The 288,358-nt window shown below is 42.3% G+C and overlaps 3 protein-coding genes across 8 annotated transcripts in view; 1 reads left to right on the forward strand and 2 right to left on the reverse strand.

Annotated features, from left to right (window-relative positions):
• Positions 1–22,281: 22,281 nt before the first annotated feature.
• SFXN2 (sideroflexin 2) lies at positions 22,282–195,197 on the reverse strand. Of its 6 annotated transcripts, XM_060241760.1 has the most exons (13): positions 43,535–43,614; positions 40,867–41,146; positions 40,622–40,786; positions 40,063–40,233; positions 36,967–37,065; positions 35,092–35,167; positions 33,520–33,605; positions 27,739–27,799; positions 26,536–26,602; positions 26,053–26,102; positions 25,012–25,061; positions 24,277–24,324; positions 22,282–22,945 (listed from the first exon to the last, which is right to left on the reverse strand). In XM_060241760.1, exons 3-13 carry the CDS (start codon positions 40,780–40,782, stop codon positions 22,846–22,848), a joined length of 969 nt encoding a protein of 322 aa, XP_060097743.1. In that variant the 5' UTR covers positions 40,783–40,786; positions 40,867–41,146; positions 43,535–43,614; the 3' UTR covers positions 22,282–22,845. The 6 variants fall into 6 exon arrangements, with proteins under 6 accessions (XP_060097743.1, XP_060097746.1, XP_060097740.1 ...); XM_060241763.1 differs by lacking the exons at positions 40,867–41,146; positions 43,535–43,614 and adding an exon at positions 195,174–195,197; XM_060241757.1 differs by lacking the exons at positions 40,867–41,146; positions 43,535–43,614 and adding an exon at positions 44,006–44,048.
• On the forward strand, positions 43,669–109,665 carry ARL3 (ADP ribosylation factor like GTPase 3). Its single transcript, XM_060241764.1, has 6 exons — positions 43,669–43,841; positions 78,671–78,814; positions 84,030–84,146; positions 91,466–91,516; positions 93,072–93,257; positions 106,501–109,665. The coding sequence occupies exons 1-6, from the start codon at positions 43,839–43,841 to the stop codon at positions 106,546–106,548; spliced, it is 549 nt and encodes a 182-aa protein (XP_060097747.1). The 5' UTR covers positions 43,669–43,838; the 3' UTR covers positions 106,549–109,665.
• Positions 195,198–202,204: 7,007 nt separating the features above from the next.
• TRIM8 (tripartite motif containing 8) overlaps positions 202,205–288,358 on the reverse strand; it is a 102,222-nt gene continuing 16,068 nt past the window's right edge. Inside the window, exons 3-7 of the mRNA XM_060241765.1 lie at positions 214,841–214,936; positions 213,500–213,733; positions 210,452–210,483; positions 209,025–209,140; positions 202,205–203,569 (exon numbers count right to left, since the gene is read on the reverse strand). Of these exons, the coding sequence (XP_060097748.1) occupies positions 202,962–203,569; positions 209,025–209,140; positions 210,452–210,483; positions 213,500–213,733; positions 214,841–214,936 (1,086 nt within the window). The 3' untranslated portion in view covers positions 202,205–202,961. The remainder of the gene's footprint in view (positions 203,570–209,024; positions 209,141–210,451; positions 210,484–213,499; positions 213,734–214,840; positions 214,937–288,358) is intronic.

Genomic DNA, 288,358 nt, shown 5'->3' on the forward strand with positions numbered 1-288,358 from the left:
AGAGCACATACATAGCTTTTTATGTACAATATCAGGCTTGGCTTGCTTTTTTAAAATGGGAATTAAAGCTACTAAAAATTGTATGGTGCTTGCAGGAAGTCTTCTTTAATGAAATGTGTTTCACAGATATATGATTGCACATGCAAGAATATGCAGTTTAATATTTTGCCTCATATTGCTTATGGTTTTGGCATCATCATCTTTACCCACAAATCTGACGGAAGGAGTTCATAAAATTTGTGGTCTCTCTCTCCCTCTCCTTTTAGAATAAACTTCCCTGTGTGAAAGAACTGTCAACAACTTTCTCCTGCAACTTGATTAAGATTGGTAGAGACCCCATAAAATTGCTTCAAGGACCATAGTTGGCCATCCCTGTCTAACATTAACAGAGGAAAGATAAATCTTCCATGTACTTAGGCAACTACCTTGCTTCTATGGCCTCCTGTTTCCCAAGCAAGACAGAAGAAGGGGACAACTTTTGTCAGGACTGAGACTCTTCGTCTCAATTGATACCTCAAACAGAAAGAGCAGGAGACCTAGTAACCTGACTCAGAATGAGAACGTACTCTTCCAAAAAAGCATAAAAGCACCCTGTCTAGTAAAACTGGTTACATTTTTCTATTAGTATGTTTATGGAAAAAAGGATAATGTGATGATACATTTCCTTGGATAGCATGTAACATCATTATACAGAATGCCCCAAAATCAGTCAGGTGTTTTTTTCCCTCTAGTGATAGACATTAATAGGCACAAGCATAGAAAGCATGTTTGACACAAATAAGCTGTTTCTCATTTTTTATACTTCCATCACTAATTGCAGAGACTACATAATTTGCCATTTATAATTTCATAAGCAAACTATCACATGTTTATCCCACCCTTCTTTTTAGGAGCTCAGATTGGCACACACTGTGGTCCCCACCCCCATTTTATCATGACCACAATCCTTTGAGGAAAGATTAGGATAAGAGAGAATGATTGGCTCAAGGTCACATAGTGAGCTTGGTGGTTGAGTGGGAATTTCAGTCATACCTAGTCTAACACACTAACTACTACCCAACACATGATTTGCAGGAAAATAGAAAACTGTTTTATTCTGGGGGAAGACGGTGGAGTGGAGTTCTGGAACCTCTTTGTGGAAACAAAATTACATTAAAAATTGCTTGAGTTCATTAATCAATGAATTAATTAATTGGAAGGTTTGGTTTCAGGGCTGGATATTCAGCTTGAAGCAGGGTCTGATCCAGGACTTTTTTTCTGGAAAAAGAGTGGCCAGAACTCTCAAGAGGGAAATGAAGGAGAAACACATGTGTGTCCCTCATGAACTTTTAAACATGTTTTGATAATTTTGTTTCCACAAAGAGGTTCTGGAACTCCATTCCACTGTGTTCCTCCAAGAAAAAAAGGCCCTGGTCTGACCACTATCTACACAAGGCAAGGGTAAATGTGGCCTTGACACTGTGCTGGAAAGTGGGACTGATTAAAATGGTCTGTTCACAGAGGCTGGTGGATCCTACTGGATTCCAGGCTTCTCTAGCGGGTTTTAGGAAACCAAACACATGCTCTCTTGAGGCTGCAGTGGGAACATGGAACATAAAAATGCTTGAAGCTATCAGAATTAGGGTTGCCACACTCCAGGTGACACCTGATCTCCCATTATTACAATTGATCTCCTGACAACCAAGATCACTTGACCTGGAGAAAATGGCTGCCTTAGAGGGTGGATTCTATGGCATTATACCCTGGCTGAGGTTCCTCTTGGGACCTAGAAAAGCTAAATTCTGCTTCTCGCAAATTATTCACACCAAATGCAGTGTTATATATTTTGCATAACGCAATCCTACTTCTGCTACCATTATGGCATAGAACAGTTTCATCATTATGAGCTGCAACTGAAGCCATTAGGTATGTACAGGTAGTAAAATAAACAATCCACTTGTTTTATTCCATCTTTTCCAAGATAGGAAAATGCAAAAGAGTAAGAATAACTTAATATTTGTGAACTGTGTGCTACAGCAGCACTGTCAGAACATATTTTTAAAAATCCATGAAGTGCACAAAATTATCCTGTGTGAGCAGTGCACCTCACAAAGTATGCACTCTGCCTTCACAGGTGCACAGAGAATGCACCTGTCAATGCTGGAGCACTAGTCCAAAGTCGATTACAGTATTACAATTATAGTATTGAAATTTCCATTATTTTGTGCAAAGTGATGATTTTGCGCTTCAGGCAGCAAATGCACGAAACCCAAATGCAAACTCTTCACTGAATATTGAAGAGACAACAGTTGTGTACACTCCCAGGTGCACTGCAGCCACAGGCATGTGTGGGCATGGGACTCTCAATCCAATGATTAATGGGGCATCAATTGTAATGCAGTACCCAAAGTGAGAATCAAAGCGAAAAGATAGGTGGGAGTCAAGAGGAAGTCAGAAGATCATGTTGCCACACCCCTGAGAGAAATTACTCCATTCATTCCCTGGGCCTTTGATAACAAAGATCTGATTCCCACCTATCCTCAGTTTCATTCAAAATTCAAAAGAAAAGATTATGCAAGAGAAGGAGACATTGTGTGGGATATAGTGCCAGGAACACAGACAAGGAAAAGTGGGATAACAGGGAATGGATTGCAAAAGGCTCAGAGGCTGGGGATATTTGCATAGCAGCATGAGTAGGTGGGAAAAGTAATCAGAGGGCAAATATCCCAAAGGCTTAAAAGTTAAGAGTGGAGAGGAAGTAATGATATATAGCAATCTGAAGCCAACTCCAACACCATGAAAGTGAAAGTGAAAGTGATAAGATGAAAGAGAACAAATTGGAGTCAGAATGACAACCCCCCCCCTCCAGTTTTCAGGGGCGGGAAATGAAAACCTTTTTAAAAATGGCATTGGGAAGTTTATATCCCTCCAAAATAAAGAGTGTTGTTGCCACATGTGCAGACAATGGACTTACCACCTGTGTCCCAGAAGTGTTTGGAAGCCACAACCAGCCTGGCAGTGTCAGCATCCAGGAGCCACTCTGGGTCCAGCTGCATCAGAGTTAGTGTCTGGAAGTTACATTGGGCCAAGGAGGGAGCTGTGCCTGGCCTCTTCAGGCAAGTGAGGGAGATGGGAACCCCCCTAGTCTTGTTGACTCACACTTGTAATTCTATTTTCAGTAGTGTTGATCTCAGCTAGAGGAAAAAAAATGTCCTGCCCCTTGAATGAAAGCTTAATGTGTGGAAATTGATCGCTGAAACTTTTCAAGGAATGGAGCTAAATAACATCCCATTAAGCCTCTGCTAAAGGGGCAAGTATTTTTCTCTCTCCAGGCTGTTGGCAATTTTAGTTCACAGCTGCAGAACTGCAAGTTACTTCCTGGGTTTGTCTCAAATGCCTTCATGGCAGTTTGCATACTGTGGTGTACAGATCCTTTTATTATTTTTTTTTCTGGAAAAAAGAGGCGCCAGAACTCTCGAGAGGGAAATGGAGGAGACACACACAGATGCTCCTCATGAACTTTTAAACATTTTGTGAGAATTTTGTTTCTTTGTATCAGTTCTATGAACCATGTTCCCCCAGGGAAAGGTCCTGGTGGTGTATATGGTACTCCCTCCCAAATAAAGCAAGTCAAAATTCCTATCATAGTGTGTATTTGGGTTAGGAGGAAAGTGTATTCATCCTAAAAGGGTAAGTGCCAGAAACGGAAATGTCAGTAATGAAGGAAATGTTGAGGCACTGATGTTTACTACCATGTAGGAAGGGGTAACTGATGCCATGGGAGGTGATTTGGGGTTTTCACTTTTGTGGTTAAAATGCATATGGCCTGTACTGAAAAAAGAATAGTCACCAGCTGAGACACAGGCAGCACACAAACATTTATCTACATACTAAATTACTACTGAAGGAGGAGAGATTTTTGATAGGGTGGTGATAGATGTCTTTTCAGAAAAACTGGAAGGGAGATGGGTGCGAGTGGAAGACAGGTGAGAAACAGATAAGCCATTCAACCCTGGCCAAAGTGAGATGGGAATTGTTTGCCTGCACTTGGGAACACTGTTGTTCTTGCAACACTCCACCAGAGTGGAGCAATGATCAAGCCAATGCAAGGTAAATATTGGGACTTAGAGCTACATCTGGGTATACAGCACATGACTGCTGATCTCAAGCATATTCACCTTCACCTACAATAATGCAGCAAACTCATCAGAAACCTAGAGTTTATTACTGCACTGGGAATGAAGGCACCTCTACTGCTATTCTGTAACTATAGCTTTCACTGTACATTGGGGGCTGCTGTGTGACCATCCTACTTATTTCCTGCAACCCTGGATTGTCACTTATGGATCCTCATAGAAATAGTGTTTTGATCCAGCTAAATAAGTTAGCACAGGGTCAGGTAGTTGGGCAGTACTTTGCATGCGTAAGCAAACCACTTTGTCAGAGATCAGCTCACATGACCTTGGACCTTAGTACTTGCTCTCCAGAGGACAGAAAACTGGCCAAGCAATTGGATATAGTCCCAGATCCCCAAACAAGGACATCCGATTGTCATTTGTACAAAGCTGAAGAATGAGTAAATTCACAATGTGCTTCTAACAGAAAATCACAACTTAATTGAGCTGATAACACAGTCTATGTAGGATTTCCATGTCAGTCTCAGCTATAGCTCATGGAAAACTATGGGCTTAGGGTAAAGCAACTCTGTAAAGGATTGATTTGGGGAGGGGGGGAACTGTGTTGCTCTGAAGCAGCAGAACAAAGTTTGAGTCTAGTGGCACCTTTAATCTTTAAGACAAACAAGGTTTTATTGTAGGTATAAGCTATCATGTGTATGCACACTTCTTCAGATACAGTGAAATAGAATTTCCTCATCCATTACATATAAGTAGAGAGAGGGCGGAGAGTTAGTTGCCAAGAAGGACTAGTTAGAGTCAAGATGCATAAGTAACTGGGAAATTATAGCTGAGTTTGGATTAAGGCAGTTGGTGAGATCTGTGAATGGCAGAAATTTGCATACAAATACAAGAATTAACAAACAGTTGTGAGAACTGATTTTGAGTCCAGTGGCGCCTTTAAGACCAACAAAGTTAAATGCTAGGTATAAGTGAGAACTGAGAAACTTTGCATGCATAGAAGCATGGATATATTGAAACAGATTTCTTCCACAAAGTTTTATTCAATTCTGGTTAAGTGCATCTATACATGCTAAGTCTCTCAGTTCTCACATACCCAGAATTGAACTTCATTGGTCTTGGAGGTGGGATGGAGAAACATGTAATTTAGAATTTATCCTGCTAACCCCTCCCGTGGGTAATAACTTTCTTTATATAAATGTTTTTCTTGTTTTAACCAGTAGGAGTCAAATGCAATGAACCCAATACAACTGTTACCTTTGGCATGTTGAGAGGGAATTGCATCATATAATACTTTTCTGAATGTTGGTACACAAGCAGGACCTAAGTTTGTGACCTGCTGAGTTCCTCTGCTGGTGAAAAATAATGCAGGAAATTTAGCAAGGCCAGTTTGAACCTCAATAGCAATTTCAAGGCCCTGTGAGCGATTATTTCCATGGCCACATTGTGCTCAGTTTTGCAAGGCTCCTTTAAATAACCTGTCTCCTGGAATCTTTTAGAGTCCAGTGCATTGGGAGACTTTTAGTTGGCAAGGGCGGAGTGGGAAGTATATTGAACAATGCACAGTTGCAGCAGGGTATCCTTATATTGGTCTGAGGCTGTCGTGAAGACCAATAGGGAATGACTGGCTTAGGGATCCCAGTACTCCTGGGGAGGGGAAGGTATGATGGTGGGAGCAGACATAGATATAAGGGAAGGTGGCCAAGACGTGAAGGTGCTCGACCCCCTTCCAGTCTGCATCCCATCCCAACGGTAGCAGGTTGTGGGGTCAGGTCAAATTACTTGCCTCGTTATTGATGTTATGCAATGCCAGGTCCATTAATAATAAGACCTCAATCCTTTGAGACTTTTTGTGTGAACAGAAAATGGACCTGGTGTGTGTGACAGACCTGGATGAGAGATGGGGAGACAGTAGCTCTCTCCCAGGTGGCTCCCCCAGGATACTCAGTCCTTCACCAATCACGGACTAGCAGGCGGGGGGTGGGGAGGAGTGGCCCTATTCACACGGGAGGCTTACACCTTCTGGGTCCTCCCGTCTCCAAAGATTGATGGTATTGAATGTACCGGTCTGGCGTGCAATGTTGGGGAGGAGTTGGCGGTCTGGCTGGTGTAGCGAACGCCTAATGCCCCGGCCACCACCTTACCGTCCCTGAAGGAGGCCGTAACAGGCTGGGCATTGGAACACCCAAGGCTTTTGGTCCTGGGTGATTTCAATGTCCATGCTGATGATGCAAACTCTAGTCAGGTGGCGGACCTGGTGTCATCCATGGCGACACTAGGACTCTCCCAATTTGTTACAACACCCACGCATCAGGCTGGACACATGCTGGATTTGATTTTTGCGATGGGAGTTTTAGTGGACCGGATCACTGCAGAAGCAGTGGCATGGTCGAACCACTACACCCTGAAGGCTTGTATGGATGTGCCACCCCAAACCTGTTTAGGCGGTGAGCATATTTTAGCTCGCCTGCAGAACCTGATGGACCCAGTGCAGTTCCAGATGGCCCTGCGGGACCCCTCCCCCCCCCAGTGATTCTTTAGATTACCTGGTTGAGACCTGGAAAGACCAGCCCATCGTGGCTATCGCTCCACAGCGCCCTCTGTGCCCTCATTCTGAGGTAGTCCCGTGGTACAACTCGGAGCTGTGGCTGATGAAACGAAGGCTCAGACGGCTAGAGAGGCGGTGGTGGTGTACTCGAGACAAAGCGACCAGAACCTCTTTTAGAGAGTTTATGAGGCCCTATGAGATGGCAGTCAAAGCCACAAAGAAAATTTACTTCGCGGCTAAGATTGCATCTGCGAATTCACACCCAGGACAATTATTTAGCATTATTTGGAATCTCACAACTCTGCCACAAAGCAGACCAAACTGTAGGGAATTGGATACTGGCTGTGAGGCTTTTGCGACTTTTTTTGCAGATAAGATCTCGTTGCTGGGCAACAACCTCCCTGCCACTGTTGAAACAGTAAGTGAACTTGAGGCTCCGTACCTCTTTTCCAGATCAGTTTTGGATTGTTTTACAACACACAGCCTGGAGGAAGTCGACATAATTGTCTCTACTGTGCGCCCAGCAACATGTGATCTGGACCCTTGCCCATCCTGGCTGATTAAAGCTTGCCAGTTGGAGCTACGATATCCTATATGGGATATTGTAAATAGATTCCTCTCTGAGGGGCTCTTTCCAGGGCCCCTCAAAGAGGCAGTGGTCCACCCTCTCCTGAAAAAACCATAACTAGATCCGGCCGAATTGGCACACTATCGGTCGGTCTCAAATTTGCCGTTTCTGGGCAAAATTATTGAGAGGGCTGTAGAGCTACAGAGTTTTCTGGAGGACACTTCCGTTCTGGACCCCCATCAGTCCGGCTTTCGCCCAGGTCATGGGGTGGAGACAGTACTGGTCACCCTGGTGGATGATCTCCAGCAGCATTTGGACTGAGGCAGCTCAGCAATACTGATGTTGTTGGACCTGTTGGCTGTGTTCGACACGGTCGATGATCAGTCACTGATTCACCGCCTTGCCGACACAGAGATTCAGGAGTTGGCCTTACAATGGCTCTCCTCTTTTCTCCACAGTCAGGAACAAAGGGTGGCGATCGGGGGACAGACATCCCAGAGACACCCACTTAACTGTGGTGTGCCTCAGGGGGCGGTGCTCTCCCCGATGCTGTTTAACATCTATATACACCTCCTTGCCCAGATTGCCAGGAGGTATGGGTTGGGTTGCCATCAGTATGCTGATGACACCCAGCTCTATCTACTAATGGATGTCTGGTCTACCTGTACCCCAGAAAATCTGGACTTGGCGCTGAAGGCCGTGGCAGGGTGGCTTAAGCTGAGTCTACTGAAGCTGAATCTGACAAAGACAGAGGTCCTTTGCCTGAGTCGCAGCGGCCTGGAAAAGGGAATCCCCCTACCAGCTTTTGATGGTGCCCCACTTGTAGTAGTGCCCAAGGTCAGAAGCTTGGGGGTGCTACTGGAACCTTAATTGACAATGGAGGCCCAGACAGCAGCCACTGCCAAATCCACCTTTTTCCACCTTAGGCGGGCGGGGCAAGGCTGTTGGTCCCTTTCCTTGACTGTGGCGACCTGGCAACTGTGATCCATGCTATGGTCACCTCGAGATTGGACTACTATAATGCCCTCTACATGGGGCTGCTCTTGTCTCAAATCTGGAGACTGCAGCTGGTGTAGAATGCAGTGGCTAAGCTGTTATTGGGGCTCCCCATGCGGGAGCACATGCAGCCTGGGCTGCAGGAACTGCACTGGTTGCCGATAGTGTACCGGATTCGCTACAAGGTGCTGGTTGTTGCCTTTAAAGCTTCAAGGACCTGTCTACCTTAGGGACTGTCTCTTCCCATATGTTCCCCAGAGGGTACTTAGATCAGGGACATGGAACCTGTTATTGATCCCTGGGCCGAGGGAGGCAAGACTGAAGATCACTCGGGAGTGAGCCTTCTCTATAGCGGCCCCTTATTTATTATTTAAATTTATTATTGTTATTGGTGGAACCAACTGCCAGAAGAAGCAAGAGCCTTGCAGGGCCTTGTTCAGTTCTGTAAGGCTTGCAAGACAGCTTTATTTCAACTTGCTTTTAGTGGATAGCCACATATGAGGGTACTCAAGAAGACGGAAATTACTGGAATGTATTGTTATTATTATTATTAGCACCAAATTGTTTTTAAAATGTTTTAATTGTTTTATTGTAAGATTTTAATTAGTTAATGTTTAACCTATAAATGTTTTTACTGTTGTGAGCCGCCCTGAGCCTGCTTTGGCAGGGAGGGCAGGATATAAGTCCAATAAAATAAATAAATAAAATAGCACTGAGCAACTTCAAAGCTGTCGAAGTTTCATAGTGAACTTCACAGTATACTTGCATAGTTACATTGCCCCAAGTTAATATCTTCACAGAAGCGGCATTGACACTGTGAACATCTTTGCTTTCATTACAGCAATCCAAGCAGAACAGGGAATCATCCCTGTGAAGATGCTACCTGGCAAGCTTCAGGGAGATACAGAATCATTCACTTGTAAATACTAACTTGCAAGCAGTGTGCCTCATCTTCATGTGTTCCAGTGCATCACAGTATCAACATCCCTTGAAATTAATTCCATCCTTCCATCTTGGCAGGTTATGGACTTTAATACAGCACGGAACTCTGCAATACCAAAAATATTATTTTGCACTTCCTTATGGATATGTAATAATCTAGATTTGAATCCATAGCATCTCCAGGAATGAGCTCCTGTTTTGGACGTAAAACAATCAGTAGAAAAGTTACCTATCTCTTCTACAGAACAATGTAACTCTCCAGTCTCTGTATCCCAGGGATCAGAGAAATTTGCAGACTCCTGGAAAGATGCAAAAAATATGGATTCCTCCATGACAGAATTTTCCCCATAAAGGTCAGTTCCAAAGTTTCTGGTCTTCAGTATTTAGGGCTGCACTATCACTCTCTCAGTAATGAAGGCAGAGGAATTCCATTCCAGGTTGTTTCTGTTGGCAGAGTAATTAACATAGCAACAGCGCACAACCTGATTAAAGAGTAGATAAAGATTTATTTAGGAATTTAAAAACTTGATAGGAAAGAGGAGAGACAGAGATAGGTTTCTAACTACTCTAACTATCTCTAGCTGAGAGAAAGGGTAAGACTGAGTTCGGCACTTCCAAGAAGGTGGAAATTGCCCTAAGAGTAGTAATCTGGAGACAGACAAGGAATGACACTTAACAAGGAGAAGGTGCTGACCTCACTATCCTATCTAATTGTCTTCTTGCTGCCCCCTACAGGGTCTCTTATCTTCTTCTTTGTATACTAGACTTTGCCTTTTCCAACAGTTTCAAGCACCAGCAAATTCAGTTATGGAAATTCACTTGGAATGGAGTTTGTACTGGAAGTCTTTCTGGATAGATGTCCTGAAGGAGCTCATCTTCCTCCAGATTATAATGATTAAAAGTCGTTTAAAGTGCTTGGAAAAATATGGCTCACTTGTAAGATAATTTAGTCCAGCTAAAATCAGATCTCTCATCACCTCAACATGTTTATTGGGTTCAGGCATGGCTCACTAAATCAGGAAGGATCAAAGAGTGCATTGATCCAGTCCTCCTTCATGCTTCAATAGCATGATCACCAACAGAAACAGGTATTTCTCATCATCTTCCCTCTCTGTAGATACTGGCATCATACCAATAAAATAAATAGGAATCAGAAGCAGGCTCCCACACAGCACCTTCACATGTGACACACTTACACAAGCACAGTGCTTTACCTCATGCTTTGGCTTCTTGGGTGATGACACATATAATTAGAGAATCTCAAACTAAGATCTTCTTCCTTCTGAGGCCATGTTGCTTGGTATATCATTACTTAGTTTATTTCTGATCTAATAACTTGGGTCCAGGGTTCCTATGCTTTTTGGACACCTTTGGAATTTTGAAGATGGGGAGTAGATGCCATCACAAAATATCTGCCACAGGATGCTGAGACCAATCCCAAAATGTTGAGAGATTGCAAGTTGCAACCCAAGCATCCGCCTATGATGGAGATAGCCATTTCCGAATAGGTACTCCTTGAAAATACAAAGGTGATACCTGAGTTTTCCTGAAATACTTTCTGCTCAGACAGAAGGAAGGAAAGGCAGGACTGGCTCTTTGCTTTGGAAAATAAATGCTTTATTTTGTTAAATCATGTAACTATTTCTTTTTATCCCACCTTCCTCCCAACTTGGGACTCAAAACCACTTGCATTGCTTTCTTTACCTCCATTATATCCATACAATAACCTTGTGTGGTATGTTAGGCTAAGAGTATGTGACTGACTTCCATGGCAGAATGAGTATTCAGGCTGGCTCCCTCCCCTCAAATCCTAGTCTGACACTCTTAACCACTACAACACAAGAAACCAGGGGTCATTTTATAGAAAAATAGGTGGTGGAGCTTATCCAGGGATTGTTATGCAGCTGCACATACTATTCAATGGACAAGGAAGTGGAACTCTCAGAAGGAGGAGGAGGAACTCTTAGAAAGGTTCAGGAGCTGTGCTCCTGTGAGCTCTCACTGAATCTGAGGCCTGCAGGAAACCCATTGGCAGGTGCATACTGGAGATCACTGGCTTGGGGACCTTTCTATTTCTTTTATACAATATCTGCTCATGGACTCTACTTTGGCTCTTCTGTCACTTTCCCCCCACTCCTGGATGTGAGAGACTATTTAATAAATATGTTTGTTTAATTGTTTATGTTTAATTTGATGTATACCCTGCCCTCCCCGCTGAGAAGTATGAATGTCTGCAATTGTCTTATTATAATTTTAGTTTTATAATAGCAGTTGTCTTGGACATTATATGCATGTGTAAAGCCTCTGGAATGTTCATTGCTGGAAAAACACATAGCCCACCAGACATTTTGCTGTGCCATTTACAGACAATCCGTAATGATCACCTTGTAAGTAGCCAGACATCTCAGTAGCCATTTGAAATCTGATTGAATTCCTGTGGTCATTCAGAAGGAATTAATGGATTCCAAGAACTGTTCTTTCACTTTCTCCCTTCTTTTTATGATAGTTACTCAAACAATAGAAGAAAGTGTTTAATTCAGGGGTGTTGAACTCATTTGTTATGAGGGCTGGATGTGACATAAAAGAGACCTTGTTAGCTGGGCCATGTCTGGTTGGGCTGAGCCATGTCAGGCCAGGCCATGTGTGCACCTATTTAGGTAGCAGAGATATAAATTTTATAAAGAACACAAGAAAACATAAATATATATATTTAAAAAAACATAAAACATGCTTAGAATGTTAGCACTCATTGGTCTTAAAGGTGCTTTCTTTGTATTTCTCCCATGGGATGCAGGGAATTGGACAAAGGAAGCTCTGACTCCTTCCTTCCTTCCTTCCTTCCTTCCTTCCTTCCTTCCTTCCTTCCTTCCTTCCTTCCTTCCCCAGGGGACTGGAGGGAGAAGCCTCAGCCAAGAGAAGGAAGAGATAAACAATATAAAGAAACTACCAAAAACAATGTAATCTCCACGTAAACCGTGTGTAAATATATTTAGTGTAAAATTGAAAAGAACAAAAAATACAGAACACTGAGTATGCAATATATGAACTGTCCCCACAAAGTCTTTCTGCAGCCTGATAAATGGCTTCTTCAAGTAGACACAGAGGTGGGTGAAAACTTTATAACTCAGCATTCAACTCCAAACGGTACGGAGAAAGTAAGGAACTGCTTATTGCAGGACTCCTCACGATTTTGATAGTAAACACTTCATCAGCCTCCTTCTCCTGACTTTGTATGGAGCCTTAGCTAGATTTTTTTAAATATAGATTAACACATGCTCTCTCTAGCTGCTCCAAGCTGTGATGCAGAAGGAAGTGAGAGGGAGAAGGAAGCAGATGACAGCCAGTTGCTCGAGGGCCTGATAGGAGCCCTCCAGGAGCCTGATTCGGCCCCCAAACTGCATGTTTGACACCCCTGGTTTAATTCTTACCACCAAGAAAAGCTTGCTTCCTGATCAAAACCTACCTCTGCAGCTGCTGTTTTCCCTGTTAACAGGTTGTGTTAGACAATTTTTATCAGCAAAACATCCCTCCCCCCTCCAAACAAAATGGAGCCCTCTTAAGACTATATTTCAGTTTTTAAAAATGTCTAGAGACCAATCAAGGATTTCCCATGTAACATGTAGTTTGGTCCTAAGACAGCAGTAAGACTCAAGACAGTATCATAAAAGGAAGAGGGTTAAGCACTCAGCCTCCACAGATTTTTAGAATCTGCTGATGTGCATTAAACAAGAAATACTACAATGTACCTGAGTAAATTATGGTGGCAACATTGAACATGACATATATTTTTGTAGAGGAGGAATACTATACTCTGCTAATGAAAACTGTTAGCTTGGTTACCAGAAGACATGAGTACTAGCAAGTATAGTGCTTGTACTCATGACATGGAGGACAGTGTTAGATCTGATATGAATATGCTTTGGAAACATGCAGGAGTCCCATGGTACTCTGTATAAAGATGGTAAACCAATTCACAACATTCTGTAGCAGTCAACACTTGAGAGAAGCAGTGGAGGGCAACTAAAGTTGGATCAAATAAAGCAGGAAAAGTGGTGCAACTTCTCAGTAGGGTCTTGGTTGATGCTTTGAATGCCTACCATCAAGACCAGGGGTGGCCAAACTTCCTTAATATAAGAGCCACATAGAATAAATGCCAGATGTTCAAGTGCCTCAAGACATGAACATCAGATATTTGATGGAAGGAGAGGTGGAAAGAAAGCAACTTTAACTTTAAATGCATTCTCCAAGCCACCAGCTGGCTTGGCAAAGTAATTTAAAGAGATAAATGCCTTCTTCAAGCTGGCTAACAGGGCAGTGGTGGCATTGAGAGCCACACGTGTGAAAGAGTCACATGTGGCTCTCAAGCCACAGTTTGGCCACCTGTCAGGGTGCTTACTTAGTGAAAGAGCCACACAGAATAAATGTCAGATGTTTGAGAGCCACAAGATATGAATGTCAAATGTTTGAGAACTGCAAGGAAGGCAAATAGATGGAGGGAGCAGGATGGAAAAGAAAGCAACTTTAGCTTTAATTGCATTCTCCAAGCCTCCAGCTAGCTTGGCTTGCAGAAGTGATTTAGAGAGGAATGCCTTCTCCAAGCTGGCCAATGGGGCAGTGGGGGCTTTGAGAGCTGCACAATGTGTGTGAAAGAGCCACATGTGGCTCCCGAGCCACAGTTTGGCCACCCCTGGTATGTAAGCTACTAGTATTTCTTCAGTTGGCAGATTAGCTGGCTGACTGACCACCATAGAACCCCTGAATTTAATTGGAGAAAAGGTCATTTGCACATGTAGCTATACCAACTCATTCTTAGGTTAGAGCCACAATAGCTTAGCATTTGCAGTTGGGTTGGGTAAGACTGAAGGGGAGTGAACACAGGAAGAAATGTGAGACGTTGAGCCTGTTCTGCAAGAGGGCAGGTTAAAAAGCAAATAAAATAAAATTCTGCTTTGCCTTGCCACACAGCACTATTGTACTCTACCCTTGTCTGGACAATCAGAGACAGTCCAAAGGCAGGCAAGGAGGATTTAGATAGCTGTGATGTACCTAACCATAATCATAGTGTCTGTAATGTTTTGGAAGGGGTCTAGCAATGTTTTTGTAGATCTTGAAGAAATGCCAAAGCAGAATCTCGTAGACAGCCTAGATTGAATATTGGGAAGGGAGTAGGGCAAGATTCTAAATCCAAAAACAAAAGTCTATGAATCCTTCCCTCTAAAGCTCATTTCAGAAAGCTCTGAGAGAGAGCAGATAAGTGCTATAAAGAGGTTTGGCTTTCTAAACAGCTGGGGAAGTTGCTGAGAATGTCTGAGTTTGTGTGACTGTGTGATTGCTGAAAATTCTGAGTTTGTGGTTGCTAAGGAACTGCTGTTTGTTTGGTTTGAGTGGGCTGAAGGTGATTGTTGCTGATTGATTAGGAGTGTTCCTGGGGCAGACTGAGGCCCCAACCTCTTTGCATTATTAAGCTGAGCCTTGCCAGAGGTGTGAACCTTTGGTGTGAGCCAAAAAGTGAGAGCTAAATGGCTCTTGGCCTGTGGCTCTTAGCCTGAGGGCTGTGTAAAGACCAGGAACCCAGATCCCTATTTTCCTTGTGTTCCCAATAAGATAAGCAGACCCTCCAGAAGAAGAGCCACATAAACAAACAGGATTTAACAGGGACTGTATATTTAAAAAAAACTATCATGAAGGTAGAATGCCAGCAGGGGGGGTGGGGGCTTTCCAGTGTTTTGCACTGAGTGTCACATGTATGACTATCTGCCCACAGGACAGAACTCTTGGATGTGTGCTCAATGCAAGGAGCTCCTGGTCCTCAGGGAACAAGTTCGTACCCTTGAGGTCGAGGTGACTGACCTGGAGAAGCAGAGACAGTCAGTTAGGCCCTCGGAGAAGATTCTTGGGGATGTATTAGATGAGCCCCACTCTGAACATGGCAGCCCCGTTGCTGCCAGGGAGCATGAGGGTCGACAGAGAACAGGGCACCGTGCTGAGGATAAGGGGAATGCTCCCTCAGAATGGACCTCTTCTTCTGTTGGTGAGTGGGTATTCTTTCGTGCCAAGGAACCATCCCTGGGCAGGGAGAGAGGGGTGGTCTTGGTAGTTGGTGATTCGATCCTTAGGCAAGTAGACCGCTGGGTGACAAAACCGCGTACTGACCATATGGTGACTTGCCTGCCTGGTGCGAAGGTAGCGGACATTGTGTGTGTTGTAGATAGGCTGATAGACAGTGCTGGGGAGGAGCCAGTGGTCGTGGTGCATGTTGGCACCAACGATGTGGGAAAATGCAGTCATGAGTCCTGGAGGAAAAATTTAGGCTGCTAGGCAGGAAACTTAAGGCCAGGACCTCCAAAGTAGCCTTCTCAGAAATGCTACCTGTTCCATGTGCAGGGCTGGAGAGACAGGCACAAATTAGAAGTCTCAATATGTGGATGAGACGATGGTGTAGGGAGGAAGTGTTTAAGTTTGTTAGGGACTGGGATGCTTTCTGGAACAAGTGGGAGATGTTTAAAAGAGGTGGTCTCCACTTGTCCCCGGATGGAACCAGGATGCTGGCACTTAAAATCAAAAAGGTGGCAGTTTTTAAACTAAATCTTGGGGGAAAGCCGACAGGAGATGAAATGTCTCTGGTTTGGGAGGATTCATCTCAAAGAGATGAAGGGTTAGCTGTACTTTTCTACCGGGTAATGGATCAGAGTTGTCCACTGAGATGTGACAAACAGTATGGACTGTCTGCCAAAGTCTCGAGGCAGCAGGAGGAAGGTTGTGGGCCTAACTTCCCTGGGAAATTATAGATGTTTATATACAAATGCTAGAAGTGGTCAAAGTAAAATTGGTGAGTTGGAATGTTTAGTATTGGGGGAAAACAGACATTGTGGGAATTTCAGAAACTTGGTGAAATGAGGAGAATCATTGGGACACGGTGATTCCTGGAAGTTCTGTCGGAAGGATAGGAAGGGAAGGGTTGGAGATGGGATAGCTCTGTATGTCAGAGAGGGATTTACAGTCCAGTAAGACTGAGATCAGAGAATTAGATTTCCTTCTAGAAATGCTTTGGGTCAAAATAGAGGGCCCAAAAGGAAATTTAACTATGGGAGTTTGTTATTGTCCACCCAATCAAAAGATAGAGGACGATTATAATACGATGGAAGGATTAAAGATGGTGGTGAAACGTAAACACTGTGTCCTAATAGGCGATTTTAACTACCTGCAGATTGATTGGGTCAATGTGTTCTGGTCAAGAGAAAGAGATTGAGTTTCTAGATGCTCTCAATGGCTGTGCTACGGAGCAGATGGTCATAGAACCTACCAGGGGTGGGGCGATCCTGGATTTGGTCCTAAGTAACGCCCAAGATTTGGTGAGAGATGTAAAAGTGATTGCACTGTTTGGGAGCAGTGACCATAACGTTATTGATTTCACCATTCGTATAAATAGGGGGTTGCCCCAAAAGACCAGCACAACAACGTTTAACTTTAAAAGGGGTAAATTCTCTGAGATGAGGAGACATGTGAAGACCAAACTGAAAGGAAAGGTAAATACAGTCAAAACCCTTGGGGAAGCTTGGAGGCTATTTAAAACTACAATCCTAGAAGCTCAGATAAAATATATGCCACGAGTTAGGAAAGGCACAAACAGGTATAAGAAAAGGCCTGCATGAGAACTAGAGAGAATTGTGAGGCACTCCAAAGGGATCTGTTGAGGCTGGGTGAGTGGGCGTCAACGTGGCAGATGAAGTTCATGTGGCCAAGGGCAAAGTAATGTACAATCGGGCCAACAATCCCAGCTACAAATACAAGTTGATGGGGTGTGAACTGGCAGAGACTGACCATCTTGGGGTTGTGGTAGATAACTCACTGAAAACGTTGTGTGCGATTGCAATAAAAAAGGCCAACGCCATGCTGGGAATTATTAGGAAGGGAACTGAAAACAAATCAGCCAGTATCATAATGCCCCTGTATAAATGGATGGTGCGGTCTCATTTGGAATACCGTGTACAATTCTGATCACCGCACCTCAAAAAGAATATTATAGCATTGGAAAAAGTGCAGAAAAGGGCAACTAGAATGATTAAAGGTTTGGAACACTTTCCCTATGAAGAAAGGTTAAAACGCTTGGGGCTCTTTAGCTTGGAGAAACGTTGACTGCAGGGTGACATGATAGAGGTTTACAAGATTATGCATGGGATGGAGAAAGTAGAGAAAGTCCTTTTCTCCCTTTCTCACAATACAAAAACTCGTGGGCATTCAATGAAATTGCTGAGCAGTCAGGTTAAAACAGATAAAAGAAAGTACTTCTTCACCCAAAGGGTGATTAACATGTGGAATTCACTGCCACAGGAGGTGGTGGCAGCTACAAGCATAGCCAGCTTCAAGAGGGGATTGGATAAAAATATCGAGTAGAGGTCCATCAGTGGCTATTAGCCACAGTGTGTGTGTGTGTGTGTATCGGCCACTGTGTGACACTGTTCGACTGGATGGGCCATTGGCCTGATCCAACATGGCTTCTCTTATCTTCTTAAGCTCAGTTCCCTCCTGTCCTTTGTCCCAACGGCTGTCAAAATGCTGCCTTCTCCCAGCCCACTACTTCACTGCTTCTCCTTCATTCATAGCTACTCATGGAAAATCTCAGTTTCTTGACTGACTTGAGTGATGCAATTGCAATGAGCATGGCAGAGGTCTCCCTTTAGAAGCTCAGTATATCCTACTGAGTAGTTGCAAAATATGAGGGTTCTGCTAAAAATCTGGGGATTTTTTTGGCAGCCAAAGCGGCATGAATGAACCTTGAATGTCTATCCTCTGCTCACAGACCTACAACCACTCAATATCTCAGAGAGATGGTCCAAGTCAGGCAGCACATCTTCAAACATTTATAAGAGAAGAGTCATGGACAGGTTCTAAAATCACAGTGGTTTATTTTAACATCTTTTTGTTCCATTGCATGTAATACAAGCACTGACAACAAACATTTATTCACCCATTTGCAACACTAAATACTGATTCATCAAGGCCAAATGTGCAAAGGGCAGAGAGAGAAGTCTCTTGTTGTCAAATATGGCACATTTTGGCTAGCACCAGCATAAAGAGTAACAGAACCTTTGCCTGGAAAATGATTTGGTGTTAGCACAGAAACAAAGAATTCTTGAAACCTCCTATAACATAAAAACTAATAGATTCAATGCAAGGGAAGCCAATCCCAAAACAATTTGCTGCCTAGTTACCCAGAAGGGATACATTCTCATCATAGGCCACACCATCTGTATTAAATGAGCACATGTAAAGGCAACCAATGGGGGGAGGAGATCTGCAGGATGCTGCACAGTACATTCCTCCCTCACCCTAGCCTACTTCAAAAGCATTTTGCATGTAAGTAATCCATGATAACATTTAGCGTTTACACAGCACTGTTAAAGCATTTAAAGCCCTTTACATTATCTCAGAAATCATTACAACAATCCTATAAGATATACCAGTAATATTAGCTCCCTGATTACATTTGGGGAGAAGAGGACGAATGATAGCAATTTGGACTTAAGATGTCAGTCCTGGGCCATTTTCTCTCCCCCCCCACCCCCCCTTTGTGCTACTTGCCTTCTTCTCAAAAAATGCTAGCAGGGAGAATCGAAGTTGGTTGGCACCAATCCAGAGAAGTGCCAGGAATTAGTGGAGGTAGCAGTGATGTGCCATTTGCATCCTAGACCCTGATATTACAATAGTACAGCCGGATGCACTATGGGCAGACATATTTTCCCCTTTACCAGGAGAAAAATCACTGTGCCGGGGGAGACAGCAGCTGTTTTAGAATATATCCTGGTGGTATTTTGGTTATGATATACAGACTTTGGGACTTTTTAAAAAATACAAACAAAACCAAGTGGGATGGCAGAGGAGGAACAAGCAGGTTTAACACTCCCTGAACTGGGTGTCCCTGACCTGGATGCCCCAGGCTAGCTTGATCTCATCAGATCTTGGAAGTTAAGCAGGGCTGGCCCTGGTTCATACTTGGACGGAAGACCACCAAGGAAGTCCAGGGTCACAACACAGAGGCAGACAATGAAAAACCATCTCTGAATGTCTCTTTCCTTGAAAGCCCTAAGGGGGTTGCCATAAGTTGGCAGCATCTTGATGGCAGTTTCCATTTCCCCCCCTGACTTGGATAGCCCAGGGTAGCCTGAATCTTGTCAGATTCTGGAAGCTAAGCAGGGTCAGCCCTGACTAGTATTTGGATAGGAGACATCCAAGGAATACTAGCGTCATGATGTGGTGAAAGACAATGACAAACCTCCTCTGAACATCTCTTGCCACCCCTTTCCTGCCCTAAGGGCAAACAGCTTTGTGTGGGGTGGAGGGGGGGTGTCACTTTTTATTTATTACATACACTTTTATTCCATCCTTCCTGCAAGAAGCCAAAGGGAGATGCACAGGTTTCCCCTCTTGCTTTTTACCCTCACAATAACTATATGAGGTAGGTTAGGCTGCGAGTGAGTGATCCACGGTAGCCATGTGAGTTTCAGTGGCACAGTTGGCATCAGGACCTGGGTCTCCCAGATTCCACTCTGACACTTAAACCATTACACTAAGTCAGTGTAGTAACTTAATTCACAGGTCTACTTTTCCCACTGGGCTGTATCATTTCAGAATGCATAGTGTTGTATGACTGAAGACTCCCCAAACAAACAAACAAACAAAAAATCACATTAAGAACTAGAAGCCTGAGAGAAGGATTCTAGCCTAGGTTTTTCCCAGAAAAGCCAGTTTTCCATATGCAGAGAGATTGGGTTTTTTTCCTTCCACAGAAGCCATCTGAAATGATACAGCCCAAACATGGCTTTATCTCCAAGGTAAGAATTAGGTCTAGGAATCTATTTTCTTTTCAGGAAGGAAGTGTTGGCAGTTAAGACCCATCCTTTTTAAGGAAAACAGAAAACATTCTCATTTATATCACATTTCTGTGCATATATGCATATAAGCAACCTGCATCACTTCCCATACATGCCTGGGCAGTCTAGCTCTCAGGGAAAAATGGAAGCAATATCCAGTCACTTCAATGACAGTTACTCACTCACCACAGGTCAAATCACAACTCATGGGCTGGATCCAGCACAAAACGTCTGCTTATGCTAAAGCTCTTCCTCAAGGGGAAACACATACAAAAAGGCAGTGGTAGTCACTTGTGCTGATTTACTCATTGCATCCCTGCTAGCATTTCTGTTTAAGCAAGATATTTTGCAATCAGTAATAAGGGTTCCAGGAAATGAACGTAATAGCTACTTCATTCTCAAAATAGATCCCCAAGGAGCAATATAGGAGAGGGAGGAGACTGCTGACAAGATCTTGTATATGTATGTTATCATGTATATGAGGAGACATGGCAGCTATTCTTGCAGAATCCTGTCCCTGTTTCCTCCCCCTTATACCTATGGAGGGGAGGCTTTAAAAAAAATTCAGCAGTGTCATGTTATATTGACAATACTGTTATAACAGGTTCTGTGAAATCTCAGCGTTCATTAAAAAAAAATCTCTAGCCCCTTTCATTGCACAGATATAAGGGGAAAGGCATATAACTATATGAAACTGCAGATTCAATTAAAAAAAAATTCCAGTGGCCCTGGGAGAGGAGGGATGGCAGCTGTGGAGGGGGGGGGGCAGGGAAACTGCACAGCAGCCACACCAGCAACAGGAAAACTGTGTAAGCCTGGTCCCATGTGGAAACCACCTAAGATAAATTTTAGTCATGAACAAGCAAAACGGAGACTTTCTGAAAAGACAGTCGTAGCACCCAGTAGGAAAAAAACCCGAATTGCATAGTTCCAAGCTGCAAAGAGGATGGAGCTGTGTGGATGCAAGGATGGAGGAAGACCACAAAGAGAGTATACCTGACAAGATATAATAGTATTTAACATGTATATAGCACTTTCAGTGTTCAAAGTACTTCACACAGATTATCACAGTAAACTTTACACCAAGCACATATGGCAGGCGAGCAATATTGCCCCTGTACTGGGAGTGGAAGACGAAGAGAATGGCTGACCTGGAGCCACCTAGTGAGTTTGTGGCATAGGTTAGATTTGAACCAGCTACCTCGTGGATCTCAGCTTGTTCTCTTGATCACTATGTTACAACTCCCAGGCTACAAGCCCTCATTGGGAGTAACAGCTAAAATCACCAAGGCACTGTCTGAGATGGTCAAAGTTAGTTCTTCTGCTTTGCAACTGATCACCAGACATTGCTATGGGTTGGCCCATTTTTGCTTGCATCATGATTCCCTAAAGCAATGCTATTGCTTTTTAAGGCAAACTTCTCAAGGACTCAGCTAAACTTGCTAGGAAAAAGAGTAGTGAATGCCAGCTGTTTCAGCAACACATTCAGCTGTCTAGCATTATTTAGTTGTGAGTGGTGGCCTGAATGTACTCTGACTAGTAGATTACCCTATGACATCTCCTGGCTTAAAACTGGGTTTTTTGGGGGAGGGGATTCAGAATACTGCCTCTTAACTGTTCTCTGGGCTAAGAGTTAACATTCTGACCTTCTCCCCCAAGGAGCCGAGAAACATCACTGTGGTGACACGTTCCTCCTCCAGTCCTTATTGGAAGGGACTATGGGCTGCACAACATGGCTCTATTAGGCCACATGAGACCTATGAGCAGAGGTCATTTTGTAGAAAAATAGGTGGTGGAGTTTATGCAGCTACACATACTATTCAATGGACAAGGAGGTGGAACTCTCAGAAGAAGGAGGTGGAACTCTCAGAAAGGTGCAGGAGCTGGCTCCTGTGAACTCCCACTGAATCTGAGGCCTGCCTATCGGCCAAATGTTGTGAAGCTATGAGTTGAATCTAAAATATACATTCAAAATCCTGAAAGGTCTGCTTGTAAGACACTAGAATTGAGTCAGCTACCTGATCAAGGACAGCAAAGGTCTGGACAAACTAGTTTTCATGTCTGTAAGTTAAGCAGATGGTACCTACATCAGAATATTTCAGTTACCTACTGGCAATGTGAACTACACCAAATGTTTTGGCCTTCTGCATACTTGAAGGCAGGTATAGACTTTACAATAAGCTCAGGGAGTTTAATCTCCTTCTGGATTTTCTGAAGTCAGCAGAAATGGATGCAAGGATATTCTGTTCCTTTATGATTGACTTGATTTATTACGGAATATACAGACTTAAGACAGTGTTCCTATGTGCAGAGCATATTCTAAAGAAAAATATAAGGCAACTGGCAAAATATAAGGCAACTTCTATCTTGGAGCAGGTTGGGACACTGAGGTATGAACTTCAAAGCTGCTTGTGGGAAGGGCAGGATATAAATCCAAAAAACAAAATAAAGCTGAGAGGAGGTGCCTCACAGGGTAAAGAAATACTAGGGTATTAAAGATTATATTTCCATTACTGACCAGGCAGGTTCTTTCTGCTGAGCGTAAACTATTACATCACATCAAGGTCCAAATCCATTTTCTGGCAGAGGAATGGGAATGTGAAAAAAGAGATGCAAGGCTAAATCTCTTATATTTGCCCATCAATGCAACTTCACCCCAAAGCAATGGGAACAGAGGTATGGAGGTAAAGCACTGCTCTTTCTGGAGAATCTTGAGCTCATCTGTAGACCATCAGCCATCAGGTAAAGACTCTGGGATGAGCTGGTCAGAAGATCCAGCACATTCTTGAGAGACAGTAGTTCTACTCACAAGCCTTTGTTAAAATAGACATATGGCACTTTGTCTCCATGTTTGACCACCACAGACTCTCTGAGATCAGGCTCCAGCTTTGAAAGGGCAATTGTGCTGGAAGAAAAAAAGACATTGGGCCACTGTGCTAGTATAAATGACAGGCAGTACTTCAACAAGGACAATCCAACTCAGATTGAACACATGAATCTGCCTTTTACTGAATCAGACTCTTGGTCCATCAATGCTGTATTTTCTACTCTATCAGCAGCTCAGGTCTTTCCCATCACCCAACACACCATCTTGTTAACTGGGAACAATGGAAATTGAACTTGGGACCTTCTGCAGACAAAGCAGATGCTTTGCACAAGCCATGGCTTCACCCTTGAGTAGCTCTGTGTAAAACTGTTTTTACCTCGTCTCTTCCTGTATGAAGCAGGAGCAACGGACCTGAGGAAGGGATGCAGCTCACATAGACCTATTTGAGATTCACATTTAGTTTGGGCACTACCTTCAATTCTAGCTGAGTAACTGCAGGAGTTAGTGGTTTGCTCACAATTGCCATCCTGTATCTCCACTCAACACATTTTCCTTTGCCAAAGGAATATGAGTAAGATTGCGATGAAATGGGCAGCTGCTGGATGCACCTACACTGCTCCTGTGCGAGCTACAGCTTTGTCTCTCTTCTCTCCATAACAGTAAGACATAATCAATGGAGGCAGAAGCTGAAGCAGTACAATGCATGCTTTCCCTAAGGGGAATGTACTGGCAAATTAGAGACCATGGATGGCCACTGATGCATCTGAGGCCAGTAAAGTTTGCCAGGGGGGAATTGAGGCATAGATCCTGAGTATTTGAGTGAAGATCATACCCCCTTGGTCCTATCCCATTTTGGGAATAGTTAAGCACCAAAAAGTGAGACAGATACAAAAACAAACCCCAGACAAAGATAAAGAGTTATTGGTAAGCTTCCTTAGGAAAAGTTATAGAATCACAGATGAAACAGCTGGTTTGCTTCCATGTGTGAAGTGTATTCTGTTTGTGTGTGGATGGGCAGAGTTCAAAGAATCACACATGACAAATCTAGACAGGTCTCTTTCAGTTAAAGCATTCTTGACTGGAAATAAAGCCCAGGTGTAATGTCTGGCAAGAAGCTCTTTGATGGCTTGTTTCTCCCACAAACACATTAATAATAGCAAAAGGACTTTGTCATCATCAAGGCTGCATTCCTAAGTATGTTTACTAGAAAACAAATTTCCAGATAAGTCAGTGGGATTTACTGCCTGCCAGACACGCAGAGATGAATGTTGTACCATCATACTATGTCCCTTGGTAATGAAGCTGTTTGGCAACAGTAGTGGCATTACCCTCCCAATCCAGAAGCTAGCACATTTGAACAGTAAGAAGGAAAGAGCATAAAGGATAAGGGAGAAGGATAAGGCTGTTACCTCCTTTGTGGGAAGAGTGCACAAGCAAATGGGACCATGAACACAAGGCTGAAAGACATTAAAGACAGACCATTACAAAGTTCATCAACTATGTTCTATACAGAGAATGCAGCACTGCTATCAACCTTGGGAACTCCAAGACAAAAGCAGAAAGCTTTTTACTGAGCTACTCACACTGTATCCTAGCTTTGGTGTCTCCCATCCTGTTTTAGGGGTCTACCATGTAACAGTTGTCATTATTCACAAGTGAGTGTGATTTATAAAGCTCCTTGTGGGTAGCTAGGAAATTGCTTTATATGGAGCCAAACCAACCACCCATCTGCTCCAGCACCTTGACGAAATCCTTGGCAGAAACCTTTCCACACTAGCTGCCAATGACCTTCCCTCAACCCCATGTTAGATGCAAACAATAGCAATTGTACCCAGCAAGCTAGGGAATTCAATTAACCATTCCTTTTTCCTTTTGACATCCAGTTTGATGAATGGTTTGCCAATGGCTTCAAAAGGAGGTACAACTGTACCCATAACCATTAGTGGTGTGAGAACACTACTCAAACCTGGCCTGCATAGGCATGAAAAAAGGAGAATAGTTTTCCAGGCATCCTGTTTGCAGCTTTCTCTCTGCTCATACAACTAACTTTATACATGCTGTAATAACAATACTTTCACAAGCAAAGTCTGCAGACTACATCCAAGGTTAGCAACCATAAAAGCAATGAGAATTATAATACTTACAATCCCCCGACAAGTAGTATTTGCAACGGAGCATGAAGAACCTGGATTTTCTGCCAAGAAAGCAACATGTGAGAAAGCAAGAACTTTCACACTCTATGTATTAGATGCAGACATGATGGAAAAGAAAAGAAAACCTCGGACATCATCTACTAGAATCTAAAAGAACTGGGAAAATTTACATGGCAGTTTCATCTATGGCATATCTTGTTACATAATCCAGAATTCTTAAAGTCACCTTTGCTTTTGAGAACCCATCCCTTTCTAATTTTAACTCTGCAGAAGACTTCCAGGGGGAATACAACAAACAGTGAGATAGACAAGCTCTCGAACAGTGCAATTCTATGCAGAATTACTTCCATTGACTTTAATGGTAGTAACTGCATAGGATGGCACTGAAAGGTATTTAGTCTATCTCAGAAACCTACTTAGCAACCTCCACTAATTTAAGGGTCTCCAGAATTACTTCATTTCTGATTACAAAATGAGGAGATAACTCCACAAAGTTCCACTGCCCAGTTGTTATAGAGTTCCCCTACTATTCAAACTAACTCTGTACTGGAGGTGGTGGAAAGGGCCATCAAATCACAGCTGACTTACAGCAACCCCACAGGGTTTTCAAGGCAAGAGACATTCAGGGGTGGTTTGCTATTGCATGCCTCTATGTCATGACTCTGGTAGTCTCTGGATAACACCAGCCAAGGCCAACCCTGCTTAGTTTCTGAGATCTGATGAGATTAGGCTAGCCTGGGCTATCCAGGTCAGGACAACTCTGTACTACTTGCAATGATATTTATGCTTCTGTTTCCACAGCCATGCAGTTGTTCCCTGAGTTTTATCACAAGGTTTGCTGTCCCCCATGTACCTCCCACCCTGCTCATTGCTGCTTCCACAGTGGGAACAGCTTTTCCCACCCCCACATGGAAACAGTCCCCCTTCCTATGAAGAAAGCTAAAAAAAAAAATACTCCGTATGAATCTCTTAAGAGGCAGAAAGCCCACCACCCACCAGGAAGCAAAGACAGGCATTTCAGGAGCTACTTACCTTCATGAAAGGGTACTTTTCTAGTTTTTCCATGATGATGGGCAACAAAACTGTAAGAAGGGAAAATGTATTAGTAGCCACAGTCCTGTTCCCCAAATCATGCCCTCTCTGATGCTAGCCAAGCAATAGGCAGCAGGTGGACCTAATCCCAGCCCAGCAACACACACACACAGACACTTCTTCTTAGGATCCACTAGGGAGAGGCTCCCCTGCCCACTCTCTTAATATCTCTCAGCATAATGGATCAGTTTCCTCTTGGGGACAAACAGGGCTTTGTGATAACAGAGCAGGCAGTTCTGTATCCTGTATGCTTCCATAGGATATAGAAGGACCACACAGAGGTACAAGGACAGCCAGCTACAAGCTGCCACCCTCTTCTCCCCTTCTCATCATCAGCTCTAGGAAGGCTTTCTTTGCAAGTCAGAAGGACCCTCCCCCCTTACTAGCCAGGAGTAGAATTAGGGAGAAATGTTGGATGCTTACTCATTCCAGGAGCAGCCATAGTGACACGGGAAATCACCACTTGGCTTATCCCCTTAATTGCAGCTCTCTGAGAAAGAAGAAAGAATTAGCAGCCTCACATGTACTCTCCAATCGAAGAGACAAAAGGTGGCTTACAGTTTTAGAAAAAAACCTTTTCAAAATTGAGGACCAATCAGTCAACACTTCTAGGATCTCAGACAAACAGGCCTACCCGGGCAGAAAGAGGGAACCATCTCACTGGAACAACCCTTGATGGAATCCCACCCCAAACTCAACAACCCCAACGCAATAAAATAATTCCCCCACTTTGGGGGAACAAAACACTGCATTTAATGCTCCATGTGTTAATTAAATACAAACACTGCAGTCTTTTTTTGTTAGCAAAAGCAGATATAGAATGGCAACTCACCAATGAACATGCAAATGTTTATTTAAAAATGGAATAAGTAGCATTCACTTGCAGAAAATAATATGCACCAGCAAAGGGAGGGTTAGCGATAGAAAATACTGATGCAGGACACAGCCAAGAGAAGAAAATGCAGTATTATCAGAGAGCATAAACTGCTAAATTCTCTGCATGTGCAGGGAACTCACAAGGACTTCCAAGGGACACCTAAAGCCTCTGCATTCACAGCAGCCAGAAGGGTTACACAGAGAATTATTGCCACGTGAAAGCAGCCCAAGTATCAGGGATGTAAAGTGGATTTAAAATAAGAATGCTCAAGATTGGCTTGAGTAGCTTCCTGATCACAATGAAGCTGTGAATGCACCCCCCCCACACACACACACACATACATGTGGGAAATGGTCCTCAAACTTCAAGGCTGACAGAAATTCCTTATTTTAAAATTGGCCAATCCCTTCCTCAAAACATTATGAACCCATAAACTGTAAGAGCTATACAGAAGTTGCAATGTATAGTGACACATCTATTACTCTCTTGGCTCATTTTATATATATAACGAAGTTGATTAAGTTTTTGAAGACAACAAATAACAAAATCAGTCTCTAAGGCACAGCAGGAGGTCTTAACAAGGCACCACCTGTTAAACTACAATGCATCAGCAGATCAGTTTCTGGATTCCTTTGGCTACTAGCAGTGCCAGCAAAAGAAGTGCCAAATACTCTTGGAAGGGTTTTTTTTTTTGCCAGAAGAGAGCAATAATTACATTACCTCTTTGCTCCTGAGATTATGGCACTTACCCTGGACTCACCCAGTCGATTATCATTCTCATCAGTCACTGTGATTCCATTAATGAGTTCCCTAATACAGACACAGAGACATGATTTTAGATATTATGAGTGATCTGGTGGGCCCTCCTTTCCCCAGCCCATCACTCTCAATGGCTCAATCCATGGACCTTCTTCTCTCAGCACCATGCATAAGGAGAACCCTATCCAAAGCTGGGACATCCAACCTTCAGTCCCACATTCTCCAGGGAAAAGTCACTTAAATATAGAATCCCAAGTACAGAAAGTTAGTCAGAGATCACATAGGTCAACAATGTCTTATTGCTACAGTAGGAAACAACCACTCATGTTCTACATGTATCTATGAGGTTCATGTGTGTTGACTCCCTGGGTTTCTCTGTTCTATATATGACATGAAATTACAAAACATATTAGGGGGTGGAGATGATGTTAAGCCAGGATATGGCATTGTTGCTAGAATATTACCTCAACCACACTTCCAACTGCATGGGGCCATGGTTTTACTATTTCAAGGCCCTTTTTTCAACCAGTGAATGAATCATAACTCGGATGGGCATGAACCTTGTTACAACCCTAAATTCATCATGAAAATTGCCTGATTTGTGATTTATGAGTCAAGGGTCATGTGATTGTGTCTGCAACGAATCTCCCATGGTTTTTTCACGGTTTTTTGTGCAGTTCGTATCAGTAGTTTGTGAAGCACTGATGTCATGCTGGCACTGATCAATTAATCATAAAAGCAATTGGGGGGGATGGACTTCTGCAGCCCTGGAAACACCAACAACAGCCTCCAAAGTTCGACAGGCAGTGCTGGCTGCCAACAAGAGAGCTTCCATCCTGGTCTATGGGAGCAGAATGAATATATATCCCCAAGCTCAAATGCAGCAGGCAGTTAGGTAGAGGGGAAAGGGAACTGGAAGTCATTCCTCAGTGTGAAAACAGTAGGGTTGGGGGTGTTTGGTGCTCACTCAGGGCTCTGAGGCACCTTCTGCTCAAACTGAGCAGAAGGGCTCAACCAGTGGGTTCCTCAGCTAAGGACCCACATTCCCCCTCAGTGGGATTTCTGAATCCTCAGTTTCTTCCCTTGCCCTGTAAACCCTCATATCCTCAACTTTTGTGCCTCTGGGCACCCCCCACCTCACTCAGCAAGCTGCCCTTGCTGTGCCTGCCCCTCATCTTCGTTTTCCAGTTTTTCTCTCATGCACCCAGGCCTCCTACAGGGTGAAGGAGGAGTTGGATTTATACCCTGCCCTTAACTTGGAGTCTCAGTGGCTTACAATCTCCTTCCCTTCCTCTCCCCACAACAGACACTGCAAGGTAGATGGAGCTGAGAGAGCTCTGAGATAACTGCTCCTTAGAGAACTGTGACTGACCCAAGGTCACCCAGCCAGCTGCATGCAGAAGAGCAGGGACTCAATCCTGGTTCTCCAGATTAGAATCCACCACCCTTAAACACTACACCAAACTGGGTCTTTGCACTTTAGACCCTGCATGTGACTCACTTACCCCCTACCCTCTTTCATATGATGATGTTGTGTTCCAAGCCCAGCTTGTGGAAGTATAACTAACTCTACTTCACCTCGATGCCAGTATATGTATGTCACAGTAAGTGAGGATTCCTTCAATACTCTACCTATGAGAAGGGATGGGGGAAAGAAGGGAAGGGCAAGGTGCAAGTGTGAACATGGCACCAGAGGACGACTTTGTGCATAATCAGATTGACCTGACGCCCATCTACTTTGCATTACAGACTGTAGCGTAAAACTCTTCCTGCTTACAGTTACCATTTTAATATTCTTCTTGCCCATTCGGACTTTTCTGCTGCTCTTCTTATATAGTATTCATATTATTTATTGATGCACTTGTTATATTTTGTTTGTACGCCTTGTTGAGGTTTTGAAGAGGAATTCAAAAAGTCCTTTCTATAATTATTAAAGTGGACACAAAATCCCACAGGATCACTTGGCAATGGGCCATTTCAAGCTAAGGGATTCCTTACAGACCACAATGCTCTAGGAACAAACATTACATTGCTGAGAAGGGGCATTCCGGAGGCTGCGGGAGCATGTGAAAAATGACAATACATTGCTGCCTCCTAGTGGCTTCTGCTGAACAGAGGCTATGTTATAGGGAAAGAGAAGGAAGACAGTTACTGTCAAAAACAACTTCTCTTTCATCTATAGTAATTTGTGTGATGTTCCCTGGCTACTTCTTAAATATCATGTGTTTGTATGATGGCATATTCCAGGGATACTTGCTGGAATTGATTACTGTAAGCTAAAAGCAAATCTAGTAGCCAACTAGCAGGGAGGCTAAAAGGAAAGTGATGTGTCAAAGGGAGATTGATTGAAGGCAGGTGTGCTTCTTTTTTAAACCCTCAAAGATAAAATCTATTTTTCCCTACAAACAATGCCACAGGTTCTAAATAAACAAAGCTCACATCGTGGTTTCTAGAAACCAGCATTTTCCAAGTGGAACTGTTCCCTGCACCATTCAAAGCAATCTGATAAAATGGAACAAATGACTGTTGTTGTCCCCCCATGCCCATTAAAAGATAAAGAAGGAACAGTGGGATGAGTGCAGCACAATGGTACTGCATGGCAGATCAGCCTAAGAATCTGCTGACTGTGAATCCTGCCCATACAGGTTTCAGTACCTGCAACTTCTTTTGCGCATGGCAGGCTATACTTGTCAACAATGTTCCCCCTTCCCAAGAAAGTAATTTCAGCACCAGTGCCAAGTGCCATCTGTGCATGGAGCGGGGTGTTAAGCAGTGAAATCAACTACGCAAAACCGGCCTGAGCAGAAAGGCAAGGCAAATGGTGCACATCTGCAGAATGCCCACTTTAGTACGGTGAGCCCAGGCAGCTGGCATATTTAGACAGCAAATAGAATCTTAGCTGGCAGAAACTTTGTTTGGTGACAGTCACTGGAGCTTTTAGAGAGTCATATTATTATTTCTGTCTGTATACATGCCATCCGGCAGACCTGCTTTGCCTTTGGGTTGTTTTTAGGAGTAGGGGTTGGGGCTACAGCTCAGTGGTAAAGCATCTTTCTTTGTTCAGTCTTGAGTATTTCCAGTTTGTTTCTTTTAAAAAGGACCAGGCAGTGCATAATGTGAAAGGCCACTGAGGCTCTGGAGAGCCACTGCCCAGCAGAGTAAACAACACTGGCCTTGATAGACCAAGATAGCTTCATGTGTTCATCCTCTAGCAACAGCTGTACAACCATAGCAATGGCCACTTTATTTCAGGAGATGCAAGGGATCTGGGGACTGGCAAGCCAAGCGTGTTTGGTTGATGTACTACGGCAGGAAGGAAGCTGCTCTGGCCAAAAAGGGAGTCATGCAGGGAAGTTGGGAAAGAGAGTTTCTATGTGCAGGAAATGGCAGCCATTTTGTAAAAAGCCATATCTGAAGAGATATTTATATATAGAAATGCTCAACTGTGTGCATTTGTAATATCCAGGCTCAATGATGTAATATGCTCTCTATGGCTACCCTTGAAGGGTATCCTAAAAAGGCAGGCGTTCTGGAAAGGATGCTGGAACACTGGTTTCTTGTGGATCTTTTGGTATTTTGCAGGTCAACTCCAGTTGCCTTTCACTGCATTTTTGCATATCTATAATTCTTTCTAATAGTAGAATGTCCTGTCTGCTTGCCCACAATGAAAGCAGGACAACAGGACCATCCACAAGGAAGTTTTTCTACATGGGGATCTCCATGCAGAATGCAGAAAAAAAATCATTTTCCACTATTGCCTTAAAAAAGGCTAGATTAGAACGCCAAACCCTGATACATTCCTTTGCTAGGTTATGGAGCATCAGGTTCCACAGCACTGTGGGGGGGGGGGGATGAGAAAAGAAGAACACACTTTCTAGCACTGGTCAACCCTGCTATTCTACCAAACAGGGTTGTAGGGAAATATAGCATAGCTTTATAGCAATCTGGATCTCAGTTTTCACATTCCAATGGAACAAACCAGACCTCTGCAAATGCTCTTGTCATTAGGTAGTGGTGGGAAGCATTATGGGGCACAGGATTTCAAAGAGCCTTTTTTTGAGGGGTAATGGTGATGGAAGATAAGGAGCATCAAGCTTCTTATCTCTACCCAGCCAACAGCAGTTTCTCAGGGTCAGGGCACTGGATGTTTAACCCCTGATGTGAACACCTACAAGATTGCTGGATAATCTCCATACAGTTCTGCTGTTGATGGGGGGAGGGCCCCCCAGCAAGTTCTGGAGCTTCCACACTCCAAACCACAATTTGCAAGACTATAAAGAGATTACCAATAGAGATTATACGGGAAGCAGTTCGGTAGAAACAGGGAGATTTCTCTTCTTGCTAAAAAAATTATATTAAACACACAACAATATTTGTTGAGGGTCCTCATTTGCCCAGCAACCTTTCTAAACCTCTCATTTAACGGGGACTGCAACTAACGCATGCATGTGGCAATTAAGTTCATCACAAGTGAACTTCTCTTCTGTTAACAGCTCTTGCTTGTGCATAATAAAAATGCAGTCATGGAAAACACTGTCATTTGAGTTACACTTATATGACCAGGCTGTCATCATTGCATCATCATCAGCTGTAATAAAAAGAATTCAGCTGAGCAGAACTTAATCCTACATTGATCACAAAATAACTGATGTCCTTGTTACCCCACAGATCTAGCCATTTTCTTACATATCATGGAATAGTATGAAAACTGGCCGTTGCTGGTTGCCTGCCTCCAGTCATTAGCTGTAGGTACTGGGAGGTCATGAAAAAAAATTATGAACCTTGTAACTGTACTATACATGATAACAGCAGTAAAATGTTAATAATACAGCTCCCACAAGAATAGCCAAAGGTCATTTGGGAAAGAGGAGACAAAACCAAGAGATAGATGGGAGGAGCAAGCAGAGAGGGCAGAAATAGGGAGGCTAATAAGTGGGTCTAGGTACCAGTGGAGCAGAACAGATAGAGAGGAGAGAGGAAGGGGTGGCGAAGGAAGTAATTGCCCAAGAAGCAGGACCAGAATGGATGAGTGGAAGGGGAGCCCAAAAGAAAAAGGGCTGTGTGAGTGTGGAGTGTAACCACTAAGAGAGCCTGGAAGGCAGAATTGGCTAAGTGCTGTTGGCGCAAGGAGTAAGCAGGCAAGGCTGCTTGGGAGGAATGTGAATGAGAGTTTGGGATGTGTCAATAGCAGAACCAAAGTAGTGGCAGTTAGCATTTCACATTTTGGTCTTGCACTGACAGCTGGATCCCAGGGATTTCTCAGATTCAGCTAAGAGATGTCTGACAATAAACTATACGCACTGGTACTTTGAAGTTTCTGCGCAGGGAAACATGCAGGTGCAGTGGACAGCTCCTGTCCAGACCATTCCTATAAAGCCTTGTATTCGTTAATAGTCACAAACTTGTGTTTGAACTCAACACGTAAACAAACAAACCAGGAAACACAGTACAAGCCATGACAAGTAGGTGGTCACGTGCACTGTTTTGTCCTGAGAGTAACAGACCAATGTGCTTTTATCCTATTGATGTTTTGATATCAGCAGTAACTCTGGGAAGCAGCTGTATAAGTCTAAGTAAGTGAATCATTAGATACAGGAGAAGAACACAAGTGGCTTGGTCCCCAGAGACATGCCTTCACTACCTGAGGTTGCCTCTCTCCATTGAATGGAATGACACATGACCTTACTCGATATCATTTAATGCTCTCCGTTAACCTGGACTGGTTCCATGATCACTTAACCCTCCCTCATGTCTAAATCCAGGAGACTTACTGCTGCCTCATCAAAGGGATATTCACGCAGTTGGCAGCTGCCACCGCTGCAAAGGGGACCCAACGTGCCACAAGAGTTGGGGCTCTCTGTACAGAAAAAAGATAACACAGTTAGAAGAATCATCAGAAAAGGCCTTCCGGTTTTTAGACAGAAGGTTAAAGAAAGACATTATCCAACTGTGTCGTTCCTTCCAGCAGAATGATTTCTGTTTCTGGAAGAGAGGTAAAGATTTCTTCCAATTACATCCCCTGCTGCAGGATCCCACTTTGCCCCTCTGTGCTGTTCCAGACGGTTCAGTGACTTATCTACAGGAACAAAATTTCACGGAGTTTGTGGGCTGCAGCCAGAAGGTGAAAGTGGTAAGTCCTGCTTCATAAAGTTGACAAATATTGAGATAGCCCCAGCGATCATGTTATCCATTAGGAAAAAAATACTAAAGCAACTAAAGTAAAGGTAGGACCTTTACTAAAACATCACAAAATTAGCAAGTTTTTAAAAATGTTCACTAGAATTTTTTTCAAGGCATAATCCAGGGATCACCACCTTTTGGAGTCTACAGGCACCTTCAGAATTTGGACACAGGGTGGTGGTACAATCATAAAATGGCTGCTGTAGGAGATGGACCAACCACAAAACGTCAGTGGGTATGCAAAACTCCAGCAGTAGTTCTTGAACATTTCAGGCAGAAGTTCTGTTCAACAGGATGCCTTTTTTAAGGGGCATACTGGGCATATTGTTGTAAAATATTTTCATGCATACCCACAGTTTACCCTCAGTCACATTATGAAGATCCTTGTGCTACACCAGTTTGGTGTTGTGGTTAAGTGTGTGGACTTTTATCTGGGAGAACCAGGTTTGATTCCCCACTCCTCCATACACACCTTCTAATGTGACCTTGAGTAAGTCACAAGTTCTCATAGAGCTGTTCCTCTCAAGAGCAGTTTCTGTGAGAGCTCTCAGTTTGTCTACCTCACAGGATGTTTGTTGTGGGGAGGAGAAGGAGATTGTAAAACACTCTGAGACTCTTTTGGGTAGTGAAGGGTGGGGTATAAATCCAATCTCCTCTTTTTTTTCTTCTGTAGTAGCAGCTGCTGCAGCAACATTTTTTTAAAAAACCTGTACAACTAACCAGAAGCCTTACCAAACAAAAGCCCTTACTTGGTGGGCACCTGGAAAGTTGGTAAGTGCTCTGGCAGCTGCAGGTATAATCTACCATTATCTTGCTTTCTCCTTATACTAAGTTATTCTGTTGTTTCACATTCCTATTACCTTGTGTAATATGAACTGATATTCCAAAGTACAAGATTTCTCTTCCCTACTTTCCAAAAGAAAACTTATTCTACAGGAATGTGTAGGGTCTCTTTAGTTGCTTAATGCTGTGCATCAGCTGAAGCCATAAAAAGTACAAGGATACTTCAAGTATCCTCCTTCTCCAGGTCCCAGGGCTGGTTTGTCATATGAAGCAGACATTCACCCTTCTAACATCAAAGGGAGAAAGAGATGCCCAGTCACCTGCTTTGTCCTCAGTCCTGCTGCCCCCTTGTGGATAAAAAACACATTTTATGACAGTACCTTAGTGTAGAGGTTGAGCCCCACGGCGGTTGCCAAGGCAGTGCTGGTAGCAGTGACATAAGCAACTCCAATTTGCCTGTAATCATTCAGAGGGAGTGAATTCTTATTAACAGATGGTAATTCAGCAGTCCATCAATAAGCAATGTCAGATCAGATGATATGCCCCTGCGATTTTTGTAGCAAATGCACCCACTTGCTCATTATTATAACTTCTAAGACTTTTCTTTTTTTATTTTAAAAAAGATCTTGAGAGTCAGGAGCCTCTGCCTGAAATCCCTAGATATGGTGTGAACAACTGATACAGGGACCACGTAAGAACTGATACTTAAAGGATTATATAGGAAATCCTACTAGGCTTGCATACCTCTTTTTCTAATTTAAACACTTGGAAATGGCATCTTCAAAATGAACCCTCTTCACTAGAAGTAGTACAATTTTTACAAACACCTAAGGGGAATTTTTATCACCCACAACTCAAATTACCTCATATATCACTAGTGTAGTGACTTAAAGAGTCTGTTTGGTGTAGTGGTTAAGTGTGCGGACTCTTATCTGGGAGAACCGGGTTTGATTCCCCCTCCTTCACTTGCAGCTGCTGGAATGGCCTTGGGTTAGCCACAGCTATTGCAGGAGTTGTCCTTAAAAGGGCAGCTGCTGTGAGAGCCCTCTCAGCCACGCCCACCTCATAGGGTGTCTGTTGTGGGGGAAGGAGATAAAGGAGATTGTAAGCTGCTCTGCGACTCTGATGCAGAGAGAAGGGTGGGGTATAAATTTGCGATCTTCTTCTTCTTAAAAGTGAACAAGTAAATCGTGTTTATTCAGTGGTAAGACAGCTGGGACTGCATCTATCTGGATTCTGTCTCAGACATTACTGATATGTTCTACTTACAGAAAACAGCCTAAGAAGTGCTACACAACCAACTAGAATGTCATATGGATGTATGGGATTTCTCCATTAATATTTCCAAGTTTCAACATGGCCAGATCTGTGGGTACTTAAATCCAGAAATTGGAACCATGGAGAAAGGCAGGATATAAATAAAGTAAACAAAGAATAAGTACTGCTGAAATTGAATGGCAAGATAAAAGTAGGGTAGCTGGTGGGTGGGGGGGAAGGAGAAAAGCAAGCAAAAAAGAAGATGCTATGGGGGCTTTCAGGGAAGTTTAAGAAGAAATATTTTATTTATTTATTTGATTTATTGGCTACCCTTCCCTGCAAACAGGGCTCAGGGTGGCTTACAACAACACCAACACCACACAGTACATGATTTAAGTTAAAGCCAAGTACAGATAAAAGCAGGTCCCATTACAAAATGGCAAAAAAAGTTACAGTTCCTGAACCTCCTGGGGATATTTCAGAGGGTGGGGGAAACTGCCTGTATACTGTCCAATTGCTGTCTTCAACTAAATGCCTGGCAGAACATCTCTGCCTTACATGCCCTGCGAATAGGAAGGAAATCCCACAGGGCATGGATGTTCTTTGGCAGAGAGTTCCACCAGGCAGGGGCTAGGGCCAAAAAAGCCCTGGCCCTAGCTGAGGACAGCCAGATGTCTCTCAGGCCAGGGGCCTCCAGTAAGTTCTTATTCCCTGAGAGCAACACTCTCCTGGAGGCATCTGAGAGAGACAGTCCTGAAGGCATGTAGGTCCCTGACCGTGAAGGGCCTTAAACAGTGGAGGAGGGGAAATGAGGTGTTCCCCACAAGTCCATGCAAGACCCCTGCTTGTATTATCTAATCTGCCTGAGGAATTCCCAAGACAGTTTTTTTTCCAGAGTCATAGAACACATTCCAACTAAAGCAAGGCCCAGAAAGCAACACACAGGGAAACATATGCAGAAAGAGCATGCCATCACATAACTTTGTCCAGGTACTCACTTTACAGAGATAGGGCTGGCAGCATTCCGGTTGGTGTAATTCACAATGGCATTGAAGGACTGATTCACCCACTGCCAGAAAACAACAGCTGGAACTGTCCTAGAGGTAAAGAAAGAGGTTAAAAAAACAAACACCCAGAAACCAGAATAGATATATGCATACACTGAAACAGCCAAAGAAGGCACACCCTTATTTCTGTCTCAAGAAGTTCACCCTTATCAGAAATTGTCTTTTCTTAAATGATTTCCATTATACTAAAATTCATATTACAGACTTCCATTATACTAAATCCATATTAACAGCCAATCACGCACCATAATCAAATATCAATCTTTATTTTGAATAAACCAAATAATTTATCTAGATTTTCTCTTTACCCACAACATTCTGTCCGGTAAGTAAAAAGGCTGTATCTGTTTTCATGAACTCATCGTGCATTCTTCATTTGAACAATAGATACAGATTGTTTAATCTAGATTTTCTCTTCACTTGCCACATTCTGTCTGGTAAAAAAAAAGGCTGTATCTGTTTCAATGAACTCATCATACATTGCTCAATGGGTACAGATTGTTTAATTGAACATTCAGAGTTGCCTGCGTACCTTGACAACACTAAAAGAACTTCTGGATGCAAAATTTAAACTACCTAGACACCCATTTCCACCTCTCTTAGGAACCTCACTTTTTGGGAAAAAACCCAGTTTTCCAGGATGTTATTTTCTACCTTTGAACAGAAACATTCAGGCCTTATTTAGACAGATGCTTGGCCAATACAACTTAATTACATTACCTGAACTCCAGAGCAGGGATCACTAAACAATTTTTAAAAGGAGAGTTACTTCTGAGTAATGAAAAATATCTTGAGCTATCCCCCCCCCCCCATTACCAAGTTGTGCTCTGTTCTAGAAACAGAACATGGACTATGAAGAGCACCAGAAACGAAGCTCTCAGGCAGTATTCCCTCTAAGCTGAGTTAGTATGAGCTAGTTCACAGATTTTTAGCCTCCAGCTCACACATTTTTGTCTTAGCTCAGGAAAAATGGCTCCAGAGCACAATAATATATGCAGTAGTTCACATCTTTAATGCCAGTAGCTCCCAACTTTAATACCAGTAGCTCACAAAGTAGAATTTTTGCTCACAAGACTCTGCAGCCTTAGTGGGAATACTGCTCTCAGGTAAGCAGCAAAGAGAAAGATCCTATAAAATAAATGCTCCTTGAAAAAAAGCCTACAGCAGATATTTGGGTGATCTTTTCCTGAGTCCCTTTTCCTGGCAAGTTAGCCCTACTCTACAGCAACCCAAGAGTTAGCCTCAAAGCAGCTATTATGCTGTCTAACTGAATCACAGATAACTGACATACTACATCAGCATGTACTAATCTCACAGAAATTACTTTGAGAAAAGAAGACTGCAGTGAACTTTTTAAAAAACAGATGCATTACAAGTTTTAGAGCTACTGACATTAAGACCCATCCCCAAATATAATTCCTTTTAAATAAAAGCCAAATTAGTTAATAACAAAACATTTAGACTTGGAGCTAGCCAAACAACACCACCAGCTCCCTTCCTTGGCAAATGTTAGGCCGAGACATTAATCAAGAGTAATTCGACTAAAAGCTCAGCCAAATGGTACATTGTGAAGGAGCTATGAGCACAGACCTGACCTTATTTACCAATGTAAAGTTCCTAAAGACAGAATCAAGTGAGTGATTAACTGCATGGCAGTCATTGACACATTTACCAAGTAGTACTCTAACTATATGGAGAACCATCTTAGCCACAAGACTGCAAGAGTTAAGCTGAACATTTTTATGCCTCCTACTTCTCCAGATTTTCCAACAGTTGTGGAAACATGGCAACATTAGAATTGTTAGAGATGGCTGCATCTGCATGCGATTAAAAGTACCACATAGTTAAGTCTTAAATCTGTCTTTCATATGGTGTAATAGCACCAATTGCACTTTAAAATTGTTACATGTCTAGTAGATAACACTTTAAGACAACTGAAAATCCTCTTACATAAATGGCAGGCACCAGCATGGACTGTGACTGAGGGAAGACTAGAAATGTCTGGTTTTCCGTGAGTGAGTGAGTGGGATCCCAGATTTCTCTGCTTTTTTCTAATGACAGGGCTCTTAACTGGCTAAGAATCTGATCTGGTCTGTGAAATGGTAAACAAAAGAGAAAAAGGCCCACTGTCACAAGACCATCTTAGCCTGACTCCTGGACATAATTGCTGCAGGACATCAGGTCAATAGGCTCAGATTTTGAATTCTAGCAGTGACTTTTAGACTAATCGTTGCGGGTCTCCAAAACAGCCTGAATCTCTTGGTTGGTTCTCCTGAGACTTTACATGGTTCTAATCAGACCTGTAGCAAACTGCAGCCTCAAGTCTCCAGGTATTGTCAGATTGATTTTTATTTGTCTGCTGATGTAGATTGTACCATTTAGATTCTGCAGTCATGATTTTTAAACAGCAAGTTCCTAGACCTCACAGATTCCAAAACAGACAACATCAAGGAAACTCTCTAAACAGGGGGGAAGAAGAGGGAAGAAAACAAGGAGTGGTGAGGAGGCTTTACCTCAATACCTTGCATAGTTCCTTGTAGAACAACAAAGTGATATTTAAGTTAATTTACATAATTTATACAGGTTGCAGAATGCAAATTACCTTGGGGTTTACTTCTCTTTTGTAAGTATCCCTGGATAGTCACAAGTGTTAGTACTAAAGGCTGTGGTTGGTTTGTTTTTTAAGAGAACAGCTGCAAACAGTATTAAAGATTAACTGCCTGAAGAAGCTTTTATGGTTAATGCAGAAAAAGTACCACAGAGGTTTTCAGTGGCCATTAACCACTACTGCAAGAAACCCAAGAGAACAAACAAGCAGCACAAAATCAAAAACACTGTACTGCAGGAGAAATGATGGAGAATGTAAAACTTAGGTTCAGATAAAGATAACACCTTAAGAGAAATAAACTTGGACCTTGACAAAACCCTGGCTGTCAGGCTGGCAAAGCTGAGAGAGCTACAGGAAAAGGAAGGGGGGGGGGCAGAAAGAAAGACAATCAGAAGCCCAACAAAATTACCCGTTCACACCTGTAAAATTGTAGCATGAAGCCAGTGATAGCCATCCCTCCAGGAACTTGAAATGACATCCTCCCTATCAAATTCATCTTCTCCCCAGAGTCAGGGTGGAAAGCAGAGTCATAAAGCTTCTTGGCGTAGAACAGCTGCTCCTGTCTGGTTCCTGGGGGCACTGTGCCTGCCCTACAAGCAGGAAATAAGAAGTCCTTGCAAGTTACACACTGGAGAACTGGGAGCCACTGCAACAGGAGCAAACACATCTACAGAGCAAAAAATCTTAAGTTTCCAAATTCTTTACAGATCACTGAGAATCCCTGCCTTATTCTGCATCCCTCCACTGCATTTTAATGTTCCTTGATCCAAGATTCCATAATACTCAGTATCTTTTTAAAGAACTAGGGCAAGATAGAGAAACCTTTTCTCCACATCAGGATGTCACAAGTATTTTTACCCCCTGCAACACACATAGGAGCAAAAGATTTTTGTCTTACACCGATTTTGTTAATGAATGTGGATCAAGCCTACAGTCCAAGAGTACATAACCCAAAATATTTATGTTACCACTGTCTACCTGCAGTTCTCCACCAATGTCTTTGCTCTGTCCAGTTCATGCTCTGACACCAGCAGTGTCCTTGGGTCTGTGATGTTGAAAAAGTGCTTCAGGCGCCCCATGAAGGTGTTCTGGTCCCAGCGAGGGGCATCAATGTTGAACATGGTAAGACTGGCTGCCATTTTACTGCAGAAGGGACAATGTACAGGTCAGCACAGCAGCTCTGTAATGCACTAAGCAAAGGATTATGGTTGCCAGGTACTTACCTGGAAATGGGTAGAAGACACACAGGAAAAAAATGATGTACTTAATCCTTGCCTTGCTGATCTATCAGTCTTTCTCCCCAACCATCCTGCCCACCAACCCACCTGTTACAGGGAAATTATTTTAGTCTTTGCTGGCTGGACAGGGCTGAGCAGAGGCTGTGGAAAGTGCAAGACTGGATCCTCAAGGAAAATGACAAGTAGAGAGCTCATACAAGATGCAAGCTTAGATAGCAATCCAAGGCCTGTTCTTGATTGTAGAATGGAAGGTCGTCTCGGCAGACTGGCAACATAAGCAAGTAGTCATAAGCAGTTGAAAATTCTGCTTATTCCATCCTTAAAGTCATCTTGCTAGCTTGCATGAAGTTTGGTATGAACAGGATCTCAAAGTGAATGTTCAGTCACAGTAAAATGTTATTAACTCAATGGACAGCAATTATTGTCCTGCTGTCACATGTATTACATACTCAGAACAGAGAGAATCTACAGTGCTGCTTCTCCCAAGACAACTGCTATCATATCCTAAAGAAATGTAACTCAAACATTCTTTTAACTTCAATAACAGCCCTACTTAGTATTAATGCATCATAGGACTGACCATCAACAACCAACACTTTGCACAAATAATTTTCCAATAGTTAATGTCCTTAGCAAGTATTCATTAAAGCATCACTGATAAATCTACTGGTCACAGAGAATGCAAGGAAGGGACAGAGAAGACAGGGTAAAAAGTGCTAGGTCTTTTTTTTTAATGACTTGCAAGTTAATAATAAAGCAACAGTAAGGTCAAGAATGTGGAAAGGAACCCAAGTTTATTTCAGTTTTTTTTAACTGAAACCTCACTCTCAGCTAGAAATATTTAAGCCACATGAGAATCTAAGATCCTGGGTGAAACATCAAGGCAGGAATAGGAAGCCAGTAGATTAGTTCAGGCATAATGTCAAATTGTGGTTTGAAGCTACATGAACATGGCTGAAAGGAGGTGTTGTTTTAAGGGGGGAAACTACTAGTGAGTGACGGGGGTTGTATTTTTTGTGTATTTTAGTGGAATGTGTGTGTGTGTCTGTATTTGAACTGGGAAGTCATGTTGACCTCTGGTGACCCCTATTGGGGGTCTGGAGGATATTCAGAGAAGTGGCTGAAAGCCTGTGTCTGTCCTCTCGACTGGGTATTTCAAGGACAGTCTCTCATTCAAGTACTAACCACAATTGACCCTGCTTAGCTTCCAAGATCTAACAAGCTTGGGTGTGTATCTATCATTTGCTTAGGAATTACAGGATCATAGAGTTGGAAATGACCTCCAGGATCATCTAGTCCAACCTCCTACTCTCTCGGCTTGACTTCGCGAACGAAGATTTAAGAAAGGTGCAGTAGTCCACGTCTGCTGCAGGCTCGCTGGTGGCTGACAAGACCAATGCGGGACAGGCAGATCTGGCCACAGTTGCTTCAGGGAAAAGTCTGATTTGGGGTTGGTGCTGTAGCAGTACGTCAACCTCCTACACAATGCAGGAAACTCACAAATACCAACCCCCACACCTCCAGTGACACCTGCTCCATGCCCAGAAGATGGCAAAACACACACACACACCCTCCAGGATTGCTGGCCAAACTGGCCTGGAGAAAAATTGCTGCCTGACTCTATAGTGGTGAACAGCAGTCCCTGTGCATGTAAGAAAGGACTACAAGAACTAAACACTAATGCAACCCATCCTGCCCTCCTTCTCGCAATCTGCCTAAATTCACATAATCAGCATTGCTGTCAGATAGCCATCTAGCCTTTGTTTAACCCCCCCCCCCCAAAAAAAGGAGAGCCCACCACTTCCCAAGGAAGCCTGTCCCAGCTAAGGAACCAATCTGTCAGGAAGTTCTTCCTAATGTTTAGTTGAAAACTCTTCTGATTTAATTTAAGTCCATTGGTTCTTGTCAAGGAGGTTCCTTGAAGCATATGGCAGGCCACTGCTTAAGCCATAATAGTGAACCTTTGGTCTAACCACAAAGACAGTTTCATGCAGCTATACTCTCCACCCAAGACCTCAATCTGCTCTCAAAGCAACTACAGAAGATTTTTCACATATCCTGTGCCTAATTTCACTGCAGCCTCTTCCGTTCCGTTGACTTTGTAACTCATTCCTACTCTACAGAGGATAAGACTAAACAACAGCCCCACCAGCTTTCAAAATACTTTGGAAAAGTTTCACTACCTAACGGGGTTCAAACGCCTGAGGCAATAACGACAAAGAGGGTTCGTGGACCCTAGCTGCACCTGGTCATGGGTTTGCATAATTCAGAGCAGCCCGATTGCTATATTGGTTTACGGGGACGTATAAATCTCGGCTCTTTAATCAGTCTGCTAAAAGAACGTTTGAGGATCAGAACGAGGATCTGGGAACCAATTTCAACCCCCTACCCCCACCCCGGGCATTCCCAGATAATCAAAAATACCTCTGAACCTGCCGTGCACTTTCAACAGCGCCTTAGCCTTTTGCAAAGCCAGCACTTTTTCCCTTTGCCACATCTCACTAACCTGTCCTTCCTAGAGCCCTGCACTCCTTTCCCGCCTTCTGGGACACATTCATTCAAGTGCACAGGTCCTGGGGCTTGTTCTGCAGTAAGCCCTCACTAATCCTCTAACACTTCGTGATGGCTCTCCTCTTCCCAATACAACTCATACCTCCGGTTCTCGCAACACAATTCAGCACACAAACCCCGGCAGCGCACATGGATATGACCGCCCTGCCCCACCTCCTGTCTGGGACGCGTGGCCCTTCTTGGCCAATAAGAAGCCGACTAGCTCCATCGACGGCCCTACTTTCAAAGTGACAGTCCGCATGCGCAAACTAAGAGGTGGGGCTTTCTGCACCGGCTCCTACCTTCGCTTGAGCAAACGTACTCGGGAATGACGCTTTACGTAGAGTGAGGGCTTGTGTGCGTGCGCATGACGCAGTTGCCCATGGTAACCGAGAGCCGCGTAGAGGATGGTGAGTGCCGGACTGGGAGGGGGTGGGGGGGCCTAGGGGGAGGGAAGCGAAGCGAAGCGTCGCCCCCCTTCTTGTGGATCGGCGCGGAGGCGATTCGTTTTGACATAGGGGTGGGCTGAGGAGAGGTTGAATGGGTCTGATTTAGGACAGGGGAAGCAGCATACCAGGTGTTGAGAGAACCTCACCGAATGACGGACGTTGAGAGAAGGTGGGGATTGCCAGTGCCACACAAAAGATTCTGAAAAAGGAACACTGAGATTATATTCGTGTTTGAAAATCTGAGATTATGTTTTAAAGAGCTGTGAGATTCTGAAATCAAGAGGATCGGTATTTAGACAAAAAACTAATGTATTTAAGACAAACTATGACACATTTCTCCTGTAGGGTTCAAAGATAATCTTATGTAGGAGTGTTCCTATTCAAGGCATTAAGGGCATATATTCAGGGACATATGGCAGGGTGAGGTCCTGAGCAAAGTGGCTAAGGCTGCTGTCCTTTGTCTAGTTGCTTAGGAGTAATCCCCCTTGAACACTTTCCAAACAAGCATACATAGAATTGTACTATAGCCTTGTGAGAAAGGAGCATGGTGGCGTGGAGGGCCCTAGCACTGAAGTGACCTATCCTGGAAGCAGAATATGAACAGTGCAGTCCAAAGCGGAGTTATACCCTTCTAACTCCATTCAAGTCAGAGTTAGAATGGTGCAACCCTATTTAGAATTGCACTGGAAGAAGTCCAGGATTTTTCATAGATACTGTCAAGAAGGTGTAAAATGTATCTTGCTTACATTAAATATGGACACATTGCAACATTTTCTGATTCCAGTTTTTCCAAATTTGCTACTTTTAATTGCATTTCCTCCTCCAACATGATAAGCAGCAAGTGTTATCTGTGCCATTCCAGAGAAAGAGCAGATTCCAGTACAGTGATGCCTTGATGATAGATAACTGGCTGAGTAACTGCAGTCTTTCTCTGAAATTGGTCAGAGTTGCCAGTCCAGTAGCACCTAGAGACCAACAAGATTTGGTGTGTGTGTGGTTTTATGTGAACTTTGAAGAATCAGAGCTCTTTTTGTCAGATCAGCTTTGACTTGCGAAAGCTCATCCCCAAAAAATCTTGTTGGCCTCGAGGATGTTACTGGAGCAGAATCTAGCTGGTCTACTGCAGATCAACATGGCTATCCTCTGAATCAGGGGTGGCCAACGGTAGCTCTCCCAATGTTTTTTTGCCTACAACTCCCATCAGCCCCAGCCAGCATGGCCAATGACTGGGGCTGATGGGAGTTGAAGGCAAAAAAAAATCTGGAGAGCTACCGTTGGCCACCCCTGCTCTGAACTATTAGAGAGAAAGACTCTGTGGCCACTCAGCCAATATCCATCAGTAAGGGGTCACTCAAAATGCTGTAATATGCTGCCACATCTGAGATTCATTCCATGCAGGGTGCACAAACTTTTAGCATTAAAATTTGAGAGTCTAAAGTCTGGGCAAGTTTGCTTTTCTAAGGTATTTGTTAGCTAGGCCAATAGCAGCCAAAGGGCCATGAGCTCCCTGTCTGTACAAATCTGCTGTCATATTAACCAGTGACATCAAGAGAGGCAGGAAAAGCAGAGAGATCAGAAGAAGAGGAGATGAAGGGAAATTTGAGTTGGATTATGCTTGTCCTTCATTGTACTGACAGTGCTTTTGCTAGTGTATGAATAATCAGAGCTAGTGCAGAGGCAAGGTGGAAAAACGCTTCATTAACTATTACCCTGCATGATGCTAATTTTTATTTATCATTGCGTTAAGTGTGAACATTGAGTTATGCAGTAGTCAGCTTGGGGTGCAGTGGATATTAAAATGATCTTTATTTCTGCTAGACTTCTACAAAGCTTTGCTTTTGCTTTAAGTTCTAATTGTCTTGATTTTCTGGGTGGGTTGTTTTTTTTTCTGTGTGGGTTGTAGTTGGGTGCATGCATACGCCACCTCTATATTATACATACGTGCTATACGGGTACAATGGAATATGTTTTATACACCCCCACTTGTATATTATACATACATGCTATGTGAGTACAATGGAAAATGTTTTATTCACCCCCCCCCCAACAACTCTAGGTTCTGAGGGATCCAAATTCCTGTGCTTCATCACATTGATGAGGGGGATTTTTAAAGAAGTGGCTAAAGCAGGTTATATATAGTCACTTGCAGCCCTGTGGCACAAAATGGTAAAGCTGCAGTACTGCAGTCCTAAACTCTGCTCATGACCTGAGTTCGATCCCGGCAGACTCTGGGTTCAGGTAACCGGCTCAAGGTTGACTCAGCCTTCTGTCCTTCCAAGGTCGGTAAAATGAGTACCCAGCTTGCTGGGGGGAAAGAGTATATGATTGGGGAAGGCAATGGCAAACCACCCCATAAAAAAGTCTGCCGTGAAAACATTTGTGATGCAATGTCACCCCAGAGTTGGAAACAACTGGTGCTTGCACAGGGGATTACCTTTACCTTTATATAGTCATTTGCCTGCTTCCAGGTGAGTTTTTGTAAATTGGGTGAAGCACTATTCCTTTTTAAAAAGACTGCTGATGTGCCACAAAAAGATTTAAACTTGTATACCTGGGAAGGCAGGCTGGAAATGTTTGTAGCTTTTATTTAAAAAGGGTTGTTTAAAAGTGGGAAGAGTGAATTTATCATTGGGTCTCATTTGGGAAGCAATATCATTCATTATGTTTTCAGCTCTGCAACATAGACTAGATTTTTAATAGTAAGTCTGAAGGTGATACGATGCCCATGTATCTCATTCAGTAGAGTAAGAATCATTGAACTCTGTGAGACATGCTTCTCAGTAAATATGCATAGAATTGTACTTTTAGAATGAAACAATGAGATATGAATTGTCCCATTTCTTTGGGGTGGGTTCTAACTACTATGCTACCAATTGCATTGCAAGTCAAAGCATACAAAAAGAGTGCTGTATTGGGCTTTGTATCAGCAGGCAAAGAACATAAGTAGCCATTTTTTCCTGGTAGAGCTTTCTGTACTTTTAGCAGTCTTACGATAGACAAAAATACAACAGCTATGTTTTTACCAAACTCCATAAGCAATGGAACTAGAAAAATATGTGTGAGAAAGTGAGACTCATGCATCAATATCAGTCTTACCAAAGATAGATCCAGGTGGGCAGCTGTGTTGGTCTGAAGCAGTAGAACAAAGCAAGAGTCAAGTTGCACCTTAAAAACCAACAAAGTTTTATTCAGAATGTAAGCTTTTGTGTGTTAGAAGCACACTTCATCAGACAATAGTGTGGACTGGCAAGCAGTCCTAAATATAGAGAAAGTGGGCAATGTGTTAGTATATAGAGTCATGGAAATGTTTTTTAGCAAATTAAAAGAGTCACAAGTTTGGGTCTGGTGTTTGTCGGTTTATGGTAACTGGGCTGAAACAACAACAAAAGGTAATTAAGTGGGAATAGCAGATTGATGTCCATTAAGTATCCTGGATGTGAAGTGCAAGAAATGAGAGTCTGTTGTAATGTTAGCTCTGGGATAAAATGAGGGCATAGGTTTCTCAGAAGTTTGATTTAAACATGTAACACACATATAAACATAATTCTAGTTTGCCATTAGAAAAAATAATACATTAAAATATAGTGGAAGATGGGTTAGTATATGTAATGAGATAAACAGCTGGTATCCCTATTTGAGAAGCTTACCAAAGAGCTTTGAATGAAAATTGAATAGTGAACAGTCTGTGCTCAGTCTGAACTGTCTCAAGTCCCTTAGTGGCCTAAGAAGGAATATTTCATAATCGTTATTCATAGTTTCTATATCCTTCCTTAGTTACAATGTTCTAGAAGAGATATTTCATGTTATTGAAAACATTTGGACATTTAAGGCTGCTGATTGGGGAGCAGGGCACAAGGATTACTTATGCCTGTTAAACTGGGATTCAGTAAATGGTGGAGTTCCTGAATTTGATTGGTATTTTGACCAAACTGTTTGTGACACTACACGAATTATTAGCATTCACTGCTGTTTGGAGCTTGTTTATGTACAATTATGACTGTGATGCAGTGAGAACCTGAATTGTATTTAGCTATGCCTTAATATAAGATGAAGGAGCAGGATAACCAAATATTGTGCTTCAGGGCATCAGCTAGTTGTCTGAGGTCAGGACACTTTGCTGCACACATCCATCCTCCCACAACCTGTTTAACTAATTGCACAATGGACCATTAGCTGTCAAAACTGTCTCTGACAGATGTTGCAAAAAGTCATTTGCATTCATATCATGTCAAAGTTGCATAAAAATATAAGGATCACCTTCTGGGACCAGACCAGACATCCAATTAGTCTTTAGCAATTGGCCTCCTGTAGTGGCTGGCCACTACAGAAAGAGTGAAGCGGCTGGGCCAAAGCCGAAAGGACGCTCAGCTATGGATGTGTCTGATGGTGAAAGAACAGTCTGATGCTGCAAAGAACAATACTGCATCGGAATGTGGAATGTAAGATCTATGAATCAAGGTAAGCTAGGTGAGGTCAAATTTATTATTTATTTATTTATTCGATTTATATCCCACTCTCCCCACCAAGGCAGGCTCAGGGCGGCTTACAACATAACATCTAGAACAATAAGATTAATAAATATTAAAATGCATACACAATAATTTACAGTAGTTAAAATAGTGAAACAAGAACAAACAGTCTGACAGTTCAGTGCTATTCTCACAGCCTTCCTTCTCAGTTTTTAAATACCAGTTAGTTATATGCCAACCGGAACTGCCCAAGGTTCCACAAGGCCCTCACCTCCTCCAGTAGCTGGTTCCACCAGCAGGGGGCTGTGATTGAAAAGGCCCTATCCCTGGTTGACTTCAGACGGGCCTCCTTCGGCCCAGGGATTACTAGCAGATTTCAGGAACCAGATCTGAGTACTTTCTGGGGAACATGTGGGGAGAGATGGTCCCTAAGGTAGGTAGGTCCTAGGTCATATAGGGCTTTAAAGGTAATAACCAGCACCTTGTAACGAACCCGGTATATTATTGGCAGCCAGTGTAGTCCCCGGAGCCCCGGCTGAATGTGCTCCCACCTAGGGAAGCTCTAATAACAGCCGGGCAGCAGCATTCTGCACTAGCTGCTACTTCCAGGATCGGCAGAGGGGCAGCTCCATGTAGAGGGCATTACAGTAGTCCAACCTTGAGGTGATCATTGCATGGATCACTGTTGCCAGGTCGCCGTGTTCCAGGAAAGGGGCCAACTGCCTCGCCGGCCTAAGATGAAAAATGTGGACTTAGCAGTGGCTGCTATCTGGGCCTCCATTATCAGGGCAGGCTCCAGTAGTACCCCCAAGCTCCTGACCCTGCACGCCACTATCAGTGGCGCACCATCAAAGACCGGTAGGGGAACTTACCTTCCCGGACCACACCGACCCAAGCAAAGGACCTCTGTCTTCGCTGGATTTAGTTTCAATCTACTCAGCCTGAGCCATCCAGCCATGGCTTGCAATGCCAGGTCCAGATTTTCTGGGACATAGTCAGGCTGGCCGTCCATCAGTAGATAGAGCTGGGTGTCATCAGCATACTGGTGACGACCCAATCATACCTCCGGGCAATCTGGGCAAGGGGGCGCCTGTAGATGTTAAACAACATCGGGGAAAGAACCACCCCCTGAGGCACCCTGCAATCAACTGTGTGTCTCCAGGACAGTTCACCCCCAATCGCCACCCTTTGTCCCCGACCATCAAGGAAAGAAGAAAGCCATTGTAGGGCCAACCCTTGAATCCCTGTGTCGGCAAGAGATGGCAAGATTGAACATCGACATCTTGGGAATCAGTGAACTAAAATGGACGGGAATGGGTGAATTTAACTCAGAGTATCACTACATCTATTATTGTGGCCAAGAGTCCCGTAGAAGAAATGGTGTGGCCTTTATAGTTAACAAGAGAGTGAGGAAGGCAGTAATGGAATACAATCTCAAAAATGACAGTAAGATCTTGGTCCGTATCCAAGGCAAACCATTCATTAGCAGAGTAATCAACATCTATGCCCGAACCACTGGTGCAGAAGAGGCTGAAGTGGACCGGTTTTATGAAGATCTACAACACCTTCTAGAACTGACACATACAAAATGATATCCTCCTCATCATAGGGGACTGGAATGCCAAAGTAGGAAGTCAAAAGGTGACTGGAACAACTGACAAGTTTGGCCTTGAAGAACAAAATGAAGCCGGGCAAAGGCTAATAGAGTTTTGTCAAGAGAACAAGCTGGTCATAGCGAACACCCTCTTCCAACAACCTAAAAGGCTACTCTACACGTGGACATCACCTGATGGGCAACACAGAAATCAGATTGATTATATACTCTGCAGTCAAAGGTGGAGAAGCTCCTTACAGTCAGCAAAAACAAGACCTGGAGCTGACTACGGCTCAGATCATGAGCTACTCATCGCAAAATTCAGGCTTAAACTGAAGAAAACTGGGGAAGCCATTAGGCCATTCAGGTTTGACCTTGATCACATCTCTTATGAATATACAGTGGAGGTGAAGAATAGGTTTAAGGAACTAGAGTTGATAAACAGAGTGCCTGAAGAACTATGGATGGAGGTTCATGATATTGTACAGAAGGCAGCAATCAGCACCATCCCAAAGAAAAAGAAATGCAAGAAAGCAAAGTGGCTGTCTGATGAGGCTTTGCAAATAACTAAGGAAAGAAGGAAAATGAAAGGCAAAGGTGAAAAGGAAAGATTCACCAAACTGAATGCAGATTTCCAGAGAACAGCAAGGAGAGATAAGGAGGCCTTCCTGAAGAAACAATGTAAAGCAATAGAGGAAAATAACAGAATGGGAAGGACAAGAGAGCTCTTCAAGAAAATTGGAGAAATCAAGGGAATGTTTCATGCAAAGATGGCCATGATAAAGGACAAAAATGGTAGGGACCTAACAGAAGCAGAAGAGATCAGGAAGAGGTGGCAAGAATACACAGAAGAATTATACAAGAAGGATCTCAGTGTCCCGGACAACCATGACAATGAAATCAATGACCCTGAGCCAGACATCCTGGAGAGTGAAGTCAAATGGGCTTTAGAAAGCATTACTAACAACAAAGCGAGCGGAGATGACAGTATCCCAGTTAAGCTATTTAAAGTCCTAAAAGATGATGCTGTTAAAGTGATGCACACATTATGTCAACAAATTTGGAAAACACAACAGTGGCCACAGGATCGGTTTATATTCCAATCCCAAAGAAGGGTAATGCCAAAGAATGTTCAAACTATCGTACCATTGCACTCATTTCACATGCCAGCAAGGTCATGTTAAAGATCCTACAAAATAGGCTTCAGCAGTATGTAGATCGGGAACTACCAGAAGTTCAAGCTGGGTTTTGGAGAGGTAGAGGAACTAGAGATCAAATTGCCAACATTCAGTGGATTATGTAGAAAACACGGGAGTATCAGAAAACGTCTATTTCTGCTTTATTGACTATGCTAAAACCTTTTGATTGTGTGGATCACAACAAACTGTGGCAAGTCCTTAAAGAGATGGGAGTACTAGACCACATCACATGTCTCCTGAGAAGCAACGGTCAGATCAGGATATGGAATCATTGGTTTAGAATAAGAAAAGTTCGACAAGGATGTATATTGTCACCCTGCTTATTTAATTTATAAGCAGAGTACATCATGCGGAATGCTGACCTGGATGAAGCAGAAGCCAGAATTAAGATTGCCGGGAAAAACATCAACAACCTAAGATATGCAGATGACACTACTCTAATGGCAGAAAGAGAGGAGGACCTAAAAAACCTTTTGTTGAGGGTGAAAGAGGAGAGCACAAAAGTAGGCTTGAAACTCAACATCAAAAAAACTAAGATCATGGCATCTGGCCCATTCACACCTTGGCAAATAGAAGGGGAAGACATGGAAGTAGTGACAGACTTCACATTTCTGGGGTCCAAGGTCACTGCAGATGGTGACTGTAGCCATGAAATTAAAAGACGTTTGCTCCTTGGGAGGACAGCTATGGCGAAGCTGGACAGTACAATAAAGTAGAGACATCACCCTGCCAACAAAAGTCCGTATAGTCAAAGTGATGGTATTCCCAGTAGTAATGTATGGCTGTGAGAGCTGGACCATAAGGAGGGCTGAGCACAGAAGAACAGATGCTTTTGAGCTGTGGTGCTGGAGAAGACTCTTGAGAGTCGCTTGGATTGCAAGAAGATCAAATCAGTTAGTCTTAAGGGAAATCAACCCAGACTGTTCCCTGGAAGGTCAGATGCTGAAGCTGAAGCTCAAATACTTTGGCCACTGAATGAGAAAGGAGCACTCCCTGGAGAAGATCCTGATGCAAGGAAAGGCAAAAGAAGAAAGGGACAGCAAAAGATGATGTTACTGATGTAACAAACACGAATTTGAACAGACTTCAGAGAATGGTAGAAGACAGGAGGAGCCTGGTGTGACTTTGTCCATGAGGTCGCAAAGAATTGGACTCGACTGTGTGACTGAACAACACAGTGGCTGGCCAGGTACCATTGGGAAACTTATAGCTGGGACACAATGCCAATCGCCATCCCCTCATTCTTTGTGCCCTGCATTTGGTAAGCAGAAATTCCAATTTTGAATATGGATGTTCTACTTTCTAACAGTTCTAATAGTCCCTTGCTGGGGCTATTACTATGTGTAATCTTGATTTAAAGCTCACTAAAATACCCCTGTGGCGCAGAGTGGTAAACCTGCAGTACTGCAGTCCAAGCTCTGCTCACGACCTGAGTTAGATCCTGGCAGAAGCTGGGTTCAGATAGTCAGCTCATGGTTGACTCAACCTTCCATCCTTCTGAGGTTCGTAAAATGAGTACCCAGCTTGCTGGGGGTAAAGTGTAAATGACTAACTACCTCGTAAAAAGTCTGCCATGAAAATGTTATTAAAGCAACATCACCCCAGAGTGTGTTTTAAAAAGGAAAAATGAATATATTTTCATCCTTTTGATCTCTCCCAACTCATAGTTTTATAAGCCTTTATCAAGTCCCCCATTTATTTTAATTCCTAATAAGATAGATACAGACTGTGTTTGTAAGACAAATGTTCCAACATCCCTCTGGTTTGCAGTTGTCCCCTTTTTGAACTTTCTCCAGTTCTGCAATCTCTTGAAATGACAGTTTCAAGAAAAATAATTTTCTGTATTCTCCCCTTTTCTGCTTTTCTCTGCAAGGCGCATCCATGTTAAGCTCAATCTGTGATGTGGTCAATTGTAGTAGTGTGATGTTCTTCCTATCCTAGTTCCACATTCTGGGGGAAGAAAATGGTGTTACCTCAGAGCAAAGCTGTGCAGTGACCGGCCACTTGCTTGTATGCTGTTTTACCGTAGTGGCTACTTAAATTGGCATTTGTGGGACAAAATGGATGGTGAATATTGGAGTGATCCACTAAAGCAATCCATGTGAGAAGACAGCTGTATTTGATCTTTAGATAAATGCCACATGAAGCATCTAAACATTTGCTGTTCTCCACAGGCAGATCTCTTTGGATTTACACTCTAAATTTATTATTGAAGCTTTATGGCTAATCCAGCTAAACAGCAGATATTTGCTTCTCTCCTCTAATGGGATTTCACTCTCTACTGTTTAGCGATTGGCAGGCTGTCCCTGCTTCTAGCCAATAGCATGTATGGCAGTTCTTTCCCTGGCATTGCTTATATGGGTCACTCTAATAGAGTATATAGAAATTGATTACTTTGTGTACTGCTGTGCTTAGCCCTAACCCTATGTCAAGCATCCTTTGTACTTGATCTATACATGTGCATACAGTTCTGTCTCTCAATAATTATGTAGCATTGACTACTGTTAGAAAATTAATATAGCATGGAATTGTAGCTGAATAGGTTTCTTTTATTCAGGATTACTGCACATAACTATTAAAATAAACCTTTAAACTATCTGGTGGATCTTATTTCCACTACATATGCAGATACAGAATGTCCTTGTTTATAATCAAGAGTCATCATGAGAAAGCAGTGGATAAAGTGCTGATGATGAAAGAGTTGATGAGGAAAAACTGAATTCAAATCCCAGTTTAGCTTTTCCTAGGCAAATCATGCACTCTCAGCCTTGTGCATTTTTACTTCAAAAAAAAACTTTTTTACAATTTTTATTTAGATATTTTTAGCCCACTTTCCTCTCCAGTGGAGACTATCTTTCTCTATGTTACCCTCCCAACAACAACTGTGTGAGACAGGTTAAGTTAAGAGGGAGTAATTGACCCACGATCAACAGTGAACTTCCATGGGGATTCAGACCTGGATCTCCTAGATTCTAGCCCAGCATTCTAACCATAACACCTAGAAAGTGCTACAGAAATGAAGCATGATCTAGCCAGAATTCAGTGTGGATATCCACACCAGAGTAAAGCAGCATGTTGATATATTTCTGCCATTTAAATAACACTGCTTGGACCATACCCATGTTTTATAAATATATGTACAGATCCCTCTTATGGCCATCCCAAAACAACTCTTGTTCCCCAGATGTTATCCGTGACCAAATAACTTAAACTGGTAGCATGTAATCCATATAAAAAACAATTGCAGTATAAACATTGCTAAGGGTAAATACAAGGCAGTTTTAAGAACACTTTCTTGGGAGTAAGTTCTACTGAATAGGCATGGGCAAGATTACTCTCACAGGTGATAATAATAGATGCTGCAAGCTTTAAATGATTAACTACCATTGAAGATATTCAGTTGTTATATATATTGGGCCAAAGTGAAATGTGTTTTTGCCTAATACGAAAAACACATTATGATCACTTTAAAATTAGGTTATTTTATGGGCATCCAAAACTCAAACCAACATTGGACCTTGGCAGGAATCACTGAACAGTAAATATCTTTTGATAAATATGAGATGCTTCCACAGTGGTTAAAATCAAGTAATTAAGTTTGTGCTAACTAATTTTACTGGCACAATTATTTTACCTTTAGGAAGAATGAGAACAATTTAGGAAAAATGGTCCTTTTCAAAAAGAGACTCACTGTCTTGAAAGGTGGGTTTTGCAACTAGAGTAATTTCTGTGGTGTGTATAATTTCCTGTCATAATTATCCCCATAATCCAATATTATGTAGGGGTGATGTCTTCATTTAAAGATCTCAGAAGACTGCACTTCTCATTATGCAGTGCCTAATTATCAGGGGCCCTCCTCGGGCTCAAGTGTATCAACTTACCTGTTTCCCAGAGAGAATTGTTGCTATAGGCTTTTCTTACGTGAACCAAATATTTACTAATATATTGGGGCTTTACATTTTTCAGGCTGTTAGGGTAGTACCTCCTGGACCCTAATATTTTGGCTTCTAAGGACACATTTACTTAGTGTCATTACTTCTGTCATCCCCCCCCCCCCAAATATTTTACTTAAAAGTTAAATCAAATCGTTCTAATTTAGAAAGCAAATGCCTTATCCTTGACAAAAGAAGCACAATATAAATACTTTTTCCAGTTTTCTGCTAAGCCAGCAATTATCAGTTAATACTATACCATCTTCTGAGCTTATTAGAGCAAACAAGGTCGACACGGTCGACCATCGGCTACTGACCCGCCGCCTCGCCGATGTAGGGGTGAGGGGGTCTGCCCTACAATGGCTCTCCTCCTTCTTCGAAGATCAGGGACAAAGGGTGGCAATTGGGGGCGAGCGGTCCCAGAGGCGCACACTGGATTGTGGAGTGCCTCAGGGGGCAGTTCTCTCACCAATGCTATTTAATATCTATATGCGCCCCCTTGCCCAGATTGCCAGGAGACATGGACTTGGGTGCCATCAATATGCAGATGACACCCAACTCTATCTGATGATGGACGGCCGGCCTGACTGTGTCCCAGAGAATTTAGACTGGGCCTTGCAGGATATGGCAACTTGGTTGAGGAGGAGCGGGCTGAAATTGAATCCATCGAAGACAGAAGTCCTTTGTCTGGGTCGGGGCGCTCGGGAAGGAGAAATACCTCTCCCGGTCTTCGACGGGGCGCCACTGAAAGTGGCGCACCGGGTTAGGAGCCTGGGAGTTTTACTGGAGCCTTCATTATCAATGGAGGCCCAGATTGCAGCCACTGCCAAGTCAGCCTTTTTCCATCTAAGGCGGGCAAAGCAGTTGGCTCCCTTCCTAGAGCGCTGAGATCTGGCAACGGTGCTTCACGCAACGGTCACCTCGAGACTGGATTACTGTAATGCCCTCTACATGGGGCTGCCTCTGTACTGAACCCGGAAGCTGCAGCTGGTGCAGAATGCAGCAGCTAGACTGTTGTTGGGGCTTCCTAAATGGGAGCACATACAGCCTGGACTGCGCGAACTGCACTGGCTGCCAGTTATATACCGGGTCCGTTACAAAGTGCTGGTCATTACCTTTAAAGCCCTATATGGTCGAGGACCTGTCTACCTTAGGGACCGTCTCTCCCCATATGAACCCCAGAGAGCACTGAGGTCAGCCGGGAAAAACTTGTTGACTACCCCCGGACCGAGAGAGGTGAAGCTGCAAAGCACCCGTAACCGGGCCTTCTCGTCTATAGCCCTGAGCCTATGGAACCAACTTCCAGAGGAAATGCGGGCCCTGCGGGATCTAGAACAATTCCGCAGGGCCTGCAAGACCTTCCTCTTCCGACTGGCTTTCGCTGATGAAAAAGGAAACTGCTAATGAAAACCGCCATCATAAAAAACGTAAAACCAACATAGCATTAGCACTTTTATCAATCTAATTTAACTTAATTTTAAACTTAACCAGAATTTTAACTGAAATGTTTATAATGTTTAAATGTAATTTTATTCATCTTTGTATAATTGAAACTTGAATGATGCTGTTAGCCGGCCTGAGCCTGCTCCGGCGGGGAGGGCGGGATACAAATAAAATTTTGTTGTTGTTTTTTAAAGCAGGAATGCACAGGAATGCAGTTCCAGCTGGCTTGGCATTGGGGGTGTGCGGCCTAATATGCAAATGAGTTCCTACTGGGCTTTTTCTACAAAAAGTCCTGCGTGGAACAATGGTGATGCCAGGGGTGTGGTCTAATATGCAAATAAGTCCACGCTGTGAAACAATTGTGATGTCAGGGGGGTGGCCTAATATGCAAATTAGTTCCTGATGGGCTTTTTCTACAAAAAAAGCCCTGAAGCAAACATTTAAAATAAATGTTGTTTTTCCTAATTGTATTTGAACGAACTTCTAAAATTGCACTAGTACTTCTGTATGATCTTTTCACTACAATAAAAAAATACTTCTAACACAAATAGAATAATTTTGTCATTGTAAGATAAACGTAACTATAGCGTTTTTGTTTAAATTGGACTACATTTTAATGGCACACAGGAGCCTTGGAGTATATATGCAAACAGAGCTACTAAACTGGAGACCACCTTGGTGTTAATATGTTTTTCTTCCTGTTTCCTCGATGAAACTATTTATACCACAGAGTAAAATGCCTTTATCCCCTTTGCTGTGGGCTAGCCCTGATACACTCCTACAGACAGTCATGTGATAACAGCAATCCTTTGAGTGAAATAGGGACTGATTATGATCCATTTCTTGTAGACTATACTTGCTGGGAAGCTCATTCTTGTAAAGTATGAATATGAGGTACATAAATGATGATTTATAAAAAATCTCTGTGCATTGTGGTTTTGGGGTTGGTTTGGGGTTTTTTTTTGTCTGTTGACATTTACAGTAATCTTAATCCTGATCTGCTCTGCGTGTTGTGTTATTCGGCTTTGCTCAAATGATTGTGCACCGAAGATATAGAGTTTAAAATTCCGCACTGTAGGCTAAGCAACCAAACATAATATAATATCCACTGACTAGCACTCACTACCTTATATGGGCTAAACAAAATGGCACAAAACCCACTGTTTGTCTTTGCCATTAATACAGTGGTTTTCAGAATGTACTCTTATACCTTTCAGTTAGGGTTGCCAGGTCTTACCTGGCTCTCAGCAGGGGGATTTTCTTTACACACGTATAGAGCGTCCCCCCCTCCAATATGTCTAGTGCGATAACGTCACTTCTGGGTGATGTCATTGCACCGGGCATATTGTGGTGTGAGTGGAGAGTTGGAGGCCTCAGAATCAGGGGAACCCCACCCCCAGTGGGAGGTTGGGAACCCTACTTTCAGTGTGTGCAACTGGGAGTCTGTTTGTATCTCCATGCTCAAACTAGTTTTTAAAAATTATGTATTAATTTATCACCCGCTATTCTCTGCAGTGGTTACCCAGAGCAGTTTACAACATTCTCCCCTTCTCCATTTAATTCTCACAACAGCCCTGTGTGGTAGTTTAACTTTGAGCGTATATTTATCTGTGCTGTGCATATATTTGGGACTCCTCTATATATAAAACCAAGGCATTAAACTTGCAACTTCAGGCCTTTAAAGTCCTTTCAAGATGGTATCAGACCCCAGCTCAATTGGCATAAAAAAAGGTAAAGGTAGTCTCCAACTCTGGGGTGACGTTGCTTTCACAACGTTTTCACGGCAGACTTTTTATGGAGTGGTTTGCCATTGCCTTCTCCAGTCATCTACATTTTCCCCCCAGCAAGCTGGGTACCCATTTTACCGACCTCAGAAGGATGGAAGGCTGAGTCAACCTGGAGCCGGCTACCTGAACCAGCTTTCACTGGGATCGAACTCAGGTTGTGAGCAGAGGGCTCCGACTGCACTCTGCGCCACAACTAATATTTATCTCCTCTGTTTCAAAGGATATGGTCAAAGAGGCACATATTTCCACTGGTGGTGGCTATGTCCTACAATTACTAGCTTTTGGAGACAGATATACCACGAGATATACTTGCTAACCAACTATTCACCACCCTTCACACCCGAGTACACTCTTTTAAGTCTACCTGATTCTTCCTGTATTCCTATACCCCTCGCAGACTTAGTCTCGCTCATCCTAGTGGCAGCCAAATCATTGCTAAGGTCTGGAAAAAACAATATCCTCCATCATGGCAAGCCTGGTGGATGCAGCTGTGGGACTTTTTTGTTTTAGACAAACTAACTCATGACCTATACTACCTTAAATCTCACCAGCCGAGCTCATCATTTATAGAGAAATGGTGACCTTTCATTGAGAAAGCTTCTGTTATTGATGCAAGTCCTAATGGTTTATATTGTGATATATTTTTAGCCTGTCAATTGATGCCTTGGTTCTATACCTTTACTCCCTCGTTTTTAATTAGTATGTACCTTTATTTTCATCATAGTATGTACCTCTGTAACTGTTATATTACTTCAATAAAGTATTTGAACCCCCCTAATTATTTATTAATTTATAACCCACTATTCTTTGCAGTGGTTACCTAGAGCAGCTTAGAACATTCTCCCCTTCTCCATTCTCATAACAGCCCTGTGAGGTAGGTTAGGCTGAGAGTGTGAGACTTGATCAGAAGTTATCCAGCAAGCTTCTATGGCAAAGCAGGGATTCGAACCTTGGTGTCCCAGATCCTAGTCCGACACTCTAACCACTGTTCTTCAGCAGTACTTTTAGCAGTTAAATACTTCTCTTCTATACTGTCTACATGCATTTACTTTGGTGTGTTTGGAGCTGCTGAAGTGAACTACTTTATGACTGAAGTTTGAGAGCGTATAGCCTGAATCAAAGCAGGGCTACAAAAAAAAAATGACAAGGAACATTTGTTTCAAAGAACTACTATCTCTTTGAATTTGTTAATCGTTATGCAGTTTGTATTAGCATTATAATTATTAACAGAATTTATATACATTAACAAGTTTGCAATGTACAGTGTAAAAACAATAATTATTGACAGATGTTAGCCATTTATGGTCAGCTGAACTTTGAGAGTATATTTATCTGTGCTGTGCATATATTTGGGAATGAACAGGCTGGAATGACAGGCATTCAGGTAGTCATCTTAAACTGCCATCCCAAATGCACACCCTGAGAGAAATCCTGTTTTGCTGAGGGTATGTTTGCATTACCATTGCCACCAAAACTTTCCAGCACATCAGCCTGAAGCATTTCAGACATACTCATATTGCAGCTAGATACAGGATGCTGCACAAACATTTTTGCGTGGTTTGTAGTGGCATACCAATATCCAGTGTGTGCTGAATTCAGTATGTGGTATATATACATGATTGCCTTACCATGTGTTGACGCAGCTGGAAGCCAGCACAGACTGAAGGATATATGACTGGGCCCTTATGGTGTATAGTAGGTAGGATCTCTTAAATATTACTTGGGGTCTAAGTACACATTTACAGAGCCCTTGGGTTCTGTCTGTGTCTATCATGAGAACTGTCAGAAGAATCAAAATTGTCTTAAGCTATGCCATTAGTTTCTTAATAGTTAGTATGGAATAGTAGGATGGGGAAGACCAGGGTTCAAATCTGCTTTTTAGCCCTCAAATCCACATTTTAGTATTTGGACCGATCACTTTCAGCTTCATACCTCACACAGTTGTGAGGATACAGTAGAAGAGGGGAGAAATGTGTGCTGCCCTGTGATCCTTGGAGGAAGGGCAGGATAAAAATCTGGCAGACATTTCTCAGCTTCAGGCATAGTGCATTGTGGGTGAAAGATGCTGTCTGCACTCTCCAAATATTATTTTAAACAATCTTTCTTACCAATCACTTCTGTTTTAGCCTAACAGCTTATATGTGTGCATGACAGCTCAGATTATGAAAATTTTCTCCCAACAAAATAGGCTTTGCCAGGTGTTTGAGCATGCAGGTCCTGTAAGAAGGTAAAGGTGGTCCCCTGTGCAAGCACCAGTCGTTTTCAACTCTAGGGTGACGTTGCTTTCACAACGTTTTCACGGCAGGCTTTTTATGGGGTGGTTTTCCATTGCCTTCCCCAGTCATCTACACTTAACCGCCAGCAAGCTGAGTACTCATTTTACCAACCTTGGAAGGATGGAAGGCTGAATCAACCTGGAGCCGGCTACCTGAACCAGCTTCTGCTGGGATCGAACTCAGGTCGTGAGCAGAGGGCTCCGACTGCAGTTCTGCAGCTTTACCACTCTGCACCACGGGGCTCTTGCAGGTCCTGTAGTGACCACATAATACAGTTTTGAAGGTGTTATGTGTATGGTTTTAGTATGGGATTCCTGCCTGGCTCATTGGAGCCATGAGAGCAGAGCTTGGGGACTTGGGAACAATGAACAGTAGGATCCAAATACCTGCTGCCCTACATCAATCACAGGCCCCCTGCCTGTTTGAATGACCCAATAACGTGCTTGTGCGGGAACCAGTAGTTGTATATAGGTTTGGCCCGTGGGCCCATTCTCCAGTCTTGTTCGGGCATCCTTATACCATGCTGCCTTTAATAAAGAGCTGTTATCATTGTTGACTCGTCTTCTCGATGCTTTAAACCCACTATATTATAGAAGGCTTTACCATTCCATGTAATAACTGAGGAAGAAGGCCAGCCCTTGAAAAAGGCATTTATTTCATGTTGAAATGATAATTGGACAAGGGACCTCAGTGTAGTTTGTGAGTATAATTTCAGTCTTCCAGAGTCCGTCATTTTGGAGAGAGCTTTCCCGTACTTCACCTGCCAGTTTTCTTGGGACTTTTTTTTTTTGTCACTGAGTGGTTTGCAGTATGGGTTTAATGTCTTAGGCTGTCTTTCTGTAATTTTGCTATATGCATTCAATAGTTTATTAGTATTCCCGTATTTTCATATGCTATGCGGCATTTTGGATTATTATTACTAGTCTTATGAATTCTTCCTGTGTTTCCTGTTATTTCTTTGTTTTATACACGGGTGCCCATTCAGCCTTTCTGTCCCCAGCAAAATAGTTCAGTTAAAAGAAACTGGTAGAATGGAAAGTTTATTTATCAAATTGTGTTATCAGAAGTTTGTCAGAATGATCTAAGCAAGGCAAAATTAGAGCCGCTGAAGAAAGCAGAATTTTTAAAAACAGGATGTCCTAGAACTTGAATAGTATGTTGTTGTTCGCATAGTCGAGTCTGACTCTTGGTGACTCCATGGACAAAGTCACACCAGGCCCTCCTGTCTTCTACCACCCTCCGAAGTCTGCTCAAATTCATGTTAGTTACATCAGTAAAGCTGTCCAGCCATCTCATCTTTTGCTGTCCCCTTCTTCTTTTGCCTTCTGTCTTTCCCAGCATCAGGGGTTTCTCCAGTGAGTGCTCCCTTCTCATTTGGTGGCCAAAGTATTTGAGCTTCAGCATCTGACCTTCCAGGGAACAGTCAGGGTTGACTTCCCTTAGGACTGACTGATTTGATCTTCTTGCAGAGATATAAACTTTATAAAGGACACAAACAAACTCAGCTTAAAAAAAAAAACTTAGAACATTAGCACTCAGTCTTAAAGGTGCTTTCTTTGTATTTCTCCCATGGTATCCAGGGAACTGGGCACAGGAAGTTCTGGCTCTTTCCTTTCTTCCCTAGGGGGGCCAGGAGGGGGAGGAGCCTCAGCCAATAGAAGGAAGAGAGGCTTGTCTCAGTAGCTCTGTTGTGCAATTGAGAGAACCTGGCAAAGCAAGATCTCCCTCTCCCCCCTTCCTCAGCCAATGGAGAAAACAGAGGTTTTGCTCTGTAACTCCTGTGTGATTGAGCAAGCTGTGATGCAGAAGGAAGCAAGAGAGGGAAAAGGAAGCAGATGACAGCCAGTTGCTCAGGGGCCTGATAGGAGCCCTCCAGGGGCTTGATTCGGCCCCAGGTCGCATGTTTGACTCCCCTGCTCGACACCCCTGCTCTAGAGGCACCCCCACGTGCTGACAGTTCTGCCAATCTACCATATACAACTAAGCCATCTTGTTCTTTGGGTCCAACTAAGAATTCTAAGGTGGCAGCAAAAATGAGGAATGCAAGGAAGCAGCATAATGCACATGACCTCAGAACACTACAGAGAGATGCCTTCACAGAGGTTAGAGATAAAGAGATCACATGGAGAGAAAGAGAAACATTACAAGTGATGTAAGCCTTTTCTGTTTAGACTATATTTTGAGGCTGGACTTAAAATTGATAGAAAGTTAGTGGACTTTGATTTTTAAAAATCCCACCTGCAATTAAAGTTTAAATGACAGGCTCCCTTCCTTCTCTACAAGCTGCATGTAACAGCAACAATAAGAAGAAGCTTTTGACGCAGCAGATAAGGCTGTTCAACCTGAGGGTACTCACCCTAGGACTGAAGACCACTGTCCCAGAGGGAAGGCACAGTTAGCTGTTTAAGCAAAATGAGACATCCACAAGATACACGTTTCAATGGACACAAGCCTTAACATGTATCTTTAAAGGAATTAGATCTTTGCCAAGGTATAAAAATGAGTAATGTGATCTTTGTTGAGAATGACAGTCTTCTAAAAATATTTTTCATCCTTTTGGACTGTACATCTGTACTTGCAGGCTCCCTGTCTTAGCTGGTCTATGTGTCTGTTTTCTGTTTCCATGAAAATTGACCCATCAGGGCTAAACTATGCATTTGAGTTTTTAAAGAGATGGGTTCAGTTTCCTTGGACCCAAATTGGATTCCTCACAGCCACATAGCAGCTGTAGAGAACGGCTGTTAAAAATAAAGCCAAGCTGGTTTGGGCTTGGAACACCACCAAAGGGGAAGGAAGGGCTCCTGTGCCCCTCAAGCAATTTTCCTGCATGGGAACAGTACAGGAGAGGGAGTTATTTCCTCATTTTTGCTACTCCATAAGGAGTATTTTGTGTCTGTGAAGCAGCAGTACAACTGGAAAATAACTCCCCCTACCCCTGGAGCTAGTTCAACACAAGAAAACAGCTTGTGGGGAGGCAAGAGCCCTTTGTCTCAGTGACATTCTGAGCCCAAATAGGTCTCTTTTATTTTTAACAAGACATTCCCTGCAGTTGCTGTGGGATCCCAAGTTGGGTCTAGGAAAGCTGAGCCCAACTCTTTAAAACCCTGAATGTGTAGTTGAATTCTGAGAGACTCTGGTTGAGAGGGAGCTCTGTGCAAGAGTGACAATTCCGACATACCTTCAAGATGGGGCAGCCTATTCATTATTTTACAAGATGGAGCTTAAGTGATGCGATGTCATAGAGGTTGCCTGGATCAGAACAGTCATTAGAATATGATTTTGTGGATTCATTGCAGAGACCATTGACCAGGATGCTAGGCAGCATTCTTTGATGAGGAAACCAACTGAGGAACTTGATAGCCGTGGAAAGGGATGGAAGGTTGCTATTTATATCCTGTTAGTACTAGGAAAAGAAAAGACTACCTGAATTATATCGTACCTACATGGCTCAAGCATGAAAAAGCCAGTATTTTAAAAACCTTCCTTATATAGCTTACTACTTCTAAATCTTTCTGTCATTAAGGAAACCTTTCCTCATCAACTTATCTGGTGAGGAACTCCTATACCTACTGCAGAATCTCTACATCTGGCAGAGGATCTTGTGGTATGTTAGTGTATACAGCCAGTTAAGTCTGGGTGTTGGCCAGACTTGTAGGCCTTGTTACTACTCTGCATAAGCTGAGCGTGTTTCTACAAAACACACTCAACACATCAGTGGTACAATATATGTGGATATCAGTACAGAGTAGGTAAATTGTCTTTCAGGACAATTTGGCATTACTGATATTGTTGGAAAATCTTTGAAACATTTAAAAGGAATCAAGGATTCCCACAACAGAGTTTAGAAACCACTACTCTAGATTTCTTATGTTACTCCTTGTCAGTAAGGTTTTTTCTTTTTTAAAAAGTGGGATACAGAAGGGAAAAGGGTGTAAGGAAAAATATTTATCAAAAATGGTCAAATATGAATAGTTACATACAAGTAAATTAAACTGTATTAGTAATAATTCAAGTTTCAAATATAGAAGCAGATACTAAAACATGAGTGTTGTGGAATAAGTTTTCCCTTTAAAAGAAAAGACAAGAAATTTCATGATATTAGGAATAATCTATTAACAATAAAAGAGATCATCTTTAACAATTATCTCTGTTGTAAGTTTCAACCATCCTTGAAACTTGAATATTATCTTAATTGTTTGGCAGATTCTAAGTCTTGGTAAATATTTACATGCTAGTAGAATACTGGATAAAAAGATTAATACTATAATCAATATCTTGATCACTTTTAATAAAACATTCAGATAATTTCAAGAATCAAGACATTTAACTGTTCCCAAAATATGAGTAGTAAGCTTGCCATCTCTGCTGAAATTCTTTCAACGGCCTTCTATTTATATAATTAGTTAGTTTTGCCATTGTTGCATACTCAGCTAGTTTTTCTTTCCAGTTCTCTATTGCAGAGCATTCTTCTGTCTTCAATTTCATTGCAAATGTTATTCTAGCAACATATAACTAAGTAGATTTTGTGAAGTTCTTTCTATAATGTCTGGCAAGATTCCCAATAGCACGGTTTCTGGATTAATTGGAAATTTAGTTTTTAAAATATTGTGAATCTCTTCATGTATATTTTCCCAGTATCTTTTAATCTTGGTGCAAGTCCACCACATATGATAAAAAGTCCTGTCCACTTTACATTTCCAACAAGACTCTTTGTAATTCTTGTCCATCTTTTCAATATCTTTTAGGATGATGTAAAGTCAGTAGAACATTTTGTACCAGTTTTGCCTTAATGCCTGGTTAGCAGTAAATCTAATGTCCTTAGTCCGTAGGTTTTCCAAGCATTGAAACTGTATTTCCTCACTGAAATATTGCTTCCATTTAGTCCTGCAGGATTTAACCTGTTCTTCAGAACCATATTGAAGCAAAAACTTGTTATTTAGTAACACCTCTCTTGGTAGAGATATTTTTTAGTCTGGAAGCAATTTGAAAATATATCCACTATTGAATCTCCTTTCCGCCTTCTTTGATCTCTTGCCACATCTTAATCACATCTAGTAAGTTTATCATATTGCTGTAAGTTATAAAATCATTGTTTCTCCTTGTGTGATTGCTGTAATAAGCATCTATTGGTGATATTATTGGTGGAACTGTGGGGCTGATTTTTATAGTATTTTCCAAATTTTAAATAAGCTATCTCTAATTATATGTCTTTTATTTTGAGGTGTTTTTAATATAGATTTTTTGATCCACAAATAGCTATGCACTCTTATCATCAAGATTTGAGGATTCTAATTTTATCAGTCTTTTCATTGGCATTTTTGATCCAATCTAATATCCAGACTAGTTCATCAGCTTGGTAATATAATTTGATGTTAGGTATTGCCAGACCACCTGTGTTTTTTTTTCTCATCTCGCCTTGAAGTACTTTAAATCTTATTCTTGACTGCTTGGCTTTTCAAATGAACTTGTTTATTTGTATCTGCCAGCTACTCAAAGTCTTTTTAGAAATTTAAATTGGAATCATCTGAAACAACGTTTAGTTCTGATAATACAGTAATTTTAATAGCAGAAATTCTTCCTAGCTAGGATCATTGTAATTCAGATGATCTTTTGAGAGCTTTTTGTATTTTGGACCAGATTGTTATGTAATTGTCCCTAAATAATGTATTATTCTGTCCTGTGAGATACATTCCTAAATATTTGACTGGGTTATTTATTATATCACATCCTGAATTTTCTTAATCTCTTCCTCATTTTGATTAGTTGAAAATTTTAAAATAATCTTAGTTTTTTTCCTATTGATTTTATAACCTGAAAAGAGTCCAAAGTTGTTGATTTGCTCCATTACACATTGGACAGATAATTGGGGGTTTGAAATTGTAAAGACCACATTGTTAGCATAACTCTTTATTTTAAACTCCTCTCCTATTTTTAGACCTTCAATATTAGGATCTTGTCATATCTTGGAAGCAAAATTTCCCAATGCAAGAATGAAGAGAAGGGATATCCTTGACAAGTTCCTTTTTCTATTTTGAATACATTTGTCAAGACCTCATTGATTAAAATTTTTGCATATCGTTTGGTATAGATGTTCTGTATCCAATTCAAAAATCTGGAACCACACTTGCAATAATGCAGTGTTTTTAATAGAAAAGTCCAAGATACATTATCAAAGGCCTTTTCAGCATCTAAGAACAGAAAGGCTGTTTTATTATTTTTCTCCTTTTGATTTCTTTACATGGACAGTATGCCAAATACCTTCCTGATTTGTTTGAATGTTTATAATATTTTTAAAGCTCATTTTTTCTGCATTTCTTTAGTTTGAAGCAGGTCCATCTAATTTCTCAGTTTGATTTCTGCTAAGATGGTTTTCTTTAATTTTTTTTATGCTGGCCTTCTGAGCTCTGAATTCTGTCAGTTATTTTCTTAATTTGTTCCACTCTTTCCTTCTTTTTCCTAGAGGCAAGGGTAATTAATTTTACTCTCGTATACAATTTACTTACCAAAGAGCTGCCATATAGAGAACCTCTGTGATGTTTAGTTTAAAAAAATCTTCAATCTCTTGTTCACAAACTTTTAAGATATCTTCCTGTAGCAAGAGATTGTCATTCATTCTCCATCTTCTCCTTATAGACAGTTCTCTATACAATGCAACCAATAGTGTATAATAATCAGCAATTATTTTCAACTGGATTTCAGTGGATCACAAATTTGTAAGTGAAGTCTTAGATGTCCAGCAAATCTCAATTCTTGAGTATGTCTCTAGTCTGTCTGAAAAGAAAGTATGGTCTCTTGAATGAGGATTAAGGTTCTTCATATATCTTCCAAGTTCAGTATTTGCATATAGGTGAAGACATTCTTAGGCAGCTTTCCTCCTTTAGACTTTTTGGATCTATCCTTTTTTGGATCTAGTACTCCATTCATATCACCAAACATTAAAATTTCCCTTTTGAAAATCCAGAAGTGTAGGGGGGGAAATTGTAGAATTTTTCTTTTGCATTATTTGGGCTGTAGATTGAAGCCAGAGTAAATATTTTATCATCTGGAGATCTTATTTTTAACAAAATATATCTTCCTTCAGAGTAATTCTACTCTTCTGTGACAGATAAGTGTTGATCAGTTATTTAAATCACATATTGTGCTTATGTTACTCCTTTATCTAATATGCTAATACTGCATTATCTCTTTAAAGGAAAAGCTCAAGCTCTTCGTTTTAAGCTTAGTGAAGGGACCTGAATGGCATGAAGGGTAAAGACAAGGTGCAAAGAATGCAGTTGTGCCATCTTCATTAAGCATTACAATTGTGGCTAAAAGTACTGGGACTGGGTGGATAGTTACAAGACATTTGATGGACGATTTGTAATTTGAATATTATTATAGTATTTAATACTTTCCTGTGTTATGAAAAGTTATTAATTTGTTTGTTGCTCAGTCGCACAGTCGAGTCCGACTCTTTGTGACCCCTTGGACAAAGTCATGTCAGGCCCTCCTGTCTTCCACCATCCTTTGAAGTCTGCTAAAATTTGTGTTAGTTACATCAGTAATACAGTCCAGTCATCTCATCTTTTGCTGTCACCTTCTTTTGCCTTCTGTCTTTCCCAGCATCAGGATCTTCTCCAGTGAGTGTTCCCTTCTCATTTGGTGGCCAAAATATTTGAAATTCAGCTTCAGCATCTGACCTTCCAGGGAACAATCAGGGTTGATTTCTCTTATGAATGACTGATTTGATCTTCTTGCAGTCCAAGAGATTTTCAAGATTCTTCTCCAGCACCACAGCTCAAAAGCATCTATTCTTCTGCGCTTGGCCTTCCTTATGGATCAGCTCTCACAGCCATACATTACTACTGGGAATACCATCACTTTGACTATACGGACTTTTGTTGGCAGGGTGATGTCTCTACTTTTTATTATACTGCCCAGGTTCGCCATAGCTGTCCTCCCAAGGAGCAAACGTCTTTTAATTTAATGGCTACGGTCACTAACTGCAGAGATCTTGGATCCCAGAAATGTGATCTGTCACTACTTCCATGTCTTCCCCTTCTATTGGCCAAGGAGTGATGGGGCCGGATGCCATGATCTTAGATTTTTTGATGTTGAGTTTCAAGCCTACTTTTGTGCTCTCCTCTTTCACCCTCAACAAGAGGTTCTTTAGGTCCTCCTCACTTTCTGCCATTAGAATGGTGTCATCTGCATATCTGAGGTTGTTGATGTTTTCCCGGCAATCTGAATTCCAGCTTGTGCTTCATCCAGGCTGGCATTCCGCATAATGTACTCTGCATATAAATTAAATAAACAGGGTGACAATATACATGCTTCTCGAACTCCTTTTCCTATTCTAAACCAATCAGTTCTATCCCATTCTGACCGCTGCTTCTTGGCCCTTATACAGGTTTCTCAGGAGGCAGGTGAGGTGGTTTGGTACTCCGATCTCTTTAAGGACTTGTCACAGTTTGTTGTGATCCACACAATCAAAGGCTTTAGCTTAGTTAATGAAGCAGAAATAGACATTTTTCTGGTACTTCCGTGTTTTCTACATAATCCATCGAATGTTGGCAATTTGATCTCTAGTTCCTCTACCTCTCTGAAACCCGGCTTGAACTTCTGGTAGTTCTCGATCTACATACTGCTGAAGCCTATTTTGTAGGATCTTTAACATGACCTTGCTGGCATGTGAAATAAGTGCAATGGTGTGATAGTTTCAATATTTCTTGGCATCACCCTTCTTTGAGATTGGAATATAAATTTACCTTTTCCAATCCTGTGGCCACTGTTGCGTTTTCCACATTTGCTGACATAATGTGTGCATCACTTTAACAGCATTGTCTTTTAGGACTTTGAATAGCTCAACTGGGATACTGTCATCTCCGCTCGCTTTGTTGTTAGTAAAGCTTTCTAAGGCCCATTTGGCTTCACACTCCAGGATGTCTGGCTCTCAGTCAGAAATTTCACTGTCATGGTTGTCATGGACATTGAGATCCTTCTTGTATAATTCTTCTGTTTATTCTTGCCACCTCTTCCTAATCTCTTCTACTTCGGCCCTTACCGTTTTTATCCTTTATCATGGCCATCTTTGCATGAAACAGTCCCTTGATTTCTCCAGTTTTCTTGAAGAGATCTCTTGTCCTTCCCATTCTGTTTTTTTCCTCTATTGCTTTCCATTGTTCCTTCAGGAAGGCCTCCTTATCTTCTCTTGCTGTTCTCTGGAAATCTGCATTCAGTTGGGTGAATCTTTTCACTTTGTCTTTCACTTTCCTTCTTTCCTCAGCTATTTGTAAAGCCTCATCAGACAACCACTTTGCTTTCTTGCATTTCTTTTACTTTGGAATGGTGCTGATTATTGCCTTCTGTCACAAACTTCTGTCCATAGTTCTTCAGGCACTCTGTCTATCAACTCTAGTTCTTTAAACCTATTCTTCACCTCCACTGTATATTTATAAGAGATTTGAATGGCCTTTTGACTTCCCCAGTTTTCTTCAATTTAAGCCTGAATTTTGCAATGAGTAGCTCATGATTTGAGCCATAGTCAGCTCCAGGTCTTGTTTTTGCTGACTGTAAGGGGCTTCTCCATCTTTGACTGCAGAGTATATAAACAATCTGATTTCTGTGTTGCCTATCAGGTGATGCCCACGTATAGAGTTGCCTTTTAGGTTGTTGGAAGAGGGTGTTCGCTATGACCAGCTTGTTCTCTTGACAAAACTCTTATTAGCCTTTGCCTGGTTTCATTTTGTTCTCCAAGGCCAAACTTGTCAGTTGTTCCAGTCACCTTTTGACTTCCTACTTTGGCATTCCAGTCCCCTATGATGTGGAGGATATCTTTTTGTATGTGTCAGTTCTAGAAGGTGTTGTAGATCTTCATAAAACCTGTCCACTTCAGCCTCTTCTGCATCAGTGGTTCGGGCATAGATGTTGATTACTGTGCTAATGAATGGTTTGCCTTGGATACGGAACAAGATCATACTGTAATTTTTGAGATTGTATCCCATTACTGCCTTCCTCACTCGGTCACTCTCTTGTTAACTATAAAGGCCACACCATTTCTTCTATGGGACTCTTGCCCACAGTAATAGATGTAGAGATCCTCTGAGTTAAATTCGCCCATTCCTGTCCATTTTAGTTCACTGATTCCCAAGATGTCAATGTTCAGTCTTGCCATCTCGTTTGACCACATCCAGCTTATCTTGATTCATAGATTTTTCATTCCATGTTCCAATGCAGTATTGTTCTTTGCAGCATCAGACTTTCCTTTCACCATCAGACACATCCACAGCTGAGTGTCCTTTCTGCTTTGGCCCAGCCATTTCACTCTTTCTGTGGTTACTTGTACTGGCCCTCCGCTCTTCCGCAGTAGCATATTGGGCACCTTCCGACCTGAGGGCTCATCTTCCAGTGCCATATCTTTTAGCCTTTTGTTACTGCCTGTGACGGAACCGGCCCGATTCTGCCTTCAGACCCGGTCCCGTCAACTCCCTGTTGAGTCGCCAACTCCTGGAGGGAGCTATTTCTCCTCCGGCCACTTGGGCTCGCTGCCACCACCTGCTCAGTCCAGGGGTTCAGATTGAGAGGAACAGGACTCCCAATCCCCCTCTCTAGCTCTGAGGCCAGGCCTCAAGGTCCTCTGCCACCTTGTACTTGGGTATCACAGAGACCCCAGCACTTCTTCAGGGAACCCCTGGAGGATTGGCACCTTCTCCAACTGCATGCCTTCCCCCTTCCCCGGGGCCCCCTTCATAAAGCAGCGTGGTCTAAGCGGTCGGGATCTATGTGGTACAGAGTTTGACTGCCAGCATTCAAAACAGAACAAAATGTTTAATAAGAAGAGAATAAAATAAAAAAAACAAAAAAAAAACAAAAAAAACAAAAACAGTTACATGTAAAAGTGTAGCACAGCACCTGATCAGCAACAAGAAGGGCAAATAAAAGGTGGATTTAAATGCATCCTCTCGTCCCTGGTGTAAACTTGGTCTACCTTGTGAATTACTTACTCGATCTGACTGCCTGGGGTCCTCCTCCTCTTGAGTAGGCCTCTCCCACAGTCAGGAGCCCACAGACTCACAACCTTTCTCTTCGAGGGCCAGCTGCGGACTGCCCTTTTCCCGCCTAACTCAAATAAAAGATCAAAAGAACTTCCTGCCCCTCTAGGAGGCTTTTCCCCCTAGAGTTGCTGGTTTAACTCCAGAAGGGAGGAGGGAATGAGGGGAAGGCTAAAGAACTTCCTGCCTTTCTAGGAGGCTTTCCCCCTAGAGTTGATGGTTTAACTCTGGAAAGGAGGGGATGGAGGGAGGCTAGGCCAAAGCCTACTTTAATAGTTTAATGTTCCCTTCCAATGAAGCACCAACATTGACTAAGATGGCGTTTCTCCACACTGCCCATGGGGTTTTCTTGGCAAGGATAATGGAGTGGGTTGCCATTTCCTTCTCCAGTGGATCACATTTTGTCTGGGTTCTCAGCTGTGGCCTGTCCATCTTGGGTGGCCCTGCATGGCATAGCCCACAGCCTCACTGAACCGTGCAAGCCCTTTGGTCATGTCAAGACAGCGATCCATGAGACACATTTGTATCCTATTTCAGCACCTATATCAGTATTGTTTCTGATAAGTGATTAACAGTGCAATCCTAAATTGTCAGTTGAAGGCATTGAGTTTAGAAGAGTGTAATTTTGTGTAGGACTGTACTGCAAACATTTTAATTTAGGTACTCCATTTTGATAAGCATTAGATTTCACTGACAAAAGATAATGTTCTGAGAATTTTAGAGTCAGTTATGTATGGGGGATGTGGGAACAGGTTCTGGGAAGGAACACATAATACCTGCATGTATCACAGATCATTGGCCAAACTGGAGCTAGAAAACAGTGGACTTTCTGCTTGATCTTTCTTATATGGCTGTGATGAATAGCTTCAACACATATTTACATATTAGTATCCAGCATGCCCCTTCAGCTAATACTTCTTTCACAACAGCACAGGTGTTTAAATTCTTGTACCACCAATGAAAACCATTATTTCTAGCATTTTTTGCATTGCAGATTTATTCACAGACATATGTATTCTGTTTCTAAACCTTGAAAAGGACTCTCATCGTGAGAGCCTGAAATCTGCTGAACTTTTCTTAGTCATACAATGCAGGGAATTGGGATGTTTGCAAGAGCTAAATCCAGAAAATGCTGATATGTGAATGTCTCGTTCGCCCAGAATGGTTCAAAGGATAAATACAAGGGGCTTTGGATAATCGGAATCATTACTAGGTAAGGAGTTCATTCTCTGTGTTGTAGTAACCAAGAGAGGGTGATATGGATTACAAGGTTTATATAAGTTGGGTTTGTCTGGCTCATTCAGCAGCTTGATTGAAATTCTGTACTCTTTCAAATCTTGAAATCCAGCATGTTGATGAGAATGATGTGGCTGTTTTTTCCACATGTGCTGATACTGGCGTTCATAGTGGTTCTTAAAAGCAGGGGAAGCTGCATGAGGTAGAAAAATTAACTTCAAACTAGAAAAATGAAATGGAGATTAAATCATAGGACCATGACATATATGGCCTAGCATAGTTTGTGGATTACCAAAAGTGTGGATTCCATATATGGAAAATCATATTAAAAGCTTGTACTCTTTTCTAGTTTTCTCCATTTTTTGTAGAATTGGAGGGGATTTCCAGGGTCATCTAGTTCAACCCCTTGCAAAATGCAGGAATTCCACAAATACCTTCCTGCCCACACACATCCCCAGTGACCCTTGCTCCATGCCCAGAAGATGGCAAAAACCTCCAGGATTTTTGCCAAACTGGACTGGAGAAAACATTGCTGACCTACCCCGAAATGGTAATCAGCACTTCCCTGGGTAAGAAAGGGCCATGAGAACTAAGCACTGATGCAACCCTTCCTGCCCTCCTCCTCTTGATCTGCCTAATTCGCAGAATGAGCATTGCAGTCAGAGGACCACCTAGCCCAGGGGTGTCAAACTCATTTGTTATGAGAGCCAGATATGGCATAAATGAGACCTTATTGGGCCGGGCCATGTGTGTCATAAAATGTAATACCAGGTAGTGGAGATACAAACTTTGTAAAGGACACAAATACAATTAAAGATTTTTGTTTTAAAAAACCCAAAATATAACATACTTAAAGTATTAGCACTTTTGCAATATTGTGGTCAGTATCAAAACAAGCTCTCCACCCCCCCCCCTTTTCCTCCCAAAGAGAGGAGCCTCAGCCAATGGTGAAAATAGAGGCTTTGCTCTGTAGCTTCTGTGCGATTGAGAAATCCTGGCAAAGCCAGCTGCGGCACAGAAAGAAGCAAGAGAGAGGGAGAAGGAAGGAGACTTGTTCACGGGCCTGGTAGGAGCCCTCCAGGTGCCTGATCTGGCCTTTAGGCCACATGTTTGACACCCCTGATCTAGCCTCTGTTTAAAAACCTCCAATGAAGGAGAGCCTACCACCTCCTGAGGAAGCCTTTTCCACTGAGGAACCACTCTAACTGTAAAGAAGTTCTTCCTAATGTTTAGCAGATATTTATTTAAGCTGCCTCAGCTGTTCTGCTTCAGCAAATAAACCCACATTCAAAATGAAGGAGGGGCGCTGCTTGTATGCCATGATGTGTGCAAATGTGATTATTGCTTCAGAGGCAACAGAGGAAGGCAAGAATTGTTGCAAAAAGCATTTTTTCTTTGCAAGCAGATTTCTAAAAGGGGCAGTAGAGCAAAGGCAGTTGACATGGCTGTTTCCTACCTCTGTTGGAAAAGTCTGCTGGTTTTGTATGCTGAAACTTTGCAGCACTCCCTCAATTTTTTGACAACCATATAACATATACGAGGTTTCATTTGCACAACATTGTCATTTAATGGAGAAATAGGGTTGCCAAGTCTAATTCAAGAAATATCTGGGGACTTTGGGGGTGGAGCCAGGAGACATTGGGGCGGAGCCAGGAACAAGGGTGTGACAAGCATAATTGAACTCCAAGGGAGTTCTGGTCATCACATTTAAAGGGACAGCACACATTTTAAAATGTCTTTCTTCCATAGGAAATAATGAAGGATAGGGGCACCTTCTTTTGGGGCTCATAGAACTGGACCCCCAGGTCCAATTGTTTTGAAACTTGGAGGGTATTTTGGGGAGAGGCACTAGATACTATACTGAAAATTTGGTGCCTCCACCTCAAAAAATAGCTCCCCCAGAGCCCCCGAAACCTCCAGATCAATTCCCCATTATACCCTATGAGAAACGATCTCCACATAGGGAATAATGAAGATGTTTCCCTCTCCTCCACACACACCCCTTTTCGCAAATTAGATTGAATTTCAACCTGTTCTGGTCCAACCATCTGGGGCAACAGAAAACAATTCTGCATCATCCTCCATATGACAGACCTTCGAGCACTTGAAGATGATGATCATGCAGAATTGATCATACCACCTCTCAATCACCTCCCCTCCAGGCTAAATATACCCAGCTTCTTCAACCTTTCCTCATAAGACTTGGTCTCCAGACCCCTCACCATCTTCATTGCCCTCCTCTGGACACTTTCCAGCTTGTCTATATCCTTTTAAATAGTGGTGCCCAAAACAGAACACAATACTCTAAATGAGGTTTAACCAGAGCAAAGTAATACCATCACTTTGCATGATCTGAACACTAGACTTCTGTTGATACAGCTCAAAATTGAAGTTGCCTTTTTAGCTACCACATCACACTGCTGACTAATGTTCAGTGTTCAGTCCACTAAGACCCCTAGATCCTCTTCACACATACTACTGCCGAGACAATGTTCCCTCCAAGCTGCAGAGTTTTGTGAGCTATTGGCATTAAAGATATGAGCGAGTGATTTGGCTACTGCATACATTAGTTTGCTCTGGGGCCATCCTTCCTGAGCTAAGACAACAATGTGTGAACTGGAGGCTAAAAAACTCTGAGCTAGCTCACACTAACTCAGCTTAGAGGGAACAGTACTCCCATGATACATTTTGTTTTTCTTATCCAAATGTAGTTTACATTTATTCCTGTTAAATTTCATTTTATTTGTTTCAGCCCAGTTTTCCAGCCTGTCAAGATCATCCTGTATCCTGTCTCTGTCTTGTACTGTATTTGTGACCCCTCCCAATTTAGTATAATCATCTGCAGATTTAATAAACATTCCCTCTATTCCTTCATCCAAATCATTTATAAAGATGTTGAACAAAACAGGTCCCAGGACAGATCCTTGAGGCATTCCAGTTGTCACTCCTCAGCTTACTTCAGATTTCTGGCAAACTTCATGGGTTTTCTCTCTATAATATTTCCAAAATTTATCCATTCTTGTCAACCACTTATGCTAGACCCTTAATCTGACTTTCATTCTAGCACTTATTGATTACTGTAATGTTTTGCTCCCCAGTCTGTGTTCCAACTGAAGCAAGTTATTTCTGTTTTCAACTCTTCTGCACAATTTTTCTTTCAACACATTTCAACTCTTCTGCACAATTTTTCTTTCAACACGTTTCTAGGATGGATCCATAGAACCTAAAATGTGGCAATTTTGTGGAAGGGATTTTTGCCACTTTCCTGCAGCCTTCTGCACTCCATAAAAAGCCATCACAGAAGCTTAGAAAATCCTCAGAAATGCCATGATATGAAGTACAGGAGCTTGAAGGAACTGGCAGGACTTTTTGAATGTTAGAGTTGCCAGCCTCTACGTGGGGCCTGGAAATGTTCCGCTTTTACAATTGATCTCCAGCTGGCAGAGATCAGCTCCTCTGGAGAAAATGACTGCTTTGAAGGGTGGACTCTGTGGCATTGTACCATGCTGAGGCCCTTCCCCTCCCCAAACTCTGCCCTCTCCTGGATCTACCCCCAAAATCTCCAGGTGTTTTCCAACACCCTGGCAACTCTAGTGTAAGCTCTTCTGCAATTTGTAAATGAGGTGGGGCAGGCAATTTTGGTTAATTCCTTCTACTGCTGCAACCCTCATACTGCATCCCACATTGTTCCTGAGAGTCTCCCGACTTTCAGGAAAGTCATTTTTGATGGGCCTTTCTACCAAGTTGCATTCCGAAGCTGAACATGAACCAAACTGAATTTACCACTTTTCTGGCATCCTTCCTCTTGTGCGCCTGCATATTAACTGTCTTGCAGAGACCTGCTGCTTTTTTTGTTTCTTTTTAAAGCAATGTTGCTTGATTGATCATTTCTGTTGTTTGGCATAGCTAAGGCAGGGGTGTCGAACTCATGAAGAATGGATCTGACATAAATGAGATCTTGTCAGGCCGGGCCATGTGTGTCATAAAATGAAATGCCAGGTAGTAGAGATAAGCTTTATAAAGGACACAAACACAATTAAAGATTTTTTTTAAAAAAACTTAAAATAAAACTTGCTTAAAAGAGTAGCACTCTTGCAATATTTTGTTTATTTAACAGTCTCTGATAACTGACACCTCTTGCTCTAGAGCCAGTTTGGTGTAGTGGTGAAGTGTGCGGACTCCTCCACTTGCAGCTGCTGGAATGGCCTTGGGTCAGCCATAGCTCTCGTAGGAGTTCTCCTTGAAAGGGCAGCTTCTGTGAAAGTTCTCCCAACCCCACCTACCTCACAGGGTGTCTGTTGTGGGGGTCGGGGGAGGTAAAGCAGATTGTGACTGCTCTGAGATTCAGAGTATAGGGTGGGATATAAATCAAACATCACCATCTTCATCTTCTTCATCATCATCATCTCTCCTGTGTGTTTGAGGGAACTCTCCCTCTTTCCCTCCCTCCTGAGAGAATGAGGAGGAGCCTCAGCCAATAGAGAAAACAGAGGCTTTGCTTTGTAGCTCCTATGCAATTGAGCAAGTCTGGCAAAGCAAGCTGTGATGCAGAAGGAAAGGTAGAAGGAAGCAGATGACAGTGAGTTGCTTATGGGTCTGATAGGAGCCCTCTGGGGGCCTGATCTGTCCTGTGGGCCACATGTTTGACACTCCTGACCTACAGCTTTTGTTCATGAGTTGGTAATTTCTTGACTTGATTATGCTGTTATTGTTCTTCTTAAAATCTCAATTTCTCATCTTCAGTTCTAAGTTTTGTTCTTGTCTCATTATTCTGGTCAGATGTCACCTCTATTTTTAAATCACTGGCTATCTTTTCTTGCCTGTATCCATTATTCCTATTACTACATTTACAATTCTTTGGGGTCTTGCTGCTTCTGGTTTCTCTCCCTAGATTTTTCTTCATGTGCCTTCTCATTTTTTCTGCTCTTCTTTGTGTGGTTGTCTGGTGAGGCCTTCTGTTTTCTCAGCACTTACCACCTGCAGTCTTTCTGCTCTGACTGCCCCCTTCTGCTTAAAACTCTCTTCCTTTTAATAGCCATCTTTCGCGTTCTCTTTCCTTTCAGAAACTCACTTGTCATACCTTATGACAAAATGCATTTTGTGCTATTCTAGTTTTTACTTCAAAATCTTTTCCTGTTTCTTTTTGTTTGCTTTTCTCCCTTTATTTATGGCCACCTTTACCATTCTTAATATGTTGAATGCTTGTAAGCTTCTGGTCTGGGAATAGTCTTTTAATTTTTTTACAGCACCTAGTACTTTGGGGCAGTTTTGTAAATAGAATGTGATATGTTTCTTTGCACTGGCTTCTCCTATTGTTCTTTATTAAGCCTTTTCTAACCTGAGTCTCTTCCTGCTCATGCCCCTTCTTCAGTGCTTTCTCTATTTTCTCTTCCTTGGTCCTTCTGTTGACCAAATACTAATTTCCCTACTATTATTTGTGTGTTTGTGGCCCCTTTTGCATGGAACTTCCCCCTTTAGATATTCAGATGGCCTTCCTGTCCCACTTTAAGAATTAACTTATATTCATGTCTTGCATTTATATCTTGATATTCTACTTGAATTGTTAAAAATATATCATTTGTAAATTAATTATTGACTAGATTTTGCTTTCATCATTTTGCTTCCTTTTGTCTTATCCAGTGAGTATAACATTTTCTCCCTCTCTCCAAATTTCCTTGTCTTTTGTCTGTGAACTTACAAACACAGATTTGTGTGTATTTCATATATAAATATATTTGAGGTGCTTTCATAAATAATAAACAATTAGAGTGATGTTGCTGCTGTACTTAGCAAGGAACATCTTCCATCTTTTTGGCTGATGCAGGGTTTGCTGTCAATTCTGCGTAAACTGAAGAGTGCGCCAGATCAGGAGGTAAGAATCCTCCTCCTGGGATTGGATAATGCGGGCAAAACCACCCTTTTGAAACAGCTAGCATCAGAAGATATCACCCACATCACTCCAACACAGGTAAGGAAAGGTACTTTTGGTCTTCCAGACTTTGAACATCCAAATCCATTGCTAAATATTGACATTTGGGAGGAAAGAACTAAGGCTGCAAACAGAATCAAGTTGAGTGGGCTATCAGTAACACACAGTTCCCTCCAGGTTTGCATTTCCAGCTGCCTAATGGAAGTTTGTCACAATCGGAATGAGATGGGGGGGGGGATCCTTGAACCATGGCAATCTCTTCCTCCCCCTGTCCTGCCTCAGAAATTAATCAGTTTTGCTTCTATGACAAACTTTAGTTAGTGGTTGTGTCTCAATAATAAAGGTATGCTTTGTCCGCTTCCCTCCAAACCAAGATTGCAAACCATTATTTAATCCTGGTTTAGAGAGAAATGAACAAACAAATGAATAATTATTCAGTTAATTAACTGACACTGCTGTGCTAAGCAAAGTTATGCCTCCTAAACCGCATTGATTTCAGTGGACTGGGAAAGATGCAACTCTGCTTAGGATGGCAGTGAAAACCATGTTTGGATCTTGGTTTGACAAATCTAGCTGACAGTTCTGACAGTTACAGTAAGCATAGTTAGAGAACAATCCTAAGCATGTCCATTTAGCAGTTCTGTTTTCTGTAATAAGGCTTACTCCCAGGAAAGTGTTGTTGGGATTGCAGCTTTTATCTAAGCTTAAATCATGGTTTGGCCTTGTGTTTTAGCTGAGCCATAATTGGAGATTTGGACCTAAGCACAGACTGTGGTTTTCCATAAAAGAGGGAATAATTACTTTCTAAGCAACATACCAGGAGAGAAGACAGGATATATTTCTATACAAACTCAAGGATTCCTCAGGCTTGTTCCCATTATGACAAACCATGATTTTGTTGGATGTGCACTGTGTTTTTCAGAGTTCAGTAGACTCCAGTTTCAATCTGATGTAAGTTCAGAGTAAACCATTCTGTTTGGTGGATGTCTTTTATGGTCATGGCACCAAAAGCAGAATCTAATCTTTCTTCTTTAAAAATAAAACTACTACAGATTCTATATGTCAGTATAATGTTTGTTCTAGATATATTAGGTAGCCATGTTGGTCTAAAGCAGTAGAGCAAAGTTTGAGTCCAGTGGCACCTTTAAGACCAACATGAGGAGTTGTTTAATCTATGCAAGAAATACTTTTCTGGACACTACTGTAAAAATAAACTATGGGCACATAGACACCACCTTATACTGGAAACCCACTGACCAACAAACATACTTACATGTTTCCAGCTACCATCCTAAACATACCAAACAATCCGTTGTCCTATGAACAGAGGTTTTCACCTGAGGGATCTACAACAAACCTTGTTAGAACTAAAATATCAATGAAGTCAAGAAACAGATTAAAAAAGCTAGAATGATACCCAGAGAAAACCTGTTGCAAGACAGGTCCAAAAGAGACAATAGCAGAACACCACTAGTAGTCACATATAACTCTCAAAATAATTCAGTGCATCATCAGTGACTTACAACCTCTACTGGATAATGACAGTTCTTTTTCACAAGTACTGGGGAGCAAATGTTTTCTTCTGCACAGAGATCTCCCCATGAACACTTATACTAGAGCTTGCAATAAACCAAGATGCCAACTTTGCTGCCATGTACAGCCAGACAGCTACACAATCTCTGGTCTTTACAGCATCAAGTACACCATATCAGGCTTAGCCCACTTGCTCATCTTTTAATCAATGTATATGCCATTAAATGCCAACAGTGCCCTTCAGTTCTCTTCATAGGGCAAACAGAACAAACCCTATAATTGACATAAATCTGACATCTAGAATCACAAAACTGAGAAACCTGTAGGAGAACACTTCAGCCTCCCAGGACCTCAAAGTAACTGTTATATTACAAAAGAATTTCAGAAACAGACTAGAATGGGAGATTGTTGCGCTAGGGGTATGCGTTGGATCTACCTAAGCCCCCCCGGGGGGTATATATATATATATGTGTGTGTGTGTGTGTGTGTGTGTGTATTTTTCCCCCTCAGGAGAACCAAAAGGAGTGGGTGTGTGTATTCCCCACCCCCACCCCCCACCCCCGGAAAACTGGAGAAAAAATCCTAAGAAAATTTCAGATATATTCAGGAATTATCAGTAGATCCAAAAACAGTGGAGAGACATGAGCCTACTGCTCCCACTGTTTGTCAGACTTCAACTGCAATCCCTTTCAAGTTTAATGGGACCATAGAAGACAGCCTGAGGATCAACTGTGCCAGGGGAGCAGACTGTTCCCATTGGCTCAACTTGGGGCTGGCTTCTTGGGCAGCCCTATTTAAACTGCGTAGCTGGAGAAACCAACCCCAAAAGCTGCTGTGCTGCAGGGAAGAATCTGCTAGTTGTGACATAAAGATCCTGGGGCCAGCTTCTTCTGCAACATTGTTTAAACCACCCTGCAGGAGAAGCCATCCCAGCCAGGTGTGTGTGTGCGGGGGGAAACCTCCCTGCAGCAGGCAGATCCTGGGGCCAGCTTTTCCTGCAGCACAGTTTAAACTGGGCTTTGTTTTGTTTTGGTTTGTTGCAAGTATTTTTCTTCTTGAGTTTATTGGACCCAAAAAAGTTTGGGATTTCTGGAAAATCCCAGATCTGAATACCATAAATCCTAGATCTGAATACTATACCAGTATTGGGATTCAGGATTTTTCATAAATACAAAAAAAATTTAGTCCAATAGATCTAAGAAGAAAAATACCGATTAAAAAAATTGTACACCCCTAGTTACAAGTTATTTATTTTATTCAATTTTTAGCCCGCCCTTCCCGTAGAACAGGCTCAGGGTGGGTTACATCATAAAAACAGTCAACAGTAAAAGACCAATTTAAAAATATATATAATCTAAGATTACAAAGACTAAGATGGCAGAATTCTGCCTCACAGATGTGACCTATTGTCCAAGTCCAGCAGATCTTGTAGCTAGTGCTGGGATGGAATGAGGGATGGAATGAGCGGGGGAGGCCGGTAACAAATGACGCCCACTGCCTCAGCTGAAAGCCTAGTGAAGAGCTCTGTTTTACAGGCCCTGCGGAATTGAAGCAGATCCTGCAGGGCCTGGATCTCCAGGGGGAGCTCATTCCACCAGGCAGATCAGATGGACGTCTCTTTGGGTATTACCAAAAGTTGTTGGTTTGCTGATCATAAGGATCTACGGGGCTCATACAGGGAGAGGCGTTCCGAAGGTTTGCTGGCCCCTGGCCATATAGGGCTTTAAAGATAAGTACCAACACCTTGAACCGGATCCGGTATTCAGTGGGTAGCCAGTGCAGTTCATGCTGCACAAGATGGATCCATGCCTGTACAGGCAACGCAGTCAACATCCATGCAGCAGCGTTCTGTACCAGCTGGAGTTTCTGGAGGAGGGTCAAGGGCAGCCCCACGTAGAGAGAGTTACAATAATCTAGCCTGGAAGTGACCATTGCATGGGTTACTGTGGCCAGGTTGTGGGGGTTGAGATACAGGACCAACTGTCTGACCCGCCTCAGATGGAAAAAGGCCGATCTGGCGGTGCTGGTTACCTGGGCCTCCACAGTTAGAGAGGCATCCAGAAATACCCCCAAGCTCTTCACCCTCGATGTGGGTATCAGTGGAGCCCCATCAAAGGATGGGAGCCTGATCTCTGATCCCAGCCCCCTATAACCTAGACACAGCACCTCCTCAACACTCAGGACAATGGAACCCCCAGGACCTAACAAAGATATTGGTTTCTTAGCTCACAACACATGCTAGCATCTTTCAGTTCTCACATCTGTTTGTAAATTCTTTTATTATGCTGCATGCTAATTTGCTGCTGCTTAGAGATTTTACAAGCTGCCTTAATTCAGTCTTAACTATATTATTGCTCGGTTACTTATCCATCTTGACTCTAATTAGCCCTTCCTAGCAACACCTCTCCCTCTCTGCCATATGTAATGGTTGGTCACTTCTTTTTCAATTTATCTGAAGAAGTCTGCATGCACATGAAAACTTATACCCAGAATTCAAAACTGCTTGTTCTAGTAATGGCAGGGCTTTTTTTGTAGCAGGAACTCCTTTGCATATTAGGCAACACACCCCTGATGTAGCCAGTCCTCCTGGAGCTTACGGTAGGCCCTATACTAAGAGCCCTGCAAGCTCTTGGAGGACTGACTACATTAAGTGTATGGCCTAATATGCAAAGGAGTTCCTGCTACAACACCCCCCCCCCCTGATTAATGGCATGTCCACATTTGTGAGACTCCTGGGACTTGTACTTTGTACTGCTTCACAAGTTAAGATACTATCGAGTACATGTTGTAGACCCAGTTTGTATACACAGTGAATTGGTAAATCCTGAAGACTATTATATCTCTCTGTATATCTATATATATATATCTTTGTATATTTTAAACCTCATTGAGGCCGTGAACACCCAACTGATAAGCTAAAATAAATTGTAATTCACTACAGTATACTTCTGCACTGTATAATGTGTGTACATTAAAAGTGAACCATGAATAAGCCTTCAGTCCTCTTTATACACAACAACATACAAAGATTTCTTTTTCAGGATTGCAGTTTGTCTTGATACCCAACTGACACCATCCCAGAGCTGGCCAGTGGGTGGTGCTAGAGATTGTCAGGTTGGCTCTATTTCCAGACTGAGCACATTTCCTTTGAGATAACTCTGATGCCCCAGAGCAAAAGCCCACCCTGAGATTCCAAGCGTAGAGCCAATCCCCTGTATTGTACGGCAGTTCATTGCCAGCCCACACCACATCCTGTTTTTCCAGTTACACACCCTTTTCATTTGGAGCTTTAATTGATGAAATGGGCCCTTCAGAAGTGCAGCTGTTGCTTCATGTTTTCTCATATCAACTCACATACAGACTTCTGCTTCTTGTTAGTCTACACATTGGGCTCAGCTTTCAAGTGCTGAGGCTTGCTTCTCGCAGCCTTGTGCTTTCTCCTTATCTGCATTATTCCTTCACCTCCCATTGCACCCTCCTTTCTTGTTATGAGCTGCAACATACATCTTTATAGCTTTGACAGAAGCAGAGCCTGATCCATGCAAGGCTGTTGTATCCTTCACCTTGCCCACAGCCAATCCATCTGAATAGCAGCACAGGCCCTTATCTTGTTAGGGTTTCCAGACATGTGATATATAAGCTGTGAATGGTGTGTGCCTTCGAATCAGAGGCCAGCCATCAAGTTAACACTAGCCGTGCTTTATCATTTGCTTTGCTGCAGGGTTTTAACATTAAAAGCGTGCAGTCACAAGGCTTCAAGCTGAACGTATGGGACATTGGGGGACAGAGGAAGATCAGGCCGTACTGGAGGAATTATTTTGAGAATACTGATATCCTGGTAAGTATGGGCCAGCGCTAAGTGCTGCCTTAAATAGCACATCGACTTTAACAGTTAAGTAATGCGGCATTCTTAATCACTATCAAAGCTGTTTGTTTTGCAGCAGCCAGTCAGTGTGCACAGTTTTGCAAATATGCTGTGCATATGTGAATTATGAAATCTGCAGAAAAAATTATTTTTAACTGGCCTCTCAACTACATGCTATGTGACAGTGCTGTTTGGTGTAACCACTCCTTTAAAATAACTGTGTTTTGGCCTGAAAAGCATTACCAAAATTACAAGGTTGGATCATTACATTCAAATCCTTTTCTCTCCACAGTGTTCTGCCAAATGGACAGAAAAAGGTGCCACTAAAATATAGCCACATTGCTGAATGAGAACCCTGATTTTATGGGACTTGTCATTCTTGCAGATACCATTTACCAGCTACCACAAAGTTGGTTTCTGACTATAATTCTGGAAGTTAATTTTGCTGATGTAGAAAGGCACTCAATTGTAAGTGTGCTGGACAGTACAGTGCAGAATTTGGTGGCTTTATCAGCAGAAATTTTCATTTTGCTTTCTAGCTGTGAAGGTTCTGTAGCAAAGCTTGAAAGCATACTGGCAAAGGTGGTGACTGGAGACTTAAAATCCAGAAAGGTCATCTGGCTATTTCCCTATTATAATCTCTCAGTTCTTGTTCCTCTAGAAAGGCATCAGCCTTAGCAATCCTAAGCAAAAACCAATAATGCTGATTATTTCATTTTTATTAGCATATTAAGTCTTTAGCAGAAAACCAAAATGAAGCTCCTTCCTATCAAACAAATGGATCAAAGGCAGCTATGGAGAATGTAAAGTGCATTTTCCAGGCAAGCACTGCTGCTCTGTTCTATTATACCCACAGTTCATCAGTGGTTTTTACCCTCCTCCCTCCATCCCACTGTCAGCTGTGCTTAGCACTTGGTTGTAAGACTTTTTCCCCAACACCTGTCTGTCTCTGTCCTCCCCCACCCAGGGCTCATGTGAAGGTGCTGCTGACTTTTCAGCCTGGAGGCAAAGAATGAGGGAGCAAGAGAAGGGAGGCCAACTGCATGGCCTCAGGCTGTAGAAACCTACTGCTAGACTAAAGGGAAATTTGTTTATTTTATTGCACTTATATCCTGCCTTTCTCCACAAAGCAGGCTCAGGGCAGTTTACCACAAAGTCAGCAGTAAAACATTTAAAATAATAAAATAGTAGTTTCAATTAAAACCCCATAATTTAGCCACAAGATGGCAGAACAAATTCACAAAGTTCCCAGGAGCCATTGTATGTATGCCTGATAGAACAGGTGTTTGGGAATTAAGTGAGAAGCATCATTAGTAAGATGGAAGCAGGACAGTGAAGCAGAGGAGGCTGATGTACCTAGGTACCCGCTGACTCAACCAAAGGTCTGGTGGAACAACTGTAATATGTCCCACAGGGCCTTGATCTGGTTGAGGCTAAACAGATATCTTTGGGGCTGAGGACCATCAGAGGATGTTGTTCAGAAGGGCGCAAGGCTCGCTGGGGATCATTATAGGAGAGTCAGTCCTGCAGATATAATGGTCACAAACTGCATGGGGCTTTGAAGGTTAATACCGTAACTTTGAACATGATCCGGTACTCAACTGGCAACCCATGCAGCTGGCAAAGCACCAGCTGCACGGGCTTCCACAAAGATGATCCAGTTAACAAGCATGCAGCTGCATTTTGAACCAGCTGAAGTTTCCAGAGCAGGGTCAAGGGTAGCCCTGCATAGAGTGAGTTGCAGTAGTCCAACCTGGAGGTTGCCATTGCATGGATCACCATGGCTAAGGGATGGGGAGAGAATTAGGGAACCAGTTGCCTGACCAGCCAAAGATTATAAAAAGCTGATCTGGCAGACAGGTTAAAACGGATAAAAGGAAGTACTTCTTCACCCAAAGGGTGATTAACATGTGGAATTCACTGCCACAGGAGGTGGTGGCGGCCACAAGCATGGCCACCTTCAAGAGGGGTTTAGATAAAAATATGGAGCAGAGGTCCATCAGTGGCTATTAGCCACAGTGTGTGTGTGTGTGTGTGTATAATTTTTTTGCCACTGTGTGACACAGAGTGTTGGACTGGATGGGCCATTGGCCTGATCTAACATGGCTTCTCTTATGTTCTTATGTAATGTTTGTGACCTGGATCTCCATTGAAAGTAAGGTATCCAGTGTCACACCTAAACTCCTCACTGTCAGCATAGGCACCAATGATGCCCCAACAAGGGCTAGGAGATGGATACCTGACCTCAGTCCCCCATGGCTCAAACACAGGTCCTCCGTCTTCAATGGATTCAGTTTCAGTCAACAACTCTGACATAACCAGCCAACCATGGCCTTTAATGTCCTAGTCAAAATCTCTGAGGTGGAGTCCAGCCATCAAAAGTGGCCCTGAGCCACTTGTTGGGAAGGGCGGGATAGAAGTCATAAAATAAATAAATAAATAATAAAAATAAATACAGGGGCACCCTTTTTCCTCTAGAGCACCCCTCTACTCCTTTCTTCATGCTTCTGTTGTTCTGAGGAGAGTATGGGAGCTATTTCTGTTATCTACTAAGGGCACATGTGCACAATAGGCTTTTGCACATAATACTGTTGAATGTTATTAAAAGGGAGCTGGTCGTGCCAATTTCACTCATAAGAGAAAATAGTCAGTAAAAGAAACTATGTCACCAGCTGCCTCACAGACAACTTCTGTGGCAGATGAATCTCTTGTGGTTAGCCAGTCTGTATGTGAAAAGCTGGTACTACGATTTTTTTTTTAAATGTAGAAAAAACACCAGAATTTAGGTCTGTAAAAAGACAGGACATTTACAGGGAAAACTATGGAATGCAAAGTTTTAGCAATAACATCATCTGGGTTCTCTGTAATATGTGAATGAACAAATTATACTTATTCTGGCAAAAAGCTAGTGTGGAAGCTGGGTTTTTTTTTAAATTTGTGTGTATGTGCATGCATATGTGTGCATGTGTGCCTGGAAGTATTGCAACCCCTACTGGGGCTAGGACATTTCAGAGAGATGGCTTGATTGTGTGCCTCTGCATCCCAGCCCTGGTATTCTTTGGAAGTTTCCCTTCCAAATATTTACCAGGGTCAGCCTTGCTTAGCTTCTGAGATATGACGAAATTGGGCTTGCCTGGGTTATCCAGGTCAGGGTGTGTGAAAGCTAACTTGATCAATGCTGACTGTCAAATGAAGAGAAGGAGACCGTGATGCTGATGGTCTCTTTCTTAGTAGATAGCCCTACAACAGACAGCCCCCATACAAAGCAACAGAAGACACAGACTTCAGAAATCCATTTTTGCACATATATGACGTAGCTTTGTAATGTGAACTCCGTAAAATCTTTTTAAAAAACAAAAAGTAGCCATCAGATTGCTCGCTTCCAGAATGCTATATACTTTGGTAAACCCTTAGGTAAAGCTTCAAAATGCCTTGTACACATGTACTGCATTTACAAGCTAAGGCCAAGGAATAGTTCTTAAAACCATACAGGAAACAAAGATACCCTATAAGGGTAATCCTATACCCTTTCTACACTGGCAGCTGCTACAGCATATCTAATATAGCATAGCTGCAATCCTGTTCCTTCATAACAGTGGTGGAATTTCCTCTGGTACAAAATAGATTATCAGCTATTTGGATCTCTTAGGGGGTTGTTGGGGAGGCAGGAATCATCCATGTCCATAAGTGATCTTCAGATCCAGTCTCTTGACATTTGTACATGCAGAGTAGGGCAGTCTACATAAAACGAGTTCTAGAACTTGCACCTATTTTCTCATCTGCTTCTATGTTCTGTTTTCTAGACTTCTTTGTAGCCTGCTTATCTCAGACATCATTTTGACTTTTAAGCCTTAATCCTTGAGTAGGGTTTCTTAGACAGTCTCCAATCTGACCCACCATTTGTAATAATCATTTGAAGGAAAAACTGTGATGCAGACGCCACATCAGGCTGGTGTGCCTTGAAGGGACTCTTATAAGTATGTTGCATGCTAGTCAAAATGTCTGCATTTCCTCCAAGCTGAAGAGTATTACACAAGTGAGAGGCTCCTTCCAAGCATATTTTAACAGATGAAGTGATTGCACATTCATAAACAGGCAGGTGTGCTTGAATGGTAGATGCTCCAGTTACCCACACCTGTACTATTGGAGGCTGTGTGTAGTCAAATAAAGGTGTGTATATTTGGATGATTGCATATTCAGACAGACACCTGCAGTTATTTGGCGTGGAGCCTTCTAGATATTGGAAAAAGGCACAACCTGTACCTGCCTTGGTGAAGTGCCGTACATTGTAGGGTTTCCATAAACTTGCAGGCTCAGGTTGTGACTAAAACAGTTCTCAGAAGTTAAGCTTAGATTATTAGGTCATTAGGGAGCTGGGAGATACTGCAGGAAATGGTTGATTCAGTAAGAACACCTTTCCCTGTGTAGAACTAAACCAATATTTCATGATAGTGACAGAATGGAATGGGCACAAACCAAACCATGAAGCAAAATTTGTGACTAATGTTGCCATATGTGAAACAGTTAATGACAGATCTACCATCACAAATGTCCACAGACTTTTAAGGCAATTTGTGGGGTTTGTGCCAGTTGTGAACAGAGCACAAAGTAGAGATTTAAAGGGACTCTGAATCCCTTTAAAAACCCTGCTTTCTGCTCCAACAAAAAGCCACAAAAACAATTGAGCAGCCAGTTCCGTTCATGGTTTGTAGGCCCATTTCTCAGAAAGCCACAAAAACAGCTGAACAGCAGGAACACTCCTAGCCACTCACCTGTTTTAGGTTTTCTTGTGTAGTCACCGTAGAGCTTAAGGGACTGCACAGGAAAATGGGGAGCAGCCTGTCTGTGGTTGGGGCTGGATGGTATTTCAACAGAGGAAGCCCCCATCCATTGCCCAGTAATTCAGGAGAGCCTGTGTATTCACCCACCTTCCTCCCATTGCCTGAGGATGCCATGACACCCAGATCTCTCAATGGGAACTCACCAAGAGGACTGGTGGAGGAGGAGAAACTGACAGCAGAGCAGAGGTGACCAGTTGAGGTGGCCAGTGGCAAAGCAGATGAGACAGCTGTGGCAGCAGGGATGTGGTAGTACAGCAACCGGGCCCATCCCAGGAGCCCAGGGCAGGGGAGGTGGTGCCAGCAGGTAAGGAGGTTATGTCAGCTACATAGACTGAGCATCCCCCATGGCTGGCCCACTTCCTGCTGGACCCAGCTTTGCCACTGCTGGTGGAGGATGCCCAACTCACATGGTCCCTGGGCTGGATCACCTCACCTACTGGCACCATTGCCCCCAACCTGGGCTCTTGTCAGGGGTCTGGCAGCTGTATTGCTGCCATTGCCTATGGCCATGGCCCTACTGCCAGTGTGTGACTCACTGTGTCTACCTCCTCCGCCTTGCTGCCAGCCACCTCAGCTGCTCACCCCTTCTCTGCTGCTGGCCTCTCCTCTTCCACTGGCCTCCTGGGCTAGTTCCCACTGGGAGGTTCAGGTGCTGGGAGAGTGGGTGAGCATCCAGGCACTCCTGGATTGCCAGGCAACAAATGAGGACTTCCTCTGGCCAGCCCTGTTCTCGGACAGGCTGCTCCCCATTTTCCTTTTTCTTGTGTAGTCCTTTTAAACTGTAAAGAGACCGCACACAAAAGACTGGAACAGCAGAGTGGCTTGGAGCATTCCCACTGCTCAGCTATTTTTGTGGCTTTTTGAAAACCCTGTTTAAAGGGACTGTGGTCCCTTTAAACAAGATATGCTGAGCCCATAAACCATGAATGGAACCATCAGGGAACAAATCAGCTCACTTCATGGTTCAGCCTTGTACTTTACAACTACATTGTAAAGGGCTGGGAGGTCAGCAAATTCTGCATTCACCCCACACAGGGACATATGGTATGGGTGGAGCTGGAAGAACAGGCAGGGTGGTTCATTACTTGAGTGAGAAGAAGACCAGCAGCCAGAGCTGCAGTATGGCAGCTAGACTCACCACTTTTCTTCAGCCGATTGTTTCCTATGCCAGATTGTTTCTCCTGAAAATGAATGAAATGGATTATGTCCATTTTGGCAGAAATTGCATTACCTGATTTGAGAATGAGTGAAACTGTGCCTGCCATCATAGGACTGAATTTAAACACCATTTAGATGTCGTCTTTGACCTTTGGTTGTGTAGTTCCGCCACTGTATGGTTGTGTTTCTGTTAATAAACTTAGTATTGATGGTTTATTTTATTGCGGTTCTTAGTATTTTATCTTTTGATTATAACCTGCTTAGAAGAAATTCTATGTTGTAACAGTGGGATATTCATATTTTAATTAATAATTATAACAAGATGTTGTATGGATGAGCCTTTTAGCTTCACATTGCATCAGGAAGTAGAAATGCTGAGTTCAGTGCTCTACACCAGGGGTGGCCAATGGTAGCTCTCCAGATGTTTTTTGCCTACAACTCCCCTCAGCCCCAGCCATTGGCCATGCTGGCTGGGGCTGAGGGGAGTTGTAGGCAAAAAATATCTGGAGAGCTACCGTTGGCCACCCCTGCTCCACAGTATCAAAAAGTAAAAATAGGGGACAATATATAAGTGATAACTGACCATGTAACCTCTCTTGGTAAGCTGGTCATTTGTTGTGCTATACTAAGCAATTAAGAACATTTTACCACTCCCTTGCTTCTCCTACTGATAGTTACCATGTTTTAAAAAAGCAAAAAAAGAGGATATAGTTCCTGACTGACTACTTCAAACAAGTGATCACTATGAGAAATCTCATTTTAAATACCCCTACTGTTTAAGCTGTGGTAATTGCCACTAGCCAGGAATATTCCTGACCTTCCAATTCAAAAAGAGGACATTTTCATCAGGTTTTTTTTTAAAGGCCAAAAGAGCATGAACAGCAAAAAAAAAAAAGGGGGGATATGTCCTTTAAAAAGAGAACATCTGGTATTGTACCTACTGATGAAATATAAAATGACTACTTTGCCAAGTGTGGCTACAGATACATTAGGGTAAGTTATCACTTGATAAATGGATTTCAGTATTCATCCCCACATCATTGCCTAATTTTAGCATGTTGCAGCTTTTCACTATCAGAGGATAACATATACAAGAACAAATGTACTTTTTGTTTTTAATGAAAAAGGTTTTTGAATCCTGATCCTAACCAGAGTTCTTTGAGTGCAAAACACGTCAATTTACCAAATAAATGTGAGTGCCAGTGTTAAGGCTTGGTATTTAGAACTGTTTCTACAAGATAGCCCTGTATTTCCAGTTTCATCTTTTAACTCTTCCTCCTGTTTCCTTTGTAGATTTATGTCATTGATAGTGCAGATAGAAAGAGATTTGAAGAAACGGGTCAGGTAAGTAATGTACAACTTTGGGAAATAAACGCATGCCTCCTTTAGGAAATTCATAGAGTGTTGTCAAATACATCAGGTAGAATTCATGTTACAGTTTGCCTTTTAAGAAACAAGCCAAGGCCTTACTTCTGTTAAATAATTGTTTTCTGCCAGACTTATTCATGAAAACCAAATTTGCAGTGAAAACTCTTCAGAGACCTTTTCAGCTTTCCCTGAATATGACACACACAAAATCTTATTGCTTTCTCTGCATACATTTGCAATGAAATCCTAAGCAGGTTACCTCTTGCAAACAATTTAAGTACAGAGGATTTTCCAGTAAGTCAATCCAAGTTGGGTGAAAAACTGACCTGTGATGAAATTCCCTTTCAGTGGTTGAATAAATTTAATCCAAGATCTTCAGGTTGAATTCAGCAATGTTTAGAGGTAGTATGCCAGTACATTCAAAGTGCAATCCTAAGAACACTTTTCTGGGTGACAGACCTATTGAATAAACCTCACTGGAATTCTAAGTAGACCTGTTTAGGATTGTTATCTTCAAGAATAATAAATAGCCAAATATCTGTCTACCATCATCCAGATCAAAGGGAATCATGAAACATACAAAAATATAGTAGTAGCTAGTGCACAAAATCCAGCAAAGATCAAGATTAAAAGGATCCAAATAATATGTTGATGGTATACTGCAAAGGTTTACAGGAAAAATAATTATACATACAAAGATTTTGAGCATCATATGTACATGGCTCGCTAATCCATTTTGTATTCGCTGCTAGTTCCTTTTATTCCTGAAATTATAGGTGTAGGACTGGGGAAGATTGTGTCCTAGGTATCTGACCATTAAATGTGGACATAAGGCCTTCCAGTGCTAAGGATTTCTTAGGGTATATTTCTTAGGTTATATTTCTTAGGCTGGCAGGTTCTATTTCCTATTTTCTTAAGCTGTCTAATCCCCAGTGCATTAATTGATATTGCCGACAAATGATGTGTGCATGAACTCATAACACAGAGATGCTCAGCCATTCTTTTAGTAGCCACAGCAGCTGCCTTTTATGAAAATGAGTTTTGTTTCTGGAAAGAGATTCCATCAAGTGCAGTCCCATCCATGAATTACTGTTGATTAAACTGGATCAAAGTTCAAAGCTTGCTGTTAGCATTCCTCTTGAATTTGGAGCATATGTAGGATAAAGCCACCTGTTTTCAAGGGCTGCTGCACTGTGCTGGCGAGTCAAGTTATAACTGTGCCAGCACATGTTATTTTTGCTGTGTCATTAGTGCTGGTCCCCAGAGTGGAGTTGGGATTGGCAAGGCACTGAACTGTTCCCTTGAAGGCAGCTGGCTAGATCAGAGTAAGCTAAGGTCTGCTATAAATGTGTGTGGAATAGTTTACTTTTAAACTTTGATCTTGATCACATAGACTATTTGTTTAATTTGCTGTACGTCATACCTAATCGAACTCTAATGTATAGCATCAATATGAAAAGTAAAACTAATTAGAGACAAGATTAGTCTTAAGGCACATTTTCTAAATAACCCATCCATTTTGATATTGCAGGAGCTAGCAGAGCTCTTAGATGAAGAGAAGCTAAGTGGTGTTCCTGTGCTCATTTTTGCTAACAAACAAGATTTGCTTACGGCAGCCCCTGCTGCAGAAATCGCAGAGGGTCTGAACTTGCATACTATCCGAGACAGAGTCTGGCAGATTCAGTCTTGTTCGGCCCTCACAGGAGAGGGTGTGCAGGTGAGGAAGAAATGTTTATGCTGACTGAATAGCTTTTATATTGTTGAATGAAAAGTGCATTCTTCCATATCAGAGCATACAATGCTTTTTGCTTTAAAACAAAAGATAAAATCTTGGTAGGGGGCAGAGACCACTTTTAGAGGTTAAACCTTCCCTCTGAAGTTTCCCCTCCTCCTTAAACCTAGTCTTACACATGGAGTCAGACACCTCATTTCAGGAAGCTGTACTGCAAAAAAGCATATGGTTGGACCCTGTTATTCCCTTCCACTGAGTAAGAAGTCTTGCTCTACTGGAAGGAAGCCTTTTTAATCAGAGCAGGATTCCTTCTTCTTGTGCAAGTCCCCTCAGTTCAAGGAGAAGCTATTATATGATCCAACTCATTGTATGCTAAGTTATTACCCAAATTGCGTGTCTTATTAGACCCTGAAAATTGCAATGTATTTTCCTACAGGTGTATTTTCCTCTCAATGCCAGTTTTTCTTCAGGGTTTCATGCTATTTGAACCAGCTGTCATGCTCAGCATTTCTCAGCTGTTCAGGAGTTCTCAGAGAAGTGCTTTGTGTCACAGCACTTATCCTTCTGTGTTGGGGAAGAAAAAGACCAAACTAAACAAAAGGAAATAGGGCCAAGTGCATCCACATTGCAATTTAAGTCACATGATTGTCTCTCAGGGAATGAGAATGATGAAGCTACAGTGAGTTGTACCTTTGGCTTCTGTAAAATCTGGTAAGCATAAACAGACAAGTAGAGTTGATGGTTAAGAGTATGAGATCTGAATGGAAAGTCCCTGATTTAAATCTCAACATGGTATCTTTGTTTTGGAAATTGTAATGTGACAAAAGTCCAAAGATCCTTATCCTGTAGCCCCAATTTGTACTGGTAAACTAGATTTTAATGGAATTTTGTTACTGTAAATTCTTTTGAAAGAAAGTTTTATATACAGTTAGTTGTATGATTTGACACATACTGCCCTTTACATAGCTGATCATTTTTGCTTGGAAATGTGGATAGAATAGTATAGAATGAGCATTGCTAACCAGCAGCTACACTAATACCAAGTTAAAAAGCATGAACACAGTTCCAGCATTAAAAGAATGTTTTGGCATGACCTGGATAAATGGCTAAGTTAACTATATATGAACATCTGAGAAACAGTCAAATCTGTCAGAGATACTTCCGAGATTATGGTCACCTTTTATGGACCATGAATGGGGTGTATAATTTAGAGTCAACGATTCTCTTTAGGACAGTCATATAACTCATTGTAAACATACATCAGTAATAAATTGATTTACATCCATTTTGATTTACAGTGATCAAATGAGGATCAACACAGTTCACATGCAGGGCTGGCCCTAGACTATCTGGCACCCTAGGCAAGGCTAACTTCTGGTATACACCCCCCCACACACACACACTGATGGAAGTGGGCCAGTGGCAGCACACCATATGACATCACTGAGTTCCATGGGGGCAGCCTATTTGGCGCCCCCAGAAGGCTGGCGGCCTAGGGAGTTGTCTACTTTGCCTAGTGGCAGGGCTGGCCCTGTTCACATGTATGGTCTGTGCATCACAGGTATGCAGATTCAGCATGCAGATTCAAAAATGACCACCTTGGTGACCACAGTGTGCAAAGAGACTTTACAGTAGAAAACTTGTTTTGCTTCATGAAATCCTGTGATAACTCCAGCATCACAGAGTGAGAGTGAGACACTAGTTTGCTCAGGAATATCCAGTGAATCAGTAAGTGTGTTTTGGGTTCAGATTAATTAACTTCCAAAAGTCTATACTAATTTCATACCTGAGTGCTTTCCTCACAGAATAAACCAAATAATTGTGCCCTATTTGTTTCTCTGTGGTTTACAATGCCATTTGCTCTAGCCATGTATTAAAATCCATACCCAATGAAGATATTAACCAAGCCTCTGTAGATTTAAGTCCATGCATATTAACTTACATACTATATGCTAAATAAGTATAGCCCATTTAAATTTTTTTATTAGATGAAGAGATTGGACCTTACTAATGTTTTCCATTTAGCTGTGGTAATGGTGATTGACATTAATTCTCCAAACTGTTTTCACTGACCTCTGCTTTTGTATATGGCAGCTTTTCAAAGCCATGATAATTGGCACACTGAAAGCACACAGGAGGTATGCTGGTCATACAGATTACCAATAGAATGAAACATTGCTTGCAGATACATTGTCTCTGTGTGGCACATAACTGTAGGGTTCCAATCTAGGTTTGTCTGTTTTTTTTCAAGTTGTAAAGTTACAGCCATAGGACCCTTAGACTTCCTTGTTGCTCTCCCATCCAACTACTAAGCAGGCTTCCCTGCTTAGCTTCCAAGAGCGGAGGAGACCTGGCTAACCTAGGCTATCCAGGTCATGACAGTCTAGATCTAACTGTGGGTAATTAGCTGCATGTTACTTTTTTGGTATGGGTGTGAATACACATCCACTTAGACCTCAAAAGGTCCACCCAGTACAGAGGGGCTTGGGTAATGTGAATGCAGATTCCAATGCAGTGCTAAAAATGACAGAGGGAGGCTAGCTCCCTACCTTCCAGATGAACCCATTAGTTACTGCTTTTAGGAATCTACAAGGAGTCCAAATTGTGAAGGTGTATTAAGAATCCTCTCTCATCTTATAATTCAAGCAGTCTGCCAATGTGCATCTGCTATACCTATGGGAGATTACTTCTCTACTGAACTGCCTTTGTTGGATTGGGATGCATTAGCCTCATTAGGAAGATGTCTAAAATGTCTCTTTGGCATTTAGCTTCCTTTGGAAACAAACCGTACCAAGGGAGTTTATTTGAAAACTGGATCAGGTTTGAAGCGTCTGCCTCTTGTTCACCTTAGAACAGATGCCAGTATTCTCAAAATATGTTTAAAGAATAGTTCATTTGTGCGGTGGCACTAAAAAAGACACACAAGAATTTTTACACCATGTCTGCAGAATAAAAGGGATTCAGAGTTTCAGATTCAGTTAGCATTAAGGAACCAGCTCGAAGGCTGGTGAGTGGTGACAGATTATGGAGACATCATCTATTATCTATAAGGCTATAAAAATAGAGCAAAAATACCACCTTGGGGGTGCAGGAATTACATGAGGGCCAAGGCCATTGTGTCTGGAATAAAAGTGCAAGGTGGTAACAGTTGCTTCAAGAAGAAAAAAGGACTTTCTGTAGAATAGTCATATGCAGATGCTGAGTTAATAGGGGTGGGTTTTGTAATGGTCCCAAATAGTGAAACCCTGTGCAGAATTATTCAAGTCTAAATTTATTGATTTTACTGGGTTTAGACTGCAGTAACTATGCACAGGATTGCACCACAAATAAAGAAGTAGTTTGAAGGTAATTTTAATTAGGTCAGTGGATGATGCTATAGTGTGCTGAACTGAGTATTAAGACTGGAGATTTCAAGGTTAATGCGATTACATTGTGGCTAATAAATGATATACATTTAGATAATTTAACTGTTATTTTACTTGGGTGTATTTAAGAAAAAAGATTAAGATGAGAATCTGCTAGAATCCTGGTAATCTTTTGGATGCCTACTAAAGGTTCAGTATGCTTTTACATTTCCAGAGAAGTTGATTTCAATTAAAACTTTAGATCAAAATTTGCTCTTATCCCTTACTTAACGGAACTTAGTATAGTTCAAAACCTCAAATACTGGAAAGGCATAGCATAGTGTAAATCACACAAATAAACTGGTTCCCTTTTCTCTGTGCCAAATCTGATGAAAGGGAAATGAAAAGATTCTAGAGCAAGCATATATCCAAGTGTAACAGGTAATTTCACATTTGAGGGTGAAACTGGTGTAACATTCCTCCTAGCAATAAGAACCACAGACAACTGAACTGACAGTGCTCAGTTGAAATCATTGTCAATGCACATCTAGATCTTCTACAATAAAGAAGGGATTTTTTGGCTCAAGGGTCTTATGGTAAAGCAGAAATATGAGGGAAATATCCAGAAATACATAAAGGGCCAGCTTTCTTTTTAGAAATTGACCCAACCAAAATCTTCATAATAATAGTAATGAAAAATATAATAAAACCCCAGCATGTTCCTGTTGTCTAATAGAGTTTCCAAAATCTATTTCTTTAAGGGTTATTCTTTTTAAAATAAAGGATTACATTTTCTTATTGTCCTTTAAATCCATTTTTAACAAAAGTCCTTCAAACACAAATCACGGGGGGGAAAGAATGCTTTTTAAGACATGAATAAATTATTCCACACCATTATTTTAACAAAATAAAAGCTGAAAGCTTTCTGAGTCTGGGCTCCTTGATATAAAATGGATGGAGATAATTCTAAACTAGAAAATATTCCTTTAAAGAGAATTGTTCGATGAATAAGTTTTTCCTTTTTCTTACTATAGTTTGTCTGTGACATTCTTTAGTTATAAAACAGGTGTTGAAAAGGTTTAAAGAATAAGCAAATTACGCCTCTTTATTTGAAGGCTATAAATCTTAAGCAACTCCCATTAAGCAGCATGAACATGTTGGTTTTATAACAAAAAATATTCTGATTGTATGTACATAGTGCAGTGTGCATTGTTTAAAACTACAGTGAGAATAATTACCCCATTTTAAGGTATATTGTTGTTTTTGTATTATAATATCCTAGAAAAAGAGTTTTAATGCTCAAAATGCATCAGGTCATTTGCTAAAAATAAGACACTTACCTAGGTATGTTGTTCCTGCTGGGGACTAGCACAGCATCCTGGTTTTTAGAAGTTTATTATGAAGGGAATAGTCTGCATTTCAGGTTTCCAGACTTGTACTCTTCTTACTGTTGTATCTGACAAAGGGAGTTTTAACTCATGAACGCATATATGCTGGAAGATTTTGTTGGTCTCTACAGTGCTACTGAACTGTTCTACTGTTATTACAGTAGCCATATCATAGCAGAGGCTTTTTTTTTTACAATTCTATCCTTCTCAGTGGTTGTCCTACTTTGTATGGGCACATCTTGCTATACATTAAACTTTGTTGTTTATCAGTCATTAGGAAATATCTTTACAAACATTCATGAATGCCTAATGGTAGAGGAGGAGCAGGGGCCATTGAAGAATATGTCATTGCAGGAGATGTGATTGGTGGACTACAGGAAACAAAAGAAAGGCATATGCTGCTAAAAAAAAAATAGCGAATTCTTGGATATTGGAGGGACTAAGAGGCCAGTGCCACAGCACGGATGTGTCAGGCCCATCAAGTGTGAAAGACAGGATTGTGATTGTAGAAGCAGGCACAGAGGAGATGATTACATTTTCTCAGCCAGTTTTTAAACTTCTTGGATCTAATTGATAATGGCAGACCCCTTGCTTTGTGGAAGAATTAAGCCTCGTTGGACTGTAGAGCAGGGTTAAGGGTCAAAGTTTGTGACCTTGCCTGATTTCTAATTTATGGCATGAATTCCTAGCTGACATATCTGTTTTAGGGTCTACAGAAAGCATTGCTTTGCTGCTGTTGATGTAGAGCTGTAAATGTTTCAGGCTTCCAACATAATCCTTTGGCTGCAGTCCCAGCCCCCACCCCCAGGCTAACTAGTGCCCCATCCCTTCTCTGATTCACAGCATTACTAACTCAACCTATGATTGGTTCTGGTTTGAATACTATAGCCAGCTTTCATAGCTAGGATAGATAAAAACTGCTGCTTTGACAGCTGTCCTCTGGGAGTAGAAAACTAGTACATAACAGTATATTTGCCCTGCTTTAGCTACAACACTGATCTCACATTACAAGACATGCTGGTTGCTGTACATAGTGCCTAGGACTTTCTCATTCCCCAGATCCTGACACACTGAAGCGCTAGGCAGAAATCTGAGTGCACATATTTGATCCTGGGTTATTTGGATCTTTGTAAACTAGCAACATTGTACGAAACCTTAGGACACAGTGGACTTTTCTGTTCAGTTTCATTTCATCCAAACTCAGCAGATGATTTAAGTGGCGCTGGTCTGGGAAATATTACTGACCCCTATTCCCTTACCTTCTTTGCAGCTTTTTATATTTATAGTTCGTGGTTGGATTTCTCATGTTGTATTTAGTTTGCACATATACCAAATACTTAAGCAAGTTTCAGGACAAAAAGGAATTTCAGGACAGAAAGGGATTGTGGTTTATACAGTTCAGAACTAAAGTATTTATTTGTGTACTGTACTTTCTCACTAAGACTCAGAGTGAATTAGGCAATGTAAAGAAATGCAAAGCAATGCAATCAAATGACATAAGGCATTTAATAGACCATGCAGTAAGACTAAGATTACAAAAATCAAAAGTAATGCAAAAAGGAAAAGTATCTGACATATGTCATAAACAATGCAAAAATGGAATTACAAAAGTAGAAAACAATGAAAAGATGTATAAACAGTGAAACAGACTTCCTTTGTAAAAGTGCTTTCCTGAATCATTCATTTAACACCATATACCATTCTGCGGAATGACAGAAGTGGGGGGAGGGGGGGTTGGCTTCCTGACTGCCTCAGGCAGGCCATTCCATAGGCTGGGGGCTACAACAGAGACTTTGTATGCACAGGCAGCTATAGGTCTTACCCAGTGGAAAGATGGTTGCTTCAGAAGGCTTAGCCCAGATGAGCAACACTGTTGTAGTGGAACATAGCAGGAAAGGCAGTCCTGTAGATATGAAGGTCCAGGGTCATGAAGGACTTCAAATGTGATAATCAGTACCTCAAATTTAACTCAGTAACTGATAGGGAGTAACTGCAGAATGGGCGTAGTATTTATACTCTGTCTAATCCCAGTAGTAACCAAGCAGAAGCATTCTGTGTCAACTGGAATTTCTGAGTTTATACCAAGGGCAGACCCATGTAGAGTACATTACAAATAGTCTGGTCTTGAGGTGGCTGTGGCATGGATCCATATGGTCACATCAGCTGAGTCAAAGTAGGATCTATCTTTTGGACTAAATGAAGGCGGAAGAAAGCCTTAACTTGCTTCTCCAACAATAATGCTGGGGACCAGTGTAACCCCTAGACTGAGTCAACGAGGGTCAGCTAAATCATATAGAATGTGGGAAGAATGTCCTTCAAGGTCTCAATCTTCCCAGCCGACATTATCTCCTTCTTGTCAGGATTCATTCCAGCTTGTTCACTCTTAGCCATTTAACTACAGAAGTTAGTGGCTCAAGACTGTATCAACAGAAGTATTCTGTCACGTGTCCAGATCATGTGAAGAAGAAGACTGCAGATTTATACCCCACCCTTCTCTCAATCAGAAACTCAGAGCGGCTTACAATCTCCTATGTCTTCTCCCCCCACAACAGACACCCTGTGAGGTGTGTGGGGCTGAGAGGGCTCTCAGAGCAGCTGCCCTTTCAAGGACAACTCCTGTGATAGCTATGGCTAACCCAAGGCCATTCCAGCTGGTGCAAGTGGAGGAGTGGGGAATCAAACTCGGTTCTCCCAGGTAAGAGTCCACATACTTAACCACTACACCAAACTGGCTCTGAAGTGATGGTATCGCTTTACTCTGCTCTGGTAAGATCTCACCTGGAGTACTGTGTTCAGTTTTGGGCACTACATTTTAAGAAGGATATAGACAAGCTGGAACAGGTCCAGAGGAGGACGACAAAGATGGTGAGGGGTCTGGAGACCAAGTCCTATGAAGAAAGGTTGAAGGAGCTGGGCATGTTTAGTCTGAAGAGGAGGAGGCTTAGAGGTGATATGATCACCATCTTCAAGTCCTTGAAGGGCTGTCATATAGAGGATGGGATGGAATTGATTTCTGTGGCCCCAGAAGGTAGGACCAGAACCAATGGGTTGAAATTAAATCAAGAGAGTTTCCAGCTTAACATTAGGAAGAACTTCCTGACCATTAGAGTGATTCCTCAGTGGAACAGGCTTCCTCGGGAGGTGGTGGGCTCTCCTTCCTTTGAGGTGTTTAAACAGAGGCTAGATGGCCATCTGACAGCAATGAAGATCCTGTGAATTTAGGGGGAGGTGTTGTGAGTTTCCTGCATTGTGCAGGGGGTTGAACTAGATGACCCTGGAGGTCCCTTTCTACTCTATGATTCTAACAAGTAGTAGTCTAACAAGTAGTAGTCAGCATCCACCATGATAATGGGTAGAAGTGATCCATAAATGAATGGACCAGTTGATGCACTGGCTATTTATTGTGTCCAAACTATACTACAGCTAGCATCCAAGCTGGAACATATCTGAGAGATTTTATCAGTAAAAAAAACTTTGTAAAGCCTGTCTGAACTAATCACTTATTCATGAGAATTTAAAGACTCAAATTTAGGAGTGTTGAACAAACAACTGAGCTGATTGCAAACTAGCTAATACAATGGTAGCAGAGAAATAAAATTTCTGTGTTGTTGTCAGCATCACCAAAAAGGTTTTCCAATGAGCTCTATAGCCACTTTAGGCACATCCTGGCTTCCTTCAGGTCACCCAGGGGCTGGGTTCTGCCATGAGAGCAGTTGGGGCAACCTTGTCAACAGCTTCCTATTACAAATGCTCACCATGGATTAAAAAATTAAGTCCAGTCACAACCTGAGAGACAACCATAGCAGCCAAAGAGGCTGCAAAATCCTTAGCTGGGCCAGACAAGATGGCTTCATCATGAATGCTGAAGTCCCCCAGAACAATCAGTCTAGATATTCCCAGCATTAAGCCAGAGAGCATCTCTTCCAGTTCATGATACCTACTGGGAAACTAGGTGGCCAGTAAAAAAAATAGAATGCCCAGTCTTTCCATGGAACCCACCACAAGCAGACAGTGAATGCTGGTAATTGTTTGCACTGAGCATTTATGAAAGGGGGAGGACTCATGGAGCATGACAGCCATCTCTCCTCCCCAACCTCCACTGCAAAGTTGATGAAGGACCACAAAACCAAATGGAGTTAACTGAGACAGATACAACACATCATTGTCTTCTAACTAAATCTCAATCATACAAACTAAATCAATCTCCTCCTCCTCCAACAATCTAGACAGGAGTGCAGTCTTGTTCCTCACCAATCTAGTATTGTGCAATATTAATGAAGAGGGACCCTTGTACCAGTATCTGTCAGGATGGAATGAAGGTTAGATAAGCAGCAAGCACTGTTATATATTACTGGCCATCTCTGAAAAACCCTACCCCCATATCTACCAACTCTTACCCAAATTAAAATAGTACATTGATCAAACATCCAAGCTGCTACCAGAATAACTAAGAAGCCCCCAACACTAATCATCCTATTAACTGCAGCATAGCCATAAAGCAGTTCAAGAGCAACTTAGTGATAAGCAAAGCTAACACTGTCCTCAAGGTATCATCTCAGTCCATTCATAGGCCAGTGCTGCTCTCAGGTTCTGGGTGTGAGAACAGTCTCTTTCTGTCTCCCTCTGGTGAAGTTTCTTCCTAGCTGCAGCGTGAAACCCCTGGACCCAAGGCTGCAAACCCCAGGCAAAGAGCCCTTTGGCTCATTTCATACTAGGAATTATTTGGAAAGCAATTGAAAATAAAGCAGCCAGAATCCTTGGCAGGGAGGGCAAAATATAAATTTAATAAAACCTAAAACCAAACCTAAACCTAAATCATAAGATAATACCATAATATAAATCTGTGATACAGCTACCTCAGCAGCAGTATGATAGAGCTGGAGAAAAGGGCAACCAAAATAAGGGGTTAAAGCATCATCTCTATGAGGAAAGGGCTGAAGTACTCAAATGCTTTTTACGTTACTCAAAGGATGGCATAATTGGGGTTTATAACGTTATTAATTTTTTGGAGAAGAAGACTTTTTCTCTTTCATAATCCTGTAATTCAGGGTCACTCCATTAGGTTGGCTGACGCTCCTTTCAGGACAAACAGAAGGAATTCTTCACATAACTGATAGTAACACAAATTCATTACCATATGATGTGATGCTTACTGGCTTCTATCATTTAAAAGAAATTCCAAAGAGAATCAGTCTATCAAATGCTATTAGCCACACTAGCTCTATGGAATGTTCCAAGTTCAGAGGCCATACAGTTTTGAATATCAGATGCTAGGGACAAATAACAGGGCATATCTTTTGAATTTGTGCCCTCTATGTGGGCTTCCTGGGGGCATCCGGCTGCCAGTGTTGGAAATATGATGCTGAACTGGATAAACCTGAGGTTTTATGCTGTAGACCTTTTTTAAATATTAAAGAAAATAAACTTGTGAAGAATATTACTGTTTCTTTTCCAGTCTCCTCCTGCTCTTAGCTGAGTCTCCTTTTCCTCCCACTTCTGCAATTGCAGCTTCCTTTTTTCTCGCACCCGCCAGTTATTTTACTAGCATTCATTATCTCTTCTCTGCATTTGAGCTATCTGATGAGAAAATTTATTTCCCATCATTGAACTTTGCTACTGTCTGTTATTCTTTGTCTGGAGTGAGTGTGGGAAGAGGTTTACCTATAGATTTTAAAAAATCCTATTTGATCATGGGCTCTGTGTTAATTTTCAGCCTCCCCCCCCCAAAAAAAAACAACTAACGAGAGACAATCACAATTCCCTTTGAATCAGCTTGCACAAGAGAAAAAAAATTGAGATTAGTTCCTGCCTTCAGAGTTAAATGACCTAGATATGAATTTAAAAGCCATTTGGAGTTCACCTTTCCTCTTGCATAGTGCCTTATCATTCTTTTGCCCTTGTTATACAGTCAATGCAGTTAGGCTTGCAGCCACAGTAAATCCCATCATAAACTCTGCTTTATGAGCCTCGGTTGTATAATGTTTGGGTAGCCCAGAATCCCTTTGGCTGAGTTCCCTTGTGGCATCAGGTGGTGTTTGCATTCCTCTATATATGTTAGGTTCTGGTCAGCTTCATGCTGAGAAACAGGATGACTGGCTGTTGTTTTGCAGGGATGTATTGCTTATGGGATTGTTGTGCTGAATATCAAAGGGGTGTCAGCAGATATTTATTACTTTAAGCTGCCTCAGCTGTTCTGCTTCAGCAAATAAACCCACATTCAAAATGAATGAGGGGCGCTGCTTGTATGCCATGATGTGTGCAAATGTGATTATTGCTTCAGAGGCAACAGAGGAAGGCAAGAATTGTTGCAAAAAGCATTTTTTCTTTGCAAGCAGATTTCTAAAAGGGGCAGTAGAGCGAAGGCCGTTGACATGGCTGTTTCCTACCTCTGTTGGAAAAGTCTGCTGGTTTTGTATAACATTTTGATTGCAGTATATAACAACAGTTTCTCAACAAAAAAAACCCTCTGGTGGTAGGAAGAAAGGGAGGCTTAGGGGCCTTGAGCTTATAAGGGCCATGAATTTCTGGTGAGCTATCATTATTTTTGGGGGGGGGGTGTATGGGAGGACACCCAAATTTTTTCCAGAGGCATTTTCCATATTAAACACCTAACCAGCCCTAGGAAACTGCTGTCTGGGTGCATCCTTTCATATGGTCTACCTGCATGTGTTAAAAAAGAGGGGTGCTGAACCATCAGGACTGTCACAGATACCACTGTTTACAGAATCAAATACACAGCCCTGATTATTTATTCTTACTGACACAAAACTATGGACTATTTTTAAAAGGCAGCTAGCTCTCATTTTGTGTGTGTGTGTGAATAAGGGCATACCTAGACCAACAGATGTTTCTGTGGTCTGCTGCTGACATTCATGCAGACCATAATCTATAATTCTTTACATGTCATCCCTGAGTTTTCTTTTTTCCTTTATGCAAAAACTTGTTCCTTATTAAAAAGGTTAATGATTGGTGTGGACAGAGTTGCTATGTTGTCTCACTTTCTGGCCATTATGGTGCCCTTTCTCCTTTATTATTGGACCCAATATACTCCCCTTCATTTTGTTAAATGCTGAAACTTTGCAGCACTCCCTCAATTTTTTGACAACCATATAACATATACGAGGTTTCATTTGCACAACTTTGTCATTTAATGGGAAAATAGGGTTGCCAAGTCTAATTCAAGAAATATCTGGGGACTTTGGGGGTGGAGCCAGGATACTTTGGGGGTGGAGCCAGGAGACATTGGGGCGGAGCCAGGAACAAGGGTGTGACAAGCATAATTGAACTCCAAGGGAATTCTGGTCATCACATTTAAAGGGACAGCACACCTTTTTAAATGTCTTTCTTCCATAGGAAATAATGAAGTATAGGGGCACCTTCTTTTGGGGCTCATAGAACTGGACCCCCTGGTCCAATCATTTTGAAACTTGGAGGGTATTTTGGGGAGAGGCACTAGATACTATACTGAAAATTTGGTGCCTCTACCGAAAATTTGGTGCCTATGAGAAATGATCTCCACATAGGGAATAATGAAGATGTTTCCCTCTCCTCCACACACACCCCTTCTCGCAAATCTGATGTAGGGGATTGGCCTCTCTACTCACCAGCCAGCTTCTTCACAGCAACAAAGACACAGACACAGAAAGTTGAAGCCTTTCACCACCTCCGGAGGTGCAAAGGCACATGGTCCTTTGGGGCGGGGCAGGAAGCAGCCTGGGAAAGCTCCGGCTGCTGCGATGGAGCTGGGTGGGAAGGGGAGGGGCAAGGAGAAGCTGCTGCAATCCGAGGTGAGAAGGGAAGGGAGGAGGAGAAGCATCGGGGATCGGTGGGAAGGGGAGAGGAGAAGCTGCTGGGATCTAGGCTGCGTGGGAAGGGCCACCATTCCCCCCCGCTTTCTGGATTTTTGGCGAGTGGGGGGCGGAGGCTCCAAATCGGGGGTCCCCTGCCCAGGCGGGAGATTTGGGAAGCCTATGGGGAAATGATGCAAAAGCCTATAGGGAGGAGGTTGAGCTAAGTGAAATGTTCATCTGGGTGCAACCTCAGGTTGCACACAAGCAGAATTAGCTGTGAATCTTTGAACTTCTTTGTATTTGTAGTCCATTCTGTCTGAAAGGTGAAAGCAACATCAGCACTGCAGTTAAAGATGCATGGGTCCCTGTCACCAGTATTTCTTTTGTTCAAAGCTGAAGAACTCATGGTGGCAGAAAGGCCCTAGAAAAAATGAGGATTTTTCAGTCTGATAACTGAATTTTTCAGTTCTAAAAAAGGAGTGGACCATTCTGATCCATTTTTTTGAACATAGTTGCCAAGCATTTATGGCTCATGATGTATACCATTTAAATTATAAATCAGACCAGAGAACCAGCAGAACAGGGAAAGAAAGGAGTGTCAACAAAACAGAATTAGGAAGGGCAGTTATTATTGTTTAGATCTAGGCATAGATTTCCCCTTCTCTGTCACCTAACATTTTCTTCCATTATGTGTTTGTCTTTGAAGGATGGCATGAATTGGGTCTGCAAAAACGTCAATGCAAAGAAGAAATAAGTCCAGCTGAGTTGCATGGGATCGGAGTGGCTGCCAGAGCCAAATGCACTAGCTGGCTGCTAGTGTCTGACAAATATTTTACCATCTGTGCACAGCAGCAGCTGTTAGAAATGGGAACAGCAGCTAAGCCTACTGCTTGAATTGGAACTTTACCTATTCTCTAGTACCCATTCTCATTCCCCCTCCCTTTAAATGCACCCCCTTTTTGTATAAATAGTATTAAAGGTCTCCATATTCATTTGCCTAGATACTGATTTGAAAAAAAACACACACACAGAAGCAGATTTGGGTCTAAAAACAACAACACCTCAAGTGGGTTCCATAAATTCTGGGTGGTCATAACAATGTGCATGGGAGCCCGCATCAGTTCTGAATTAACTCAGAATACTCAGATGGTACCATTCAAAGCTTGTCTCGTCAACAAATATGCTGGTGCTTTGCTAGCATGTGTGTTTCAATTTTAAAATTTTAAGTTACTTTATATAATGCTGGCAAGACATTCATGGGGTTACACTGTAACAAGATGCCTCTGTATGCCTGCCCTTCTTGCCACTACACATAATGTAATTAAAATTTGTTACAATCTGAATGTCAGAAGCAGCAAAGCACTGACATGCTGCAGTTTGTTTAGATAAAATAGTGTCAGGCTGCAATGCAGCTTGGCATTTATGGTTGGCATAAACATTTCCAGAGTTTAGGCTAAGAGGGAACAACCAAAAGCCCTTTGGCATTCAGACTTTTTGCACTGTCTCAGGGAGGACAGAGCTTGACATCATAGCAACAGTCAATTTTGTGCTCAAATTCTTACTGCAAGGAATTAGTGATGGTTTTAGGCTTTGCCCCTTTCAGGGATGCTTACCGATAGGATTTGATTTAGTATTCTTAGGACCTGCAAGCCATACAGCATTCCAGGCAGTGCATACTGTAGACTGTAAGGCTGGAAAGATTACTGCTGCTTAGTCCAAATGAGGACAAGTTGTGGCTCCCCAGTGCTCTTGCACTTCTGGTTTAGAACTAAATTGCAAAGCTAGTTGTGCAGGAAGTGACAGCCTGGAAACACTCAAAAATTGTACCCTTCAGGAAGTATTTTATCTATTTGCATACAGGCTTGGGGGAGAGGTATCTGGCAAGGGCAGTGTTACTGCATCAGTACTAAGTGCTAGAGAAGAACGCCTGATCAGTCTGTAAAGTCCTCCATGGAGAATACTTACTTGATGCATGAAGGAAGCATCCTGCCCTTTGAGGAAATAATCGTCTTAGTTTATCATCACTACACCATGGTCTGACATAAGGAGGCTGCTTCTTGCCTCTAGGTCATCAGCTAAGTCCAAGCTCAGAGTAATTTTGTAAGGGCAATCTTGCATGCAGTGAATTCAGCATGGCAGTTTGTAACCAGTCTATGAGGTTGAAAATGACTAGGCAATTTATAATACCCTTTCTTGATCTGACTGAGAGAATGTAAACTCTCTTTGTTAAACCTCAAGCAATATGTGTGCTTTATTAGCTATTTCCAGATGCTCTTTGATCACATAACCTATTTTCACTCACTGCTTTGTGGTATTTGTTTATGCTCTGTTACTCTAAAGGAAGCAGTTGCAAATCTAACAACAGAGACCATCTATAATAAACCTTGACTAGGACTCTGCTGTGCTCTTTGTTTGTAACAAGCATAAATTTAATTCCTTGTTCCAGATTAGATATATTAAATCTATACCCCACCTATTCCAGGCTGTTTATTGGGGAGGAGGGAGGTTTAGGAAATTAAACCATAAACATTACAGGAATTACACAGAACAATATAAAAGCACAGATTATGAATCAAAATTCATGCACAAAACAATTAACAGTATATTCCCACAAACTCATAAAGGCCACTAAAAGATGCTTCCTATGACAGATAGCTAGTGACTTCCTGTAATTAATGTTTTATATTTTTCAAAATATACTCCTCCTCTACAGGCTACTACAAACACCATTTTTTGCTCTAGTAGCTCAAATTTAAGAGACCTAAAGTACCTTTGTATGCTATTCAGACCAGATGCTGGGAGTGCCTGTCTGCTCATGGCATAATGTTTGCAACATTCTCCCCTAAAATATAACAGACATCTGTCAGTCTGTTCAGCTCAGGAAAATGCATGCTTTCTCCCTCTTCCGATTAAAAAAAATTCCACAAACAACCACCAGATAACAAACTGGAGCTAACTGACCCTGCTGCCTCCTAATATCTGCAACTGTTTTATTTGGGCATGAAAACCGAATTCTCCTAGACCATTAACAGTGAATGCCAGTTGTTGCATTTTTTGCCTTGCCTCTGTCTCTACCTTTTCACGCTGAGGATATTTTTGTGGAAAATGACATCTCACTAATACAAATGCAGCTTGTCAAACCAGTCAGACTCCACCATGCTTCATCATCAGCAAACCCCAGAACTTCTGAGTACTGCATTATTGGATCGGATCAAACAGATGATGCAAAAACCCAGCATCCTGCTTTGAGTTTGGCACATATAAAATGGACACTTCATAATCAACATACAAGGAACTGCTGGTCTTATCAAACATAAAAGAATGGCTGAGCAGGAAAATTCTCATCATCTGATTATCCTAAGTTCTTGAAAGGTTTTTCGTAAGTACTAATTCTGTTGACTAAAGGATGGAAAAATTACCATGCTCTGAGTCCCTGTCAAGCTGATATGCTGGTGAATGACCATTCATTTTACAACCTTTCATATTTGGATGTTACCAAGCCATCTTGATATACATTAAGGACAAACCAGAATGGCTGAAGTGAGAGACCTGGGCAGTAGTTTATGTAATACATTAGACTGAGACTGGAATGATGGTTCAGATGTGGTTTAATTGCTTTTGATTATATATGGCTGGGTACGCTTTCAAAAAAGGCCTCTCTAATATGCCAGATGATGCTCAAATGCTACAAAAGCCATAGCTGCACAAACCCATCTCTGCTTTCCCATTCTGTCTTTTAGGGAACATCTGGCTTTATGAGCTCTTTGGTTTCTCTTTTTTGAAGTTAACCAAAAGAGGGCATGGTGATATTTGGTGATATTTAAGCCTCAGTGTGTATGTTTGGCAAACTTGATTAAAATTTGGTAGAAATTACACGTTTTGTGAGTTTGATTGTTTCAAAATAACATTATGAAATTGTTGGGTCCAAAGTGAATCCCGCTTGAAGAGAGTTGCTTGAAACTCCTGCATAGGAGTCCTTTGAGCTAGTATGATTAACTGGATGGAGACAGAACATCTAGACATCCATTAATGTTAATTCCATAGTTATCTATGAAGTGGCAGAGCTGGTATGAGTGTTTTAAGTGTACAGTCTGTGATCAGTAACATTTTTATTCCAACCTTCAAGAAGCTCATGGCGGCACACATGTCCACACTCAGGCTGACAGGCCCTTCCTAGCCACCAGCAGAGGACGGGGGGGGGGGGGGGGGGTAAGGTTGCCAGCTCCAGGTTGGGAATCTCCCAGAAATTTGGGAGTGGAGCCTGGAGCAGTCAGGGACCTCAGTGAGGTACAATGCCATAGAGTCTACCTTCCAAAGCATCCATTTTCTTCAGGGGAATTGATCCCTGTAGTTTGGAGATGAGCTGTAATTTCAGGCAGTCCCCAGATCCCACCTGGAAGCTAGCATCCCTGGACCATGTTGGAGTTGCCAGGTCTGTGTTGGAAAATACCTGGAGACTTTAGGGGTGGATCTGGGAGAGGGCAGGGTTTGAGGAGGGAGGGGCCTCTTCATGGTGCAATACCACAGAGTCAACCCTTCAAAGTAGCCATTTTCTCCAGGGGAGCTGATCTCTGCCAGCTAGAGATCAGTTGTAAAAGCAGAAAATCTCCAAGCCCCACCTGGAGCTGGCAACCCTAGTCTATGTCCATTTTCAGAACAGTTCTTTGAATTAGGTTAGATTGAAAGAGCATGAAAGTCATCCAAACAACTTCACAGCACAGTAGGAGGAACCTGGGTCTCCTCAAGTCTAATGCAGTGCTCTAACCATTATATGACACTGGCCCACTTCAGCTGTACATTTATGAATTACCTCAGACAAGTTCCTCTGCAATACAACATGATAGGAAGGGATGTCCCAGGTTCAATACCCAGCATCTCCAACTAAAAGGATCAATAGTAGGTGATGTGAAAGACCCTGAAGGGCCATGGCCAGTCTGAATAAAAAATACTGACAAGTGACACTAGTGGACTGATCAATAGTCTGATTCAATATAAAGCAAGTTCATGTGATTACAATAACTAGCCTTATAAAGGTATTTGGGGATTACAGAGAGGAAGTACATAAAGTATTTGAACACTCCAATGCCCTGTGTAAATGATATTTTAAAGTCTAATCCCTAGACTTGATGTTTTATTTTAAGCATTAGCCTTGGTGGGGTTTTTTAAACAAACAAAAAACTTTGGAATGCTGCAAATCGTTGTAAACTCTATTTTGTTGTACTTTAATCAAGCAGCTACAAGAATCTGCATTATGTACAGGAAAATACAGGAAGGGAAGTTATCAACAATAAACATGGCCATAAAACATCAAGACCTCTCTCTTTTCACACCCCCCCCCCAATCTGGCATGATGTCAAATCATTGGAGAAAAATATTACATGGACCTACTTAATTTTGGGAGGATGGTTTATCCCAGTTGATGTTTTTGAAGCAAATGAGCAAATTCTTTCACTTCTCATTTTCCTAATGGATTGGATATCAAAAATGCCCTTTTGGCAAACAAATGCCCTGGGAGTAGTTGTTCTTGTCATACCATTATTTATTGTTTGCTACCAGGTTTCTACATTTTCTCCTGTTTTTTTTTAAACTATAGAATGTTATGTAATTTACAATAGGTTTACTGTGTGACCTTGTTTGCGTGTCAGGTAAGGAGAAATACACCCAGAAGCTTTTACATTTACATGATAAATTGGGGGCTCTTAACATGACAAGGATTTGGTTTGGCCCTGTAGAAACCCAGAGCTGGAGAAGGCAGCATGTTTTATTGCTGTGGTTGCTGATGCATCTCTATTGTTTGAACTACAAGATTCTTGTATCCTTGACTGAGCCCTTCAACACAACATGGATTGCAGTACTGTTGGTTGTCACTGCTGTTAACCCACCTCCAAGTTGCTAGACAGTCACTCCTGCTGCCTCATTTCCCGTACAGCTGCTTGGGGCATGTTACCTAGCCAGAAACATTCTTCTCTTACAGTGTGCCAACCACCATGCTGGCTAATTTGCAGTGCCAATCAAGTCAATCCAACTGAGTTAGGATTCCACTGGCAACATTGGTGTATGGGTTTCAATTGCATATTGCTGAATAGTTTCTTTTCCCCAGCATGATTTGGAAATCAAACTGCTTTGCACATATCACCTGTGCTGGTGCTAGTATCCGACTTGAAGGTATGCAGGATTGCCAGTTTCCAACTTGGAGAACATGCACATTATTGCCCCACTGCACTTGGAGAAGGTGATAGCAGCATCTTTTCTCTCTCCCTCTGTTCCTGGCATCAGTCAATCTCCTTGAGCTGCTGCAATGAGATAGCAGTCAGACGTACTTCACCTTTCCCAGCATCAGTGAATTCACATTTGCATGTACACTCTCCCCAAGTTGCAGCTTGACATCCCTAATAATCATGAATGCTGATACACACACTTCCCCCATGTGGATATTACTTATGCCAGAAAAATCCTACACCTAAAGTGCTTCTCACTAATATTTTATCAGTAGAAAATGGCAAGCATGGATTTCAACATGCAAGAAGCTGAGCACTGCTTTATTATCTGACATATAAATGATGGGACTTCTGAGCAGGTTTCTGGATCAAAAAGCACCCATGGGTCCCATCCCACTTTTAGACCTCTCTACAACTGGCCAGGAACAGATATTGTCTCATTTTTAAACAGATACATTTGCTTCAGTCATCCAAGCCCACACTTACACAGTGGAAGATACTTCATTCTTTCCCTTCAGTGCCCCTGAGAATGATGCTGCTGAAAGTACACAATTCTGTCAAAGAGAATCTATCTAGTGCTGTTATGGTGTTCCATGGCTTAGCCCTTTTTCACAAAGCTACAGAGAACTCTCACCATCAACAGCCCTGAGGCTTCCCAATGGATATATTTCTGTGGTTCAAATGGCTGTTCTTTTTAAACTGATCCCAAATAGATGCAGTTTCCAATCCACAGTGGCTAGGTGCTAATGGGCAAACCTGTTTATTTTCAGTCCAGCAGAGTTCTTGTCTCTTTAACAACTGTGCAACAGACTGAAGGTCAACAACTGAACTTCCAGCACAGAAATACAGTCCTGACAGATGCTTTACCTGCTCAGTGTTTTGCATGATATGCAGATGTTTAAAGGAACTCTACTAGAAAAACAAGTTACTAACCCTACTTTGGCCTCTGTGGCAATGAACAGCTTCTTAGCCAAATAAAACTATCACCGCACAAAAGGAAGACAGATGCCTGAAAGAGCTGGACCAGCCCTTTAAACTTCCTTGAAGATGCTGCAACAAGAGCAGCTGCCACCTGTCTCCTTTTCACTACTCCATTGACATTTGGATACTGAGCAACAAGAGGGTAGAGGAAGAGGAGAAAAGGTACATTTCTCCTTCCTGTTGCTGCCTTTGAACAGGTGTGAACCACGAGGGGAATTCAAGTTTCACCCAGCAGAGAGAGGGTCTGCACAGCCGGACAAACATGGCTAAAGCTATCAAGCCATTAGAGCAGCTGTTTTATCTTTATTCCAACTGCAGAGCTACACCCGCCATCTGTGAGGCAGGAGACAACTGAGCGACATTCTAACGTGCTACAAGATTGAGAGGGATTAGGCTGAAAGCTAGTGAGAGGAAGTGGGGGTGGAGAAGAAAAGATTTTCATGAAGGCAGGGGCAACACAAGGAAGAGTTCATACTGGTTAGATTTTTTTGGAAGAAAGTACTGGCAGAAGAACATTAGTTTACAAGATGGTGGTAGCCTCAATAACCACAAGAGAGGGCATTCCTCTTCTTTGAAAAGCTTCAAAGTAACAAATGAAGATGCAACCACTGTAGCTCATGCCTGATTGCTGACATGGTCTCTTTCCCTCCCACCTTTCTATAACTGCCACTTTAATTTTGCAAAAAAAGCCAGTATTTTTTTCCCTCAGTCCTCCAGCTGACAGCTTGCTGACCTAGATCCTGCAATGTTTTCTCTTCCCATTACACTTCCAAGTCTTAAAGGTGTTTATTTTATTCTGTTTCATTCATGAATCAGCTAAAATGGAATCAATGGGGGTAGTTTCTAATTGACAGCCATCACTCAGCCACTAGAAGGGTCGTGAAAATATTTTAGTTCAATCACTGGTCTACTTAATCTAGCTGTGCTGTTGTATGAATCTCATATGCCACACCTCTAGTAGATTACCTCATGTGATCCAGATTATTAAAGTGTGCTGCAAGTGCACACTGGAAGATCTAAGCAAGTGCCAGAAATACTTGTAGCACAAGTTTAATAAAACAGATATACACGCTTCAAGCAAAAGAGATGCCTCAAGTTCCACTGGAGAGGGAGAACTAGTCATTGATCTGTCCGAGGGAAAAAGCCTTTCCAGCCTTAAATATGATAATAAGAACCTTAAAAGCAAAACCTGTCACTGAGCCTTTACCAATATTTTCTTATTACATCCACCACACCCAACACCTCACCTCAATTCCTGTCTTCAAGATGCCATTACTTAGGCCTCTAATCAAGATATCCAACCAGATCCATTTTGAAAAGTGTTTATTTCCCCAACTTCTATGGCTGCACTTGGGAAATTATTCCAGAGGTTTCTTCTAGGGATCGGAATGAACCTAAAAAAATCTGGTTTGGTCCAGGATTTGGGGTGACCCTCGAACCAAACCTCAAACTGAGCCAAAAAACCTCCACCTGATGTGAGCCAGTCCAGCAAGTTCTGTTCCCCCTTTCTCTCAAGAAGAGCTAAATGGCTGTTTTGCTTCCCCCTGCTTCAAAGAAGGGGGAGGCAAAGCTGATCGGTTTAATTACTGGCAGCCATTTCAGGTGACCCTGCCCCATTGTCAGTTTTAAATTGCTGGCAGCCATTTCACCAGTCCATTTTGCTTCCTCCCACTTCCTTAAGCTGTTTAGCACTTCCACCACACTCAATACCTGGCCCTGAACAGCCAAACAGAACCAAACAAAAGTTGAGTGAATGTTCAGGGAAGATGCCTTCCTCAAATATCAGTTCAGGGGCTGTGTACTGGTCCAAGTTTGTGCAGAATTTTGGCTCGTGCCCATCCCTTTCTTCATCTTCTTACTGTGTGGAGAATGGATGCTTTCTGCCTGGCTTATTCAGTAAACCAGGAGTGTTAAATATCCAATCTGTAGGCCAGAACTGGCTCATCCAGGGCTTTAATCAGGCCCATGGCTGTTTTCTCCCCCACTCCTCCCACTGCTATCCTCATCCTTTGAAGCTGTGAGGCTGCTGAAGTTCCCAGCTCCTTCTGCCTTGTCTTTGCCCACTGCAGCAGGAAGCTCTTCTCAGCTTGCAAAGCTACAAAGAAAATATGGATTGGATTTTCCATTAAGGTCTCTGCACCCAGATAGATCATCTATCTGGGAGCAGAGACCTTAATGGAAAATCCAGTCCACATTTTCCTTGCAACTTGGTCTGTGCTACAATGTGTTTCAATGAAGTGGAGCTCAGTTTCATTCTTGAAAGTTCCTATGGCCAGCTGAAGCTGTTGCTTCCTGGAGCTGTGTCCTTACAAATAATGTTTGTCTTTGCTGAATGGACCTGAGAATTGGTGCCTTGTGAGTACTCTATCCTGGGAACCTGCAGCCAAAGGGCAATATTACACTGGAGAACCATTTCCAATCTGAGTAGATGTGGGGGGGTGGGGAGAGAGAAGCTTGCAATGCCTAGCCATTTCATGCTTTCCTAGGCATTTTTCAAGGCATTTTATATTTTTTAGTTTCTGCTGTGATCTTTCTGCTTTTTCTTCATATTTTATTTTTAATATTGCATTACCAAATCCCACTATTCCCCCACATTTCCATTTTAAACAAGATACTGCAAAAGTTTTAAGCATATTTGTGTTTTATGTTAAAAATAATATCTTTAAATGTGTTTGTCTTTTTCTTTTACAAAATCTATATCTCCGCTACCTGGCATTACGCTTTATGACATGCATTGCCTGGCCTCACCATGTCCCATTTATGCCAGATCCATCCCTTGTAGCAAATGAGTTTGACACCCTTGCAGTAAACTGTTTTGGAGGCAGGGAAATCACTCAGATGTGGCTTTGCCAGCCAAACAGATAGGGAAAAAGCAGACACAAGTTACCATATCCTTTAAAAAGCTATCATTTTCATGTTACCAAGACAAGTAGCTCCACAGCTTTGGCTGCAGACATTTCCTCCATATGGTAGGCTACAGAAGTTTTAAGGCCAGATATTTGGACAGTATCTCTCAAATCCACCCCCTCCAGTCTTGATCTAGTTTTTTCTTCACAATACTTTGTGAGGTAGGGCACCATCGTTTGTCAGATGAGAAATGATGATGTTTGTCTAAAGTCACCAAGCAAGTTTATAGTTTAAAAAGGATTTGAACCTCACCTAAGAAAGTTCCTCAGTGTCCCAGGGAATACAATGTTTTCCACTCTCTGAACACACATGAACAGTCACAGGGATTCTCACATGACATTATGAGGGCAATTACTACTTTAAAAAACACATAGTGAAAAGTGGATTAACTCATCAACACTGAGTTCAGCCTTGGTTAAAGAACTTGTCAGTTCTGTTTCACCACAGCTGGATTGCAGCAGCTGTTTCAAGCTTGGCAGAAGATGGCATCTCTAGAAAAGGAACATGTAAGTTACCAAAAGCACAGCTTTACAGTTACCAAAAGCACAACTTCTTTAACAGGGGAGAGAAACACATATTTGGATGAAAGGCTTGATATTGAGCTGAAATTATCTGATTCACACAAATATTCTAAATTTACCAAGTCTTCCAGTTCTGTCATTCATCTCTATAAAATTAGAAATTTCAATTTCACGTTCGGAATGGGACAAATGCTCTAGACTTGCTGTCATCTCTTGGTTGTTTTGGTTTGTCAGTCTTCAAACAGAAAATCTCATAAACTCAATTCATTATGGTTGCTGCATGCTGTTTACTGAATGCAATGTCAAATACATCATCATAGAATCATAGAGTTGGAAGGGACCTTTAGGGTCATCTAGTCCAACCCCCTGCACAATGCAGGAAACTCACAAACACCTCCCCCCTAAATTCACAGGATCTTCATTGCTGTCAGATGGCCATCTAGCCTCTGTTTAAAAACTTCCAAGGAAAAGGAGCCCACTACCTCTCAAGAAAGCCTGTTCCACTGACAAATCGCTCTAATGGTCAGGAAGTTCTTCCTGATGTTGAGTCAGAAACTCTTTTGATTTAATTTCAACCCATTGGTTCTGGTCCTACCTTCTGGGACCACAGAAAATAATTCCACACCATCCTCTATATGACAGCCCTTCAAGTACTTGAAGATGGTGATCCTATCACCTCTCAGCAGTCTCCTCTCCAGGCTAAACATCCCCAGCTCCTTCAACCTTTCCTCATAGGACTTCGTCTCCAGAACCCTCACCATTTTTGTCACCCTCCTCTGGACTCGTTCTAGCTTGTCTATATACTTCTTAAAATGTGGTGCCCAACACTGAACACAATACTCCAGGTGAGGTCTTACCAGAGCAGAGTAAAGCGATACCATCACATCACGTGATCTGGACACTATACTTCTGTTGATACAGCCCAAAATTGCATTTGCCTTTTTAGCCACCACATTACACTGTTGACTCATGTTCAGCGTATGATCCACTAAGAGCCCTAGATCCTTTTTGCACATACTACTGCTAAGACAAATCTCCCCCATCCTATAACCATGCATTGGATTTTCCCTACCTAAATGCAGAACTTTACATTTATCCCTGTTAAAATTCATTTTATTGATTTTAGCCCAGTTTTCCAGCCTGTCAGGGTTATCCTGTATCCTGTTTCTGTCTTCTTCTGTGTTTGCAACCCCTCCCAATTTAGTATCATCTGCAAATTTAATAAGCATTTCCTCTATTCCTTCATCCAAATCATTGATAAAGATGTTGAACAAAACAGGACAGATCCTTGAGGCACTCCACTTGTCACTCCTCTCCAAGAGGATGAGGAACCATTCACAAACACTCTTTGGGTGTGATCTGTCAACCAGTTACAGATCCAAATAACAGTAACAGGATCCAAACCACATTTTACCAACTTGTCAACAAGGATAGTATGGGGAACTTTATCAAAAGCCTTACTGCAATCAAGATAAACTATGTCTACAGCATTCCCCTGATCCAGCAAAGTAGTCACTTTCTCAAAAAAAGAGATCAGGTTAGTCTGACCTGACTTGTTCTTGAGAAACCCATGGTGGCTCTTAGTAATCACATCCATTCTTTCTAAATGTTCCAGGACCGACTGTTTGATGATTTGTTCTAAAACTTTTCCAGGTATAGATGTCAAGCTGACGGGTCAATAATTACCCGGATCGTATTTTTTCCCCCTTCTTGAAGATGGGGACAACATTCGCCCGCCTCCAATCTTCCGACACCTCTCCTGTTCTCCAAGAATTCTCAAAAATAATAGCCAGAGGCTCAGAAATTACATCATATACTATTTTGTTTGTGTTGATAACAGTGGTTTTCAGCCTATCCTCTGGAGATCCCCAAGTTTCTTCAGAAGCTTATCAAGTGTGTTCTTCAGTTAGAAGAATGGCTGAAAGCATACTCATTAACATTCTACAGCTTATGTAGAAGCTCCATGGTAAATGTACCATGTGGAAATTGTTCCATATATATATATATTTTATATAGTGACATCAGTGATGCTGTCCGGCCATCTCATCTCATATATATATGGACCCACACACACACATATATATATAGTTATATCGTTATATTCAAGCGGTCAGCCGCGTTGGTCTGAAGCAGCTGAACAAAGCAGGAGTCAAGTGCACCTTTAAAACCAACCAATTTTTATTTAGAACGTGAGCTTTCATCCTCGTCTGATGAAGTGTGCTTAACAGCACACGAAAGCTTACGTTCTAAATAAAAATTAGTTGGTCTTAAAGGTGAAACTTGACTCCTGCTTTATATATAGATATATTTAGTTATATTTGGATGTAACTAATTCATATGCAGATTTAAGCTCTCCCTTTTTTTATGGCATGCCTGGAAAAAAAACTAGTCTGGCATTTCAATAAATACTATATTAGTAAGCGATTAATCAGAGAACACATTCAATATCAAAATGTGAAGAAGAATTTATGGGAAGAAATTCACATCAGATCTAGTTGGATACCTTTCTGGAAGAGACACACCAGTCCTCTTGGGACCAATTCTGCCACAAGGATGTGGTGGGGCGATTAGAGTGTCGCTGTTTATTTCAGACATATCAAGAAGAGGAGGAGGAAAGGAATATGTGTCCTTATTTACATCCAGATCTTATCACTTTTCAGATCCCTTCAAGGTCACAGTTCCCAAGCTTTGAATCATAATTTGCACAAACTGGTGCAGACTTTGAAGGATGCTGTAATGGCACCAGGCCATTTCCAAGGGTATGCCCATGAATCTCCTCTCCTGTCTCCACCACACACACACAACACAACTTCTTTGGCAGAGCCAGCCAAGAGGCTCATTTGTGATGCTAATTGCCCTTGATGCCTATGTGAAGGAGAATCAAGGGGGATAGCGTTTTATTATCCATTTTATCGGCATCTGTTCTGAGATGTGATTTTGTTTGCTGGACAAGACTCTGGCATGATACTTATAACTCCCTGTTACAAAACATTCAGGCTGGACATCAGGAATAGGGATAAAAATGATGAAGAAGATATTGGATTTATATCCCGCCCTCCACTCCGAAGAGTCTCAGAGCGGCTCACAATCTCCTTTACCTTCCTCCCCCACAACAGACACCCTGTGAGGTGGGTGGGGCTGGATAGGGCTTTCACAGCAGTTGCCCTTTCAAGGACAACCTCTGCCAGAGCTATGGTTGACCTAAGGCCATGCCAGCAGATGCAAGTGGAGGAGTGGGAAATCAAACCCAGTTCTCCCAGATAAGAGTCCACACACATAACCACTACACCAAACTGGCACACTTAACCACTACACCAAAATGAAGGTTGGAGTCCCTCATACTCTTCCCGGCATGCTCTCCAGCCAGGACCAAGTGTGTTTCTCAGATGCTGATTGTGCAGCTCTGCTGTCCCAAAGTGCACACCTGATTAACTCTGAGCAATTGAGTCCAAATCCATGTCTTTTTTTCTTCAGTAGATGGGCTACATCAAAGCTGCTACAGAAGAGGCCAAGCAGAAACAAGATCCCTGCATTGTTTGTAATCTGAAAAGGCAAGGGTGCTGCTCATTGATTAAAGATTCAATAACGTCATAACCAATTCAATACCAATCCATTAGAACAGCACCCAGACCTCAGTTTTTCTGAGATATTGTTGGAAAGGTGAGAGGCTGCCATTTAGTAAAAACAAACAAAAAACCCTTGAGACCAAACTACATTGTGGCCAAACTTCACAGACATATATTAAAAGGTAAAAATTTGCCATAGGGCTCCTCAGTATAAACCTGGGCCACAGCACCAGGGAACAGCATTTCACTCTTTCCCTCTGCACCATTTTCCCTAAGAGAAATCACCTCCCTTATGCCCAAAATATTGTTTGCATTGGCAAGGGAAAGTCAGATATGATATGACTGCCCCTCCCACAGGGCTATTATTAGTTCAGGGGAACTAATATCAGGAAAACCTGCAGAAGAAAAGAGTGACTCTCTTGTCCCAGTTCTGCTCCATATCAGGGGCCCAGGAGCTGCTTCGTAACATTTTAAAATAATATATTTCCCCTGTAACTTGCAGTTTGGCCCTCAGTGCTGGAAGAAGAAATACCGCCTTAAATATTTTCTCTTTCATTCCCTATTATACAAACTCATCAAAATAAAAAAACCCCTCTGCATAATTGAACAAGTGCCCTTGAACTCTCTCAGACCACCACATTACATTTTGCCCTCACTGATCTATTAAGAATTTTGTTGATTAATCTACCAATTAAAGCTCGCAAGCTCTAGTTAGAAAAATGGGGCTTTCTCCTCCCCTCCTGAGGATAACTCTCCTATGAAGGTTATGACTATCTGCATTGCTCACACACACAAAACCACCAGAGAGAATTATTATATAGCTCCATGTTTGTTTACTTCATTTATACACTGTCTTTCTCCCCAGTGGGAACCTAAAGCGGCTTACATCATTCTACTCTCCATGTTATCCTTGCAACATGTTATCTCATGGTGCAGGTTTACTTTATTTAAAACATTTCTATGCCTCCTCTCTCCCCAAATAGGGTTTCCAAGGCAGCAAATATTTAAAAAGTAAAACATTTCACTATTAAAGCAGCATTTAAAATAAAGTACATCTATGAAATCATTCCAAAAAATAATATAAACACACATAACGCCATAAGGGAGGGTGACCAATAACAAAGCAAAAAAGCCTCTCTTTACCTACTAGCAGAAGACAGTGATAGAGAAAGGGAAGGATTGGCACTGTGACCAAGAAGGCCTTTTCTCAGGTCACCATCTGTCTAGTCTCAGAGGGCAGGGGCACCTGAAGCAGGGCCTCCACAGATGAAAAGCCAGGGTTGCCAGGTCCAACTCAGAAAATACCAGGGGACTTTGGGGGTGGATCCAGAACTTTCCCATTCCCTAAAATAAAGAATACAGCAGTGCAGTTTTCCTAAATACAGTCTTCATTTCCTTGTTCCCCAGCAGCTGCACTTCCACGAAATGAAAGGGAACACACACATACACACTCACAAAGCAGCCCAAATAAACACTTTGCAAGTCCACACTTTTGTGATATCACTGGGGCAATCACTTTAATCACAGGAGTTGCTGAATGTAATAGTCTATTGTATTTCCGCCAACTTCTTAAGACTAACAATAAAATGAGAGTATAGGAGAGAGAGGTCTACTATAGGGGGTCGCGTTTTCCTCCATCCCAAAATCAGGTTGCAGTTAACTCCTTACTATCCATATGACTTCTAAAACAATTGCAAGGACTGCGCTGTCTTAATCTCTCACACACTAACTGGGAAGAGCCATATAGCTCTGCTGCTTGCCTCTCCTGATGTAGCTTTGGGACCTGCTAAGATTTAAAGGCATGCACACATTCCAGAACACAAAGGGTTTGCAGGATTTTTCTAAACCTGCTGAGATCTAAAGGTGCATCTTGGCTGTTGGGGCAGGGCTACAGAACCTTCAAAACTCGGGGACCCCCTGCTGGGACCTGGGGGCTGGCAAGCATATGACAAGAGGAGACAAATAAGTTCATATTGGAAAATGCAGTCCTTATGGTATGCTGGCCCCAAGCCATATAGTGTGAGACTGGCCCAGGGTCATCCAATAACAAAGTCATTAACGAAGTGGGGATTCAAACCTAAGATTCCCAGATAGAAGTTCTCATACTCCTCCTGTATGGAAACACAGGGCAATATATTCCTATTCTTACAGCATTTGTGGACAACACAGACCTACAGCACAACTTCTTAGACTAGATATTACAGACAAATTCTCTTCTATTCATCATGAGCCAGGTTTAATCTTTGACTTGTGCACTCCCTCCTTCCTCTCTTCATACACAAAACTGACTGATGATTTCCAAACCAAAATGTCTTCAGTTATTAGGGCTGCCAGCTCTAGGTTGGGAAATACCTGGAGATTTTGGGGGTGAAGAAGCCTGGGGAGGACAGAGTTTGGGTAGAGAAGGAACCTCAGCAGGGAATAATGCCATAGTGTCTACCCTCCAAAGCAGCCATTTTCTCCAGGGGAAGTGATCTTGGTTATCTGGAGATCTAGTGTAATAGTGGGAGATCTCCAGGTGCTACCTGGAGGGTGGCAACCCTATCAATGATGCCCAAATTTAGGTGCTTCAACAAATTGTTTCTTGTCCACAAACCAGGATTGAATTGTGGTTTAGAATCCCAGTTTGTGAACAAGAAACAAATGTGTTGAAGCATCTGACATTTGATGCCGCAATAAACTATGGTGAGCAAGACTGATGAAGTCCTAAGCCAAAGAGCCTTCAATTGTGGCTCCATGTGCTACAGGAAGAAGACAGCACATACAAGCTCAAGAATAAACCAGTCTCAAGCTTGTCATTAACAAACCTGAGTTTAGAAAACCTGAGTGAGCTTCTTCAGTGATCTGTGACTCATGAAAGCTTATGCTCTGCCACAAATTCTGTTAGTCTTTTCAGTGCTACTGGACTCCTGCTCTTTTCTACTGCTATACTAGCGCAACTACCCATCTTAATCTTGAGTTTGTTTGTGACACCTAAATAATGTCTTAAATAAATTTCATCCATAGTTAATATTAGGATTTTGTGAAAGCCTTGATGATATCCTGGGAGAGTGAAAGAGAACTGAAATCAAGGTAGTTCTCCCAACAGCCATGTTTGCAAGGGTGAGATGTAGTGTTTATAAGTCACAGTCAATTTGGGGACAATATTCAGAAAAGCAAAGTAGCAGTGAAAATTTAAAAGTGTTATGTATATGGACTCAAGGGAAGACTTTGGTGTTTCTGCCTGGCTCACTGGAGCCATACGGACTGAGCTTGGGGACTTGGGAACAAAAGGCTGTAGGATTCAAACCCCCACAGCCCTGGACCAATCACAAGCCCCCACCGGTTTGAATGACCCAATAACGTGCTTGCACGGTAACCCAAAGAAGTATATAAGTTCGGCCTGTGGACCCCAAAGCCAGTCTTGTACTGTGACCTTTTACTATGTGATTCCTATTAAAGAGCTTGTTATCACTTACTCCGAGACTCTGCCATGCATAGAACCAACTATATTATAAAAAGAGAAACCACTTTATAGGAGCAAGTAGCTTCCCACATAATTGATGACCCAACTACTTCAAAGTCTTTCTTTCCCACCTAAAATATTATATATACACATAACCAGAGAGTTTATAGGTCCATAGTGGACATCTACTTGGTGCCACAATGTATTCTGGGTATCCTGAAGTTGCACTGCTCCTATAAAGCCTCCACATGACAGGTGACTAATCTTCCCTGCTCCTCTTAGTCATTCCAATAAGCAGGAGTTTTCTTTTCAACATTCTACCTATTTAATCAGAGTGGCCTTCTTTAGCAAACAGGATCTCAGAAATAATTAACATTTCATGGCTGTTCTTCTCTCACCCCAACATTTCAAAATCCATGGCAATGGAGTTATGCATGCTCCCTTAACCCCTCCCATCCAGGTGAACCTTCTTGCATTGCATCTGCCACAGCGATGATGGCAACAAGGTAATGTCAGATGACATGAGCTGAAGCCAGGCAAAAGCTGCTGACTCAGGAGCAGTCAACAGCACCACAGCTGCTGTTGGTGGGGTGTCTGAAGGGAGGGGGCTGCAGTTGCTGGTGGCACTTTTGTCTACGAACATGCCAACATACTATCCTGTGTTCAGCTATACCATTTCCTCTGGCTCTCAGACAGTTGGCCCTAATTAACAGAAGGCCTGACAGCTGTAAATGGCTATACATATGCATGGATCCATATTATATCCGTAACCCTATATAAATGGGGAACACAGCTGCTGCAATTTTTCTGCTGCCAGACGCACCCCCCCTTCTCTCTTTGGAGGGTTACTTGACCTACTTTGGAGTAACAAATTGTTTTTTTTGTGTGTGCAAAGATGAGCTTATCCAAATGGTGCTTTTGATTGAAACTGAATCATCTTGATTGAAGGTAAACAGTGGTAACTCCTTGAGCTCAGGGGCTTTGCTGACACTGCAGAAATGGGCTGAGGTGCTGGAATGTGCATGGATAGAGGTGAAAAGGAAAAAAGAAGTACAGTTTGTCTGCTTGTTTTTCAATAAATGCACTCTACACACACACACACACACACACACATACTGCTTCGTTTCTATAAGAACAGATCCTGGAAATTCAGTCATCATGACAGACTAGTGTTGAAACTTTCCTGTTTAATCCCAGACAAGTGGTGCAAAGCTAGGGTTACAGTTACTGGTCTGAGAAAAATATTCTGCCCATTTCCTGAGCATTCTTATTTCACAGATTCCTTTTTTTTATTAAAACAATTTATTGGTAACATATGGTAATAAATCTATATCTTACATCTTTAAAAACTTCTTTTATCTACCCCATATATTACTTTCTACCCACCCCTCCCCCCATTACTTGACCCCCGCCAGTGTTATTTACTTAAAAAGCAAATATTTAAAGGTACTCTTAACTATTAAAACAAAAATTTATATTCTTCTTCTTTTTAAAACTTAATCATTATCAAAAATTGTCCAATGTCCTTTTATATTCCGCTCTTTTTCTACATATCTTCTAAACTTTTTCCACTCTGTCTTAAAAACTTCCAAATCATAGTCTCTTAATATTCTTGTTAATTTGTCCATTTCACTCCATGTCATAACTTTTATAATCCAATCCCATTTCTCTGGTATTTTTTCTTGCTTCCACAGCTGCGCATACAATGTCCTAGCAGCTGAGAGCAAGTATCAGATTAAAGTTCTATCTTCTTTTGGAAATTGTTGTAATCCCAACAAAAAAAGTCTCTGCAACTTTATTAAACTCATATCCCAAGATCTTAGACATCTCTTGCTGAAACATCTGCCAAAACATTTTAGCTCTTTCACAAGTCCACCCCATATGGTAGAAAGAACTTTCATGCTTTTTACATTTCCCACATCTGTCTGGCATCTTGTTATTCATCTTTGCCAATTTTTAGGAGTCATATACCATCTATACATCATCTTAAAACAGTTTTATTTAATACTTTGACATGTTGAAAGTTTCATAGAGTTCTTCCACAAATATTCCCAAGTTTCCATCTGTATTTCTTTATTTACATTAATTGCCCATTTAATCATTTGAGATTTCACTACTTCATAAGAACATAAGAGAAGCCATGTTGGATCAGGCCAACGGCCCATCCAGTCCAACACTCTGTGTCACACAGTGGCAAAATTTTTTATATATACACTCACACCGTGGCTAACAGCCACTGATGGACCTGTGCTCCATATTTTTTTCTAAACCCCTCTTGAAGGTGGCTATACTTGTGGCCGCCACCACCTCCTGTGGCAGTGAATTCCACATGTTAATCACCCTTTGGGTGAAGAAGTACTTCCTTTTATCCGTTTTAACCTGTCTGCTCAGCAATTTCATCGAATGCCCACGAGTTCTTGTATTGTGAGAAAGGGAGAAAAGTACTTCTTTCTCTACTTTCTCCATCCCATGCATTATCTTGTAAACCTCTATCATGTCACCCCGCAGTTGACGTTTCTCCAAGCTAAAGAATCCCAAGCGTTTCAACCTTTCTTCATAGGGAAAGTGCTCCAGCCCTTTAATCATTCTAGTTGCCCTTCTCTGGACTTTCTCCAATGCTATAATATCCTTTTTGAGGTGCGGCGACCAGAACTGCACACAGTACTCCAAATGAGACCGCACCATCGATTTATACAGGGGCATTATGATACTGGCTGATTTGTTTTCAATTCCCTTCCTAATAATTCCCAGCATGGCGTTGGCCTTTTTTATTGCAAACACACACTGTCTTGACATTTTCAGTGAGTTATCTACCACGACCCCAAGATCTCTCTCTTGGTCAGTCTCTGCCAGTTCACACCCCATCAACTTGTATTTGTAGCTGGGATTCTTGGCCCCAATGTGCATTACTTTGCACTTGGCCACATTGAACCGCATCTGCCACGTTGACGCCCACTCACCCAGCCTCAACAGATCCCTTTGGAGTTCCTCACAATCCTCTCTGGTTCTCACCACCCTGAACAATTTAGTGTCATCCGCAAACTTGGCCACTTCACTGCTCACTCCCAACTCTAAATCATTTATGAACAAGTTAAAGAGCATGGGGCCCAGTACCGAGCCCTGTGGCACCCCACTGCTTACCGTCCTCCACTGCGAAGACTGCCCATTTATACTCACTCTCTGCTTCCTATTACTCAGCCAGTTTTTGATCCACAAGAGGACCTGTCCTTTTACTCCATGACTCTCAAGCTTTCTAAGGAGCCTTCGATGAGGAACTTTATCAAAAGCTTCCTGGAAGTCAAGGTAAACAACATCTATCGGGTCTCCTTTGTCCACATGTTTGTTCACCCCCTCAAAGAAATGTCACAGGTTAGTGAGGCAAGATCTTCCCTTGCAGAGCCCATGCTGAGTCTTCCTCAATAACCCGTGTTCATCAATGTGCCTACTCATTTTGTCCTTGATAATGGTTTCTACCAACTTTCCCGGTATTGAAGTCAGACTGACTGGCCTGTAATTTCCCGGATCTCCTCTGGAACCCTTTTTAAAGATGGGGGTGACATTTGCTACCTTCCAGTCCTCAGGAACGGAGGCAGATTTCAATGAAAGATTACAGATTTTTGTTAGAAGATCCACAAGTTCAACTTTGAGTTCTTTCAGAACTCTCGGATGTATGCCATCCGGACCCGGTGACTTATTAGTTTTTAATTTGTCTATCAGTTGTAGGACCTCCTCATTTGTCACCTCAATCTGACTCAGGTCTTTCAACACCCCTTCCAAAATTAGTGGTTCTGGGGCGGGCAAAAAGTTCTTGTCTTCCACAGTGAAGACGGAGGCAAAAAATTCATTTAGCTTCTCAGCCATTTCCCTATCCTTCATCCTCTGTAGACCATTGTAGAAGTAATTTATATACTTTTGAAATTAATTTATCATTGTCTCCAAGCAGAACTTTTCCCATTTCTGTTTGCTCTTTCCTTATTCCTTCAGTTTTATTTGTTGCATTTGAAACCAATCATATTTATGATTCAACTCTTCAGCAGTTTTCAGTTCTATTTTGCCACTTTGTATTTTTAATAATTGATTATATAACAACCACTTTTCTTCCCCTGTCTCAGCCATTATTTTTATTACTTCAGCTGGCACTATCCATAACGGTCTTCTCTCATCTCCATATTTCTTGTATTTTATCCATGTATTTAACAAATTATTTCTTATATAATGGTGAGAGAAAAAAACGTCCATCTTCTTTTTTCCATAATACAAATATGCGTGCCAGCCAAATTTATTTCCGTGACCTTCCAGCACTAAAAGTTTTTTATTTAACAATGTTATCCATTCTTTCATTCACACTAAACAAACTGCATCTTGATATAATTTTAAATTCGGTAGTTGAAACCCACCTCTCTCTTTTGCATCTGTCAAAATTTTCATTTTAATCCTTGGTTTCTTACCAGCCCACACAAATTCTGAGATTTTCCTTCGCCATTTATCAAATTGTTTGCCATCCTTCACAATAGGAATAGTTTGAAACAAATACATTATTTTTGGTAAAATATTCATTTTAATTGCAGCTATTCTACCCAACAATGACAAATTAAGCTTGTTCAATTTTAGCATGTCTTCATCCATTTTATGCAATAACTTCTCATAATTATTTTTAAACAGATCAATATTCTTCATTGTTATCTCCACCCCTAGGTACTTTACCTTGGAAGTGACTTCACAGCCCGTTAGTCTCTGTAATTCTTGTTGCTTGTTCATCTGCATATTTTTACATAGAATTTTTGATTTTTCTTTATTAATACAAAGTCCCGCTAACTCCCCATATTCTTGTATTTTAGCTAACAGCAAAGGTGTAACTTGTATGGAATTTTCGTTTATAAACATTATATCATCAGCAAAAGCTCTGTATTTGTAAGTAAATCCTTTTATTCTTAAACCTTCTATAGCTTTTTCTTCTTGGATCTGCATCAGTAATATTTCAAGAGTCATTATAAACAACAATGGTGAAAGCAGACAGCCTTGTCTAGTACCTTTGCTAATTTTCATATCTTCTATAAGATCTGCATTTATACACAACCTTGCACTTTGTTCAGAGTATATTGCTTTTATCATTCTTGTAAAACTTTCTCCCAGCTCCATTTTTTCCATTACTGCAAACATAAAATCCCAATTTAAATTGTCAAATGCTTTCTCTGCATCTGCAAAGAATAATGCTACTTCTTTTTCTGGATGTCTTTCATAATATTCTACAATATTTACAACAGTTCTAATATTGTCTCTTTTTTGTCTTTTGGGAAGAAACCCTGCTTGATCTTCCTTTATAAAATTTATCAACTATTGGTTAAGCCGCTCTGCCAAGATTTTTGTAAATATTTTATAGTCATTATTTAATAGCGAAATTGGCCTATAATTTTTTACATTCGTGACATCTCTATCATCCTTAGGTATCAACGAAATAACAGCTTCTTTCCATGTGTTTGGTACATTCCCTTTTATTCTTATCGTAGTCATCAACTTCTGCAGTCTTGGTATTAATTCATCTTTAAAGGTTTTAAAATATTTAGCTGTATATCCATCTGGCCGAGGTGCTTTTCCATTTTTCATTGCGTTAATTGCTGCTTCAATTTCTATTTTTTCAATTGGATCATTCAAAACTTTTCCCATATTTTCAGTTAAGGGCTCTATTTTTATCTTTTGTAAATACTCATCCATCTTCTCTTTCTTTATTTTAACACCTTTAAACAATTTGGCATAGTACTTAAAGAATTCTCTTTTTATTCCCTCTTGAGTAACCATTTCTCTTCCATCTACCACAATTCTGTTAATGATTCTATTTTCTCTCTTTTTCTTCAGTTGCCAAGCCAAATACTTTCCCAGTTTATTTGCTCCCTCAAAGGATTTCTGCTGAAGTCTTTTCAAACTCCATTCCACTTCTTTATTTAGCAAATGTCTCAATTGAGTTTGTAATATTGTAATTTCCCTTAAAATTTTCTTTTCCCCTGGTCTTTTTCTCAACTCCCCTTTCTTTTTCTTTATTTCATTTTGAATGTCCAACAACTGTTTTTCTTTTACTCTCTTATCTTTATTATTCAAAGTAATCAACATTCCTCTCATTACTGCTTTATAGGCATCCCAGACTGTCTGAAAATCAATATCCTCTTTGTCATTCACTTGGAAAAAAGCTTTAGTTTCACTTTCTAGGTATGTCACTGTTTCTTTATTCTGTAGCAAATCATTCAATCTCCATCTTCTCAACTTCTTGGACAATTTTGTAATCCACATTATTGGTTTATGATCAGCCTCAATTTTAGGTAAAATCTCTATCTTCCTTGTTAGAAGACCTAAATCTTTAGTTCCCCACAACATGTCAATTCTAGAAAAAGTTTTGTGTCTTGCTGAAAAAAAAGTACAGTCCCGAACTTCAGGATTAAATTTCCTCCACATTTCTTCCAAATTTTCTTGTTTAACCAATTCAAAAAAAGACTTTGGCAATTTTCCTTCTTTGCTATTCTTTTTTTCCCCCTCCAGACCTGTTCCATTAAAGTCACCCATTATCAAAACTTGGTCATAGTTTTGATTATTATTATTATTATCAAGCTGTTGTATAATATCTTTTTTAAAAAGCATCCTTTGCACCATTAGGCGCATACAATCCCAATAACATTTTTTTTCCATTTAATATTGTCTCTACTGCTACAAATCTTCCATCTTTATCTTTAAACACTAATTTTGGCTCCAATTCTTGTTTAATATACAAAACAACCCCCCTTTCCTTCTGTTCAGCCAATGAAAAAAATTCCACTCCCAGTTGTTTGTTCCATAAAAATCTATAATCCTTTTGTTTAATATGCACTTCTTGCAAACAAATTATATGACAGTTTTGTTTCTTAATGAAACAAAATGAAATGTTGCCCTTCTTTTTTGTGGTGAATTTAGTCCATTAACATTCCAAGACAATAATTTGCATCATGGTGCAAATTCTTTATTTTCTTCAAAAAAATCTATGCAGTTCCTGAGCATTTGTAATTGTAATTCTCTTCCCCTGGAGTTCAAAGCTCAAACCTTCAGGTATTATCCATCTAAACCTCATTCCATTATCTCTCATTTTTTCTGCCAACTTTTTATATGTTCTTCTATCATTTATCACTTGCCTTAGCAGATCCTTCATGATTCTCACTCTACTGCCTCCCACTATCAATGTCTTTTCAAAGTTTTTATTTATGATCCTTCCCACCATTTCCTTTGTCATATATCTTATGGTAAATTATTTTTCTTGGCATAAAGTGAGTTCACTCTATACATATAGTCATACATGTTTTTAGTCTCTTCAGGGTCTTCCTCTAAAAATTCTGCAATTATTTTTATTATATATTCTTTTAAATCACCATCCAACTTTTCAGGTACTCCTCTCAGACGTATCTGAGTCTCCATCAATTTGCTGTCATGGATTGTCACTTTTCCTTGCATTTTCAACAAGGTGGAATCATATACTTTCATTCTGCCTTCTACCTCCTGCACTTTCTTTGATGTTTCCTCAGTTTCCTTTCTGAGATCTTCCACATCTTTTTAAATCTCTGCAATAATGTCTTTTTTCAATTCATCTATCATCTCTCTCACCCCTTTTATCATTCTGGCCTCCATTGCCTCCAGTTGATCCTGCATTTTTTCAAATGAAATAGCCCTTGTACGGGGCTGCTTGTGTTCAGACATTTAAAAACAGCGAAAATTTGGACCTCACCAATTTCCAATTCAACTATCAGATTCAAAAGAGTAGGGCTTGCCCTTTATAACAAGCCCAATTTCACCATCCTTGGAGCTCCCAAAGTCAAAAAAATTATTTTTAAAGTCTTTAAATCTTCCAAAATGGCGGTTGCAACTTTTTACTGCCCCTTACAATTTTTCCCCTTTTAAAAATGTCGAAGGTCCACACAAATAATATGGCCAGTAGTATTTATCTTCTTACCCTTTTCTCAGTTAACTCCAACAATTTTTAATGTCCCAAATTCTTTAAAAACATTGTTTTTATTTTGACCTCCCAGCAATGGCCGCTGATGTTTCTCAATGGTATATATTCCTAGAGTAGGTTTTCCTTCCACTACTTCCTGCTTTTGTTGCCACGAAGTCTCATTCACACTGGTAAGGAGATCTCACAATACTTGACGTACTTCTTGTCTTGCTTGAATGTGCTGTAGGTCTATGCAATGTGACGATGATGCTCTTTTTTTCAAAACCGCAAGTTGACTAAACAATAAATTCCTTTCCACTTTTTAGCACTTTTTAACACTGTCCTTTATATTTATAAAGTCCAAATTTCACCTCTTCCTCCCCTCTTCTTCCAAACTTTCCAGATTTTCCTTTCCCACCTTTTAAAATTTGTTTGATTAAGCTGTAAATAATTTCAGAATGAAAGATAGTAATCTGTACTTTTTCTTCCAATTATCCAAGTTCCCACTGGTCTTGCAAAGCTTTAGATGTTTAGCAATGTCCAAGAAGGCTAGGATCCTGTCGAGCTTATGTCAAATAAATGACTCTGAAAACTTCTGCAGATTATGAAAATGCAACTCTTCCCGGAGACCCTTCAAAGCCTCAAAGGAGCCCCCCTCCCGGGACTCCCTTTTAGCCAAGGTAAATCTCCTCAAAGTTTCCTGTGCATATCTTGGACTAATCTCTTACTGAGAAAAGTAGGCAGTAGGCATTAAAGTGCCTTCCACTACCCTGAACAGAAGTTCCAGCCTGCTCCCGTTATGAGAAGCAGCTCAGCTCAACATTTTCCTCCCCTGGAAGTCCTTATTTCACAGATTCCTGAGCTGTCAGTCTTAGCATTCAAAACAAGTTCTCAGGTTGGATTATGAACTATTAAGAACACAGCCAGCCTCACCCTTGGGACTGGTTTTTTTTAAGGCAAAGTTACAAATTGCAGCCACCCTGTATTTAAATTGGACATGAGGAAAGCAGAGGTATGGCTAACATTAAAGGTATATTCTGGGACTGAGATTACTCTGGTGCTAAGAAGGCCCCCTCATAGCCTCATTTTAAAAAAGGTTCTGCCTTATATAAACATGTTGTTTCCTGTTCCACAGTATAACAGCTCTGTGCAATTAAATGAGTACCCCTTATTGCAAGTCAATCAAACACTGCCATAGTATGCAGTGGCCTTCTCTTTTTATAAACTAGTCAGACTGCTGCATGGCTTTTACATTAATCTGTAATTCACAGGACTAGCAAATAGATTATCAATGCATAATAATGTGTCAAGGCTCAGCCCAGAATGTCTTAAGAAACAACAGATGAAAGAGATCCCAAGTAGGTACAGAAAGCCTTTCTCTTATCAGCTAAAAGGATTCCCAGGGATGAGGAGGAGAGGAGGAAGGAACCACAGGTCAGAGAATGGGGTTTTCAAGACAGACTAGTGCGTCACATCTCTTTTTCTAGAAATTAAGTGCTGGTTGTTATCAACACACACATATTGCTAAGCACCATAACAGCCTTAAATCTTAATCAGAATTTCTAGCCTACATGACTTGTTTTTCCTCAAATTTCCGCTGTGCATGCACAGAAGCAGACAAGTGCACATGTGCTCCTGGCTGGTTCTATGGAGGTGCTGAAGCACACGTCAATGTGGAGTTGGGGGGAAGGACTCACCAAAATTGGAGTGGAATGATCACACTGCTCATGCATTTCCATGGTGTGCTGTGGTGATCAGATGACTGGGAACCTAGAAACCCACAATGGAAGTGCTTTGCCAAGGTAGCCATCAGAATTTGCCAGTGACTATGTAATCCACATGGACAGCAAGGTAAGGGGCAAGCAGGACATAGGAGCCAAATGCACCCATTTGATCGCAACCATTTGATCTGGAGGGGAGGGGTGGCTATGTCAGGCCAAACTGTTTGTGTGATTGCACCCATTAATGACGTATGGGTGTTAGCAAGCAAAGGAATTTAATAGTGCCAAAACAGCCACTAGAGGGCCCAATCTAATGGTGGGATAGAAAGCCTGGATTTCTTTTAAAATGGAACTCTGGTCAACAGACAGCTAATAAGTGCTACACATGCAGATGTATTGGTGAGGTGAAGGAAACTAATTTATCATGTGGTTGTTAGATATTGTAATGCAGAAAAATGGGATGTGATTGTCTGGATTTTAAGTTATCTCTCATCTTTTCCTGGGATATTATTTTTCAGGACTTAATTTGAGCAAGATATACCACAATACAAACTGCAAACCAATTCCCAGTGTCAAGGTTGAATCCTGGGAACTGTCAAGTAATGAAAAAGTGATTTTGGACATGGGTAAAGTGCCATTCTCTCTAGTGAGGGACTGTGATTAGCCCCTGTAAACTCTGTGATTTGAGGATAAGGCTTCCTGATAAGATGATGCAACTTTCAGGTGGACTTTCAGGTAGACAGCACTTCTGTCAAAGACAGCTGATTATAATGCATATAAAAGTGCACTTGCTAAAGACTTAAGGAAAGAATAACTTGTTGCCTCAAAATATTGCATTCCAAATTTCCAGTTTGCAACTCATCCTATTCATGATATCAGGGTGTGTGACATCAGTAATATAAAAGACAGGGGCCTGCTCTTTCATTGCTGTCCCCCCTAGGCTTCCCAACCCCCCCGCCCTGGCGGGGGACTCCAGAATTTATAGCCTCCTCCCCCGCTCTTCAAAAGTCCAGAAGCGGGAGGGGGGGAGGGGAACGGCTCCAATTTCATGCCACTCTCCTGGAGAGAGCCTGCCTGATTCCCTGCACCCACCGAAGGCTCGGCACTGGAGTCCAGTCATCACCCAGGCATGCTAAGAAAGAGCCTAAAAAGAAGGGAAGGGAGGGGGGGGGTGTCTGTCCTGTCCTGTTAGTAAGGAAGATTTGTAGAGCCTGCGCGATTTGTAGATCTCAATGCTCAAACGGTGGTTGGTGTGTAAATAAACATTCCTTCCAGGCACCGAGAGAGGGGGAGATCTAGCAAACATTTTCTCCTCACACAAACCTGCCCTGTGCCTTCACTACAGAACAGAAAGGCATGAGGTGTTCTTGATGAGATTTTGAATGATGCATGAACTGATAAACTGCCTTGCCCTCAACCTGTCAGCAGCAACTTCTGCAGAACTTTGCAGTAGAATACTTATTGAGAACTTTTGGGGTTGCTTTGCTTTTAAGACGAAAAGCCTCTCTTCCAGAACAGGAATTGCAGTGGGTGGGTGTACAGGCAAGGAGTAGTCTTCTGACGCTGTTTTGCTCTGCTACTAAGGTGCTTTCTACAATGATTTAAGGTATTGGTTTAGAGTGCTTAAGTTTTCGTTTTATGTGCTTTTCAGCCGGGCTGGGCTAAGCGCAGTCCCAGCCTTGTGTTCTTGTGGAGACTGTTTATTTTTTCATTGTCTTATCTGATTTATTGCCTCCTCTGCTTTTATTGCCTTTGGCTACCCCATGTTCAGCTTAACTTTAGTATATGCTGGCCCGGGTGTCTGGAACATTCTGAAGAAATTTGTCTTAATTTTTAAAACCTTGCTAAAACTTTGAACCCAGTGGCACCTTTAAGACCAACAACGTTTAATTCAAGGTATATTTTTTCATGTGCAAGCATACTTATTCAACTCATTTCCAGATTACAGAAGTCATTTTCACTTGAGAAAATGGGTGTTAAACTAACCTATTTTTATTTGCTAGCATTGTTTAGCTGAGTTAATTATCTTGCTCTCCTTCCCCCCCCCCCTTAAGATATAGCAGGTTTTTTTTTTATCACAACAAACACACCAAACAAACCAATCCTATAACAACTGGGGGGAGGGATTTTCCAGGTAAAGATCAGATAGTTTGACAGGAATTGTATTTTTTGTGAAAAAGAAGCAATATAGTTTATTGCATTATGAATATGTTGGTTCTAGATGACATTTAAACATATTTTTGAGCAATGTTTCCTCTAAGCTGAGTTAGTGTGAGCTAGTTCAGTTTTTAGTCTCCAGCTCACACATTTTTGTCTTAGCTCTGGAAAAATGGCCCCACATGAAACTAATTTATGCAGGAGCTCATGACTTCAATGCCAGTAGCTCACAAAGTAGATTTTTTGCTCACATGACCCCACAGCTTAGAGGGAACATTGCTTCTGAGTCTCAGGTGTTCTAAATGCAGTACTGCAGATATTGCTTTGATATTGTGTTCTTTTCTAATCCCACTAAATGGAAAGACGAATAACTGATACTTGAAAGTATTTCCTGGAATTATGGCATATCTCAAGATTACAAAGTCAATTTCTACTGGAGAAAATGGATGCTTTGGAGGGTGGCCTTTGGGAGCATTGTAATCCCCTGAGTTCTGTGTCCTCCCCAGGCTCCACCTCCAAGTCTCCAGGAATACCCCAACCTGGAGCTGGCAACCCTACTCCTGCCTCTGGTCAGTGACAGGTCCTGGCAACCCTAGAGCTATTCTATTACATGATGGTAACCAGAGCTGCTTATTAGGATTTTTGGTAGGGGTGATATATGCAAACCTCCACTCCCAATTGCTAGACATAGAGGAGGACATAATATGCTCTAGTGTGCATATAAGAATTTTCTCTGGTGTGAATTATCTTAAGCTTCCAAATTGCCAAGTTCCTGAAGCATAAAGAGCTACAAATTCTTTTTTGTGGCAAAGGGAATGCAACTGAGAAATACCTGACCACAGAATTACCAGAGGTATGATAGAGCTACTTAGCCTTGTAATTGTGTTTGACCTGAGAAGACAGCAGTAACTAAGTCTTACTAGGTTGGGAATGGCTTCCACTGTTTAAGGGGGAAGCCCATATCTGTTTTGAATTAAGTGACATTATTTAGCAAGCTTTCATCCAAATTTGTCAATTAGAATCTTATCATTTGAATTGAGTCTAGCACTAAAGTCTCTCCCCCCCCCCCTTTAGAATCAGGTGTGCTGGAGTATCTAATAAAAGTTCTTCAATAAAAAATTCAGATTAATTACAGCACCTTGCTATATCTGATTATTTTTGCTGGGGAGGGATATATACATTTAGTATTAGAAGAGACCCCATTTTGAAGTGTAGGAGGATAGCCATTGCCCATGGGTTTGAATTTTTTAGATGGACACATTCAATTTAAGTGATGTAGAAATTAGGATTCCTAAACCCCCGTGAAGGGTTTTAGAGGTGGGGTTTGATGCAGTGTGCTGGAAGTGATATAGAGGAGTGAAGCTCAGGAAGTGACATCACTTGACCTTTGACTTGGAAGTGATGTCACTTCCTTGCTCCTGGCTCCACCCCCAAAGTCTCCTGGCTCCACCCCCAAAGTCCCCAGATATTTCTTAAATTGGACTTGGCAACCCTAGTCCCCCCATAGGTGGGTCACAATAGTAGTGTATGGAATGGATTGTGCTGCAAGATGTGTTCATACTTGCTCTCTGCTTCTCTGGAGGTGGACAGCTCTGACACAGAAGCTCCCAAACAATTTCCCCACAACACAAACTTTCAAATATTTGCAGGGCAGTGGGGGATCCTGCCACAACGAAGGATCCTAGATTTCTGGTGATTAATGTAAGGATGGGTGGAGGAATCCATCCTGTGCTGAAGGTTCATACATACATCAGGCATGAGTTTAGTGCCAACAAACAAAACAGCAGGAAACATAGCATTGGGGGGGGGGGGGGGGCTGAAGGGAGCGAAACAAAACCTCCTTCCATTATCTTAATCACTAGTGGAAAAACAGCAAGCTGAATCTTTTCTGAAAGGAGCCTTGTCTGTATTTCAGTTCAGAGACAGCACAAAACTATCAGTGTAGTTACCACAAAGTTTAAAAAATCCCAACAACCAAAAAAGCACAGTTGTCTCATTTTTAAAATCAACCAGCAGGCCATACCATTCTCCTGTGGTAGCCTTCTCTTCTTTCCTGAAAGCAAGAAAGACAAGTGCTCAGCCGAGATGGCACATTAAAACTCCAGAGAACAAAAGGTTTGCTTAAGTAAGTTGCAACTGTTGTTGTGGAATTCACAACCACAGGATGTTGCTTGCTGGGTTTAGTAAAGCAACTCGGGAACTCCAGTTACCACCAAATACAAAGACATTAATGTTCAGCTACCCTAACTCCCCCTCCCAGCCCATATATGCTAAGACTAAATGCTTTTTTTTTTTTTTTTAATTAAGGCATGCACATTTCTAGAATTTAGATTACACTGTCTGGCTGTATACAAGGAAGGGGAGGAGGAGATGACAATTATCCACATTCCAGGGAGTGGGTTAGGCCTCTCCCTTTTAGCATGGTTTAGGAATCTCCATTTTAATTTATCTAAGACAGTTTCTTCAGCTGTCAAACAAAAGCATGGTAAAGGAAGACCTTGTGGGGCAGATAGGGGAGGAAAGATTCAAAGGTCCAAGGAGTTTCAAGCAGTCAGTACAGCATTGCCCTTTTAAGAAGCCTACATCAAGGGACAATCATGTACTGGCTAGTGTCTCATCTGACAATTATTATTTTTTGGTCTTTTATCTCTTCCCGACAGAATGGCTCCAATATTGCCACATCGGCAGTATCTGCTGAACAAGTCATGCTGCATCCTCAGTATCTGTGTAAGAAGTCCCCTCCCCATTCCCCAGGGGAGCCAAAATGGCCCCTCCTACCATTTGCAAGGGGCTACATTCCTAAACAGAAAAAGGCATCTGGGAACTCTCACCCAGGCTTCACATGTCTGTACTGCACAAGGCTGTAAGGCAGTAACCTGCCCCTTGCTTGAATATATGGATGAATGCCTATTTTACATCCCTGTGAAAGCTGCTTCATACATAAAAGCTACACTCCTATACTGCAGCTGTATGACAAAATGAGGGGTGGATCAATGGGGGAAGCTTCCAGTCAAATCAGAGGAAAATCAACAAATCTTGGTTTGAGGTATGAAGGAAACCCCAGGACTGATCAGGAAGGCAGGGGAGGGGGGAAATTTCCTCACAGATGGGGAGAAGGGAAAGATAGAATCCAGCACTGAGATGGACTGATTAGCTCTTTCCAAATGTGGGAGGGGGGAGAATGTGGGGACAAAGAAGGTTTTGAGGAGGGAGGCAAGTTTCAACTTGTACATGTAAGTGGTATTGGGAGAAAAAAAAAAAGGAGGGGAAAAGTTGTTTGGCTGTTCAGCAGCTGCAACTTCAGTGCTGCCTATAACAGGAAATTTAAAAAAGAAGCAAGTCTTATGAAGAGACCCTTATCCAGACTTGCTCCTTGCGTACCACCAAGACAGTTAAAACAGAACTGGAACAGAATGAGGGGGGCTCTAGTTAAAAACACTGTGTGTTTTTAGTGTTAAGAACACTATCCTCTAGGTACAGCAGATATATTAAACCTGCTCCCCTCGATTTCCATTATGCTTAAGGACTGTCAGCTGAGATGACTCTAAAACAAAAGAATCTGCTGCAGAAAACTCAGGCAAAACATACCTCTGATATTATGGGAGATATCCCTGTTTTGACATGGAAGTTTCTGAGTGTCTTTGGGCCAGTCACACATTCTCAGTCTAACCTACCTCACAGGATTGTTGCCATGAGGATATAATGAAGGAAGGGAGAATGTAATAAGCCACTTTGGGTCTCCACTGTGGAGAAAAGTGATGATGTATACATGTACAGAGAGAGAGACAGACAGACCGACAGGAGTGAGTTTTAATATATTTGACAGATTAAAGGTACTATTAATAGTTATATTAATTGGGGCTATCCAACTATCTGTTGACTTTCTCTTATCTCCCTCCTGCTGCAGTTCACTGAAATTTTGCTCCTGGGCATAAGCAGTTCCTTAGGCATAGTAGTGGGGACAAAATGGGGGTCTACAATGGGAGCAGGGGATCAATGGTAATCGCTCCCCCCCAAAGACAAGTGCCATTAAGTCTTTTGAATTTTGTGGTGGTATCAATGAAACTGACTGTTAACATGACCAATTTCGCACTTACCCGGCACTGTTCTGACGTTCTTCTTTTCAGCATGGCATCCTTCCGATTTCCCAGTATCTGCCCCGGGACTTCAGCTTGTGTAGTCATTTTTGTGAGGCAAAGAGAAACCGCTAATAACTGGTTTCTCTTTGCGACGCAAAAATGGCGACGCAAGCTGAAGCCCCGGGTCAGATAGTGGGAAATTGGAAGAACGCCGTGCTGAAAGAGGAACTTCAGAGCAACATAGGGTGGGTGCGAAATTGGTCCATGTGTATGGATCAAGGGCAACTCATACTCTCACTATTAGTGATGTTCAAATTTCTAGCTCTGTCCAGCCATCCCATTCCAAATTCATCTGACTACTGCTGAAGCCTTGGTCAGTCATTGTGTATTTGCAGTGAGGAGAAGGGCTTCCCCTATACATTTTCACTCTCTTGTCCCCTCATCCTGGGCCACAGAAGCTCAGGAGATAGTGAGTTTGCAAAGGCTTCCAGAGAAGAGCAAGTTGGTAGGGTTTGGGAACGGGAGGGATCTCAGTATGGCAGAATACCTTCAAGTCCACCCCCTAAAGCAGCTATTTTCTCCAGGGGTATGGGGACGTGTCTTCCACCTCACCTGAAGTGTGGCAACCCTACAAGGTAGACATGAACACAGGGGAGTAGAACTACAAGTACCCCATAGTAACCAGCTTTCTCCTTTCCAGAGTGGCTGCTGTGGTGGTGGTGGTGGTGGTAGTGAACTGTGTAGCTGGCTTGCTCTCCTCCCACAGCTGCCAGATGGAGCAGGTGCCAGATTAGGAAACAGTGCTCAGAAGAGCCAGGCATGGCATGTCAAACAGTCACATGTATCACCCAAGTCACTGAGTATCACTGCTCTACAGAGAAGGTACTCTGTACCAATCCCCAGACAATTAGCAAAATTTCCACTGAAGATTGGGCCTCCTCACCAATCTGAGAATGTGAACAATAATCACACCTGAAAAATGCACCAGGCAATTTGCAGAAAGACCTGCCAGTAGTAACCATTCACTAGTCATAGTTCTCAAGCCATTTGTACATAGGCAAGAACCAAGGTCCTAGGCCAGTGGTCCCCAACCTTTTCGGCACCAGGGACCGGTTTTGTAAAAGACCATTTTTCCACAGACCGGGGGGTGGTAGGGTGATGGTTTTGGGATGATACAATTGTGCACTTTGTTTCTATTGGTTTGGTGTGGTGGTGAAGTGTGCAGACTCTTATCTAGGAGAACCGGGTTTGATTTCCCACTCCTCTACTTGCAGCTGCTGGAATGGCCTTGGGTCAGCCATAGCTCTTGCAGAGTTGTCCTTGAAAGGGCAGCTTCTGAGGAAAGCTCTCTTAGCCCCACCCACCTCACAGGGTGTCTGTTGTGGAAGAGGAAGGTAAAGGAGATTGTGAGCCGCTCTGAGACTCTGAAATTTGGAGTGGAGGGCAGGATATACATCCAATGTCTTCTTATTATTACTACGTAGTATATAATGAAATTATGCAACTCACAGCCCAGTTGCTAACAGGCCATGGCCCAGTACTGGTCCACGGCCTGGGGGTTGGGGACCCCTGTCCTAGGCTATTTGCCAAGCCTCAGTCAGAACACGGATAATGAAAGACAGCAGAGATCAATCTTTATCACTAACTAGACTGCATATCTTTACTATTTTCAAAGTACACACCCATCTAGAACTCTGATGCCCAAATAGTTCCCAAACTGGACCTTGATGCTAGCGACAGTGTCCTGTGCATGTCTTGTTTGTGCTTAGGGTCAGACAGGTACTATCAAAGCAGCTGATCCCACAACAACCAGACTTGGACTGAACCTCTTTATAGGAACTAGCGTTTGCAGTTGTAAACAGTAGCCTGAAGCTCGTAGGCAGTTACAGCTGAACCAGATGTATGTATGTTCTTATTTCCCTTTTTTAGGTGACAGAAATCATTTTACCCAGAGAAAATGGCCACTTTGGAAGGTGGGTTCTGTGGCATGATACCCATTGAAGTTACTACCCTCACCACCCACCTAAGGCTGCACCCCAAAAATCTCCAGGTATTTCTCAACCTGGAGCTGGAAACCCTTATTTAAAAGGCAACTTGGAATCAGTCTGTCAGTAGGAGGTTGGTGAACAGTGGTAAAATTATGCAGCACACTACCTCTTCTTTAACAGCCTTTAAAAACCAACCTTCACAGCATCCTACAAAGCTAGTGGATCTTGGTCTTCTGAGGCTTCACAGGGTGAGCAGAGGCCCCAGGCAGGCAGCCAAGCACTCCGTTGTCTGAGCTGAACTTCTGTCTGGGCTTTCTGTCTCCTCTGCTCCTGGGGCAACCATGGGATCTCTGGCAATAAGCAAGTCTCCTTACTGGGTTCCTCAAACGTCCCAGTTTCTGACCAGCTCCTGCCCATGAGCCATCTGGGTTTCTTGCCCAGGAGCCATGGTTAGCACGTAGTCTTCTGATGGATCCTGGGAGTTGGAGAGCACAGGAACCACCAGGTCTGCCAGGGTTACAACCTCCATAGGGTTAGCCACCACAGAATCCTCATCCTCCAAGGGGGGTTCCTTAGGCTGACAGTGCATGTTAGAATTCTGCTCACACAGTGAAGAAGAAGAAGAAGATATTGGTTTTATACCCTGCCCTCCACTCCGAAGAGTCTCAGAGCGGCTCACAATCTCGTTTACCTTCCTCCCCCACAACAGACACCCTGTGAGGTGGGTGGGGCTGGAGAGGGCTCTCACAGCAGCTGCCCTTTCAAGGACAACCTCTGCCAGAGCTATGGCTGACACAAGGCCATTCTAGCAGGTGCAAGCAGAGGAGTAGGGAATCAAACCCGGTTCTCCCAGATAAGAGTCCACACACTTAACCACTACACCAAACTGGCTGTCCTTAGTCCTTATTAGTGAGACTGAATACAGATGCAGCTGGGTCACCTGAATACTGTTAGCCACATGTGGCCCTCATCCGCAGATAGCTAAATCCATGGATTGGGGCCACATGGAGGCAAAAGAGATTTTTCTGCAAACTTAAGCGACCCTCTAGCTTTGCAGAAAAATCTGAAAATAAATACATAAATATAATGATTTAAATTCCTCCACCCACCCCATTTACTTCCAGTGGTGCAGCAACCATGCTGGGCCCAGCATCGGTGGCACAGCAACCTAGGAGCTGCACTGAGCCTGGCGTCACATGTGCAGCAGACCAGGAGCCATGCTGAGCCCAGCAGCAGTGCAACAGGTCAGGAGCTATGCTGTGCCCAACATTGGCAGTGCAGCAGCCTGGAAGCCACACTGGGCTCAGCAGAGGAGATGCAGCAGCCTGGGAGCTGCAATGCACCTGACATTGGCAGCAAGTAGTATGAGAGCCACACTGGGCCCAGCAGCTGAGGCATTACAACCCTGGAGCCATCCTGGAGCCATGCTGGGCCCGGGGGAAGAGGATGAGGTCACTGAGATCAGGAGCACATTGTCTTATTTAGAAGGCAACTTGGGATTAGTCTGTCAGTAGAAGGCTGGTGAACAGACCACTCTCTTGTTCAGCACACTCTCTTGACAATAAGGAGGGGGTATGGGATTCCCCTCCTAGCTCACAGTACTGGAGGATGCCCGTGGAGGAGGACACTGGGATCAGGAGCCACACCCAAATCCCCTTCTGTAAGTCTCCACCTGCCACTAAGGAGAATCACCAGCAAAGGGGGGGGGGATCCCCTCATGATTATCATGAGTGCCCACTTGTAGTTAGTCTAAATTTTAAAAAGAACCCAGGCCTTCACACTCTAATGTGTATCAGAACTACCTTCCTTTTAAAGAAATTGTAATAATTTCTAGTCTAGTTGCATCACAGTTGTCAACCTCCTGGTGGTGGCTGGAGATCTCCTGAGATTACAACTGATCTCCAACTGACAGTAGGGTTGCCAGCATCCAGGAGCAAAGAGAAAATTCTCAATGATCCAACACCACTTCACTCTTAAAAGTTCCAAGCAGGTTCTAAATTTACCTCTTCTACCTTATTTGTTCCAGACCCTGTGACAAAGTAGTCCTATAACTGAGACAAGTTCCCCACTAGCCTTGTCCCTGTCTCACGGTCCTCTTCTCTGCAGGGCTTCCATCTGATTTTGCACAAGCTACCCTGGGGCTACAACTTGTTCCATCTCTTTCACGTGACAAGCAGAAACCGTTTTTTTAGAGGATCTTGCTTGCTGCATGAAACAGTCAGAGTGAGTTGCAGCCCCAGGGCAGCTTGTACAAAATCGGATGGAACCCCCGCAGAGAAGAGGAACATGAGACCAGGACAAGGCTAATGGGGAATTGGTCTGATAGTTATAATTCAACCACCCCTGGATACGCAATCAACCAAGGCTAGCTGAATTCTACAACATCTGAATTTCCGCATTTCAAGAAGATTCCCACCCCCATCTATCTTGTGCCAATGCTGAACAATAAAGTGGCCAGAAACTTTGAGCAAGAACTTTGGGGGAAAAAACTAGCAGTTGTGTTGCCTAAGCAGTGATGAGGAAAGGGCTGGCATCTAGGTTGGCTGTGGGGCCTAGTCCTTGAGTTTATGCCCCTAGATGGCCCCACATTCCAGCTTTTTTAGAACAAGGGACTACGTGTAGGCAAGGGCAGATCTATCCAAGGCCTATAAGAAAGGACTATTTATGTTCAGGAAGGCCCATATGATCCAGATCTCTGTGGACTGCAGAATGTGTTATCACCCAGTTCTTGATGGATATAATTTTATGCATATCAGCCAGGTTTTTGTCTGTTCCAAGTGTCTCCATCTCCATAATTTTTCTGCCAGGCTTGGACTTCCACAAGGCTGTATATTAGCATGGGCATGGGACTGCATACTTGTATTGCTTGTATGTTCTTCTTGGCACCTGCCAATTTTGCCTCTTGAGCACATGAATTTGCACCATATTTTAGAATGAGTGCATATTTTCACAGTATTCTGCTGCTGGCACACTAAGGCAATCACATGAACAAATCCTTGTTACTAGGTGCCAATAACATGGTACTTGAAAATCTGGCTGTTTCCTGGTGCCATGTTATCAGCATCTGAAAGCACAACACCAATCAGCACCTGACAACTGAAGCATGCAGATGCATGTGTCATTGTGAGAAACAGTAAAATCTGCCTTGAGGGTAAAACTGAATGGCCTGCATATACCCACTGTAATCCCTCTTATTCTGGAATTCTGCATGAAAAATTCGAAACCCTTCAATTGAAGCAGATGATCCCATTAGCACAAAAAAAAGAAAAGAAAAGAAAGAAGCAAAAGCTTGCATTTACCCTCTCCCCTATTCTAAAAATTATTTTGAATGTGGGTGTTGATTCATAATAACTACAGCTACTGTCATGATTATCTGGCTATACTTGCCCTAGGCATCCAATCGCAATAGCCTGCTACTAACTGTTATCCCCTTTCATGAAGATTTGATCTGACTCTTAATACACACACACACACACACACACACACACACACACACAAACCCCTGATCAGCCAGAATGGGAGGGGGAACTACTTGGATCCTGATGCTTACTGAGGCACCAGCAGACAAAGAGGCACTTTTGGGCTGGCTTTGTTTGAATCTGGCCTTCATCTCCGTTTCTACGGCAACCAGGAAGTTCACCTTCTGGCCCGGATGTAGCAAAAGATGCAGCCGGGAAGTTAGGGAGGGGGAACAGCAGAGAGAGAAACTATTTAGCTTCCAGCTGAAAGTTTTTTAGCTGGAAGTTACGTTGTCATCAGCATCTAAACAGGAGGATTTAGCTGGGCTTTTAGCAATCTTTCCCCACACCAAAATTCCCCCAGGTTAAACTCCTTGAAGAAATCCCAGCTCAACTGTTTCCAGCTTCCCTTTGCTTCACATTTTCACCAAAAATGGACTTGTCTGAACTCTCCTCTTGTGTATGTCATCATAACAGGGAACAAACAGGCTTTTGTTATGTAGAGATCCACTGGCTTTGTCAGTTCTCTCACAGGCAAAGCTCTCCTTTTAATAAGCATCTTCATCCAGACCTTAGGAAGGAAGTTCCCCACATGTTCAGTGCAGAAAGCCAGGTGACACTGTGCCAAACTAGAGGCACATGCACATCAAGAGAAGAGGAGGCAGAATGAAGAAAGCAGGAAATTCTGTCTCATTGGCTGGATAGGACATCTAAACACTGAATTTAGGGATTAGTCACACTTTGCATGAAGAAAATCCAGATTCTGCAACATGGAAATGTTAAAGATACAAATCTACCTAATTTACAAACAATCCCCTCCTTCTGATAGCCCAGTTTTGTTTGTAAACTCTATTTTAATGTTATATATAAAAGTGAAATTATAGAGTATAGCAAGCAAACACACAAATATATATATTTGATAAAAGTTTTATAAAATTCACATTGGGCGGAGCGGATAGAGAGAACTTGTTCTCCCACCCAAAATACTAGAATTCAGGGGCATTAAGTTCACGATAGACAAAAACATTGAAGTATGGAATATGCCATCAGAAGATGTAGGGATGGCTATGAACACAGATAGCTTTAAAAGAGGGTCAGACGATTACATGGAGGGTAAGTCCATCAGAAGCTACTAGCCATGAAAAGCAGAAGTTCATTCAGAGGCAGAAAACCTCTGAATACTAGTGCATGCCATAGGAATACATAAAATAAGTGATGCTGGTGATTCCCCCACCCTCTTTGCTGTTGATTCCATAGGAAGCAACATTGGGGGAACACTGCTGGCCCTGCATAGTAAATGGTTTGCCACTGTGTGAGACAGGATGCTGTATTGGACGGACTACTGGTCTGATTCAGCAGGACTGTTCATATAGCACCAAGGCTTTTTTTTTTTTTAGCAGGAACGGAAAAGAATGCAATTCTGGCTGGCTTGGTGTCAGAGGATGTGGCCTGATATGCAAATTAGTTCCTGCTGGGCTTTTTCTACAAAAAAAGCCCTATATAGCACTATGTGCAGGATAGCCTGTAGAAATGGCTCTACTGCACAGGCACAAACCATGTTTGATGTGATGTTTAATTTGAACTTTGAACAAAAACAAGATACTTCAATGAGGGGTTGATTTACATGTAAGTTAATAGTTTGATCTCAGTAAATTTGACTGTCATATATGTGTTGAAGCCCTCATAATCTCTTGTTTTAATCCCCAATTTGTTTATTATTCCCAAGGGTCTGCTGATTCCTAGGAACAAAATTTTAGGGGGCTCAGTGGGCTGCAAGAGGAGGGAGAAGTGGAAAAGTCCTTCTCTGCCAAGTCCACATATGGTTGGATACAAACATATGGCTGAAACAGCCCTGTCACATTTCTAGTAGCCTCATTTCAGATATGGCAGACCTAGGGAGCAGGGTAGCAACAGCAGATCTGAAGTCTCATGCAAGTTCATATGCATCAAGGTAGTCTTTCAGGTGCTTCAGTCCCAAACCATTTTTGATTTTAAATATAAGCACCAGCACTTTAGGTTGTGTCCAGAAACAAACTGGGAGCCAGTGAACTAGTTGCAATAGAGGAGATTCCAGGCTTTATTCAGTTCAGCCTTTGTGTGACCCCAATATACACATCCCTGCCTCCAGTGCCCTTTAGCGTTTGCTTGTGATGTCCAGCATTACAGCGTGCAGCATCAAGACTGTGTTAAAAACAAAGATTGGTTTTCCTGGGCAGTAACCATCCTATTTAAATTTTGAACTTACACATAACCTACAGCTTTGACTATTATTTAGTGTGCAGTCTTACTAAAACCCCCGTGGCACAGAGTGTTAAAGCTGCAGTACTGCAGTCCTAAACTCTGCTCACAACCTGAGTTCGACCCCCAGCAGAAGCTGGGTTTTCAGGTAGCCGGCTCAAGGTTGGCTCAGCCTTCCATCCTTCCAAGGCTGGTAAAATGAGTACCCAGCTTGCTGGGGAGGAAGTGTAGATGACTGGGGAAGGCAATGGCAAAACCACCCCTTAAAACGTCTGCTGTGAAAACATTGTGAAAGCACCGTCACCCCAGAGTCAGAAATGACTGCTGCTTGCACAGGGGACTTTTCCTTCCCTTTTCCTTACTAAAAACAGCTTTGGATTAACTCCAGAGGCAGAAGTATCAACATATATAAATTGATTTAAAGGTATTTATTTCTGGTGAGCTGAAGTAGCATATAGGATCAAAGTATAAACCAGGAGAATCCTGGTACCAAAGTCACCTTAACTACAGATTCCTTAGTAGAACAACCTGTGAGGAAAAACCCCTTATAGAACATCATAGTCACCAACTTGGTTGCCAGAGCACCTGGAGAAGTAGCTCACACACATCTTGCCAGAGAGTGTATGTAAAACCTATCCTGGGGCAAAAGGGACTTAAGCAGTACTAGCAGCCATAATGCTACAAAGGCACTTTAGACCGGTACAAGAGTGCCCACCAGGAGAACAGATGGATTCCTGTCGTATGATGTCCATCTCGGCCATGGAACAGAGGAGGTTGCACCGCCAGGAGCTATCCAGGCGAACGGTTTTGAAGCACCGACCATGGAATCCACTGTGGAGGGCTAATACCACACGCAACTATCTTCCTACCATGCCAGATTCCATTCCAGTGAAGCGAGCGGCTCACGTACTCGCCCGATGTCACCTATGACTGCAGGCAATCGACCCACCCCAGGCGTGGCCAACTGTCCAACCGCCACTGTCTTTGTCCAGCGAAACCTTGGACAAAACACTGGTGACAATAGATGATTGAAGAAGAGGAAGAACATCTTCACCCGGAGCCAAGTGTCTTTTTACCTATTGGGTGTTACCCGAGATAACAATTTGGCCATCGATTGTCATCACCTCGGCCCAGTTCATACCACTCCCATGTACCTCCACCCCAGTGATTTCCCCCATTCTTCTCTGTACTGTCACCTTGGAGCACCCCCACCCTGGTCCATTTCAACCTGAAAGCTCACTCAGGTAACCAGGACCCAAGCCTGTTCATTGGTCAGTTATTGGCACCCAATTAGGTGCCACCAATGAACTTTCTATTGGCTATCGCAGTAGTCCAGCCCTTATGGTCACTGCGAAGCCTCCCCTTTTTCGGATGTCATGCATCAGCTGACCACCTTCCTCCTCCCTCGTACCTCCCATCCCCTAAGAGCTCAAGACAGTCCTTATAACCTGTGGACTAGCTACCCACAGGTGTGCATCTAGCAGTATTTTAGTTCCGCTGTCTAGATCCATCCCCGATTCCTGATCAATTTTGGGTCCATTTCCCCCGTCCTCTATCGTCACCATTGGAGACTTCTTGAAGACTATGATCGGTAATTATCACCCTGTTTGTCTACCCATATGTTGTCTCTATATTTCCTAGGACTGTATGAATGATTTTATGAGTATTTTATCTTGTATGCAAGCCTGTATTTTTCTGGAATAAATTGTAATTGTTTTACTTAATTAGAGTCCCTAATATTTTTAAGCATTAATTTCTGGACGTGGAATCCTGTATACACAGGTAAAAGATCCTGATTAAGCCAGGTGCCCACCTGACAATTCCCCATCCTCATTTTGAGGGCATTTTGGCTTCCAAACCCTACCCTTAAGTTATGCTTCCCAGACAGAGATAGAATAGCTACTAAATTCCACCAAGCTAACAGAACAAAATGTTAAACTAGTTGCAATGTACCTCACAGTGATTAAGAAAGATTGATATATCACACCAGTGTACAGTAACTATTCTGCCAATGGTACATAATACCAGCACAAGGGGCAAAGATGGTTGGAATTTGGTGGAGGGTATAGAACAAGCAAAAATTGAATCCCATGCTTGCTCAGAGGTCAACACTACCCTCTCCCAATTTCATATATTATAGTTACAGCATTTATTGCATGTAGCTAAAGGTCATTACTATCAGTCACATAAACATAAATAGAGGATAAAACATGAATAATCATAAATAACATTTTCAAAACAACAAAAGTGTTTAACACATTAAAAATACCTCATCCTACAGGTATAACTGTGGCCTGTATTTTCTTGGCTGCCGAGACAAACAACACTCCATATGAGACACGTGGCTCAGTATTCAAGAGAATAAGATATTGGATTTATAGCCTGCCCTCCACCCCGAATCTCAGAGTGGCTCACAATCTCCTTTATCTTCCTCCCCCACAACAGACACCCTGTGAGGTGGGTGGGGCTAAGAGGGCTCTCACAGCAGCTGCCCTTTCAAGGACAACCTCTGCCAGAGCTATGGCTGATCCAAGGCCATTCCAGCAAGTGGAGGAGTGGCGAATTAAACCCAGTTCTCCCAGATAAGGGTCCGCACACTTAACCACTACACCGAATTGGCTCTTGATGAAGCCAAGATAAATCAACTTTTCTATTCCTGAAGAAAAGTTTAAGACATTCAGACACACTGCAAGATATTTGGTTCTAGGCTCTATGTAAAAGGGGGAAAGACAGAATAAAGACCTAGATCTAAATCTGAAACTGGCCCTAGGATGTGGAGCAAACACCCCCAAACAATGAGGCCAGGTACAGACCAAAGATTTCTGCAAGTGTCGGGGCAAAGCCAAAACATTAAAATGGCTGGGGAGTTAAAATCCCCCCAAACCAAAGAATATCACTGCGATCTCAGTAAACTTTGTAAGATTACAGATGGCATTCTCAGGCTGCCTAGCAACCCTGGCATCATGGCATCGAAAAGGAAGTGATAGTGGCAATACAAAGACCCAGAGAAAGAAGAGACTGTGGTGGGGAGGGGCAATAAAAGGGTGGGAAAACAGCGATGGGTTGGAGAAATTGGGAGTCTTTGGTGAGCTGATAAGATCCCCCTCACTTGCAAGTATCTGCTTGTATAGTGTCTCTGCTTATACAGGGATATGTTGTGCCCACAAAACCAGTGGTGTAAGGAAAAACAGTCCCCATGGAGACAATACAGACTGTCTGACAACTTCCCCATATCTGCTCCTTGCCCTGTCACACACCCATAATGCTGGATAGGATTCTGACTAAGTTAGTGGATAATTCTTCTTTCCTAGAAACATGCCAGGTACTCTGCTGCAGAATTCCAGACACCAGCATTTCCCAACAGGAACATCAGCTGTATTCTAGAAGTAGGGGTGAAAGGTTGTCTACCTAGGTAAGCCAAAGGAGGTGGGGGGCTCACAATGGAGGAAAGAATGATGTTCGGAGTTTGAACCTTAAGATGTTTAATCTCTTTCCTTCAAAGTGTGAAGAATGAGCAAACATTATAAAGACATCCCTGCAGGCTATGAACCACCACCACCCCCAATCTCCCAGTTGGGAATATGGCCACCAATGTTCCCTCTAAGCTGTGGAGTCTTGGGAACAAAAATTTTACTTTGCGAGCTACTGGCATTAAAGCTGTGAGCTACTGGCATTAAAGCTGTGAGCTACTGCATAAGTTAGTTTGCTCTAGGGCCATTTGTCCTGAGCTGAGACAAAAATGTGTGAGCTGGAGGCTACAAAATTGTGAGCTAACTCACACTAACTCAGCTTAGAGGGAACATTGATGGCCACTTGTCTTGGTGAACAGCAAATTCTTAAGAGATCAGGAGGATGCAGGTGAGGTCAGAGGGAGCTACAGGTCAAAATGTGACTGCACAGCAATTGGTGAGGAATCGATCCCTTGAGCCAGGGAAAGCAGAACCCCTGGGGGTAGAGCAACTGCTGCTGCAGAATCAGTGCTGCTGTTTCCTAGTACATCAAACACTCTGCTCTGCCTTCTACAGTTCAACTGAAATAATTTGACTGTTCTCTTAAAGTGCTCAGATTGGCCCATGAAGTTCTCACTTCCTCACTTTATTCTCACAACAACCCTGTGAAATACATTAAGTTCAGGGAGAGTCTTAATCTAAGTTTACCCCGGGAGCTTTATGGTAGAGTGAGGATTTGAAGCAGGAGGTCTCCCATTGTTGTTGTTCAGTCGCACAGTTGAGTCCGACTCTCTGTGAGCCCATGGACAAAGTCATGCCAGGTCCTCTTGTTTTCTACCTTCCTCCAAAGTCTGCTCAAATTCATGTTAGTTACATCAGTAATACTGTCCAGCCATCTCATCTTTTGCCGTCCCCTTCTTTTGCCTTGTCTTTCTCAGCATCAGGATCTTCTGTGAGATCTCCCATATCTCAGTTCAAATTCTAACCACTACACCACATGATATAGCCCTTCTTATAGAATAGGAGTGGGGACACATGGAACAGAACAATGAGAAACTGTGGACAGAATTCCAGTACAACTCTCTGTTTTGCATGGACAGAGACTGTATTGTTGCATTGCCTCCTCCAGCTGGTGACTTCTGAGATTTCCAGAAGGAAGCTAGGCTGAGGAATGTGAAATGGATGAACAATGAAATGGGGACATTCTCTCTTCCAGCATCCATGTCACCCCCAGTGTGCACCTGATTACAGAAATATGTTTCAGCTGCTTCTGAGTTTGCCTCTACTTGTCTCTTTAGTGTCAAGGTGATGTTATTTACAGCCTGGAATCTCTACCCTGTTTAAATGCCTATTTCAGCACATTAAGCCTTCATTCAAGGGGCAAGGCATTTTTTTCTCCTGGCCTGTTGGCAACCCTAGCTGCTACCCATGAATCTGGTGTTTATTTTCAAAGCTGCTACAAGTGGGCAGAGGCAATTCTATCCCTCTCTCCCCTGTGGCTTAAATATTGGCCTACAACTTGCAGCCAACAATGGAAACAGTTATTGGCTGCAATGGAAGATATTGGATTTATATCCCGCCCTATACTCTGAATCTCAGAGTCTCAGAGCAGTCACAATCTCCTTTACCTTCCCCGCCCCCACAACAAACACCCTGTGAGGTGGATGGGGCTGAGAGAGCTCTCCCAGAAGCTGCCCTTTCAAGGACAATTCCTATGAGAGCTATGGCTGACCCAAGGCCATTCTAGCAGTTGCAAGTGGAGGAGTGGAGAATCAAACCCAGGTCTCCCAGATAAGAATCTGCACACTTAACCACTACTGGCTCTCAATGCAGTTGTACCTCTACACGTTTTTCTTGAGCTCCTTTGTCTTTCTAGAGTGAATGGCAAGCAATAATGAAAGAAGTACAGCAGGATTTAAGATGTAAATGCAAGGATGAGAGACTATCCAGTTGCTCCTTAGTCTATCATACATCTAAGGCACAGGGTCTTTGCTGGAATAAAAATACTTCCTATCCTGGCTCCTCTGTATTGCTTTCAAAAACCATTCTACCAATGAGTCCATTCCGCAGAAGTAGTGTCTCCCATATTGGTTCAAATCTGACTTCTTCCACTGACTCAAGTCCCAGACAGGACTTAGGGCTGCCAGCCTCCAGGTGGGGAGAGAATCAAGGCTAATCCTTTGTGTAGAGAAAAAATATATATGCAAAAACCTTATGTAAATTTATCTCATTCAAACAAACATCACACTAATAACATAAGAACATAAGAACATAAGAGAAGCCATGTTGGATCAGGCCAACGGCCCATCAAGTCCAACACTCTGTGTCACACAGTGGCAAAAAATGTTATATACACACATACACTGTGGCTAATAGCCACTGATGGACCTGTGCTCCATATTTTTATCTAAACCCCTCTTGAAGGTGGCTATACTTGTGGCCGCCACCACCTCCTGTGGCAGTGAATTCCACATGTTAATCACCCTTTGGGTGAAGAAGTACTTCCTTTTATCCGTTTTAACCTGTCTGCTCAGCAATTTCATCGAATGCCCACGAGTTCTTGTATTGTGAGAAAGGGAGAAAAGTACTTCTTTCTCTACTTTCTCCATCCCATGCATTATCTTGTAAACCTCTATCATGTCACCCCTCAGTCGACGTTTCTCCAAGCTAAAGAGTCCCAAGCGTTTCAACCTTTCTTCATAGGGAAAGTGCTCCAGCCCTTTAATCATTCAAGTTGCCCTTCTCTGCACCTTCTCTAAAGCTATAATATCCTTTTTGAGGTGCGGCGACCAGAACTGCACACAGTACTCCAAATGAGACCGCACCATCGATTTATACAGGGGCATTATGATACTGGCTGATTTGTTTTCAATTCCCTTCCTAATAATTCCCAGCATGGCATTGGCCTTTTTTATTGCAAACGCACACTGTCTTGACACTTTCAGTGAGTTATCTATCATGACCCCAAGATCTCTCTCTTGATCAGTCTCTGCCAGTTCATACCCCATCAACTTGTATTTGTAGCTGGGATTCTTAGCCCCAATGTGCATTACTTTGCACTTGGCCACATTGAACCGCATCTGCCACGTTGACGCCCACTCACCCAGCCTCAACAGATCCCTTTGGAGTTCCTCACAATCTTCTCACCACCCTGAACAATTTAGTGTCATCCGCAAACTTGGCCACTTCACTGCTCACTCCCAACTCTAAATCATTTATGAACAAGTTAAAGAGCATGGGACCCAGTACCGAGCCCTGCGGCACCCCACTGCTTACCGTCCTCCACTGCGAAGACTGCCCATTTATACTCACTCTCTGCTTCCTATTACTCAGCCAGTTTTTGATCCACAAGAGGACCTGTCCTTTTACTCCATGATTCTCAAGCTTTCTAAGGAGCCTTTGATGAGGAACTTTATCAAAAGCTTTCTGGAAGTCAAGGTAAACAACATCTATCGGGTCTCCTTTGTCCACATGTTTGTTCACCCCCTCAAAGAAATGCAACAGGTTAGTGAGGCAAGATCTTCCCTTGCAGAACCCATGCTGAGTCTTCCTCAATAACCCGTGTTCATCAATGTGCCTACTCATTCTGTCCTTGATAATGGTTTCTACCAACTTTCCCAGTATTGAAGTCAGACTGACTGGCCTGTAATTTCCCGGATCTCCTCTGGAACCTTTTTTAAAGATGGGGGTGACATTTGCTACCTTCCAGTCCTCAGGAATGGAGGCAGATTTCAATGAAAGATTACAGATTTTTGTTAGAAGATCCACAAGTTCAACTTTGAGTTCCTTCAGAACTCTCGGATGTATGCCATCCGGACCCGGTGACTTATTAGTTTTTAATTTGTCTATCAGTTGTAGGACCTCCTCATTTGTCACCTCAATCTGACTCAGGTCTTTCAACACCCCTTCCAAAATTAGTGGTTCTGGGGCGGGCAAAAAGTTCTCGTCTTCTACAGTGAAGACGGAGGCAAAAAATTCATTTAGCTTCTCAGCCATTTCCCTATCCTCCTTCAGTAATCCTTTTACCCCATGGTCATCCAAGGGCCCCACTGCCTCCCTTGCTGGTTTCCTACTTCTAATATATTTGAAGAAAGTTTTATTGTTGGTCTTTATGTTTTTTGCAATATGCTCCTCATAGTCCCTTTTTGCCTACCTGATCACAGTCTTGCATTTGATTTGCCACAGCCTGTGTTCCCTTTTACTAATCTCACTTGGACTGGTTTTCCACCGCTTAAAGGAGTCCTTCTTACCTTTTACAGCTTCCATTACTTTGTTTGTTAACCACGCAGGCCTTTTCTTATGCCTGTTTGTGCCTTTCCTAACTTGTGGTATGTATTTTATCTGAGCTTCTAGGATTATAGTTTTAAATAGCGTCCAAGCTTCCCCAAGGGTTTTGACCGTATGTACCTTTCCTTTCAGTTTCTTCCTCACATGCCTCCTCATCTCAGTGTATTTACCCCTTTTAAAGTTAAACGTGGTTGTGGCGGTCTTTTTGGACAACTCCCTATTTATACAAATGGTGAAATCAATAACATTATGGTCACTGCTCCCAAGCGGCACAATCACTTTTACATCTCTCACCAAGTCTTGGGCATTACTTAGGACCAAATCCAGGATCGCCCCACCCCTGGTAGGTTCTGAGACCATCTGCTCCATAGCACAGTCATTGAGAGCATCAAGAAACTCAATCTCTTTCTCTCGACCAGAACACATATTGACCCAATCAATCTGCGGGTAGTTAAAATCACCTATTACAACACAGTTTTTACGTTTAGCCGCTATCTTTAAGCCTTCCATCATATTATAATCGTCCTCTCTCTTTTGATTTGGTGGGCGATAACAAACTCCCATAGTTAAATTTCCTTTTGGGCCCTCTATTTCAACCCAAAGCATTTCTAAAAGTGAATCTAATTCTCTGATCTCAGCCTTACTGGACCGTATATCCTCTCTGACATACAGAGCCACCCCACCTCCAACCCTTCCCTCCCTATCCTTCCGATATAGCTTATATCCAGGAATCACCGTGTCCCACTGATTCTCCTCATTCCACCAAGTTTCTGAAATTCCCACAATGTCTATGTTTTCTCCCAACACTAAACATTGTGTTTTAACATCCAAATCAGACCTTAAAATGTACATGGAACAGAAATAGTAAGAACAGGAACTTCCCAAAGTGTTTCATCCATATAGTTCAAAATAGTGTTGCAGTCACAACAAATTTCACCATTTCCAAAATTTAATAGAGCAAGGTGGTGTTCTCTATTCCACAGAATGCTGGAATCATGCCATTCAGTACTTTAATCCAAACGAAGACTGGAACAACTTCCCAAAGATAAGGCAGGCACAGCTGGAAAAGCAAACAATCTCATTTTTGCAGCAAGCTTTGTCCAGGCTTCCCACAATTATAATGCACACTTCAAGGACCTTAATGATCCAATGCTTTCACTTTCTCTATCTCTCCCGTAGGATTGTAAATTATTCTCCAACACAGACCTGGTAACCCTCCTTAGCCAAGTCACTCCTCAGTTTCTTTTCCCCTCTTATTTGCAATTCTGGCCTACCTTTTACTTTCACTTTCTCTGTTTCACTTTCTCGACCTTTCGCTTTCTCTATCTCTCCTGTAGGATTGGAAATTATTCTCCAACATAGACCTAGTAACCCTCCTTAGCCAAGTCACTCCTGATCTCAGTTTCTTTTCCCCTCCATTTGCAATTCTGGCCTACCTTACAGAATAAGCTGTAATGCTTTGAACACTGAAAGCACTGTACAAATGCTAATTGCTCTTATATTTTATATATTTATGTTTAAATTGCTCTTATATTTTACACTGCCAATGTCTGTAAGCAAGCCTCTGTTTTCCCAGCTGCCTTCTATCCTATGTATAATAAAGAAAATATCAGTACTTTTACTGGATAAAAGGAAGGACCATTTAGAATTTATAGAGTGCACACAGTCTTTGAACATTCAAAATGTGCTATGATTATGTTATAAATTTACTATTTTAATATAAGGTGGTTTTCATAATTAAAAAGATTAGACAGCAGTCCTTTGAATTGACTTACTGTAGTAGCTGCATTCCGACCCTATGTCTTAAAACTTGCTTTGAAGTTATCTTCTGAATTTACTACATTATGTGGATACCATAAGTTTATGCCACCTCCCTATTTCCTTGGGGCTAGAAATGGCCACAGACCTTGCCCCAACCCATGGAGAAAAAAACCTCTGCAATAAACTGGAGACACGCTATAGCATATCCCATGGGATATCACTATTAAAAACTACGTATTAAGAAAAGCAAATGAACCCTATATAAAGAATGTTCATTACCAGAAAATAGATAGGACTAATTAATATTCCTGCATATTTTTAAAGAGCTGATGAGGTATCTTGAAAAGCTCCCTCAGTCAGTGTTCCATATTTATAAGGTTGATGCATGCATACAAGTTGATGGCATCTAAATATACTTCCTTTTGCAATTAAAACTCTGCGTCTAATTTCTAGTGAACCATGAATATTTCCCTGTATTAGAGCAAGCTGAAATAAGAGATGAAACAGTATAGCCTGCTAGAAAGTTTTGTGGGTATCAAAAATCTTTTCGCTTTTTAAAAGGACCTACATTGTCCAGGCTGTAGATGGAAAGAAATTAGAAAAGCTTAGAACAAGCAGCAGAAGCAGATTGACAAAGAAATGCTCCAATCCAGAGAAGGCAATGCCTGTGCCTAAACTGTGTTATAAAATCAATTTCCTCCAGCGCTAGATCCTAGCATCCCAGACTCAAGTGGCTCCTGATCCTGACACTGGATGGGGAACTGTGCATACAATGCCAAACAAACATTTGGTGGTAATGTCAGTTTTGGAAGACTACATGTGGGCCATGTTCTTTCTTCCCTTCCCATTACACTGAAGGAGAGAACTGAGATTGCCCTTACACCCAGACAGGTGATCAGTTATGTCAAAAGAAGATAGTGCAAACCGCTGGGACTATTCGGATGAGAATCACTGTGTGCTGCAGAAGGATTACTTGCTTTCAGTCAGATGGAAGTGGAATAATACCTGGGCTTTTTTTGTAGCAGGAACTCCTTTGCATATTAGGCCACACGTCCCCTTATGTAGCCAATCCTCCTGGAGCTTACAGTAGGCCCTATATTAACAGCCCTGTAAGCTCTTGGAGGATTGGCTACATCAGGAGTGTGTGGCCTAATATGCAAATGAGTTCCTGCTAAACATAAAAAGTCCTGATAATAGCTCTGATTCCACACTGCACTTAACACAGCACATTATTTCCATTCAAATCAAACAATGTCACATCCACATACAGCAAGGTCCTATATTTACTTAACAGTAAGTCTCATTCAGTGCAATGGGACTGAACATGTTCCCCCACCTGCATCTACCAGCTGGATGATTTTCTAATTGAACTAGGAAATGCAATCTCATCATTTGTTCTCTCCCCCTTCCCAAATGATTTGTCTGCGTCACTGTTTCTCTGTAATGTGCCTGTAGAGCTAAAAAACATGTAGGAACAAAATTATCCTTATTGGCTTGGTGTGGAGAAAAGAAAGATCAAGCACACATTCCTTCAGTACTTGACAAATTCAAAGACACCAAATAAATACTTCAGAGTTTCTTTCTCTCCCAGTGAATACAGGCAAGTCCATTTCAAAGGCATCTTTTCCTGTGCTTAAGCTTTATCTAAAGGAAACACTGGAGATCTGTGACTCTATTTCCCATCTCTTTAAAATTTCTTAACTAGCAGCTGAAGTGCATTTGGATTGCACCATGTGGTGGTGGTGGTGATATAAAATCTTTGCCCTCTTACTGTATTCTCAGTACAAATCAGTGAGGGAAGAAAGAAAGTATTTAAAATCACTTCCCCACTATGTACCACAGCCCTGATTCAAATACCCCTTGATCCCAGATGCTATTTATAGAATTTTATGGAGAGGTGATTTCTGATCACAGACCTCCAAGGCCTCTTCTACCTGAATTCTAAGCTCTCCAGTGACTGCCTTTTGTCAGAATCTCACCCTTCTCCTTCTGAATCCTTCCAAAGAATAACTCCAAAGTATTAATTTATCTGCCGTTGACTTGAAAAGGCTGTTTGTCTTTTTTCTCTCCCTTCTCTTTTAACATTCCATTCATCCAATCAAGGTAAACATTTTCTTTGTTTATCAGATTATGTTGTTTTTGAGGGCATTTTTTTCAGAACAATTTTTTTTAAAGGAGCAAAAACAATATTTGCAAGCTCATTATTCCCCCTCACCATAAGTGTACTTTTCTAGCACTTGTCCTCTTTCAGACTATTAAAAAATAATGGGGGGAGGGAGAAGACATCCATTTTTAAATGGCAGTAAAATCAGGAAAAAACAAAGCATTACCAAGATCCCTATTTCTACCACTCCTTTTGCCCAGCTTATCTGTTATTTATTTCTTAACATATTTTCCAAGCTGGCTTACAAATCATAATTTAAAACATTCAATTTAAGAGCAACAAAATAACCCTCCCCCCAATAACCCCCTCCACACAAGAGATCCCTTTGAGAGCACTGACGAATAAGAAGGCCCTGCAGCACCTCCTAAACATTTCTAAAGGCAGTGCCCTCTCACCTCCTCAGGAGCCTGTTCCATAGAGTGCAAGTGGCAAAGGAGAAGACATGGGCTTGGGCTGATTCCAGGTGGGCTGCCTGGTGGCGAACAGCCCGTACCACAAGGGTACATGCGAGGAGACAATCCTTTAGATATGTGAGCCTTGGCCATGAAGGGTTTTTAAGCACCTTGAATTGTACATGGAAACAAAGTGGCAGCCAATGTAGCTGTTTTTAAGACAGGCAAGATATATTTTTGTTGACTGACCCCTGACAATATTTAAGCTGCTATGTTCTGAATCAGCAGAACTTTCTGGATTGTCTTCAAGGGCAGCCCAACCAGAGTGCATTACAGTACTACAGCTGTGGCAGTACACTATCTAACAGAGACACAAGCCCAGTGACCAGACCCTGCAACAAACCCAGATGCCAGCTCTGTAGCTATGCCTACTCAAATAACACTATTACAAGACCTGACAACACCACCACTGGCCATCTGCCAATGAATCCACAAGACATCCCTGGAAGAGCTTGCTATCCCTGGTCCTTTTCATATGCACAGTTGCTATTTTCTGCATGTTCCCCCCCACTTTGATACACCTGCTCAGAAAGCCTAAAATTACATCTCACTCTGCAGCACTCGCATTTCATAGTCCTTTAACCCTGCTATTTACAGCTTTTTCTCACAACCAGGAATATATATATCTGTCAAGAAAGGATCCACCTCATGTATGTGATGAAGTGGACGCTAATCCACAAACGCTTGTGCTAAAACACAAGAATAACATAGCTGCCCTCTGGAAATGCGTGTTGCCCTGAGATTTCTCACAATTCAGGAGAACAGGAAGCCTCTAACAATGTACAATTAACCCCCACCAGGGAGCAGAAAGAATCAAACAAAGCAAGCATCCTCTCTAACAAGGAGGTTACTTTCCTGAAACCTTCCTTCACATGCAACCCAAACCCTCAGCTTGTCATTGGTGGCTGCTTCTTACAGCTCTCATGTCCCAGAATTTCCCAAAGCCCTACCCTTACCTTATTCCATAGCTAAAGTGCTACCACTTGGCCAGCTCCAGCTGTTCTTTGTCAAACTTTCCTGAATAGTGTCACCAGCTCCAAGTTGCTAGCTCCACCAGGTCTTATGTCCTTCATCACAGACCTATTTTTCTTGAGGCAGCTGTTCATTTTTCTTCCTGCTTTTTGACACATTTTCAACCAGCTCCTAATCCATCTCTCACCATTTACAACTTGAGCTGTATATTGATGCTCTATTTCAGGCCTTTGCCTCCCCCCTTCCCTTTCAAGAAGAAGTACTCTATCAATAAAACATGAAATGTCAACCTTCCCTTGTGCCCTCCAATTCCATTCCCCCTCCCTGTTCCTCACCAGTGTACTTGAGGAAATCATTACATTTGTGGCACATGCAGCCAAGGAGCAATTGCAAATAACTGGGACAGGGAAAGGAGCTGTTTATATGACATCGTCATTTCTGGAAGGGTAGCTTGATGAATGTCATCACAGAGAATCCATGTAAAGAGAAGAGGTTCAGGACCTTTCCTACTGCCAAGGCTAGGCCAGGGCTATAGATGGCTGTACCCAAATCCATACTTTAATTCAGGCTCCCTAAAAGGAAACCGAAGAGAAACACAGAGAGGATACTGCGCTGCAACTATGCAGACAAGGTCAGGATTCCAGTATTCAGAGAAGGCTGAGTCAGTCTAGAAGCTTCATTCCGCCAGCCTATGAGAGACAAATTATATTTACAATGAAGAGACAGAAGTCCTGTTGTAATTTCTGAGTCCTATGCTGCAGAGTGGCCTCTCTGAGAGCATGAGTGAGTTTTGGTGGGGTTTGCTGTACCCTTACCCCCCCCCACCCATGCGTATCAACAGGTGCAACCTATCAGAAGAAAAAGAACAGGAAATGGAAGCAGCTGCATCACCTGAGTGATGACAAAAAGAACTGGAGGAGACAGCCCGAAAGAGCAAGGCAAAGAACCTGGGCTGCTGCTGCTGCTTTATAGTGATTATTACTATTGTTATTATTTTACTTATTTACAAGATTAAATCCAGCCTTTCAGCCCAATCAGGCCATGAAAGCAGCTAGCAACTAAAAACAGAGCAGTACAAAGACAGATAATAAAATGAGCTGAAACAGCACTAACATACATATATACAGAAGAGGATTGCCAAGTCCAATTCAAGAAATATCTGGGGACTTTGGGGGTGAAGCCAGGAGACTCTGGGGGTGGAGCCAGGAGCAAGGGTGTGACAAGCATAATTGAACTTCAAGGGAGTTCTGGCCATCACAACTAAAGGGACCACACATCTTTTAAATCCCTTCCCTCCATAGGAAATAATGAAGGATAGGGGCACCTTTTTGGGGGGCTCATAGAATTGGACCCCTTGGTCCAATCTTTTTGAAACTTGGGGGGTATTTTGGGCAGAAGTACTGGATGCTATGCTGCAAATCTAGTGCCTCTACCTCAAAAAACAGCCCCCCCCCAGATACTCCATTATTTCCTGAGAATAAGTCTCCATAGGGAATAATAGAGTCCCCCCCCCATTTTCTCTCTCTCACTCACACACACGCTTAACTGTTTCTGGTGCAAGTGGGCAGCCGTGTTGGTCTGAAGCAGAACAAAGCAGAAGTCTCTGGTGCCTACACAACGAGGTCTGGAAAGTACAGGGCTACGCTGCTGTTTTACACACACACACATTGTCAGAAATGAAAGTCAAACAAATGCAGGGGCTGCACTCTAACGAGGTCTGCTGTTTCTAACTCTTCCCCATGAAGTGCTTCCTGCTCTAATTTAAAGGCACACGCACATTTTAAAACCGGACCTGTTTGCAGGTCCTGCCCAAGATCTAGAGGTACATGGTGGCTGTGGGGGGAGGAGCTTCCCCTGCCTGCCAGCAGGCTGGGGGCAGGAGGAAGCCTGTAAAACCGGGGAATCCCCCGCTGGGACCTGGGGATTGGGAAGCCTAATACAAAAACAGATAAATCTCCATTAAAAGCCATTACAGTGCAGTGTAGTGATTAAGAGCAGCAGACTTTTAATTTGGGGAACCTGATTTTATTCCCCATTCCTCCATGTGAAGCTAGCTGGGTGATCTTGGGTCAGTTACAGTTTGCTCAGAATTGTTCTCTCAAGAGCAGTTCTCTCAGAGCTCTCTCAACCCACTTAACTTACAGAGTGTTGTGGGGAGAGGATGGGAAGGAGATTGCTTCTTTGAGATTCCTTTGGATAGAGAAAGGAAAGGAAAGGAAAGGTCCCCTGTGCAAGCACCAGTCGTTTCCGACTCTGGGGTGACGTTACTTTCACAACATTTCATGGCAGACTTTTTACGGGGTGGTTTGTCATTGCCTTCCCCAGTCATCTACACTTTCCCCCCAGCAAGCTGGGTACTCATTTTACCAACCTCAGAAGGATGGAAGCCTGAGTCAACCTTGAGCCGGCTACATGAACCCAGCTTCCACCAGGGACTGAACTCAAGACATGAGCAGAGCTTAGGACTGCAGTACTGCAGCTTTAACACTCTGCGTCACGGGGCTCTTGGACAGAGAAAAGCATAGTATAAAAACCAAGTCTTCTTATTATAAAAACTTAGGCAGGAATGAGAGATTATTGAGGGAATTCCAGATAAAACAAACATTTACAGTTGCTGGTGAAAGTGAGTGATAGGGATAGACAAATATCCCCAGGCAGGGAATTCCACAATCTTGGTGCCACGATGGAGAAGGTCCTTTCTCAAATTGCCACCCATCTAAACTTGGAAGGTGGGGACATGTAAACAAATCTGTATTTATTTATTTTTTTGAATCTCTGAATGAGTCAAGCAAGCTGTTTATTTAAAGGACAATCCTGCAGCACAATTCAAAAAGTGTCTCCCACTCATACTGCTAGTTAGAAGGCCAATGTTGGTCTCATATTCTGTGCCTGAAGAATGCTCTGGGGCTCACTACATATACTCAAGTACCTCTCCAGAGCAGATCTTACCTGTAGGTAGGGTTGCCAAGTCCAATTCAAGAAACATCTGGGGACTTTGGGGGTGGAGCCAGGAGACATTAGGAGTGGAGCCAAGATCAAGGCTGTGACAAGCATAATTGAACTCCAAAGGGAGTTCTGGCCATCACACTTAAGAGGACGGCACACCTTTTCAATTCCATAGGAAATAATGAAGGATAGGGGCACCATCTTTTGGGGCTCATAGAATTGGACCCCCTGGTCCAATCTTTTTGAAACTTGGGGGGTATTTTGGGGAGAGGCACTAGATGCTATACTGAAAATTTGGTGCTTCTACCCCAAAAAACAGCCCCCCAGAGCCCCGGATACCCACAGATCAATTCTCCATGATTTTCTATGGGAATAAATCTCCATAGAAAATAATAGAGTTCCCAGCAGACATTTCCCTCCCCTCCCCTCGCTTTCTGACGACCCTGAAGCGGGGGGAGGGTCTCCAAACCGGAGATCCCCTGCCCCCACCTGGGGATTGGCAACCCTAGCTGTAGGTGGTGGGGCTCCTGGTTATGTCCTGGAATCTCTGGAACAGGACATTCAACTTCAATATCCAGCATGGTGACAGACTGCATGTTGTAGTAATTAGAATGTTACTCTAGGATCTAGGATCCCCAGTCTACAATGGGAGCTTGTTGGGTGACATTGAGCCAATCATACTTTCTCAGCCTAACCTACCTCATAGGATAGTTGTGTGGATAAAATGGAGTGGGGGAGAATTATGAAAACCACTTTTGAGTCCCCATTGGAGAGAAAAGAATAGTATAAATTTATCTAAATAACAAAGAAAATATATTCCATCAGTCTGATGTTGGATTGGAGCATAAGATATTTGGTTTCAAATGCCTACTCTGCTGAACCATACTAGCTCCCTTAATATCCAGTCAAGCTCTGCAATCCGTCAAATGCTTATATTAATGGAGCTGAGCAGCTCCTGTATAGGAACATGAGATTTACGGGGATACCGGATTGTCTGAAAGGAGTGGCCACACGGGAGAAAGTGCATGGATAGTCATGCAGGAGGGGGTGACATAATGAGGATAAGGCCTGGTATTGCACTGCATCCCTTGCACAGTGCAATGGAATGCAGTAGAAAGTTCTAGGGATTGACGCTATCCCATTGCAGTGATAACTGTGGTCTAAAGAAACAATACCAGGAATTGCTATTCCATTGCACAGAAGGTTGCCAAGTCCAATTCAAGAAATATCTGGGGACTTTGGGGGTGGAGCCAGGGGACTTTGGGAGTGGAGCCAGGAGACATTGGGGGTGGAGACAAGGGTGTGACAAGCATAATTGAACTCCAAGGGAGTTCTGGCCATCACATTTGAAGGGACAGCACACCTTTTTAAATGTCTTCCTTCCATAGGAAATAATGAAGAATAGGGGCACCTTCTTTTGGGGCTTATAGAATTGGACCCCCTGGTCCAATCGTTTTGAAACTTGGGGGGGGGGGGTACTTTGGGGAGAGGCACTGGATATTATACTGAAAATCTGGTGCCTCTATCTCAAAAAACAGCTCCCCCAGAGCCCCCGAAACCTCCAGATCAATTCCCCATTATATCCTATGAGAATTGATCTCCACATAAGGAGTAATGAAGTGCTCAGCAGACTTCCTCCCCCCTCCCCCTGTTTTCTGGCGACTTTGAAGTGAGGGCCTGGCCTCTCTACTCATGAGTTGCAGCCAACTTTTTCCAAGTAACACAGACACCCCATTCCAAGAGGAAGCCTTTCCAATCAGAGCCTGGAGCCTCCGGAGGGGGGAAAAATCACATGGTGGTTTTGGGGGTGGGGCTTCCCCCCGCCAGACAGCTGACTGGGAGCAGGAAGGAGACTGGGAAAGCGGAAGAACCCCCTCTGGGACCTGGGGATTGGCAAGCCTAATTGCACAGTACAATGGGATGCAAGGCAAGGTTCGTTAGAGAGCTGTGGAAATGAAATACAATGGTATTGCTATATGATGCATCATTACTGCATTTACCTAAAAGAAAACCTAGTATTTTATCCAGGTATGCCATCAAGAAAAAGAGGTAGCTCTCTCACACTTGCATACAGGTTTCAAGTTTGCACAATAATAAATAATATTTTCTGTATTCGGTTTGTGTGTCATTTTACATTCAGTGTCATCTTCCTTTCAGATAAATACAGTATTTAGAATTTTAATATGTCACATTTCCATTCAATACAAAGAAGCTTATAACAATTAAAAGTAAATCCACTGGTCTAGATAAAATCATAATTATCTCCCAACTCAAACACTATTAAAACTGCAGATGCTAAAAATAGCACTTCTCAGTTAAAACAGTGATTATTATGCTTATATGTATAACAGTTCACTGAGCCATGGGGAATTCCAGGAGCAACTGCATTTGCCTGTTTCAGTCTTCACACAGAGAGGACACTGGAGACTCACGGTATCTGCAGTATCTGCTTTATTTAAAAATATACAGGTAGAGGACAGATGGAGGCAGAGGAGCTTTCCTACAAATGCAGCATGTTCACTACACCACATCAGATTTCCAGGGATAGTTCTTGCACTCTCAGGATACTTAATTTCATCTCTGCTTTGCCTCTTCCACACTTCCAAACTATACTTTTTATATACACACCCACCCCAATTGAGAGGAAGCAGCAGTGTTATATGTACAAAAGAAAAATCACCCAAATTCCTTTCTATCAGGAAACTGTATCCCAGTCGATAGATCTCATTGTTAAAATACCAGCCAGTCATGGTGGTCTATTACCCAAACAAAGGATTGATTAGCCATCAGCCATGTATTGCATATGACTTGTGGCAGGTTATTGAAGAAGAGCAAATGAAAGCTAGTGAGTAGAGATGGGTATTCAGATATTAACTGGTGCAAAAAACCCCCTATATACTTTAATATTATCGGAACTTAACTGATAAATAATGACAGTTAGTAATATTCAGAAACATTCAGAGTCAGCCATTATTCTGGCACCTGGCTATCTGACTTAGAATTCAACAAGGTCATTGAGGGAAGGGGGAAAGGGAATCAGCAGATATGTAAATGACAGGGATGTTTACCAAGGAACAGAATTCCACATAGATTTTGCTAGCAAAGAAGTTAATGCCTGTATGTTCATATTTCCAAAAGGCTGTCTACACCAATCACATTGTTGACTTGCTGGGCTTGTGGGGAATGCTTGCAGACTCTAGTACACATAACAGGAAGACAGCACTGCAGATCTGGGGAGACAGAGGCAAATGCTACACTACACAGAGGCAGAGAAAGGAAATAGTTTAACAGCACCATGCTTAGAGTGCTTACCAAAGAGCACTTGGCAATGGTTACCATATATTCCATTCAATACATTGCCAATGCAAACAAAATTGTCCTCATCTTATTTTGCTGTTTCCTCCTTTACCTGCCTCTAGGTCACATAACTCCTAGGAAGTGCATGACTGTGGTGTGGCTTACAGGACCAGCACCTGCAACCAGGAATCCATATGATGCAGATACCAGTTATTTAAACTTTGTAGGGGGAAAAATTATGTTAAAGTATGTCATAATGGAAGTACTATTCTTTGTTTGGATATTTTAATACTACCTTTAGACTTTACATTAACTGCCATCTCAATAAACATTCTAAACAATAGCTTGGCAATAACAGTAAGGCATTGTGTTGCTGCTCTTGATACCTAATGATGCGCAATCACACACCTCCTCAAGTCACAATTGGATTGCAAATTGCAAATAGCACCCTTGAACACTTGAAAAAATATTTGCATTTGTGAAACACTTGAAATTGTTCTTAGCTATACTGCAGATATTTTTAACATGTACATACTTAGTTGCGCTTTTTCTCCTTCTGCAGTTTCCCAATCCACCAACAATAAATTAACTCACAAAAGAAGCACTTTCTTTGGTTGCCTCCATCCTGCAGCATGGGACTGGGCTGGGGAGCTACCTGGCTTGTCTCTCTACTATTCCAACCATGTCCATTTTGCCTGCCTGACTCCACAATGCAAGCATGTTAATTGGATGTTCTAATTTAGATTGCAATACTTAATGAGATCTCACATTGCTACCTGAAAACTGTAATTTAATCCAGTAAATTCTGAGCTTGTGCCAGTGTGCCCATAAATTAGGTTTGCCAAATCCAACCCCAGAAATATCTGGGGACTTTGGGGGTGGAGCCAGGAGACTTTGGGGGTGGAGCCAGGAGACACTTGGGTGGAGCTAGGGGGAGGGGGGAAATGGCGCCGGGGAGCGTGGTGAGCCGCCCCGCAGCTGCCGCCTCTGCTCCACTTGCTGTGGCTGCTCCTCTGAGATGGGCTCAGCCTGAGCCCATCTTGGAGGAGCAGCCACGCCGACCAGAGTAGAGGCGGCAGTGGCGCGGCGGCCTCTTCTCCGCTCGCCGTGGCTGCTCCTCCGAGATGGGCTCAGCCTGAGCCCATCTTGGAGGAGCAGCCACGGCGAGCAGAGTAGAGGCGGCAGCGGCACGGCGGCCTTGCCTGCTCCGCCTCTGGGATGGAAGCGGAGGGGGGTTGGAGGCGGGCCGGGAGCGTGGCAAGCCACAAGTCCGGGTCCTAGAAGGGCCCGGATTCGCGGCTCGCCATGCTCCTGGCCTGCCTCGCCCTATCCTGCGCTGCTGCCGCCTCTTGGCTGCTCCTCCGAGATGGGCTCAGCCTGGGCCCATCTCAGAGGAGAAACTGCGGTGGGCGGGGAGGGGGCGGCAGCAGCGCGGCGGCCTTGCCAGCTCCAGAATCCGGTGGCTCGGCGCCGTTTCCCCCCTCTCCCCCCGCTTCCATTTTTTGGGGGAGCGGGGGAAGAGGGTGGAAATCCTGGGGTCACCCGCCAGGGCGGGAGGGTTGGGAAGCCTATAAATGAACACCACTAACTGTGCAGGAGCAAAAAAAAGAAGTTAATTTTTGTTTATATTTATATCCCATTTTTCATCCCAATGGAAGCCCAAAGAGGCTTACAATATTGTTCTCACCTCCTCCATTTTACTGTTAAACATTTTCTATCCCTTGGTTCAATCATGAACTAGAAGGGAAATTGCAACTAAGACATCAGAAGGAGCCTTGGAAGGGCAGCCAGAAAGGAAAAGACCCTTAAGTGCAAGAAAGTGTTGCTGGAAACCAAGGTCAAGCTAATTCATGCCATGGTATTCCCCATTACTCCATATGCATCACACATTGCCTTCCCTCCAGGCCTCTTCCTCTTGGTCGGTATCATAAGAACATAAGAGAAGCCATGTTAGATCATGCCAATGGCCCATCCAGTCCAACATTCTGTGTCACACAGCGGCCAAATATATATATATACACACACACACTGTGGCTAATAGCCACTGATGGACCTCTGCTCCATATTTTTATCTAACCCCTCTTGAAGATGGCCATGCTTGTGGCCACCACCACCTCCTGTGGCAGTGAATTCCACATGTTAATCACCCTTTGGGTGAAGAAGTACTTCCTTTTATCCGTTTTAACCTGTCTGCTCAGCAATTTCACCGAATGTCCACGAGTTTTTGTATTGTGAGAAAGGGAGAAAAGTACTTCTTTCTCTACTTTCTCCATCCCATGCATTATCTTGTAAACCTCTATCATGTCACCCCGCAGTCAACGTTTCTCCAAGCTAAAGAGCCCTAAGCGTTTCAACCTTTCTTCATAGGGAAGGTGTTCCAGCCCTTTAATCATTCTAGTTGCCCTTTTCTGAACTTTCTCCAATGCTATAATATCCTTTTTGAGGTGCGGCGACCAGAACTGCACACAGTACTCCAAATGAGACCGCACCATCGATTTATACAGGGGCATTATGATACTGGCTGATTTGTTTTCAATTCTCTTCCTAATAATTCCCAGCATGGCGTTGGCCTTTTTTATTGCAAACGCACACTGTCTTGACATTTTCAGTGAATTATCTACCATGACCCCAAGATCTCTCTCATGGTCAGTCTCTGCCAGTTCACACCCCATCAACTTGTATTTGTAGCTGGGATTCTTGGCCCCAATGTGCATTACTTTGCACTTGGCCACATTGAACCGCATCTGCCACGTTGACGCCCACTCACCTAGCCTCAACAGATCCCTTTGGAGTTCCTCACAATCCTCTCTGGTTCTCACCACCCTGAACAATTTAGTGTCATCCGCAAATTTGGCCACTTCACTGCTCACTCCCAACTCTAAATTATTTATGAACAAGTTAAAGAGCATGGGACCCAGTACCGAGCCCTGTGGCACCCCACTGATTACCGTCCTCCACTGCGAAGACTGCCCATTTATACTCACTCTCTGCTTCCTATTACTCAGCCAGTTTTTGATCCACAAGAGGACCTGTCCTTTTACTCCATGACTCTTAAGCTTTCTAAGGAGCCTTTGATGAGGAACTTTATCAAAAGCTTTCTGGGAGTCAAGGTAAACAACATCTATCGGGTCTCCTTTGTCCACATGTTTGTTCACCCCCTCAAAGAAATGTAACAGGTTAGTGAGGCAAGATCTTCCCCTACAGAACCCATGCTGAGTCTTCCTCAATAACCCGTGTTCATCAATGTGCCTACTCATTCTGTCCTTGATAATGGTTTCTACCAACTTTCCCGGTATTGAAGTCAGACTGACTAGCCTGTAATTTCCCGGGTCTCCTCTGGAACCCTTTTTAAAGATGGGGGTGACATTTGCTACCTTCCAGTCCTCAGGAACAGAGGCAGATTTTAATGAAAGATTACAGATTTTTGTTAGAAGATCCACAAGTTCAACTTTGAGTTCCTTCAGAACTCTCGGATGTATGCCATCCGGACCCGGTGACTTATTAGTTTTTAATTTGTCTATTAGTTGTAGGACCTCCTCTTTTGTCACCTCAATCTGACTCAGGTCTTTCAACACCCCTTCCAATATTAGTGGTTCTGGGGCGGGCAAACACTTCTCATCTTCCACGGTGAAGACAGAGGCAAAAAATGCATTCAGCTTCTCAGCCATTTCCCCATCCTCCTTCAGTAATCCTTTTACCCCATGGTCATCCAAGGGCCCCACTGCTTCCCTGGCTGGTTTCCTACTTCTAATATATTTGAAGAAATTTTTATTGTTGGTCTTTATGTTTTTTGCAATATGCTTCTCACAGTCCCTTTTTGCCTGCCTGATCACAGTCTTGCATTTGATTTGCCACTGCCTGTGTTCCCTTTTATTAATCTCACTTGGACTGGTTTTCCACCGCTTAAAGGAGTCCTTCTTACCTTTTATAGCTTCCATTACTTTGTTTGTTAACCATGCTGGCCTCTTCTTATACCTGTTTGTGCCTTTCCTATATTGTGGTATGTATTTTATCTGAGCTTCTAGGATTATAGTTTTAAATAGTCTCCAAGCATCCCCAAGGGTTTTGACCGTATTTACTTTTCCTTTCAGTTTCCTCCTCACATGCCTCCTCATCTCAGAGTATTTACCCCTTTTAAAGTTAAATGTGGTTGTGGCGGTCTTTTTGGGCAACTCCCTATTTATACAAACAGTGAAATCAATAACATTATGGTCACTGTTCCCAAGCGGCGCAATCACTTTTACATCTCTCACCAAGTCTTGGGCATTACTTAGGACCAGATCCAGGATCGCCCCACCCCTTGTAGGTTCTGAGACCATCTGCTCCATAGCACAGTCATTGAGAGTATCAAGAAACTCAATCTCTTTCTCTCGACCAGAACACATATTGACCCAATCAATCTGCGGGTAGTTAAAATCACCTATTACGACACAGTTTTTACGTTTAGCCGCTATCTTTAATCCTTCCATCATATTATAATCGTCCTCTCTCTTTTGATTTGGTGGGTGATAACAAACTCCCATAGTTAAATTTCCTTTTGGGCCCTCTATTTCAACCCAAAGCATTTCTAAAAGGGAATCTAATTCTCTGACCTCAGTCTTACTGGACCGTATATCCTCTCTGACATACAGAGCCACCCCACCTCCAAGCCTTCCCTCCCTATCCTTCCGATATAACTTATATTCAGGAATCACCGTGTCCCACTGATTCTCCTCATTCCACCAAGTTTCTGAAATTCCCACAATGTCTATGTTTTCTCCCAACACTAAACATTCCAATTCACCAATTTTACTTCGGACACTTCTAGCATTTGCATACAAACATTTATAATTTCCCAGGCAAGCTAGGTCCGCCACCTCCCTCCTGCCGCCTCGAGACTCTGGCAGACAGTCCATACTGTTTGTCACCATCACAGTGGACAACTCTGATCCGTTACCCGGTAGAAAAATAGAAGCCAACCCTTCATCTCTTTGAGACGAGTCCTCCCGAACCAGAGACATTCCATCTCCTGTTGGCTTTCCCCCAAGATTTAGTTTAAAAACTGCTCTGCCACCTTTTTGATTTTAAGCGCCAGCAGCCTGGTTCCATCCGGAGACAAGTGGAGACCGTCTCTTGTCGCTCCATGCCACCAGGGGGCTCCCTTGAGGTGCCAGCTAGAGGTCTCAGTTGGGGTACGGGGGGAGGGTTAACTGCAACCTGATACCTTCCTGAACAGCCACGTGTTGACTGGTCTCTCTCTCTCTCTCTCTGCGGTCCCCAGTCTCCAGCTCTGCCTTCACCTCCATCATCACCGCCCTCATCATTGCTGGTCCTCTTTTTACCCCTCCCAGAGGATTCCCTGCCCAGCAGGAACTCATCTGCATATTAGGCCACATCTCCTGACATCAGCACTCTTCTGCACAGGGCTTTTTTTGTAGGGAAAAAACCATCAGGAACTCATTTGCATATCAGGCTGCACTCCCTGACACCAAGCCAGCCAGAACTGCATTCCTGTGTGTTCCTGCTCAAAAAAAGCCCTGCCTATATTTATTATTTTGCAGGATGCCCCCCATCCCTTATCCCTTTCCTCCATCCCAGTTCCATAGTCTGCTCCTGTGACAAAATAACATCATCAGTTGCCGACTTGATGGAAGGTTATATTCATTCCAGATTCTGGTCTTGTAAGGCTTCTGCTTTTTATGCTACTGTGATAGGCAGTAAGATGGTTGAAGGAAGGGATGAGAGTGGAGAAAGGTAACTGAACTGATAGCAGTCTCAGGGGGAAGGAGTTTGATGGGAAGACCCAGATAAAAGATTTGCAAGAACATCCCTCAGTTGCCTTGGACAGACCCAGCAACGCTTGTCTGTGGGGATGTAGATGGTAAGACCCCCCACTCCACAGTATAGATGGGAGCTTTGAAGTGGAGGCAATACAGTTTGGTGGCTTAGCTTGTGTTCCTTTCAGGAACTGTCTGGCCTCAGCTCCTTGGAAGAGATGGTTGATACATCCTGAGAGGCATTGGTACTCACAGATTGTTATTTTCTTGATACCGGGTTTATACCGCCTGCCCATGGCAGGGTCTTACAGCTCTGGAGGCCCAGTTTCCCCCTTCTATCTTTTCTAATATAAAATAAATCTATTTACCAAAGCAGCTGTGTCTCTCCACTCCTGCTCTTCCTTCTTTCCTATTCCATGCAGTGTCCAGATGCCCCCTCCTCCCAGCATATATACTGACATTGACGGGAGATGAAGAATCTAATAAAACCTCACCAGCCTTAGGCCTGCTTGTGATGCCAGGGCACACTCTAGGCTCAAGTCCTCCTGCTTGAATCCAAACACATTCTTGGCAGCACAGGGCAGGCATGCAAGCTCAGGCCTGGACTGAATGCCAGCTCCGAGCACAGCTGTGGAAGACTAAGGTTGAGGCTCAAAGACACCAAATTTCCCACCCACAGCAACACAGGAAATTTGCAGTCAGGATGGACAGGGATGGCTGGGAAAAGAGGAGCACAGTTCTTGTTTGAAGGCTAAGTTAAATGCTTCCCAAGGAGACAGAAGCTGACTGATTGGCTGGCTGGCTGGAGGCTTATTTTAGAGCAGGCAATGTTAAAGGGCTTTTGGCAGAAAGAGCAACTAAACAAGAGCCTTAAAAAAAAAAAGACAAATGGAAATGGACCAGGGAAGGTCAAAGGACTGGAGAGCAGGAAATGAAGCAAAGGAAGCCTTGAAGCATTTGGAGATAAGAGTCTGAAGTGGGTCTTCTCACTCCATAGGGATGCCAGCCTCCAGGTGGGACTTGGGGATCCCTCAGAATTACTGCTTCTCTCCAGACTACACAGATCAATTCCGCTAGAGAAAATGGTTGCTTTGGAGTTTGGACTCTATGACATTATACCCCACTGAGTTCTCTGTCCTCCCCAGGCTCCATCTCCAAATTTCCAGGACTTTCCCAACCTGGAGCTGGTAATCCTATTCCCCCACCCCCTGTGCTGAACAGGGACCCGGCAACCCTAGTATTGTGGGGTGTTATGCCTATGAATGTATGAGAGAAGACGGTAGACTTGAGGTAAAAGGATGCATTCTAGCTACCAATGTCCTTGTCAGTGGCCTTGCCTAATGTTGAGATTAAGGATACAAGAGAGCCAGCCTGGTGTAGTGGTTAAGTGTGCGGACTCTTATCTGGGAGAACTGGGTTTGATTCCCCACTCCTCCACTTGCACCTGCTAGTATGGCCTTGGGTCAGCCATAGCTCTGGCAGAGCTTGTCCTTGAAAGGGCACACCTCACAGGGTATCTGTTATGAGGGAGGAAGATAAAGGAGATTGTGAGCCGCTCTGAGACTCTGAGATTTGGAGTGGAGGGCGGAATATAAATCCAATATCCTCATCAAGGAGATTGCCTGATTGTATTCTACTAGAGGCCCTGTACCATTCTTCCCCTTTTAAAATTTGGTCCACAAGAGCAAGTATATACTGTCAGTATATGAGCAAAAAACAAACACCCCCCCCAAACCCAAACCCACTGAGATCATGTACAAAAAAAACGGCAGACAGGCATACAGAGGATAAAAATAAGAATGGGATAATAGGGTATATACAAACTTCACCTTATTTATGCATATTGTGTTGAAAACAGGTTTTAAAAAATGAACTATAAAGTATTGTTTCCTAAAGCACTTACAAGTCCTAAAGCTCCATGTAAGAATAACATCAACTAAGTTCTGCTCCTAAGTCTGCAGTCTAAAATGAGTGAACCACTTGAGGAAAGAAGGAAACAGAAAAGACAGAGAAGCTTGGAGCACAGCAAAGGGGTTTTATGTAAATCTGTGAATAAAGCAGGAGCAAAAGGATGGATATCAGCCAGATAGGAAGCAGCATGAGAAGAAGGGTGCAATTGATACATAGAGGATGTGTTACTTTACCACAATGTTTGTTTTTACATCTGGCTGTCAGTCAACACATATAAGCAAGTGCAGATAAATTAAATTTTAAGTCTATGAACCAGGCCTTGGAAGGGTTGCCAGGTCCAATTCAAGAAATATCTGGGGACTTTGGAGACAAGAGACTTTGGGGGTGGAGCCAGGCCCAAGGGTGTGAGAAGCATGATGGAACTCTGAAGGGAGTTCTGGCCATCAAGTTTAAACTGACCACATTTCTTTTAAATGCCTTCCCTCCATTGGAAATAATGATGGATAGGGGCACCTTCTTCTTCTTTTTAATTTAACAACTATATTAGCAAACCTGAGATTGTTACAGCAATATAACTGGAAAGAAAATGTACATAGTAAAGAGAAGCATGTACGTCAAACTATTAGTTACCAAACACAGGTATGGGAGTATACAATCTAGTTATTGAAGCATTCTCACATAACAAATAGCTCTAGATGAAGAACCAAGGGTAGTCTTAGAGATGCAGTATACAATCCAAAAATATGGAAGAAGGAAAAGGACAGGAGGGAGAAGAAAGCTGAAAGAGAGGGATAGAATCAGATAAGAAGGATAGCTTTTGCAATGGTAGACAGCCAAGGAGTGTCAGATAAGCTGGAGATAGGGGCACCTTCTTTTGGGGCTAATAGAATTGGACCCTCTGGTCCAATCTTTTTGAAACTTGCAGAGTGTTTTGAGGAGAGGAACTGGATGCTATGCTGAAAATTTGGAGCCTGCACCTCAAAAATAGTTCCCCAGAGTCAGAGAGCCCCAGATATCCACTGATCAATTCTCCATTATACCCTATGGGAATGGAGTACCCAGTAGACATTTCCCTCCCCCCCCTTTCTGATAACCCTGAAGCAGGGGGAGGGCCTCCAAATGGGGAATTCCCTGTCCCCAATAGGGGATTGGTAACCCTAGGCCTTGGACATTAACAATTCAGACTGTAGTAGATCTCCCTCCCTTAAAACATCGAAGATGAACAAGTTATGCAATTTTCCTTTGCTCCTTGTACTATAATCCATAAGACAACTCTGCAATAAGCCCTCAGTGATAACACCTGTGGCTCCCTTTCTTCCACTTTTAGAATAGTGAAGAGGAAGCCATGGACAAGACCTTCTCCCCTCCCTCCAAAGGTGACCTCTGGTGTCAGAGTGGGTTTTGAGCACTGCAGTGGAAAAACTGCACTGAAGGCAGGCATCTAAATTTCACACTACAGATGAAATCTGTACATTTACCCAGAAAGTGAATAATGCTAAAGTAATTTTTACCTCATGATTCATAGTTTCTCATAGAGTCTAGCATTTTTCTCTGTTCTAAAGCTGATTTCTACAGTCCCTTCCAATTAAAAATCTATACACAGAAGCAGTTTCCTCATACAGGTCTTATCTGGATCAAAAGCCATGATGAGCATAAACCAGATGCATATCCAGATTTGCATCTAAACACAGATGTTAGCCATCTACATTGCTTTGCTTTCAGCTCTCTTGTACATCCTAGCACAACTACGACTCAACTGGGGTGCTAATCTTTTAATTCTCTCCTGTTAACACATCCCCTGCTTTACTTGTTTCCATTTTGTGTATGAATCTCTCACGCAGCATCATTCCTATACATCAGCTATGTCAGCATTCTCATACCAAACTTGCAGCCTTTCATCAGTGAACTGAAACTGCTGATTGTGAAACACAATCAAACAACTCACAATGATCCCTCACCCACCCATACACAATCCAGCTAAAGCAGGATGTTTGTCTTTATCCAATGTGCCATCTTTTCGCTCTTAAAACAGTTAACCAAACTTTCAGGGGCATATCAAATCAGAAACAGCCTATGGGTCAAAGTAATTATTTTTCTTCAAAACTTGCACCATTTTGTATACTTTACAACTTTATGATGAAATATGGCCATAGCCTATTAATCTCAGTAGCCTGCCTCTAGTAGTAGTGTATCAAACTTCAGAAGTGCATGAAGCACCTTGTGTTACATGTATGACGACTGCCAGGGTAGCCTAAGGAGAGACCACCTTGGCTTGCAAAAAAAAAAAAAAGGTGTGTGTGAATTGGGGTCCCTGTCTGATTAACTGTGTTTATTCTTTGTGAATGATAAAGAAGATACCCTTTTAGGGGGCTTTCAAGTGGCAATGTTGCTGTCATAAATAATGACCTCCTCCTGGGGACCAATCTCTATCTTTTGTAGCTTCTTTGTAAAGGTTTAGCTATAAATAGGGCCCCAAGGAAGAATCAGGTAACCAAGAATCAGGAATCAGGTTTGGTTTGGTTTCTGGTCTCATGCTGACTACAAGGTATGAAAAACAGCAAAAGGAACTGTTCAGATGGAGAGCAATGTAATATCTTATTAGAATTGTTGCTGATTGAACAGACTAGCTGTGCAGTCCTAAAGAGAATTACACCCTTCTAAGACCACTGACTTCACTGGGCTAATTTTGCTTAGTTCTGCACCGTAAGTAAATTGAGATCATATCTAGGGTTCATCAAGTAGAATGGGATCTATAGTAATTCTTTTTATTCTTTTAGAAGTCAGATTAGAGGCTGCTAAAAGATTTTTTAAGAGCTACATACTAGGTCTTATATGGAACAGAAACAAAGTGTAAATTTAACATTCTAATCCCACCAGTTTCTGTACTAGCACAGCATCATACAGGGTTGAATTTAAAGGTCCCACCTGGCACATGAACTGGCTGCACCCTTGCTCCAGGTGGAGAACTTTAAGCCTTATCTTGTGGCTGTGCCCTTATGCTGTTCATACAATCCCAGAAGGAATCTTATACTCCTTGCTCAGCACATAATGTCGGCTTGGGCACCATGGGCATAAAAACTGAGTGTGCTGTAATAGTTGACCTCAATGTATAGAACCAGGCTGTGTCTCTCCTCTTATTTCATGGCCACAAAGACAGTCTTCTGAGGCATGGAAAAATGCTCTTTACAATGTCTAAAATTATAGTAGTATAAAAGCATTTCCTTATGTTGGGTTCCAGGGACAAACCAGTGATCCTGCTGGTATATCATCCATATAGCAGTCTGGAAAGTGCTCTGACTAAGCTGGCAGAGGTGATCTTAAGCATAGTGTTGGGGGAAAAAACTCAGGCTAAATGTTCAGAGCTTTTTTTTTTTTTTTTAAAAAACCAGGCTGAGTCCCCTTTGTCTGTTGAGCTTTCTGTGCTTCTCAACATGGCTTTGTTGGTAGCAAAAGCCCAGCAGGAAATCATTTGCATATTAGGCCACACCCTCTGAGGGCACCATTGTTCCACACATCAGGAAATAATTTGCATATTAGACCACACCCCCTGACATCAAGACTGCCAGAACTGTGACCTTGTGTGTTCCTGCTAAAAAAACCAACAACCCTGCTTCTCAAGATAAACCAGTGTGGTGGCATTCAGAGTGTCAGGCTAGGATCTGGGAGAACCAAGCTTGAATCCCCACTTTGCCATGGAAGCTTGATGGCTGACCTTGAGTTTGTCACTGAGACTAACCTATCTCATATCATTGTTGTGAAGATAAAATGGAGCAGGAGAGAAAGAGACTGTAAGCTGCTTAAATCTCAATTGGGAAGTGTATATATTTATATTAGGAGCTTAAGCCAGTCCTGAACCTCTTCTCTAACCAAATGAAAAAGCCTTCTGGATTCTGCTGGCAAAATGGTCTCTACAATATTTATATTAGAAGTAAGCCATTCCTTTTGATGGCAAAATACTCTCAAGTCATATGTTAATATAAGAGCAAGCCAGTCCTGAGCCTCTTTTCTTACCACATGCACAAGCCGCCTGTATTTTGCTGGCTTAAGTAGTACTGAGAGAATGAGAGAACTTGAAGAAAATAACGATGTTGCAGAAAGCATTGAGATTGAATTGCAACAAAAGGCTGATAGCCCTGAAGGAAATAGGAAGAAATACTCCTAAGGAAGTTTTTTGATGAAATGAGCCTATATCCAGGTGCTAATTGAATGGACCTTTCTTGCAATATTGCAATGTAAAAAAAAGATTATATGATGATTCTTTTTCACAAGTTTTACTAAGCATTGTTAGCCAGTATATCACAGTGTTTGTTTCTTGTATTGCCCTTTCTCCTGAAGGCAGCTTGCTGCAGCTGGGAGAAAGGAAGAAGCAGAATCACCACTGGCTTGGTTTAGGTAGGGATCTTTTGGGTAAGTTTGCTTTGAGAGCCACCCTGAACACGGAACCAAACTAGTTTTTTGGGGTTCATGCCTATACCTAATCAAATGATCATCAACAACAACAGCACAGTTCTCTTTTAGTCAGTTTTCCATTGGCTGTCTTCCTGACCTCCAGGCCATGTTTTAGAACTGTGCATCAAAGCAGATTTCATTTTCTAAGACAGAGAAGTTGGAGGTTCCCTTTCTGGCTTCTGCTGAGCTCTGTAATTATGAGATCAGTAGCTTTTCTTCTAACAAACGCAGTGAAATCCAAATAGAATCCAAACACCTCATAGGTGATCAACATGTGGCACAAATAAAAATGTATGGTTTAAAGATTTATATATGCTTGATTTTCATTCTGAGGGCCAAATCTTGCTGAACAGTGCATTTGGCCAGCTAAAGGGTTTTGTTTTTAGAGACAATTGTTGCCCTGGGAGCAGTACCTAGCTCTTTGATCATTGCTCTTTGATCACAGATCCAAGACGTCAAATTCCAGAAGAGTCCGCAGGGATAGACTGCTGCACCCAAAATAGCAGAGCGCCTTGTAGCATCTTGAAGACTAACACATTCATTGTGGCATAGGGTTTCATGAGTCAGATGCATTGAGCCTGGAAAGTGATAGATGTATCCTCATTTCTTTTTTCTTGTTCTCTTTCCAGCCAAATGTACATGACAAATTAAGTCTGTATCCAGTGCAGTATGTAACAAGTGCAGTGGGATTGATTTTGAATCCTGTGAGTTTGTGATGTAATTACAGAAAATTGCCAAGGAGGCCTTTTCATTGTGTATCCCTTCTCCTTTGCTCTGCTTGCATTCTGTGTATACACTTCAGAGATTCACTGTCATGGGCCCTTGCTGATAGATCAAGATGGGCAGCCGTGTTAGTCTGTCTGTAGCAGTAGAAAAGACGATCCTCCATGAGGGAGAAAGGTTGGCCATCCACAGCAAGTAAGACTAACAAAATTTGTGGCAGGGTATGAATCTGTGTGAGTCATTGCTCACAGATATGGGTCTTTGCTGACAGAATTTGGCTTTATTTTCAGAGAAATAATACTTAAAATGGACTAGGTACAAAATGTATTCCATAGACAGCATACGTTTGAAACAGGACAATGTTAGCTAATATGCAGTTTTATATTCATTTTCTTATGTGCCTGCGTTTGTTTGTACAGAAATTATTAACAATTATGTGAGAACCTTCTGGAGTTTTGCCTTGTAGATTTGATAACTCTGTCCTAAAATTGAGTTTGTTTGCTATACTACTTAGACTGTAGTCCCAAGACGTTTGGCTGATGATGTTGTTATGCCTTTCCATTACATATTGAACAATATATATTAATCACATGCAAGCTCTAAGTATTCTTCTTTGTGCTTTTTGGGCAAAATATTGGTAAGTAAAGACTGGCAAGTGCTGTAGAAGCTGGTCAGCTTAATCTTGCTCCTGTGCATTAAATTACAATCATGTCTCACTTTTGGTGCAATTAATACGTTGGCTTGACTAGATTGCCCTGGTCTATGACAAGGGGATGCTCTCTGCAGAGCCTCCACACACAGGACAGCTGTCTGTTCCAGTGAGAAAGCTGATTCTGTTCCCAGGGGGAAGTGCCACACACATGATCATGTGATTTACTGAACTGTGTGTCCTCTACTCAGTCATAGTCACATCCGGAAAAGAAATGAAAATTGTAACTGCTTCTTTTTTTTTTTAAGTGATTTTAAGTCCGTCTTGAGCTTCAAACCAGTAATGCTCTAGTGCAAAAGTATATTGCTCTTTGTCAGGCTTGTCAGATTGGAGAATGGAGAAATGAAGATGTCCAAAAGGGACCATAAGAGAGCTGCTCTGGTACAGGAGTGAACAGTCCTAAGCAGAGTCATACATTTCTAAGCTAGCTGATTTAAATTAATTTAGAAGAGGTAACTTTGCTTAGGATTGTACTGTAAACCTTTAAAAATTGAGCCATGAAGTTCTCAGTTCAAATTTCACATCTTCTAGGTTGTCTTAACCAGATAATTATTCCTAATATGACAATAATAATACTAATCTATCTTGCAAGGGTTTCTAAAATAAACATATTATTTGAACATTGGAAATGCACAATACAGCTATGATGGAAACTCAGGTTGTTCCTTCTTTCAGGACTCTTGGATTAACCCAGTTAAGCTTTTTGAACTACCACCGTTTTAACCAGAAATGAATGAGAATTGAAGTTATCACTGTATTTCAGATTTGCACACCACAAAATTGCAAATAATTCAACTCAAATATTATCCAGTTACCATTATAAATTTGTACAAATCTAAGCTGGAACATATTCATACTTCCTATCAGGGACAAAGCAGATTATTATGGATTTGTGTCAGGGGAAGACAGGGAAGTTAAAATGACCAAGCCAAGCTGAGTGGCCTTTTGTTGCTACATTTTGGTGCCAGTTTGGTGTAGTGGTTAAGTGTGCGGACTCTTATCTGGGAGAACCGGGTTTGATTCCCCACTCCTCCCACTTGCACCTGCTAGTATGGCCTTGGGTCAGCCATAGCTCCTCCACTTGCACCTGCTAGCATGGCCTTGGGTCAGCCATAGCCCTGGCAGAGGTTGTCCTTGAAAGGGCAGCTGCTGTGAGAGCCCTTTCCAGCCCCACACACCTCACAGGGTGTCTGTTGTGGGGGAGGAAGGTAAAGGAGATTGTGAGCCGCTCTGAGACTCTTCGGAGTGGAGGGCGGGATATAAATCCAATATCTTCATCTTCATCTTCTACATGGAGACACTGCAGGTAGGGCTGCCAAGCCCCCGGTCCGGGCGGGGAATCCCCTGCCCAGGAGGTTCCCAACCTGCTGGTCCACATTGGGGCGGCAGGGGGAACCTCCCCCTACATCGCTAGCGCAATGATGTCACCTGGAAGTGACGTCATCAAAATGGCAGCGCCCATGCAGGGACGCTCTAGCCATCTGGGAGGAAAAACTCTATGGTACAATAATGTTTTCCTGAAAACGCCTAGAGCGGCCCCGCACAGGCCCTGCCATTTTGATGATGTCACTTCCGGGTGACATCATCTCAAAGCGCGCACGAAAGTTCCCCACTATGAAAAGGTGGGGACTTGGCAACCCTACTGCGGGGCCACTCTGCTGAGTAGTACCAACAATGGTCATTGGCTCACCCCTAGCTTAGTTCCACACACTGGTGGCAGTGAAGGAGGAGGCAATTGGTGAACTGGCAACCAACTGAAAAGTCTGAGCCAAATGACCCCTCCCTCACACTTGAGGCTCCGCAGAGTTGCAATGACTTGCCTCTGTTTGCTCCTTGATGCCGTACCTAGTGCAGTGGCCCACTGAGAACTTTCCCTGGAAGTTGTAGGGCCATCTGTAATAGGTAAATTCTCAACATGAATAGACCCAGTTCAGATTTGGGTTATAGGCGGAGGTAATTTATCCTTTCAGCCATTGTTCATTTTCTCTGATTATTCTGTGTTGTTGGAAACAAGGAAAAAAATGCTTGACCTTTAAAACCTCATTTTGTTCCTCCTGGCACTGAGGGAAGGGGCAAAGATAGTATGGTAGTCAAGGCTTTCTTGTCCAGGTTATGTCTTGAGTAATAAGCTGACTGAGGACCAGTTTATTCCTGTGTTGTTCAAAAGAAGAGTGTGTGCACTGTAATCACACTTAGTACCTTCTTCTAAACCAAATCATTCCCATTTCAAATTATACCTCATTTATACTTGATAAAACTAGCTTTCTGAGGATGTTCCTTAATCCTATAAACTGCTGTTTAGTGAAGCACTGGCAATTCGCTTAATTCTGTCAATTGTTTTGCCTGTCCTCTTATGCCACTAAAATCTGGTGAACAGTTGGATATACCCACAACCCATCTCAGTAAAATAATCCTTCCTTTTCCCGATCTCATGGAACACTTGATTTTTCAGTTCCCCTCACCTCTACAATTTCATTTCCAGACCTCATTTTGATATCCAGTCTATTAGCACATATGTAACATCAGAGGACAGCAGCTTGCAGTTCTTTAAATGGGCTGTTGATTAAAGCATAGTAATGAGGCAACATGATTGAAAGTTTGAAACTTGTATACTCCCATGCTGGAGGGTAGGGAGCAGATTCAAGGCTATAAGGCTTCTGCTTATGGTTGCTTCCTGGAGTTGTGGTTCAATACACACCCCTGTGAAGAAGGATGAACATCCAATGTAGAAAAGGCAATAGACACATTATATATTTATCTTCTTTTGGAATTGATATGGAAAGTGACAAAGCACTTGCTGTAGAAAGCCAGGGTTGTGGCAGCTCTGACCAGGAGCTATGTCAATCCACACATGCTATAATCTTGACTCTGATTGCCCCAAGGTGCCTTTGGGATATGTTGGGCTGAAAACCTAAGGGGGAAGAAAGCTCAGCACCAAAGAATATTTAAGTTCTTTGTGGTTTCTCAAACTGAGCATCTAAAAATAAAGGCCTGAACTTTTTGTGGTCACTGACAGAACAGGAAAGGTCTCAGAGCATGTGTGTCTCTAAAGCTGGAACACTGTGATGCTGGATGTCCACTGCTCAAACCACTCAAGATCCCACGTATGATGACAACAGTCCGTAGCAAAGATCTCTTTGCTCAGCAGCAGCCAATCTCCAGTCATACACAGCACTGTCTGGGCAAATCAGTGTTGGACTTATTTTCCCCCCCAGTGTGTATATAATTATTGCCAAGCTTGTTTCTCCTTTTTGCCACAGGCCTGTGTTACATCCTTGCCATATGCCATCAAGAGGTTATTTCCTCTCACTGACAATTATTCTATTATACACAGCTGTTGTGTGTTTTGAAGATCAACAGTGAGCCAAAGACCCTGTGTCTTTGTGATGGAGTCCAGACCAAGACCAGCTTAAGAAATTCCTATCTGCAGGGCTTTTTTTGTAGAAAAAGCCCAGCAGGAACTCATTTGCATGTATGCCACACCCCCTGACATCACCATTGTCTCACCCCCGGACATTACAGTTGTTTCACACACAGGGCTTTTTTGCAGAAAAAGCCCAGCATGAACTCATTTGCATATTAGACCACATCCCCTGATGCCAAGCCAGACGGAACTGTGCATTCCTGCTAAAAAAAAAAAGCCCTGCCTACCTGGCGGAACAACTAACCAGGCAGCAGATAACTTCCCACTCCTCTTAAATATTTTATTCTTATTTTCAGTTGTTTTATGTCATAAATTTAATTTAGAATTGTGGAACATTCTTGTACAAAAAGCAGAATTATTGTTCTAATACAAATGACAAAGCTTTGCACAATTAGATACATCTCCTCCCCAAGTAACAAAGGACTTTCTTTCATGCACAAGTTTTTGTCTTTAAATCTGACACAGTATGTCCGTTATTCTAATGTTCGTCATAACTCAGTAAAGAGGATATTTGATTTCCTGTTCTGCCTGGGGAGGAGCTCTAAAGGGACAGACCTTGACATCTCATAAAGGCTTGGTCAGAACAAAACCCTGGAGGAATGCACAAGGCTTCCCTCCCTCTCCCCCCTCCCCCATACTGGGAGAAAGGAAAGGCTGACAGGCAAGTTGAACGTGTCTGAGAACAGATGTGTGTATGAGCACGTTATAAAGATGACCTAATTCACATACTTTTCACCTGGGATTTCAAGATGCAAGGGGAGGAGATGGAATCAGAGGGGAGAGGGCCAGTAAGGAGATGAAAGGGGAAGGGGTGGGATTAGAAAGGGAGGGACAAGAGAAAAGCAAGATGAATTAACCTTTCTCCAGTCATTACACATATACTGTAATGCATTCTCAATTCACTGGAAAAAACAAAGCAGGGTGTGCCATTTTAGGAGGAGAAAGGCAAAGAGATTTCAGTAGACTCACAGAATGATTCAGTTCCTACATGAAGACACATTCAGAATTAGGGATGGGCATGAACCGGGAAAATGCAGTTCAGTTTGTGGCATGTGTGGTTCGTGAACCATGGACCATCATTAACTTTTTGATGCTAGACAAACTGGTTTGGTTTGTGAGGTTTATGATGTGGTAAAATGTGCTTCCCCTAGCATGCTAGAGACACCAAACTCACAGGGGATCTCTGGCTCTTTTCTACCTGCCCTCCAGGTTTGGTGATTATTAGATTTCTGGGGTGAGAGTTAGGGCCCCACCAAAGAAGGTACCCCCATCTGCCATTGTTTCCAGTGGAAGGGGGGAAAACAGCAAGAACAGAATCAAAGTCCCAGGGAATCTCTGCAGTAGATAGTGAAGGGGGAGGGGTTTTGCAAGCCCAGCAGAACCAGTGCCACTGTGGTACTGCAAACCCAACAATGATAAGACATAGCCAGGAAAGTGCTATTGAGGGAATTTCAGGCACAGGCTCAAAAGTGCATAGAATGGGCCCCCTGCAAACTACACACACCAAACACACTGGGAACCTCATCCCGCCACCCACTCCTTTACAATCTCTCCAAGTTGGGGGCAGATTACATTTATGGGATCCTAGTTACAGATCCTCCCCCCCCCCAAAAAAAAAAGATCTCACCAGTGGTCTCTCTGGAAAAGACAGCTGCTGTTACAGGAGTCTGTGGAGTAGTTCAGGAACGAACATCCTCCCTTTCCCCATCCCAACTCCCTGTTGCTGCTCCATCCTTGAGTACACCCCTCCACGGACCCTCCCATCCCAGTGACAGAAAGTTGTGCCTCCCACTTTCTTCAATCCTGGGGCCACAATTTGGAACCATTTCTGCACCCCTGCCATGATCCCTGTGTGGCAGAGTGTCAAGTGTGCCACACCTATGTCTGGAGGGGTACAAACCCACCTCAACAGTTGTCCTTTATCCTCCGCAGGCACCTATGTTGCAGATGGAGGAAAGAGTGGCAGCCAGCTGGAGGAGGAAGAAGTCCACTCCCTTTCAGCAGGGAGAAGTGGAGGGGGAGCAGGAGGCCCCTCCAAGAAAGGGTGCCATGGGTGAGACATCAAAAGGGCTACTTGGAGAGCCCATGAAGCTGTCACTCACCTAATTGTCAGTGAGATAATTGCTGTGGATGACCAACCTTTCTCCCTCATGGAGGATGTAGCTTTTTTGCCAGCTGCAGTGGTGATGAGTGGTGGTGATGCAGCTGCAGTGGTGATGATGGAGAAACGTCGACTTAGGGGTGACATGATAGAGGTTTACAAGATAATGCATGGGATGGAGAAAGTAGAGAAAGAAGTACTTTTCTCCCTTTCTCACAATACGAGAACTCGTGGGCATTCGATGAAATTGCTGAGCAGACAGGTTAAAACGGATAAAAGGAAGTACTTCTTCACCCAAAGGGTGATTAACATGTGGAATTCACTGCCACAGGAGGTGGTGGCGGCCACAAGCATGGCCACCTTCAAGAGGGGGCTAGATAAAAATAAGGAGCAGAGGTCCATCAGTGGCTATTAGCCACAGTGTGTATGTGTGTGTATATATATATATATATATTTGGCCGCTGTGTGACACAGAATGTTGGACTGGATGGGCCATTGGCCTGATCTAACATGGCTTCTCTTATGTTCTTATGATGGTCAAGGCTCAGCTCTCCAGAGCACAAGGACCATGCACTTATGGAGCAGCCAGCAGGACTGTTGGCCCCAGGAGGGAACAGTCCTGCCACTGGGCTACAAAGTAGTTCTGTTCCATGTGAAAGCAAACCACATGGAACATTGCCCTGTGTGATACAGAGAAGCTGGAGGGAGTGGGTGGGCAGCAACAACATTGTACATGCTTCAGCTGATGATGAAGGATGTTCTGAGGTTGGGGAGAACTGTCAAGTCCACCTGGTATGCTGCCTCCCTCAAGATGCAGTCCTTACTTGAGACCTGTCAGTATTTGGCCACCCAACTTCTGGTATAGCATCAAGTCTGCCTGTATGCTTTGTGAGAAGCAGAGGGAGGGAGATGCGTATGCCATGATTGTGTGTGTGGGTGAAGTAGAAGAGCATAGTGCAGGAAGTCCATGAACATCCTACACAGAGAAGAGGAGCTAAACATCAACTCCAACAACTGACTGACCCTCTCCCAAATGATTCATGTCCTCAAGTCCTTCCAGGACATGTGCTGTGTACCTGTAGGACCAACCCAGGGCAAACCTTCCCGATTTGAGGGCTGGATTAGGTGCTGGCCTCTGCACTGGAGCCAGCTGTTCTCCCACAGGTCAGGGCCTTGGAAAAGAGGTTGCAGGTGGGCATCACCACCAGGTTGCATATTCTATGCAATAAAGGGGAGTACAAGCTGATCTGTAGACTGTGATCCCCAGATAAAAGGTAGCATTGATATCCTGAATGCAGAGGTCTTGCAATGAAAATGTGAGCTCTGCAAAGACTGTGGATGCTCCAGGTCAACAGACATGGCCAGAGGGAAGAGCAGGTGGAAGAAGCTGAGGAGCTGCAGCCTAGTACTCTGCCTCAAAGAACCCAACCAGAGAGAAACTCCACTACTGGTTATCAGTAGTGAACTGGGAGGTCAGCAGCAGTGGGGATGCCAGGGGTGTGATGGCAGAGGATTTGGCAGAGGTGATGGTGAGGGAATACCTCACCAAGTCCCCCCTGAGACTGCCAATGAAAATCCCCTGGAGTACTGGTTATGCAAGACTGTAATCTGGCCTGACCTCTCTTGAGTGACCTTGAACCCTGAGTCTGTCTAACGTCCAAACCCCAGCAGGGGAGAGGAGTTCACAAATAGGAGAATATAAAATGTGGGTCTTCACTCAGCCAAGGCACCCAGCAGCTAAGCTCCTCTGTTCATCATGAGCAGAGATAGGGGGTGGCTCAGAGCTCTGAGTCCACCTAACCCCTATACCCCAACAAGGAGAGGACACAAACAGGAGGGAATAAATTAATGTGGTCTGCTAGTTGGCTTTTATAAGTTCCTCTCTGTAACTGTGATGCAAACAGCCAACTGACAAAAAGGTGTGGAGCTAAAGTGACTATATATATAGCTTTCTAATCTTATAGCAGAATGGGAACTCTGTTATTGGCAGCCAGCAGTGCCTGTTAACTTTGGAGGGTTTCTATTGGTGTTTCCAGGGCTGGAGAATTCTGCCTCCCATCTTGCCTTGGAGTTTCATAAATCGTTTAATTGAGCAAAGACAGTCTATCTGGAAATCTATCAATCCATTAATTGCTATCAACGGCACCAAAGTCTGTGAAATGTTTGTGCTAGGCATCCTTCTACAAACATTGTTTCTCATACCCTGAACCCAACAAAAATTTGTGACGAACTTTACTTCATTAATCGGTTCATACCAATCCCTATTGAAGATTAATGTGTGTTTTAAGATGATGACTATGGTAATTTTTAAACCTCACAACAATCAGAACTGTCAATGCTTCCCAGGAACAATCTCATGCAGTCTGAAACACAGTGCATGCAAGTAATTTCTTCCTTCCCTCTCCAATGGACAGAACCCCCTCAAGCAAGATCTCCCAGAGCATTCCCTTTGCTCCTCTTTTGACTATCTTCCTCCATAGAATTTCTCCATATGTTACTGCTGCCTTTCTCATTTGTTATGCCCACTATCTCCTTGAGTGCATTGTAAGAGACAGAATGCAGCACAGAGGTCTGCTCCATGAAACAACTCTTGTTAGAACAAACTTAGCTCCAGTCCACCCCCTCACAACTCTGCATTTGGATGTTGTTGTTTCTCCGCACCATTCACCCACCCCATATCAAGCTCACTTCTTACTCAGTAGCAGAACAGCAGGAAGGGCTCAAAACAATTTTGACTTCTGTCTGCTAAGCTGTTTCCTGGGCGGTGGATTTGCTATGTAAGGCACATGGCTGGAGTATATTGCCCCTTGGGGAACGAGGAGCTCCTAATGTTGGCTCTGGTGTATATCTGAGCTGGAATCAGACATGTTGGGAGGCACTTTTATAGGCACATTTCATAGGGGTGTTGTTAGCCCTGCAGATGTTCAGCAGCTGTTACTGGGATGGCACTTGATTCCTAGGTTGTGAGCAGACATGGAAAGAGATCAAACCAATGCCTGTGTCCAAGGGCAGAAGCTGAGTGAAGGCTTTCAGCAGGAAAAAATTCTATCATTTGGCACATAACTGCTCAAGCATCCCCACTTCACCCCAACAGTGAGCTTGCACTGTGATGGTGAAAGAGTTTGATCCAGAGGTAACAGAAAATTAAATGTTCTTAAAGGCAGCTGTAGTAGTAGTTTGATGCCCACTTAAATGGCATGAGAATAGTACTCTGGGGCATGAATAATGCAATAATTGATGCACAAATAAAATCATTTATGTTTGTGAAAAAGGGCTCATATGGTAATAACAGAAACTATCAGACAGGCTTTATGAATAAATCCAACACACAACTGCAAATTTGGCCAGGATGGATTTGTGCAGCCATTTCTTCACTCAGGTTCTTTCCACAACTCTTTCAGCTTTTTAGCTTCCTTTGGCCTGCTTGAAACTCTGTTCTGCCTCTATGTCCTTCACCATCTTAGCCAAGGACTTAAATTAAATTCATAGTACAAGACATCACCAGATTAGCCCAATTTTGGAAGCTACGCAGGGTCAGCCCTGGTTAGTACATGGATGGGAGACCAAAGAAGTCCAGGGTTGCAATGCGGAGACAGAAAATGGCAAACCACATCTGAATGTCTCTTGCCTGAAAACCCAAGGGGGTTATCACAAATCAGCTGTGACTTGACAGCAACCTCTCCCACACAAAACAAGATACCTACCTTTATGAGCTTGATCCCTGATTACTGTGGCTTAGTCTTTGATCTATGGACAACCGTATGGGGTTTTCAGGGCAAGAGATATTTAAAGGTGGTTTGCTATTGCTTGTGATAACCCCCTTGGGTTTTCAGGCAAGAGACATTCAGAGGTGGTCATGTCATGACCCTGGTATTCCTTGGAGGTCTCCCATCTAAATAGCCAGGGTTCAGTCTATCCTACATGCCAAAAGAACAGCAAAGTTTGTTAATGGTAGGTGTTTCCTTATTGGGTCTTAACTTTCAGGAGATGGCTTTGGCCAAGTGTCCATTAAGACAGGAAGAGGTGAGGTCCCTTCAAATGTTTTCTTTAAGCTGTAGAGTCTTATGAGCAAAAATTCTACTTTGTGAGCTACTGGCATTAAATTAATTTGGCAAGCAATTTGGCTACTGCATAAGTTAGTTTGCTCTGGGATCATCTGTCCTGAGCTAAGACAAAAATGTGTGAGCCAAAGGCAAAAAACCTGTAAGCTAGCTCATACTAACTCAGCTTAGAGGGAACATTGGTCCTAACTAAATGCAGGAGACAGCTGGGTGACTGTGTGAAAAGAGAACCATTTCAAAGAGTCTGAGCAGGAAGCTGGCAGAAGCAGCTTTGGGGGGTAGCATCTGTCTCTCTGTTGGGAGCTAGTGCGGGGTAGTGGATCTGCTGCAACCCTGCCTGAGGGCCTCTTTGCCTCCAGCTGTGCATAAATAGACCAATTTTTATAAAATACCACAAATCTCCACTGTTCTTCAAAGGGAACTAATTCAGAAAAGCATTGCCCTTGAACTATCACCTAGGGAAGTGGGCCACACAATATTCCTCATCTCATTCATCCTCCAAGAAGCTCAAGTTAAAATATATGGGGTCCTCTTCTCCCTCATTATTTCCATTTTAGCTCTGGCTGCTGTCTTGTCTGAGATGATCCTGCTTGGGAAAGGAATTGATAGAGGCAATTTTACAATAAAATTTAAGACAAATTCCAGCAGAAAACCTAGATAAAGCAGTAGAGGAAGAAAAGTAATAATATACCCAGTACTAAATAAATACTAAAAATAATATTGAAGGCTTTCCTCCAAGGAACTCTAGGAATAGTAGTTCTTTGATAAGAATTGCCGTAGTTCTAGAACATTCTTTGATTAGTCTTCCAAACTCTTAAATCCAGTGCTGTTCCAGACATGCTTTTGTAGTATGTACACACTGATATTATACTATGGCAATCATTCTCCTCCTGGGTTTTCCTGTCCAGACAGGAAAGTTAAATGATTTCAGATTAATTTAGATTTATAAATTAAATGTGCTTTTGAGATTCTCTTTCATGAGAAAACATTTACTTGATCAGAAAGTACAGGCCAGAATAGAGCAGTTCATTTACATGCTGCCACAGCATTGTTTGTTCTAAAAATAGGAAGATATTATTTTGCTTCTTAAAGAAAAATAAGACAAATACTAAAGCAAGCTTTAAAAATTATCCATATTACATTATCAAAATTTCTGAAATGTAAAAAAAAAGTATTCTCTGAAATACAACTTAAACATTGATTTGGTGAGTTTCATTAGAACTGTGTATGCCTATTTGAGAGGATGTTCTTTGAAACACTGGGGGTAGCAAACTGATTTTAGTTTCACCCTTCCCATCTTCCCCGTGGCCCTCATTTCTAAAACAGCAGGAAACACTGTATACTGCAGAGATTCCTTGGCTGCTGAAAGTGTGTGATTTTGGCTGGAATCACTAGTGAGGGAGGAGAAGGAAGAAACTGGAAGCTTGCTGCATCACAAAGACAGCAAGAAAACGCTAATGAAATACAAGGCCTCTCATTCTCAGCTCTGAATCTGCAGTGTGCACAGCTGTATGTTTTGGCACATCTGCACCTCCTGAGAAAAACAAGAAGCATCCCCCGCACCTTTCTCTAGGGAGGCACACTGTGCTTCCAGCTACACAGGGGCTTAGCTGAATCTTGCATGGAGTCATTCTAGGGCACTGAATTCATGGGGCCTCTCACTATCTGGCCTGACCCATTTATAATATCCCCAAATGAGAAAAAATAGGTTTCTTCAGTACAGTAAAGATTTCCACCCTTTTTGTTACTTCACAGGCATGTCATGCAGTTGAGGAAGTGAACCTAGGATCAGCCCAACACTCCATATATAGTGCTTTATCATTATTATCTAACCTCACAGGTTTGGTTTTTTGCCTATTATATTTAAATCTGACCCCAGTATTTTGAGGCAAAAACAGGAACCCAGTGGCACCTTGAAGACTAGTAGCTCTACTGTAACACCCTTTTGTGGACTTTTGTAGACATTTGTATCAGGTCAAGTAGGTTCATGCCCACAAAAGCCACTGCTACAATAAATTTGTTTGATTTTGAAGGTGCCACAAGTTGTTGTATTGCAAGTGCCACTTGTTTTTATTGAATAAAATCCATTAATAGCTAGCTAAGGAAAATAATCTAGCATATACAGCCTGCTACAGACACTGAACAGAGGTTCTTGAGTCCAATAGTCAAAAAGGTATGACTTTTAGTGGAGACAAATAAAGGTAGCATCAAACTTTCTGCCAGTTCTGCACTCCGTTTTCTGCTGTCCTCTGTCCCTAATGTCAGTTCTCCTCTCTGCTTGCTCCAAAACACTGTTGATGCCTTGGCTTGGATGGATTTAGAATCTGAATTTTGAGATTTTTAGGAACACAATTTCTTGTGTGAAGTTTTGCCCCCTTACCACCAGCAATATGATATGGGCTTTTGGTGATGACCCACACATTCAGATCAGTTGGGCAGTCTTCAGATTTTTCATATAAAGGGACAGACAACACTTGACAGATAAACTCAGGTTCCAGAAGAGTCTGTGCAGATAAAGTAGATTAAAAAGAATCTGATAAAACCTTAAATTGCTGTAGCACAAGCTGATGTAGGGAACAGCCAGTTTCCACTGGCTATTTTAATATTTTATATCCCATTTTTCTGTCCACATTTGTGATACACAAGATATTAAACATTGTACTTCAGCTACAGTCCCCCCACCCCAATCTCTTTATGCTTCAGCCCCCATGTCTTTTCCCTCTTATTTCCCTCCTCACATCACATCTGTTATCGGTCATCAGAAAAGTGTCATGGAATAGGGTGATCCCGCAACCAGTATTTCATTTCTTAAAAATGAGAATTTCAAGGTGAGTCCACATCTTCTAATCAGTACTTTACTGGAGGATTCTTATGAACTAGTTGCAGGTTATGTTGCAGTCATTTGAAGTGCATATGAAGGATGTAATCCCTTTTCAGGGCCTTTAATACTCCATTGACTCATTTTAACCAAGTATTTGTTTCCTATGAAGTTACAGTATTGTTCTGAAAAGAGTTTAAAAGGCACTAAGAGCTTCCCTTCCCCAGTACCTGGCATTCAGGTAGTGGTGCTCCACAATGAACCTTTTTGCAGCTAGGATTAGCTTTTGCAACACTAGGCTTTTCCCCACAGATCAGTTACCTTAGAGGCAGTGATATCATACAACCTGTCAAATTTGGCTCAATGACGACACCACTTGTTGTTCAGTCACACAGTTAAGTCCGACTCTTTGAGACCCCATGGACAAAGTCACACCAGGCCCTCCTGTCTTCCACCATCCTCCGAAGTCTGCTTAAATTCGTGTTTGTTACATCAGTAACGCTGTCCAGCCATCTCATCTTTTGCTGTCCCCTTCTTCTTTTGCCTTCTGTCTTTCCCAGCATCAGGATCTTCTCCAGGGAGTGCTCCCTTCTCATTTGGTGGCCAAAGTATTTGAGCTTCAGCATCTGACCTTCCAGGGAACAGTCAGGATTGATTTCCCTTACGACTGACTGATTTGATCTTCTTGCAGTTCAAGGGACTCTCAAGACTCTTCTCCAGCAGCACAGCTCAAAAGCATCTATTCTTCTGCACTCGGCCTTCCTTATGGTCCAGCTCTTACAGCCATACATTACTACTGGGAATACCACTGCTTTGACTATACGAACTTTTGTTGGCAGGGTGATGTTTCTACTTTTTATTATACTGCCCAGGTTTGCCATAGCTGTCCTCCCAAGGAGCAAACGTCTTTTAATTTCATGACTACTGTCAGCATCTGCAGTGATCTTGGATCCCAGAAATGTGAGGTCTGTCACTACTAAAGATCAGCAAAGTTTATTTAAAATGAGCCAGCCACCATTCTGGTTGTTTGTTTGATGTGACATTATATACTAGAAATATACTAAATATGTAATATTTTCGAAAAGAACTAAGACTATTTTTAATAGGAAAAAGTAGCACCAAATCCAGCCATTTCTTTTGTGCAAAAAATGTGTAGCCCTAATACATTTTTTTTCCAATTGTCACATTTACCTTCTCATCTCCCATTGATACATGACACCCCCTTTATGGATGGCCTCTAAATGAGCAAGAATATAACAGAATGCTAACAAACGGCTTTCCATTGCATTTTGGAAATTGGTGGTCCCCATCAGAGAACTGGACCTCACACTACCCCCATGGCAAATTTGCATACAGTGACAAGTTTTTCCCATGGGGAATGCACTGTTTTTTTTACATTATAGGGGGGAGGCCAGTGATGGCAGAAGGCAGCAACAGTGGTAAAAGCACAGACATTGGTGGAAAGTTGCTTGAAGGGCAGGGCAGGGAGCTATGAGCCTTTCTTCTGTCCAAACCCACCACTATAATGTCCATAAGCACAATATATAGAAGTTATGATGTTATCTTTTCCTTTACTTTAAATAGATATTAATTGGAACCTGAAAATAAGACTTCAGTCTTCTTATGCTGTAATACATAGTTTGTTTTTTCTGCAAGGCAGGGAATTTTTTTTTTAAAACCACAGTTCTGAACACTTTCCTCTCTAGTACCACACAGCATCAAATGAATGAATGGGATAATGCAGGACTATAAATTAGGTAGCCATTTGAAATGGACAGGACAGTATCAGAGAAAAGAGAATGTTTCAATGCAGTAAGTTCCTGAATCACAGCCCAAGTATAATTGACAGAGCCAGAAAACATTTACACAGAGACCCTGCATGTTTCAAGCACAAGTTCCATAGCTTGCTGTTTACTGGTTCACTTTCAAAACAAAGTAACTGTATGCTTATTTGGAACTGTAAATCCTGCATAGCACAACTTGAGAAAAAGAGTTAAGATGAATTATCAGCTTATTACCTGCTTCAATTGAAATACCCTTTAATTTTGTGAACAGGAATTTCACCAAAGAAAGTGATTACATAAAACTGTAGAATTTCCCACCCTTCCAAGCAGAATGATGTGGCCCTTGCCGTCCCTCTCTCCTATCAGCTAAGCAGAGGAAACAAAAGGATTATGTTTAAATCTCAGTTCCCACAGCATACCTCTTTATAACTGAAGAACAGTCAGGTTGGATGAGAATACTGCAAGCAGTAATGACAATAATCAATTGGGAATATACTTGGCTCATTTTTAAAATTCATTTTTTTTTAAAAAAATAACATTTTTAAAATTGTTATACAAGGAAGGGGAGGGGGAAGAAATTAGACCATTAGTCTCTTCCACCTCCTAGGAACAGCATGACTGCCACAAAGGTCACCAACTGCTTGGAGAAAAAAATCCCAACCATTTAATAAAGGGTTAATAGGATGTTATTTACTTCCATGCCATGAAAGGCTTCAGCTGCTCATTTCCACACACTGAGACTATTAAAGGGCAGGACAGTTTTCTCCAGACTTGCTTGCAACCCTGTTTAACATCCCTCAGCCATTTCCTCTTCTCATCTCAAGCAGCTACAACCCCAGGCATTTTAGATGATCTTCACAATGAAACTAGTTTAAAGAGTAGGATTTTCCCTTTCCCATTTTTTTTCTGCCATCCCCTCAAACACACCCTGCCCTCAAGCCTTCTTTCCACACTATTCTTGTTAGAAGAGAGAAACATACAAGGTTCTTCTGTGCTGCTGGAAGGGATAGCAGAGGCATGGCCACAAATCTTCTTTACATAGCAAACCACCCCTAGTTGGGGCAACATCAGCACTAACACAGAAAACCCACCTTCTCTTCAGTCGTTCAGCAATGTTCTCCCACTTGCACTCTTGCTGGCCACACTAGGAGCTATTACTATCCTGCTTTTAAGTCACCCAGAGGAGGCTTCTCTTTATGGGTGTGTATCCTTCCAGGAATTCCCAGCTTTCGATATTTTGACTTTCAGTTTCCAAAGTATTCTTTAAATAACTTGGAAAGTTTACAACTATGGGGAAACAATGTTATCGGCACCCTGTGCCCTAGAAAACAAAAGTGAAAGCAGCTGAATTTCACATCCTGCCACAAGCCATTTAAGGATCCAAGTTTTGGACCTTTCCCCCCTCCCCCACCATTTGGACACATATTTTATAAGGAAAGAAAGAAAGAAAGCCTTGACACGGTGTTATGGATCCCCAGGCCAGATCCAATCTCAACCTTCAATTTTCAATTTAAAGCCTGGGCTTTAAATCAAGGGAGATTCTTTAGGCTGAATGAGAAAAACTTCTGCCAAATGCAGATGCTTGTCTAAATGGTCCTCAAGTTTAACAGACCCTATTGGCTATTTTACTGGCACAAGCTGAAATTTACTTTAAGAGCTGCCTGTAAAGAGATGTGTCCTCTTTCATGTGTGCATACTAAGTCCTGTGTCCCTTACATGGAAAAGTTACACAGGGTTACATCCATGGCAGTTTCACTGAAAGATATGTCCAGTCCTTTTATAAGGCATGTGTAACAACCAAACCAGTGGCAGCTCTATGTCATATACTCTAGATGAGATTCATACCAAACCAACACATTGACAAATCTAAAGTACACATGCTCTAAACCAGAGGTTCAAACTCATTTGCTACGAGAGACGGATCTGATACAAATGTCACTTTGTTGGGCCAGGCCATGCATGCCATAAAATGTAACGAGGTACCAGAGATATAAACTTTATAAAGGTGATTTCAGATGTCAAATGACAATAGCAAGTGAATGACATCAGCAGGATTGATTGGATTAGGTGTGATATACAGAAGGGTAGTAGGCATGGAGATACCAGCACTGGTAATGAAATAGGAAACCTAGGTCTCAATTCCATCCAGGACTCAAAGACTAAATGAACCTAAGTCTGACATTAGAAACCACAACATTCAGTTGCTGACCTAAGAGTAGCAGTGCTCTTACCAAGGAATTTCAAAGTGAGATTAGAGAAGCTGCTGAATTGCAATTGATAATGAAGCTCAAGACAAATGCATCTTTCTGGACTGAACTGAATGCTGGTTTTCCTGTCTCTTTACCGATGTGTGCTATTATCATTTGGCATCTGAAATCACTCCACTCTTCCAAGATATAAGGACCAATCCAAGTATTCTAATTCCTGATCAGGGTCTTTTTGAAAGAAAATAAATCCAGATAGGAACAGAGAAATCCAATCCTTTAAACAACTTTTCAGAATAATTGAAATAATTTCCTCAATGTTCATCGCGCTTGTCAGAAGAATCCACCCTTTGATCCAAGAAGCGCACTTGCACACCAAAGCTTGTACCTGGAATAAAATGTTGTTAGTTTTAAGCTGTCATGATGGGACTCATGCCATGATGTGAGTGAGAGGTTTTTGTATCTCTCCTGCATGAAGCAGCCATGGAGCGCTCTCCCGCTCTCTGAGTGTGTGTGTATGTGTGACAGGAGGAGGGAGGAAGGGAAGCGGAAAGCAAAGAGCCACTGAGAGAGCTGAGAAAAAGAAAGCTACAGTATGTCTGCAGCAGCAGCCCTGGAAATAGCAGGAGGGGGAAGTTGCTCAGGGGATGGATTTGAGCCCTGTGCAGGATGGATGCAGCCCATGGCCTGCATGTTTAACACCCCTGCTCTAGATGCTAGCTTACGTCATACTTCAGCTGTGTAAGAGATGAGGATGAAAAGTCCTTCCTCTGATGCAAGGACACAGCTGGTACCAGGTCAGAACTGGGGAACTTTTTTGCTAATAAATAAAGAGGCAAATCTCTAGAGGTGCTAAGCAAAGTAGCTTTATTTTTATTTACTTGGATAAATGAATGTATATTTACTGCAGTACTCCCAATCTTCCTTGAGATTAATTCTGAAGATTAAATACTTTTATCAGAGGTCAATTAAGTCAAGCAAGGTATGTTAAAACACCTTATTGTGATGTTTGATACTAGTAGCTCTCGAGAATGAGGGTCTTCCCCTTGTACTACAGTGTATATGAAACCCTACTAGTTTGCAAAGATTCTAAAATGAAACATGGGCTATATACAATCAGTGTTTTAATTTCACAATGTGCTTGTCTTATTTTTAATTGCTTATGTCTCATGAACAGTATGTAGAATGAAACATGCATCAGGAGAGATAACTGGGAGTGCATCAGTAAATAAATAGAATCACTTTGTTTAGCATGTTTTGAGGTCTTCTTCATCTGTTGGTCTGCAGTTGGTTTACTGTTTCCTCTTTTTTTTGCCAATGATCCCTGCCAGCAGTACAAGAACGCTAACTAGAACATTGAGAATGCTCACCCATGTGCTCAGTCATAGTACTGGAAAAAACAGTGCCGAGACCAACAGTGCCAGCACTCGCATGCAGTATTCTAAGGCTGAACAGCTCTGCCCTTTGAACCATGTTTTGACTCCATAAATTGTAGGATAATTAAGTCAAGTTGGACAGCTTTATGTTCAAAGCTGTCCAGGGATAGTACTGTGCTGGTGTTAAGGAAGTCATATCCTTGTTCAAAAAGGAAAACAGAAACAAACTAACTAAACAGTCTCCCTAAAATTCTTCTCCACAGCTCCTGCTGAGCATGACTGAGCTCTTTCATTAGAATAACCAGGGAATTAAATCAGGAACTGGAAAGCTTGGCTATAAAGTACCCTGGAGAGCCAGCCTGGTGTAGTGGTTAAGTGTGCAGACTCTTATCTGGGAGAACCGGATTTGATTCCCCACTCCTCCACTTGCAGCTGCTGGCATGGCCTTGGGTCAGCCATAGCTCTGGCAGAGGTTGTCCTTGAAAGGGCAGCTGCTGTGAGAGCCCTCTCCAGCCCCACCCACCTCACAGGGTGTCTGTTGTGGGGGAGGAAGGGAAAGGAGATTGTGAGCCGCTCTGAGACTCTTCGGAGTGGAGGGCGGGATATAAATCCAATATCTTCTTCTTCTTCTAATTCTAGAAGGATGGTCATTTACTGCCATGTACAGTATGGCATTTCCACTGTTGCTCCTAAATGGAACAGTACTCATAATGCTTCTGTTAAAAATATGATGTTCTCCTATTCATAATGGCCCTTACTCTTACCTTTTGCAAACTTATGCAAACTTTCATTTCTGACAAATCATCCAATTGGTGGATTCCTATACTTGAAACAAGAAGAAACTTCCAACCCCATTACAGCAATCTGAGAAGTTCATGCAGCTTGTCCATATGGTTCCCAGGTATAGATCCTGAGTGAGTCCCTGTATCTTTAAGATTTGCATAGAATGTTATGTTTTACCACCTGCAACTTCTTTCACAATGACTGTTCTAGCTGGGAAAGCTATATCAGGCAAAATTCTACCTCCTACATACAAAGCTGAAAGAGTCCTCCTAGGGCTGACGGTAAGGAGTGTACTAAAGTAGATATCACCTCTCTTTAAACACGGATCTGCCCCAATCAAAAGTGAAGCAACAGGCTGATTTTATGAGCAAACAGGCATGTGAGGGATGTTAGACCCTCCCCACGGATGCCACACACATGCTTCCCCCAAGGGGTTTCTTTTCCCCCAACCAGCCTCACTTCTACCATCAGGGCAGCTGATGAAAAAGTGCCATCAAAGAACAGACTGAGGAGAAGGTATTCAGAGGATGGTCCAGTCCTCTTTACTCACATGCCTCTTGTTTGGACTACCCACTTATCCATCCCGATTTTATATGTATTTGGGGAAATCCAAAACTTAAAAGAGACAGCTATTTTACTGTAACACCTAGCTCCATGCCTAAGATTGCTAAACCTCCGATGTGTATGATTTAAAACTTGCTGGGGAAACTTGTGGGACTTGCATTCCCATAGCATTGAGAAATTGAAAGGCATACATTCACCCAGGATAAGCAGCAGCAACTGTAGCTGCTGCTATACACATTTTGCATGGTCATAGTCATTCTTCTAAATAAATATTAGGAATGGAGCAGCCACTGAAGCAAGCCCACACTGAGCAAATCACCACCACAGAATTTAGAAGTCAGGCCACATTTTTTTTAAAAGACCAGATAAATAAAGCTATTAAAACACTATCTAGGATAGATCTAAGCATATCCTATAAGATCTAGAATAGATCTATAAGCAATTTGATTAATATGAACATCTAAATGCTTAAAAAACTTACTTTCTTTACAAATAGTTAAAAGATGACTTTTTAAAGCACAGATGTATGTCTTTATAATATTCAGGTACTCTTGTAGGAGTTGATAAGTCAACAGTATTGCCCCAATCTAAAGTCCTGAGCACAACTGCAAATCCTTTCACAAATGTGCACAGTAGGGATGGGCATGAACCTAAATTCATCATGAAAATCACCCAGTTCGTAGTTTGTGAGCCAAGGGTTGTGTGATCACACTTGCAATGAATCTCTATGGTTTTTATGGAGGCATTTTGTGTGGCAGACACGTTGGCACCAGTCAACTGTCAAAGCAGCAGAGGGGAAGGACTTCCGTGGCCCCGGAATTCACCAACAGTGGCCCTCCAAACACAAGTAGCCCTTGTGGGACCCAGGGATGCAGAGAAGGGCATGAAAGAGCTAGGATCAAGGTGGTGGTGGAAGGAGATGAGGGAGAGGTGAAGGAGTGGTGTGCTCCAGCAGCACAGGATAGAGAGGAGGCAGAGATCCGAGGCTTGGGGGAGAAAGGGCAAGGCAATCTCCTTTTCACAGAAGCAGCGGGAACTTAGGGAAACTGGCCCATTGGCAGTCAGAGGGAAGCCAGCAGATGAGGCCAGGCCAAAAAAGAGGCACCCTAAAATGCCTGGAAATCAAGGATCACAGGGTTGAAAGGAGAAGGGGGCCATCTCCTTTTGACAAAAGCAGCAGGAATTCCAGGAAACTGGCCCATGTGGCAGTCAACAGGAGGCCAGCAGATGTGGCCAAAAAGGGGAACCCTAGGAGGCTCAGACGTCAAGGATCACAGGGTTGCAAGGAAAGGGTGTGTGTGCTTGGTATAAGACAAGAGTCAGCTGGAGACTTGCTGTGAGTTTGGCATCTCTAGCCTGCAGGGGACCCTTCTACTGCATCATGAACCTCAAGAAATGAACCGGTTCAATGAACAGGGATGTTTGTGGTTCGTGAGACTTTATGAACCAGGACGAATCTCCATTTTCCTGGTTCGTGCCCATCCCTAGTACACAGGGTGCCTAACTGCTATCTTAAACTAAATAAAAATAAGTTCATAGTAATTGTAGGGTAAAAAAACACTAAGCATCATTGTAAAAGCAACAAAACCAATAAAATAAAATAACAGAATGCTTGACACTCCATGAATCAAAAAGAATTCACATGGTTAATTTCCTGCTTGCCTGTACAGATTGTACAAACATCTGCATTGCTGGGCAGTAAGGATCATAAGGGAAACATGAGTGAAGGATGGAGGCTTTCCAACATTGAGGGCAGCTGATTGGTCAGTCCTCCCCTTTCTTTTAATTGTATTGTCTTTGTTTCCACTTGGTTGCTTTCTGCTAGAGACAGACCCAGGCATTAATGTACAGAATCCATAACATTTCTTCTTTTTGGAAGCACCAGCTGTCACATAATTCTAATTCTCAAATATCATTTTCTAAAACTAAGTGGCAAATTGGAATAATACTGACTGAGATTTTTCTGCCTTGTATCAGACCAGAGCAGACTCTGATTGATTGAATGACCAGACCTATTTTGCTTGATTGGGTACCTGAATGGTTGCCAACTTCCAGGTGGGGCATGAAGGCCTCCCAGAATTACAACTGATCGGCACACTACAGAGATTGGTTCTCCTGGACAAAATGGTTACTTCAAAGGCTGGGTTCTATGGTCCTCTACTTAAACCCTGCCATCTGCAGGCTCCACCCCCAAATCTCCAACTCAGAGCTGGCAATTCTAGTGCCCTGTCCAAGAAAGTATCTGCAGGCCTCTTCCTTCAGATGGGACACATCCCGATTGGCCTGAAACAGCCTGTAACATTGCTGGCCCCTTATTGACTGTAAGTTGCTTGGTACTTAAGTAGCTACTACTAACTGAACTTCATGCTTCCAGTTTCTGCCTTGCTAATGCATTCCTTTATCCTTAATGCCTCGGTATGCTTAATCTCCTGTATCTTGCCCCCACCTGTCTTAACCTCCTGCTGAGCTGATTTGCCATTGTAAAGTTTTCTGCTTGAATGAAACATGTCTTCATTCCCCAGTTGCTCCATAATTCACCCTTTGACTCCCTACAATGCTGGAACTTCTCTATTGCATGACTGATCCTGGTTCTAGGAGCTGGCCATATCATGAGAGGGATGTGGATCCATATAAGGTGGAGGGGGGCGGGATTAAAACTTTATCAGTAAAGAAACAGCTTAAAAGTGGTGACAGACAAAATAATTAATGACTTGAAAAAATATCTTTGGTTCAGTTCTTGCAAATGAAAGATGACATTCTCAGGCAGACAAATTCTGTCCTAGATGCTTTACTGCATTTTAACAAGATCTAGCAATAAAGCAGTAAAGCCTGCGTGTGTGTGTGTGTGTTTGTCTTCTAAATCAACAACCATAAACAAAATGCTCCTTCCCCACCACCCCCACAATACTGTACTAATTCAGGTTCTAATGTCTCCTTATAACCAAACAGAAAGTATTTAAGTGCTATATTTTTAATTTACACCAGAATGTGCAAGACATTAACCAGTGTCTTTGACCAACCCTCCTCAACATTTATTCAGTCCTAGCAGTTTAGTTAGATAATTCTAAAGGAAGCATACAAATAAAATACTATCTATTTTTAAATGCCGTCTGATTTCAGACTGAGTAATGCCTTCCTGTTCCCAAAGGAGGCACTGGCCAAAATGGTGCCACGGAGGCAAAGCAAAACAATGCATTTGCACTAAGTGATCACATTTATTTGAATATTTTTGTGTGTGTTCTAAAATTGGTTACAGAATAAATACCTGCGCCTTATAACAGGAAGTTCACTTTTTTTTAATACAAAGTGCTTGTTAGAGGAAGTTGCATCAACGAAACATAGGAAGCAATGTGTCCATCTTGGCGCACACTTCCCTCCAGGAAACTAAAACAGATTTTTTTTTAATTTCTTATTTTTTTAAAAGTTTCTTTTCCCTTTTTTTGTGCATTTCATTTCTGCCATTGTGTATTTACAAATCTCTGAAAGAAGAAAAATGCCAATATGCATGATACGTGGCCTTTTAACATAAAAAAGCCTTTAAAAAATCTACAAGTATCATTTTTAATGAATCAATGATAGAAATTCTTAAAAAATGGGAAGGAAAAAGAATTTTAAAAGCAAAACCAAAGAGCCTAGAGACTTTGAAAATGAAAAGGATTGTTTGTCCCTTTTAAAAGTTTTCCATACTGTAAGGTAGCAAGGTCACATGATCCAGAAGTAGATGCTTGATTGGAATCCTTGTTAATTTCTTCTGCAGCTCCCCTCCTGCCCCAATCCTGGTACAAGGGAGGACTTTTAAAAAATTAATTTAAAACTAGAGAAGACAGCAATATCCCTCTCAGACAGCGGCATGTGGTAGAGATAAGTGAAATGGATTTGATTTAAAAAGAACAACCAATTCTAGACTTAAAAAAACTTCAAAAATCAGCAAGATTCTATTCAAGCCAGATGGTTAACTGGTGACATAGTGTTTGGTGGAAGGCTGACCATAAACTCTATAGAAATCCTGCCGTCCGTGTTGCTGAGATGCATCAATCCATTCTCTCACTGCCAATCCCGGAAGTGACTGAGGTACAGATGGAGCAGGTGGGAGTGGGTGGGAATACTCCTGGGATGACACTGTCCATGGAAAGTGACCCGACCGGGCGTATGGTTGATGCCCACTGTGATTGGATACTGAGGAACAGTAACAGTTGTCCACTGAGCAGACCAGGATTTTGCGCCCACCATACTGAGACAGCACAGACTGCTGAGATGATGTGCTGTTGGGGTAGTGGGAAGGGTTGAACATCGAGCTGGAGTGAACAGGCTGGGGGCCACTGGGGAGTCCTACTATGTGCTGGGTGGAGCTACAAGGCACCATGGATTGTGCAGACTGGCCTTCACCAGCTGAAGCCCCCTGGCTCACATACTGGCTGGGAACAGGTCCCGAGGATGGCTCCAGGAAGCTACCTTCTGGGAAAGCCGTGGCATGCTTGCGTTTCTCAGCTCCTGAGTTGCTGACACTGCAAGGGTACATGGGAATGCTCTGCAGGAAGGGCACCGGGGTGCTGAAAGGACCTGAAAGAAAGCAGAAGACACCTTCAGTAACCTAACTAAGGAAGCCAGTCCTGCATTTTCATATAGTGAACAAGAGAATAAATCCCCTCCCTCAGATAATCTTGCATCTATAGTTACTGCAAAACAAATCCAAGATGACTTCTTGATTATTCAAAGGCTGTTTTTATCACACACACACACACTCTTACATGGTGTGCAAAAACACAAGCAACATGAACCCAAGATGGAGTTTTATCTCAGGATAAATAAGCAAATTTTGGATGAGACAATGATTTATGGAGAGCCTGCAGCAATATGACCAGGCATCTTTCCAGAATTTGGTGGAGAATACATGCAAAATGTTAAGCACTTAAGAGTAACCAATACAAAGAAGCAATGCTCACATTCCTTCCTGTTTTAAATCTCAGGGCTGCCTCCATAAATAAACAGAAGATATAGAATCACAAAGTGATACGTCCATCTTCTGCTGTCCAGTATCTGAAAAGTATGCTGACGTGCAGTTATTATTTCATTTGCATAATATAACAGAGTCCGAAGTGGCTAAGAACAGGAAGCTGTAGCCTCAAGCTTCTTAACCAGAAGCCTTTGTACCTCCCTCTTGTTCTCTCTACCTGTTCCCAGCACTTCAGTTACAGTAATGTCACAGAAAGGACAAGGTGAATCTTTGTATGTACTGGGTTTCCTTGCCCCAGCCAAGTATTACCTCACCCTCCTTGCTGGATTCTCACAGTAGAGGAAACCTAATGTGCAACTACATTTAGAGCTGCAAATCCAAATAAGAATTTCCCAATGATGATCTAAGGCATAAGCCAACTAACTGGAGGAAATTTCCCCAACCCTACCCTCTGTACCCCATTAACATTTTGCTCTCTCCTGTACCACCTTCCCTTTTGTCCAGAAAAATCATTATGAATTTCTGGTCCACAATATTTTCACTTCTCTGCTACCTTCTGCAGTTGTTTAACTATCCCTTCAACCTATTTTTATTACTCTATTATCAAGCCCTCTTTTCCCCTTTCCCCTTTATGATGTTTACTGAACTTTGTATATTTTCTGTGCAGAGATTACTCTACATCCCCATCTATATGGTTCCTAGACCATGGCAACTGCATTGTAAGCATAAAACATTAACAGCAGTCCTCTTCATCACAAGTAGAATGCATGACTTCTCTGCAATCCAAACCACAATATCTATAGACTGCAAATGCCCTTACTCTGGATCCAAGCACAGAGAGACAAATCTCTGTCAAAAATGAAATGTCAGGATCTAAGAGTCTACAGAATAAAAGTGTTTACTAGATTCAACTGCAATATATGTTTGCCTGGAGGGCCCTTGTAGCTCCAATCCACAGCCAGTAAAGTTAGAAGGAGAAATGTTCTAAGACAAATGATACAAGGACAGCTTTTAAAAAAACCCAGTAGCATCCCTAATCCACTCTGATCCCTCCCAAAAAACTATCAAGTGAAAGCTGAAACTAGGCTATATACAAATAGTTTTGAACTTTAAAGTAGCCATGAAGGCAAAATAGATCAAGACCCAATTGAAGCAACTTAAATAATGGACATGACAGACCTATCCTAAGCCATGTTTTAGATTATTTTACTGAAAAGAGATATTGTTGGGTAGAAAAAAATTTGCCTAAGATTCTGGAGAGCTACTAGCAATACACCAGCATTTAAGTAAAACCAGATATAGGCATCAAGAAGCCCTTGGGCCAAATTGAACTGCGCAGGGAGAACTGCCTGACCACTTGTTACACTCCTTTCACTGGATTAGACTTCATTTAACATAGCTCCTTATGGGCTCCTTAATACAGCTTCTTTTTTGGCTCTTTAACCATCAAGTAGCTTATCCAGGTTGTAAACTCTATTCAAAAGTCCCCAAACTCCCTAACCAGAAAATCCTCACTTTGCACTTCAATCGCAGTATTTTATTCATTTCAGAAATTTTTATGCCATGGTTCCAACCAACCAAACATCCACAAGGCAGTAAACAATGAGAAACATTAAATTAACAAATAGATGCATAATAAAAGGGAAGGAAGGTCAGTGAGTGACCTCTGAAACAGAAAAGTCTTCACCCAAAGACAATGATAGAGGAGGGGACAGATGAGAAAGGAGTTCCATAGCTTTGGTGCCATGATTGAGATGGGCCCTTCTCAGGTTGCCACCCATCTAGCAGCAGATGACAGGATCTGCAAAACATGACCATATTGGTCAGGTAGGTTCATACAAAAGCAGAAAATCCTAAAGCTATGCCAGTTCCCTCATTTAAGGCTCTGAAGGTTAATATCAGTAACTTCAATTGGACCTGGAAGCAAACTGGGACCCATTGTAAGTAGAACAAAACTGGAGTGATATCGTTCCTAAGACCCACTTGAGTCAGCATTCTGGCTGCAACGATCAACACCAATTGTAACTTGCAGTCAAGGCAGCATCATGTAGAATGCATAGGAGTAGTCTAAATGTTATCAGGGCATGAACCATGGTGGCAAGATCTTTTTTTGCCTTACCAGTTGAAGCTAGGAATTGGCATGAACTGATCCACAAACTTCAATTCAGGAACAAATTGGGATGATTTGTGGTTCATTTTGAACCTGTTTGTTTGCTTGTGCCATGCCTGAATTGGGAAATGAATTGCCTTTTTTCCTTACTGGTCTGTTTATTTTTGCGGTTCATTTTCCCAGACAGCCAGGCAACACTGGGGGTGGACTTCTGGGAGCCCTAGAAACACCCATAGCAGTTGTCCGTAGCTCGATTGACAGCTCTGGGAGCTCCCACTCTGGTGTATGGGAGCAGACACCTCAACCCCACTATTTCCACTTTGCTGCACAAAGAGAGATGAGTTAGTTGTTGTGAGAGCTGAAGCTAAGCTTTCCTGGGGGCACCTGCTTTGGGGAGCTACAACTCAGACATTCCAAATTCAATCTTTGCCAAACTTGGTGGACAGGTGGAGGAGAGCCAGTGAGTTTTACACCCTCTGAACAAAATGAGCCAACAAACCATGAACCAGTTTGGGCAGCCATATGAATCATGAAACAAAATGAAGCACTGCTTCAGGCAAACAAACCACAAACCACCATTTTCCCATTCCATGCCTATCTCTAGCTGAAGCTGGTGAAAAGTGCTCCTGGCCACTGCTGCCATCTGCCAACACGAGGCCTGGGCTCAACAGCAACCCCAAGTTACAAACCTGTTCTTTTAGGGAGAATGTAACCCTATCCAAAATAGGGGACGTTTCAATTCTTGGGTAAGTCCTCCTGCCGACCAGTAGCACCTGGGTCTTTTTGTGATTAAGGTTTCATTAGGACAATTAAGTAAAATAACAGAAGCAGGGAGTTAGAACTGATAAAGGCTCATCCCTTCTAATACTTCACAATAGCAGGGCTCTCTATACCTAAACTATTTTTGACCAATAGTCATAGTTATCTAGTCTCTCTTCAAAATCTCAAAAACAGGTGATTCAGCATCTGCCATGGGCAATTTTCTTATTGTCAACTGCTTATACTATAAAGTTTTGTTTCCCTGGTCTCTCTCCCAGAGCTGGAAGACAACAGATTTTGTACCCAGTGCTGCTTGATAACATGTTTGAGATGTTGACATAAGAGCCATTTACCTTGTTGTTGTTTTGTCTCTCTGTGTGTGTTGTTTTTTTAACTGCAACAAGTGTTTATTTGGAATCTGGTAACATAACGATACTCTTCACTATGATAAGCCCAGGTGTTTCATCTTTACTTTGTATGTCATGTGTTTTAACCTCCCCTCCCTTTCTTTGAATCCTTATCAAGCTGGACAAAATGGTCCAGCTGAAACCAAACTACTGCCTTCTTGTAAAGCAAACCTTTGTGTTGTATAGAAAGCTCTTCCTTCCTATACACCTTCCACAATGTTTTTTGTGCAGAAGCACAGTTGTTGCAGACTTGCATGCATACTGTAAATATGTTGCTTCACAGAAGATGAAGATGAGTAGAGTCTAAGGCTATAATCCTACTCTTCGTGACTCAATGGGAATTACATGACTAAAAATGCAAGGAGCATGGAGAAGACAGAGAAAAGAACAGCTGTTAGGAAAAAGACCGGTCTACCTGTAATATCAGACCAGGGGGGTTCCTTAAACATTGTCAGTATGAACCTTCCCAAGTGAACAACTATTTAAGCCTTCTCTATCTGTTTTGAGTGCTCAGGAAGTAGCCACTAATCATCAGCCACAGTTGTCCTATGATCGGACTACAGTGGCTCAGCAAGTGGGCAGAAGAAGTACATTTCCTTTAAACGTCCCACTCTTATTTAGGAACAGCTCCTCTTGCTTTGAAGGGCCCTAACTGCAGTTCAGGTGGGAAAAGGGCAATGTTTTACCTCCCAACTAATATTTCCAGATTAGTTATCTTCTGTTCTGCAGCAAATAAATGTTTGCAATTGTAGAATGCCCTGCATTTTTAAGTATTGCCTTTAATCTCAGCAAAGCTGATGGGAAGCAAATGATCACATTCAGGCACTGATCCCAGAGACAGCTACAAGCAGCAATAAATTGGGCACTGGGGAAAGTATGCGACTGCAATAAAAAAGGACAACACTATACTGGGAATTATTAAGAAGGGTACTGAAAACAAATCAGCCAGTATCATAATACCCCTGTATAAATCGATGGTGTGGCCTTATTTAGAGTACTGTGTATAATTCTGGTCACAACACCTTAAAAAAGATATTATAGCACTGGAAAAAGTGCAGTAAAGGGCAAGTAGAATGTCACTCAGGGGTGACATGACACAGATTTACAAGATTATACATGGGATAGAGAAGGTAGAGAAAGAAGTACTTTTCTTCCTTTCTCAGAGTACAAGAACTCATGGGCACTCAATGAAATTGCTGAGCAGTTGGGTTAGAATGGATAAAAGGAGGTACATCTTCACCCAAAGGGTGATCAACACATGGAATTCACTGCCACAGGAGGTGGTGGCAGCTACAATCATAGCCAGCTTCAAGAGGGGATTGGATAAACATATGGAGCTTCACAGAAGTGGCTATTAGCCACACTGTATTGTTGGAATTCTTTGTCTGGGGCAGTGATGCTCTGTATTCTTAGTGCTTGGGAGGGGCCACAGTAGGAGGGCTTCAAGTGTCCTGGCCTCCTGATGGACCTCCTGATGGCTCCTGGTTTTTTTGGCCACTATGTGACACAAAGTGTTGGACTGGATGGGTCACTGGCCTGATCCAACATGGCTTCTCTTATGTTCTTATGACTGCCATCCAGTAAGACAGCTGGCTCTCTACCATCATGCTCCCCTTCTCCATTTTGATGGTATCCTCTGGTTTCTCAAAGTCTACTGATGAGCAGTACCGAGATAAAGCTGGATGAAACATACAATGATATTCCCTTTTGAGCTGCTGTTTATGCCAGTGGGGATCTGTCCCTGCATACACCAAGAGAAAGGAGAACTGGGGAGGCAACTCTCACCTTCCAGCAGCTTCCTCAACTGTTTCTCCTTCTTGGCAATCTCATTCAGGAAGAGCTTGGAGTTGAGATGGCCAATCTTGGGAGGGGGCAGGCTGCCTCCTGTGCAGTTTTGGGTCCTAAAAAGAATGTAGCAGTATATTACAGACAAATTTCTTTTTGGTCTTCTGACAATTTCTTTTCTTCTGACAGCAGCTAAAAAATGTTTGTACTTCCCTCTTGACTCAAACTGAGCTACTTGGTTTTTTCCTATAACTCTGCTAATGAGGGAATCCTTAAGTTTCCTTAAGAATCCTTAAACTATCCTTAAGTTTCTCCCCAGGGAACCTTGTCTCTTTAAAACCAGCGTAAGTCCCATGAAGAGACAATTGTACAGGAGAGAATTTCCTGACATTGTCTCCCTTGCTACTTTTAGGGGAAGCCATTGTGAACTTTTCTTCCTATACACAATCTTTTTCTTTCAATAATCCACCAAAATTGCCTGGCATGCCCAACACAGATTGGAGATTTGGGAAAGGGCTCTAATGTCTTGGTTCTTCTCAGAATTGTGTCTGGATACACAGCATAGTGCCAAATGCAAGCCAATGCCACAATAGTTATTTATTTACAGAATGTATACCCTGCCTTTCTGACCTCATCAGGGCCAAGGTGGCTAAAAAGTAGTTATTTCCTTTGCCTTGCTTGCTTCTACCAGTGCCATTCTAAGCAGAGCTACACTCTTCTAAGGCTACTGAAGTCAATGGACTTAGAATAGTATAACTGTGTTTAGAACTGCACTGTACAACAGGACTCAAGGACAGCATCTTACAAATGGGATTCAGCCAATGCATAATGTATTTCCAGCCAACATTAGAGTTCTGCAAGGTATGCATATCCTGCCCCACAGATTATAGGAGCACATTAAGATGTTGCACTAATTTTTAATTGGAATTTGTACAGTTAATCAGTCATTTGATCTCTATCTGATCCATGAACACATCCCATTTTTTTCCCTGTGAAAAGTGCCTGGCCATTATAATCCAATTTCTTCTTAGCCTTTCTTATGGAAAGCTAAACAGATTGTGTGTACTTAATACTTTCACTGTAAGGGTTCTTTCCCAAAGTGCAGGTCTTTCTTGATACTGCGATCAGAACTTGGGCAAATTTTCCAATGTTATTTTTAAAATATAGATAACAGAATTTAGCTGTAGCAGCATCACTCCCACCTCTTCCCTGTATCTGACCAGGACAGAACTTAATACTTTTTTTTAATATGTTAACCAAAATTAAATCCCATCACAGTGCAAGAAGCAGCAGTGGGTGGAACACCAGTTTATACCACACTCTCCCACTCCTTGCTTAGTCACCTTAGCCCCATCCCTAGGAGATTCTGGAACATATAGATCCCCTGCTTCATCCAAAACCATACTGTCCAGAAATTAATTTCTTACCTATCCATTAAGATTTTCACCGACTTGGTATTCTATGAGGCAACAGAGAAAAAAATTCAGAAACTGTAAGTCATGCAGCATTCTTATAGCACAGGATCTCCACCTTATCCAAACCTGCTGACTTCTCTGCTGTTCCCACCAGTTCTCTGGCTTCCCAAGCCCCACCTCACTCACTACAACCATACTTCATGCTTCACACATACGGAGCACTACCTGGAAAGGACTGTTCCTTGAAGAAAAGCACAAGCTTGCATGTAGACGATCTGATGTTCAATCCCCAGCAAAAAAGATCTCAGGTTAACAAGGCTAAGAATGATTTCTGTTTGTGACCTGGGAGGGATACTGTTGGAACTGAGTTAGATGAACTGACTTATTCATGTTGATGGCATTTGGCAACTCCTTATACTGATTTATGGAGATAACAATACTGAACTACTTTATGAAATTAAGGTGCTGTATAAATGTTATTGTTATATCTAACTGATCAGTCTATACGCTTTTAAGAGGAAAGACCAAATGCTAATAACTATTGCCATTTTGCAGACTTTCAACAACTGGAAGGCTGTTTCTCTTTTAATTTAATTTCAATTTTAGCCCTTCAGGATAACAAATATGGAACAAAAGGGGCTGGCTTCATGAGTCTGTATGAGGGTTACCCATATTTTCTCTGCAGGGACCAGGCACTCTAGACAGAATCCATCAAGCAATTTTTTAATTCAAGTAAGAACCCCAGTCAATGCCTTGGTCCAAAACTGTATTTGCTGTACGACACTGATTATAAGCTTTAACATATCACTGTAACAACAGTCCATAGATACAATCCATGATCCCTGAAGCCCAGAAGTATTCTAACTTTCATATGCTTTTCTAGTCCACTTATGTGCATACAAAAACTCTTCTTTTCAAAAGCACTTCCGGGTAACCATTCTATACCATAGCAAAGCTAATGTTTTCATTTGCTACCAAGTCAACCATTTTATTGGTCTCGTTTTGAATATCTGTTGCACAGTGCAGTTTGGACAACAAGGATGGAGCAGCCCAGTTAGAAGTATACACTCCAGCAGGGTGTAAATACCCTGTGAATAAACTACTGATATTTCCTCGGAAAGCCTCCTTTTGACAGACAGTACTGATCAAGAGGTCAAGGATATTGACTTCTAAACCAAGAAGTGCACCATCTGGTCTTTGTGCGTTGCAGATTAGCCTCAGAGGGAGGTGCTTACCACAAGTACAAGGTCTGAAGTGACCCTCTTATTCAACCATTTCTTGTGTAACATGGGAGAATCTGATATTTGGAAAGTCACTGGGGTCATGACTATGCATCATCAACTGTAAGAGGTATCCTACACAACAACAAACTATTAAAGCAGTATTGGAATTACAAAACCCTTCTTTCTCTGTGTACGAAGGGAGCTTCCTTGGTTTTACCCTGGAGAAACTTCACCTCAAGTTGTAGTGATTCATACATAATTTTTCTGATTGGTTGATGGTTGTTACGACTTCTAGTGGTCCTCCCTTCATTTGTCTTAACCCTTAAAGAACTGGCTAGCCTGCACAGGATTTTCAAACCTCCCTTATTCTACACAACGTTTCTGTGAATGATGGGTCTGGGCCATCATCAGGTCTGGACCTACATAGCTTCAGTAAGTCAGCTAAATGACATCTTATAAACTTGTGCCTTGGATTCACCATTACCACATCTGCATCACACCTTCCTGCAGAGTTCAGTGTGGCATATACAAATGATTTTTCTTACTTTACTCTCACAAGATCCAACTGCATGGGGTTACCCAGCAAGTTACAGGACTGCAAGTGAGGATTTGAACCTGTTCCCTTGCCCAACACTCCCACCTGCACCACACTAAGTCTTGATATCATACCCAGAAGCAGAAGACCAGTCCTTTTCTTAATGACACTTCCATGTATTTTGATCATTAGAACAACAATAATTTAAACATATGCTCCATTCAGAACATAGCGCGTGCGCACACACACATTTGAGCTATCAAAAGAAAGCCACTCAACATATGCTGCTTTGCATTTCTGAGCCCATGCAGTTGCAATAACTGCTCAGAAGTCATAAGTTGTTCCAAGTCATCCTGCCAAGTGGTAAGGATGATTTTACCACACATTAGGTAAACTGTGTTTGGGGCAAATGGTCAGTAGGGGCTTATTCTGAACACACAATGAACAATTTGATTGAGGGGGTGTCTTCTATGAACATATGAAGCTGCCTTATACTGAATCAGACCCTTGGTCCATCAAAGTCAGTATTGTCTTCTCAGACTGGCAGTGGCTCTCCAGGGTCTCATCTGAGGTTTTTCACACCTATTTTCCTGGACCCTTTTTTGGAGATGCCGGGGATTGAACCTGGAACCTTCTGCTTCCCAAGCAGATGCTCTACCACTGAGCCACCGTCCCTCTCTCCTTCTAGATCAATGTCAAATAGTTAAATAATTTCAGTAAGGCAGGCAGAAGTGTAGAAGTGGCTAACTGCATTTGGGTCTTTCTAACATTCTGAATCTTGGTTAAGTGACTAGGCAATATCTGAAAATGCGAGAACAGTGACTGAATTGCTATATTAAAGGAATGCAAGAGGAAAGCACTTTCATCCTTTCGCTCTTCCCAATGAACTAATCTTTCTCCACAGCACCTTCTTTCTCCTGTTGCTATGATGGTTTCAAAATGACTAACAGATACCATAGCTAAAGGAGTAAGAGACTAGCTGGGAGAGCCACGGCAGGTGAGGTTAAAGCATGCCATGATCACCAACTTGAGCTCTGTAAGGAAAGTATGGGTAAAGGTGGCAATGGGTGGACAGCAGAACTCTACATAACCTTGAAGAAGCAAGAGAGGAAAAAAGACACTTTCATTTCTATAATGTGAGGGTGAAGATGAAGATGTAGCTTCCATATTGGCAGAGGGGGAAATGGAAGCAGTCATTGCTGGGTTGAGATGGCCATCTTATATTTCCACACCTTTTTCTTATACCACCACCACATTTTTCTCAGGACCCACCCCCCTTTCCCCAGATACCCCTCACTTCACCTTCATGAAGTTGATGTCCTCGGTCTTGTCATACATGACCTGAACGGAGCTGAGCAGCTTCTTAGCTTCCTGCATGCGCTCACTGAGGTGCAACACCTGGGCAGCATTCTCATTACAGAATTTAGCCTGAGCCTTGTCTAGGATCTCCATAGTCTTGCGCAAATCCTCATCAAGGATCTGGTGCATCTTCTCATACTGTAGGCGCACCTCGTCCTTCAGCTGGTTCACCTTCTCCTGATAAAATGGAAAAGGAAAGGAAAATGCCCAATGTTCAGCTCATGTCACACCTGTACAGTGGAGAGGTTGCTCCTGGGCTCTTGCCCATTTCTTCAAGTGTGTTTATTAAGGAACGAAAATAGGTTGCATGCTTTGCATTACTGAAATATTAAAGGGGCTGCAGGACTTTGGAGGAGTTTCAAAAAACAAAATAGGGCAGAATGGCCATAGCTTGGCAATGCTGTAGCTTAGTTTCAGATGAAATGTTATCTAGTCATAGACAGAGGACCCTGGAAGAAGAACTGCATATAATACATTAAAAGCTGCTGTGAGCAAGGAAGCTTTTTGTCCCAATCAGGGAAAAAGAGAGTTCAATGTTTTAATCAGGGGCTATATGCTAAGAACCAAACATTTGGGACCTGGTCCCTACGAAACAAAGTAAAGTCCACCAAACAGCATGCGAGTGGTGGTGGAATAATTTGCAGACCCTGCATTATTGCTCTCTCTGTACAAGACTTTCCTCTTAGACCACATACAGTCTGGCTGGATAGTAGCTTGCCTAGAAGCTATGCTACAGACTGTAATGTTATGGGGCTATTTATTATTTATTTATTTATTATTTATTTATTACTTTTCATTTATATCCCGCCCTCTCCGCAAGCGGACTCAGGGCGGCTTACAACATTATAAAACAATTAATCCAATAAAACATATAAAACCATAATTTACATATCAACTTTAAAACCATTCTATAGCGCTATTTCAATCCAGTATAGGCGGTATTGACTTCTTAACTATGATCTGACCCACCGGTGTCCGGTGGCAGCCCTTTTTCAGTTAGACCACAAAAGCCTGTTTAAACAGTTCGGTCTTACAGGCCCTGCGGAACGCAGATAAATCCCGCAGGGCCCTTATAGCTTCTGGGAGGGTGTTCCAAAGTTCTGGCTATCCTGGGCCTACTGTGATAGGTTAGTTTCTCACTGTTTTGGCTACAACCCTCTTCCCTCCAAGATGTCCTATCGGGGAATTGCTTTGATAGAAGACCTTGGTGAGTGGCTGCAGCGCTTGGTTGCTACTTGGCTCTAGCATTAGGAAAGTAAAAATAAAATAAATAATCCCAGTTACTTCAACCAGCCGCTTGTCAGACTCCAATTTGTACAGCTGCTGCTCAATGTCTTGCTCGCGCTCTTCCAGACGGTCTTGCTGCTTCACAAGCATTTTCTGCAACAGAAGGAAAAAGAGGGAGAAAGACTGTTAGACCCTTAGAAATGGGTTCCTGTTCTTTAATAGCTGCTGCAGTTGCATGGCATTATGGAAGCACCCAAGAAACGAAATCCACAGAGAGTCAATGGTCCTGTCACATTTCCAAACTCATGATTCAAAAGTGCATGTTGGAAAATAGCCAGAAAGCATATACAAGGCTATCTTTGCAGCTTATTAATAGCTAGGCAAAAATATGAAGAATGCAAATAGGGAAAAAGATCACGTGTGTGAGTAAAGAGCCATAAACAGGGAAAGCAGCAGCATGGCTTTTTCTTTCTCTGCTTTTGGGCAACTCACACATACCCCTGCAATGTGTGCCTGAAAAATTTTCTGGCCATTTCCCTGCATGGGTTTTCAAAACCTTAGTAGGAAAACGGATCATGAGGAGCAAATTCTCTAAGGCACTTTTTCTTGGTTCCAATTTACTTTTTTAGCTTCCTGACATTTCCTTCTGTTAGTGACAGAAATAGCCAAGGAAAAAGAAGAGCACAATCGGGAACATGGAGGATCTTGAGAGGATGAAGCTCTGCATTCTTCTTCAGATTCCACTTCATATGAACCACTTTGCATCTCTGATACCTTCCATGGAATCCCACAATGCTACATCACTTAACAACACAGATTAATCCAAGCCCCACAACAGTGCTTTAGATACTCCCTCATGAACAAATCATTAACAATACAAAAGAACAAATTCCCAGTCTACCTCAGCAATACAAGAAGTGTGCACTGGAGATTCTGACTCATATTAGAAATTGTGGGAATATTTTGCTGTATTAATCAGGAATTGAAAAGCACAGATTAATATCTGGTTGTGAGAAAGCAACCATCTGTGTGCTTAGGGCAGGATGGGGAACGTCCGGCCCTTGGACCGTTTATGGCCCTCAAGATCACTTGGTCTGGCCCTCAGGGATTGCTGGACTGAGCCGAGCCACATGGCAGCCTCCCTAGGGCCTGGCTGGCCAGCGAGGATCATGGAGCCCAGCTGCACTGAGCAACAGCCTTCCTGGGGCCCAGCTGGCTGGCAGGGATCCTGGGGCCCAGCCACGCTGTACAGCAACCTCCCTGGGGCCTGGCTGGCTAGCCAGGATCGCTGCAGGACCTGGAAAAGTCACTGTCACCATTCAGGTAAGTTTCCCCCTCATTTCTTTATTTCCCTTCCTTTCCCTTTCTTCCCTCATTTCTTTATTTCTCTTTCTTTCCATTTCTTCCCCCTATTTCTTTATTTCCTTTTCTTCCTTTTTATTCACCCCATTTATTTCCCTTTCTTCCCCCCATTTATTTTCCTTTATTACCATTTGTCCCCTCCATTTCATTTCCCTTTCTTCCCCTTTTTCTTTCTCTCTCCTTCCTTCCTCCCTCTCTGTCTCCCTCTGTGGAGCCTGAGTGGTTGGCATTGTGAAGGACTGCTGCTGGGGTACGTGGGTGCCTTTAAAGGTCTGTTGGGAGCAGCTGCAGTTTCCCCATGAAGGGAGGGAGGGGTGGCCTGGAAAAGTTACTGTCACAGTTCAGTTTGTACTTGATTATCCCAGATGGTGTGGCCTAATATGCAAATGAGTGTGTGACCTAATATGCGGGGATGTGGTCTAATATGCTACTGAGTCCTGCTGGGCTTTTTCTACAAAAAAGCCCTGCACCTATGCATTTGCCTAGGACGGCGGGCTGTGTGTGTGTGCCAGATTAGGCTCTCCCCACGTGACTTCAAATAGAAAAACAATTTGCATTAATTTTGCCGGCCTGAATCATTCTCCCTCAGTGGAGCACTGTTGTTTAAATTGGTAATTTCGTATGGCCCGTGAATGATGTTATAAATATCCAAATGGCCCTTGTCAGAAAAAAGGTTTCCCACCCCTGGCTTAGGGGATATGTGGGAGAAGGGGAAAAACACTCTTCCATTCTTCTATCATTATCTTCTGCCAGTGGGTAAAAACTTGATTTGTATGGCATTCCCTTATTAACCCTCCCATTTATGAGTTTGTGTAATTTTAAAAATATATTTGTATATGTTCATTTAATTGTTTTTTTATTGTTCACAACACTGGGGACCCTAAGTTGGGGGGGAAAGTGGCATAAAAACATTTAAATTAATAAAAATTTGTTCTTCAAGCGCTTAACAACATAGATACTGCACAAGGTACACACTCATGAGCAAACCATTAACACACAGTGTAGAAGAACAGATTCCCCAAGTCTACCTCAGCAACATTTGTTAGTTTATCTCACTAACTTAAAATGTCAATGAGCCATTTCAAAAACTCAACAAAAGTGATTTATAACATTTCAGGCTGCTGTGATCAAAATAAATGCCGACCATGTAAAGCAATACAACAGATTAAAAAGTGAACAGAATATATAATATAGATTTAGAAGAAAAGGAACCTTCCCTTATATTGATTGCCTATTGATAATGTTAGAATCTAGCAAATGAAGGAACATGTGTCTGGGAACAGTTTTCATATATAATTTGAGTTGGTTCTCTCATCAAAAAGCCATGCTGGAGAAACCAGTACCTTGTACTGGAGGCATCCTAAACTTTTTGAGGTACTGTGGAGGATGATATATATCCGGGGTGATTCAAATTTTCAATATGAAAATAATCCTTATCTTGCTTTTCGGGGCAGCGATCTGGATGCAATCAGTCAAAGAAACCTTTGATCTTCTCCTATTTTGCTCCCTTCATAAGTTTACCAGCACACCAAAATGCGTAACTGGAGTATCCCTATGAGCAGAATTGAATCAACCATCTTTGGAGGCTAAAGCTTGGTGATTGGTCTTCAATTTGTACCATAAAGTGCTCTATATAAACTCTGGATACATATCTTTATTAAAAGAAGATTCTCTTAAATCCTCTTGGCCCAAGTTTCTTGACTCAAAACTCTCTCTTATTGGACTAAACTATGACATTATTCAGGGCCTGGAACTTGCAGTTGTTCTGTATCAAGTCGAATATCTAAGAAAGGGATTACTTGAGTACATAGACTTGTGCCTGTAGGGTCTGCTCTTCTTTATTTTTTTAGCATTGCTCCACCTCAATCACTGCTTTCCTATTGCTCTTTATTGAACTATCCCAAATTATTTTATTGCTTTATTATCACAATTGAATGCACAGCCCACTCTGGTTATGAAGGGAAGATTAAGAAAGATTCCTTGCTCAGACCAGCTTTGTGATTGTTCTTAGTGGGAAATTGGTACTTTAATACATATTTTTATTTAGTATTTATTAATTTGTTATTTCACGTTTCTATCCCATCCTTCCCAAATGGGCTCAGGGCAGGTCACATCAAGGATAAAACAATTACGTAATTACAGTTACATAAATAAAACAATTTCATAAATTCTAAACAACTAGGTAAAATATAAAAGCCAATTGGAGTGGAGTTTCCTCTTTATATTAGTCTTAGAAATAGGATTTTAACACAGTACCTAGATAATTTTTCATCTCTGTCTCATCACAAGCTAGTTTTATTCCTTTTATCTGGTGGATTCCCTAACTGCTATTACAAGATTTTTCCATTGGTTTTAGTATCGCATCCAGATGATGCTACTTAATAGGATTTTTAATTTCTCTAGACTTTTAGTCAAGGAGTTTTAATCAGATTAAGGAAAAGAGTACAGATCACTCCTCCATCAGTAGTCAAAACATCAAACAAGTGGCATTAAAAGATTGATACTTACTATGTTCAAGTCTATACAACTTGTGACCCATCAAGCCAAACCTAGCCTACCAACCACCAGTTGGATCCAGTCATGCCCTTAAGATTTCCTCCAGTGGACAAAAAAGTCCTTGAGTTTCCAAAAACAGAGTGAAAGGGGATCACTGGGCCTACTTTAGCTTAACATCACACCCAGTCCCATGTATCCTGGCTGCTCTATGCATAAAAATCCTTTCTCTCAGTTTTCTGTAGCAAACACAAGAGGTTTATTGAGCTACAGTGAGTCATCAGACAGGTCTATTGGATCACAAATTCTGAAGATCTGCTTGCACTAATGGATGACAGTATCAATTTTCCATACTTCAGCTAGTTTTTAATTATCTGCCAATTACCATCTGGTTTTTCAAGGTCCTTAGTTCCCTTCTATCCCCCTACATGGACAAACAAATATTGAGCCAGAAACACAGCATGGCACTTTGACAATTCTACGATGAATGAAAAGAAGAAGAAAATCCACACACTTCTGTTTCTTACTTTTTAAAAACCTATTTCTTTGGATAGGAAGAAGCAAAGAAAAGATATCCTTAGTCCTCACAGGTCTGGAAGAAGTTGGAAGCACAAAAACACTCTAGGCAAAGAAGGTTTTGAATGAGAAAGTCGATCTCATTTAAGGCACATGAGCTTATTTTGATAATAAAGATCCAGATAAACCAGTTTTACAGTGTCTTGCCTTTCACATCAACAAGTGGGTTTGTTGACAGCATGTAACCTTAACACACATTTATACTAGATAACATTACCCAAATATCCTGCTGATGGATACCTCATTTTCATAACAATTAAATCCTCTCTCTGAAAGCTGAGTAAAATGGGGATTGCAGATTAACTGTGATGTAATAACCATTTTGCGCTTGTGTATTACATTTGTATTCAGCCCTTCTTCTGAGCAGCTCAGGACAATTTATATTTGTAACCATTCTGTGGTCAGGTCAGAGTAAGAGATATTGTATTCCTATCAAGGACCTAAACTCACATGTCCCTAATACAAAGACCAACACATTCTCTGCCCACGACGTCATTCTGGTTCCCATAAGAATATGATGATCATTCATTAGATTATATGGTTCAAGCATCCAGGAAGAATAATCAACAATCAAATTGTCAAGTTCAGTAAGTAGGTTGCGTAGTACACATCCATACAGTTCAGACGATGAAGCCATGCCACACAATACTAGCTATTTGCGGGGGCGGGGGGTGGGAAGGGGACTGTGCTTCTTCCTGATCACAAAGACTAAGACAAAGCTGTCGAACATTATCAGATCTAGCATTTTGTCCACAATGCCACACTGGTGCTCAAATGATATCATTTGATATCATTTAATATGGCTCTGTAAATCAGCTCTCCAGGGCAAACTATCACCTTGTTTTATAGCTGTCTGCAGAAACCAGTCCACATAACAAACCCTTAGGCATATGGAATCCCAAAAATGTGGGGTAGGACTCACATATTTTTAATATTCCAAATACCCACAACTACATTACAAGAACCCAGATCTTCATAGTCAAAGTATAGAATTCTATCCATTATACTACCAAGGGTCCTCTGTGGCTTCTAGATAATTCCTGTCTCCCACCTAGGCAAAGCCACACCTACTTAGCTTTAGCAGCAGAAATATGTTACATCTTGGTAGTATATATTAATATTGCCTTCCTTCCAAGGAGCTCAAGAAGGCATGCTTGGCCCTCCCTTCTCCTTTTTATCCTTACACAACCTTGTGAAGTAAGCTAAGCTGAGGATGACTAGTCCAAGGACATCAGTAAGCTTGTCACAGTAGTGATCTGAACTCAGGTCTCCTAGATTCTGGCTTAGAATTACATCCCACTGCCTGCCTTACAATGATTCTGACTCAAGGAAGAATTGAATATACAAAATAAACATGCTTTTTTGTTCCCTTTCCTCTCCTGCCTTCCATATCCCACTAGATCAGCAGATTTGTTAGCCTGCAGGCAGGGAATCTTTTTTTTAAAAAATATATATATATATATATATATATATATATGACTGTGAGGTTGAGGATGATAACATTTGTTTAATTTAATTCAGACCAGAGCACAGGCTTTTAAAAATGAAGCCTGTCTGATTAAAGAAATCTTAATTGACTGTCTGAATTTTAATCAATTCAGTCTCCATATATCTGCCCAAGAGTAAAAGCAATAGCTACAACAACAAAACAACATACATTTTCTTAGCTTTTAAATTATACACTTTTGTCCCAGCAAGTGACACTTTGGAAGAAGCATTCTCTACTATGTGTGTGTGGGAAAAGGAATGTCTCTTAACTAGCTTCTATTTTTAATGCAGAAATATAATAATATGCCACAGAATTTGGATTTACTTTACAGGTACAAACATACGTGGAGGACTATTTTACTTTAACAATTCTCTCTCCCACCCATCGGGTACATTTTGATTAGGCTAAGTGGAAAGGTTTGTTTTGGTTTGTACTTTAGACTAGGGCTGACAGAGAATGTAAAATATGGCTACATTGCATACACCACTGGATGTATTCCAGTCTCCACACAATTTTCATGTACAGTAGTGAAAGCCTAACAAGACTTGGGGATAAAGGACAACACAATGTTTTTTAAACACCACTAAGTATTCCAATTTCTTCTCCTTGTAGTATCGTCCCATTTTGTGCAAATACTGTTGCATTTTCTAATGGGAAAATACAGCCTCTCAAATGACATCCTGTAAAAAAAGAAGACAAGGGGAAGGGAGGAAATAATCAAATCTAAATTTGCATCCCCAAAATGGCTACTCAGTTTGAATCATTTGTTTAACAGCTTGGGTTGGAGAAAAAGCTCTTGAGCTAAGGGCTGCTGATACAGGATCAGTGCTGGGCATTTCCAATCACTACATCAAGGGCACACTGCCCATAACGTGCACTGAAAAATCAGCAAAGGTTTGCACTTAATTCTCTGTGTGTTTAATCCCCCTCAGGGAAGTAAAAAAGCCTGCCTATTTTCAAACCTTTAATCAAAGGGGGAGGACAGAGCAGGAAGAAATGTTAACTGGTAAGGAGGGTTTCTGAGAGGGAAGAGAAAAATGGCACCAAAGACCAATTTTGAGGGTAATATTAGTATTATAAACTACCACTCGGGGATTTATAATCAAGTAATTAATTCTGGGTCTAAGCAAGGGGAAGGGTGGGGATTAATTGCACTGCAGGAAAGAGCATCACCTTCTCTTTAAACTAGTAAGTAAGGATGTGGAGTCTCTCCCTTTGTTTTCTTTGTTTTTCTTAATGTCTCAAGGCACCTCAGACCTCATTAACACCTGCAGAAGTTGGGAGGAGGAAATAGCTGAGAAGTTGTGGCAAGCAAATATAGGAAGCTGGGTGGCCTCTGCCTTAAAAGGGGTCACATCTAACAACTCTGCTTTCAATGACGGTGGGAGATGTTCCTCTTTGTCTGCTGCTGCTTAGGCCCGATTCAAAAAGGCCTCTGGCTGGAGCTTAAAATGACTCACCCTGTGGGAGTTGCACTATGTCTTGAGTTGAGTCCTTTTGCCTCAGCCAGCCTTGCAGCTTTCTCCCCCGCCTTGTAATGTTTTAGCTGACTCGTACTTCCTTACTGAAAGATTCTTGAACATCATTATTGGCTGTTCAGAAATGCATACTTTCTGAGCAAGCCTGTTCAGTGAAACTGAAGCTGTTTGAAAAACAGCTTAGCTCCTCTGCTAGTTTGGGAAGGTATGCTTTGCAAAAGGTGAGCTATGAATCAGCTGCAGTTAGTATTGATGAGAGAAACAGGAAAATCAAATGGATGCTGTTCAGAAATAAAATGTAGCAATGAAAAAAATTGAAGTTGTGAAGATTCAACATCCATTTTGAAAGGTCTCAAAAAATGCAAATGCACCTGACCTCACTTTATTCAATGTGTTCAAACTTTTGCCATGCCCTCAACTGTTCCTTAATTAGGAAACACCTCCTCCATTTGGCAAGCCCCTCCTAGATGCAAGTTTCTCTCCCAGTTGAGACTGCAAGAGCTGCAGCAGTACCAGAAGGCAGCACTTGTGAGCGAAAGATTTAAAGACAGAAAATGAGAGATGCTTTAAAATAGACAGGCAAATGTGGGAGGTGCAAATATGCAGTGCTTGCAAATCTATTCTAGGCAAGTTACCAACCACTGCTTTTTTAAAAAACAAAACACATACTTTATTGAGTAAAAAATGATACAGTATCAATTTACATTTACAAAATTCAGGATGAATTAAATAAAAATAAAAAGCGTGGGGAGGAGGGAAATGTCTACTGGGCACTCTATTATTCCCTATGGAGAACGATTTCCATAGGGAATAATGGGGAATTGATCTGCGGGTATTGGGGGCTCTGGGGGGGCTATTTTTTGAGGTAGAGGCACCAAATGTTTAGTATAGCATCTAGTGCCTGTCCACAAAATATCCCCCAAGTTTCAAAATGTTTAAACCAGGGGGTCCAATTCTATGAGCCCCAAAAGATGGTGCCCCTATCTTTCATTATTTCCTATGGAAGAAAGGCATTTAAAAAGGTGTGCTGTCCCTTTAAATGTGATGGTCAGAACTCCCTTGGAGTTCAATTATGCTTGTCACACCCTTGTTCCGGGCTCCACCCCCAATGTCTCCTGGCTCCACCCCCAAAGTCTCTTGGCTCCGCCCTCAAAGTCCCCAGATATTTCTTGAATTTGACTTGGCAACCCTAGTACCTCGCTCTAACAAAAAATCTTCAGAATTATTCCCATTGATATATAGATTAGCCATGGGAGAGCTATACAACATTTTTATAACTGAAATAAATTTATGCCCAAAACCGATGTGGTCTAAAAGTGTCCAAAGATATGAGACTTCTAAACTATTGAATGCTTTCTCGACCAATCACTGCTTTTCAGGCACCTCTGCCTTCTTTCAGGCTGGAGGCAGTTTAACCACTCTACAATACTGACCCTAGAATCAACTGCATTACAAACTTCCTGTCCCATTAATTCCCTCAACTCGATTAAAATGGATCTTTAATGTTTTATGGAAGAAGTTTCTAGGAAGTTAATAGCAGAGTTAGATTTCAACCAATCTCCTGAAGATGATGACAAGTTTTCTACTGGACCATATTCTGCAGAGGCTTATCTCATCCAAACTGTATTTTAGACCCAGATTAAATATACTGCCTTCTCTGGATTTGTCTTGCAGTAAAAACTTTGAAGTTTTAATGTCATAGCAGTTTCTATTAATAAACTTTATTTCTTAGGAAGAATAACTCTGTTTCAGAAGAAAAGAAGGCATTGTTATTTCATCATGTGGCCTTAAACAATCATCACAACAAAACCTGCTTAACCTTGAAAATTCTCACCCCCAGGTACTCTCACCTATATTCCCACAAAGAAGTTTAGAAAGAATCCTACAACTAGGAAATGGCAGACTATGTTCATGTTTTTTTCATTTTCATAACCATGTGGGATGTTATTTTAGTTTTAACAAATACCACAACATGGTATATCTAGCAGTTTAGGAGAAGGAACCTGATTCACATAATTGAATAGGTGAAAAGTAATATGGAAAAACTGACCCTTCTATGCTGGAATACACTTGCCTGCATATGGAATACAGAATCCCTTCACATATACACATTTTGCTAATTTAACCTGAATTTCTATTCCTTAAATTGCTGCCGCTAAGAAGCATTTAGAACACTGGTGTCAAATGTGCAGCCCAAGAGCCGAATCTGACCCCCAGAAAGTTCCTATCAGGTCCTCAAGCAATTCACTGTTATCTGCTTCCTTTCTCTCTTGCTTCCTTCTGCATCACAGCTTGCTTTGCCAGACTTGCCCAATCTCATAGGAGCTACAGAGCAAAGCCTCCATTTTCTCCATTGGCTGACCAGCACATGAAGCAACTTATGTACAAAAGCTCACAATGCCCAGTCATTTCCAAAGCATTGACCATGAGATTTCTGTAATGAATGCCAATAAATCAAAAGTAAGTAAGAGTACAGATAACATTTATGTATTACTTCCTTTTACTTTATATGAATATTGCTATCTTATTTTATTTATTTCCTAATATTATGTCTGTAATATTGAAAAGAAAACAATAAAAGTTGAAATTAAAAAAAAAATCAAAAGTAGATTTTCAACTTAACACACACACCTGAACAACACCTGAACTGTGAATAGCATACTCAAGATTGGTACAGCACACTGTCTCCAGATTTTGATGTAATAATTCAGAGCAAGAGTGTCAGTTATCAAAAACTGTTAAATAAACAATATATTGCAAGAGTGCTAATCTTTTAAGCATATTTTCTTTTAAGTTTTAAAAAATCTTTAATTGTGTTGTGTCTTTTATAAAGTTTATATCTCCGCTACCTTAGCATATTTTATGACACACATGATTTGGGCCTGAAAATGTCTCTTTTATGTCAGATTTGGCCCTTATAACAAGCGAGTTCTACACCCGATTTAGAAACTCTGATGCAAAGCCCTTACATTGTGGCAAGGAGCATTTTAAAATACAGCTTTTAGAAAACACAGATTTTGCCTTTACCTTTTCAGCCATCCGGCCTTGTACAGAGAGCTCCCATTAGAAAAAGTGAGCCAGAGGGCTTTGAATAATTTACACATTACCAAATAGAACTTCATTTGCATAGAATTTTAATTAGCATAGTATATAGCAAGCCATGGCTAGTGAAATTATTTCCTCATATGTTGTGATGGGCTTGTTTTGGAATTGTTAACCCCAAATGTGAACTAGAAATAATGAAAATAAACAAGCCTTTTTAATCATCTACCTCTGTTTGAGTCAGATAAGAACAACACTTAAATAAAGCGCTAAAGACAAAATATTTCAAAACAGTCTTTTCTAATATTTCAACCAGGAACTTCTACCTTACACATAGCACTCCCAGCAACCATATACCAAAATTCACCTCTGCAACCTGAGAACTAGAAACTTGTTTTAACAAAGAAACTGCATATTGGAATTTTTAACCTAGGAACAAGACCCCTCTGCTTTGGCAGCTTCACACAATCTATACTGTATATCTTTCTCTGGAAGGTACTGCAAACACAAACTCTCAAATGCAACAGAAGGATGGCATTATGCACCCTTCAGCATCAGTCCAGTTGCTATACTGAGTGAAACCTCCATTCTTACGTTACCATAGCCGGTTACCCTAGCAACCAGTGATACAATAGTGAACAGGAAGAACACAGATGCAATTCCAGTGTCCGAATACAATGGATTTCTGAATGAAGGGAAACAGCGTTCTACTTCCTCAAAGCAGCTTTGGCTACTGGGGATTCCACTCTAAAACCCTATGCACTTCTAAGTCAATAACTATTCTATCCGAATTCTACAGCCTTCAGCAAGACAGCATTATTATACCCTAATTCCATCGGTATTTAATACATTTTAGTTAATCTGACTGCTATAAAGTAACAACTTATTCTAGCAAAGACTCAAGGATAAATATGTTCCCAGCGCACAAAGGCTGTTTCCTAGATCTGAATTAAATCAGTATGAGTTTTTTTGAGATCATCTGTAGTGTTACAAAACTTGCTTCTTTGTTACTGCGATTTCGGTTACTATTCACTTTCCTCTGCAGAAGATATCCTAAGAGATCAGTCATATGAGATGATGCACAGAGGGGGGGATGGGGCTGATACATGACAAACTGTCCTTTCAAACTGAGACAAGGAAGGCTATCACCTCATACCAGAGCAAGGACCCTGCCTCTGTTCCAAATGCTGGCACAGCACCCCTCTCTCCACCCATGTTGTTTTCAAGCAGGGCTTTTGCAATCCATCCTGTGAGTACTGAAACTGGGAAAAAAATGGCACAACTAGGTGGTTTACTGGAAATGAACATACAGGATGCTGTTTATTTAATAAAATACTTCTATACTGTATATCATCACCACACAAATTACTCCATCCCAAGTAAAGCCAGTGGACAGAACTGGGCTAAAATCCCCCTCAACACCTTGACCAGTTTGGCACTAGACCTTTAATCCTGGTTTAGCCTTGTCCCCAAGTTGACATTCTGCACTAAAATCATAGAATCATAGTGTTGGTTTCTCTGATTCTAGTGTAGAATGTCAGTTTGGGGACAGGGCTAAACCAGGATTAAAGGTCTAGTGCGAAATTGGTCCTTAAGTTTGTAATGTGACATTGATCAATCTCATTAACCTCATTTCAAGTGGTGACTCAAGAAAGCTCATACTCCACCACAAATTAAGGTGCTACTGGACTCTTACTCTTTCATAGGGCTACAGACAGACTAACATGGCTGCCCATCTTGATCATATTTTGAACGTTATATAACCATATATTTATATTTTCCCTCTCTCTCATGCACATATATGTAGAGAACTGTGCATCTTAAAGACCTGTTCAGAGCCATGAGATAAACAGTGTGTTAATTTGAAAAAGCTGTTTCATGACTGTGACTTAAAATCCAGAAAGTGAAAAATAAAATTATAACATATCCCCCTTTTGTTTTTTTTAAAGTATCTGCTGCACTTGAGAGGCTTCATCATTATTTTATTATTCAAGACATTACTTTTAAAAGTCTGCTCTCAAACAGACATTTGTTATCTGTATCAACAGTTCAACTCTCTTGCCATGTTTCCATTATAAGAGTCAGAGCCCCACCTCCTTTCAACAGGGATGGGCAGGGTGCAATGTTTTCCCAGAACCCAGCATTACTGGCTCACAGGAACAAAAGCCCTCCCCCTCTAAAACAAAGTTAATCTGATCTGTCTGGCAGAAAAAGTATTTTGTGCTGCTGCTGCCAAGGCTAATATCACACTCACACATTAATGAGCAGCATAGGGGACAAACAATCTTCCCAGCCACAAATCTGTAATAGCATTAGCTGCAAAGAAAGCTAAACTCTCTTATGCCACTTGCTGGCATAAATAAGCACTGTATAATACCAATAAGAGGTTACCCAGTAGTTCAAAATGGTTAGTCTTTCTAGATATTTTTAAATATTTTTTGGGGTAACAAAAATACCTGGACATTTTGTTTGCATTCTGCTTTTTGAAACTTCAGAAATTGGAAGGTTGATAGATGGTCTGCAGAACACATGTCCCAAAGGTCTTTTGTAAGAATTCTGAATATTTTAGCTTTTCTTCTATTCTTAGTGTTGCAGAGATGCAATAAGGGGATCATAACATAAAGCAGCACACTTTCTGTATCTTTCATACTTTTCACGATTTCCAGGTCTGTAAATCTAAGGCTGACTCAGGACTGACATACTTGAGTACAACAACTGCCATATAAATATATTGTAGAACAGTAATCCACAATGTGGTATCTGCCAATGTATTCCCCTTGTGCCTACATGTTGCTTCTTCAAAGTATCTATTTGAAAAAGCAAACAGCCAGCCTTGTTGTAGATTCAGAAAAGGCCAGAAAGCACTATCTTCATGTTTGAGGGAACACCTATTCATAAACAGCTGCCTACATCATAGGAGTATGTTTGGCTTGGAATGTCCCTTATCTTGTGACGAGGCCTAGCCCCTATGACAGCCATTTTTTGACTGTTCCCATCCACCTCACCAAGGCAGGTATTTTTGTTGTCATACACTTCATGTTCCCAAAGATCCACAAGTCCGCACAGGTCCAATAAGATTGGAAATCTGTGTTGTAGAATAACTGCAACATGGGACCTGCCATGTTCATAAACTGATATATAAATTATATTAACTGTAAAATAAAAGTTCCAAGCAGATGCAGAGCATTTCCTTATAATGTACTTCCATTAGAAGAATCCAGAGTGCCAAAGAAAATTCTTATTTTGTCATACACACTTTGTTAATATTACCAAAAGAGGTTCTACCAAAGTTTTCTGCTAATGAATGGGGCACAGGCAACTCAAAAATAACATGTTGGAACAAAGCGGTTAGAACTAGGCATGGCTAGAGCAAACTAGGGAACTTCCCTTCTCTAGTCTTGTGGCACAAAGCCAGCCTAAGCGAGATGACACTACTTAGAGGTAATGGAGTCAAGTGTGCCGGCAAGATAATTTTATGACCCATAACTTTCAAGTCATGCATGGTAAGATCAGGATAATTAAATTTCATGCTTCAGGAATCCAAGGTCAGGAAGGAGTTCCCAGATTCTTCAACTGTACACAGTACCTACACTGGACTTCTCAAAAATTCCAGCCAACCAGCAAGCTGCAGAGACAGACGCAATAGCTGCATCTAAGATGATCAGCAGACATATGGAACAAATCTCAGCCTGGTGCATACTGGAGGCTGCTTACATTCACAGAACTAGGGTAAAGTCAATACTGTACAAAACCTGTTCATGTTTCCACCCAGTGATTCCAAAGAATCTGAGGACACTATAATCTTTAGCCTCCTGAGAACTGCTAGTACTCAAGAGACTTGCAAATGAGCAAAGCATTCACACCTCAGAGAAAGCTGGATACACTACCATAAAAACTCCTGACAAACAAAAGACAAGCAAATCATGCAATCCCTGTTGGAGCCTGCAGGTCACCACATGAGGAACTCTGTTAGAAAAGGGAAGATCAAAAACATCCAGGAAACAAACTGAATTATGACTATATGCTCAGACAGGATTCAATCAAGCCCTTGCTCATCTTTAATGGCGTCCCCTATGCCCCAAATTCTCCACAGCATTTGGTCCCACATGGATTTTGGCAAGCAAATAACAAATTCAGAAAAGGAGAGTAGCAAAGTGTGTAGGAAATGAAGTGTTATCAAATGAAAAACCAAGAAGTTATCTACAATGAAACATATAACCTAGATTCTGTTTCTTCTCCCCACTTACAAAGCAGAAAGGACTGGAGAAGTTGAAGAGAAAGCAACTTTGATGGAAAAAACTGTCCTTAATGTACAAGATTTCCAATGGATTTCCCAAGGAAAGGTCAAACCTTTCTTAGCTTACTGACTGTAAACTGTTATGGGCTGTAAATGTGGTCATAGTTCTCAGATATCAGGTCTGAAAAAAAGCAAATTCCTTTACTATTAACAAAATGACCATGGGGTGAGGGCTGCAGCCTGTAGAGTGCAAGAATTACTGGAGAATGTAAAGAAGCCATGTGCAAAGGTACATACTGTAGGCTCCTACAGGGAGGCAGAACAACCAGTACCAGAGGCAGGAGGGGAGGGGTTTTTTTTTGCATACAGCTGTTCTAGTACCACAATAGCAGCATCATATTCTTCTCTCTCAACATTATTCCACACATGGTTCAGCTCCCTAGACAGTCATCAATCACCTTGCACCAATATGAGCAATATGCTTAAACCCAGGTTCTTAAAATGCTTCAGACTCAAAATGCTTAATATAGGCAATTCATTTGCGTGTACTAGGATCCAGCGCAGGACATTAGACCACCATAGGTAATCTGTAATCTTCAAGACGGGAGAATGAACAGAAAAGTATGCATTAGGAGCTTGGGCAGGGACTGATGAATTAGTGCTATTCCCCATCTCTTCTACAAACTTGCTGGGTAACCTTATTTATGTCTCCCCTGTAGGAGACAAGCCAATGAGTAGCGCATCTGCAGAGCCCGCAGTCCAATTGTCCTCTTGTCTCAGTACAAAATACTGCAGAGGAAGGTAGTAGCAACCTACTAAGACCTTGAAAGACGGTATATTTTTGTACGTTGCCATGGAAGAAATCTGCATTTCTTTTCCAGCAGGTTGATTTTCTGTTTGTAATTGACACTTTTTTTTTTTGCAACAGCAGGATTATTTAAAAAGTAACACCTTGAATACTAATGGTGAGTACTGCAGTAAATGATGTGCTTATCAAGAGAAAGATCCAAAACAAGAATAAGTCACAATGCCAATACCTTCAAGAGCAAAGTATCACAAAACAATTGTGACTCCCACCGAGGATCAGAAATATCCTTCACATATCACCTTCCTCAGTCATATTGAGACATAATTAGAACCAGGTTGGGAGCTGACATGGAGTTGTATTCCCCCAAACTCTGCCTTTGGAAAATTCAGCAGATGGAGTTGCTCACAGAGTCTGTGCAATTTCCCTGCCTGCCCCCCAAAGAGTCTCATTCCTTCAACTGGTCACTGATATTGGGAACAACACTAGTCTACTGGAGGTTCTGGCTTACTTCTTTGCTTGTATAACACAGAATAATTTGCTCTGCAGACAACCTGCTTTCTGCTTGCAGTGTTAACATGTCCCAAATTAATCGCAAGGAAAGGAGGCAGACAAAGAGTAGGAGAACTGCAGCAGGCAAGTTTTCCATATTGAACACGTTTGGCGGAACAGACAACAATCTCATGAATGCCTAGTTGGGCTTCTGTTCTCAAGATGAGTACTTCCTGTGCCCTCCAATGCCCACATGGCATTACAGCAATCTCGTATACAGTTTCTAGAAGCAAGTCCCAAAGAATGCTGTTGAACAATAACTCATACATAACTCAAGGCCTGTAACAGAAACTCTCCCATGAAGATAGATAAAAAACTCTCCCCATTTATACAAATTTGAACAGAAACTACAGAGTCAGACTGTAGATTCTTCCTACACTACTCCACTTTAGTCTTCGATGAAGGAATAATATTTGGAATGCTCCTACGCATATAGGAAAAACAGGATTAGCCTAGAGCCTCTCACTTCAAAGTGTTAATTTTGTATAGCCTTTTTTAAATGTGAAGGAGCATCTAACAATGGAGTTTCCATACTCACAGTTCAAAGTAGTGTAGTCTAGGAGGTCATGTGATTTTGCTGCATGACACATAGATCAACCCTCACCCAATAAAAACTGCAGAAAGCCCTCTCAGAGATTGTGGATGCAAATTACCAAGAAATAGGACATATCTAAGAGACATGCAGAATCTCAGCACACATACTTTGTTGCCTATGTTAGCTGCTATCCAGGAATGAAAATCCTGTTTGGGATAAACACTGCCCTCTCTCTTCAAATGGGGGGGGGGGGGGGAGGGAGAAAATTATACCCACTATTGAGGACCTTGTCTCTCAGATCCTAATTAGATTATATTCCCTTCTCTCAGCAATGAGTGGAACCGTGCCAGCCATAAACCCCCTAATGCAAGGGTTTGCATCAAACTGCAATCCATCCAACCTATAGCAAGCCAGGAAGCTCTGGCCTAGTTACCATGGCAACAGGAGGGCACCACCATGTATATCAGCTCTGTAGGGGGAAGGGTGGAGAATGAGGTCAGCAGTGTGGCCTCGTCAATCACAACAACATTAGGCCTGTGGCCAAGTGAGCAGATAAGTGGCTAAAAGAGCAGACACTACCCTCTGCTAAGTAAGGAATAGACTCTGTTCAGCTGAAAAGCAGCTCAGGGAGAGAGGGGAGGGAGAGAGATCAAATGAGATAACAAATGAACCAATCACTCCTCGCCCACTCAACGGACTAGGATCTGGGGTTAAGAGGCCAGAGTTTACGGATGGATACTAATCACATTGTACAGGAGACATGTCCAGATGCTTCCCTAACTTTGGAATGAGGAATTAAATATTTTCCTGTTCTTACTCATCCCAAGTAGCTGGGAAGCTGTTACAAGTGGTAGCTAAAGAAAGATGAAAAGCCTCCCACACTTTTCCACATAGGAGTTGTATCATCACATCTAAAGCTGCCATTTTTCTTCACCCAGTTTTCAGAATTCACCCAGTTTTCAGATGTTCTACATGCACGAACCATACATCCTGCTTGAAGTCAACAGCGCTGTGAATGGGGGTATATAAACAAAGATCTTGCCCAACAATTCTATAAATGGGATACAGAAATGTTCCAACACTCGCTGTAAACTTGATGGAGCAGCTCAGGAAAGGCCAAAAATACAGCACATTTTTATCTAATGCATGGCAACTCTTTAAGTGCACGTCTTGGAATGGAGTCCATGCAGGCGGTATTCCAACCTCCTATGTTTACCCAGTTGCTGAGATGGATATCATAATTAACCAGGGCTTTTTTTGAGCAGGAATGCACAAGAACACAGTTCCAGGTGGCTTGGCATCAAGGGGAGTGGTCAAATATGCAAATCAGTTCCTGCTGGGCTTTTTCTACCAAAAAGCCCTGTAATTAACCATCCATTTTTCTCACAGAGACCCAAGGCTAATTATAAGCATTATTAAAAACCCTTTTCAGTTGATTAGTAAACAGATTACAAAATATGGTACCATCAGGCAATCAGTGAATGGATTATATTTGAATATTTGTATTTAACAGTAAAAATTCCTAATGAAGCAAAACAATGCACTTGGACTGGGACAAAGGAAAGAAAAAAAGCAGAATTTGTGCCAACTTGTTTAAGACAACAAGACAATAAACGTAGGAAAGATTTTATCCCTAATAAAATTTATCTCCTGAGCTAAACTATTACACCACAGGTTAGATCCTTCTACAAGCCCTCCTGAAGAATTCTGTTTTGCACATTTTGTAATGCAACAGAAGTGTGTGTGGGGGCCCTCAGGTAGCCTGTTCTACAATGTAGGAGTCACCACATAGTATGTGGTAGTTTGTGATTAGTTTCCCCTGCCCCTTCTGAGCTATTTAGATCATTGTGTGGATATTTTTATAAGCTTTTCCCTACGAAGAACAACTTATTTGTTTGTTTTTTTTAAGGTAAAGGTAGTCCCCTGTTCAAGCACCAGTCGTTTCTGACTCTGGGGTGACGTTACATCACTACGTTTTGGATTGGTTTTAAGTTAATATTTTAATGTTTTATTGCTCTATATTGTAATTTTAAGGTTTTACTTGTTATTGTATGATTGTAGAATGTTGTTAGCCGCCCTGAGCCTGCCGTGGTGGGGGAGGGCGGGATATAAATGAAATAAATAATAATAATAATAATAATACGTTTTCATGGCAGACTTTTTACAGGATAGTTTGCCATTGCCTTCCCCAGTTATCTACACTTTCCCCTCAGCAAGCTGGGTACTCATCTTACTGACCTTACTCAGAAGGATGGAAGGCTGAGTCAACCCTGAGCCAGCTACCTGAACCCAGCTTCCGCCGGGATCAAACTCAGATCATGAGCAGAGAGCTTGGACTGCAGTACTGCAGCTTTACCACTCTGCACCATGGGGCACTAAATCCATATTTATAAAAGTCAGAACATTGTATAGTACCTTAGAAAATAACAGCTAATCTATAGATTATCAAGTGGTATTTTTTCTCCTGAACTATACTACTTCAGGATGCAGATGAGGTTTGAATATCAGAATACTCCCAAAGGGGGAGAAAAATACATACAGAGGAATAAAAGGAGGTCAGAAAAGAGGGTCACTTGGCATCTATGCTGACTATGTGCACACATTCTGCAAGATGCACAACATTCTTGCCATTTTGTTCTCAGAAGACTGTAGCTTATTTTCTTAAAGCAATACTGAAGTTATATTGTACTGGTTGGGAACATTTATTTGTAAAAACAGAAATAGCTTTTAGTATGAAAATTGAGTGTTTCTAATATTCAATATATGGTGTGGGATTAAGTTAGAGTTCAGAAACAGCACAGCTGAGCTCTGGGAAGGCCTGTACAGATTCCAGCTTCCTGCCTCATTTTTTCAGCCCCTCAGTTTCTTCTCTTAAAGTTCTCAAGGTCAGGACAGCTATAGAGAGAGAGCATTGCTTCTGAGGCAGACCTCCTTGCTGCAGTAGGAGACCAAGCCCACTATCAGACTTCCTGCATCTGTTGACCGGATGGGTACAGCTCCTGGTTTTACTGTGTCTCTTTTCCTTATCAGCTGAGCTTCCCATTCCCAATATCACGTATACTTTAAAGCCTTCTGACAAAACTCTACATTTTCTCCAGGGATATTCTGGAAGGTTATGCCTTGAAGCTGCACTTCTAAACATGCTTGTTTGGAGGTAAACGAAACCAAATCCAGGGTGTGTGTGAGTGTGCTTCCAACATGAGGAAGATTTGAGCTGCAAAGTCCCCTCTGCATCTTAAGCTTCCACATTGGGGACACTACAAGACCCACATTGGGGACACTACAAGACCCACAAACAAATTCCTGAATAAGAAATCTTCTCTTGCCACCAAAGGGATTTGATTTCTACTGCTGGGGGGGGGGGGGGAGAGAATCTGACATTTTGGTCATTTGGTTTACTTCATTTATACCCAGCCTTTCTCCTCAATGGGGACCCCAAAGTGGTTTACACAATCCTCACCACCTCCATTTTTCCTCACAACAACCCTGTGAGGAAGGTTAGACTACAAGTGTTGACTGGCCCGAGGTAACCTAGAGAGATTCCATGGCATGGGGGGAGTTGGAATTCAAACCTGTGTCTCCTGGATCCTAGTCTAACACTGTAGCCCAGGGGTGGCCAAACTGCAGCTCAACAGCCACATGTGGTTCTTGCACACATATTGTGTGGCTCTCAAAGCCCCCATCATACTGTTGGTCGGCTTGGAGAATATATTTAAAGTTAAAGTTGCTTTCTTTCAACATCACCTTTCTTCCTCCCTTCCATTTAGTTGCCTTCCTTCCAGCTCTCAAACATCTGATGTTCATGTCTTGTGGTTCTCAAACATCTGACATTTATTCTATATGGCTCTTACATTAAGTAAGTTTGGCCACCCCTGCTCTAGCCACTACTGGCTCTCAAGTTTTTTACATTAATAGATGCCATTCTTTTTACTCATCAAACACTCTGCAGGTCAATACCAGTAAGAAGCTCTTTAATTTACAATTGATCCATCATCAGAACTGAAAATGTGGATGTCTGTATTAGTTACAGGCAGAGCTGGAAAAATCCAGGCACCTGACTGCCTAGGCAGCTTCTCATGTATGATTAGCTTAGTAATTTTAAATATTTTTTTAAAATACTGGCAGATACCCAGCTATATATCACATTAAATAAGCCACCAGCTGCTGCTATCTTTGTTATGGGACAGTGCCTGAATGCTGTGGTCAAGTGTCTGGAGGGAGAAGTTGAAATTAAATCCAGATAAGGCAGAAATCGAATTCTGAGGGGAAAACCTTAACCATCCTGGTACACCTGCTTTCCTGTTGGAGACACCAATGAATATGGTAGCAAAACAAGCTTATTTTCAGCTGTGTGTGGCACAGAATCTGGCCTCTTTCTTACAAAGTAGCTGATCTGGCCACACTAATATATGCTATAGTAAGTTCAAGACTTGGCTGATGCAACACACTTTACATGGGGCTGTCCTTGAAGATGATTCAGAAGCTTCAGCTGCTGCAAAATAGGGTCTGTTATCTAGGGATATCAGGAATAATATACCAATTATATTTTAAGATTCTCAGCATAGACTTCCTATTTGTTTGTAGGTCCAATTCAAGGTGCTGCCCTTCACAAGCTGGGACCTAAATACTTTAACAACTACATCTCCTTACATACACCACCATAGTAGTTTCAATCAGCTCAACAGTACCTTCCACTAGCGTCTCCCCTTGCTGAGATTAGTTACCACCCCGCTTTGCTCTAGAACAGCATCCCAGAAGACACAAGGGCTCCCATCTTGCAGCCCTTCCAGAGAGACTGTAAAACAAAAGGTATAATAGGGGGGTGTTCATGGCAGAGAATGTTTTTGGGTCAAGGGCATATGAAATATCTAATGTTAGAGGACACTGAAAAGAAGCTATTTTTGGTTTTGTCTAGCTGTTTTTGTTACAGTATTTTAATATACTTATTGTTGAATTTTATGCTGCTATCCATCTTGTATGCACACTGTAGTGGAAGGGGGAAAGGGATCTAAAAACATTTTAAACATGGTGCTTGTACTGATAAATGCTTGTATTCTTTGTATCCCCCCATCTTTCAATTGTAAACATCAGCATACCCATTTGTTTTGTGGCAAGATTTTGTTCTGTGGCACTGCATAAACACACTTTTAAAAAGCTTGGGCCTTGTTCCATTTCCTCACCTGTCCATTAATACTCTGTAACCCAATTAATCATTTATGTACAGTTTGCTGTTACATCTGAACCAGAAAGCTACAGCTGGTGTTAGTCCTGCAAACCAGAATTCCAAATACCAGTTTGTTCCCAGTTTGGAACCCTGATTTGCAGAAGTAGTGCAAACCATAGCTTGCTGGTTCAGATTAATTTGTACCAAACATGCAGAGGTACAATCACTCAAGAAAACCACAGGCTCCTTAAAGGCTCATGTATGTAACTCCTGACAATACTGTGTACGGAATGATAATCATCCAGATCACAGAAACAGATTGGTCAGTGATCTCAAAGGGGAGATGCAACCTTTTGGGACCTATCCAACCACAGGGACAAGGACACACTCAGTGTACAGACACTGTCTACTACTAATACTACTAGGTATGATACTGTACCCCCAGCAAAACCACTCTTAACTATTTCTTAGCAAAATTATATTGTGGATAAAGTCATATGGGAACCCTTTAATCTTTGCTCTTCACTGATACAAGAGATGCCTGAGCCTCTCCATTAACCAGAAACTATTTATTTCTAGGGTAGGACCTCCAATTCAGCAGTTAGCAAAGCCCACAACCATGTCACATGGCAATTTTTAGAAAGGAGATTTCCACATCAGGACAGATTTTCCATTCAACCTCTATGTACCAGTGCTAATTACAAAGTTGCTAAAGCATCCTGACTATTTTGCTAACACACCCTCCCAGCTGTCTTCTTTTTAAAAAATCCAATAAAAATCAGCTTGGATTTTACTTTTTTGAGGGGGTGGTTGTTCAGAATTCTAAAGGACTGAATTATAATCTGTTATGAATCTTATCGTTAGAACAGCCCAGGAACACCAGATGTTCAAGCAAAGCTGCCAACCAGCAGCTGGCTGCAGCTTGCAGCATGGATTTTGTTGTTAATTTTTAAAAGCAAAATGATACAAATCTATACTTTTAACGAGCACACAACCAGGTTTTATGATATCAATCAAAATGGTGAGGATTATTTCATCTACAGGGACTGTCTCCACTACTCCCAATCTTGAAAGAAGCATTCTTGTTTCTGGAACTCTGGACCTGTCCTAAGAGCAGAGAACAGCAAGTTTCTCATAAGGTAGGAATACTTCTTGGAAGCAAGACTAGTCCATACGTGCCATGGAAAGTGAAAGCAGCACAAATCAACATGTCTCCATAGTGCCTCGTGGAACAAACCAGGTAACCTAATGAATATAAAGGTCAAAGCTGAAAAGGAAATAAAGGAAACAATTAACACCAAGCTTTTCATTTTTTAGAACCTGGTTTACGACTTTTGGGAAACTGGCCAGATGAATCTTATTCAGGATCTGACTGACTTCTGTATCTGTGGATAGGCAGACATTTCACACTCAGGTTAGTCCAGTTAATGTTTTTTTGGGAAGGCAGAGGAGGCTGGGCTTAGACTGTTGAGTTTACTTGTTTAAGCCATCTAGCTATGTTTCATCTGCACTACATTTGCTTTCTGATAATAACATGCAGGCAGCCATGATTTCACAGGCTGAACTGTAGAAAAACTGGGGCAAGGATGGAAGAAGGGAAGGGGAATTCTGCCCTGAAGCAGGAGTGGGGTGAGAATACCTTTGCCTGCCTTCCAAATTTGTTGCTTCTTTAGTGGAAGTGGTAAGGTTGCATTTATTAAGAAAATATTATTCAAACTAGTTAATTCAAATTTTATTCTAAAAATCAGCCTCCTCCTGAGTACCTGAGAGAGGAGACTTTTAAGAAGGGCAGTCTGAGGCACTGCTTCTCCTTACAACAAATCTACTAAAATGAGCCTTGGGACTTATCTGAAAGACAAGATAATCAGTAGGCTGTCAAGCAAGTACCTGACCTACTAAAAAGAAGGAAAGGGAGAATGGTCCCCAAATTGTCTTAAAGAGCCACTCTACATACACCACATTGTGGTAGTCAAGAGTGGAAGTCACACAGATCAGCATGGAAAGATCACCTATATCAAGGAAGCATGAAAGCCTCCAGCTCCCAATGAAGATGCAAAAGGCACTTTCAGCAACAGCAGCAATTTGATTATCAGACAGGCCAAGATCTAACAATACTCCTTCACTCTTCACAGACGTGAAAAAGGCACCTGACATAATCAATTTCAAGAGTATCAGCTACCATGAAGGGAACAGACCTTCCCACATCACATCCAACTTGTTTGGATTCAGTTTCAGCTTGCTAACCCACATCCATTCGACTACAGCGTCAAGGCACTAGCGTTAGGCAAAGATGACAGTTCCCAGTTGCTTTGTTAAAAATATAAGAGGTAGGTGTCATCAACATGTCAATGACAACCTACCTATAGCTATGGACAACCTTATTTAACGCCCAAGTTCAAATTCCCAGTAGATATTTTCAAAATTCTCCAAATTATATGGCCTAAATACAACTTTATTCCATGCATTTTAGAGTTCATTCAGGTAGCTGTAAATCATACCACTCAAAGACCATGATCACAAACATATTGTGCAGATCACTGGAAAAAGAAAAAAAAATGCTTGCAGGAACCTCTATCTCAGGGGTGGCCAAACTTGCTTAATGTAAGAGCCACACAGAAGAAACGTCAGATGTTTGAGAGCTACAAGACATGAAAGTCAGATGTAGGAAGCAGGGGTAGAAAGAAAGCAACTTTAAATGTACTCTCCAAGCTGCTGGCTGGCTTGGAGAAGTTATTTAAAGAGACAATGCCTTCTCCAAGCTAGCTGACAGGGTGATGGAGGCTTTGAGAGCCACATAATATGTGTGCAAGAGCCACGTATGGCTCCTGAGCCACAGTTTCCACCCCCCCCCCCGCTCTATCTCCTCAAATGTGTTCCAGACAGAAATGGAGAACCACCTGATCTCAATGAACAGGGCATCCCTAAGGTGAACACAGAGAAATAAAATAAATCATAGCTGAATAGCAGTTTTGAAGGGACCACCTATCTACAAGGACTACCATAACAGAAAGCTGGTCAAAACACAAGACTAGGTGATTTATTTCCTCCAAATAATGCTCCCCATTCCAACATGCATCTGCCTGCACCCATAAGCTTCATGACTCTTTTTAGGGGTTTTGTTAGTGCCTTGATATCACTTAATATTCAAAGGATACCTTTTTCCTGAATTTCTTCCGTGAACAAACTTCCTTCTCTAAGGTTTGAGGGTTGTTCTTTGAAATTTTGTCAAGATTTGTCATTAAAAAACTCCAGTCACTGCATTCAGGGGATGGACAGGGTGTTTGGCTCAGCCCATTTACTCATCTGTGGTGCAGAGTGTTAAAGCTGCAGTACTGCAGTCCTAAGCTCTGCTCATTACCTGAATTTGATCCCCGGCAGAAGCTGGGTTTTCAGGTAGCTGGCTCGAGGTTGACTCAGCCTTCCATCCTTCCAAGGTTGGTAAAATGAGTACCCAGCTTGCTGGGGGGGGGGGGGAAGTGTAGACGACTGGGGAAGGCAATGGAAACCACCCTGTAAAAAGTCTGCTGTGAAAACATTGTGAAAGCAACGTCACCCCAGAGTCGGAAACGACTGGTGCTTACACAGGGGACCTTTCCTTTCCTTCAGTCCTTGCACTTTGGGGTTGATTACATTTAACTGGAAGGGAGCAATCCGCTGCATCAAAGAGATTATACTCTTTGAAAGTGAGAGTGTGCGAACCATTCCTACAAAAAACCCTGCCTGCTCTAGATGCAAATCTCCCCTACTTGGACAAAGCACTAGTGCAGTGAAGCAAGACAACTCCTGGCTCTTGAAGGAAGCAAACTGTAGGGCCCATTTTATTCTGCCTTCAGGCCTGAATTTGGTACTGAAATCGCTCTTGTCATTCTGAAAGAAAATTCTGTATTTTTCATTTAGACTGAGAGCTACCTGGTTGATTCCCTTGGATCTTTCAGTGGCTCCATTAACTGTACTACCAGTCTAGAATGCCTGTTTGGCTTGGGAGACAGAAGCAGAACTATCAACTCACAATGTACATATCTAGAGGGTAGATTCTAAAAAGTGGCACTGGGTGATGCTAGTTTTGGCCCTTAGTAATTACGTACTATGGTGGCTGTTCTGTCCCAAACACTGCTTAGTGTCTACAACATGGGCGGCCAAACCGTGGATTGGGAGCCACATGTGGCTCTTTCACACGTATTGTGTGGCTCTCAAAGCCCCCGCTGCCCTGTCGGCCAGCTTGGAGAAGGCTTTTTTTTTTTAGAAATCACTTCTCTAAGCCAAGCACAAAGTAATGCACATTGGGGCCAAGAATCCCAACTACAAATACAAGTTGATGGGGTGTGAACTGGCAGAGACTGACCATGAGAGAGATCTTGGGGTCGTGGTAGATAATTCACTGAAAATGTCAAGACAGTGTGCGTTTGCAATAAAAAAGGCCAACGCCATGCTGGGAATTATTAGGAAGGGAACTGAAAACAAATCAGCCAGTATCATAATGCCCCTGTATAAATCGATGGTGCGGTCTCATTTGGAGTACTGTGTGCAGTTCTGGTCGCCGCACCTCAAAAAGGATATCATAGCATTGGAGAAAGTCCAGAAAAGGACATCTAGAATGATTAAAGGGCTGGAACACTTTCCCTATGAAGAAAGGTTGAAACGCTTAGGGCTCTTTAGCTTGGAGAAACGTCGACTGCGGGGTGACATGATAGAGGTTTACAAGATTATGCATGGGATGGAGAAAGTAAACAAAGAAGTACTGATTTGATAAAAATATGGAGCAGAAGTCCATCAGTAGCTATTAGCCACAGTGTGTGTGTGTGTGTGTGTGTGTGTGTGTGTGTGTGTATATATATATATATATATATTTGGCCGCTGTGTGACACAGAGTGTTGGACTGGATGGGCCGTTGGCCTGATCTAACATGGCTTCTCTTATGTTCTTATGTTCTTAAGCCAGCCAGTGGCTTGGAGAATACATTTAAAGTTAAAGTTGATTTCTTTCCATGTCTCCCTCCTTCCTCCATCTATTTGCCTTCCTTCCTTCAGCTCTCAAACATCTGACATTTATCCTGTGTGGCTCTTTTGTTAAGCAAGTTTGGCCACAGCTGATCTACAAGAAGGTCGATCAGGGACTTGGGGACAAGTGTTATCAGTATGCTGATGGTGCCCAATTTTAAGTCCAGGTCCTGCTGGATGAGAAAATATCATGTATTCCTACATTTTTCAACCAAGCCCTATCACACACTTGCAGTATTTTAACTTTTCTGTACCAAGTCACTTGCATTTGCATGGCAGTTGTGCATTTCTGGTCTGAACCACTTCTTCGTTTTTATGAAGGAAACACATGCTTGTACCATGTGGCTTTTAATACAGGCAAGCAGTTAACGATTGAAGGAATACCAATGGAATCTGCCAAAATGCAAGTAGGCAGATGGATTTCAACAGAAGTCCGTTGCTTGGGGCTGGGAAAATAGATCCAATAATGCAATTCCACCTGCAGACCTGCACAAGCTATTCTTAATTGAAAGCATGCAAGACTAAGTAATTTGACTTTCACTGCAACTTTTTGATGTTTTGTTTTACCAGACAATACCCCCACCCCTGTTTCTTTACTGCTATTCTTGTTCTAGCCCAGCATGTTGCATACTTCTACTGCGTAATGGAAGACGGATAGCTTGGGGGGGGGAGATAAGTAATGCCAAAACTCATAAGAAACACACCTTCCACCACAGCGCAGCATTCTAAGATTTACATAACATCCACAGCACTACTGCATATGTGCATGCCACTTTTTATTTTTAAATTGCTACAGGGACACTTGAACACTGAAGTAGCACAAGGCACAAACATTCTGGCTATTATTTTTACTATTTAAATTTAAGTTATTATTTTTGTTTGCTTTTTACTCCTTTTGGTTTTAAACAATTTATTGGTAGCATATGGTTACAAAGCTTATCTATTTCTTAATTTTTTCTTTTTTTTCCACAATAACCCATATGACATTTCCATCCCCCCTCCCTCCAATGTTGACTTCCCCGAGGTTATAAGTTCAAATCCATACTAAAGGCACTTCTGATTGCTCAAAGTTCCGTATATATATTCTTACAACTAAAAAAATGTCCAATATTTCTTTACTTTCCAAGTTTTCTCCATATATCCTTTAAATTTTCTCCACTCCCTTTTGAATATCTCTAAATCATAGTCTCTTAATGTTCTGGTTAATTTGTCCATTTCACACCACGATAAAACTTTCATGGTCCATTCCCATTTCTCTGGTATTTTTTCTTGCTTCCAAAGCTGCGCGTACAAAGTCCTAGCAGCTGATAACAGGTACCAAATTAAAGTCCTGTCTTCTTTTGGGTATTTTTCTAATTGTAATCCAAGTAAAAACGTCTCTGCAATTTTCTTAAAATCATAGCCCAAAATTTTGGTGATTTCTTGTTGTATCATCTTCCAGAATTCTTTCGCTCTTTCACATGTCCACCACATATGGAAGAAAGAACCTTCATGTTTTTTACATTTCCAACATCTATCCGACATTTTCTTACTTATCTTAGCCAATTTTTTCGGAGTCATATACCACCTATACATCATTTTAAAACAGTTCTCCTTAATGCTTTGACAAGTTGATATCTTCATTGAGTTCTTCCAGAGGTGCTCCCATGTTTCCATTTGTATTTCTCTATTCACATTAATTGCCCATTTGACCATTTGAGACTTTACTACTTCTTCTTCTGTAGACCATTTCAATAATAACTTATATACTTTTGATATCAATTTTTCATTGTCACCTAACAGGACTCTTTCCAGTTCTGTTTGTTCTCGTCTAATCCCCTCTGATTTTATGTCATTTTCCATCAAACTTTTAATTTGTTGCATTTGAAACCAATCATAATTGTTATTTAGCTCTTCTGAGGTTTTTAATTCAATTTTGTCTCCTTGAATCTTAAGCAGTTGGTTATATGACATTTCTCTTTTTTCTTCAGAATCAGCTGTTATTTTTATTACTTCTGCTGGCACTATCCATAATGGTTTTCTCTCGTCCCCGTATTTCTTGTATTTTATCCAAGTATTTAGTAATGTATTTCTGACATAGTGGTGAGAGAAAAAACCATCCATTTTATTCTTCCCATAGTACATGTATGCATGCCAGCCGAATCTATTTCCGTGAGCTTCTAACCACAAAGGTTTTTTATCTAACAGCATTATCCAATCTTTTATCCATGTCAAACAAACTGCATCGTGGTATAGTCTTAGATCGGGAAGTTGAAAACCTCCTCTCTCTTTGGCATCCGTTAAGATCTTCATCACCATTGTTGTTTATAATGACTCTTGAAATTTTGTTACAACAAATTCAAAAAGATGAAAAAATAGAAGGTCTAAAAATTAGAAGATTCTCTTATAAATATAAAGCTTTTGCAGATGATATAGTGTTCATAATGGAGAATCCGGTTCAAGTGTCACCACTGCTGTTAGCTAAGATAAAAGAATACGGAGAACTAGCAGGATTATACATAAATAAGGAGAAATCGAAATTCCTCTGTAAAAACATGCAACCAAATAAAACAAACGAACTACAAAAGGTGACAGGTTGTGAAGTCACAACCAAAGTTAGGTACCTTGGAATAGAGATAACAATGAAGAACATTGATTTATACAAAAACAATTATGAAAAACTGTGGTGTAAGATGGACAAAGATTTGATGAAATGGAATAAACTCAACTTGTCCTTACTGGGCAGGATAGCTGCAATCAAAATGAATATTTTGCCAAGGATAATGTATTTGTTTCAAACTATCTCGATTGTAAAAGAAGCAAAACAATTCAACAAATGGCAAAGGAAAATCTCTGATTTCATTTGGGCCGGAAAGAAACCAAGGATAAAGATGCTTTTTACTCCTTTTAAAGAATTCACAGTAGTACAAAATTAGAAAAGGGAAATCTGTGCAAAAATTAGTGATGTCACAGACATTGTTCAGTAGGTGCCCATAGCACTGTGCATTTATGTTCTGCAGAGCATTTCACAACTGCATGGACATGCAAGTTGCAAGGGTGGATAAGTTTGTTTTCTGTTTTGTTTTACCCAGGCACAACAAATATTTCTGACTGAATTCTAGGGAAATGTGCTCTCTCAACAATGTGAGTGCTGTACTGAAAACAGACTCTTTAACACTCCATGTAACCAACAATTTTGCAGATAACTTCTGCACAATAAGAGCACAAACTTTTAGCTATATTTGCTGGGGAATGATACAAAGGCATAGTTGAAATCATGCTACTGCAGCTCAGCTGTAACTATACTCACAGCAATACCATGTAATATGAGCAGGGGCAAGGAGACCTTGTAACAAAGCAGAAAATTAGGGTTTGTAGAATCTTTCGGGCTCAAGTGCCATGTTCTACTGGAGAAAGTTTTCCTTCCAGACGTTTCATTCTCAGCTACTGAGAACATCCTCAGTGGCGTTGCAGCCGGAGCAGGCGCTCTGACCTTCTTGGCTGCTGTGCATTGAGTGGGGCAGCAGCCCTGGCCCCACTCAATGCACAGCAGCCAAGAAGGTCAGAGCGCCTGCTCCGGCTGCAACGCCACTGAGGATGTTCTCCGCAGCTGAGAACGAAACGTCTGGAAGGAAAACTTTCTCCAGTAGAACACGGCACTTGAGCCCGAAAGATTCTACAACCCTAATGATGTTACCAGCCGTGAAAACCTGAAATCTTTGATAAAGCAGAAAATGGTAGTTAAAACATAAACTTGTTCAATGCTACCAGAAAGCCATACCTGATAACACATCTGACATAAACTCACCACACAACAATGATCAGGCTACTATTATTTCTGCAGACGAATTGCAAGCCACATCCTATGATGCAGGGTCCCACTACATCATACTTCCATGACACTTTTTGGGACTGCACATGCAGACACACAATCTCTCATGAATTGTGTCATCACCACTTCTTCCTTGTTTAACTATTCAAGTAGCAAGTTTGGGGATGGTAGCTGCAATTCTTAAATGAAATACTTATTTTTCATTGCAAGGGTCCTCATTCATTTTTGTAACCGTGATGGAGCTGTTGACAGCTCCTCCTCATAAGGAAAGTGTTAACCACTGGAAAAGCTGCTACCCCAAGGGGATTCCCTAAGGAAAACAAACTGCAAGGTAGCAGACAACCTCAGATCTTAGCAAAGCACTGGCTGGGACGGATCGCATAAGATAAAATCTTATGCTGGTAAGGCCCAAGATTCAGTTCCAAGAGTAAAAGTCCCATCTGTTTTGTACTGACCTTCATCAAATCAATTCTGTATGAGTTTAAAACCAGGGCTGACATGTATGATATTGAGCTCATTCCAACTAATTTCCCATATGATACAGAATTATGTCTGTGTGTGTAATCTAGAACAAGTCCCCACCCCATGAATCAACACTATCCTTATCCATGAATGTGAATGTGTGTATGTGTATGTGTGTATATATATATATATATATATATATATATATATATATATATATATATATATATATATATATATATACACACACACACACACATATATATATAAAAAGTTTTTTGGCCACTGTGTGACACAGAGTGTTGGACTGGATGGGCCATTGGCCTGATCCAACATGGCTTCTCTTATGTTCTTAATACCATACAGCTGCTCCAAAGTGAGTTTATTAATATGGGTTATGTAACACAAAATAATTTTGAGGTCTAAAAAAGACCAGTGGGAAGGAAGGTGATCCTGTCTCTTTTCCTGATTGGTCCTGTAACATTCAACATGCCCAAACTGCCTTATACTACAAAGAGTAACTTATATCACAAAGAAGCAGCACTGCAGGTAGAATGCAGGTAGCTGGAAGAAGGAGAAGGGGGGAATCCTCACAGAGTGTTGGGACTATTAGCACAGGCTGCTTTAAATAACAGGAACATAAGAGAAGCCATGTTGGATCAGGCCAATGGCCTATCCAGTCCAACACAAAAGTGCATTTTCTATATCTAAACATACATATAACCTAGGAGGCAGTATAGCCTAATACTGCTGTACTTTGAATTCTGAATACTTTCATATATTTTAATGTGGAAATAATTCCTGATAAATCTAGCCCAATACCATTTTTCTAACTGATTTGTTTTTGTCTTCTTTGATTGCTAGAATTCATACAAAAGTGATGGTTCTTCCCCTTCTTTACTAAAATACCAGAAAGCTATATCACAATCATTCTAGGAGGGGAAACACAACAGGAGGCAAGACTGCCCAAACAGATGTTTCACCTATGTTTCTGTCCTGTGGCCACAAGTCTGAAGGATAGGCTGTCATAGTTTACTTTAACTGAAATAAATTGTTCGAATTGCATAACATTTTGCACTGACAAAACTGCTGAAAATGCTTATTAAACATTTTTAGTTTATAGAGAGCTTCACAAGGCAAAGATACAACATTGAAGAGATGAAGACCTTTATGTTATGGATAAACCACCCAGTAATGCCAAGTTACCACACCCAATTACTATTTTTCTTAAAATGAATTGAGGAAGAAAGACCTATAACTAGAAATACTGGAAACCCACTTTTGCCACGGATTCATGGAACCTACACAGTTGAAATCATTGATTGACCAGACAAAAGTTATTACCTTGGTCACTCTTGGGGACTAACTTGGCTATCTAATATAAATTTATCTTATCTTTAAAAGCTGTCTAAGCTAGGTTCCATTACCACATCTTACAGCAGAGATCCATGGAATTTACGCATTGTATGAAACAGTACTTTCTTCTCTCTCCTGAATCTATTATCAGTCAGTTTCAATGGGTGACCCCAGTTATAACATTATAAGAATAAAAATCTCTGTTCACTTCCTCCCAACAATACACATCTTTATAAACCTCAACTGTACACTGCAATCTTCCCCCCACTCCTTCGAACTAAAAAGCTTAACCGGAGTGGTTATTAGCTATTTTGGTTCCCCTTTGTTAATATTTTCAGTTGGTCAATGCATTTATAGGAAGGCAAAAAGGAACAAGAAGTTCATCCCTGGCTTAACTGTCAGCATACACAAAACATATTTTATTTCTACTTCTGATTAATGTCTAATGGTGAGTGTCAGTCTCTGGCGGCTTAGTCTGCTGAATCACTTCACACCACCAGCTTTCCCTAAATACAAGTCAGGCTCATATCTGCACTGCTATATCAGGCACCTTGAGATCATTCTCTGAGTGCTACTGAATCTTTACTCCAGATACATCTGATGGAAGGATGCTTACATACACAAGCACATAGTACATGCTCTCTTTCTTCTCTCTGAACTAGAATGACTAATTAACATGACTAGTTGCACTACATTCAATTCACAAAAAAGGCTGTTAGCCATAATTTTCCTCTGAGCTTAAGTCAGAGTCCATAAATGCAATGGCCACTGCTTGGCTTACAAGAATCAAGAGCCCCTCCCCATTCTGCCACAAGATGCATCCCCATGTCAGCCAGCCAGCCTTGCTCCAGATTGGACAGTTTGCCTCTGGATCCCTGGCTTCTCACCGTCCTGCTTTCCCTAGCACTATTACTTCTATCAGAGAGGAAGTCTTGATACCACTGTAAGGCTGTCCCCTACTGCCCAGCATGCACACTTATCTTGGTTTCTCTATTCCCAGCTTTCTTAGAATTGTGGATTCATGGAAACTACACAGCTGAAATCATTCAGAGAATCTTAACGGACTGCCCCCATTTTTGTTGGCTTCTGTCCACATCAACCCCTGAAAAGTAGTGACTAATCACTTATTGCCATCTTAGCTAGCATGGCTGCTAATAACAAATTCAAACTTCCAGGATCCATTCTGTTCCTGAAATTTTCTTCATCACTTATAACTTCCATGGCATATTGTATTGCAACGGTAAGGATGGATGGTAGAAAATATTAAGCTCAAAACAGAAATTGTGAGGAATGTAAAGACAGGAGGAAACGAAACAAGTTTAGGGACAGGAAGTTTGGACAAAAATTCCTTGGCATGTACAGATTGGGGTCTTAGAAAATGATCTTGGCGAAAGTATTTTAGTTCCAATGCAGTGTGCAAAAAAGAGCTGAGAATTCTTTTCATTTAAAAAAAATCCTACATAATTGATGTGAATTTATTTTAAGTCAGAGGGCAAAGAGGACAGCTTCAAACTATAGTTGCCTACAGGGCTTTTTTTGTAGAAAAAGCCCAGCAGGAACTTATTTGCATATTAAGCCACACACTCTGATGCCAAGCCAGCTGGAACTGCGTTCCTGTGCACTCCTGCTCAAAAAACGTCCTGGTTGCCTTACCTTTAAAGATTTGAACTATACTACTATGTTCTTCTCTCCCTTTACATCCACCATCTTCTCTAGTTCTAAGGCAGGCTAACAGGATTTTACAGCTTCAAAAGGAACTAGGTTGTATTCTTATCAAGAAGGTTCTATCAACGTTTTTTGGTTAAAACAATTTTTATTTAGTAACATATGGTAACAATATCTTATTCCTGCATCATTAATAACTTATTTTTATCTATCCCATATATTACTTTCTAACCACCCCTCCCCCCATTACTTGACCCCCGCCGGTTGTTATTTACTTATAATATTAATATTAAAAGGTACCCTTAACTAATAAAAACAAAAATTTACATTCTTCTTCCTTCTAAGACTTAATCATTATCAAAAATTGTCCAATGTCCTTTTATTTTCCACTCTTTTTCTACATATCTTCTGAACTTTTTCCACTCCATCTTAAAAACGTCTAAGTCACAGTCTCTTAAAATTCTTGTTAATTTGTCCATTTCACTCCATGTCATAACTTTTACAATCCAATCCCATTTCTCTGGTATTTTTTCTTGCTTCCACAACTGCGCATATAATGTCCTAGCAGCTGAAAGTAAGTACCAAATTATAGTTCTATCTTCTTTTGGAAATTTTTCCATTTGTATTCCCAACAGAAAAATCTCCGCAATTTTCTTAAATTCATATCCCAAGATCCTAGATATTTCTTGTTGAATCATCTGCAAATACTTTTTTGCTCTTTCACAAGTCCACCACATATGGTAGAAAAAACCTTCTTGTTTTTTACATTTCCAACATCTGTCTGGCATCTTATTGTTCACCTTTGCCAACTTTTTAGGAGTCACATACCATCTATACATCATTTTAAAACAGTTCTCTTTAATATTATGACACGTTGAAAGCTTCATAGAGTTCTTCCACAAATATTCCCAAGTTTCCATCTATATTTCTTTATTTACATTCATTGCCCACTTAATCATTGGAGATTTCACTACTTCATCTTCCGTAGACCATTTTAAAAGTAATTTATATAGTTCTGAAATTAATTTTTCATTGTCTCCAAGAAGAACTCTTTCCATTTCTGTTTGCTCTTTTCTTATTCCTTCCGTTTTAATATCATTATCCACCAAGCTCTTTATTTGTTGCATTTGGAACCAATTATTCAGCTCTTCAGCAGTTTTCAGTTCTATTTTGCCACTTTGTATTTTTAATAGTTGATTACCGGTATATGACAACCACTTTTCTTCACCCATCTCAGCTGTTATTATTACTTCTGCTGGCACTACCCATAACGGTTTTCTCTCATCTCCATATTTCTTATATTTCATCCATGTATTTAGCAAATTATTTCTTATATAATGGTGAGAGGAAAAAAAAACCCATCTCCCCCCCCCCATAATACATATAAGTATGCCAGCCAAATTTATTTCCATGACCTTCCATTGCTAAGAGTTTTTTGTTTAACAGCATCATCCATTCTTTTATCCACACTAAACAAACTGCTTCGTGATATAATTTTAAATCTGGTAATTGGAATCTGCCTCTCTTTTGCATCTGTTAAAATTTTCATTTTAATCCTTGGTTTCTTCCCACCCACACAAACTCTGAAATTTTCCTTTGCCATCTATTAAATTGTTTACTGTCTTTTACTATCGGGATAGTTTGAAACAAATACATTATTCTTGGCAGAATATTCATTTTAATTGCAGCTATTCTGCCCAGCAATGACGAATTAAGTTTATTCCATTTTAACATATCTTCATCCATTTTATGCCATAACTTCTCATAATTATTTTTGAACAAATCAATATTCTTCATTGTTATCCCCACACCCAAATATTTTACCTTAGAGGTAACTCCACAACCCGTTAGTCCCTGCAATTCCTTTTGTTTATTGACTTGCATATTTTTACATAGAAGTTTTGATTTTTCTTTATTAATACAAAGTCCTGCTAATTCCCCATATTCTTGTATTTTAGCTAACAAAGGTGTGACTTGTATGGGATTTTCATTTATAAACATTATATCATCTGCAAATGCTCTATATTTGTAAATAAATCTTTTACTTTTAATCCTTCTATTTCTTTATCTTCTTGGATTTGCATCAGTTAAGATTTCAAGAGTCATTATAAACAACAGTGGGGAAAGCGGACAGCCTTGTCTTGTACCTTTGCTAATTATCATGTCTTCTGTAAGATCTGCATTTATACATAGCCGTGCACGTTGTTCAGTATATATTGCTTTTATCATCCTTATAAAGTTTCCCCCCAACTCCATTTTCTCCATTACTGCAAACATAAAGTCCCAATTTAAATTATCAAATGCTTTCTCTGCAGCCGCAAAGAATAATGCTACTTCCTTTTCTGGATGTCTTTCATAATATTCTACAATATTTGCAACAGTTCTAATATTGTCTCTTATTTGCCTTTTGGGGAGAAACCCCGCTTGATCTTCCTTTATAAAATTTGTCAAATGTTGTTTAAGCCATTCTGCCAAGATTCTTGTGTATATTTTATAGTGATTATTTAATAGTGAGATTGGTCTATTTTACATTCGTGACATCTCTATCTTCCTTTGGAATCAACGAAATAACAGCTTCCTTCCACATATTTGGTATTTTCCCTTTTATTCTTATCATGTTCATCAATTTCTGAAGTTTCGGTATTAACTCCTCTTTGAAGGTTTTAAAAAATTTAGCTGTATATCCATCTGGCTCAGGTGCTTTTCCATTTTCCATTGCATTAATTGCTGCTTCAATTTCTATTTTTCCAATTGGATCATTCAAAGCTTTTCCCATATTTTCTGTTAAGGGTGCTATTTTAATCTTTTGTAAATACTCTTCCATCTTTTCTTTCTTTATTTTAACACCCTTAAATAATTTGGCATAATACTTAAAGAATTCTCTTTTTATTCCTTCTTGATCTACCACCTCTCTTCCCTCCACCAGTTTTATTAATAATTTTACTTCCTCTCTTTTTCTTCAGTTGCCAGGCCATATATTTTCCAGGTTTATTTGCTCCCTCAAAAGATTTCTGTTGCAATCTTTTCAGATTCCATTCCAGTTCTTTATATAACAAATGTCTCATTTGTGTTTGTAATATTGTAATCTCCCTCATAATTTTCTTTTTCCCTGGATTTTTTCTCAGTTCCCCTTCTTTTTTCTTTATTTCATTTTGAATGTCCAGCATGTTTTTCTTTTGCCCTCTTGTCTTTATTATTCAATGTAATCAATATTCCTCTCATTACTGCTTTATAAGCATCCCACACCGTCTGAAATTCTATATCTTCTTTATTGTTTATTTGAAAGAAAGCTTTAGTTTCATTTTCTAGAGATGTCACTATTTCTTTATTCTGTAGTAAATCTTCATTCAATCTCCATCTTCTCGATTTTTTAGACAATTTTGTAATCCACATTATTGGGTTATGATCACATACCTATTTTAGGTAAAATCTCTATTTTCTTTGTTATAAGGCCTAAATCTTTAGTACCCCACAACATGTCAATTCTGGAAAAAGTTTTATGTCTTGCTGAAAAAAAGGTATAGTCCTGCACTTCAGGATTAAATTTCCTCCATATATCCTCCAAATTTTCTTATTTGACCAATTTAAAAAAAGACTTTGGCAATTTTCCTTATTATTTTTTTCTCCCAGACCTATCCAGTGTGTTCTTAATTGTTCCATTAAAGTCCCCCATTATCAAAACTTGATCATATGTCACTTCATCAAATTGTTGTATAATGTCTTTTTAAAAAGCATCCTTTGCTCCATTTGGCGCATACAGCCCCAGTAACAACATTTTTTTTACATTTAATATTATTTCTACCGCTACAAATCTTCCATCTTTATCTTTAAACACTAATTTCAGGTCCAATTCTTGTTTAATATAAAAAAATCACTCCCCTTTTCTTCTGATTAGCCAATTAATGAAATTCTAGTCCCAATTGCTTATTTCATAAAAATTTGTAATCCTTTTGTTTGATATGTACTTCTTGTAAACAAACTATATTACAATTTTGCTTTTTAATCCAATGAAACGTTGTCTTTCTTTTTTTGTGGTGAATTTGGTCCATTTACATTCCAAAATAATAACTTGTAATCCATCATGGTGCAAATTCTTTATGTTCTTCATAAAATCCACGCAGTTCCTGTGTGCTTGTAATTGTAATCCTTTTTCCTTGTAGCTCAAAGCTCAAACCTTCAGGTATTATCCAACTATACCTCATTTCATTGTCCCGTAATTTCTGTCAATTTCTTATACGCTCTTCTGTCATTTATCACTTGTCTTGGCAACTCCTTTATAAGTCTTACTCTGCTGCCTCCTATCAATGTCTTTTCAAAGTGTTTATTCATTATTTTTCCCACCATTTCTTTTGTCATGTATCTTATAACCACATCTCTTGGTAGGTTATTTTTTTTTGCATATAGTGAGTTCACTCTATACATATAGTCATACATGTTTCTAGTCCCTTCAGGATCTTCCTCCAAAAATTCTGCAATTATTTTTATTATATTTTATTTATTTATTTATTTATTTAAGATTTATATCCCGCCCTTCCCACAAGTGGCTCAGGGCGGCTTCCAATAGTAGATCCATCAAAATTACACATATAAAGGGATCCATATTTAAAACAGATAAAACAGATAAAACAGATAAAACCCTAGTTATTAATACACATAAATATTTCAGCTATATATAAAAGGAATCCAGCAAGTTACAGTAAAATTCTCAAGCTAAGTAAAGGCTAGCCGGAAGAGGGTCGTCTTACAGGCCCTGCGGAACTGAACAAGGTCCCGCAGGGCCCTCACCTCTTCCGGCAGCTGATTCCACCATGTAGGGGCCATAACAGAGAAAGCCCTTTCTCTGGTGGACTTCAACCGGGCTTCCTTCGGCCCAGGGATAGTAAGGAGATTTTGTGTTCCCGACCTCAGTACTCTCTGGGGAACGTGCGGGGAAAGACGGTCCTTCAGGTAGACAGGTCCCAAGCCATATAGGGCTTTAAAGGTGATAACCAGCACCTTGTACCGGACTCGGTATATTACTGGAAGCCAGTGCAGGGTCCGAAGACCCGGCTGAATGTGTTCCCGCTTTGGGAGACCTAATAACAGCCGGGCCGCGGCATTCTGCACCAGCTGCAATTTCCGAGTTCGGGACAGGGGCAGCCCCATGTAGTAGCATTACAGTAGTCTAACCTCGAGGTGACCGTGGCGTGGATCACTGTTGCTAGGTCGTCGCGCTCCAAAAAGGGGGCCAACTGCCTTGCCCGCCTAAGATGAAAAAACGCGGACTTGGCAGCGGCTGCTATCTGAGCCTCCATCTTTAGGGAAGGCTCCAACAGCACCCCCAAGCTCCTGACCCTGTCCGCCGCTATCAGCGGCGCACCGTCAAAGGCTGGTAGGGGGATTCCCCCTTCCGGACCACGGCGACCCAAGCAAAGGACCTCTGTCTTCGCAGGATTAAGCTTCAGCCCGCTCAGTCTGAGCCATTCAGCCACGGCATATAGTGCCCGGTCTAGATTTTCCGGGACGCAGGTCGGCTGGCCATCCATCAATAGATAGAGCTGGGTGTCATCAGCATACTGATGACACCCTAGCCCGTACCTTCGGGCAATCTGGGCAAGAGGTCGCATATAGATGTTAAATAACATCGGGGAGAGAACCGCCCCTTGAGGCACACCGCAGTCAAGTGTGCACCTCCGGGACAGCTCCCCCCCAACTGCGACCCTTTGTCCCCGACCTTCAAGGAAAGAGGAAAGCCACTGTAAAGCCAACCCCTGAATCCCTGCGTCGGCGAGGCGACCCTTCAGTAGCCGGTGGTCGACCGTGTCGAACGCCGCCGACAGGTCCAACAACATCAGCACCGCCGAGCCGCCCCGATCCAGATGCCGTTGAAGGTCATCCATTAGGGCGACCAGCACCGTCTCCGTCCCATGTCCCGGGCGAAAGCCGGACTGAAATGGGTCAAGGATGGAAGCATCCTCCAGGAAAGTCTGCAGCTGCATCGCCACTGCCCTCTCGATAAGTTTGCCCAAAAAGGGCAAATTTGAGACCGGCCGATAGTTTGCCAATTGGGCCGGATCTAAAGATGGTTTCTTTAAGAGGGGACGGACCACGGCCTCTTTAAGTGGCGTTGGAAAGTGCCCTTCCCTCAGGGATCTATTTATGATATCCCGTATAGGATATCTAAGGTCACCCTGGCAAGATTTAATAAGCCAGGAAGGGCATGGGTCCAATTTACAGGTAGTTGGGCGAGCAGCTAAGAGTATCCTGTCAACTTCCTCCAGGCTGAGGGGGTCGAAGTCATCCAGCGTATAATCCGAAGACAGGCTCGGAGCCTCGGGTTCACTAACTGTCTCAAAATTGGCAGAGGAGTCGGGGCGGAGTGACGCGATTTTATCCACAAAAAATTTCGCAAAAGCCTCACAGCCTATTTCCAATTCAATAGAATTTGGTCTGCCTTGCGGCAGTGTTGTAAGTCCTCTAATTATGTCGAACAATTGGGCCGGGCGCGAAGTTGCGGACGCAATCTTAGCCGCAAAGAACGCTTTCTTTGCGGCTTTGATTGCCATCTCATAGGCCTTCAAATTCTCTCTATAAGATGTTCGGGTCACTTTGTCTCGAGTACGCCGCCATTGCCTCTCTAGCCGTCTGAGTCCCCGCTTTTGTTGCCGCAGCCCCTGGTTGAACCAGGGCGACGGCTTCGGGCGGGAACGCAGAGGGCGCTTGGGTGCGACCTCCTCGATGGCCCTGGAGAGCCCATCGTTCCAGGACTCTACCAGATCATCCAGGGAGTCGCCAGCAGGCCAGGTGTCCCGAAGAGCCGTTAGGAACCGTTGCGGGTCCATCTGGCTCCGCGGGTGAGCTAAAATACGCTCTCCGCCTAAACAGGTTTTGGGTGACACTCCCATACGAGCCTTAAGGGCAAAGTGATCTGACCATGGCACTGCTTCCATTGCAATATCAGTCACTGATATTCCGGCCGCAAAGACCAGGTCTAACATGTGTCCCGCCTGATGAGTGGGCGTTGTAATAACCTGGGAGAGTCCTAGTGTCGCCATGGATGACACCAGGTCCGTCGCCTGGCCGGAGGCCGCGTCGTCAGCATGGACATTGAAGTCACCCAAGACCAAAAGCCTTGGGTGCTCCAACGCCCAGCCCGCCGCGGCCTCCACCAGGGACGGTAGGGCGTTGGCCGGTGCGTTAGGCGGTCGGTACACCAGCCAAATCGCCAACCCCTCCCCAACATCCCACATCAGGCCAACACATTCCATGCCTGGAATCTCTGGGGCCGGAAGTGCCCTAAAGGAGTAAGCCTCTCGTATGAGAAGAGCCACCCCTCCCCCCCGCCCGCTAGTCCGTGACTGGTGGAAGACCGAGTATCCCGGGGGAACGGTCTGGGAGAGAGCTACCATCTCCCCTTCCCGCACCCAGGTCTCGGTCACGCAAGCCAGGTCCATGTCCTGTTCGGTCAGAAACTCTCGCAGGACGGAGGTCTTATTATTAATGGACCTGGCGTTGCATAACACCAGTGACGGAGGCGAGTAATTCAGCCTGGTCCTACTACTTGTCACCGTCGGGATGGGACGGAGGCTGGAAGGGGGTCGAGCACTCTTATGTCTCGATCTCCTTCCCTTATAACTCTGCCTCGTCCCACCGTCATATCTTCCCCTCCCCAGGAGTACTGGTATCCCTAGGCCAGTCATCTTGTCAATGATCCCTAGTCCGGTGGAGCCTTTAGAGCTACCCTCTTCTTCTCACCCCTCCTTCCAGCCAATCTATCTGTTTTTATAAATTAATTAAACTGATCTAGTTAAACTAATCTGCCAATTCCTATATAGCTATTTAGTTAATTAGCTCCCTAACTTCTCGATCATTAGCCAAAAATCCAATTAATTTAATCTAAAAGCTCATTAATTGTAAAAACCCTTCCAATAAATATCTTCCCTAATTAATTTGCCACCAATCAATTTTTCTAGCTCGTTAATTATAAAACCCTCCCAATAATTTCTACCCTAATTAACTTGCTACTAATCAACTTTCAATTAGCTAATAATCCACTTCTTAAATAGCCTATAAAACCAAACCAATCTTGTCATTACATTGGCAGTTTAGATCTGCTGGGGTGGGGATTAATATAAGGATGTAAACAATTGAGTAAAGTGCAGTAGTTTTTAAAGTGCTGAAGTCTATAAGGTGCATTGATCTTATTTCCGTGTCTTTGTCTTTATCTTCGGGCGTGCTGAGTTCCATGTGGAGCTTGTTCTTTAAAGTGGTGGGAGGGGAAGGGTTGCTGAGAGGTAGACAGCTCTGTAGGGGGGGGTCGTTGGGGTGGTCTTATAATGACTATATAGCTGGCCGATGGATTCGGGAGGCCCACTGCGCAATCTCGGGGGGGCCCGGAGGGTATGAGCTCCGTTACGCCCCCTTCGTCACACAGGCTCCACCCTAGTCCGCAGTTCAGCTCGGCCCCTTTCGATGTTATCCGGGCCCTTCGGCTACCAGTCGTGTCCCAACGCGGTGCCCTACAACCACTCCCACACCGGGAAGGGAGGGGGGGGATACGTCCCCAAGTTTCTCCACCACGCACAGCTGATACAATGGTCGACACCCCCACCAACCTCTCACTAGTCCTTTCCTCAGTCTCCTCCGGCCCACAGCTCTGCTCCTCCAGCTCACGGCTCAGAGTCTCTGCCTCCGCCGCGCTCCAACACGGCCCCGGCGGGCTCGGCTCGCTCCTCCCGCTATGCGGGCGCCGCCCGTTGCATTCCACGCCGCCCGCCGCCCGTTCTCTACTCAGTTCCGCGGCCCGGCGTGGCTCGTCTCGGCACCTCGGCAGGTCAGCGGGCCGCTGCAGCAGCTCACGTCGCCCGCCGCCGTTTTCTGCCTGGCTCCGCGGCCCCGGCGTGTCGCAGCTCAGTCCGGTACCGCAGCAGGCCAGGAGCGCCGTCCGCCGTCGGTCACTCCGCTCGCCTCGCCCGCCGTCGCTCTCCACTCCACTCCGCGGCTAGGAGCGGCGCGACTCGGCCCAGCACCACAGCACTCAGAAAGATTTCAAATAGGAAAGTGGGGTAATAATACTTGAAATTTTCCCCTCACCTTCCTCTCAACTGCAATTGCAAGTCACTCAATAAAAACGGGTAGCTTAACTCAGCTTGTATTTAGTTGTGTGACGGTGAAAGCTGTTGTCTCGAGGAGCTCCGGTGTTAGGGCTCAAATCAGTTCTTTCAAATCAGTTTCTTCATCCTCAAGTACTCCTCTCAGACATATCTGGGTCTCCATCAATTTGCAGTCATGAATTGCCACTTTTTCCTGTATTTTTAACAAGGTGGAATCATGTTTTTTCACTCTCCCTTCCACCTCTTGCACTTTTTTGATGTCACCAGTCTCATTTCTGAGATCCTCTATATCTTTTTTTAGCTCTTCAATATCTTTTCTAATTTCTTTTTTGAAAGCAGTTATCATCTCTTTCATCCCTTTCATTATCCTGGCTTCCATTGCGTCTAATTAGTCCTGCATTTTCTCCAGTGAAGCCTTGCATGGGTTTGCTTGTGGTCTGACATGTAAAATTTTGACCTCACCAAATTAAATTTCAACTATCAGATTTAAAAGAGTGAGGCTTGCTCTTTCCAATAAGCCTAATTTCGCTGTCCTCAGTCTCCTAGGCTCAGATATTAATTTTTAAAGTTTTTATTTTTTCCAAAATGGTGGTCACGACTTTCTGCCTCACTTTAAAAAAATTTTCCTTTTTCCTCTAGAGGCTTCTAAAATGGTTATTAAGAGTAATGTCCAATAGTATTTACATTATAATCACCACCTCTGCGGGCTCCACCAATTTTTAATGTCCCGAACACTTTAAAATTTTATTTAAATTTTAGCCTCCTAGCAATGGCCGCTGATGTTTTTCTATGAAATTATAGTCCTAGAGTAGGCTGGCTGCTTCAATGATTTCCCTTTTCCATCCGATACTTCCTGCTTTGCTTGCCACCAAATCCTGTTTTCGCTGGTAGAGCGATCTCACCATACTTGATGTATTTCCTGTGTTGGCTGTGGGAGCTGCAAATCTATGACGATGGGGCTTTTTCTCCAAAACCGCAAGTAGACAAAGCAATAAATTCCTTTCCACTTTTTAGCACTGTCCTTTAAATTTACAAACTCCAAATTTTGCCCCTTCTCCCCTTCTTCTTCCAAGCTTTCTAGATTTCAATTTCCCACCTTCTGATTTTATTTTGTTTAACTTTAATTAGTCCCGGAATGAAAGATAGCAATCTGTACCTTTTCTGTAGTTAACCAGATCAACACCGGTCTTGTATAGCTTTATATGTTTAGCAGTATCAAAGAAGATTAGGATCCTGTCGAGCTTATGTCAAATAAATGACTCTGGAAACTTCTGCAGATGATGAAAATGCAACTCGTCTCTGGAGACCCCTCAAAGGAGCCCCCCCCCCCCCGGGACTCCCTTTTAGCCATGGTAAATCTCCTCAAAGTTTCCTGTGCATATCTTGGACTGATCTCTGAGAAAAGTAGGCAGTAGGCATTAGATTGCCTTCCACTACCCTCAACAGAAGCTCCAGCCTGCTCACCTTTTGAGAAGCAGTTCAGCTCGGCATTTTCCAACCCCGGAAGTCGACATTGTCGGTTCTATAAACGTTTTTGAGAGCCTAACAATTCAGAATATATTTTACACAGACATAAATTCCATTGCTTTAGCTCATAATTCCTTTCATGCATGAAACTGAATTAATATTGCATGTCAGATAAATTAGATAACCTAGCTACTATGGAAGAAGTGCCTAGTCTTGCTTCAGATTCCCCAGCATCTAAGGCTACACTGGTTGCAACCCAAGAAAGGGCCTTTTTGGTGGGGCGCTGAAACTGTGAAACTCACTGGGGAGAGTCTCCTATCTTCTTTCTCTCATTGTCTTCCATAGCAAGTGAAGTTTTTCTTCTTTTTTGGCATTCCCCTACTAACTGTTATTGGTCATCCACCATGCTTGTGTTAAATGAATCTGATAAAACAAATAATTTAAATATTTTACATATACTTTATTTTTAAATGCTTTTTTAAAAGTTTTGATGTTCATCACCTTGGGGAACAAACCTATTTGGGTGGAAAGGCAGAATATAAAAATAAACTGTCCTATACTGCCAGCCTTACAGAAGAACTAGGTACAAGAAGTACGGTCCGCCCAGTGGAGATCCTCAAACATGCACTGCAACAGTGGGCCTTCCTAACTAGCACATGTATTACCATAAAATTTCTAGATGAACACCTTTTCCATCAGGGTCTCCCAAAATAAGGGCAGGCAGCCAATCAGTCAGGACCCCTCCTCAGAGAGTCATGTACTCCTTTCAGGCCTCTGAGAAACAAGGATTAAATATGTTGAGTTAGCTGACAGTGCAGAAGCAAAATAATAAAACTCAGCTTCAGTCTGTTGCCAGGTAAGCTACTGATTTGTTACGTCTGAACTTTAATTGTCTACCTTCTTCCTTCAGGATACCAACAAAGTCACCAATCCTTTGCCCTGGTGGCTATGCAGTATCAGAAAAATTATGAAAAACAAATTATAAGACTTTATGGGAAACTACTGGTTATTTATAACCTACATGCTCTCCAATAAAACTTTCCAGGAAATTTGAAGTACAGTGTTGGGCAAGAAGAAGTGGATAAAACCTACCAAGTACAGCTAAAATCAAAATAGCAAAGGAATGGAAATCTTTAAAGCCATAATTGTGACAGTAGACTGTACTATGAGATGCTGGGAAATGAGGATATAAATCAAGCAAACCCAGTGGACATTAGAAAAAGCAATAGTGGATTCTATACAAGTGGATTCTATACAAGATTTTGGAACATATTTTATATGGAAGTCATACTAATACAAATCTTTTCCTTTCTTTCAGAAAAAAAATTTGACCCCTACTTTAAAATATTATAACTATGAATATATTTATTGTGATTCCTTCCAATGTGCTGAATTATTACAAGGCTCAAAGCACGGACTAATATGTAACAAAGCTTTAGATTTATTTGTATTATGTAAAAATGGGAGGGGCTGTCACTCTTACGCCAAATTCAAGCCATCAACTTTCACCTTACACCAAATTCAAGCCAAAACAGCAAACAGAAGATAGAAGATATTGGATTTATATCCCGCCCTCCACTCCGAAGAGTCTCAGAGCGGCTCACAATCTCCTTTACCTTCCTCCCCCACAACAGACACCCTGTGAGGTGGGTGGGGCTGGAGAGGGCTCTCACAGCAGCTGCCCTTACAAGGACAACCTCTGCCAGAACTACGGCTGACCCAAGGCCATGCTAGCAGGTGTAAGTGGAGGAGTGGGGAATCAAACCCGGTTATCCCAGATAAGAGTCCACACACTTAACCGCTACACCAAACTGGCTCTCCAAATAGGACCAAAATAAGCTAATTCTATATTACACAGATTCTGAAAGTGGAACTGAATTGCAACCCCAGTCAACAATTGTGTTTATTTAGTTCATACACGTTGAAGAGTGAGACTGAGAACATGCACACAATGTCCTTCAGGCCCACATCTATCCACCATGCAACTGAAACTTAAAAGGCACTTTCTTCTCATTTCTTCTGGAGGCATTTCCATTTACCCCATTTTATTGTCTAAGAAAGGGGGGGGATATAATACTTGCTACTGTACAAGGCTATGTCATAGTGGTCGTTTTAATAGGTAGGCCAGGTGGCTGGGATAAAAGACTTCACTGCAAAACACTAAGAGGAAGAGAAGTTTAGTACATTCTTTCCTACACTTCCTCCAAAGAGCTCCAGGCAGTACATATCTCCTCCTCCGCTATTTTATCGTTACAACAACTCTGTGAGGTAGGTTAGGTCAAAAGAAAATGACCGCCCCAAGACCACACAGCACGTTTCACAGCTGAATGGTGATCTGAATGTGGGTCATCCAGATCCTAATCCAAACACCAGAGGAGGGAATCTACAGTCACACTCTTCCCATAAATCAGGACTAATGGCAGCTCTAAGCTTATGTTAGCTAGGTGTGTTTTCCAGGATAACAAACATACAAGCTATAAGAGCACTCTAACTGAACACAACTCTCCTGAAAAATAAGGATTTATTTTATGTTAACACAGATCAGCTAACAGGCAGAAAAGATATCCAGATGCACCTCTATGGTTTCCCCACCTCTACTAAGCTGCAACAGAGACAGATACTTTATTGGCTTTTATTTTGCTTGCAATTCAGCTACCCTGCCCCCATCCCCATGCCCTTGTGAAAGCAGATTTCAATGTCAGCGTTTGGTATGGCAGAACAGAAGAACAAAGGGATAGGCAGGCACACAATCCTCCCCCCAACAGTCCCTTTGTCTGGGAATGGCCATCCTTGCCTGATAGAGTGCAGTTTGTACTGATTAGGCCATCCATGCTTAGATGCTGCATACTATTATTTCTCCCTTGCATATACACAGCCAGCCCCTTTCCTTACAGAGGCAAAAGAAATCATCCCAAGCACCAGATATATGATCAATATTCATTCCCGTGCAGCTGAGCATCCAACCTCATGCTTGTTTGCAGTGTCAGCAAAAAGAGCCCAGAGGATGGGGAAGGATCAGGAGATAACTAGGACAAGAGAAAAATGTATTCAAGAAAGGGCAAATTGTAAAGCCAAAGAACTCAGGAGCCATCAAATGAAAGTTGAATAAAACTGAATCAAGGAAAAGTTACAGTGTTCTGGGTTTGCTTTACTGGCTTCTAGAAGTGCAGCTGGGTATGCGGATCCAAAAAGGTAATATAGGTAACATGCTAGGGGAAGGGGGAACAACAAACCAAACGTGCTGTCCTCACAAACCGACAGACTTTACAAGCAAGACTGGCTTGCCAGCCAACAACGGTTACTCACATTCAGAGAGAGAAAAGACAGTCATCCAGAACTTTCTTGTCTGCCTGCCATTTCATTAGGATCTATCTACAGCTGATATATTTCCAGCTCAGTATGGGTATGTGCCCAAACTCCCCTCAACTTTGTAAAGGGAGAGGGAGCAGGGAGAAAAATGGGAGCCATGTAGTAAGAGTCTGATTCCAAATCAAGAAGAAAAACCAGGTTATTTAAACTGCAGGCTCTTCAATGTGGTTGCAATAAAAACTATGTTACATTTGATCTTAGTGAGCCAAGTAAGAAAAGAACCTCATTCCCAATAATTTGTTGACAGTTCTAATGGCTATGGGTCTTTACTGTTTACAGCAGGCTTTCAGTCTCCTGTAATCTGCTAACTGTGCTATCCTGCCTTTTCTTTGCCCACCCCTCAACCAAAACCAGAGAGATGGGTATCTATAATGTGCTGGTTTATACCTTAATACACCTACAGAAACTTCTGTGTGCTATTAAACATAATGAAATTAAAAGCAGTATTACAATGATAGCTATCCTTTAAGAGATCTGCTTTGACAACATCTGGCCTCAGGGCCACCTACAGATTCAGATAAACAGGATACCTATTTACCCAATATTACATTTGTGCATGTGAGACAGATAACTGAGTCAGTGTGTTTAGGTCATGTCCAAGGATAGTCTTTCTTCAATAGTGGCTCAAACATTCAAGAGGGCTATCTCACTAACAAGGCTAGAAGCCAAGTACAACAAGCAGTAAATCAAGTTATACCAAGTTACCGGCCTTGGGCAGGTTTCTGCAGGGGTGTCCTATAAATTTTTTAAAATAAAAATGATTTTATGATTATGGGAGCCATTGGCAAATGAGCCTTCACACACAAGTACTTAACTGTGGCATTTTTAGCATCCAGTGTATGAGGATGGGAGACAAATCCAAAGGAATAGTCTTGGTAATGAAACAGATCAAGATGGGTAGCCGTGTTAGTCTGTTTGTACCAGTAGAAAAGAGCAAGAGTCCAGTAGCACCTAACAAAATTTATGGCAGAGTATGAGCTTTTGTGAGTCACTGCTCACTTCTTCAGATAATGAAACAACAGACATTGGGAGTCGGGCAACTATTTTAAAAACACAGGTGCTTAACCAGATTTAAAGATCATGTTTCCCACCTGGAAATTCACAGGTTTCCTGAACAACCATGCACACAAATTAATTACTATCACCACTGAAGGTCATTTGGTAGCAACTAAACAGTCTTTTGTACAATTCAGGAACATAACCAAAGTCCTTTGTCCATGCACCACACATGCATTGCAGAATTATATCTGCTTAAACAAGCAATATGTTTGTTTCTCTTTGCATATATACAATGATACTAAGCAAGAACATTTATTTCAAGGCTGAGGCTGCAATCCTATATAAGCTTATTTGGAACTGGGACTAATTTCCAAGCAAAGATAGGTACGATCATACTGTAAAGTCTTCATAAGCAAGGACTGGTAGTAACTGGGAGAAAGTGCTCCGTAATGATATGGTTAATTAGTGTGCATACTATTTGGTTTGTACAGTTACAAATACTTTTAGTCTAAGAAGAAAGTGCAGAGCATAATAATTTGTGTACAAGGTGACTCCTATGGGTTTTACAGACGATCCTGCAATATATAGGGTTGTATTCCCTAGCCTAGATCAAGTCTAATTACTTTCTAGTTCTTTGGTCCCATACCAAACCTACCATAATAAACACTGGGCACTGATTTAATATTCCTTAGCCTCAACTAAGATATCAGCCTTCAACCCAGTTTCTTTCATTCTTTACATAGAAATGTGGTTTTTACTTGAATCTGTTTGACAAATTTTCTGGATTGAGTTTTAATTACTGCAAGTAAAGGAAACAAACGCATTTATTGGCATTATGTTCAGAATTCACTGTAAACTATTTTTTAAGTCATACTATAACTGATTTTTACAATTAGATAAAGGTGGGTAGCCGTGTTGGTCTGAACCAGCGGAACAAAGTTTGAGTCCAGTGGCACCTTTAAAAAGTGCATACACATGAAAGCTTAAGTCCAGAACAAAACTTTGTTGGTCTTAAAGGTGCCACTGGACTCAAACTTTGTTCTGATTTTTACTCTATTTTATCTACTCTGATGGAGAATTAGCATAACATGGTAACTCCAGTTATCAAAGTAGCCCAAAGACCTGCCTTTTAACAGAAGCCAGTATCAGCTGAATTACAAATGTAGGATAAAAATACCAGAACAAAGAGGACGATTTCCAGTACATCCATATGGCACATGCTAGGTAGGTTAACAGCTAACAGTTATTATATTTATCAAATTTTTATTCCACTTCCTCTCCCCCAAATGGGACTTGGGGTGGCTAACAACACTTAAAACATACCAATAAAAACAATACAAAGGTACAATAAATAATCTTTAAAATCTAAACAGTTAAAAATGATTTTTAAAATCCAATGATAAAATGATAAACCAATAAAAATGATGACAAGTCCAATGACAAAAAAAAAAAAACATTTCCCCATTAAAATCTATCCACTATCAAGCAGGGTAGGATGCATGGATGGTCTAAGACACAGCTTAAGTATACCAGCTGTTTGGTGGATCACGATTACCCAAAGGCCAAAATATTATGAAGTTTCAAATCTAGCTTCATTAATAAGACCTTTTATGCTTCCTAGTTTACAATGGCTGCAAATCATGCCGACATATATTTCTCCAAACTCTTTGTTAAATTTCTTCTGGAATCCCTTATTAGTAAAAAGATTCGACAAAAAATAAATCATATTTTAAAACTTTATATAGAATGTATGGTTAAAATATAAAAAGACTTTATCTCCTGGAATTTCTTTATTATCATCATTTTGAGATCAAGAATGGTTTCCATCAGGGAAATACAATAATGAGATATTTGTATCATGGCAGAAGGCTGGAATCCTATGTATAGTATATTTATTATTTACAGGAAAAATAATAGACAAAATAAAGTTGGAACAGAAAATCATAAAAAGATCATGTGGTTTTCATATTTGCAAATTAAACACCTCAATGAATCTCCACAAATAAGAGGCAAATAAGAGGCAAATACCGCAAACGGTATTTGAATGTTTATTATTAAAATTAGAGGAGAGCTCTACAGGAATTCTTTCAAAAATGTACAAAATATTAAAAATTACTGAGAGGAATATTATTAAACTATGAAGCAAAATGGAATATAGATTGTCAGCATAGGCTTACAGAAACAGATTGGAACACAATATGAGCTTCTCGCTATAATTCTAAAATCTTTATTAAATATCAAACAAATTAATAATGCGGTGGTATATAACCCTTGCTATATTACATTATATGAGAAAGGATATTGATCTTAATGGCAGAAAACAATGTTCCTTTAAAGGTGACTTCCTGCATTGTAGATGGACATGCAAATATAGAAAACAATTCTGACTCCAAATAATTCAACAGATTAAGCAGACAACAATGACAGAATTGCCACTACTCCCTGAAATACTGCTTTGGGGCAATTGGTCAGACCCTATTGGTAACAAAAACAGCCCTGAAACAATCCATATACTTTTGTCAGCAGCATGCACTACTAGAGCCTCAAAATTGACTGATAAATCAATACCAATCATTGTAATATGGCAAAATAGACTACGGGAAAGTTTTAAAATGTAAAAAATCACATCTAATGTATCAATATTCACATCAGAAGCTTATGATTCAAAATTGATAGCGATTTGGTACCCCAGTTGAAAACCTCACTGAAAAGAAGGTTCTTCCAAAAAACAGACTATCAACGAGTGATGTATTTTTATTTTTGGTATTTTGGCTATTATATTAATAATTGTATGTAAAAGACAACTGAACAATATTTTTTGAACTGTGTCTATGTTAGACTTATTTTGGTTGTATATTTGTTTTAATTATTCTGTAAAGATATGATTTTTATATATCTTTACAGAATAATGAAAACAAATATACACAACCAAATATACAACCAAAATAAGTGTTGCGACTGTTGCCCATGTTCTTCTCCAATGTCCTCTCTATTTGGCGTCCCTCCGGGATCTTTTATACCCCATACTGGCCCAAATTTTAGAGACCTCTGATGATTTTAAGGTGCTTTTTTTGCTTGATAATTCTGATCCGGAAATAACAGAATTAGTAGCAAAGTTTTTTTTATAGAGCTATGGTTTTATAGTTTTTTATAGAGCTAGCTATGGTTTTTTATAGAGCTAGCTAGAGAATTAGTAGCAAAGTTTTTTTATAGAGCTATGGTTACTCATCCTGATAAGTAGTACTATGTATCAGGTTTTACTATGTTGCTACTTTGTTTTTATCTTGTAATCCTAAATTTATTCTGTATGGATTATGTATTCTTTTAATATATAACCTGGCTGACCCTCTTATATTCTTATATATGCCAATAAAGGCTGTCTTGTGTGTGTGTGATATAATTTTTATAAAATAAAAATTATAAATGACAAAACAATTACCCAAAACAAAAACAATTACCCAAAGGCCGCCTGAAAAAGAGTAGCCTTGTGTATTCTGCAGAAACTAGCAATGTCTCACAAGGAACACACTTCTTCTGGGCCACTGCTGAGAAGGCCCTCACCCTTATTGACACAAGGCAGGCACAGTTCATGGACTTTCAATAAATTCCAAAATTAAGATCAGAGAAGATGGAAAGGATCATGCTGGGAGAGATATGAGGGTCCCAGGCTGTTTAGGGCTTTAAAGGTAATTCAACACTTTGAATTGGTACTGGAACTAATTGGGAGCCAGTGCAGCTGCCATAGGATAGGTGTTATATGTGCTGACCAGGACACTCCTGTCTGCAATCTGGCAGCTGCATTCTGGACCACTTGTAGCTTCTGAAACATCTCCAAAGGTAGATGTGCAAAGAGTGTGTTACAGTAGTCCATTCTCAAGGTGACTGTTGAGTAAATTGCTATAGCAAGATCCTCCTGAGACATATAGGGAGCCAGTTGGTGAGCCCAGCATGGGTAGTAAAAGGCAGTCTTCACCATCAAGGGCATGTTCATGGAGAGCAAAGAATTGAGCCATACTCCCAAATTCCTGACCAAGTTGACTGTAGAAAGATGGACCCCATCTTTATTAAGCTGCACCTTGCCAGAGGCTGAGCACATTTCAGAGAGAAGACGTGCTATAAGGGTGAGGTTTGGCTTTCTAAACAGCTGGGGAAGTTGCTGAGAATTTCTGAGTTTGTGTGACTGTGTGATTGCTGAAAATTCTGAGTTTGTGGTTGCTGGGGAACTGCTGTTTGTTTGGTTTGAGAGGGCTGAAGATGATTGATTAGGAGTGGCTGTGTCCCCCACCCTCTTTGCATTATTAAGCTGCGCCATGCCAGAGGCTGAGTGCATTTCTGAGAGAGAGCAGAGAAGATGTGCTATAAGGATGAGGTTTGGCTTTCTAAACAGCTGGGGAAGTTGCTGAGAATTTCTAAGTTTGTGTGACTGTGACTGCTGACAATTCTGAGTTTGTGGTTGCTGGGGAACTGCTGTTTGTTTGGTTGAGTAGACTGAAGGGTATTGTTGCTGATTGATTAGGAGTGACTGTGTCCCCCATCCTCTTTGCATTATTAAGCTGCGCCTTGCCAGAGGCGCGAGGCAAAGGGTCAGAGCTAAAAGGTTCTTGGCCTGTGGCTCTTAGCCTGGGGGCTGTGTAAGGACCAGGAATCTGGATCCCTATTTTCCTTGTGTTCTCAATAAGGTAAGTTGACCCTCCAGAAGGGGAGCCACATAACAAAGAGGATTTAAAAGGGGACTGAATATTTTAAAAAAGCTATCATGAAGGTAGAATGCCAGCAGGAGGGTGGGGGCTTTCCAGTGTTTTGCACTGAGTGTCACATGTATGACTATCTGCCCACAGGACAGAAGTCTTGGGTGTGTGCTCGATGCAAGGAGCTCCTGGTCCTCAGGGAATGAGTTCGTACCCTTGAGGCCGAGGTGACTGACCTGCAGAAACAGAGACAGTCAGTTAGGCACTCAGAGAAGACTCTCGAGGACATATTAGATGAGCCCCACTCTGAACGTGGCAGCCCCATTGCTGCCAGGGAGCATGACGGTCGAGAGGGAACAGGGCACCGTGCTGAGAATAAGGGGAATGTGCCCTCAGTAGGGACCTTTTCTTCAGTTGGTGAGCAGGTATCCTTTCACGCCAAGGAACCATCCCTGGGCAGGGAGAGAGGGGGGGTCTAGGTAGTTGGTGATTCGATCCTTAGGCAAGTAGACAGCTGGGTGGCAAAACCACATACTGACCGCATGGTGACTTGCCTGCCTGGTGCGAAGGTAGTGGACATTACGCGTATAGTAGATAGGCTGACAGTGCTGGGGAGGAGCCAGTGGTCGTGGTGCATATTTGCACCAACAATGTGGGGAAATGTAGTCATGAGGTCCTGGAGGAAAAATTTAGGCTGCTAGGCAGGAGACTTAAGGCCAGGACCTCCAAGGTAGCCTTCTCAGAAGTGCTACCTGTTCCATGTGCAGGGCTGGAGAGACAGGCACAAATTAGAAGTCTCAATGTGTGGATGAGACAATGGTGTAGGGAGGAAGGGTTTAAGTTTGTTAGGCACTGGGATGCTTTCTGGAACAAGCGGGAGCTGTACAAAAGAGACGTCTCCACTTATCCCCAGATGGAACCAGGCTGCTGGCGCTTAAAATCAAAAAGGTGGCAGAGCAGTTTTTAAACTAAATCTTGGGGGAAAGCCGACAGGAGAGGAAATGTGTCTGGTTCGGGAGGACTCATCTCAAAGAGATGAAGGGTTAGCTGTTACTTTTCTACCAGGTAATGGATCACAGTTGTCCACTGAGATGGTGACAAACAGTGCAGACTGTCTGCCAAAGTCTCGAGGTGGCAGGAAGAAGGTTGCGGGCCTAACTTGCCTGAGAAATTATAGATGTTTGTATACAAATGCTAGAAGTGTTCGAAATAAAATTGGTGAGTTGGAATGTTTAGCGTTGGGAGAAAACAGACAAAGTGGGAATTTCAGAAACTTAGTGGATTGAGAATCAGTGGGACGCGGTGATTCCTGGATATATGTTATATCGGAAGAATAGGGAGGAAAGGGTTGGAGGTGGGGCGGCTCTGTATGTCAGAGAGGGTATACGGTCCAGTAAGACTGTCAGAGAAATTAATTTTCATTATCTCCAAGCAGAACTTTTTCCATTTCTGTTTTTTCTCGTCTTATTCCTTCAGTTTTAATATCACTTTCCACCAAACTCTTTATTTGTTGCATTTGAAACCAATCATATTTATAATTCAGCTCCTCAGCAGTTTTCAACTCTATTTTACCACTTTGTATTTTTAATAGTTGATTGTATGACATCCATTTTCCCTCTCCTGACTCAGCTGTTATTTTTATTACTTCTGCTGGCACTATCCATAGCGGTTTTCTCTCATTGCCATATTTCTTATACTTCATCCAAATATTTAGCAGATTATTTCTTATGTAACGGTGAGAGAAAAAACCATCCATCTTTTTCTTCCCATAGTACATATAAGCGTGCCAGCCGAATTTATTTCCATGATCTTCCAACGTTAAAAGTTTTTTATTCAATAACGTCACCTAATCTTTTATCCACACTAAACAAACTGCTTCATGATATAATCTTAAATCTGGTAATTGGAATCCTCCTCTTTCTTTAGTTTTAATCCTTGGTTTCTTTCCAGCCCATATAAATTCTTTCTTTGCCATTTATTAAATTGTTTACTGTCTTTCACAATCGGAATAATTGATTAATTTTGAAAATCTATAAGTTACTTTTAAAATGGTCTATGGAAGATGAAGTAGTGAAATCTCAAATGATTAAGTGGACAATTAATGTAAATAAAGAAATACAGATGGACACATGGGAATATTTGTGGGAAAACTCTATGAAACTCTTAACATGTCAGAGTATTAAAGAAAATTGTTTTAAGATGATGTACAGATTTTATATGACTCCTAAAAAGTTGGCAAAGATGAACAATAAGATGCCAGATAGATGTTGGAAATGTAAAAAACATAAAGGCTCTTTCTACCATATGTGGTGGACTTGTGAAAGAGCAAAAAAGTATTGGCAGATGATTCAACAAGAGATTTCTAAGATCTTGGGATACGAATTCAACAAAGTTGCAGAGACTTTTCTGTTAGGATTATAAATGGAAAAATTTCCAAAAGAAGATAGAACTTTAATCTGGTACTTGCTCTCAGCTGCTAGAACATTGTATGCGCAGTTGGGGAAGCAAGAAAAAATACCAGAGAAATGGGATTGGATTGTAAAAGTTATGACATGGAGTGAAGTGGACAAGTTGACAAGAACCTTAAGAGACTATGATTTAGAAGTTATTTAAGATGGAGTGGAAAAAGTTCAGAAGATACGTAGAAAAAGAGTGGAAAATAAAAGTACATTGGACAATTTTTGATAATGACTAAGTACAATAGGGAGGAAGATATTAATTTTGGTTCTTATTAATTAAGGGTACCTTTAATATTAAGATTTTAAGTATATAACACCGGCGGGGGTCAAGTAACGGGGGGGGGGTAGAAAGTAACATATGGGATAGATTTAAAAAAAGTAATTATTAATGATGTAAGAAATTAAAATTTATTACCATATGTTATTAATAAAATTGTTTGAAACACAAGACTGAGGTCAGAGAATTAGAGTCCCTTCTAGAAATGCTTTGGGTCGAAATAGAGGGCCCAAAAGGAAATTTAACTATGGGAGTTTGTTATCGCCCACCAAGTCAAAAGACAGAGGATGATTATAATATGATGGAAGGATTAAAGATAGTGGCTAAACATAAAAACTGTGTCATAATAGGTGATTTTAACTACCCACAGATTGACTGGGTCAATATGTGTTCAGGTCGAGAGAAAGAGATTGAGTTTCTACATGCTCTCAATGACTGTGCTATGGAGCAGATGGTCACAGAACCTACCAGGAGCGGGGCAATCCTGGATTTGGTCCTAAGTAACGCCCAAGATTTGGTGAGAGATGTAAAAGTGATTGCACTGTTTGGGAGCAGTGATTTCACCATTTGTATAAATAGGGGGTTGCCCCAAAAGACCAGCACAACAATGTTTAACTTTAAAAGGGGTAAATTCTCTGAGATGAGGAGGCATGTGAAGAGGAAACTGAAAGGAAAGGTAAATACAGTCAAAACCCTTGGGGAAGCTTGGAGGCTATTTAAAACTACAATCCTAGAAGCACAGATAAAATATATACCACAAGTTAGGAAAGGCACAAACAGGTATAAGAAAAGGCCTGCATGGTTAACAAAGTAATGGAAACTGTAAAACGTAAGAAGGACTCCTTAAGCGGTGGAAAGCTAGTCCAAGTGAGATTAATAAAAGGGAACACAGGCTGTGGCAAATCAAATGCAAGACTGTGATCAGGCAGGCAAAAAGGGACTATGAGGAGCATATTGCAAAAAACATTAAAGACCAACAATAAAAATTTCTTCAAATATATATAGAAGCAGGAAACCAGCCAGGGAGGCAATGGGGCCCTTGGATGACCAAGGGGTCAAAGGATTACTGAAGGAGGATAGGGAAATGGCTGAGAAGCTGAATGCATTTTTTGCCTCCGTCTTCACTGTGGAAGACGAGAAGTGCTTGCCCGCTCCAGAACCACTAATTTTGGAAGGGGTGTTGAAAGACCTGAGTCAGATTGAGGTGACAAGAGAGGAGGTTCCTACAACTGATTGACGAATTAAAAACTAATAAGTCACCAGGTCCGGATGGCTTACATCCAAGAGTTCTGAAAGAACTAAAAGTTGAACTTGTGGATCTCCTGACAAAAATATGTAATCTTTCATTGAAATCTGCTTCTGTTCCTGAGGACTGGAAGGTAGCAAATGTCACCCCCATCTTTAAAAAAGGTTCCAGAGGAGATCCAGGAAATTATAGGCCAGTCAGTCTGACATCAATACCGGGAAAGTTGGTAGAAGCCATTATCAAGGACAGAATGAGTAGGCACATTGATGAACACGAGTTATTGAGGAAGACTCAGCATGGGTTCTGTAAGGGAAGATCTTGCCTCACTAACCTGTGACATTTCTTTGAGGGGGTGAACAAACATTTATTTATTTATTTAGGATTTATATCCCGCCCTTCCCACGAGGTGGCTCAGGGCGGCTATGGACATGTGGACAAAGGAGACCCAATAGATGGTGTTTACCTTGACTTCCAGAAAGCTTTTGATAAAGTTCCTCATCAAAGGCTCCTTAGTAAGCTCAAGAGTCATGGAGTAAAAGGACAGGCCCTCTTGTGGATCAAAAACTGGCTAATTAATAGGAAGCAGAGAGTGAATATAAATGGGCAGTTTTTGCAGTGGAGGACGGTAAGCCGTGCGGTGCCGCAAGGGTCAGTACTGGGTCCCATTCTCTTTAACTTGTTCATTAATGATTTGGAGTTGGGAGTAAGCAGTGAAGTGGCCAAGTTTGCAGATGACACTAAATTGTTCAGGGTGGTGAGAACCAGAGAGGATTGTGAGGCAGTCCAAAGGGATCTGTTGAGGCTGGGTGAGTGGGTGTCAACGTGGCAGATGAGGTTCAATGTGGTCAAGTGCAAAGTAGTGCACATTGGAGCCAAGAATCCCAGCTACAAATACAAGTTCATGAGGGGTGAAATGGCAGAGACTGACCAAGAGAGAAATCTTGGGGTCGTGGTAGATAACTCACTGAAAATGTCAAGACAGTGTGTGTTTGCAATAAAAAAGGCCAACGCCATGCTGGGAATTATTAGGAAGGGAACTGAAAACAAATCAGCCAGTATCATAATGCCCCTGTATAAATCAATGGTGCAGTCTCATTTGGAGTACTGTGTACAATTCTGGGTCACCGCACCTGAAAAAGGATACAGCATTGGGAAAAGTGTAGAAAAGGGCAACTAGAATGATTAAAGGTTTGGAACACTTTCCTTATGAAGAAAGGTTAAAACGCTTGGGGCTCTTTAGCTTGGAGAAACGTCAACTGCGGGGTGACATGATAGAGGTTTACAAGATTATGCATGGGATGGAGAAAGTAGAGAAAGAAGTACTTTTCTCCCTTTCTCACAATACAAGAACTCGTGGGCATTCCATGAAATTGCTGAGCAGTCAGGTTAAAACGGATAAAAGGAATTACTTCTTCACCCAAAGGGTGATTAACATGTGAATTCACTGCCACAGGAGGTGGCGGCCGCTACAAGCATAGCCAGCTTCAAGAAGGGATTGGATAAAAATATGGAGCAGAGGTCCATCAGTGGCTATTAGCTACAGTGTGTGAGTGTGTGTGTGTACACACACACATATATTGGGTACTGTGTGACACAGAGTGTTGGACTGGATGGGCCATTGGCCTGATCCAACATGGCTTCTCTTATGTTCTTATCAAAATTCCTCAGTGGTCCGGACTTGATGGCATCCCACTCCAAACCGCCTTACAATCTCTGCCAGAGGGAGCATATAGATGTTAAATAATGTTGGAGAGAGAATTGGCCTCTGTGGAACTCCACAGGTTAGGGTCCATGGTGATGACCTCTACCCATGATTACCCTTTGGGACTGACCCTGGATGAATGAAGAGAAACCACTCAAGGCCATACTCCACCTCACCTAGGGAGGCTAGGTGGCTGACCAGGACCAAATGATCTACTGTCAAAGGCAACAGGCAGATCTGATGGAATCAAGTAGCACTATTCCACCTGCAACAAGGTGTAAGATTTGGATCCAGTACCACCTAAAAGAGAAACAAGATTTTCAGGGTATAAGCATCCAAGAGCCAAAGCTCTCTTCATTAGATATGATTAGAAAAGGGAGCTTTGACTCTCGAAAGCTTATACCCTGAAAATCTTGGTGGTCTCGAAGGTGCTAATGGACTCAAATCTTAGCGTTCTGTTGCAGACCAATACAGCTACTCTCTAAAACTAGAACAGTTAAGATTTTATTTGATGTAAGCCATACTTTTCTCTTCTGTATGCATATACCCTTTGGCATCAACGAGGAACCAGAATAGCTTTGGAGCTGTTTGTATTTCAGGAACAGTACTCAGTTCAAGCAGAGCCTTTGACATGTGTGTTCTCCATCCACCTTGCCTGAAGGCAGAAAGTAAGCCAAGCTGTACTGTGGTGCCTTCCTGATAAAGCAAATTAACCTTCCCACTGTCCTTATTTAGACAAAGGGAAGAAGAGAGGGGATTTAAAATACTGTTGTCTTGAGTGGAAAGTTGTACAGCCCCATTTATTTTTCATTCGGAGTAAGATATTCACAACAACACAAGATTCTTACAGGGTTGAAAATGCTCCCTGGAAATTAATGAGCAAACGGACCCTTGCCAAGAGATGAGCAATGATGGGCAGAGCGGGGCACTATCATGAACATAAAAAATGGTACATATGGAAATATTAAGAACATATTTACAACATTCATAGTATAGGCAACTGAAGAGTTATCTGCACAGACTCCCTCAGGACTGCTCCACAATGATAGTTTATATTCATACGAGGACAATAGGAGATGGACTGTGTAACAACAATTGACTGGAAAATGCCCCTAGAAATACTATACTCCTGCTTGTAGCCCCCTGTATCAGCCTTCTTACGGTTTTGAAAGAACTGCATCAGCCATTAATGCCTGAATACTTTGGGGGGGGGGGCCAGGGGGAAGAAACACACCCAACAATTAACAATGAACAGGAAAATTCAAGAGACAATCACAGCTGAGTGTGCAGGAAGCAGTTATTTAAGAATGGGCAGAACAAATTAGGAGGAGTTGGGTCAGAGTACCTTTATTTTGTCCAAATAGAGCACACTGGTGGGATAGAAATTAAATTAATAACAATAAAATATAATAACAATAATTTTAATACAGAACAGCCTATCATAAAACCAACTGCCACTTCAACTGAGTCAAGTTACTCTTAATTCCTGACAAACAAATCGCTTCCAGGTAGGTGCTCTGCATACTTCTTCCTTTTCAGAAAGCCACTGTATTATCCCAGTGCCAGAAAGGTGTGCCAGAGGAAGAAGCTCTATTGCTTCTATGGTTTTAGCTATCTAGATATTTATTCTGTCAAAGCCTTTCGGTCTGTATTTTCCATGCCATAATTCATAAAACAATCAACTCCTTCCTAAAAGGACATATCCTAAATATAAAATCTCTGCTGTTCTTACATAATATAGGTGTTTTTTTCTTACTACAAAGAATTCACAGGAAAGAATAAGAAAGAAGAGCCACCCTAAGTTTAAAGTCCATGCCTGATCAAAAAACAATCTTATCCTTATGAATTATGCACACACTGGATAGGAAAGAAAAAAAACCCTCTAGTCTAGGGGTGGCCAAACTTGCTTAATGTAAGAGTCACAAAGAATAAATATCAAATGTTTGAGAGCTGCCAGACACAAACGTCAGATGTCTGAGAGTGGCAAAACAGGAAGGAAGGGAGGGAGGGAGGAAAACAGATGAGAAAGGGAGGAGGAAGGAGAGGAGGAAAGAAAGCAACTTTAACCCAATGCATTCTCCATGACAGCCAATGGGGTAGTGGAGGCTTTGAGAGCCACACAATATGTGTGCAAGAGCCACATGTGGCTCCCAAGCTACAGTTTGGACACCCCTGCTATAGTCATAGTTCCAGATGGTTTAACAGCAGCGGAAAAGGCTACCTTAATAGACAAGATGGAAATGCTACTGGTAAATGGCATCTGACCCAAAATTTCAGGTGTCATCTGTTCTGGATAGAGGTTACACTCCCCTTGAAGGAAGAGGTCTATTATTTGGAGGAGCTCTTAGACCTAGACTTACTGCTAGATAAGCAGGAGGCAGTTGTGGCCAGGAGTGCCTTTTATCATTTTCAACTGGTTAGCCAACTGCATCCCTTCCAGGGCAGAAAAGATCTGGCTGCTGTGGTTCATGCCCTGGTTACATTTAGATTTGATTACTGCAATGCACTCTACTTGGGGCTGCCCTTGAAAAGAGTTTGGAAACTTCAGTGGATGCAGAATGTTGCACTCATGACGCTGACTGGAGTGAGTTTTAAGGACCATATCACTCCAATCTTGGCCAAACCACACTGATCCAAATCTGTTTCTGGACTCAATTTAAGGTGAAGTTGATCTTTAAAGCCCTACTTTGTTTGGGACCAGCATACCTGAAGGACTAGCTACTCCCTTATGAACCTACTCAATCGATATGATCATCTTCTGAGGACACGCTTCAAGTACTCTCACCTTCTGAGATTAGGCATATGACAACTAAGAAGATGGCCTTCTTAGTCGTGTCACCAAAACTTGAAATCTCTCTCCAGAGAAATCCACCTGTCCCCTTCTGCTGCTTTCTTCCACCAGAGGGTGAAGACTTTGTTTTTTCAGGCATTTCCTCACTGTTCTATCCTTCCTGTCATGTTTCAACGGTTATTTTCATGTATGTGTACTTCAGTGTACTATATGTATATTTTAGCTTGATTGTAATTGTTTAATGTTTCTTGTTCAGTTTTAATATTTGTCTTTAATATGTTACAGATCCACCTAACAATAACAGGATCCAAACCACATTTTACCAACTTGTCAACAAGAATACTATGTTGAACCTTTTCAAAAGCCTTACTGAAATCAAGATAAACTATGTCTGGAACATTCCCCTGATCCAGCAAGGTAGTAACTTTTTCAAAAGAAGAGGTGTTCGTCTGACATGACTTGTTCTTGAGAAACCTATGCAGGCTCCAAGTCAGGAGTGGGGAACCTTTTTTGTGCCAAGGGCCATATGGATATTTATAATATCAATCGCGTGCCATAAAAAATGATCAGCTTAAAAAACAGTGCTCCGTCGAGGGAGAATGACTCAGGCCAGCAAAATTAATGCAAACAATTGTTTTTCTATTTGAAGTCACATGAGGAGAGCTTAATCTGGCACACACACTCGGCCCGCCGCCCCAGGCAAATGCATAGGTCCAGGGCTTTTCTTGTAGAAAAAGCCCAGCAGGACTCAGTAGCATATTGGGAGGGACGGTGGCTCAGTGGTAGAGCATCTGCTTGGGAAGCAGAAGGTCCCAGGTTCAATCCCCGGCATCTCCAAAAAAGGGTCCAGGCAAATAGGTGTGAAAAACCTCAGCTTGAGACCCTGGAGAGCCGCTGCCAGTCTGAGAAGACAATACTGACTTTGATGGACCAAGGGTCTGATTCAGTATAAGGCAGCTTCATATGTTCATATATCCCCTAATATTAGCATATTAGGTAACACACTCATTTGCATATTAGGCCACACTATCTGGGATAATCAAGTGCAAACTGAACCGTGACAGTAACTTTTCCAAGTCCTGCAGCAATTCTGGCCGGCCAGCCAGGCCCCAGGGAGGCTGCCGCACAGTACATCTGGGCCCTGTGATCCCTGACTGGCCCTGGGTAGGCTGCTGCACAGCGCAGCTGGGCCCCATGATCCTCGCTGGCTAGCCAGGCCCCAGGGAGACTGCCACATGGCAATCTATGTATCTGTCCAGCAATCCCCGAGGGCCATATACGGCCCACCCCTGCTCTAAGTGATCACAGCTGCCCTTTCTAAATTTTCCAGGACTGACTGATGCTTTAGTCTAAAACTTTTCTAGGTAAAGGCGTCAAGTTGATGGGCCAGTAGTTACCCAGATCCTCCTTTCGCTCTTCTTGAAAATGGGGATAACACTTGCCCACCTCCAATTTTCAGGAACGTCACTTGTTTTCCAAGAATTCTCAAAAATAATGGCCAGAGGCTCAGAAATTATGTCTCCAAGTTCTTTTAGTATCCTTGGATGCAGTTCATCTGACCCCAAGGACTTAGTTTCATTTAAAGAAACTACATAATGATATACTACCCCTATGATGATTCTAGGCTGCAACTCCCTTCTCTCATTATATGTTCTATTTTGGTTATATTGAGCACCATTTCCCTCACAAGAGAAAACTGAGGAAAAGTAGGAATTGAACAGTTGTGCCCTTTCTTCATCACCTGTTAAAATTTCACTTTCCTGTCCCAGCAAGGGGCCACCATGTCCTTGCTCTTTTTCTTATTTTGTACATAAGAACCCTTTTTTGTTGTTTTTAGCATCTCTTGCTAGCCTAAGCTCATACTGAGCTTTATCTTTTGTTTCTATACAAGCACTGGTTATTTGTTTATATTCATCCTTGGTTATAAAGATCCTCCTTCCATTTCCTAAATGAGTCTTTAATTTCTCAAGTCTTTACGAGGCAGTTTATGGAACCACCTTGGCTTCTTTAGGCTCCTCCCATTTTTCCTTCTCATAGCAAACATCTGTGATTATGCCTTCAATATTTAATTTTTAAGAAACTCCCACCCCTTTTGAACTCCCTTCTCCTTGTATTTCTGACCACTGGATTTTACTGAGCATAACTCTAAATTTGTCAAAATTTGCTTTCCTGATATCCAACCTGTGTGTCTGACTATGTATAGCTTTTCCCTTCCCGAGGACTGTAAATTCCAAAGTCACATGGTTAATACTACTCAGGGCGCCCACTACACTGCTCTCATTAACCAGTTCTTCCCTGTTGGTGAGAATCAAATCCAAGATAGCACATCCCCTTGTTTCCCTCTCCACTTTCTGGAAAACGAAGTTGTCAGCAAGACAAGTCAGGAATTTATTTGACCGTTCATTTTAGCAGAGTTGGACTTCCAACAAATATCCGGGTAATTGAAGTCTCCCATGACCACCGCATCCTGTCTCTTTGAGAACTTTGTAACCTGTTCTTAGAAGCAGCTCAACCAAGTCCTCTGCCTGGGTTGGTGGTCAATAGCATCCCCTCATCATAATATTACTGTTATTTCTTACTCCTTTTATTTTTTCCCAGAGACTCTCAATTGAACTGCCATGCACAGATTCACAAATTTCCTCACAAGCATATAGCCCTTTCATATATAATGCTACACTTCCACCCTTCCTTGTCTGTCCCTTTTAAATGTTGTACTTCGCAGTCCTAATATTCAAATTCTGAGTGTCATCCCACTAAGTTTCAGTAATGCCTATTAAGTCATAGTCCTGTATTAGGATTTCCAGTTCCTCCTGCTTGTTTTCCATGCTCTGTGTCATGGGTGCTGGGGACCCTTCAGAGGAAGTTGAGTCTGATGAGGAAACTGTGCCCCTGCCACCTGCACCAGTGCCCCTGCCTCCTGCTGGAGAAGATCCCAGCCCCCCTGCCTCGCCCTCTCGGGTGGCTCGTGTGCGTGACCGCCTCCGGCAGGACCTCAGGGATCGGAGGAGGGCGGCACGCTCACAAGCAAGACGCTCCCTGAGCCCTGAGTTCTGAGAGGATTCTGGCCCTTCTAAGAGCAAGGATGCTTGAGTGGTAACAGGATCCTGGCTGCCTCCCTGAGCCAGCAATTAGCCCAAACGGGCAACAGCCAGCAGAGGGCTATATAGCTGTGGGCTTTGGGAGGAAGCTTTGTGGAAGCAACTAGTCATCTCCCTGACATTCTAGCATCCACTCCGGCTTGACTTTGGTTCCTGACTCCCTGACTTTGGCTTTGGACTTCTGGACTCCCTGACCTCGGCTTCTGGACCTCAGACCTGCGATACTTCTACAGTGATTCGGATTTGGCGCCTCGGACCCTCCTGCTTACTGGCTACAGACCTCGGACTGCCTCTGGACTTTGCCTGACCCGGCCCCAGCCGTGACAGATTGCTTCCACCAACAAACACCCACTCCACAGGATGGATGCTGAAGCAAGTGAAACCACAGAACTACTGGCTGCGCTCCAAGCCCAGGTACAGCAGCTAACACAGGCAGTAGTACACTTGCAGCAACAACCTGCGGCCAGTGCTCCAGCCAAGTGCCCAGTTCCCCCACCTGACAGATTTGGGGGTGCCGTGGAAGAATTTCCTGCCTTCCTAGCACAGTGTCGGCTGTACTTTGAACTGAGAGCACGGGACTTCCTCAATGACAAAACCAAGGTGTGTTTCGTCATCAGTCTGTTAAAGGGGCAGGCGGCCAAATGGGCCACACCCTTACTGGTCGCGTCCTCTCCCCTACTGACTGATTACCAGGGGTTTGAGGCCCACCTGTCTGCTGCTTTCTCAAACCCAGTCCAAGCAGCCACAGCCAACCGGAAGATCAGGGCACTGAAACAAGGCAACTCCTCGGTGGCTCAATATGCCACTGAATTCAAGCTCCTGACCCAGGACTTGGCGTGGAATGAGGCTGCCCAGATGGACCAGTTTACTGAGGGGTTGGCAGAGGAGGTCCTGGATGAACTGGCCAGGGTGGAGCAGCCACCCACGCTCCAAGAACTTATCACCCTCTGCCTCCGCATCGATGGCCGCCTGGAAAGTCGCCGCCAAGCCAAGACCAGAGGGCGCCAGCTCCCTGCGCCGTGCTACCTGGCTCCTCGCCCGTCCCCAGCTAGTACCAGCACCAAGGATGAGCCTATGCAGCTTGGAGCTGCTCGACCCCGCCTGACCCCAGAGGAAAAGACCAGACGCCGCACGCAGAATCTGTGCCTCTACTGCGGCACGGCAGGCCACTATGCCTCTGGCTGCCCTGCTAAGCATCGGATACCTGGACCTTCGCTGCCACCGCCGCCAAAAGGGCAGCCCCAGGCGTAAGTGGACCCCCCAGCCTGGGGCGACTAGCTGGGTCCTCCGAACAGCGGGCTGATACCCCAGGGCCATTCCTGCTACCAGTCAAACTCCGTCTGCCTGACGAACGCTGGCTGTTCGTGTATGCCATGCTGGACTCGGGAGCGGCCCACTGTTTTATAGATGCCGCCTTTGTGAAGCAGCACCAGATCCCTGTGCAGACAAAAGGGATTCCGTCGCTGGTGGAGGCTATTGACGGGCGCCTCCTCCGTTCTGGCCCCGTCACCCAGGAGACCTGTCCCATCACCTTCCACGTCCAGCAGCACCAAGAACAGCTGCGGTTTGATGTCGCCCGCATGCCTCGCTTCCCGCTGATTCTAGGCCTTTCCTGGCTGGAGCTGCACAACCCCATCGTGGACTGGGCCCAGCAGGAACTACGCTTCCGAGACCCATGCCCCCATCTGACTCCTCCCACCACTCTAGCAGCTGGCATCCCGAGTGGTGGTCCTCAGCTCCCTCAGAAGTATGTGGACTTTGCTGATGTCTTCGAAGAGACAGGAGCTGATCAGCTTCCCCCTCACCGGCCCTACGACTGTGCCATTGATTTGGTACCTGGGGCACCACTCCCGGTGGGGCGTCTGTACCCAATGTCGGAGCCGGAGTTGGCAGCTCTGCGAGACTTCCTGGACAAGAACCTGAAACGCGGATTCATCCGACCCTCAACCTCTCCCCTATCTGCTCCAGTGCTCTTCGTGAAGAAGAAAAGTGGGGAGCTCCGACTGTGCAATGACTACCGGGCCCTGAACAAGATCACCATCCGCGACCGGTACCCTCTACCACTGATCCCTGAACTCTTGGATCGCCTAAAGGGGGCCCAAATCTACACCAAGCTGGACCTCCGTGGAGCGTACAATTTGGTGCGCATACGGCCCGGAGACGAATGGAAGACCGCGTTTGGGACCCGATACGGGCAGTACGAGCACCTGGTAATGCCCTTCGGACTGACCAATGCCCCCGCTGTCTTCCAGAGGTTCATGAATGACATATTCCGGGACCTGCTCGACCGCTTCGCGATCATATACCTGGATGACATTCTAATTTACTCCCGCAATCCTGCCCAGCACGCCGAGCACGTCCGCCAGGTCCTGCAGCGCCTACGAGCCCATGGTCTCTACGCCAAGCTGGAGAAGTGCGACTTCGACCTGCGCTCCGTCGAGTTCCTTGGGCACATCGTGTCACCGCAGGGGATCCTCATGGACCCGAAAAAAGTAGAAGCGGTCCTGACCTGGCAGGCTCCTCAGAATCGCAAAGACCTGCAGCGGTTCCTCGGTTTTGCCAACTACTATCGGCAATTCATCCCGGCCTACGCATCCCTGACCACACCCCTGACTCAGCTACTCCGCCCCAAAGAACCCTTCCACTGGTCCCCAGAGGCCGATAACGCCTTCTCCACCCTGAAGACTCGCTTTGCCACCGGGCCACTCCTGAGATACCCCGACCCCCAGCTTCCCTTTACGGTGGAAGCTGATGCCTCCAACGTGGCCCTGGGAGCAGTGCTGTCCCAGCGCGAGGAGCCGTCCCAGCCACTACAGCCCTGCGCCTATTACTCGCGGCAGCTCACTGCTGCAGAGAGGAACTATACCATCTGGGAGAGGGAGTTGCTCGCGATCAAGGCGGCATTCGAGGTTTGGCGACATTACCTCGAAGGGGCTCGCCACCCCGTTCAAGTGCTCACCGATCACCGGAACTTGGAACACCTCCAGACCACCCGCCGTCTCAACCAGCGCCAGATCCGGTGGTCCCTATTCTTCTCTCGCTTCGACTTCCGGATCTCCTACATCCCCCATACCCAGAACCGGAAAGCAGACGCGCTCTCCCGGAAACCGGAATACGCCCCTGCCTCAACTGAGACCGCGCCCGCTGCTCCAATCCTGCCGCCCTCAGTATTTGCAGCCACCTCCACTTCACCAGCACTCGTGGAGGACATTCGGGCTAGCCAGGCCAATGATCCCTGGGTCCAGCAACACCTTCAGGCTCTCCAAGATGACCCAACAGGAGAGTTCACGACTCGAGGCGGCCTCTTGCTACACCGCGAACGCCTCTATGTGCCGCCCGGGCCCTTGCGGGCAGAAGTGCTACGCCTGACCCACGACTCGTTACCCGCCGGGCACTTTGGACAGCATAAGACCACCCACTTGCTGACAAGGGAATTCTGGTGGCCACGAGTTCGCGCTGATGTTGCCCGCTATGTCAGCTCCTGTGACGTCTGCCGACGGGCCAAAGACATCCCAGCCAAACCCTCAGGGTTGCTGCAGCCCTTGCCCACATCTTCAGGACCCTGGGATACCATCTCGATGGACTTCATCACGGAACTTCCACGCTCCAAGGGTCAGACTTGTATCTGGGTGGTCGTCGACCTATTTACCAAGATGGCCCACTTTGTTCCGTGCCCGAAACTCCCCACAGCTCAGGAGACGGCCCAGCTTTACCTGCAACACATCTTTCGTCTGCATGGACTCCCAGCCCATCTGATCTCCGATCGGGGCCCTCAGTTCTCCTCTCGGTTCTGGCAAGCCCTCCATTCCAGCCTGGGTACTCGAGTGCACCTGTCCTCGGCCTACCACCCACAGACAGATGGCCAGACAGAGCGCACCAATGCCACGCTAGAGCAATATCTCCGCTGTTACACCTGTTACCAGCAGGATGACTGGACCACTCTATTGCCCCTAGCGGAGTTTGCATACAACAACGCGGTCCATTCATCCACCCAAATGACCCCGTTTGCTGCAACCTACGGGTACCACCCTCGGTTCTTCCCAGCGATCCTACCACCCACGAATGTCCCCGCCGTCGATGCCTACCTGCAAGAACTCCGTGCCAGCCAAGACTTGCTCCGAGAGCAGCTACAGCAAGCCAAGGAGGCATATAAACGGGCTGCGGACCGAAAGAGGCAAGAAGGCCCTCCAGTGCAGCCGGGGGATCAGGTGTGGCTCTCAACTCGCTACCTGCGCCGGCCTGGTCGGTCTCACAAGCTGGATGCACGGTTCATTGGACCCTACCCCGTCGTTGATCAAATAAACCCCGTCGCCTTCAGGCTCCAGTTGCCACCCCACCTCCGCATTCACCCCGTGTTTCATCGCTCCCTCCTTGTTCCGGCTGCACCCCCTGACCCAGCTCGGACTCCTTCCCCACCGCCGCCACCACCAGTGTTGGTGGATGACGAGGAAGAATATGAGGTGCGCCAGATCCTGGACTCCCGGTACCATCGTGGAGGCCTCCAGTACCTGGTGGACTGGGAGGGATACGGCCCAGAAGACCGGTCTTGGGAGCCCGAGGACAATCTTCATGCCCCGGACTTAGTGCACCAGTTCCACAACGACCACCCCGACCTTCCAGGTCCCTCGACGGAGGGGGGCCCTGGGGGGGGGGATAGTGTCATGGGTGCTGGGGACCCTTCAGAGGAAGTTGAGTCTGATGAGGAAACTGTGCCCCTGCCACCTGCACCAGTGCCCCTGCCTCCTGCTGGAGAAGATCCCAGCCCCCCTGCCTCGCCCTCTCGGGTGGCTCGTGTGCGTGACCGCCTCCGGCAGGACCTCAGGGATCGGAGGAGGGCGGCACGCTCACAAGCAAGACGCTCCCTGAGCCCTGAGTTCTGAGAGGATTCTGGCCCTTCTAAGAGCAAGGATGCTTGAGTGGTAACAGGATCCTGGCTGCCTCCCTGAGCCAGCAATTAGCCCAAACGGGCAACAGCCAGCAGAGGGCTATATAGCTGTGGGCTTTGGGAGGAAGCTTTGTGGAAGCAACTAGTCATCTCCCTGACATTCTAGCATCCACTCCGGCTTGACTTTGGTTCCTGACTCCCTGACTTTGGCTTTGGACTTCTGGACTCCCTGACCTCGGCTTCTGGACCTCAGACCTGCGATACTTCTACAGTGATTCGGATTTGGCGCCTCGGACCCTCCTGCTTACTGGCTACAGACCTCGGACTGCCTCTGGACTTTGCCTGACCCGGCCCCAGCCGTGACACTCTGTACATAAGTATAGAGACATCAGAACCCATGTTTTATGCACCCTGAGGTTTTTGTTTCCCTACGTACCTGTGAGTTAATGTTACACAGTGTATGTGCCACTCCCTGCAAAATTCCTTGTGACAGTAATGGGGAGAAAAAAGCCATCAAGCAACTACATGGTAGTAGCTGAAAGAAGGTGTGGGAGGCTGGGGAGTAACTGGGAGCTATTTAGCATGCTATCAAAAATGCAGACAAGGCTAGAAAGAGGCTTGTGTGTGCATGAGCTCTGTCTCAGTGCTGCTCCCTCAGCAGCCCATCCTCATGTCCAGCCCCCTGCTTTGCTTCACTGCCATCTACCTGCTGTGGAAGATGTACTGCACTGAGTCACTTAACACCAACTTCTTTGCTGCCATCTTCATGTATCTACTCAGCCCAGTGCTCCCTCCCCCAACCATGCCTCCTCAAACTCCAGCTCTGGCCCAGTTGGAAGAGAAGGAAGTTGGGGTTCATAGTGGAGACAGCTGCAACCTTTGCATGGTATTTATTGGTTTCTTTAAAACATCTGGTTGGGTACTACAGAAAACAGAATGCTAAAAGAGATGGGTGCCAAGATCACTGTTTGCCTAGGGAACCAAAACACCTTGGGCCAGCCCTGGATGGGTCACTGTGCAAAGTAAATTTGGATACATGGGTCACCATTCTAAAAAGGCTGGGAACCACTACAATAGAAGCATTTCAATGGAGTACACTGCATGGTGTAAGCCTTGAAAATGGTGTATATGACCCATCTTACGTTTGAAGAGGTTTTCTACATTCCCACTGGGGCCTAAGGAAGCAAGGCAAGCCCTGAGTCAGTTGTGTTTCTTTTAGAGGTGTTGTCTTATATAGTATTCCAGTCATCATCTTGATCCTTTGCTCTCTTTAATCCAATATATGAGTTGGATACATAGCTGAGAGTTACAGGGCTCTCAGATCTGTGTTTTTTAAAATTTGTCTAAATTATTTCCTTTTTTGTAAGCTGTGATGGACCTACCAATGGGGAGAAAAGCAGGATATAATTATGGCTTCATTAAGGAGATTTTCAAATAGGGATAAAAATTAGACTTCAGTACAGCAAAGAGCTTCCTGAGTGATTCATTAAAATCAAAGTTATTGGGCAGAAACTGGGCCTCAAAAACTTCTCAAGCATGTTCAGTTTGTGACTGTGGATTTTCCACATCTGTATTTATACCATATTCCTGGGCAGAGCTGCAACAGATACTAGAAGTACACAAAACAAACATTTATCCTAAAAGAAGAATATCTGCAGATCAAGTATAAGATGTCTTCCTGGTCCCATACTCTGACAAGCAGCAACCAGACTACAGAAAACATACATTTGCTATGGGGAAGTATCTGTGTGATGTCAAAACCCAGACCAATGGCATTTTACACAGCATACTTAGACAGCAGGAAGTGGAACCTGACTCGTATTTTCTTTTCCCTTTTTCTTTTTAACAAAAACCCTTTAATGTGTGATTTTCTTTTGTACAAAAATTAAACATTACAGGCCATAAAATTCTTATACTTCAAACAAAAAGCAACATTAACAAACATAAAGGGAACATACTCAAAATTAAAACATTACAGGAAAAAATGACTTTTACATTAAATAATAATCATAAGGATAAAATCTCTTTTTTCTAATATCAGAAATCATTTGGAAACAACTGTTGGTAAGATTCATACAGATCACACTGATCTAAACCATAGGAAATCTTGTCCCTAATCAGGTGATCCCATATTTTGGAAAACCATTCGTCAACAATTAAAAGTTTAGAATCTTTCCCGCTTTGATCAATCACTACTTTGGTTGCAGTAAGAAGTAAAATTATGAAAGATTGTCTAACAGAAAGTATGTTGACAGAGTGCCAATATAATTAAGTAAAATTAACAAAGGATCTTCAGGGACCACAACCCCAATTAGGTCTGTTACAAAATATGGTATTCTTTTTCCAAAAAGCTCTAACAGTAGCACAATTTCACCAACAATGAAAGTAAGTTGCAGTAAGACCACAGCCTCTCTAACATAACGAAGAGTAACTTACATCAATATGTGGAAGCACCTGCATTTTCTCATTTTAGTCAACTCTTAGAGCCAGTTTGGTGTAGTGGACTCTTATCTGGGAGAACCGGGTTTGATTCCCCACTCCTCCACTTGCACCTGCTGGAATGGCCTTGGGTCAGCCATAGCTCTGGCAGAGGTTGTCCTTGAAAGGGCAGCTGCTGGGAGAGCCCTCTCCAGCCCCACCCACCTCACAGGGTGTTTGTTGTGGGGGAGGAAGGTAAAGGAGATTGTGAGCCGCTCTGAGACTCTTCAGAGTGGAGGGCGGGATATAAATCCAATATCATCTTCTTCTTCTTAATAATCCCCCTTCTTGGAAAGCATTCTTCCACTACCACAACTTGTACCCAGTTTCAAGGGTCACTGCTGCATGTAAAGACATTAGTGGTGACTGATTCAGAAATAGGGCTACAGAAGCCTAGATGACCCCTCCTATCTACTTCTACCTTCTGGGTAGGAGTTTACACCTTTTCAATGGTACAACAAAGATCTTGGAGAGCCAGATTCAAATCCCCATTCTGCCATGGAAGCTTGATTGATGACCTTGGGCAAGTCATGCACACTCAGCCTAACCTAATTCATAAGGCTGCTGTGAGGATAAAAGGAAAAGCAGAACAATGTAAGCTGCTTTGGGTCCCCACTGGGAAGACGGGGCATAAATGAAGTAAATAAGATAATGCAGAGGAGACAAGGAGCACAGGCCAAGAGCCTCGGGAATGATTGTGGCAGAGACTTCTTGATTCATAGCTCAGTAGAATCAAACCATATACCTTTTAACTCTTTGCCACCTTCCAAACAGCCTTTGTAATCCCTTTTAGCTGCCAGTTGCTAAAGGATTGTTTTGTGTCACTTCAGACACAACCTTCTGGCTCCTGGCTGCTAACAGAATTTATGTACCTTTTCAAACAAAGCCATTTGTGTCCCCTTTAGAAATTGGAGCTGAGCCCATTTTAAAAAATCCTTCCTTCTGTTTCCAGGTGCTCTCTGTGCTTCTGAATCTCTGTAGTGTGGTGTTTGAAATGTCC

Source organism: Heteronotia binoei, chromosome 6 (genome assembly GCF_032191835.1).
Source record: "Heteronotia binoei isolate CCM8104 ecotype False Entrance Well chromosome 6, APGP_CSIRO_Hbin_v1, whole genome shotgun sequence".
In the NCBI taxonomy this organism is placed as follows: Eukaryota; Metazoa; Chordata; class Lepidosauria; order Squamata; family Gekkonidae; genus Heteronotia; species Heteronotia binoei.

Bases quoted from the DNA above. Each gene is read 5' to 3' on its own strand.
- ARL3 (XM_060241764.1), top strand. The intron at 91,517-93,071 runs GTAAGTAATGTA...TTGATATTGCAG, and splicing joins GATTTGAAGAAACGGGTCAG to GAGCTAGCAGAGCTCTTAGA. The intron at 93,258-106,500 runs GTGAGGAAGAAA...TTGTCTTTGAAG, and splicing joins TCACAGGAGAGGGTGTGCAG to GATGGCATGAATTGGGTCTG.
- SFXN2 (XM_060241763.1), bottom strand. From the start codon at position 40,782: ATGGCAGCCAGTCTTACCATGTTCAACATTGATGCCCCTCGCTGGGAC. The intron at 40,234-40,621 runs GTAGACAGTGGT...TCCTGCTTGTAG, and splicing joins ACATTGGTGGAGAACTGCAG to GGCAGGCACAGTGCCCCCAG. The intron at 22,946-24,276 runs GTAACAGCCTTA...TTTTTCTTCCAG, and splicing joins GCACTCTTCCCACAAAGGAG to CACAATTGCCCTTTCAAAGC.